At 41.2% G+C, this 288,358-nt stretch overlaps 1 protein-coding gene and 1 pseudogene across 5 annotated transcripts; both read right to left on the bottom strand.

Moving 5' to 3' along the window:
- Positions 1-56,773: 56,773 nt before the first annotated feature.
- Positions 56,774-241,740, bottom strand: MYO1B (myosin IB). 4 transcript variants are annotated; one of them, XM_081242322.1, is made up of 31 exons: positions 241,475-241,740; positions 209,176-209,319; positions 189,632-189,747; positions 152,659-152,753; positions 136,660-136,764; positions 132,676-132,722; positions 127,338-127,401; positions 115,031-115,129; positions 113,232-113,335; positions 111,635-111,782; positions 111,243-111,361; positions 105,702-105,788; positions 104,979-105,044; positions 95,608-95,712; positions 93,455-93,517; positions 89,927-90,127; positions 88,488-88,714; positions 85,712-85,912; positions 83,965-84,058; positions 82,981-83,130; positions 79,522-79,590; positions 78,166-78,252; positions 77,812-77,898; positions 75,912-75,998; positions 72,631-72,705; positions 70,869-71,003; positions 68,903-69,009; positions 65,681-65,813; positions 64,867-65,019; positions 63,020-63,147; positions 56,774-58,074 (listed from the first exon to the last, which is right to left on the bottom strand). In XM_081242322.1, exons 2-31 carry the CDS (start codon positions 209,308-209,310, stop codon positions 57,951-57,953), a joined length of 3,411 nt encoding a protein of 1,136 aa, XP_081098448.1. In that variant the 5' UTR covers positions 209,311-209,319; positions 241,475-241,740; the 3' UTR covers positions 56,774-57,950. The 4 variants fall into 4 exon arrangements, with proteins under 4 accessions (XP_081098448.1, XP_081098446.1, XP_081098449.1 ...); XM_081242320.1 differs by lacking the exon at positions 241,475-241,740 and adding an exon at positions 224,117-224,204; XM_081242323.1 differs by lacking the exon at positions 77,812-77,898 and having other exon boundaries at positions 241,475-241,739.
- Positions 241,741-269,858: 28,118 nt separating this feature from the next.
- On the bottom strand, positions 269,859-287,007 carry LOC308621318 (transmembrane protein 216-like; annotated as a pseudogene). Its single transcript has 2 exons — positions 286,899-287,007; positions 269,859-270,328 (listed from the first exon to the last, which is right to left on the bottom strand). The product of its transcript is annotated as a transmembrane protein 216-like (transcript).
- Positions 287,008-288,358: the final 1,351 nt, after the last annotated feature.

The raw sequence follows: 288,358 nt of genomic DNA, 5'->3' as shown, positions 1-288,358 counted from the left end.
GTTCTTTTGGCATTTTCGCTTTACTTAATTTTAGGGCATGGGTTCAAAGCATGGCTTTGTGATAGCAGTGTCCTTCTAAGGCCATCCTGCCCACCCTTCTCCCCACAGGTAGGCTCACCTGAGCTCCTTGCTGGGCTTCTACTAGGTATCTAATAAATACTCACTGTCAGTCCTCTTCCTGCTGCTACCTTATGAGAAATAAGAAGGAGGTAGTGCCAGTCCTACTTTTAGAGTACCACATGCAGGGCAGCCTTCACTGCCTAATTTCAAAGTTTGAGAGGAAACAGGAAATGCAATTTGTGGACTATAAAAGGAGTCTTGGAGAGGATCAAAGGTTGGATAGAAATGGAAACCCAAGTGTCTTCTGCAGAGCTAGCACACTGGTCCCCAGGGACTGGCGGGGAGTGGCTGCGTGGACAGTGTTACTGCCAGAATTTGGCCAAGGGAGATAAAGGGCAAGGCTGAGGGTGGGAGTGTGATCCTGGGAATCCAAAATGAGTACATGAGAGGATAGAAGCACAGAATACAAGGGAAGAGGCCGAGGAGAAGCGAGGAAGACCACAAAGAAGCAGTGCAGAATTTAAAGATCAAGCAAGATCATACATGATTGGTGATCTTGCTCAAAACCCAAGACCTGCTATTTCTTCTAAGACCTCCCATGGGAAGGGGAGAGGAGCGGGAAAGTTTTCCCAGAAGATCCATTTCCCTTCCCACTTCCAGGGGAGGTGACATCTGTGCTGGTCTTAAAGACTGGGCTGGAATGAGTCAGTGATACTGCACAGACTAGGAACCCAGACAGCTGGGCTCCAGCCCGGCCCTACTGCATGCTAGTTGTGTCATCTTAGCCTTAGCTGTGCCTCAGTTTTCTCATCTGTAAAGTTCATTCATTCAACAAGTCTTTGTTGAGCCCTACAGTGTACTAGGCAGCATTCTGGTGAATAAAACAGACAGAAATCCTTGCTCCCTACAGCTTACCTTTGAATGGATGAGAATAATGATAGTAATAATAATAATACCCAAGTCAAGGGGTTGTCATGAAAGATTAAGGAGCAAACACATATCAAGCACACAAAACAGTGACAGCATATGTAACAGATGCTCAACAATGTTATTATTATTTTAATTGTTAGGTGGGCAAGAAGGCGAGGGCATTCCAGTCAGAGGTGGGAAGGATGTGGTGAATATGGAAACAGCTAGAAGTTAATTATGGCCACCTTGGTGGGTACCAGGGGTAGAGATAAAGTTGGAGAGTTGATTTAGGACTCCAGCTCCCTGAGCCCTCAGCACTTCCTACACATCTTCAGAGGTAGCAGTGTTCAGGCTCTAGAGTTCGAATCTCAGCTCAGGTGTTCACTAACTTGCTTACTATGTGACCTTGGATAAGTAACTGGAGTTCTCTGTTCCTCTGTTTCCTCACTTTAAATTGCAATAGTGAGATCTATTTCACAAAGTCGTGGAGATTAAGGGGCCCTAATACTTGTTAGCTCTTAAAACCTTGTGATCGCAACTCACGGAGCATCTAATAAATCTAAGCTGTAATTAGTCATTCTCATTATTATTATTTCTGTCATCTGCCTCAACTCTCTAGTTTACCCATAGGTGCTACAGTCATGTTTTATTCTTCTCATTGTTTTTCTTTCCTTCTATCTCCAACATAACTTGCCAGGAAGCTCTGCCTTTTCCCTTCGTTGGGTCTCTGGGATGCTTCCTTTTTCTCCTAGGGTTTCTTTTCTAGTCTAGGCCCTCACTGCTTTGTTCCAACAATAGAGCAGCAGTTTTCTAGTTGGCTTCTTTTTCTGAAGCTGTCCTTTATCCCAGTCCGTTTTCCACAGAGCTGCCAGAAAAACCTTAAAGAGCATCGTCCACGTGTTTGAGAATCTATATTGTCTGTTGTACATGTTAGCCTTATCCTGGCATTCAGAATAATTTCATAAGCCCTGACACCTCAACCATCACCACTACTATCCCACACCTCCCCTACCCCTCCAGGATGGCTAGCTCAGGTGCAAGGTAGAAAAAGGTACCCTGTCCTCAAGATATTTGACTGCCATCTGCAGCAAAATGCTTGTTATAAGCCAGGGTCTCATCAGGAAACAGATGGTACATTGGAACTGGATAATTTAGGTACAGTTAATAAAAGGACTATTTACAAAGCTTTGGGTAGGATTTAGGGAAACAAATAAAGGGGAGTGTAGTACCCCAGGGCTTGCAACAGTCAGGAGCCATTATCACTAGGCCTGGAGGGCAGGGTGTGGTTATCACAACCCAGAGAAAGGTAGCTGTATGGAAAGGGCTGTTTGACAAGAATTGTGACCTTCAGTATAGGGATGTGGGCAACCTATGTTGACCCGGCAAAGAGAATCAGGGGAAGACATACTCCCACCCCACATTCCTCTTACCCTCTGATTTTCTCTGAATCCAACCAGAAGCCATGGAGATAGCTCATACAGGTCAATTTCTTGGACACAGAGCAAGGTGAAGAAGTGCAAAGAGTGGAACAGGAGGAACAGACGGGAGATGTTCAGCAGAATTATAATAACAAACATAAATCTGTGATGACCGTACAGTTGCACAGTAAATACTCTGCACAGCCAAATGCAGCAGCCCTGACACCACACTATGACCAGAACTACCTCCACCTCCAACCACACTCCCACCCCTTATCCTTCCCCACCAAGGCAGAGGCTTGGCCCGAGGGAGCCTCTGTACAAATTAGAAGAAGGTACCCCTTCCCCAAGACATTTGACTTTTATTTGATGGAAAGGTTTTGGAACATACTGAGCTGGTTAGAATAAGATGTCGTACAGTCATCTGTCAGAAAGTGTTTATTATTATAAAGATACAAGTCTGCAATGTGAATGAGGTCTATGACTTCGGGATGGCAGCTCGAGGAGGCCCACAGACCCACTCCCCAGAGAAACAAGCAAAACTGGTGAAAACCACATTTAAAGTCTCGGAAATTGTCCTGAGGGAATAAGGCAAATGAAGAAACGTTTTTTTCAAGAACATCTACCAAAGTCAGAGAGATCCTGTGGCATTTGAACCACAACCCATTTCCTCCCTTCCCCCTGCTTCCTCTGCAGCTCAGCGGCATGGAAATTCCACTCTAGGCAGGGGTAGCCACAAAACTGGGGCTTCCTTCCCCCCTTGGCTCTCTATCAAGAGTTAATATACCTCATCAGGGGAGGGCACAACCAGCATTCCTTACCCCTACAACTCTGAGTTACAGAGGCTAAAGTCCTTGTGAGTGTGGCTGAGAGGTTGGGGATCTCTTCTGCAACTCAGCTACCACTCATAAGAGGGGGCTCTGCCCCAGGCATGGAACAAGAATCCTGGAATGTGATCACTTTCACCTCAACTCACTGATAGGGTATAGGTTCTACCCTAGACGAGACAGGCTGAGAAGACGAGAGACTCTTGCCCTACGGAGCACCCAGAATAGTGGCTTAGAGATTTTGTCCAGGGGAAGACAAAGTCCACAAGAAAAGGGAGCTCCAACGCTCTTCCTAAAGAGATTGACTTATTTATTTATTTATTTAATTTATTTATCTTTGGCTGTGTTGGGTCTTCGTTGCTGTGCGTGGGCTTTTCTCTAGTTGCGGTGAGCGGGGGCTACTGTTCGCCATGGTGCGGTGGCTTCTCTTGTTGTGGAGCATGGGCTTTAGGCGTGCAGGCTTCAGTAGTTGTGGCACACGAGCTCAGTAGTTGTGGCTCGCAGGCTGTACAGCACAGGCTCAGTAGTTGTGGCACACGGGCTTAGTTGCTCCACGGCCTGTTGGATCTTCCCGGACCAGGGCTCGAACCCATGTCCCCTGGATTGGCAGGCGGATTCTTAACCACTGCACCACCAGGGAAGTCCCAAAATTGACTTTGTTTAAAACAAAGTGTGAAATGGAGCAGAACCCTGTGGGGCCCTCCTGGGTACAAGTCCCTTCTGTGTCCCCCATTTCTTGTTTGCAGGAAATAGGCTTCATTCAGCCTGCTAAAATCATTGTCATTCCAGGGTGGTGCTGTACACACCCAAGTTTCCACCCTCTGAGAAGCAACACTCCCAGAGGGTGAGACAGCGAGGGAAACAGCCTTCACTAAAATAGTCTAACCTAGTCACTAAATAAATAAGCAAGCAAACAACACAAACTCAAGAGACAAGGGAGGGAAATTGGAATCCAGAGTTGCTACAATATGTTAACTAAAATACACAATTTTCAACAAAAATATTACAAGACAGGCATAGAAAGAGGAAAGTGGGACCCATACATAGGGGGGAAAAAAGAGAGCAGGTAACAAGAACTGCCTTGACAGGGCCCAGATGTTGGATTTAACAGACAAAGACTTCAAAGCAATCATTACAAAGATGTTCAAAGAACTAAAGGAAACCATACCTTAACAAGAAAAGGAAGATATGATGATAATGTCTCATCAAGTAGAAAATATTAATAAAGGGATAGAAATTAGTTTTCTTAAAAAAGAACTAAATGGAAATTCTCAAGTTGAAAATATAATAACTGAAATGAAAAATTCACTAGAGGGCTCAACAGTAAATGGGAGCTAGCAGAATAATGAATCAGCAAACCTGAAGATAGATGGATAGAGACTGTTCAATCTGAAGAAGAGAAAAAATGCAAAAAAATTGACAGAGCCTTAGAGAAATGTGACATACCTTTAAGTACAGCAACATATGCATAACTGGAGTATCAGGAAGAGAGGAGAGAAAAAGGAGCAGAAGAAATAATGGCTGAAAACTTCCCGTTGTGAATGACAGCACTTTAGATGTGATGCTTCTTGTGTGACACACAACTTGTGCAGCTGTACACGGCAGTCTGAATTTACCACCACAGTCATCACCACCATCACATCGCTTCACCCCTTTTTCTTCTTCAAAAGAGCAATTCTGCTCTAGTCAGGTCAGTCTAAGCTGTTATCTGAACTTGTCTTAAGTCATTCTAGCACATGTCTTTTCCCTTGACATCTCTTATTCTTGGCTTACCCTTCTGGTTTCTTTTTATTAGTTATGAACCCATCATTTCTCCTAAGTTCGCAAGCCCACGTATTTTTTATCTAATTATATATATTGCTGACATGCTTTTTGTTTGTTTTTCTAATATTTCATTTAGATATCTGACAAATATTTATTGAATGCCTATTATGTTTCAGGCATCTTACTTAGCACTAGCAAACAATAAGACAAAGACCTTGCCTTCATTAGCCTACACACAAGTAAGCAAATAAATAGCATAATTTTAGATAGCAATAGGTGCTATATGAATATAAAGCAGGGTGAGAGAGTTTACCTGAGGGGGGAGAGCTGTTTTAGATAGTGTCCAGAGAGGGCCTGGCTGATATTGAAGACAGGGAGCCAGCCAGGTAGGAGCAAGGAGTGAGAGAGTGGCATGGACATATACACACTACCAAATGTAAAATAGCTAGCTAGTGGGAAGCAGCCGCATAGCACAGGGAGATCAGCTCGGTGCTTTGTGACCACCTAGAGGGGTGGGATAGGGAGGGTGGAAGGGAGACACAAGAGGGAGGGGATATGGGGATATATGCATACATATAACTGATTCACTTTGTTATACAGCAGAAACTAACACAACATTGTAAAGCAATTATACTCCAATAAAGATGTTAAAAAAAAAAAAGGCAGGGGAAACAGCAGGGGTGAAAGCCTTGAGGCATTCATGGTGGGTCTAGAGAAGAGCAAAAAGGACAGAGTGATAGGAGTCCAGTAAACCAGTAGGAAAAGAGTAGGAGGTGGGCTTGGAGGAGGAGGGAGGGAGCTCCGTTGTGTAGGGCCATATTGATGTGCCCTGTCTCTCCTTGGATGTCTGTCTGGGAGCACTTCTTGAAACACCCAAGTCCGCCCTCATCCTCTACCCAGGCCCAATCTGTCCAGTGAAAGAAGGGCAAGTTTTATATGCAGGCCTCAGAGTCCCTGTTCTTGAAACTGAGAACTGTTACAGTCAAGAGTGAGGGCCAGATCGACTGGGGAACAGGAGGCAGGGAGCCGAGGGTTAGAGATCAGTGATGGTCACTGACAGTGGTAGGGCCCCAGCAAGTCGACAGATAGATTTATTGGAATATTACTCACTGTACACTTAATCTATGTCAAAGCCTTTATATACACAATGCCATTTGAACTTGACCACAACCCTGTGACACAGGCATTATTATCCTATTTTACACAGAAGGAAACTGAGACACAAAAAGGTTAAGTAAGTTGTCCACAGTCACCCTGTTGGTGGTAAAGCTAGGATTTTAATCTACATCTGTTTGGTCCCAAAGCCCAGACTTTTAACTAACCACTACACCACCCCATAGAAGCTCAAAGATTTAACATAGAAGCTCAAAGATTTAACAGGAGGCCCACCAGAAAAACAGGAGGAAAAGAAGGAAAGCAGTGAAGGAATTTAACAGGAAGAATTCCTTAATTCCTCTTACCTGAGAATGTTTTAAAAACATAAGTAAATATTACTGCTTATGGCCAATCTGTTCTTCTTATTTCTCATAAGTAGGCAATCGAATGAGAATTGACTTGAGAGTACAGAGATGAAATCCTAGAGTTTTTATTGTAAAACCAGCAGCAAGCCTTTTGTTTTCCTCTTACAAAAACGTTGTGTGTTTTTTTGTTTGTTTAATTTAGAAAACACAGAGAAGAAAATAGAAAAAAACAAAAATCACCTAGAGAATACTCATTCAGCTTAAGTGCTGACATACCTGTCTAGAATCTTCTGGGTCCTCATTGTAAATTCTTAGGAGAATCTGATTGGTTCAGCTTAGATCATACATGTTCCTCAATCCAGTCACCTGTAGCCAGGAGGGTTAGGATTATACAGTGATATTGGAGTTTCAGAGACCCACCCCTTTTGATTTTTAGAGAAGGAGATCATCAAGAACCCCAGAGGCTATGAAATCGGGTTGTGGAAGGCTCTCTCTGAAGGCAGTGTGGGGCGGGGGCAGGGTTGGGGTGCAGCAGGACCAGAGACAGAGAGATGAATTGGGGGCTGTTGCAGTGATCTAGGTGAGAAAAAAAGGGCTCCTGAACTAAGCAGTGGCTATGGGATGGAGAGCTGAAGAAGGAACTCAGAGAAAATTAGGAGGGAGAACCAATTGCTTTTGGTGACTGATCTGATATGGGAGATGAGAGTGGGTTTAGGTAAGAGGATAAGAACATTCGTTAACAAGATCATGATTTTGAGGTGCCTGTGGAATATCTAAGCAGATGTGTCGCATAGGCAGCTGTGAGCAGTCAGAGCTTAGGAGAGTGATCTGGGTTGGAGTGAGGTGGCGGTTCCAGCCGGGAGTGAGGATAAGATAATCAGGGAGAATGTGTAGAGTGAGAAGAAGGCTGAGGCCAGAACCCAGAGAAGGCTGCTAATGGATAAGGGACAGGTAGGTCAATTAGGAGGCTGAGAAGGAGTGGCAGAAGGGTGGGAGTACCAGCATGGAGAGCTGTCATGGAAATCAGCAGAGAGTTTGTCAGGAAAGCTGACAGGAAATGCTGCAGGCAGATCCAACGACACAGAGCCTAGAGCGAGCCTGTTCAACCCGGCAGCGAGGTGGATTCAGTGTGGGGAGGGGTAGAGGGTGAAGCCAGGCTGCAGGAATGATCACACGGTGAGAACAGAGACGATGTGTGAGGTCTTTCAGGAAGCTTGGCCATTAAGGGAAGAAGAGAGGGTAAGGGCAGAAGCCAGGGTAAAAGGAATCTGGACAGATGTGTGTGTGTGTGTGTGTGTGTGTGTGTGTGTGTGTGTCTGTGTCTGTGTCTGTGTGTCTGTGTGTGTGTGTGTGTGTGTGTGTGTAAGACAAAGAGAGAGGAAGAGGGAAAGGGAGAGAAGAATGTGGCTAAGTGCATTTAGGAAGTCAAATAAAGAACAAGCAAGATGCAGGAGACAGAAGGAACCCTGAGGACAAGAGAAAAAGGTGTACCAGTGCCTTAGACAGAGAAGAGTGAGGGGTGAGTCTGGGTGGCGGGCAGTGTGTAGATAGAGAAGCAGTGGGCTGAGAGATCTCTGCCTGGTGGCCTCCTTTTTCTCAGTAACCAGACAGAACAGGTCATCTGCTGAGGAGGTGGGATAGGGCTTGAGGAGCATGAACTTTTTTTTTTTTTTTTTTTTTGTGGTACACGGGCCTCTCACTGTTGTGGCCTCTCCCGTTGCAGAGCACAGGCTCCGGACGCGCAGGCTCAGCGGCCATGGCTCGCGGGCCCAGCCGCTCCGCGGCATGTGGGATCTTTCCGGACCGGGGCACGAACCCGTGTCCCCTGCATCAGCGGGTGGACTCTCAACCACTGCGCCACCAGGGAAGCCCAAACATGAACTTTTTGCCGTGTGAATTGGAAATATAATAGAGACATTTCCCGCTGATATCAGAATCCATGATGCTTTGGTGACCTTAGTCTGAGCAGTGGGGACTTCTCTGTAAAACTCGGCAGCTGGGGCTGAAGAGAAAGAATGCTCATGGTTAGGCTGATCTGGTTTGGGGTTTTGGCTGAAAGTGGGGGACAGAATGGCAAAAGGGAAGGGCTGGTGGACATAGAGAAGGTGGAGTAGGAAGTGGGCAAGGAGGAGTGGCCAGGGCCAAGGTGTGACAGCAGGAGCACTGCACGATGTGATGGAAAATGATCTAGTTTCTCCACCCAGGTGGGATTGTATGGCCACTGCTGACCAAGCCTTGAGTCTTTTGTGCTTTAATGTTGTCACTCTGTGTTAGGCTTAGACAGTCTGGCCCTTAGTCAAGGGCTTTCCTACCCACAGTGGTAATAACAAACTAATAATAAGCTAATAATAAACATTTCTGAGCCCTTCGGAACATTTGTGCTAGTGGCTTCTCATGTTTTACGTCATCTAATTCCCATGACAATTTTGTCCTTATGTCTGGTAGTACCCTCATTTACAGAGGACATTTGGATTCAGGGTCTAATCAACTCCAACAACCTGTGAGCTTGGTTGATTTTTAAAAATAACCTCTTCCCCCAAATCAAATCCAAATGGGTTGTTAGCTTCATCTATTGAACATTCTACCAGAGTTCCTGACAGCCTCACATATTTCCAGATAACCCAAAGTAGATCAAGAAATATCAAAGAATACTTATTTTAATTTCCATAAACTGTAAGAGTTGGAAGAGAAGTGGTCCTTAAGCCCATGGGGAAAGGGCAGGGGAAGCAGGGGAAGGGGAAGGATGATGGGGAGTACCCTGAACGTGCTGAGAATCCCCCAGAACTGCAGATTCTTAACTGAGGTGTATCTGGCAGGAAGCCCCCAAATGCCTAAAATCTTGAACGCTTTGATCAGTGGCTTTTCTGAAAACTGTTTCTCCCTCGGCCTGCCTGACACGTGCAGGACTGAGAAATCTTATTAAAGGCCTTTCAAAAAAGCTCCATGTCATGGAGCATCTGCTTCTGGTGTGCGGGAGATTATACATGCGTGATCTCTGCCAGAGGGACCCAGCCAGCTCTAGGCTCTGTCAGGGAGACAGGACTTCAAAAGAGACGCGCTCAATTAAGGAAACAGCCTTTCCTGGTCTTGGCTCTGAATCTCATTTCCAGCACAGGCTCATCTGGTTAATGATAAGAAGCCCAGGATAAGAGCCTGCTTGTCGCCTCCGTGGCTTCCTTCCTGAGGGAGGAGAAGAAAAGGAGAGAAAACGATTAGCACAGCATCGGGCTCCTGATTTAGCTTTCTTTCTGAAAAAAAAAAAAAAATTTACAAAGAGCCCTTTACCATCTGAGGCTGTTTGGATTTCTCTTGTCGCACTGCCCCATTCAGGTTGTGTCTTATTTTTTATGGTTGACCCTGTGCATTGTGGGGTATTGTGTCCTTTTTCTATGGAAGGCACTTAATGCATTAAATCTGAAAAGAATCAATGGTAACCAGACATCCATTAGAGAGGACTATTTACGTGCAGTCACTCCTGCAGTTTTTGAAAAGCACAGAATTAAAAGAAAAAATTGCTGGAAAATACAATCATTTAGAGTCCTTTGTCCCTCTTGGATCCTCCTCGTCATACCCCTCCACCTGCTATGGGGGGAGGGGAAGGCACCGAGTCACTTCCACGGGATTGAATTTGGGAGGGTGGGCGCGGCTTCTGGGGTGAAAAGGACAGTGAGGACCAATGAAGACTGCGAGACTCCTGTTTCTTACCGTTTTCCATTCTGCTGCTGCTGGATCTGAGGGTCTTTTCCTCCGGCGCTCATAGAAACTCTCTTGAACAATCTGATTCAGAACAACATGTAAAATTCTTTACAAAAAAAAGCGAGATGGCCTGATTTGAAATTTCAGATTCAACCTTGTGCTTGTACTTTAAATCAATAGAGTCCCGGGCGATGACTTCCGGGTAAGATGGCGGAAGAGTAAGACGCGGAGATCACCTTCCTCCCCACGGATACACCAGAAATACAGCTACACGTGGAACAACTCCTACAGAACACCTACTGAATGCTGGCAGAAGACCCCAGACCTCCCAAAAGGCAAGAAACTCCCCACATACCTGGGTAGGGCAAAGCGGAGAGATCCCCACACAGAGGATCGGTGCCGAGCGGCACTCACCAGCCCGAGAGGCTTGTCTGCTCGCCCGCCTGGGCGCGCGGCGCTGGAAGCTGAGGCTCGGGCTTCGGTCAGAGCGCAGGGAGAGGACTGGGGCTGGCGGCGAGAACTCAGCCTGAAGGGGGCTAATGTGCCACAGCTAGCCGGCAGGGAGTCCGGGAAAACTCTGGAGCTGCCGAAGAGGCAAGAGACTTTTTCTTCCCTCTTGGTTTCCTGGTGCGCGAGGAGAGGGGATTAAGAGCGCTGCTTAAAGGGGCTCCACAGACGGGCGCGAGTCGCGACTGAAACCGCGGAGCCCAGCGACGGGCGTGGGACGCTGGGGCTGCTGCTGCCGCCGCCAAGAAGCCTGTGTGCGAGCGCAGGTCACTGCCCACACCGCCCTTCCGGGAGCCCGTGCAGCCCGCCACTGCCGGGGTCCCGGGATCCAGGGGCGGCTTCCCTGGGAGAACGCACGGGCGCGCCTCGGGCTGGTGCAACGTCACGCCGACCTCTGCCGCTGCAGGCTCGCCCCGCACTCCGTGCCCCTCCCTCCCGCCCGGCCTGAGTGAGCCAGAGTCCCCGAAGAGGCTGCTCCTTTAACCCTGTCCTGTCTGAGCGAAGAACAGACGCCCTCCGGCGACCTACACGCAGAGGCGGGCCAAATCCAAAGCTGAGACCCAGGAGCTGTGAGAACAAAGAAGAGAAAGGGAAACCTCTCCCAGCAGCCTCAGAAGCAGCGGATTAAAGCTCCACAATCAACTTGATGTACCCTGCATCTGTGGAATACATAAATAGACAACACATCATCCCAAATTGAGGAGCCAGGAGTCAGTGCTGTGCCTCTGAGGTGGGAGAGCCAACTTCAGGACACTGGTCCACAAGAGACCTCCCAGCTCCACATAATATCAAACGGCGAAAATCTTCCAGAGATCTCCATCTCAACACCAGCACCCAGCTTCATTCAACGACCAGCGAGCTACAGTGCTGGACACCCTAAGCCAAACAACTAGCAAGACAGGAACACAACGCCACCCATTAGCAGAGAGGTGGCCTAAAATCATAAAAAGTCCGCAGACACCCCAAAACACACCACCAGACATGGACCTGCCCATCAGAAAGACAAGATCCAGCCTCATCCACCAGAACACAGGCACTAGTCCCCTCCACCAGGAAGCCTACACAACCCACTAAACCAACCTTAGCCACTGGGGACAGACACCAAAAACAACGGGAACTACGAACCTGCAGCCTACAAAAAGGAGACCCCAAACACAGTAACATAAGCAAAATGAGAAGACAGAAAAACACACAGCAGGAGAAGGAGCAAGATAAAAACCCACCAGATCTAACAAATGAAGAGGTAATAGGCAGTCTACCTGAAAAAGAATTCAGAATAATGATGGTAAAGATGATCCAAGATTCTATTTCCCAGATCCAAAATCTTGGAAATAGAATAGACAAAATGCAAGAAACAGTTAACAAGGACCTAGAAGAACTAAAGATGAATCAAGCATCGATTAAAAACACAATACATGAAATAAAAAATACTCTAGATGGGATCAATAGCAGAATAACTGAGGCAGAAGAACGGATAAGTGAGGTGGAAGATAAAATAGTGGAAATAACTGCTGCAGAGCAAAATAAAGAAAAAAGAATGAAAAGAACAGAGGACAGTCTCAGAGACCTCTGGGACAACATTAAACGCACCAATATTCGAATTATAGGGGTTCCAGAAGAAGAAGAGAAAAAGAAAGGGACTGAGAAAATATTTTAAGAGATTATAGTTGAAAACTTCCCTAATATGGGAAAGGAAATAGTTAATCAAGTCCAGGAGGCACAGAGAGTCCCATACAGAATAAATCCAAGGAGAAATACGCCAAGACACATATTAATCAAACTGTCAAAAATTAAACACAAAGAAATCATATTAAAAGCAGCAAGGCAAAAACAACAAATAACACACAAGGGAATCCCCATCAGGATAACAGCTGATCTCTCAGCAGAAACTCTACAAGCCAGAAGGGAGTGGCAGGACATAATTAAAGTGATGAAGGAGAAAAACCTGCAACCAAGATTACTCTACCCAGCAAGGATCTCATTCATATTTGATGGAGAAATTAAAACGTTTACAGACAAGCAAAAGCTGAGAGAGTTCAGCACCACCAAACCAGCTTTACAACAAATGCTAAAGGAACTTCTCTAGGCAAGAAACACAACAGAAGTAAAAGACCTACAATAACGAACCCAAAACAATTAAGAAAATGGGAATAGGAACATACATATCGATACTTACCTTAAATGTAAATGGACTAAATGCTCCCACCAAAAGATACAGATTGGCTGAATGGATACAAAAACAAGACCCATATATATGCTGTCTACAAGAGACCCACTTCAGACCTAGAGACACATACAGACTGAAAGTAAGGGGATGGAAAAAGATATTCCATGCAAATGGAAACCAAAGGAAAGCTGGAGTAGCAATTCTCATATCAGACAAAATAGACTTTAAAATAAAGACTACTAGAAGAGACAAAGAAGGACACTACATAATGATCAAGGGATCGATCCAAGAAGAAGATATAACAATTGTAAATATTTATTCACCAAACATAGGAGCACCTCAATACATAAGGCAAATACTAACAGCCAAAAAAGGAGAAATCGACAGTAACACACTCATACTAGGGGACTTTAACACCCCACTTTCACCAATGGACAGATCATCCAAAATGAAAATAAATAAGGAAACACAAGCTTTAAATGATACATTAAACAAGATGGACTTAGTTGATATTTATAGGACATTCCATCCAAAAACAACAGAATACACATTTTTCTCAAGTGCTCATGGAACATTCTCCAGGATAGATCATATCTTGGGTCACAAATCAAGCCTTGGTAAATTTAAGAAAATTGAAATTGTATCAAGTATCTTTTCTGACCACAATGCTATGAGACTAGATATCAATTACAGGAAAAGAGCTGTAAAAAATACACATGGAGGCTAAACAATACACTACTTAATAACGAAGTGATCACTGAGGAAATCAAAAAATACCTAGAAACAAATGACAATGGAGACACGACGACCCAAAGCCTATGGGACGCAGCAAAAGCAGTTCTAAGAGGGAAGTTTATAGCAATACAATCCTACCTTAAGAAACAGGAAACATCTCGAATAAACAACCTAACCTTGCACCTAAAGCAATTAGAGAAACAAGAACAAAAACATCCCAAAGTTAGCAGAAGGAAAGAAATCATAAAAATCAGATCAGAAATAAATGAAAAAGAAATGAAGGAAACAATAGCAAAGATCAATAAAACTAAAAGCTGGTTCTTTGAGAAGATAAACAAAATTGATAAACCATTAGCCAGACTCATCAAGAAAAAAAGGGAGAAGACTCAAATCAATAGAATTACAAATGAAAAAGGAGAAGTAACAAGTGACACTGCAGAAATACAAAAGATCATGAGAGATTACTATAAGCAACTCTATGCCAATAAAATGGACAACCTGGAAGAAATGGACAAATTCTTAGAAATGCACAACCTGCCAAGACTGAATCAGGAAGAAATAGAAAATATGAACAGACCAATCACAAGCACTGAAATTGAAACTGTGATAAAAAATCTTCCAACAAAGAAAAGCCCAGGACCAGATGGCTTCACAGGCGAATTCTATCAAGCATTTAGAGAAGAGCTAACACCTATCCTTCTGAAACTCTTCCAAAATATGGCAGAGGGAGGAACACTACCAAACTCATTCTACGAGGCCACCATCACCTTGATACCAAAACCAGACAAGGATGTCACAAAGAAAGAAAACTACAGGCCAATATCACTGATGAATATAGATGCAAAAATCCTCAACAAAATACTAGCAAACAGAATCCAACAGCACATTAAAAGGATCATACACCATGATCAAGTGGGGTTTATTCCAGGAATGCAAGGATTCTTCAATATACGCAAATCAATCAACGTGATACACCATATTAACAAACTGAAGGAGAAAAACCATATGATCATCTCAACAGATGCAGAGAAAGCTTTTGACAAAATTCAACACCCATTTATGATAAAAACCCTCCACAAAAATAGGCATAGAGGGAACTTTCCTCAACATAATAAAGGCCATATATGACAAACCCACAGCCAGCATCATCCTCAATGGTGAAAAACTGAAACCATTTCCACTAAGATCAGGAACAAGACAAGGTTGCCCACTCTCACCACTCTTATTCAACATAGTTTTGGAAGTTTTAGCCACAGCAATCAGAGAAGAAAAGGAAATAAAAGGAATCCAAATCGGAAAAGAAGAAGTAAAGCTGTCACTGTTTGCAGATGACATGATACTATACATAGAGAATCCTAAAGATGCTACCAGAAAACTACTAGAGTTAATCAATGAATTTGGTAAAGTTGCAGGATACAAAATTAATGCACAGAAATCTCTGGCATTCCTATATACTAATGATGAAAAATCTGAAAGTGAAATCAAGGAAACACTCCCATTTACCACTGCAACAAAAAGAATAAAGTATCTAGGAATAAACCTACCTAAGGAGACAAAAGACCTGTATGCAGAAAATTATAAGACACTGATGAAAGAAATTAAAGATGATACAAATAGATGGAGAGATGTACCATGTTCTTGGATTGGAAGAATCAACATTGTGAAAATGACTCTACTACCCAAAGCAATCTACAGATTCAATGCAATCCCTATCAAACTACCACTGACATTTTTCACAGAACTAGAACAAAAAATTTCACAATTTGTATGGAAACACAAAAGACCCCAAATAGCCAAAGCAATCTTGAGAACGAAAAATGGAGCTGGAGGAATCAGGCTCCCTGACTTCAGACTATACTACAAAGCTACAGTAATCAAGACAGTATGGTACTGGCACAAAAACAGAAAGATAGATCAATGGAACAGGATAGAAAGCCCAGAGTTAAACCCACGGACATATGGTCACCTTATCTTTGATAAAGGAGGCAGGAATGTACAGTGGAGAAAGGACAGTTTCTTCAATAAGTGGTGCTGGGAAAACTGGATAGGGACATGTAAAAGTATGAGATTAGATCACTCCCTAACACCATACACAAAAATAAACTCAAAATGGATTAAAGACCTAAATGTAAGGCCAGACACTATCAAACTCTTAGAGGAAAACATAGGCAGAACACTCTATGACATAAATCACAGCAAGATCCTTTTTGACCCACCTCCTAGAGAAATGGAAATAAAGACAAAAATAAACACATGGGACCTAATGAAACTTAAAAGCTTTTGCACAGCAAAGGAAACCATAAACAAGACCAAAAGACAACCCTCAGAATGGGAGAAATTATTTGCAAATGAAGCAACTGACAAAGGATTAATCTCCAAAATTTATAAGCAGCTCATGCAGCTCAATAACAAAAAAACAAACAACCCAATCCAAAAATGGGCAGAAGACCTAAATAGACATTTCTCCACAGAAGATATACAGACTGCCAACAAACACATGAAAGGATGCTCAACATCTTTACTCATTAGAGAAATGCAAATCAAAACTACAATGAGATATCATCTCACACCAGTCAGAATGGCCATCATCAAAAAATCTAGAAACAATAAATGCTGGAGAGGGTGTGGAAAAAAGGGAACACTCTTGCACTGCTGGTGGGAATGTGAATTGGTACAGCCGCTATGGAGAATGGTATGGAGGTTCCTTAAAAAACTACAAATAGAACTACCATATGACCCAGCAATCCCACTACTGGGCATATACCCTGAGAAAACCATAATTCAAAAAGAGACATGTACCAAAATGTTCATAGCAGCCCTATTTACAATAGCCCGGAGATGGAAACAACCTAAGTGTCCATCATCGGATGAATGGGTAAAGAAGATGTGGCACATATATACAATGGAATATTAGCCATAAAAAGAAATGAAATTGAGCTATTTGTAATGAGGTGGATTGACCTAGAGTCTGTCATACAGAGTGAAGTAAGTCAGAAAGAGAAAGACAAATACTGTATGCTAACACATATATATGGAATTTAAGAAAAAAAAATGTCATGAAGAACATAGGGGTAAGACAGGAATAAAGACACAGACCTACTAGAGAATGGACTTGAGGATATGGGGAGGGGGAAGGGTAAGCTGTGACAAAGTGAAAGAGCAGCATGGACATATATACACTACCAAACGTAAGGTAGATAGCTAGTGGGAAGCAGCCGCATAGCACAGGGAGATCAGCTCGGTGCTTTGTGACCGCCTGGAGGGGTGGGATAGGGAGGATGGGAGGGAGACACAAAAGGGAGGGGATATGGAAACATGTATATGTATAACTGATTAAATTTGTTATAAAGCAAAAAGTTTAAAAAAATAAAAATAAAATTAAAAGAAAAAAATAGAGTCCCAGGCCAGAGAGGTACTGACAGGGAGCTTTGAGAATTTTACATCCCCAGCTCCATTAGAGGATTTGCACCTTTGAGTCCTTCATTTAAAGGACTGTGTTATTATTTTGTTTTGTTGTAACAATCTACACATTGAAGACCTCATTTTTGCTTTTCTTGTGCTTTGTGGTCTTCACAGCGTTAGCACAGTTGTTAGCCGGGCACATCTTAACTCATTAATGGAGAAGGCTGGTAGCAAACACCAAATTTATGTCTTTTCCAGGTCACATTCATTATGGATGCAGAAATGGGATCTTTGCCTGATTTAAAGAATGTACCCAGACGACAGGAAATGCAGAATCAACACACTCATCTGTTAATAGATAAACTGAGGCATATAAACAATTTTAAGAGCTTGAGCAAAAATCAATTCAAATCAGGTAGCATCCAATTTAGCAGAAAGAAAAGAGCTCCAAGGAACTGTACAAAAGGAGAGACTGTTAGAGCCAGAAGGGAGCAGGAACAAGGAAGTTATACTAGGCAAAAAAGTGATTGGTTATTGCAAGGTAACTTTCCTTTAGGGGATGGCAGGGGTCTATCAGGCAGATGACCTCACTAGTGCTGATTAGGTGATTCCTGATTGACTGGCTTAAGATTCCATTTCTGGGAGAGCTGACACTGTAATTAAGACTCAGTTTGGGCTTGTTGTCTTGGTTTTTTTTTTTTTTTTAACAGATCTCAAATCACTCTTTAAAGTAGAAAGGCTTAGGGGTTATAAAATTAATAAAAGTTCAAAAATCTTTTGTTAAGTTGTGTTGACAGCCTAAAGCAAAATGAAAATCAATTCAGCAAATATTTATTGACTATGCTAGGTGCTTCTGGGAGTCAAAGATAAATTTAACGTGAATGAATGTCAAGTCCAACATTTAGGTTCAATCAATTACATAAACTCACAATACATGGTACATGGATGAATCAATTAGGAGTTCCATGTGAAAAAGGATGTGAACCTCTGATATGAATGGAAAATAGCTGGTGAAGCCTTGGGCTGCTCCAATTCAGGTACAATACCTTTTTTTTTTTTAAATTGAAGTATAGTTGGTGTATAATATTATATGTTACAGGTGTATAATACAGTGATTCACAATTTTTAAAGGTTATACTACATTTACAGTTATTATAAAATACTGGCTCTCTTCCCCGTGTTGTGAGATACAATACCTTTTACAATAGGTCAAAGTGGGCATTGCCTCAGAGCCTCCTCTCTGGTGGGACCATGTCTGGAATATTACATTTATTCTGGGCATTACATACATTACACTACATTTTAAAGTAAACTTTGACAGAGCAGAATCCATGCAAAGGGAGGCACATGTGTGGTTTTCCAGCTTGGAAAACATATCATCTGAGGAGCAGTTGACAGAATGGAGATTGTTGAACCTTAAGAAGATCCAATTTAGGAAAGAACTAGAATCACAGAACTGAGAATGACCTCCTCTACATCTTTTACGCTAATTGCTGTCTCTTACAGATGCAAAAACAGGCCCAGAAAAGGGAACGCCTTACTCATCTCCATCTATAGTCTTGCCTAAACCTGGGAGTTTTATTCCTGTATCATCAGGTTACCTAATCCCAGTACTCACTATATAGCTCAGCTTACGCGTTCGGTCATTTGGTTGATTCCAGTTGTCAGAAGGATGGACCTTCCCTGCCCTCAAAGTAGTAGAAAGAAGAGGAGACCAGGAGTCTAATTCCTCTTCCATCCTTTGCCTGGCAAATTCCTACTCATCCTTCAAGACAGGTCAGATGTCACCACTTGGATGAGCCCCCAAGGTCCTCCACTGAAAATTAGTTACTCTCTCCTCTTAGGTGCCATGGCTCTCTGTTAATATCTCACTGTAGCATCTTTCACACTGAATTGTAATTATGTACTGCAATTATGTGTATGTTCATCTTTCCACTAGATTCTGAGCATCTGGTCTACCATGACTCAAAGACTCAGCCTGGCTGACACTGTTGCCCAGCACCACATGTGACCTCTCCCTTTGACCAGGGCTTCCCCACAGCACGACTGCCTTAGGGTAGTCGGGCCCCAAGAGCAAGTGTTCCAGTGAACAAGGCAGAAGCTGCATAACCTTTTATGACCTTGCTTCAGAAGTCACTTGGTGTGATTCCCACCATGCCTGCCAAGATTCAAGGGGAAGGGCACAGACCCTACCTCTCTGTGAGAGAAATGTCAAAGAATTTGCAGTCATGTTTTAAAACTACCACAGGTTGACAGAAAATAAACTAATAAATACATAAAATACTAGATAATATGTCTAGTGGTGATAAATGTTACAAAGAAGAATAAAATTTTAAAGGGGGGATAGAAAGTACAGTGACTTGAGGAATTGGGGGTAAAGCTCTAGATAGGATGGTCAGAGAAGGCCTCACTGATAAGATGGCATTTGAGCAAATACTTTTCCCTACTTAATCTTTAATCCATATGTTCAACTATCTTTCCATTCCTTCTGTGTGTTTAGGCCTTATTATTGACTTCACAGCACTCAAAGTTGTTCCAACCATGGACTTTTAAACTTTTATTTTTATGGCATTGTCTATCAGAGTCTGCAGTGTGGATTCCCTCTGCCTATTGCTCAGGAGATATCACATATAAGCAATCCTTGTTTGCATGATGCTGTGTAAATGGTAACTCCTGGATTTCAAAACTGTCCTTGGGACTTCCCTGGCAGTCCAGTGGTTAAGACTCTGCACTTTCATTGCAGGGGGCGCAGGTTCGTTCCCTGGTTGGAGAACTAAGATCCTGCATGCCTCGTGGTGTGGCCAAAGAAAAAAAAGGAAGAAGAAACTGTGTCCTTGCTAAGAGGTGAGAAGTGTCAGTTACTACGGAACCAGGAAAGGGAGCACACAGTCCCTTCCTATTTGCATGAGTTTCAGTTAACATGGTGCTATGCAAAGCAAAGACCGCCTGTATTCTCTCATTTAAAAGAAAACCCACATTATTATTTCAAGCCTCTCCTGAGTACTTAAATACCTCTCCTTTGCATGCACTGCTTGGCATGTTTGATCCAGGACACTTAAATGTTTGGGATGTTGAATGAGTGTTTTCTAGTAGAGAAAAGTTCACAGAGGTGGAAGAATAGTCAAACACAACCTCGTGGGATAACACACAATTATCCCTCGTGGGATAACCAGAACTGAGGTAGCTGGTAGATATTGTGTGAGTGTCTGCATTTCGCGTGTTCCTGTGGGCTCACTTGCGTGCCCTTTTCTGCATTCACCTAGTGTTTCTCACAAACAAAATGGCACATAAGCAAAGGCAAAATTAGTGTTATGTTCAAATTACTCCCTAAGGCATCGATCATGTTAGAACAAATTCACAATTTCAAAATAAGTGTTATAGTAGAACTGACTATATTGTATTGAGCTTGAGATGCCTGTTGTCAGGCAAGTGGAGCTGTTGAACAGGCGTTTATCTAGAATTATCTAGAATTTATCTAGAATTCAAGGAAGAGACCAAAGCAGGATATAAGGAACCATGAGTTTATACATATATCTAAATCCACAAGATCATCCAGGGATTGAGTATAGATGGAGAAGGGAGTCAGACTGAGGTATTCCAACATTTAGGGGTTAGAGAGATGAGGAGCAACTAGCAAGAGAGCCGAAGAAAGAGCAGCCTGGGACATAGGAGCAAAACTAACGATTGTTCTAGAAACAAAGGGAAGAATGTATTCCAAGGAGAAGAGAACGATCGGCTTTGTTCAATTCTGCTGACAAATCAAACAAGATGACGACTGGAAGTTAATCACTGATGGAATGGTAGGAGCCAAAGCTTCACTGCAGAGGGTTCAGGAGAGAAAGGCAGGAGAGAAATTGGAGACCGTAAGTATAGGTACCTCCACCAAGAGTTGTGCTCCATCAAGGAGAGCAGAGAATTTGTCCATAACTAGTATGAAATATGAGGTCAAAAGAGATTTTAGAGATTTTTTTTTCCCCAAAGATGGGAGGAATGGCAGTCTTGTATACTGATAGAAATGGGGAGGGGAAAAGGAAAATTACTGATGCCCTGGGGGAAGAAATAATTAAAGGAGAGAAGACATTCTGTATGTGAGAGGGGATGGATGGGATTCAGTGCCCAAGTGGAGGGGTTGGCAGCAGATGGGGTGTGGACAGTTGACCTGTGGTAACAAGAGGGAAGGCAGAGAACATGGTACACATATAGGTAGGTATGTACATGAGGTGGTGGGAGTTCTTGTCATGGCTTCTTTTTCCTCAATGAAATAAGAAGCAAGATTAGGATTCATGAGATGATTAAGTAATAATCATATAAAGTGTTTGGAACAGTGCCTAGCACATCATCATAATTAACTCATTGGTAGCCATTTGTTATCATCATCATCTCATACTCTTTACTCTTAAGAAACTTTAAGCAATCTTAAAAAGATGGAAGAGGGATTTAATATTGAACATTTAATGTAGCCTCCTTACAAGAATTTTCCATTACCATTGCCCACCACAAGGCCTTGCTTTTAACTAGATCAGAGTTTGTCTACCAATTTAATCACTTACTCTAGGATGCTGTGACAATTATACAGGCAACTCTGGGAGTGTCATTCACTCCCAAATGTGACCCAAATTGAGCTATCATAGAACCCTATGTCTCTGGTAACGGTAGTCCATTGCATGGTAGGCACATGACCCAGTCAGATTCTTTCCCTATATTGCTATATAGAGTTGAGAGAGAAAGAGAGAATTTTCTTTCTCTTGGGTTGCCTAAACTGGGAGATGCTCCATACTGTTGTCCAGTTGATGCTTTCAACTGATTGCTGGTGCATCTCCATTCCTTCTTTAGAACACACTGAATGATGCCCACAGCACTTTGAATACTCACTCACTGATTCTAGGGAACGCTCGTGTTTTCTCATTTCTGCTCCTATTGGTTGAGTTATATACTTACCGAGAGTTGGTTGCATTTGTTCCAAACCTATTTATAACACCTGTTCTTGACTATAAATGTATAATGTAATGTATACTGTATAAATCAATGATATCTATGTGTGTAAAGAGAGTTGTGCCTCTGAAAACAAAGTCAAAGTCTTTGGAAAGACTTGATAAAAGCAAAGCACTACACAGAATAAAGTTGCTATCAATTTAAGTGTAGGCAAGAAAATTTTAAAAGATTGAAAGAATCATAAAAATTGAGATTTAAAAGCATCTTTAAGTTCTCCCTCCACAATAAAGAAAGCAAAAATAGAAATGATAAATAATACACAACGGAATGGCTTATGCAAGAAAGGCCACTTAGAACTGTAATCAGAGAGAACTTGGCCCTTCATCAAAAAATTGATGAATAAATGTACCTTAAAATGTTTTAGGTTAAAATAGAATGTTTAAGATAAATGAGTATCATTTTTTAAATTTTATACTGTAATCAATTTTTAAAAATTTACCTACCAACTCCCAGACCTGATCCCATAAGATAAGAATAATTCTATAGCAGCTTTTGAAAGCTCTATGTTCCCAATTTACTAGGAGGCAAAATATAGACAGTGGAGGGTTCCATTAAATAAGTGGCAGGCACTGAATGGGAAAGGGGGGCTTGGGTCAAGGCCTGATCAGGAGTCCAGCTTAAATTGGTTTTGGGGGTGTTCCTTGATGCCCCCACAGATCTAAATGGAAAAGAAAACAGTTCATGGGAATTTAACTAGAGCAGGAGGATAAGTGTTTCCAGGCACGTATGGGGGGTGATGAGAGAGGCAATCAGTCTAGAGGCAGGATTCACAAGTCATGCAAGCAAAGAGCAGGAGTGGAGGTGAGCACTGACCCTAAGGGAGAGGCTTTGGGCTGTCTGTACCACTTTATGCTGCTAATAGGGCCTGGTAATCCTGGGCCTCAAACTGCTATCCAGAGCCAGAAGGATGTCAAAGAGCCTCAAGGTGAATCTCAACCCAATTTGAGAAAGAGCTAGAGATGCTGAGATTAATTCACATTATGAAAGATTTTGACATTAATTTTTAGTGTGTAGGCTAGTCTTATTGAACAAAGTTATTTGAAGTAGGAAGGCAAAATACTTTCTATTTTGAAAAGATTATTCCAGGCATTACTCATGACTGAGATTTTTTTGTTCTTAAAGACAAGGTCATATATCCTCAATGCCAGCAGGCCTAGGAAAGAATTTTAATTCCTCTTCAAATCTCATATCAAAAGAGCAAACCTCACGCACCCACCCTGCACTTAATCAGTTTCCACAGATAAATCAAATACAGTCACAGGCTTTAAGTCTTCATCACTTTTACTGAAAAGCCAAAGGCCCCTTTATGTATTTTGAGAACCATACTGTAGAGCTGGATTGATTACTGATACAACAGAAAGTCTAACTTGAATTTTTTGCTATATTCAAGATTAATTCTCCAGAGTTTTATGAGGCTTTCTCAGAAGACAAGACGAAGACATCTTGCTGTGCATCAGAATTAAACAGTGACTGTACGATCTGAATTTCTTTTACTTCAAACAACTCATCAATCACATATGTTTCATTTGCTTGGACAGACGGTAACCTGCTGAGTCTCCTATGTTATCAATGCCTGTTTAGTACCTTGGTTAAAATTTATTTTAAAGCTCTGTAAAGTCAATTTCTCCATCTACAGAAGAAAGTATTCATAATAAATATGTGGAAAGATCTGGAGATGTAACAGACTAAGTCCCCCCAATGTATTTGGATTCAATTCTCAGTGGAAATCTGGCCACATAGGTCTGAGGTCAAGTGACAAATTCAATCCAAGGAAGCTTCATAATGATCTTAAAACGGCAATTGAATGTTTTTGGAGCAGTCAAGTTGTAATCTTTCATTTGTTCATTGGTCTTCTTCCTTCACATTAAACATATCTGAAGGTTTTATGTGGAAAATGTAAAGATGAGATAGGACATGGTTATATGGAAACTTAAATGTTATTAACAGGTGCTCAATAACATAAAAACCAAGTAGCAACAAGATAGTCCATTTCTAATTGCTAGTGAAGTGGTGTTGGACAATGAATGTTGTGAATTAAAAGGAGGAAGAAATCCTCATGAGTTAATGTGCAGGATGACATCCAGAACAAGCTAAGACTTGAGCAGGGTCCTGAAGGATACACTGGAAACAAGGAAATGAAATGCACAGGATGAACTAGGGAAAGGGGAGGATGAGGCACGGGCATGGAAATGACCGTGCTCGTTTAGCAGGATGGACTAGTCTACCTGCGGTAGCTGCCAAAATATTTTTGTTGAGTTTAATTGATGGCACATTGGAGGAGAGTTTTCAGTGCTGGCCTACAGGTAAAGGAAAGCCTTTGAAGTTTCTTGAGCAGGGGCCTGGAAGGATAAAATTACAAAAGAAATTCCTGCTGTGGTTTAGGTATAATAAAACAAGGGCCTGGATTGGGTGCATGGGCCACAGTGATTGGTTCAGGAAAGTGAAAATTTGTATCAAATTTATCCATTTAAAGTGAATCCTAACATTTTTGTGTGACGTCTGGAAGACAAATAGGCCTCTGTTGTAATATAGTTCTGGACAATGAGATGTAAGTTGAAGTTTTGGAGAGGGGCTTCCAGGAAAACTCTTTCAAAGGTCAGATTCAATAAACATGCACTATTTTTCCTTTTTTGCTTTTCCTTAATTCCTGAAAAGTGGAAGTGCTGACTAGAGCCACGAAAAAAAAAGAGCAAGAGGGGAATTCCTTGGCAGTCCAGCGGTTAGGACTCCGTGCTTCCACTGCAGGGGGCATGGGCTCTATCCCTGGTCGGGGGACTAAGATCCCACATGCTTCGTGGTCGGCCAGAAAAAAAAATTTAAAAAGGCAAGAGCCGGGGCTTCCCTGGTGGTGCAGTGGTTGAGAGTCCACCTGCCGATGCAGGGGACACGGGTTCACGCCCCGGTCTGGGAAGATCCCACATGCCGCGGAGCGGCTGGGCCCGTGAGCCATGGCCACTGAGCCTGTGCGTCCGGAGCCTGTGCTCCACAATGGGAGAGGCCACAACAGTGAGAGGCCCGCGTACCGCAAAAAAAAAGAAAAAAAAAACAAAACCCAAAAAACCATAGGCAGGCTCAGCCTATCCTTTTTCACTGGTAATTTAATACCTAGCTCGCTTTACCATGCTATGATGTAAAAGATCCAAAAGAGTCTGGCCTCAGTTTTACCATGGTTCCATCCTTTATAGGTTTATTTTCCATTAAAAAAAATAGTAATTGTGGGTGGATAATTTTCTCCACCTGTATTCTTTCCTTTTTCCTTCCTTCTATTCAAGGAGGTCATGAAGTCAGTCCTGTTCTCATGGTCTCTGGGTAGGTTTGTCACAGGGATGGATCAGAAGTAGCTTAGAGAAAGATCTGGCTTTGTCTTACAAAAACCTTCTCTCCTGTTTCTCTCCCCAGACTCGAAGAAGATCTCTTGGCCTGCTTGTGGAGAGGAAGAGGAGAAAGTGAGAGAGAGAAAACAAGTGAGAATGAGAGATGGAGACAGGTGAGTTCTGAGAGAGAAAGCCACAAGTAGAGGGCATAAGTGTTGCTCTCTCCAGAAGCTCTGAGGGGAAATGACTGCATGGTGCATCTGGGGAAGGGACCACAGGCTTCTGAGCAAGCATCCCCATGCTCCAAAGATGTAATGGAAACAGTAGAGAGCCACCAGCCCTGCAGGCGATGTACAGATAAGAACGACGGATATCACAGTGGCAACGTGTGTGGACAACCAGAAGTTGCCTCCCTGCTCTCCCACCTCCCCACCCGAGGTCTTGGAAATTCAGAGTATCCAAGAACTCTGGCACCTACCCGGATGGGATGGGGGAGAAGCCCAGGAAAGACAGACAACAAAGGTTGTCAGGACTACTGCACATGCATGTGTTGGTGGCCAACACAAAAGTACCTGGCTGAGGGGTGGGGGTACAGGCTGGGTGAAACCTATGTGTTTCCTGTGCCCCAAGCTCTGTACCTACAGGAAGAGGCTTTTTGTGACTTGCTCACCTAAGGTGTGTTTTGTGATTCTACTACCTGGAAGAGGTGCGTTTTGGAAACTGAGTGTTAGTGGAGCCCTGAAAGCTGACTTCCACCAACCCAGAGTCAGAGATGAATTAATTCTAGAGAGTTCTATTCTTCCACACCTGAACTGTGGATGGGATCCATAGCCACTACGTGTGTGCCAGGCCTACCTGATGGGTGACTGTGCAAATCAAATGAGGTAATATATGTGAAGAAAGTGTTTGAAAACTGGTGACATGCACACATGCTTGAGGCATTATTATCAGCAGCTTTGTGCTTTGGGGCCAGAACACTTCTTTTTGTGTATGATCCATATAAAACGTTAAATGTCTCTTGGATGAGCTTTACTTGGCAGTGAGAAGGGCTAAGCCTACAAAACTGCATGTTCACTTTACTCATGTCATCGCATTTGGCTTGTGGAATGGTCGTTCTAGGTCCTTAGATCATTTGTTTAACAAAGGCAATACATGTTCTGTGTACTATTAAAAAAAATTGCTGATTGTGACACTAAAATTAAAACTATAAAGGACCATGAAACTCAATTAAATTGTTCTCAAAGGACTCTGAAAAGCAAACTTTCATAGTGCCAAAATAATTTCTTCTGTTGGAATATCAGACCAGGTTTAAAATGAAAATATTGTGTGAACATAAAACTAAATTGTTTTGACCTATATTGTCACAGTAAGAGTTGAACCCAGGGACTCTGTTTTGGAAACTGATTCCAATAAGACTTCTATTTTGGCTTCGTAAAGGCATTTCTCTCTTTCCTATTCCTGTCTCATTTTATTTTTTAAGCTATAACTAAAATTACTTAGTAAAAAAATGTTTTGAGACATATGAATTCATTTACAAAGTAGTTCTGCTGTAAAATATCTTTTTGGCATCCATTTCAATGAGCTCACTCTCCCCATTATTCTTATATTTAAAAATGATAGAAACTGGTAGGAGGAAAAACTTGGGGGGTGGGGGAATGGCTGGAGCCCTCAGGACTGCCTGTGATAGGAAGTCCCAAAGGAACAACCCACGGTTACAGGAAGTGAGGGGCCTCTCTTCCCAGAGTCTTCTGCAGCTGTGTCCACTGAGAAGGCCACATTCCTGCACCGACCTCCACTCAATTACTCTGACCAACAAAGCCCCAGACTTTGTCCTCAAAGTGGTGAGAGTACGTCCTGATTTTAAAAGTAGCTTTGACTCCTCACCTCTCCTAGGCCAGCCCCTGCTGGGGCTCCACCCCTCGGAAGTGCCTCGGGGCCTCCTCTTCTCCTGGGCCTATTCCCAGGCACAAGGTACAAGAGCTGGGTGAAACCAAACAGCCTTGAAAGGAAGAATAGCAGACTGACAGTCTGTTGGATTTTACACATCCTCCATTTTCTCTTAGTAAAAGTGTAATATCTCAGGGGATTCCAACCAGATCTGATGAAAATTTGTATTCATAATAAAAAAAATAGTAACTGGCTAGAGGAAACAGAAGTTATTGACCCAGAATCTGGAGTTATATATATGAGTCCTTTTATAACATTTCTAATACCCTGGGCAGGAAAAAAAAAAATGTCCCAGCAAGATATGTTTGCTTTCGACCTTCAGAGGAGGAATGTGATTTCAAGCCTTTTCAGTAGTTGAAATACCTTTAAGCAAAAAGAAATATGCTAAGTTGAGAGAACAGAATTTTTTTCAGTGGTGGGAATGGGATGCTCTTAAAACTCTTGCCTTTGTTTCCTATTAGGGCCTTTGGGGAAGCCATAAGAACTCATCATTTAAAGGCACATTAGTTCTTCTAGGTCACTGGGTGTCATAAAGTAAATTACTGGCCCCAAACATTTTAAGGTGTCTTTGGGACCTGAAAGAATATGTGCTTTTCTCAAAGAAGGACTAGATCACTGATGGTTGGCCTGCCTGCCCTTCTTCCCAGGAAAATCAGTACCAATCCATCTTAAACTCATGTTTAATTCTAGGAGGTTGCTATATATCAATGCCAGGAACCAGCTTCTGCTGAATTGCAACTCTGTGCTTTGTATAAAGGCTTGATACGCTGATTCTTCACCCTGAAATGTTCCCAACATTAGGCTAGTGTTTCTCAATGCTTTTTCCATTATTGTTCTCATAAGGGTCCTTTTAAAACATTACCCCTCTTCCTGGAAAATTAAATACTAAGTAACTAAGGAATAAGATTTTGCCAGGTAGGGTTGAGCCATTGTAACATGTAATTTACTGTCCTTGTTGAGAATATATGCATTAGACCAGGGCTTCTCAGCTTTGGCACTATTGACACATAAGGCGAGATAATTCTTTGTTGTGGAGGCTCACCACACAGAGTAGAATGTTTATAGTAGGATGTTTAGAGCATCTCTGGCTCCACCCACTAGATGCCAGTGGTACCCCACTCCCCTGCCCCAGTGTGACCACCAAAAATATCTCCAGACATTGCCCAATGTCCCCTGGGGGACAAAACTGCCCCCATTTGAGAACCACTGCTTTAGACATATAAACAAGTAGGAGGTATGTCAACGTGTAGCAAAAGTCAGAACAACATTTTTGACAAAATGCAGGAAAGACAACTTTTAAAGAAAGAACTCAAGGAAATCTAGGAACTAGAAGGTCTAATGTAGAAGACAATAGTGAGAAAACTGAAGTGCAAAAGGCAATGCTATGTGGGGGCACGGGAAAGGGAATGGTTGGGAAATCAGACCTATTTATTATTTGTCCTGGAGGGCGGCTCACTGATCTCACTCTCCTCAGCCGTTCTGCCCCCTCTGCCCTCGGGCTCCCAACACATTGAGGGCCTGATGGCAGCCTGTATGCTTATCTTTTATTTATAACTCTGTGGATCAGTTTTTTGATGTTTTAAATCATTAGTCCTGCTTCTTTTTGTGAAGTCTAGGGGAAGAGTTGGCAGGGCTTGTCCTGGATTGGGTTGAGTTGCTAGGCAACCAGGCATTGGTTTATAGCTAGAGTTACCAAAGTGAACAAGAATCTTGACTTCCTTGGGGCTTCCCTGGTGGCGCAGTGGTTGCGAGTCTGCCTGCCGATGCGGGGGACACGGGTTCATGCCCCGGTCCGGGAGGATCCCACATGCCACGGAGCGGCTGGGCCCATGGGCCATGGCCGCTGGGCCTGCACGTCCAGAGCCTGTGCTCCACAACGGGAGAGGCCACAGTAGTGAGAGGCCCGCATACCACAAAAAAAAAAAAAAAAAAAGAATCTTCCTGCCAATGCAGGGGACACGGGTTCGAGTCCTGGTCCAGGAAGATCCCACATGCCACGGAGCAACTACGCCCGTGAGCCACAACTATTGAGCCTGTGCTCTAGAGCCTGCGAGCCACAACTACTGAGCCCATGTACCACAACTACCAAAACCTGCATACCTAGAGCCCGTGCTCCACAACAAGAGAAGCCACCACAATGAGAAGCCCATGCACCGCAACGAAGAGTAGCCCCCGCTGCCTGCAACCAGAGAAAAGCTAGCACACAGCAATGAAGACCCAACGCAGCCAAAAATTAAATAAATAAATTTATGGAAAAAAAAGAATCTTGACTTCCTTGACAAACCCCTTTTCATAATCAGTAGCACTCATCCTCTACTAATTGATTCTAAATGAGTTAAGAGATGATCTAGACCATTAATTTGCCTATGGCCCCACCCTTGCTTCAATCCATACAATTGTGCTTCAGTCTGTTTAGAGTGTATTCATAAGATCTTATTTGAAAAAAGAATTCTTCCACTTAAAAACATTGATCATTTAGAGGTGGTGAGTGACATCCTAGAACTTCATTTTACACAGAGTGCTGAGAAAAGAGCTAAAGGTATCAGAACAAACACAAATTAAATACTGTACCTCTGCCTTATTATATATGATTCCAAGGAATTCTGAGGATCTGAGGGACACCCCTTGAAAACCAGCAATTGATATAGTTTTGTTGTTAAGGAACCCCCATAGTGATGACAGGTCCAACCAAGGATGGGCAACAATGGCTTAACATGACCTGGAATAGCCCTATTTAGATTGGTATGATTAGATTTCATCTCTACCTGTGAGAGTTGGAGAAGACTGAGAAGGCTTAGGGAAGTACAGTAGAAATGTGTAAGAAATCGTACACCTGAAATTAATATAATATTGTAAATCGACTATACTTCAATTAAAAAGAAATGAATAAAGTAACTACTGATAAAGAAAAAAGAAAAAGAAAAAGAAGTATGTAAGAAATAAGAACCAGAAGGAAAGGATTAAAGAATGTTCATTTTCTTGAAAGGGAGAGGCCAAGAGATGATTTAGTGCAGAAAAAGGAGAAGGTAGTTTCTAGATATCATGAATCTTAGAGTTACTTAATTTTTACAATAAGCTAGAGTGTGATGCTACCAGTTGCCCTGTAACATTCATTCTTTCCTTTTGCCATGGTAATAACATTTTCAAGTGGGCTGATAGCCTCCAAAATAAACACTACAGTATATGCCGCAGAAGCTGGAACAGGAGCAACCACCTTGGGACTTCAGGTCAACTTGGTAATGTAGGCTGCTATGGACAGAGCCACAAGATGAAATGAGTCCCTAACAGCATAGAGTGCCATACCCACTCTGGACCAACCTCCAGATTTATATATGAGAGATAAATAAACTTCTATCTTGTTTGATCCTTTGTTATTTCAGATTTTTCTGTCACTCAAACTTATCCAATCTCAACTAAAAAACCAAGGTAAAGGCCATTAACCTCTTTTCCAGATGAGGAAATTGAGGCTCAGAGGTGTTAAATAGTCCAAAGTGCGAAGTGCCCTTTGTCCAATGCCAAAGCCTATGTGCTTTGTATCATACTGCAGCTAAACTACCATATAAATTTAGACAGGTCTAGGTAGAATGAATCTTATTACTGCTGCTCTTCATATCTGGGACAGAAAGAATATAGGTTTATCTTACAGTAAGTGTTTGGTAGACCTATTGTATTGCCTGATCCCTAATTAGAAGTCAGACTTCATCATTGAATTTGTATCTATGGTTTAAGTATAGACCTGCCTGACAAAGGGGACGATCCGAATTTATTCAGTCTTCTGTGAACAAATGTCTAACGAGCATCTCTTAACGGCCAGGCACTGTTCTGACACTGAGGAGACGGCAGTGAACAAAGAGACAAAAGCTCTTGCCTTCATGGAGCTCATTTTTTCTAGTAGAAGTAGAAAATAAACAAAAGAGTAAAATGATAATATTTTAGATGGCAGTAAGTATTATAAAGAAAACTATATTAAGGAAAGGAATAAGAAATGGGGAGGGGGAGGAGGGGAGGTTGCATTTTTAATAGAATGGTCAGGGAAGGCCTCACTGAGAAGGTGACATTTGAGCCAGACCTGAAGTAAGTGAAGGAGTGAGCAAGGTGGATACCTGAAGGAAGAGCATTTTAGGCAGGGTAACAGCCAGAACTAATGCCCTGAGATAGGAGTACATCTACTGTGTGTTAGCACAGCAAGGAGGCAAGTATTCCTGGAGCAGAACATGAGATGTAGTTAGAGAGAGAATGAGAGGTCAGGTGGCAGAGGGCCTTGGAACTCATTGTAAAGAATTTGGCTTTTACTCTAAATGAGGTGAGAAATAGAGGGTTCTGACCAGAAAAGTGAAACGATATGACTTTAATGCTAAAAGGATACTTTAGACTGCTGGGTAGAAAACTGAAAGGGCAAGAGTGGGAGCAAGGAGACCCATGAGGTGGCCACTGCTGTACTCTAGGTAAGAAATGATGGTGGGTTCTGGTTCCGAGAATGGTAGAGTAACATGTATCAATTAAACCTCTCACAAATAACAGTTATACACTCTGAACAAAATGTTTTTTAAGAATTTTAAGGCACTGTCAAGTGATCAGAAGCAGGTAAAAACTGGAGAGGATTCAACCCTTGCAAGAAAGGAATCATGTTAAGTGAGATTGTGGGTTTTCACTTGATAGCAGGCTCCAGTCCATGTAACATGGGGCAGCTAGAACTCACTCAGAAAGCAGTCTTACCAGTTTGAAGAGACAGATGGAATTTAGAGGCTGTAAGAGCAGCTGGAAATTGAGCAAAGAAGTCTCAGAAAAAAAGATTTCACAGAGTGGGGACCCCAAAATTCTGCATGTAAATTCCATTCAACTCCTTGGTGGACCCCTGAACTGCAAACACCTGGGGTAACAAAAGTCCAGAAGAAAACAATAGGAAGAAGACTATAAGAACTGACCAGAAATTTTAACTGCTGCTCACAGAAGGGGAGGCAGAGTTTGGAGTTTAAGTTCAGCCAAGTAAATTGTTTGCTAGAACAACTGGATAACAGAATCCAAGATTCTCCACAATATACCATCCACAATGCCCAGTTTGACATCCAAATTACTAGACATGTGAAGAAAGAGAAAAATGTGACCCATGGTCAAGAGAAAAAGCAATCAATAGAAGCTAACCCCAAGATGACCAGATGGTGAAATTAACAAGCAAGACCTTTAAAGCAAGTATTATAAATGTGTTCAGTGACTTAAAGGAAAAGGTAGCCATAATTATTGATGAATCTCAACAGAAAAAATGGAAACTATGGAAAAGGTTAAAGTTCTAGAACTGAAAAGTATAATACCACAAATGAAAAATTCACTAGATAGGCTTAACAATAGACTGGAAATAGCAGAAGGAGGAGTCTGTGACCTTCAAGATAGATCAATAGAAATGATCTAATCCACAGAATAGAAAGAAAAAATCATTTTTAAAAAATGAATAGAGGGCTTCCCTGGTGGCGCAGTGGTTGAGAGTCTGCCTGCCGATGCAGGGGACCTGGGTTCATGCCCCGGTCCGGGAGGATCCCACATGCCGCGGAGCAGCTGAGCCCGTGAGCCATGGCCGCTGAGCCTGCGCGTCCGGAGCCTGTGCTCCGCAACGGGAGAGGCCACAGCAGTGAGAGGCCTGCGTACCGCAAAAAAAAAAAAAAAAAAAGAATAGAGTTAAGTGACCTGTGGAACAATATCAAGTAATGTATTATCTGTGTACTTGGAGTTCCAGCAGGGGAACAGAGAGAATATAGAATAGCAGACCTGCACTACTAAAATGACAAGAGAACTGTTTTCAAAATGAAGACAAAGGACACCAGATGGAAATACAGATTTACAGGAACGAATGAAGAACACCAAAATGGCAAAAATTAAAGATCACATTTTTCCCCTCTCTATTTTAAAGATTGCTCACTTTTTAAAGCAAAGAATATAATATTATATTATTGTATTACGAGATTTATAACATATGTATATATAAAATACAGAAGGATAATCCAATTGGATATCAAAATATATAAAAAAGTAATAGAATATAATGCATTCAATAAAATATATCCCTGAGTTCATACTGATATAAACAAATACATAATACATAAATAAATGGGAGATGGAAAAATCTCTTTTTTTACAGAATAATGACAACTAATAAATTTAGAAAGAATGTTGGAATTTGAAAAGTATCAATGGAAACTAAAACTAATGGTTGAAAATTTGATGAGGAATAGCATCTTTACATAGTCTTAAAGTTAATTATAAGTTAACACTGAAAAACCAGGTAGATACCACTTTAATCAAGTGACCAAAGTTCAGAATAAAATATATGTATGTTTATTTGTGTGTGTATATCTGTTTGTGTGTGTTACGTTTGTGTGTTTGAGAGAAGGAAGAAAAGAGAAATGAGTGAATGACAAAGAAATTGAAGAAAAATGTAAAACATTGGAAAATCTGGATAATGGGCATATGGGAGCTCTTTATACTATTTTGGCAACTTTTTTACATGTTTGAAATTGTATTGAAATGAAATGATGGCAGCTTGAACCAGATTGGTAGTGGTGCATGTCATAAGAAACAGATTTCTGTTTGAAAGTAGAGTTGGAAGGATTTGATGATGGGTTGGCTGTAGGGTGTGAAAGACAGAGGTACGAAGGATGACCCCAAGATTTGGGGCTAAGGCAAGTGGAAGGAAGAAGTAGATATTTACTGAGATAGCAAAAATGTGGGTAGAGAAAGTCTGGGGAGGTGGAAATCAGGAATTTGGTCGGGCACATAATAAGTCTGAGATGCCTATTAGTCAGCCAAGTGGAGCTGTCCAGTAGGGTATTAGAATATATATCCGGAGTTCACAGGAGGGGTCTGGGCTGCAGATGTACATTTGGGAGTCATCAGTTTATTTAAAGCCACAAGAGGATGGAGGAAATTAACATATCAATAGAAGGCAGAATTCTGGGGTACTCCTGATGAAGACCTTCCTGCTTTAATCTATAAACAGCATATAAGTCTACAGTCTAGATTTAGCTATTTGCATACTCATGGTACAATTTAATATGTTCTTCTAATTTATTCATTGAAATTTTATAAAACAAACATTTATTGAGTATCTTCAGTATGTAAGGCACTGTCTTGATGTGCCTATAGCATAAGCATCAACATGTCTAAAAGATTCCACCTAATAATAGAACTTAGTAGACAGCATAAGTAAACAATCCAGAGTCATGTATCTTGTCATGCTGCCTAACTGATTCATAGACATTTATTGCCCTGATAAATTACAAACGTGTTTTAGGTAATAACAAGCACGCTTTTGCAAGAGAAAACACATAACTCTATTTTCTCACCACTTCTGAGAGAGCAAGGGACAAAGCTTATCACTGTTTTGTTTACTTATTTTTAAAAAATAAACCTGTTCATGAAAGATTACAGTAAATTGGATGAAACTTAACCCAAACTCCTCTAGAAGTAAGTTTGCTATGTCAAACCAACCCATGACCTCTGTGAGACATTGCCTTCCCAAACTAACAGTTGTGGAAAAATTCACTCAATTTTTTGGTGGTTTTATCTTCTTTCTTTTTCTTCATATCCTCTTTAATTTTACCATAAAATAAAACACTAATATAGAAAACTACATGAATTAAATGTATGGCTTACTGAATTACTGTAAGGCAAATGTCTCCAAGGTCCTGAAATAGAACTTCACCAGTCACACCAGAAGCCCTTCAATGTGTCCCAACCCAACCACAAACCCTCCCTTCCCCATAAGTAACCACTATCCTGACTTAGTCTTCTGTTCTCTATATTTCCTGCAAACTAGAAGATGAATCCAGAGACAAGGTCAGACTCTGGTTCATCCCCTTGACAAATCTGTAGGTGGTATTATGAAGACTTTGGAGGCACATAACATCTGATTGTCATTCATTTTGTGTTTTTAGAAACTGCTGACACTTAATACCTACCACAAATTGTGATATTCTAGTTCTATAAAATTTTTTAATTTATTCATTAGAATACTTTCATAAAGAAACACTCCCCCTCATCCATTATTTGGTTGTACTGTGATACAGTTCATATAGGAAAGGAAGGATAAATATTTGGTTATTCAGCTCTACTTGCCAGTTTTCAAGGTAATTATTTGATTTTCTATCATCTGCCAAAAGTAATAATTACTTTCCATATTTTTGTGAAATCATGGATTTAAAGATATTTGATGAATTTCAATCCATTGCAATTATCATTATTAACTCAAAATTTTCCATCTTTGGCTAGCGAGAGCCTCCTCAGGTTGACTCCAGGGTCCTTTAGACACAACCCAAGCAGTGTTTGATAGCTTCTTTGCCATCTGGTGTGATGGTTCCAGGGTCATCTTGTTCATTTCCTGCCTTATACCTAGAATCAGACACTTCTCCAAAGAGACCTGGTCCCTTGTAGTGACAAATGGTATTGTAAGACCACAGTCTGGGTGCTAGAGATGCTCATTGCTATTGTGTAGCTTATTGTTTCTAGGTCTTTTCAGTGGCCATATCCAGGGATAAATTTAGATCAAGTACCTCATGGGTTTATATTGATAGTTCCAATTCAGTTATGAAATTACAGAGTTTTAACTTAACCTCTTCTCTACTACTTTAGTATCTCTTTTCTTCCATATCAAGAATCCTGGTTCTCAAGGAACCAGAGATGACAGAATTGTTCTCAGGGACAAAGGAGATGATAGACTTGAATATATCATTATTATTTATTTGTTTTATATTACACACCTAATAGTCTCAGGATAGCAATTATAAGATGAACACCAATATGATTACTGAAAATATTCCCTCCTCCATTTTTAAACAGTTGTACAATATCTACACTATCAGATGATACAGTTCGAAGCATTCTCTCTGACTATTCAGTTGTCTTAGTTCTAGGGGACCTCTGTCCTTAATGTTCACCAACTGTCCTTAGGTCAGTCAATATCTGTCTAGTTATTTTGTTGTCTGAAGCTCATTTTCTAGAAGATTTCACAGGAAGGAATCATGGGAGCAATATTTTCTGAGATCTGTGCCCATTACACTTGAAAGCTATGCTGGATAAAAAAAAAAGAAATCTTTGATTCACACTTGTTTCCTTGAAGATCTTAAATTTGTTACTTCATATTTTTCTCATATAGAGCATTAGCATCAAAAAGTATAATAATCTAATTTTCTTTTCCTTATAAATCACGTACTCTTTTTTTCTGGACACTCAAGTGGCATCTTCTTTTTCTTTAGAGTTGAGTGACTTTGCTAGAATATGTCTTGGTGCTGATCATCATGGGTCAGTGTTCTCAGGGTAGATGGTATGTTCTTTAAATATTTAAGTTTCAAATCTTTAATTTCAGAAAAGTTCTCATATTATCCATATGTTCTATTTTCTTTGCCTGTCTTCAGTGTTTATTGTGTTCTCTCAAATCCTTTTATGTCTGTCTCCATTTCCTTTTTCTCTTTTATTTTTAAGCATTTTTTATGTAAAAATTTTTTCATTTTGAAATTTTAGACTGTCAATAAAAATATGTAAAAATAGTACAAAGAATTCCTGTCTACTGTTCACCCAGTTTCCCTAAATGATAACATCTTACATATCCAAAGCATGAGGATCAAAATCAGGAAATTAACACCAATATAACTCTATTATCTATCTACAGACCTTACTTAAATTTCTTCAGTTTTTTCACCCATGTCTTTTTTCTCATTCGCAATTCAGTCCAGCATTACACATTGACCTTAGATGTCTGTCTCTTTAGTCTCCTTTAACTTTGAACAGTTCTTCCATCTCTTCTTATCTTTCATATTTTTGAAGAGTATTGGTCAATTATTCTGTAGACTGTCCCCCAAAGAGGGCTTATCTGATGTTTCCTCACAATTAAACTTAGGTCAGGGTTTCTCAATTTTGGCACCATGGACACTTTGGGTCTGATAATTCTTTGTTGTAGGAGGCTCTCCTCTGCATTGCTTTTATTGTATATTTAACAGCACCCTCAGCCTTGACCCACTCCATGCCAGTAGCACTCCTGACAATCAAAAATGTCTCCAGACATTTTTAAATTCCCCTAAGTGTGAGAGGGAATCAATTCTAGCTGAGAACCAACTAATGTAGGCTATGTATTTTTAACAAGGATACCACAGAGCAACGTGTCCTTCTTATAGCATCATACCAGGGGGGCACAATTTGTTCCATTACTGGTAATGTTAATTTTTGATCACTTCATTAAGGTGGTTCTGCCAGAACTCTCCACTCTAAATTTAATATTTTTTCCCTTTATAATAATATGTGTCATGTAAGGCCGTACAACTATAGTGTCTCTCATCATACTTTCACCTACTGATTTTGGCACTCATTGATGATTTTTGCCTGAAGCAATTATTACTGTAATTTTTGTCAACATTTCCTTCTTCATTGATTACTTATACTTCTATTTTAAGAAAGAGCTTTCCCTTTTGCTCCGTTTATTTCTTCATTCAATTATTTATATCAGTATGGACTCACATTCTTTTTTTATTATGTAAGTTTCAGGTGTACAGCATTATAGTTCAACATATGTATATGCTACAGAGTGATCACCACCACAACTATAGTTGCCATCCACCACCATACAATTGACCCCCTTTACCCATTTCACCCACCCTCCTACTCCCTTCCCCTCTGATAATCACTAATCTGTTCTCTGTAGCTAAGAATTTATTTTGTTTGCTCATTTTTTGTTTTATTTTTAGATTCCACATATGAGTGAAATCGTATGGTATTTGTCTTTCTCCATCTGACTTATTCCACTTAACATAATACCCTCAAGGTCCATCCATGTTATCATGAATGGCAGGATTTCATTCTTTTTTATGGGTAAGTAGTATTCCACTTATCCATTCATCCACTGATGGACAAGGACTCATATATTCCTATTTTATAGGTTATAATCCATTACTATCATTATTCATTTTGTTGCTCAAATTGTCCCAGATATGGTCATTGGGAGTGCCTTGAAGTTGGCTTTTAAAAAAACTTTGCTAATTTTATTGATGTATAAAAAGCAATCTGGGGACTTCCCTGGTGGTCCAATGGTTAAGAATCCATCTTGCAATGCAGGGGATGCCAGTTCGATCCCTGGTAGGGGAACTAAGATCCCACATGCCGCGGGGCAACTAAGCCCGCATGCCGCAACTACAGAGCCCATGCACTGTGGAGCCTGCATGCTGCAACTACAGAGCCCACGTGCTCTGAAGCCCACGTGCCACAACTAGAGAGAAGCCTGCATGCCACAAGGAAAGATCCTGCGCGCCGCAACTAAGACCCAATGCAGCCAAAAAGTAATTAAATAAATAAATATATTTTTAAAAAGCAATCTAAGTAAAAAAATAAGATAATTTTTCAATCTCCTTCATCATATTGCCGACCCCAAGTCTCTCCCATTTGGGCATTCCAGAGGTGTCCTGCTTCCAGGCTATGAAATTTGGATTTTATTCAGTAGGTGATGATGATGCGTCATTTGAAAGAAAGAAAAAAAAAAAAGCCAGGAGCCAGCTGATCAGGACTGCAAATAAGAAAACATGGTTCTGATACAGCCTGAAGTTTGGAGGCTGGAGGCAGGTAAGGCAACAACACTCTAGCAGGACCAGTGAAGACAGGGAGGGTGGGTTATTTTAAGAGAATGGAGGTGCTACTGCTCTGGTGCAAGGAAGAAAGATCTGTGATATCACATAATACACAGAGGAAATGTGCATGGAGGGCTGACTATATGCCAGGTGCTCTGCTAAGCATCATCTCACCCTCTCTTCCTAAGAAACCTGTGAGCTCAGTACTATCAGCATCCTCACCAAGCATGGCCGCCTCTGATGTTTGGCCTGGCACCCTGGACTTTAGAGCAGCAGATTCAAATAATCTCTAATGCACCTTGAGCCCTGCATCACTCCCCAAAGACCCAAAATTCCACAAGTGTCTGAGTCAGTGTGAAGGTCCCATGACCCAGGGAGGAAAAATATCTGCTGCTTTTAACTTCTGTGGTGGGCTCTGCCTCACTGCCATTCTTGTATTCCCTTCTAAATAGAAAAGGTATTAGAGGCTGGGCAGCCGAAACAATGGGTGTATAATCCAAAATTATAGATAATGATGAAAGGAATATCTTAATGCTTCAGTTATAGAATGCTTGGAATTGTTATGGCTTATAGTGTATATATTTATATAATCCCTTCCAAAGGTTTGTACCAATTTCCACTTAGTCTTTGACACTGTGGATTGGTTGATCCAATAGTAAATTTCAATCTCTTCCTCTCTTGCTATTTTCTACTATAGAGGCTGGAAAAACAAAGCACTTGGTTTTCCTGCCACCTTTGCGCTAGTAGTGACTTTGTGACACAATGTGATACAATAGAAGATTACAGGGGAGGATTCTGAAAGTTTTGTTTTTTTAACATCATCCCAGTTTTTTCTTTCTTTTTTTTTTCTCTCCTTTCTTCCTTCCTCCCTCCCTTCCCCTTCCCTCCCGCCCTCCCTCCCTCCTTCCCTTCCTTCCTTCCTTCCCTCCTTCCTCCCTCCCTCCCTTCCTTGAATGCGGATGTGGTGTCTGGAGATGCAGTATCCATTTTGCAAAAACGTGGCAGTAAGCCTGAGGGAAATGCCAAGAAAATCAGAGACACTGCCATGACATCAACAGGCTGCTGAACAAAAGTCAGCACCTATTTGTCTCCAGATAGCTTCTTCTGTGACAAAATAAACCCTTCTTGGTTTAATTCACTATACAGAGAAACAGAACTAATAAGATGTGTCTATATATAGAAAGAGATTTATTTTAAGGAATTGGTTCACATGATTTATAGGGTTGGCAAGTCCAAAACTGCAGGGTGGGCCAGCGACTGAAGACCCAAGGAAAAGTTGATGCTGCAGTTCAAGTCCAAAGGCCATTTGCTGACAGATGCTTGGGGGAGGTCAGTCTTTGTTCTATTAAAGCCTTCAATTGATTGGATGAAGCCCACCCACATTATGAAGGGCAATCTGCTTTACTCAAAGTCCACCTGTTTAAATGTTAACCTCATCCAAAAACACCCTCACAGAAACATCCAGAATAATATTTGACCAAATGCCTGAGTACTACAGTCCAGCCAAGTTGGCACATAAAATTAACCATCACAGTCACTGTAATTCAGTTTGTGTTACTTGCAGCCAAAAGCATTTCTGATACATAGTGCTATTTGAAATCTATGGATTGGCCAAAAAGTTTGTTCGTGTTTTCCCATAAGACATAACGAAAACCCAGACAAACTTTTTGGCAAACCCAATATGAAACTACTTAGATAGTCCAAACATTTCTCATTCTAGTTCACCTCAGACATACCACACAAAGTATTTCCCTACTCTGTCTTTATGTATTCTTCATCTCCTACATTCTCAACCAAGATCTATGCACCCATTGTACATGAAAGGCCCTAGGAAACACTGGTAAATATCCACATATTTTTAGATAGATAATTTTTTTTTCAAAATTTATTCAAATGTTTGTTATGGTATAGACCTGTGACCTTTAATACGGTAGCCACTAGCTACATGTGGTAACTGAGTATTTGAAATGTGGGTGGTTTGAATTGAGCTGTGTGGTAAGTATAAAATATACATTGAATTTTGAAAATTTAATTCAATAAAAAGATATAAAATACCTCAATAACTTTTTTACATTGATTGCATGTTGAAACAATAAGATTTTTGGATATATGGGGTCAAATAAAATATACTAAATATATCATTAAAATTAATTTTATTTGATTGTTTTTACTTTTTTAATGTGACTACTAGAAAATTTTAAATTACATATGTGAACTGCATCTGTGGCTCACATTATATTTCTAATGGGCAGGGCTGGTATATCCATAGAATTTTCTGAAAAATGTACTGTCCTTTTGTAATTTATCAATATTGCATGTACATTTTACTTGGATTTAAAATTTTTATTCAACTATATAAGTTGACTTGTTTTATTATTTTTTAAAAAGGCTTGCTGAAACAGTTCAGAAAAACAAAAATTATAATGAAAAAATCCTATCTGTAATGAAAGGGTTATAAGAGCAGAGAATCAGCACTTTGTGTCCAAAAAGTTTAGTAATTTTCCCAGCTCACTGAATTGTGGGAACTCAGCTTTTCCAGGGAATAAATATGCTATTTTTAACATTTTTATTATACAATTTGTCACAGGCTGTCTCATGAGAGTATCAACAATCAGTTTCAAACAGAATCCAACCACAAATACTTCTCCACATGTGACTTGGAACATCTGTCCTGCTCGAGTACCGTCCACATCAGTAGAGAGCTGGTCTGCCTTTGATTCTTACTCTCCTAAAATCCTTTGTCCTACTTCCCACACTGGACATGAGATAGGGTGAAAGCATCTTCTCAAGAGCCAGCCTTAAGCAAATCCTTTGCTTCCCCTCACTGAAGACTGCAGACCCTTTCTGATGGAGGCAAGTGCTGCACTCCAGGGATATCACTGACTCAGTGATTTATGTGGCATTTTCCCTAATGAATCAAGATGAAAGCTTTGATCTAGAAAAAAATCCAACCAGCACCTCTTAGCTGAGGAGTTCATCATAGCTGCCCTGAGCAGAATGCTTTAAGCAGGAGGTGCACATTCTTAGGAGACTACACCCTCAGGTAATGAAGAAAAGGCTCATAACTGGAAAAATGAAAAAAGAAAATGTGCTCATTCAGTTAGGGGTGCTGAAGCCAAAAGAGGGTGATCTAGTGGGATGCGGAGAATTACGTAAAGGGAACCCAGGAGTCTTACCTCCCCTTTAAACAATATCAGTCTTTTTGAAGTTAGACACTCAGTATTAAAAACTCACTCGGGCTTCCCTGGTGGCGCAGTGGTTGAGAGTCCGCCTGCCGATGCAGGGGACACGGGTTCGTGCCCCTATCCCGGAAGATCCCACATGCCGCAGAGCGGCTGGGCCCGCGAGCCATGGCCGCGGAGCCTGTGTGTCCGGAGCCTGTGCTCCGCAACGGGAGAGGCCACAGCAGTGAGAGGCCCGCGTACAGCAAAAAAAAAAACAAAAAAAAAACTCACTGATGTTGTTGGCTATCTAAATAAGTTCCATGGTGAGTGCTTTCCTAAAAGAAAAAAATCTTTGGTGAAGCAAAACTATCCCCAAATTATGGTTTCCAAGTACAGATCTCTATACCAGTTTTTCTTTAAATGAGGGCACACGTAGAAAATTCTAGTTCATAGGAGAGGTAGAGTCTTCGGGATAGCACGTATTTACAAGTAAATGCTTGTTTGACACTTCAGCTCACCCCTATGCAATAGGTAGACACACTACACCTCTCACTACTCCATGATTCACATGAGAAAATACACACTTAGTTGTTCTCAGCAATGATAACAAGACTCACAAGAAAGCATTTGCCTCAGCAGGAAACATATTTCATTTTTAAGAAGATTATTATCAAAGTAGCTGAAAATATTTAAGCAGACTTGATATGAATAAAAATTTTACTGTAAGATGAAATATATTTGAATGAATATATGCCATTCCTTTTTAATGTTACTAATATTAAATATTAGTATGCTTGTCCCTTTTTGCCATGCTCATAATTGTATCAAATAAATGACAGAGAAGATAGAAAAAGATTCAACTTGAGTTAGACTCAAAGTCACTGCTACAATCACTTTTAAATTCAGTCTTTTAACTGCAATGACAATGTTACATGTAGCATATGTATATATTTTGTACATAGGGCACAATTTTTATTTCCAGACTTTTACAGGAAGTATTATATACTTTTTATGTCATTACATAGTCATAATAGTATTCATCTTTGTATTTAATGGGTGAATGAATAAATGAATGAAAGGGAAGCAATAATGCAGGAAAATAAAAGAAATTCTGCAAAATCAATATAGTATTTTTGGGCTTCCCTGGTGGCGCAGTGGTTGAGAGTCCGGCTGCTGATGCAGGGGACACAGGTTCGTGCCCCGGTCCGGGAAGGTCCCACATGCCGCGGAGCGGTTAGGCACGTGAGCCATGGCCGCTGAGCCTGTGCGTCCAGAGCCTGTGCTCCGCAACAGGAGAGGCCACAACAGTGAGAGGCCTGTGTACCGCAGAAAAAAAAAATACTATATATATATATATATATATATATATATATATAGTATTTTCATTGGGAGGATGTTCGCACAATATGCCTTTTAATTTTAATGTCTAATGAGAATTCATGCAACTTGTGGAAAAGGTTTACCACCTTATCTAGTTGGTGAATGGTCTTCCACATCAACGGTGCAACAGCCTCTCTTGTTTGATTTTTCCCTTTGGAAGAAGAAAAGTTTGAGTGACGGATAGATAGACCACAACCGGGGAAGGAGAACCAGCACTAACACCTACATTGCAGGGCCATGATCAAGTTCTTCCTCTTAATAATGATGATGTTGGAGCAATGAGTAGATAAAATATTTAAAACTATTTTAAAAAAGCCAGGTTATTAACACTGTAATGCTTCCTCCAACATTTCATTGGGTTTTGCCCATGCTGAAATCCCCTCTAACCACACAGATAGGCTGTATTCCAAGAGTTAATTAAGTTCTTTGTTAGACACATGAATATCTTTTCCTTTAAAAGTTATTCTAAAAGATAGCTGGGATCCTATGCTCATATCCAAAGCTTATTCATATTATAATGTGGCTGGAACATTATGTTTGCAATGACATATAGTTGAAAATAATACTATATAATATTAATCATTAGAGAGAAAAATAACGAGGTAAAATAAAAAATATTTTCACTGGAAAGCAGCACTTAAGGAAAAGTTTTAACTAGAAAAAGATAAGGAGATAGAATCTTATGTTTACTTTCAAGGATTTTAGAGCTTGATCATACTGGGTTTTTTTATGATGTCTACTTTCAGTTGCTTTTTCTTTTATTTAAATGAGGATAATTTGATGCATTTATTAATTGAACGTAAGCTCCAGGAGTCTAGGGACTTGTCAATTTTATTTGTCATTATATCCCAGTGCCTAGGATAGTATCTGATATATAGTAGGTGCTCAATAAATACTGCATTCATTCATTCAATAATTCAGCAAATATTTATTGAATGTCTGCCTTGTGCCTGCCACTATACAGAAGTTGGGAATATAATGAAAGAAGTGAGAAAAACCAAAGTCACCACCTTCATGGAGCTATTCTCCTGCAGGGGAGAGAGAAATTCCCAAAAGAATCTCACTAATGAATGTAAACCTTCAAAGTTAGCCAAGTGCTCTAAAGGAAAATGTTACTTTGCCATGATTAGCACCCATTTTTTGGCTCAAAAATGCCACAAAGATGAAGAAGAAATATAATTCTCCTGAGAAAACTGAGAGGCTAAAGGGCAAGAAGGAAGGAGATTATAAAGAGTATGTGTAAGCAGAAAAGGACAAACTTTCCAGAGATGCAGTGAACCAAGCTGAGAGAACAGAAAGACAGAGGTGAAGCCCAGCACCCTAGGAGAAGGTGGGGTAGAAGGAAGGAAGCGTGGGGAGGCGATGTCCTCCGCGGGCAAGAAGCGACACTGTCCAGAGCAGGTCGATGGGAGTGGAGTGGTGGGGAGATGAGGGAGCTAACATGCCACGTCATTCAAACACAAAAGATGTTTCGTCCTTAGAAAGTTCCTACGTTGTCTTTCTAAAAAGTTAATTTTATGCTTTAGATAAATACCTTGACTTAATGAGATTATCTTTATAACTGAGCTCTGGCAGACTAAGTGGCAGGAGAAGTGTTAAGGGTATAATAGACACTTTATTAGTTGGTAAGCCATCTAACTCGAACGGCCTCTACACACAGCCATGTTTCCTCCCACTTATCATCCAGCCCAAACCTCCATTCTTAGCCCTGGTAGCTGTGCCTTGCCCGCTGCTCTGTTCAGACTGCTTGGCCACATCCCCGTCTCCATGACGTCATCATCGGTCCTCCTATCTCTCTCACCCTTTTCCCCCATCAGTCTGTCAGAATGGCCTAGAGCCAACACACTAGTCCACCCTGCAAAGAGAGATGGAGCATCTTCCTGATGGCATGAAGGGAAGGAGTTAACAGTGGTGTTTAGGGGTCTGGCGCCGGGACTTTGCATGGTGGAGCGTGGTAGATACAGAGCACGGAATTCTATTTTGTTAGTTTGCTTTTTCAAAATTTTAACCCAAGCGTTATGGTCGTTGAGGTACAGGACATATTGTTTTCAAGGGAGGCAGAAAGATGCAGGATTATGTTGCAAAATAGTTACAAAAATATCTCCAGTACTTCCTGATGAGATGCATCACAGATAAGGAAATCTGCCTGTTTGCAAGATGAGGTTAAAGTTCAAAGAAGCAAGTGCATAATGAGGTATTTTTCCTTTTTCTTTTTTTTCTTTCTTTTTTTTTTGATGTCGACACATATGCACATGTGTGCGCACACACACCACCTTCAGAGCGGAGGATTCTGAACACCTTCTGTTTTGGGGAAAAATTTAGCCACAAGAGAGACTGAATCATATGGTTTCAAAGAATAACATATGTTTGATTATTTTAAATATCCATCTGTCAGTCACAAGCACATGGAAATCTTATGACTGTTAGGTCAAGAGAGGCCCCATATCTAAAATTTAAATGCAAATAAGGCTCCCCATGTTGAATAAGTGACCAGAAAGAGAAGGAGGAAGAGTCTATATGTTAGCTTCTTAGCATATAATCCCCAAGGTTTTCAAGGGGAAAAGTAGTAAGCTATTCCCTACAAAACTTAAATGAAGCATAAATTAAACTATGCAGATATAATTATTTCTCTTTACGGTCCAAAGCACCAGCTGTGTAGATTCAACAGCCACTTGGTGCTCAGGCAGCAGTTTGCCAGGCTGTCTCTACTCTATTAGCTGCCACTCACACCAAGTGCTGAAGGACATGCTTAAGATGCTGAAACCACCACCCTATTACTCTGCACTTCAGTAGTTGAAAAAATACTTTCAAAACTGTAGCCATTTTTGCTTGTAACATACCTGATCATGTTATTCTAATTTTCTTCAGTAACAGAATTATTCTATTTGGGGGCCTAGAAAATAAGAGAGGCAACAGAAAAAGTAATAGCTTACTTTTTGTTTTTTTTAAAGAAACATGTGCTATACAGAATATACCCATGAACAACAAAATCTATCCCCAGTGGAATAATACAAATATGTCTTTCTTAGGCATATTCTGAAAAGTTTAGCATTTTTGTAAATTCTGTCTCTCATCATTTTACTTTTTACATTTCTTTCTGATAACTTGTTTTTGATTTTTCTCTGACTGGAAGTGGCTTCCAACATATCAGCTCCTCAGAAGTGGAGAAGTGCCAGGCTGCCACACTGAAGCAGCGTATGTAGCTCTGGGGCTGTGTCTTTGGAGGGCTGCTCACTACCCTGCGTGCAGGGCTCCTAGGGCCGGGATAAGTACCATATGCAGGTGAAGAAAAGGAGGGTGTCAAACCTCTACTTTTTAAGGGAGGACCTGATGCTGCTGTCATTTTAAAAAGAGTAGACTTCTCCAGATCTGCTTCAGAGGAGAACCAAGGTGGAGATCACAGTCACAGGCTTTATACAGGTGTTCTCTAATCATATCTTCATCTGGAACACAATTTACTGTGGGCCATTTTAATCTTCATCAATTTAATATCAATTTATCAAAAGCATTGATCTTGAGTTACTCATTTGTTAAGAGAAACTTGTGAGCAATCCTCTCCAGATACCTTCAGGGCCACACTCCAATGCCAATAATTTGGGCTCCTGCTTTGCACTTGTCCTGAGGAGGTTTCGAGATGGAGGGATTCGAGGGATTGAGATAAGCAAGGAGAATAACAGGGCGAAGTGAGCCTTAGTGAAAGGTTTGTCCTTAAAAAAAATAAACATGAGCCCAGTGTGTGCTACAGAAGCCCTGGGCTGTGTGTGTTTGTAAACCAGGATTAAGAACTAATGGAGCAGGACTTCCCTGGTGGCACAGTGGTTAAGAATCCGCCTGCCAATGCAGGGAACACGGGTTTGATCCCTGGTCCGGGAAGATCCCACATGCCGTGGAGCAACTAAGGCTGTGCGCCACAACTACTGAGTCTGTGCTCTAGAGCTCATGTGCCACAACTACTGAGCTCATGTGCCACAACTACTGAGCCCATGTGCCACAACTACTGAAGCTGGCGTGCCTAGAGCCTGTGCTCAACAAGAGAAGCCACTGCACCACAACGAAGAGTAGCCCCTGCTCGCTGCAACTAGAGAAAACCCACGAGCAGCAACAAAGACCCAACGCCGCCAAAAACAAAACAAACAAAAACAAAACAAAACAAACAAATGGAGCTGACCGACTGCAGAAGGAGCTTCCAATCTGCTCTAAAAGGCTCTTCCTAAAGTATGTCAGGGCCCCCAGAGTCTAAGCAGTGCAAATCTGTACGAACACCCATCATTACTTTGTTTATCTGAGGTTGCAGGCATTGGCTTACTACAGCCTCATGGAATTCAATCTGTTTCCCTGATCCTTCCTATTAAATAAATGGTGTGTTGCAAGCAGCCACATTGTTCTAAAAAAAAAAAAAATGAAGTGCCGAGTCTCATACACACTTAATATTATTACTTTACACATGGTCACTATCAAATAAACTTAAAAGTAACAATTTCCCCTAAGAGAGAAAATACCTAACTGCTCTATGTCTTCTCAGACAGCTGAGGGTATCTGTTCTCTCCTCTTTCCTTTGGGGAAATCAGAAGAGTCTACTATCGACTTGTCTGAAAGAGCCCTGAACCCAGGAAAGGATCATTTGAGTTAACGTCTGACTCTGCCTGGCATGAAGCACTCTTCCTTGGACAGCTCTACCAGCTCTTCTACAAAAAGCTAAGTCCAGTAGGATTCAAGTAAATTTCATGGACTTGGGAAGATGCAAATATATTTCTGAAATGGGTGTTCCTGCTGCAGGATAGTTGATATTTATATTAAATATAAGATTTGTTTTTGAAATATACACCATCTTAATTTGCTTAGAGATAGCTTCTCTAATACCAGAAAGAATGAATGAAGACCAGGGGAAGACTTATTTAATTATTCATATAAATGTTACTTTCCAGGATCGCAAGAGAGAAAATTTCTTTCTGAAATATTTGCCTGGGAATTTAGAACAATCCATCTGCTTGTGCCACTTCCTGCCAGTGGGATGGTCTCACAAAGTTATGATACAAAATTATTGGTGGTGGGGAGAGTGGACAGAGGTGGGAGTTGAATTTTTTTTTTTTTTTTTAATTTTTGCGGTACGCGGGCCTCTCACTGTTGTGGCTTCTCCCATTGCAGAGCACAGGCTCTGGACACACAGGCTCAGCGGCCATGGCTCAAGGGCCCAGCCGCTCCACAGCATCTGGGATCTTCCCAGACCAGGGCACGAACCCATGTCCCATGCATCGGTAGGTGGACTCTCAACCACTGTGCCACCAGAGAAGCCCGGGAGTTGAATTATTATAAATAAATATCTTTGGGAAAAGCAGGTTTGAACATTCAATTGTATAAATTGAATGAACAAGGACAAGTGAAATCTTCATGTTTAGGGGAACTGGAACACTAGGGCAGGGTGGAGGTGGAGGGACAGAGGGTTAGAAATGGAGAAGTTGTGCTTCCATCTGCTCTATCTACTGAACAATTACCATGTGCTGGGCACTGCCAGTTTGGGCTTCCACACTGGGGTTCCACCTTTCCTGCATGTTTTTTATATTGTGGCATCTCCCAATAATACCCAGCACTATAAATTCATAAATGAAAATTCAGGAGTTTGATCATCCTTTTCTAATCCAACTAAGGGAGGCTGTGGTGGGGAGTAGAAAAACCAGGAGACATGAACTGCAATCTAGTTCTGCCAGAGACCATAAAAACTTGGACCAATCACTGAATCTCTCTGGGCCCTGAGTTTTCTTATCTGTGACGTAAAGGAATTGGAAGATACAGATTGGCAATTCTCAAACTATGGAGTATTTGCAAGGGGTCCATGATTCCACATGAAGTTCTGTCTGTTGATTGTACTGATGACTGCAAACGTACGTAGTTCCTTTTTGCAAATGTGCCGAGATGTTCTATGATTAAGCAAATGCGAATTTACTTAAGTAATCAACTTAGAAAAATTATGTACCTACCCAATCAGAAGATGCTAAAAGCATGACCACCATCACGCAGGCAGTCATGAATAAATTAAGAAGGGGTCTTCATACTAGAAAACATTGGGATCCACCCAACTAGATGACAGACGTTCTCGATATTGTTTCATGGCTATTCTTGAAACCCCAATGTGTAAAGGAGAGATTCTCTTTTTAGATAAGAGTTGAAAGTGCTTTTCCTTCACTAACACTTTTAATCCTCAGCATCCACATTCTAAATCAAGGTGGCAACCTGTGAGACACTCTCAATGTACCTTCATTTGAACAGCAGTGTCAGGTTTCTACCAAGGAATCAGCTGGCATTTTTGTCTAGTGATACACATTTGGCAAGACTTGTTGAGGTGAAGTCTAAGATAAAGCAAAATGGCCCATTCAGGGACCTGATTTTGGTTTCAAGACATTTTATTAGCTTCATGAAAAGAACAAGTGGTAATGCAATTATTGAAAAATAAGTGACTCAATCACATCAAAATAGGACTCAACGTCAAAACTGGAAGAATTTAAATTTTTACACTCAACATAAAGCAGTTCCCATTATAGAATGTACCATGTCTCAGCAGAAAATATAATTGACCCTTGAACAATGCGGGGGTTAGGGGAACCAATCCTCCGCACAGTCGAAAATCCATGTATAATTTATAGTTGGCTCTCCACATACTTGGTTCCTCCGTACCTGTGGTTCAGCACCCAGGGATTCAACCAACTGTGGATCATGTAGTACTACAGTATTTGCTGTTGAAAAAAAATCTACGTGTAAGTGGACCTGCGAAGTTCAAACCCATGTTGTTCAAGGGTCAATGGTATAATGAAATCCTGAAGTGGTTGCCCCAAAGTATTCAAAGATGGGTTTGTTTGGGAGGTAAGTGGCAACCATGTGACTAACGATGACTTCTAAGCAATCCAGGATGAGTAGAGCAGACCTGTACCAATTTTCCTAATTAGCTACAAGTGCCCATCAGAAATGGCATCCTTAGGGGCCTCCCTGGTGGCGCAGTGGTTGAGAGTCCGCCTGCCGATGCAGGGGATACGGGTTCGTGCCTCGGTCTGGGAGGATCCCATATGCCGTGGAGCGGCTGGGCCCGTGAGTCATGGCCGCTGGGCCTGCGCATCCGGAGCCTGTGCTCCGCAACGGGAGAGGCCACAACAGTGAGAGGCCCGCATACCGCAAAAAAAGAAAAAAAAAAAAAAAAAAAAAAAGAAATGGCATCCTTAGACAGGGATATGAATGGTGTCTGCATCTGTACATATCAAACCACACTTGTGAAATAAATTGTTTCAAACAGACTTTGTGTGTCTGGTGTGGGCAGTTCAAGACACCACATGACATCTTCATCTGTGGGGTTTCTTTTCTAGTGGAAGGAACAAACTGGGGGGGTGGATTTCCTCCCTTTTTATAATGTTTCAGCGACAGCTCCCAATTGCTTTTCCTTTAATGTTACCAGATCTCTCTTTTTTTTTTTTCAGATCCAAGTCCAGCTTGTGCAAGGAAGTAAAGAAAGCTGTTACCAAACAGGCTCCGAGATGATCAGAAAGACTAGGTTCCAACTACTGACATTTCCTGAATCTCTACCTTAATTTGTGCCGAGTGAGTCCATAATACCCAGACACAAGAACTTTTTCCCCATTTATATTCAAAGCTATAGTAAAGTGACCATGTTTTCCAACAAAAAAGACATCTATGAACATCTTTCTTTTTATTTTTGTTTATAGTCACCCAAATTCTACAAAACAATGATAGAAATAAGTTGTCGCCCCTCCTGAGTAAATGTTATGCCTGGGCAGCATTAAACTTGTCAAGCCCTTTTTGAACTTGAATCTCAAAAATGCCAGCAGGGACATCTGAATAGAAACTTACTGATTTTCCCCCATCAAAAAGTATTCAGTAGTTTCAACTGAATAAAATGGTGCTGAGTCCTATCTAATAGATCCAGTTCTATCTTCCGTGAGCTTTATTCTAAAAGCGGTTTTCAAACTTCAGGAAATTCATTTCAGGTCATTTTTAGGGGCTATAACAAGGAGAATGAGTCATTATGATTACTCTGCTTAAATATAACACTATCCCCTTTCAGAAGATAGAATATATTCTAAGAGACAATAGAATGGCAATATTACCATATACATTATATTACTGAATAAACAATGAAGATGACCTTGTAGCTGAAGGACTACTTTCAGGTTTCTAAATGGAAGAAAGTTTTATTTTCTCCTATGCAGTGCCTCAACAACTCCATCCCTCTCCCTTCTGTGTATGAGCTGAGACCCATACAAACTTCTTCCTTATTTGACTTACAGATATGCGTACCTTTCTGGGAAATTATTATTGTTGCATATAAAATCAATATTAAACATGTTTTTGTTTGCCTACAATTTGCCCCTCGTGGGGAGAAAAAAAAAGGATCCATATGCCTTTACTGCTCCACTCTGTCAATTAAAATCTCGACCTCAGGAAAGCTGAGTTTGCAGTGATCATTTTAGAGAAGGCAATTCTGAATTTAACTAGCTCAGAACTGCACACAAGAGAATGGATTGGGTGATTACTAGGAAATGATTTAGAAAAATCATTTTTTTCTAATTAAGAAAAGTGTGGGAGTACCAGAGAAGCCAAAGATGCGGACTCCACCTGCAGCACTGCCTGGACTCATCTACAAACTATTATCACTGCACAATGTAAGCTGTTGTAAAAGACTGGAAAACATATTGTAGAAGATTGTTAAAGAACTAGAAAAACCCTCAGAGGTTTCTCATTATCTACCATCAAAGAACTTAATCGAAGAGGGAAACACCTAGAAACAAAAGAAAATACTCACATGCACTTACATGATAATTTTATGAAGACTTTATGGAAAATTGTAAATGGGGACGATTAGTAATATGGATAGGAACCAATGAGTTAATGGAAAACCAAAATATCACATAAAATTAGAAGTTGATAATTTACTTCAAGGAAACCTTGAATATTTTCCCCATATGATCCCATTAGGAACTCCCATGCCCAATCCCTGTGGCTAGTGAAGGGCTAATTTTAGAAGTCCTAATTTTTAGAACTCTATCACTACTCAAAATACCTGAAAATGTGTATTTATTAGTTTTAATGCTTTTCCCCCTCCTATCACAAGAACATAGGACCTCTAAGAGTATGAATTTCCCTTCTAAGTGACTATGCCAACATGTCACAAAGCTATAATAACTGACACAGTTTACTATTGACACAAAGATACATAATCAATGTAATAGAACAGAGAATAAACAGTGCAGTGGGGCAAGGATGACCTTTTCAATGAAAGGTGCCGGGTCCACTGGGTATCCATATGGGAAAAAAATGAATCTTGACTCCCTAGCTCACACCATTCAAAGACAAAAACAAAAATTCCAGTGAACTAAAGAGCTAAATGTGAATGGCAAAACTATAATAAAGTTTCTAAAAGAAATCATAGGCAAATCTATTCATAACCTTGGGTAAACAAATATTTTGTAAACTGGAAACTAATAAGTACCTACCATAAAGGAAAGAATCGGCAAACTGGACTACACTAAAATGGAATGTCTATTCATCAAAAGACACTGGTAAGAGTAGAGAGGAAACCAGACTGTGAGAAGATGCTGACCACACACACATCCAATAAAGGTCTCATATCCAAAACACACGTGCAAATCAAAAAGACAGACAACCCCAACAGAAAAAATGGCAAAATACTTGAATAGGCACTTCACAAGAGATGATAAGCAAATGGCCAATATTGAAAAGGTACTTGAGCTCATTGGTCACCAGGAAAATGCAAATTAAAGAGCCATCAGAAGGATCAAAATGAAAACGACTGACAATATCATGTGTGGCAACTGCGACCCCATACACTGCTGGGGCGAGTGTAAACTGGTGCAGATTCTTTGGAAGTCAGTTGGATGGAATCTACTAAAGCTGAACATATCTTACCCTATGACCCAGCAGCTCTATCCCTAGGTGTATATCCAGCAGAAATGTGTACAGATATTCACCAAATGATGTGCACAAGAATGTTTGCAGAAGCACTATGCACAATAGCCAAATGCCCATCAACAGCAATGTGGATTACAAAAGTGCCATCTACCTACATGATGAAGTATTATGCAGCCAGGAGAACAAACTTTGGCTACATGCAATAATATGAATGAATTTCACAATTACAGATCTTCCTCAACTTACGATGGGGTTACATTCCTGATAAACCCATTGTAAGTTGAACATATCACAAGTAGAAATGCATTTAATACACCTAATCTATGGAACATCATAGGGTAGCTTGGACTACCTTAAACATGCTCAGAACACTTACATTAGCCTACAGTTGGGCAACATCACCTAACACAAAGCCTGTTTTATAATAAATGTTGAATATCTCATGTGATTTATTGAATGCTATACTGCAAGTGAAAACCAGAAGGTTATATGGGTACAGAATGGTTTTAAGTGTATCAGCTGTTTCCCCTCGTGATCACGGAGCTGACTGGGAACTGCCGCTGCAGCCACTGGCCACCGTCACGAGAGTATCATATTGCTAGTCCAGGAAAAGATCAAAATCTAAAATTTGAAGTAGTTTGAATGAAAGAGGCCAGAAGGAGGAGTATATACTGGATGATTCTATTTATAGGAAGTAAAAAAAACTGGGCAAAATTAATATATAGTACTAGAAAACAAGAGAAAAGTTACTTTTATAAGGAATTATGTCTGGGATGGAGAAGGGGGCTCCTGGGTGCTATCTTTGGGGTGCTTCTTTTTTCGGTGCTAGTTACAAGGATGTGTTCACTCTGTAAAAATTCTTTGATAGGTCCATTTCTGGTTTGTGTACATTTCTGATGTGTATGTTGTTAAACAAAAATATTTTAAAAGAGAATATGCCAGATCCATTATTTGGTGAGAGAAAGAAAGAAAGGAAAAGAAAAAAGAAAGTTGGGATGAGTATAAGTGAAATGACCTAAGAGAGCACTCTTAAAAGCCCTCATTACAAAAATTAACTATGAGAGGTGACGGATGTTAATTAAACTTACTGTGATAATCATTTCACAATAATACACCCATAGCAAATCATTATGTTGTATACCTAAAACTAAATGTCAATTATGTCTCAAAACTGGATTAAAAAAGCATTAAAAAACTAAGTGAAATGATAAGGTAAGCTGGCTGATCTACTGATATTTCTTTCTCTCAGTACTGCCAGGTCTTTTGGTGAACATGGAATTAAATTCTGTTCCCAGCTTCCTCCTTAAACGCTGAGAAGCTGAGACTATTTTCCTTACAAACTTAGATTTTTGTTGAATTTTATGTAACTAGGCAGAGGGATCTGGCCACCATGCCAGCAAAAAAAAGTTAATGAGGAAGAGATTGTGGTTTATGCTGTACTGTGATTAACTCCAGATTTTGAAAATGATCTTCAAACCAAAGAGAACGAAGCAAATGATTCCAAGATTTGGAAGAAAACAACTGAAAACTTAATTTTCTACTGAGTGGCTATTGGAATAGAAGCTGATGAGACCAGAAAGCAAGTGCCAGCTGGTCAAGACCGCAGCTTCCTAGGGTTTAGCTGAGCAAACCCTGAGAATGAAAGCGCACAGAACGGGAATTGTTAAAATGATATCCAAAGAAAGAGCACCTCAGCTCCTCAACGTTAAATGTTCACACGGACAATGAAAACTCACAGCTGCTTTTCTTACCAGGAGGAAAGAAAAGCAGAACTACTGCCCTTTGTTCCACTGCACTTTTTTGTGAATCTGAGTACTGCAGTATTAATGGAAAAACAATGCCCAGCTTAAAAACAAAGGCTCTTACTACAACGCCTTTTGGCAAAAGCCTAATATAATAGACCATTACGGAATTTACCAGCAACATACACCATTTTAAAAAGTGCTTCTTATTTGAATATCTTAGGGCCTAAATTACCTTACCTAGTACATGAAAAATAGCATATAAAAACAAACAAAAAAGCTGTTGTCTATTATATTTAGCCTCAAAGAATTTTAAAGCATGCTGTAATTATCATAATTACACTCAAGTTACATGAACTTGAGAGTTCTCACTCAGCATATTATTGAAATGACATGATAATAAAACTGTTTATTCTCTTAGATTTCAGCCAAATCTTCAATACTAAGGATGTCCCTGATTCTCAGAACCCTTGGCCCTGGTGCTTTGCCATTACAGACATATCTGTAAACCCTGGGGTATGAGCAAAGGTACTCAAACTACAGCGGAAGGTCTTACATCTAAGTACTGGGTCCAAGTTATTATTCCAAGAGTGTGAAATACAAAACTGCAGCCAGTCTTTAAGAGAGTAACTTTCCCATGTTCGTTTCTTGCCTTGTGGTAGATGGATGTCAAAGTCAAGGGTAACGGCATCAACAGCACTGCAGACTTGGCGATTACGATGGTCTGATGTTGGTCCTCACTGCCTGGTTACTTTTTTCAAGTGCAACATCTACAAGCCACTCCAGGGGCTGGGCAACTAAGTGGTGGTTGGGAACAAGTTAGGGCTGTGTCACTAAGGTACATAGGAAATCTGGAGTGCCACCAATACTTTAATTCTCCACTGCAGGACAGTGACAGAAATTCAAAGATACAGAAGTACTGGATGCTCACCCGCTGTAGTAGGCAACACTACAGCTTATCAGTAACCTCTAGTCAGGCACGGGGGTGGGTGGGCAGCACAGGCAGGTCTGGCCAACAATGCCGTGCCCCTGTGAACTTCCATTCAGGCAACAACCCAATGATGATCAGTAGGGGACTGGATAAATACATTATAGTGCACCCATACAACGGCAGACTATACGTACAAAGAATGAAGAGCGAAAAAGGCAAAGTAAAGGAAAATATCTACAATAGCTTTTGTCTACTAAAGCAGGAGGAAGATAAGAATCTCTATTTTTATTTCTTCTTGTAAGCATATGCATAAAGTAAAACCAATTAAAAACAGTGGTTAACTTTGCAGGGAGGCACAGGAACTGAGCAGATGGGTGACGGATGGGATGGAGAATTTGTATTGTATATCTTTTTACATTTATTTGTAGGTTGAACAACGTGAATGTATTACATATTTTTTAAAAACATTTTAATAAAACACCTCTCAATTCCAAATTTCTACTCACCTATTTCAGTAATCATCAATCTACCACTTTATATACATGTTGGAAAAGACTGAAAGGAAGTAATTATATCCTCTACCTGAGCCAAGAAACACAAAGGCTTCTGAGAATTTCTTTATGGGAGCAACTTTTTAGAGTACAAAAGTTAAAAGAAAATCCCCAGAAAATACTTTCAATGAATGTTTCTGGTTTATAAAAGGTAAGTGAAATTCAGTTACACAGAGAACACATACCGTTTGGATTGTAAAGCCTTTCTGTGCGACAGTACACTGACATACAACGTAAGAAAATAGCTTGAAATACAAAAATACAGTTGTGATCCAGGAAATGGCACCAAATTAGAACAGTTTTATTATGTAACATACCAATGTATATACATTATCCTCCCAAATGAGAAACGATTTGATTCCGAAGTTTAAAATATAGTTTCCAAAATGAATCCTTATTGTGAATTTGGGGGGGAAAATCCCGCAAATTAACACACACCATTTTGATCCTTGACTAAAATATGTACCCTGTACTAATCATCTCTCTCATACAAAATGTATATTATAAATAAAACTTTCAAAAAAGATCTCGGATGTTTACTGCACATCATATAGAATGCTTGCCACCATCTGAAAGGCTTTCAGCCTTTCACTGTAATTTGGGTGAAAACAACACTCTGCAGATATTAGCATATCTAGGATCATATATGATGTTTACCAGAAACAGGAAAATATAACCGTACTGGACTGCTTCTGTCACTTTTTCTAAAATAAGAATGACTCTTTTCTACCGCTAAAAGCAATTACAAGAGATCCGAACACTTTAAAAGTCCTGTTCAAATGTCAGTTTTCTCTTTTCAAATAGAAACCACACGTAGAGGCAATTTACCGAGTCATATATCAGTATATCTACTTCCTAGGACCAGCCCTTCTTGAAGTATATATTGTTAAAGATCATACTACAGGGTTCCTAACAAATGCTGTCCATCATCAACAGTTACTGTTTTGGTCTCAACACTTTCAAACTCTCTTAGCCCTGGGAAAGCCAGCACAAACCAGCCAGAATGCAATGGCCTTAAAAGAAAAAAAAAGGTTCCTAATAAGTTTTCGTATCACCTACTACAGTGCCTAGCACGGAGTAGGCATTCAATAAATAGTTGATCAACGGATGCACTATGTGTTAAGACCGTTTCCTACACTTAGATGTATTAATGATTTATGAGTAATATGTTGCTTTAGGGCACAAAGATCTAACATGATGACTAAACAAGGAACACGCACGACATGGCATAGATATTGTTAGTTTCTACAATCCTGTCCCAGGACAGAAGGTGTACTTTGAGGGTTAAAACTATTCCAATAGTAAAAACTGATTAGTCAAATAGTTTTATTTTGCCAAGGGGCTCTACCAGTATTAACCTTTGGCAATTCCCAAACATACAATGAACCCAAACAAAACCAAACCAAATTGCACTGTTACAGAGAAACGAGTCCATGGAAGCAGAGGGGAGGCGCCAGTTAAGGGACAGCAACTTCAAGAAGACGGTTGTTTTTTCGCTTGCATGTTGGGACACTCCCGTTTTTCTGGTTGCCCTGAATAAACTTCACACATACTTTGTCTTGTCTGAACTGCACCAGGAACCTAGGAGAAAAGAATAAGACAAACTGAAGAAAAGTACCCACTAAACAGCTGATGATTACAGTAATACCCGCTTTTGTTTTTTAATGGATATTTACCTTGACAAGTATTCCCCCTTCCATCAGCCCTTCTAGCCACAGGATCACACCAACAGGTATTACATTGCATTTGGCTTCCAGTGGCCATAATTTAGCCCTAAGTAAACGCAAGTTCATTAGCTCATCATATTCCTATACCGTAAGAAGGGCTATGAATAGTTATTTACATGTTTCAGATGGAAAGATGAACGTGCTATTTTCCATGTTTCTCCATTTCTGCATAGCAAAAATATTAAATTATCAACAAATTGAGAAAATGCAATACAGAATTTCAGAAAAGGGGCCTAGGGCTTCCCTGGTGGTGCAGTGGTTGGGAATCCACCTGCCAATGCAGGGGACACAGGTTCGAGCCCTGGTCCGGGAAGATCCCACACGCCGCGGAGCAACTAAGCCCGTGCGCCACAACTACTGAGCCTGCGCTCTAGAGCCCGGGCTCCACAACAAGAGAAGCCACCGCGATGAGAAGACCGCGCACCGCAACGAAGAGTAGACCCCACTCTCCACAACTAGAGAAAGCCCGCACACAGCAACGAAGACCCAGTGCAGCCAAAAATAAATAAATGTAATAAATAAATTTAAAAAAGGAAAAGAAAAGGGGTCTAGAGACACTCCAGACTATGGTTTCCAAATGTTGGATATTTACATATATCCTACACATCTTTTTTCATATCTACACACTAAACAAATGTTACAAAATAGCTGTGACCTACTGAATAAAAATGATGAAATCAAGAGTCTGATCTGCCAGTTATATTTTTAATATCCACACATACATAAAAACCTATCAGTGTACACCTAAAGCCACCTCTTATGCCACCAGTGGTATATGTGGTACACTGTGGGAAACCATATACTCTAGTTCAAATCTTTTCCTTTCATGGATCACCAGCAGTCAAGTGCCTGCCCACAAGATTATCTGTCACTCCTTCCTACAACAGACATATGACTGGCTTCCCCCTGGGCTGGGTGTCCCTCACGGAACAGACATCCAGATGTATAAATTGAGGTCTCTGCCCTCCAGGACGGCATCACCAAGGAGGCATGAGGGCAGCATGGCTGGACCAGAACCCAGCCCTTCCCAGCTCAAGGGCTGTGCTCTTTTCTCTCCACCATCAGAATCAGTGTAACGTTACCATGCTTTCGGTTATGTTTCTCAGGGAACTGTTTTCTGAGTTACTGGCATACAATTAAGTGAGTCACTCTAAAAACCATGTGATGGGTCACATGCTCACTGGCACCCACGACAACAGCTCTGCTCTGTACATGTTAGTCTCTGTTTCAAGGTCTAAAGAGGCCACATTTTGCAAACATTAGCTACTGGAGTGAAACGTGACACATAAGTTTGTACTCATCGGTGGTACTTCTGAGCTTTCAAATGAGCTGTTTCTTTTCAACTTGAAAGCACTAAAAAAGCAGCTCTAGTTCCAAATTCGCCTGAGATCTCTCTCCAGCATGTATACTTATATCTATGTGCCTCAAAGGAAAAACAAAATCTTTCAAGTTTAACATAAATAATCAAATATTTTTACATTTTAATTTTTAAAGACCACTTGTAGTAATAAATGTACGGGGAGTTCTTTTCCCAGTAACTTTAGCATACACTGGCTGTCTCTGTGTTTGCAATTCATGACCGTGATTCACTCTAGAAATAACAGTAACTAAACCCTACTGAGTATTTATTACGGACCACACCGTTCTTACTAAGTTACACATATTAACTCAACTTTAAAACAATCCTATGAGGTAAGTACCATTCTTTATCTCTATTTCATAGAAGAGAAAACTGAAGCCTGGCCCAACAGTAAGGACAGAGAATCAGAGAATCCTCCTACAGCAAATAATCATGTCAGATGCACGATTTCACAGCACCAATAAAGAACTTCACAGTAAAAGGAACATAGATTAGTTGTTTGGATTTGAAATATTCAGAAAAACAACTGTATAACTTAAATAATATATGTGTATGTGTGTATTACATGTATGTGTGTATACATGTATGCATATACACATGTATATTTAAAATACTGAATAGAAAAATTCACTTTAGTTTCTATTACTATAGATTCATTTTTAGAAATACTATAGATCTTATTTAAGGTTATCCTTAAAATGCAATCTATTTACAGATTGAATAGTTTGGGAGTTTAAGGACTGGGGATTATAAGGCAGTTGAGTCTCTCACTGAATTCAATTCTCCCTTCTACATGTGCAGGTTAAAACTGCTCTAAGGAAGTAACAGGCCTTTGACTTCCCTCCTGTAAACTGACATATAGGGATTGTGGAGACTGGGTTTGTTAGAATAACTACTTCTACTTCTGAAAAGGATCTACTGAGGAAGGTCCTGGTCACCGCACAGTATGCTGTTTACAACACTGGTCTGTATAGTCTGCAAAAATACGTCATGGGCACCCCTCCCCATGACTCTGTAAAATTTTGTTTAAAATGCTCTCCAAAAAGGAGTATAATCCCTGCTTGAGAGCTCCCAGAGGTTATGAATCAGAGGCTACATGGGAGCCTTGCTCTGCCACGTGGCTTCCTGCACTGCCCAGGAAGGGACCACGGTGCTAGGCAAGCTTCCATCAACTATTTTATTTTTATGAGACCAACCAATAATTAGGAATAGGGGAAGGAAAGGTGTTCCGGACTGGTTTATAATGCTACTAAACGTTTGTTTTCTTCACGTGGCCACACAGAATCTTCGCGTTTATTAAAAGCCTACACAGCTAGAACATCACACTCCTCTTCTGTGACAAGCAGGGTCCCTGCCGCCCTGAAGCAAACTATCCCCATCAGTGTTCCGAGATCATGTGCCTCGAACAGAAATTGTGAGAGCCACTGGAGGGGTCCTGTGGTTGATACAGCACATGGCACCCCCAGAGCCCCTCAGGAGAGTCACAATGTGCAACAGGACTGCAGAGGCTCTGGGAGGTGCTATAGTGAAAAAGGACTGCACATTCCTTCACAGCACATCACTACTAGCATCCTGCAACGGCAGTGTTCTCAGAATGCCAGTTTGGGAAGTGCTTAAAAGTAGCAATCCTTTGGGGGCTGGATGTTGGCGCGATTTTCTCTGCAAAGATGGCCTTATTAATGTAGGAGACCAAATGCGAGGCTGCTTCATCCATGTATCAAGGAGCTTCTCCATCTGAACACACAGAATCTTTCCACGATGAGTGGGAATGACCAGTCCAACCAAAACAAGAAGTGTAGTTTCCTGAGTTATGAAAAATTTAAACTAAAGAGAGTTTAAAGATCTAACAGCCCTCACAGCTTAAAACCTTAATTGACTGGAACCCAACAAGCCCTTATCTTTTTTCCTAATTTCCTTGTTTTATGAGAAAGGACCCAATCATAAGGAAAGTTATTTTGTGTAAATTGCATTTTCCAATATAGAGTATACATAAAGGCCAATATCCCCACACCCCCGCGCCCCCATCTAAACACCATTCTTAGAACAATGAACCTAAGGTTCTGTCAATCCTAACACATCAAGGAGAGTTGGTTTGGTTTACAAGGGGACAGGAATGGGTATGAATTTATTTTAGAGAGACTTTTATAAAGACTTGAGATAGAATAATAGGCTGGCAAAATCGTCATTAGTAAATAAAATCATTTCCTGAGCGATATGGTGATGCAAATTTTTACTCTGCGTGCAAGGAAGTAGATACACAGATAGTAAACAATCTATTAAAAAGTAATCAAGTAAGTGTCAATCCACATAGTAACTAAAATTCATGTCAATGATCTCATACTGACAGATTGAATAAATGGAGGGATGCTCCAATCTGCATACAAATCACATGTCTCCATAATCAGAGCCCTAATGTGAAGCAAAAAAAGCAAATTTCAAATTCATAGCCGTCTTGACACTAGTGGACCGCTGTCAACATGGAACACTTACTCTATAACTCTTGTTTATATGTGAGAAAAGGTATCTCAAGTACCTAACAACATCCCCAACCGGCACTCCTGACTTCCCCTCCCCACACCTCAGCCACCCCCAAACCCCTCTTTCTTCAGTGTCAGCTACTGCAGTAAATGGTACCATGTAGGCTCAGGCCCCGAACCTAACACCCAGTCTGTTAATAAGTTCTCTTTTTCCTTCAAATCACACTCAGAACCCGACTACTTCTCACTACTTCCTACTCACACCCTAGCCTAAGTCTCAACGTCCTTACCCTCAACAGCTCACAGAGGCTCCCAACTGTTCTCTGCTTTCACTCTTGCCTCGCTAACAGTCATTCCCCAGGCTGCAGCCAGAGAGTTCTTCAAAAACCATAAATGGGATCATGCCACATTCCTGCCCATAACCCACAGTGACTTTTCATCAGCAGCAAAATCTCAATTCCTGACCTCAGCTACCAGGCTCTATACAGCCAGGTCCCTCTGCCTCTTGCTCCAGGGTTTTTCCCCCTCATTTTAACTCTGCCACCACGTCCACTCCTGCTTCAGGGCCTTTGTACCTGCTGCCTCCCCCGGAAGGCATCTCCCTAGATTCCAGTTTCGATTCAAATGTCACCGCATCAAAGAGGCCTCCCTGATCTCCATATCAAAATTAACACCATCTGACCTTTAACCTGCCTTTTTTTCTCCACAAGCACTTGACACTAACCCAAGTCACACCACCTATGTATTATTTCGTCTGTGCGTACTTGTCTCCTCCACTAGGAAGTCAGGTACGTGAAAGTGGGGACTTGGTCAGTGTCACTCGCTGCCCAGCTATCATCTAGAACACATGCCAGACACATACTCGGTACTTAATAGGTAGTAGTTGTAAAAATGAATGAGACCAGATCGCTCAGCTAAAAAAGTAAAGTGAAAAGGCATATTCACACAATTCATGAACATACTCATCAGAAATTTCAATATTGAGCTTCTGTTTGGTTTGGCTCAGAGTCGTCCGATAGAGCTTGGTGGCCATTTCAATCAGGTGATCACTGCTGAAGAGAAAGTCTCCTTTACTAGCTGCTTCCGAGCCCTGAAAGGACACACCAAGAGTCAGGTTATCATAATTAAAGACAGCTCAGGAGGTACATGTTTACAGGTTTGGCTGAAAACACAGTTATAGTCTCTTTAAAACATCAACTCCGGGCTTCCCTGGTAGCGCAGTGGTTGGGAATCCGCCTGCCAATGCAGGGGACGCGGGTTTGTGCCCCAGTCCGGGAAGATCCCACGTGCCACGGAGCGGCTGGGCCCGTGAGCCATGGCCGCTGAGCCTGCGCGTCCGGAGCCTGTGCTCCGCAACGGGAGAGGCCACAACAGTGAGAGGCCTGCGTACCGCAAAAAAAACAAACAAACAAACAAACAAAAAAAACACATCAGCTCCTGAAGTCCATCCTCCCGAATAAACAATAAGGACAAACGCAGTATTTCTTCCAAGTTGCTCCGAGCACTTTAGTAAGGTTACCTAACCCCTTGCCACCCCAAGTTGGTCGATGGACCAGAAGCACCATCCGCATCACCTGGGAACTTGTTAGAAAAGCAGACGCTCAGGCCTGACCGCAGGCCCACTGCAAATGATTCCACAAGAAGACCCCTGGGTGATCTGTTTGCTCACTCAGGTTCGAGAAGCACTGACCTAACCTATAACTCATTCTGAAAGGGCTGTTCTAAAAGCTCCTCCATGATTTGGTTAAAAAAAATAACAACAACAACAACAAAAAGACTTCCAACAAATACCCTCAGGCAGTGGCTTTCAACCTTAGCTGCACAAGGGACCCACCTGGGGAGCTTTCAAAATACAGGATGCTTTTGCCCCATTCCAAGAAACTCTGATTCGGTTGGACTGGGGAAATGGCCTGGGGACCAGCATATTTTAATATATAATTGAGGCTCGGAATCACTGATTTAATATGCTCCTTTAGGCTAAAATCCATAGTGGGGAAAACAGGCTGAACTAAACTTATGGGATTTTCTTATGTTTAGAATCAGCTAGATAGGTTACTATCTATTAGCTAAGTATATGTACCTATAGACGATTAATATTTGCTGACATCTGTTTATTCAGTGACTATTTGTTATGTGACAGGCACTATGCTAAAAGCACGTTACATAGTTTCTTTTCACCCTTATAACAACACTATGAAGTAGGTACTAATATTTTCCCTATTTTAAGAAAAGGAAAATTAGGTAGGCATATTAAAGTTAAATGACTTGGCCAAGGTCACTGTAAAGTTAGTGACACCAATACCAGAGCCTACACTCTTAACCACTCAGTTCAAGCCAGTAGGTCTTAGTTAAGCTGACATTAAAAAATCTTTAGGTCAAAATTACTAGGCAGTTGTTTTATTATAGTTGCATCCTTTAATTAGAACCCCCCCAAATTAATGATGAACAAGAAAACATTTACTAATTTAATAGAAGAAACAACAGAAGGAAGTATAATTTTGAATGTCTTGATATTTCTAGGAATTAGTCTCAAAATAAGGCACATCATGGTGGGTGTAAACAAAAAGCTACTCAGTGAAAAGAGAACTCAAGTGAACGAGTCAAAAAGAGTCATTAATCTTATTCAGTTACTAAAAAACCAAGCCTGAGATTTTACATGAGTGAATATAGACCAAATTTGCAGGTCGGTAAGAAGAATATATAAACTTCAAGTAATAGGATTATTCACATGTGGAAAATTTTAGATCAATGTCTGAGAGATTGGACCAATGCAGAAATCTTTCAGTCAAATCAATAGTTAAAGCTTTACCTCTTTGAGGTGGACGGCAAAGAAGCCATCGTTTTGTGAGCTCATCGATACTTTGGTTACATCCACCAGGGGAACCTCTGACTTGATCTGTCCAGACTTTTGATCAGCAAGAAGGAGATTATTATTTGTTAAGAGGAAAATCCGGGATGTACTCTACAAGAAACCAAAACAAAAAAGGATGTAAAACCAATGATCAAAAATCCCCCAAAAGAGTTCATGAGTTTAAAGCATTGTTATTTGTAGAAATGTAGAAAATATTATTCTAATATTTTTCAGCATGCACACCTACGTAAACGAGAACACACTAAAGAACATAGATAATCTATTTTAGCTCACAAAAATTTCAGAGAACAAGCAAATTTCCACCTAAGCTTAAAGGTAAGAGAAAACAGCTCCATTCACAGTAATTCTGTAGAGTATATGAAATGCAAATTTTTTTGAAGTATAGTTGATTTACAATGTTGTGTCAGTTTCAGCACACAGCAAAGCGATTCAGTTATACATACACACACACACACACACACACATATATATATTTTTAGATTCTTTTCTGTTATAGATTATTACAAGATACTGAATATAGTTCCCTGCGCTATACAGTAGGACCTTATTGTTTATCTATTTTATATTTAGTAGTGTTTTATCTGTTAACCCCAAATTCCTAATTTACCCCTCCCCACTCCTTTCCCTTTTGGTAACCATAAATTTGTTTTCTATGTCTGTGAGTCTATTTCCGAAATGCAAATTTTAACATTCAGAAAACTGTCCCAACTGATAAACACTTCTTACAGGTCTTCAGGGTTAGCGTTTTTACCTTCCCATTAGCACGGTTAATTTTGTTCACCACTTCAGCAATGATAATCTTTTCTTCAATGGCATCTTTGAGTTTCTTATACTTGGGATTCTTGCTGATTTCCAGGTAAGGCCCCTGGAATGGCTGCCCAACACTAAAGGAAAAAAGTTCCTCACGTAAGAAAAGGTTTCACATGGAAGTACTACTAACTAGAAAAAGGTAACAGGTCAGTTGATTTTGAAATTCAAATTTCAAATATATATATTTTTTTCTTTTCTTTTTTTAACATCTTTATTGGAATATAATTGCTTTACAATGTTGTGTTAGTTTCTGCTGTATAACAAAGTGAATCAGCTATACATATACGTATATCCCCATATCCCCTCCCTCTTGCGTCTCCCTCCCACCCTCCCTATCCCACACCTCTAGGTGGTCACAGAGCACCGAGCTGATCTCCTGGCTGATCTCCCCATGCAATGCAGCTGCTTCCCACTAGCTATCTATTTTACATTTGGTGGTGTGTATATGTCAATGTTACTCTCTCACTTCGTCCCAGTTTACCCTGCCCCCTCCCCATGTCCTCAAGTCCATTCTCTACGTCTCTGTCTTTATTCCTGTCCTGCCCCTAGGTTCATCAGAACCAATGGTTTTTTTTTTTTGGATACCATATGTGTTAGCATACAGTATTTTTCTCTTTCTGACTTACTTCCCTCTGTATGACAGACTCTAGGTCCATCCACCTCACTACAAATAACTCAATTTCGTTCCTTTTTATGGCTGAGTAATGTTCCATTGTATATATGTGCCACATCTTCTTTATCCATTCATCTGTCAATGGACACTTAGGTTGCTTCCATGTCTTGGTTATTGTAAACAGTGCTGCAATGAACATTGTGGTACATGACTCTTTTTGAATTATAGTTTTCTCAGGGTATATGCCCAGTAGTGGGATTGCTGGGTCATATGGTAGTTCTATTTGTAGTTTTTTAAGGGACCTCCATACTGTTCTCCAGAGTGGCTGTGTCCATTTACATCCCCAACAGTGCAAGAGGGTTCCCTTTTCTCCACACCCTCTCCAGCATCAACATTAGAGAAATGCAAATCAAAACTACAATGAGGAATCACCTCAAATATATTTTTGATGTGATCATGGCATTTGGTTGGTAAGACTTTGATAAAAATCAACCAAGAAAGAAATCACTCACAAGTAGGACAGCCAAGACCCATGTGCATGGCCTCACAGGAAGGAATAGGTCATTCCTTTTCATCTGTTATTATAAGGTTAACAGCTGCCTACACAGGATTCATTAATATCTTTAAACAATACTTAGCAATGGTAAGAAGAGCACAAATCATTACCATCACCTGCTCCAGAGAAAATTTTCATTTTCTCACAGAGAGTAAGGAAATCAGTAGGCCTTCTGGGGAAGAACAGATGCAGGGCAACCACTTGAGAAGAAAACGGCAGAGCACTTAATATTACCATGTAACTCTGGCTCTACGTAGGCCATACATGAAAGAAAAATCGGGCCTTTCCTCTTAGGATATGCCCCTAACTGGACAGAGGTGGCCAAGGTAAACATCCAGAATCAGAGCAGTTTTCTTCCAAACTACTTCTTGCAAGAGGCATGATCATGCACACGGCACCAAGGTGGCTTTCCCTAAAGACCTGTGGGGTGACCGGGAGGCTTCTTCAAAGACGTCAAGGAAAAACCACGGCTTCATTTCGAGCTATAAAGTTCTGGCAATTTGCAAATACAACTGTAAATGCTTGTGTTGTGTGTGGAGGATCAGGGAGGAAAATCCACGTAGGTGGTCAGTGTTTCATGGCTCCCAGGACAGAAGAGGCTGGCACCCCTAAGGACGGCCGCTTCACACGGCGGTGGGAGGGTAAACGATTCGACCTCTCAGTGCTAGAGGGTGAGCACGCTACCATCCCCGAAAACTAATAAAACTACCCAAGAGGACTTGGCTTGATATTAACAGTTTTTGGTTGTTGTTCACATTCAAACACATTTTTAATAATACAAAGTGCTAACAGTCTTTGAATTTGTTTCTTCAAAGTGCATTTTTTCTCCTTCCAGTTTCTAAAGAGTCATCCATAGGGGATGTTAATTAAGGTCACTGTATAATGTAAAGACATATAAAGAAAAAGTTGAATGAATTAAGTTGGTGGAGAAAGAATACAGACAACCTAACTGTTTGAATATGCTTTACAGAGCAGGTACTTTGAACAGTGTTGGATTTAGACGCTGTGTTTGATTGAGGGGAGTGTACACCCCCTCAAGCAGCCAAGTCAGCTGACCAAGGAAGCTGTGCCATTTAAAATATCTAAAGCATATGAGTTTGGCAACTTATGTTCATTTAATCCTTTAAGAAGAAGAGCTTTCAAATATGTGTAGACGTAGAGAATACACACACACCACATGCAGTACGTGTGAATATACTTAGCATATAATGAATTTTTATTTCTAAGACATTCTTTGGGAAAAGCTAAAAGTTGTTACAGATTTGGCTTGAAACTGTACAATCTACTTTTTTAGAAACATCAGATGTAAAGGGGATAGGAATTCTAGGGGGAAAACGATGAGCTTGGGAGATGTAAGAATATTCTGATAAGCAGTTTTTACCAAGAACTTCACTTGGCAAACTTGCAGTTGGTGTTCCTTCTTTTACTGAGTACTTGGTGTCTACAATAAAGGAACTGAACTTGCTGCAGAGGCCAGTGAACTCACAGCCAAAAGTTAGCCGACCAAAGGCCACCACAGGCCAGTGCCTAGGCAACACTCAGAAAGTGACAGACTGGCTCATTCTTCATTTATCTTACAAATGAGATTCTGACCCAGCTTGTTAAAGCAGGAAGATTGGAATGGTGATTACAGTGGATTGCCATAAGAAACCAGCTAGTGTCCAAAAACTACAGAAAACGAATGGGAATTTACAATGTAAATTTAACTTAACAGCCTAGACAATTTTTATTTTAAATGACAACTTCTAATTATTTAGGAAGTGTTCAGGTAATGCCAATAGAGTTAAACCAACAAATGTGATCTCATTTCTCGAAGTATACTATGGAAGCCCTTGCTCAAATGTGTTACATTCATATCCAGCTGATCATAAAATAATTCATGAAATTAAAAATCTGTGTATTACTAAAATCAAAACCCACTAGAAAATGCCTACGAATATATTTGAGAAACTTTTAAAATATTGACTTTTATGGGTAAAGCAAAGCCATAATACCTAGATGGGTATAAAGCCTTCTTGTCTTTGAAGAGTTCACTGGCTTCTAGTTTCTCTTCATAAATAAGTTTCTGTTGGTCTGTGAATTGGTCCCTGTATTTTTTACACTGTGAGATATGAAAAGAAGAAAAAAAAAAAAGGACATCACTTATATAAATAAATCATTTCTCATCCTTAAATATGCTAAGTCAATTTACCAGCAGTAAGAATAATCGTAAATGTGTATGAAATATTCATTTAAAAGGCCAAGAGAATTTTTCCTTCCTCAGCTTTAAAAGGTTGGTCTTGGAAAATGTCATAAAAACTACTGTTTGTATGGCAGAACTTGCGATGCTATTTCAAAACATCTGGCCTGGGCCCCCCAGGAGTACCGTTTCCTCCCATTATGATGTCAGCCCTTGGACATCCACAGTCCTGAGCTATCATACTCTTTCAGAGGCTCACAGTAAGGAAAACATGGTACATCACAACCCAGTGCACATATTTATAGACACACATATAGACAACTTACACAAAAGCTTCACCAAACAATACTTATCCTTTCTACGATGTCGTATGTCCCGTTATTTTCTATTGTACTGTATTTCATTTTAAAATGCTGGTAGTAATCAACTAAATTGATTTCATGACCCACAAGTATGCTATCACCTATAGTTTGAAAAGCACTGTTCCGAATCCTCCATTACCATTTTATAACGTGGACACGGGACCTGAGAAATCTTCCCTTCACCCGATTCTGAGACTGCACTGAAAGGAGATGGGGCTGGTGGGAGGGGCAGGACCAGGTTCTTTAGATGAACTCTCTAAGAAATTCAGTTCAGGGGTGGTTGAGGACCACCCACATAATCATATAAAGGAACGTTAGCACTGCTGCCCACCCTTAGAATAAACTCATCCCTCTCATTCTCCACCCCCAGTTCAACGGAGGTAAAGGCAAGGCTCAGGGGCCGGGGGAAAGGACAGGCAGAGCGGATGCCCAGCATTAGAAGCTTCCCATCATTACTTCTGAAAATAGTTTCCATATCAGACTCAAAGGGGGAGATGAACATTGAAGACAGTGGCGAATCTTGCCAAATTGACTCACTAAGTTAGGGAACAGAACTCAGAATCCAGTTCTATATGCTGTGCTGGTATCACTGATCAGTGATAATGTCTCTCTATACATAATCGATTCAGTTAAGAAGAAGCCCATAGTACTGGGCAGGAAAGTTTCCCAGAAGACGTATCCATCAATTGTTCACTTACTAAAATACAAGGCCTTCAACCTAATGATTTCATTCTATCTGAATGACATATATTTAGCATTCCATATACCAACTAAGTTATTGAAATGAAGTCAACCTCTGTACAAGTACCTCATGTATTCCACACAGAGCACCACATAAATTACATGTTATGCTCTCATATAAAATTAAGTGAGCCAAAATATAAGGCCAAATCAAGTAGATTTTCAGCTTCCCTTTCACTCAGGTAGGGAAATTTTAATCTCTTTAATGTCCTTTGGGTGACTTTAGAGCTTCTTCCCCCCCAGTCCATTAAAATGTGTGTGTTCTCATGTGTGTCTACGTATGTCTTCGTAGAAAGTAAACTCATACAATTTTTGAGACTTTACTACTCACATGAAGATGTTCAAATTTTATTACTTCTACCTCCAGCAAATATTTCTTCAACTAAAGATGAAAACAAAAAACTCAACTACTTGAAAGCAACTAGAATCTGGACGGGAAAGACAATGCAGCCTTGCTCTTCCCTTCCCAACCACGGATGAGAGAGGATGCCACAGGAGCACCTGGGGCTCTAGGAATTCTCACAGAAAGCCAAGCACGCTGCCCGCTTCAGAAACACCAACTTCCTTAACTAATTCTCCTTGAGGCTAGAGGAAAATTCTGCTTTTACGTAACACTCCTCAAACACTCAACATATATGATAAGAAGTCTCTGAAAAAACATAGCAAGACAATTTTTACCCTCCACAAGTGGAAAATCCTTTTTAGCTCCTTGTGAGTAGAATCCAAGAATAGGTAAGGTCTTGATGGCCAATTCTTATCTATCGGAGATAAGGAAGGCACCTTATTTTTCATTTCCAAGAAGTATTTTTGCACCTGTGTTGGGTTTGACAGAAAATACCAGATGAGTAAAATACACCAGAAGAAAACACTGTTTGACATAAACCAGACTCAAAGAAACCAGTCTTTAGTGGAATTTACCAAGTTTTAGTCCATAAGACTTTGTAACTCTTCTGGAAAGTTTCTATTCCTCTCTTCGCATTGGTTGGAGAAATCTGAGCTCCACCAAATGGTTAAGAGAAAAGAAGGATACTAACGCGCATACTAATTTTAATATTAACATTAATACTAATACCAGTCAACATTAGCGAGCTGCAGTGTTTGACAGGTAGCCACTAGGCCCAGGTGGCTATTTATACTTAAATTTTAAGTAATTAAAAAAATTAAAAATCCAGTTCGTCAGTCACATTAGTTACATTTCAAGTGCTCACTAGCCACACGTGGCTAGTGGCTACTCTACTGAACAGCAAAGATACGCAACATTTTTGTCACTGCAGGAAGTTCTACTGGACAGCACTGCTCTAGAGCAGCGGTCCCCAACCTTCTTGGCACCAGGGACTGGTTTTGTGGAAGACTGTTTTTCCACGGAGGAGGGGGATGATTCAGGCAGTAATGTAAGCCATGGGGGGCGGCTGATGAAGCTTTGCTCGCTTGCCTGATGCTCACCTCCTGCTGTGCAGCTCGGTTCCTAACAGGCCTCAGACCAGTACCAGTCGGCGGCCTGGGTGTTGGGGACCCCTGCTCTAGAGCACTTAACATGGGCCAGGCACTGTGGGAGCTTTATAGTGTTACTTCACCTTAATCCTTACCATACCTCTACAAGTTTAATGCTATTATTATCCCCATTTTACAGATGACAAAATGAGGCTCGCAAATCTGTGAGTGGTGGAGCCAGCTGTCTCCAGAGTTTGCACTCTTCACCACTACATCTACTCCTTGGAAAGATGGAAGGGAACTTTAGAATCCACCCCGGGAGAGGGGCATAGCCTTGCTCTCCCTCACCCCTCCACCCACTAGCTTGTTTGCCAACCTTACTTTGCAGCGGCTCATGGCAGTTTAGCAGGGCAAGCTCTTGGCATTCCCCTCAAATTCCTAGGCTGAAACCCTAACCCCCAAAGGGATAGTGTTAGGAGGTGGGGCCTTGGGGAGGTAATGAGGTTGAGAGGAGGTCATAAGGGCAGAGCTTCCTAGATGGGATTAGTGCCCTTAGAAGAAGAGACAGGAAAAGAGTTAGCTTCTCCTTCTCTTTGTCATGTGTGGAGACCAGGAAGAGGCCCTCACCAGAACCAGTCCATGCTGGCACCCTGATCTTGGGCTGTTCAGCCTCCAGTACTGTGAGAAACAAATGTTTATTGTTTAAGGCACACAGTCTATGGCATTTTTGTTATAGCAGCCTGAACTAAGACACCTGGCTTTCTTGGGTTCACTTTCCCCGAAGTATGTTCTCTCTGTCAAAGAAGAAGAATATTTGATTAATCACGTACAGGCCTCTTTCTGACACAATTCTACTTGAATTTTAGAACCGATGATAAAAAAGGTCACAAACTCTCAGTGGCACAGTTATGATTTAATTGTTACCAAATAAGTCACATATTACTGAGTTGGTGCTATTAACTAGTTAATGCAATAATGCTAATTAGCCATATGTAAAGCATAAACTTACAATTCTCTGAAGTGTAAATTCATAAATTTTCTTTCCAGCATTGGCTCTGAAGAATTTCCTGTACTCCCTGCGGACCTTTAAAAAGCAGCAGCAGAATACAGAGGTTACTACACGGCCAGCAGATGCCCATAAAGGTGATACACCTCTATTAAAATCGAACATAGATGGAACAAGTAAATGTATGAGTGTCTTTCTGGATACAGTAAAATACTTGAAGCATACTGAGACAGTGGGTTTTAAATTGGAGAAAAAGAAATTCAGAGATGCAAGATAATACCAGAGTGTTCTGATGTTTTTAATCCTCTTAACTAGTTTTTAAAGAGCCTGACAATCTGATGAGAAACGCTTTATAGGCAGAGCTGCAAACCCATGACAAACCAAAATACATTCCAGAAAAAATTATGTAAGGTAATTTTCACTTCAAATTGTTCTTAGAAGGCAAAAAAATGCCTGAAGAAATATATGGCAGTTTCCAAAAGCCTTGCATATGACGACAGGACTTTAGTACTGCATACTGAGAAGTGAATGTGACTAAAAATAAGAATTTAAAAGGAAGATACTGAATGATCATTATCTGCCATTTAAGTGCATTACTTTTTCTCTTACCTCTATTCCCATCAAACTGTCTACTAAAACGAATCACAGCACTTAAGGCATCATATTACAGTTTTAGTTTACCATTTCTTCCTTGCTATATTGTCGTATTTACCTTGTATACTAGTGTCTAACAAATAAAATAACAGGTGTTTGCTAAATGAATGAATGATAGCTAAATTTGGAAACTGAGGGGGAAAACACTTAAAATGTTTATCATCATTCAGTTATAAATGGGAGAGTTAGAATTTAGCAAAATATGAGCCTACTTGAATAATACAGACATTATGTATGTTTTTCTTATATCTTTAGCTTTCCGGGTTCAATTGCACATGTTCAAAATATTTCTACATTAGGGACTGTAAACTAGCAAACTAGTAACCAAATTGTTTGTCGAAAAATGTTTCATATGCACATTTTAAAGTTAAGACGTTCACACAGGAATTCAGGCTGCAGGTTTCTCTTACAATTTTCTAAGATCTAGCAACAGTGAGTCCTATTCCCACGTGACAAAGACTGAGTGGACCAGAGCAGCCGTTGCTGCCTTTGGAAGAGAGCTGTACCCTCCAAACCGCAGGAGGCCCGCAGGAGGCCTGCCGTTCCTACCCTACCTTCCATCTGCTACTTCCCTCCTCCATGTGACCTGCCTGGTCCCTCTGGGCATTTGAGCACCAGACCTATTCTCTACATCTGCGGATTATTAAGGGTTAAAAATTCCCCCATACACCACATAGGCAGTTCTTCCTTTAATTCATATCTTATGTTACTGATTATCATTTCTCTTTTAGCCATGGAGTTGTCTATAACTATTTCAAATCTCACTTACAAGGTTAGAAGGAACAAGAAGAAAAATGATACCTATTAATTAGCCCCTGAAATTGTAAGAGTGTATAAAAGCAGAGAAGTTAAAGTGCATTTCATGAAAACAAATCCTTAGAAATATACTAGAAGTCCTATATTTACTTGAATTTCATTGTAACTGAGCTCAATGCAACATTCTTTTTGATACAGGACAGGCCCTTTCTCCTGAAAAACAGCTACACACAGAAGAGGCTTGGTGACAACATGCTGGCATATAGAATGGGTTCCCTTCATGGGCCCCGGGGTCTTAAAAAGGGTCCACTGAACATTGTAATCAATTCCACAAGAATCAAATCATTTAAAAGGGCAAAATTACTGTTCATATCAACATACTTGTTTTTTAAAAAAATACAAAATTATTACATTCTTGGACTTCAAAGATGTTTAATCTTATAACAATAATGGTAACATATTAAATACTCCTGTTTTGTGGAAACTGGAAAAAAAAAAGACAGTTATGTCTATAGAGTAAGCCCAGTTAACTTCAGCTAAAACAGTATTCACCTGTGAACTGAATTTGGTTTATAGGATGCTAGCATACACTCTAACCTAAAAGTACTTTTTAAATCATATGCAATTAGTTAAATCCGGAAAACTGAAGAGAAACATGATGTTGCTGGTAGGAATCATTATAGAGAGTAAAAATCCTGACTCAATTTTGTTTGTTCCTTCCTTTTCTGAAAATTAGAATGCAAATCAGAATGTGAATAAAATGGGAAATAAAATCCTCCGTTTTAACTTTTAAAAAGTAGTAACAGAACCTGTTCAGAATTCTTGAAATAGAACATCTTAAATTCATATTTAAGTTACTTCTTAATTGCCTCAACAATTACTTGATGAATATTCATTATAACAAAAAAGTTCATTTACTAAAAGTTTATAGGCTAAACTTTCAGGGAAAAACGCAGATTGTTCAAAGCAGAGTTTACAGATACTGCTAAACCAGTTCAGGTTCAGAGTCAATGGTTTCCTGGAGGATATTCAAATATTTTTTAAAAATGAATTATTATAGTATTATAGTAAAAATAACAAAGAGGAAATGTCCAAAAAAGGCCTAATTATCCCAAAATGACAATATGGATGGCTCCCTACAGTGAGGGGTTAGGAAGGAATATTAGGAAGACAAAATCCTTATATTGCCTAAAGGTCATTCTCAAGGTTTTCCAGAGCTCAGAGTCATATTCACTAACATGCAAGCTTACATCAAGTAGGAAGTATTGCTTGAAAATAAACCCGGCCCTAAATTAGAGGGCATTTGAATCTAAAGTTCTCTTTAACCTGAAAGATCTACTGCTGGTCTTATTTGTCAAAATCTGTACATTTAATGCAAAACCCTTTCGTTTCTACGCTGAACAATTAGAACGATGGGCGCTTTGAAGAAAGCTCTGCTCCAGGAGCCGTCAATGGGACAGAATCGACGGGTAAAGGGAAACAAAAGCCCAATATCCCCAGGCTGGTCACTGCAATGGTAGGTCAGCTTCTAAGCTCAACTGCTGTAACTCTGTCTCCTAAATGAAAAAAAAATCTTCATCCTCATAAAGAGAACATTAAACAGAACTTGGATAACAAAGAATAAAATATGTTACATTACTATTTAAAGTAATATGCTATTACTTTAAACTTATTATTTAAAGAAAGACAATGCAATAAAATCAGAAAATTTGGGTGTACAGGTTTGTTCTCAAAAGGAAACCAAATTAGGCAAGATGACATTGTAAAAGACTGTGCAGACCATGAGCAAGCATAATCAATCGTTTGGTCAGAGTTAGTAGGTGCTAGGCTTCACTGAGTTCACCGTGGACAGAAAGAAGAGGTTGAGGAAGTACCTTCAGTCCAAGCCAGTAAGCCCAAATGACAGCAACTGCATGCTTACGCCTAGCCTCCTCCTTCAAGCGTTTCAATTCCCTTCGAGCCTAGAATGTTTTAGATGGTAAATAAAAGAGACAGCCCAATGCAGACAGCACAAATGACCAGAAAAAGACACCCCACCAAACAGAAGAGCCAATTTATGTATCAGGATTTCAGAATGAAAGAGAAATGGTGCACAATCATTTAAACCCAAAGCATCAGTGTCAGGCTAGCATAGTCCCTTGTATTTTCAGTGCATTGAGACTCTGTCCCAGAGGAGGGTACCTGAGGGAAGCACTCCCCTGCCCTCCCCCTTACTTCCATTCTGTTCCTTTTCTCTCCCCTGTTCTCTCTCCCTCTTCACTCCCTTCTCCACACTCTCTCACTCTCCTCCCTCATCAAAGCCTTAGATCTGTGAGTGGCACCTAATGATTTACTTAGACTTCCCTTTGCTGCCAGCCCACGGGGCTAAAGAGGCTGTGAATTCCTGAGTTCATTCATTTGGACGTATAAGAAGACAGCTCTTGTGAACAACCATTTAGAAAACTGGAAGGAATAAAGGCTGCGTCTCTGAAGTTTCCAACAAAAACAACAAAACCCCCAATTTTTTCCAGTTGGAAAATTAGAAGTAGCATGTATCAAAATTCAATATTAGGTAAGGCCCTAAACAGTGAAATATATGGAAGCAAAATAAAAAAGTGAAATAACTCTTAGGTTTAAAAATCGATCTTAGGGAAAAATTAATCTGAGGCACGCTATTTTAAAAGACAGGAACAGACAGGCACTAACGTTTCATTACATCCCAGTACTCAGACTGGGAAATGGATTTCTCTCATTCAGTGGAGAAATCCCAGAGTAACTGTCTAGGAGTCCCTCTGCCTCTGCTAAGACAGTTCCCTCAGTTTATAAAAGGGAACTAGTTTGTTCCACACAGGTTTTCAGGGGAGAACACAAATGAACAACTTTGGTTAGATTGTGGCAAGTTAACATCCTTATACAGGCAAATGTTGACTTTTCTCATTTTTCTCACAAGACGGGTTTGTAATGTTGACAAGGTAGACTTAAAAACATAGGACCGTAATGATATTTGAGTTTCTAACTGGGATACACATGTTTAGCAGAGATGATCTTTGATTTTCTAAGTGACAAAAACATCTAAAATGCTCCCTCCCTTGGGATATGTGAAACGGTCACAGAGCCCACGACTCTGCCTGGGGATTAGTGAGAGTATTTCAGGAGGCTTTTGTTTCTGAACACAAACAGCTGATGCCGAAATTCCTGGGATTCTTCAGGGGCAATTACAGCTAGCTTTGCATGAACATAGCTTTCTGCTAAATCACAGATGATATTTCTTTTCACATATAATATTTTGCTTATAATAATCAACAGCTGCCACAGTGAGCCTAAAAAACAATTCATTCATGGATTAATATTTTTGTCGAGCATGCGTTAACGGTGTTTCTATTATTAACAGGGTGCAGAAGACCAATCGAAACCCAAACTTTAACATTCCCATCATGCCCCCGTCGCGCACAAAAACACCTTCAGAAAACTGCCAGGATACATTAGGGGGGTAAAAAACAAACAAAAAACCCCCCAAAACTAAACATGCACGTTACTTGAGAGTTTAAAAAAAAGAGCAACTATGCTAGTACCTCATTAGTAAGCAATTAATTAGTCTTTTTTGCCTACGCATGCTTAAGCTTCCTAATGTGCTCTTGGCACGAACATCTCCAGGGTTATTTAAATCTGGCTACTAGGACGTGCGCCAGTGTGAGCCACTGTTAACTATGGGTCTTCATCCCCTGAGATGCTAGAGATATGGACTGATTATTGCGGATTCCAGGATGGGAGTGACGCGATGTGCATTTCAAGTACCTTAGATCCAAGCCAGTAAGCCCAAATAACTGCAATAGCATGTTTATTCCTAGCCTCCGCCTTCAGCCGGCTCAGTTCCCTTCGCGCCTGTGATGCATTTGAAAAGGAGTTACAGAAAAGTTTAAAGGCAAGAAAGGTTACTGCTGATTCCCAATGGAGAAAGAGGAAGAGAGACACCGGTCACCATCAAACAGTAAACACAAAAGCGTGTGCCACCACCCCACACCGAAACGCTGGAAAGAGCAAGAGGCAGACACGTGCTCAGGAGCTTAAGCCAGTGAATCCCGAACGGGAGGGTCCGCTGCTCCGCACCTCACTCCTGACCCGCTGCCTTCCCGGGCGTCTCTGGCCTACCTGGGTACCATGCCAATACGCTGCGATGGTGGTGGCTGCTTCCTCACAGCGCTTCTGATGCTTCAGCTCCCGCAGGATTTTTCGGGCCTAAAGCACAGAATGACCCAGAAAGATAGAAAATTAACACCAAAAAACTATATCCATAGTGACTTGAAAAAAAACTACCTGAAGAGATAGTCATAATCCCCCTTCTCAAGGGAAAAATCAATAGCTTAAAGAAAGGAAAAGGGAAGGTTGCTTTATTAGCCCAAAATGGACCATGAGAAGGTGGTAAATGAAGCCATTAGCAAGCATGACAGTGTAGCCCCACTCAGATAGACAGCGGCCTCCCACGCCCTGATACGTGACAGGAAAACACCTGACCACAGCAATACAAACTGGACACGGCAGATGGAAGGAACAGTTCTCAGAAGGTGGTCAGTGGATCTCCAACGATCCACCAAAATCCACTTGATCACTTTTATTATTATTGTCTGGAAGGAACTGTAGCTGTACTTTTTTTTCAAAAGAGATGGCTGAAAACTTGCTATAAAATAAAATGATCTCACTGGTTCAGTACTAGTGGCTTCTTTCCAGGAGTTGCTTGAAAATGATTTAGTGGGGGCCAGGAGGAGAGCCGGTTTGGAGGTGAACCCTGAGTTCTGCCTCTGAAGTCTCTAGACTGGACGCCTGGACCCAGGACTCGGTAGTAGGTCAAAGAAAAACCTGCAGGCAGCAATTTCACTTACTCTGAGCACACCAGACTTGTATTTGGCCATTGCTGTGGGACAACTACTAAGCACCTGGGCTGCCCACAGGCCTAGACAAAAGGCAATGGAAGCCGCAGGACTCCTGAACCAAGAGTTGGCTTGTGGGCTATAGTGTGCTGACTCTGAATCACACTTTGGCAGGAAGGATCCAGAACCAGGTGGTGGGTGCACTAGGACAGCCAGCGCTTAGGATCTTTCAATCATGATGGGGCAGCCTGCAAGATGGTCACAGGGAAGGTATGGAAGGCATTGTGCTGGGGTGCTGAGGTATGGCAGGGCTCACAGGTATGGAGGCAACAGTGTGAGACAGGCTTTTGCACTACAGCTTTCCTCGCAAACAGGGGCCAAGAGGATATTGAAATCATGTACGGTATTATTTCAAGGACTTCCTGCTCAGAGAACAAAGCTCTTGAAAAGAAAGCAGGAAGCAGCCAAGACATGGTGTAGGGCCGGAGCTTGGCCCATAATATTTATTTTTTCCATCTGACTGTTTACAGGGTAGGCAGGAGATGAGGAACCCTCCCCTGCAGGGTGAGCCCAGAGACATCATCCTTTGTAAAGAACATGAAAACCTCACATAAGTAAGGATCACTTCTTTTAAACTCACCTTCCAACCCCGGATATAAGACTGAATTACCAAGGTAGAGCTCTTTATCTGTTGATACCTCTTTTGTTGCTGTAGGGTGAAAGGGGAAGATATCAGCAATTCTATTTACATATCCATAACATGCACACCGAGAAAGAGAATTTGCTCACTTAGTGCAATGAACTCTTGATCACCCATATTCTTTCTGGGAACCAATAAGTACAGAAATCAAAATATCCAACCATCTAAAATTATTATGATTAATCCAAAGTTTGCTTCAAGGATGGTACATATAATTCATTTCTAAATGACTCAGGACCCACCATTTTTAACATCTGTTCTTTGTGTCATGCTGTTATATACAACGTCGAGCACATAGCAGATACCCAGTGAACACACATGAATGAATACACGCTGAGTTCTGCATCTGCTCCTAAGCCTTCTCTCTTCTTGGTGCCATTTCTCAGCGTGCTACTCACTGGGTCAGCCTCTAATGTCCCCAGTTCCTTTTAGGTTTGCTGCTTTTACTGCCTCAAGCTGGGAAATCAGCTAACAAATTTAAGTCAACTCCTATCAATCGACTAAACTTTATTTATTGAGCTCCTACTCGCCATAGAGCCCTTCAATAGAACCGTGAGGATGTTCAGCTGCAGCAGAGGTTATTTCCAGGTGGGGAAGGTTAAGGAAGACCCAATGAGATCTTCCCAAGAGTGGGCTCGGCAAGCTCGACACCCAGAGGCCCTTACTTCCAGGGCCAATGCCTTGGAGAGTGAAGGCTGCTGGAACACTATCCCTAGAGAAGTGAGCGCTTACTGTATTTCGTGGGGAATATTCACTACAACGTGGGCATTTGTGATGAAATTTCACAGCTTTTCAAACAAAATACTGAAGCCAGGCTGTGACTCAGACCCTGGAAATGGCAGACTGCCAGCTCCCTTTCTCTGAGGGGGAACAGATGCTCTCAGGACTCCAGGCTATGTTCTGGAAGCTCAGAGAAAATGAGCAGCTGAACAAAAGAGGGTGCCAGAGAGAAAGGCAAAGAGAACCCTGGGACCCTGTACAAGTCACTACCTTCTTTGGGCCTCAGTTTCTTCATCAGACAACTGAGGAGCTGGAAAATCTCTAAGATTCCACACGGAGTGAAAGTCCACGGCTGTAGGGTCTAAACTGTACCTACAATATCTGACCATCACTTCTGACATTCATTTGGTACCTCAATGTCTTCTTTTAAAATTCCTACATGGCTTGAAAATAACTGTCTTTAAAATTCACCTCAAGGAGCCATGAAATATCACAGAATATGGATTTTAAGATAAATAGTAACTGAAAATGGTCATTCGGAAAATCTTTGAGTTATGTAGTCAAGGGAAAATCACTGGCTTGGATAACTGTAGTTAACTGGTGGAGGTATTTACAAGCATACCTTGTTTTATTGTACTTTGCAGATACTGTGGGTTTTTTTTTTTTTTTTACAAATTGAAGGTTTGTGGCAACCCTGCGTTGTCAAATGATGGCTAGCATTTTTTAGCAACGAAGTATTTTTTAATTAAGGTATGTACATTTTTTTTAAAGATATAATGCTATTGCACACCTAATGGATTACAGTATAGCGTAAACATGACTTTCATGTGCACTGGGAAACCAGAAGATTTGTGTGACTCGCTTTATTGCAACGTTTGCTTTATTGGAGAGGTCTAGGACCAAACCCACAAAGTCTCTGAGGTTTGCCTGTAGTTCAAATTCTAAAACAGAAGTAACACCAGAGCAAAATTAATACTTCCTCTAAAGTTTGGGCTATTATTTGTTATCATTCTAACTCTCAGAATCACAAATTAATGATACATATGGTGACTTTTAAAAAATCTGGAGATAACAAAAGCTCTATATTGGGAGGGAGGGTGGAAATAGCACTTGCTAATTTTGGTTCCTTGCCTGTTTCTCCTCATCCTTCTGATGAAATGGCCCCTTCCAGAAGGTCCTCCTTGACCACCCTATCTAATCTCCAGTCTCCCCATTATTCTTTATCTCAGTTCTCTATTTCCTTCCTAGCACTTACTACAACCTGTCATTGTTCTATTTATTTCCTTAAATGCATATTGTGCCTCACTAGACATGAACTGTGTGAGGTCAGGAATCAGGTTGTTTGGTTCACCTTGCTGTCCCCTGAACCTGGCAGAATAAGGGTTTCAAAACTATTGGTAGAATTCAATATAGATGAATTCAGGATGCTTCAAAACTTGGTGTTTCTTAATGATCTCAAAATAAATAATAAAATGGGTTCCTTGAGGATTGGCTATTTGTGGGTCCTCCCTTTCTCAGGCAAACAGAAAACAGAGCGTTATGAATCTGCCAAAGGGCCAAATATCACTGCTGTGTGCACCCAGGTTGGTGACAATAGTCTTCTGGGCCTCTGCAGAATACATGTTAATGAACCTATCATTAATGTGGCTGGCTAGGGTCACACTTTAACACTTGCACTGTTGGTTATACTCTTTTAACTTGAGGAAGCAATTTTAAAGATATTCTTTTAAAGATCACATAATTTTTCCTTACTTTTCATTTAAGTAACTCATTAATTTCTAAAACTTGGAAATTATACACTAAAATGTATTACATGAGAACAGACCAGCATAAATTATGTCCTGATTATACACACCCTTAAAGCAAAACTTCTCTACAGCTGAAAAAGAGGAAGAACACCCTAAAGGAGATTTGACTGCAATTTTAATTCATTTTCCAACTCACTCTCTAGTGAAAAAGCAGAGAATGAAAATGTGTTTGGAAGCAGTGCTCTTATCATTAAAATTCATTTTGTGAGAACGCAATGCCAAGTTCAAGCTAGCCTAGAGGTAAACCTTCAGGTTTCCCTCAAACCTGTTACACCTCCAATGAAACATCTAAAATTGAGTAAGAAAGAAAATTCCCCAAAGAAATTCCATATCAATTAAATAAACATACTTTATTTTTGAGTCTTTTCCCAAAGGGCCAGATATCTGAGGACTAAAGGAGATCCAACCCTTTAACCCAAACCCAGAATTCTACTAAAATGTGGCATTAGCTTTCTGGAATTAAAGCCATTTTCAGTGTTCCTACAATAAATGGAAAACAGCCAATTATTTGGGAAAATTGACCCTACTGTACTCAAAGGGTTAAATGACATTATCTCTTCCAATCTGATAACCAAATTCAAGATGTAGATCTCCCACTACATGTATCTCCATCAGTGGAAGACAGCGGGATAAACTAGAGCTTTGATGTTATCCTGGATTCAAACCCCATCTCTGCCCATAGTAGCTGTTACTTAACAGCTCAATGACTTAGTTTTCTCATCTTTAAAATAGGGACCAGAAAAGCACCCATTTCACGAGGTCATTCGGAGGATGGAGTATGTAAAAAAAATACCTACACAGTTAAGTACGTAACAAATATTTGCAAAAAAAAGTATCATGATTACAGCTCAAAAATGTCAGGGGCTCTCACCGCGTATCTCCTGTACCAGGCAGCGATCACGACTTGGCTTTTTCTCATCAGCAGGAAGTGTGTGCGACATTTCCACCCCCGATAAATCTTCTGAATGAGAGTGGCCAGGTCCTCAAGACGCTGCTTCCTCAGGTCTTCTAATTTGAATAACTAATAAATAATAGATGGATTTATCAAAAATCCACCCAAAACTCGTGGCATCATTCTCAGGAAATAAAATGTCACAATGTTGGAGTGAACCACATTGAGGAAAAAAAAAAAATAACTTAATTACAGATATTATGAACAGTAGTCCAGAAGAAAACTACTGGGATGAATTCACGCAAGATACACAACTTAGAGTACAGTGTTTTAGAATTTATGACGAATCATGTAAGGGCTGAACTGAGCTCTAGATGTACCTTCACACTATCTGTGAGGATGAAATTACTGGAAGGGAGGTGACAGCAAGGTCTCTCTCAGACGATTTGTTCCTAATTCTCCAAATTTCCAGTAAACTGCTATGTAAATTATACTTCATGCTAGTCTATTCAGTTATAAAAAGGCTCCAATGGAGTTCTTCACTAAGTAGAGTTTTAAGTGTTCTTTTTAACTTAAAAAAATTGTGAATTTGGGTGCCTTCGTGTACCTCTGAATAGCAGGGTTGCCTTTCCTAAAATTACCGTATAATTCAGATATTACAAATACAGACTGAAGTAACCTCTAATTTTTATGCGTTAGGGAGGTTTTATTGTAATACCAGTTTCTTTATGATTTCTTCAATGCTGTACAACCTATCACCTCAAAAATTTTGGTGTTTCATACAAAATACAAATGTTCTTCCATTATTCCTTATTAAGCCACCCCTTTGGACATTTGCAGAAAAACACAAAAATGTGACATTCTTGGTAGCATCTTGGGTAACATTATAAAGTTAAGCATCCTTTAAGAATTTGCCCATATGATTATAACACAAATTCACAGTGTAACGTTTTGATTACATACTGTTCTTGGGTTTCGAATGAATATCTTTGATCTACCAAAGGAGTACTCTTCCACAGGAATCTCCAATTCATTAAACAAAACCTCCACACCAGCTCTATAAAAATAAATAAAAACAACAAATTTTCTGAGTTACAAAAATAGGTTATCTTATCTTAAAACATGATATTAGGTTCTCAGCAGTATAAAAAAAATAGCTTCATTTCCAAGTATAAAGGATCTTTCAGTAAGCATCCTTCCATCGAAGAATTTCCAGAGTGAATTCCACAAATTTAACCAAATCTAGTAAATGCTCAAAAAGCATTTTGGGTTTAGAACTACGTATTCTAAGAAAATATGGTATTAAAGACAATTTCTTGATTTCATTAGCAGAGGTGATCAAATATACTTGTAACAATGGACCAACCAGGACCAGAAGGGTATGCAAGAAACTAACAGCTATTTTGAACCCACTCAGTTACTTCTTGCACACGTTTTAAACACTGCTCCTGCTACTCAGGTTGTGGGCAGGTCCCAAGAGTGCTAAGTGCCAGCCCAATGGGATGCAAAAGAACATAGGGCGGGAGCAAGGCCTGGACTTGACTCTGACCTCTCCATCCTGGACCGTGGATTTAACGTCAGTCTTTAGTACTAAACTTCGTCCCACCAACCTGTGGACTGGATGTCAGGCTGGGAGTGAATCCTTGTTCTGTGTATTATAGTAGATACTGACCATAATACCCTGGAAATTAGCAGTGGGAAATGAAATAGTACCCAGAACCTACATTATTTGGGTATTGAATTATGCAGCAGGGACCACACCATATGTCTGGAGTTTATCTTCTTATAATACAGGGTGAGTGTCTAATCCTACTGCTGTTCCTGTGAAAGGCCAGGTCCAGTGACAATGTGGAGTCAACACTGGTATAGTGAAAGAAAAATCCCCATAAAACAGGCACGTCTGCCCTGCTGTAGTAGCTGGAAGAGCTTCGGTGGCCTGCAGAAAAGGGGCAACTTCCGGGACTGGTGACAGCAGAAGAAAGGTCACTGCACAGACAAGGCCTGGTTTATCTTCTGCAGCAGCCCCCCACCCACCCCTGCCAGCACACAAGTTCTCTCTGCATGTGAAGAGCTCACAGGGGCTGCTCCATGGGATGAGACTGCAGTGGTCCAGCACTCTGTCTGTGACTGGATGGATGAGTGCAATTTAGGGCAGGTGAGCTGAACGCCACGTGGCCCCAAGTTCTGCCATATTTTCCAATCCAGCTTTACTCACAGTAACACTGACACTGTGAACCCTATCTGCTCCTGTATCTATTTCTCAGTTGGTACAGACTTGGTCAAAGAGTGGGACCCCCACCCTTCATTCATTCTCTCTGGGGTTAATTCCCCAGAAAAAAAACCCCGAAGAGCTGAGAGCAGTGATCCAAGATGCCTCTAGCTCTACCCTTGTATGAGTCTACACAAATATACCTATCAATTACAAATTCTCCTCCTGCTAACTTGCCACGGCATAGTTTAGAAGTTTTATTGACACACAAGTTCCAAATGTGGATTTGATAAGCCGTGTTTAAACCTTAAAGAAAACCAAGACTTCTATAATTAATAAGAATTAGCACAAAGTGGTATCCTGCTGGAAGATGGTCCAAAACAGAGGTTACAGCCAACTTTTCATAGAATTCTGTTTTGCCTAAACAGCACGTGAAGAAAACAACATGGTATCTATATGCTTTAAAACTTCATAATTAAATATGATCAATGAACGTCTTACCTTGCTGGTCCTTTCCAATGAGGCCATGTTTGTTTACAAAGCATTTTGTATCTTTCTAGGCAAGGTTCATAGGCCTGCCTGAAGGCGTAGCCTGCTCTCCTCACGCGGACATTCTCCAAAAGACCCAGATACCTGACCTGATGACATACTAGACCCTCGTTGAAGATGTGTGCTGCCTTTTTATCATTCGGTTTGATACACCTAAAAGATTACACAAATTTTAGGTTTTAAACTCCTTCTCTTACGGATTTATCTGTCCATGTTTTACAAAGCATCATATGTAATTATTTCATGGTGAGATAATTATTTATTATTCTTGGAAAACCTAGTCATTTCTTTTGAAATTATTTCAAATCGTTTTACAAAAACCTTAAGATAACTACACTGCAGATACAGCAATAAAAAAGAATAATACGTACGATAACATGGGTAAATATCACTGACATTCTGTTTAACGAAAGAAGCCTGATGTAAAAGAGTACATACTTTATGATTCCATTTATATGAAGTTCTAGAAAAACTAATTCCTAGTGAGAACTTAGTATTGCTATACCTCTGGGGAGAGGTAGGGGTGGAGATCGACAGGGAAAGGGCACAAGGGAACCTTCTGGGCTGATAGACATGTTTTATATCTTGGCTTGGATGAGGCTATACAGGTGTATACATAGGTAAAAATTCAACAACCTGTACAATTAAGATTTATATACTCTATTGTATTGTACATACATTACATACCTCAATGAAAAGGTTAAAAACACTGCTGTCTCGCTAAATCCCTATTATCTCCCTCCTTTTCAATAGGGCACTTTGCTGCCCAAGGAGAGACTACATTTACCAGCTCCCTTTGCAAGTAGGTATGGCTATGTGACCAAAATTCTAGCCAGAGCATAAGTAATGTTTGCTACTTCCAGAGTGTCCTTAGAAGGAAGGGACTTGTTCTCCCTTTGCTCTTCTGCTAAATGCTGGCAGGAATGTTGACTGTGGTGGAGAGCTATCTTTGACTATATAGATAAGAGGAAATACCCTGGCAACTGCAGAGCCACAACATAGAAGGCGTTGCTCTATTAGCCCTGGAGTCTATACACTTAGAAGTACATAAGAAATAAATGTCAATCTTGTTTAAGCCCCTATTATTTCCAGATCTTGTTGGAGCAATCTCTATATCCTAATTAATATATTGTTAAACATTTACAGTTATGTCTGCCTCACTTCAACTGTCAAATTCCACACATAAATGTAATATATGGACAACTAAATCTTACCTAGTTTGACCTTGGTGTTTTTATGGTTTTCCTTTTACATTTAGAAAAGTAATGTCTACTTTTTGGCTTAAGGACAAACAGATCAATGGAACAAACTAGTGAGTTTGGATCTAGACTCCTATACATACATTCAATTGATTTTTGATAAAGGCATCAGGGCAAATGAATGAAAATAGAGATTTTTTTTCTTTTCAATATGTAGTGCCAAAACGACAGGATAACTATATGGAAAAAATAGACCTTAAAATAAATCTGAAACTATAAAGACTCTAAAAATATATATATAATAATATATTCACAACTTTGGAGTTTATTAATTAAGACTTCTTAGAGATACATTAAAACCACTGAAAGGGAAGGGGAATAAAGGAACTTTCTGGGGTGACGGGAATGTTCCATGTTTTGACCTGAGTGGTGGTTACCAAAGTGTATACAATGGCAAAAAAACAATGGAGCCATTCACCTAGGATCTGTACATATCACTCCATGAAAATTATACCTCAGTAAAATAGAATCTTGAGGTTTAAAAAAAAAGTTTACTCAAATGAGAATAACAAAAGCAATTGATCACATGAAGTTTCTTGGTTAACTGTTTTTGAAACTAGGATCCTTAACCTAATATATGTTCTAACCTGTTTGCAATCAAACCAGGGGATTTTACCTATTTACATTTGTTATGAATATAAATATTAGGTCAACAAGTTAAACACAAAAATTTTCTTCACTCTAACTTCCTCATAACTGAATTTTCAAAGACAACTATAGAAGGTATGTGTGGGTGTGCACCTGCCACATGAAATCTGACCCATCAGGCACACACCTTCTATTACCTAGTTCACCAAATATACACATCACAAACTCTAATCCTAGTTGGTCTTTACTGAATTTTGAGAACTAAGATGCCCTAGAAGCAAAAAAAAAAAAAGAAAAAAAAAAAAAAGAGAGAGAGAGAGAGAGAGAGAGACCAGATGCTTTTTAAGGAGTTCTATTGTTTTGAAAAAATTATTTAGATTGGTTCAGAAATCATTACTTTCTCTGGGCCTATAACTCTCACAGGGAAGAAAGAGGCACATACTTCCTCACACCAGACCTGCAACTGAAGCCCCAGTTGCTTCAATGCTCCAAGTCAATATAACAAGAATCCAAAATGAATCCACCAAAAGTTTATGCAAAACCCTTACCAGAAAAAAATTTACATTTTGTTTCTTGTCATTAAAAAAAAAAAACCCCAAAACCCAGAAAGTTGAGAACTCCTATGTGCCAACAACCCAATTTCATTAAGTATCTATTCCCATCCCCCGCCACAATTTTTTCTTTTCCCTTTTTAAAATTCCCTATTTTGGGGCCACTGGAGTATTTTCTAAGCAAACCCAAGACACCGTATTATTTGACCCCTAAGTACTTTAGTTATCCTCTCCTTGGGTTACGCTCAGATTTAAGCAAACAGGTAAATGATCTTCCTTGAGAGTGCCTTCATAATCGAATGGTCAAAGAATTTTATGTGCCAGAAATACCTAATGTAGTTTGGATTCTTGGTCTGTAGGTTTTTCATCAGAGTGGCCACCGATGCCTTGAACTGTGAGCCGGCTGTAGGAGGCCTTTTTAGGTTGATCTTGGCAGGGTTCCCTTCGGGGAACAAAGACTTGATGAGGGCATGGCCGGCCTTCCACATGGCTTGGGACAGGTCTCTATAGAGAAGGTCGTTGTTCTTATCCACAAATCCTTCCACTTGGTACAGCACCTATGAGCAGCAGCACATGGGACTTAGTGGCTGACACACTGCATGCTAGAACATCAAACAACTGTTAAAAATATCCCCAGACTATCTATACTGCAGCCTCTTCTTTCTCCATCAAAAAATCTCCAACAAGTTAGTCACACTCTAATACCAAATTAGCCTCCAAGTTTAAATTCCATCTGTCTAAATCGCAGAAGAGTTCAAAATAAATTCTATTACCCTTCAGGATTTGCAAGAATAAACTCCAAAAATGCTATTATAACATTTTCAAAGGATTTTAGGGTTTTTTTTGGTGTTCAAGCATATTTTTGAGGTTCTACTTGTATTTTTTAGTTTACATGTGCCAATTCCAGTGTGTTTAAAAGGAGACAGGGGGAAATTGAGATAACACAGATATTTTCATAGACATCCTAAACCAGCAGAGAAATTGACCAGGAAAGTATCTTTTAATAACATGGGCTAGTGAAAAAAAATGAAGTACCAAGTTCCAGCATTTTGAAATTAAAGGAAAAGATACTATATACTTCATTTTTACTAAAGCCATAATCAGATTTTTTTTCCCCTTTGAAGTTGGCAAGCTTATTTATAAGAAAGGAGGTATTAACTCCAATCAATAATCATTCAGGACCCCAAAAATCAATCTATTGCCCCAATTGTTTTTAATATTATCTTTATATAGTTGATGACATAAAATTAATTATCCCAAATACTAACCAAATTAATAAATGCTTTAAAAAAAAAGTAGATGTTTTCTCCAGTGTCATTTCAAAATTCAATCTAAGAATTCATTATTTTGCTAAATGGTTGGTGCTTTTAAAAGCTTACTGTAAGTCTTTCTTTTTTTTAACATCTTTATTGGAGTATAATTGCTTTACAGTGGTGTTACTGTAAGTCTTTAGTGAATGCTATTCTTTTACTGGCATATCTTTTATCAGTGTCGACAGATCTTTTTTATAGGCTAGCTTTCAGAGCTTGAAAATAATAAAATCGATTTTTAATATATACTTGAACTCTTTCATTAAGTCCCCTGGTTTTCCTTTCAGCTCTCAGTATTAGTAAGATTTTGCTCAACATGGTCCAGATTCTATTCCCACTGAACATTTACTGACTCTATGCTTTCAGCAGCTCCATTTATCCTCTGGAGCTGACGCTGGTCAGAACGCCATCTCTGAGGCTAAGGCTCGGGGTCCTCCAGGGGGTCCCGGGCTCCCGCACCTTGCCGGCGTAATGCTGGATCCTGAAGCAGCTGTGAGGCAGGGACGTGTCGTTGAGGAACCGGGAACACTTGCTCATCCTGCTCTCAAAGTGCTGGTGGGTGGCGCACACTTGGTTCAGCTTTTCCAAGAAGGTCTCGTCGGTGACCGTGCCTGGCCTCAGGCACTCCTCATCCAGCATGGCCAGGATTCCGTTTGTGTTCTAGGTTAAAGGAGATAAAAGGGTTTCCTTCCTTCCTCGCTGTATTAATAATTATTCCTAATTATGCCATTAAACACAATCGACTTAGTCACAAGAAAATTCCGTTCAGGCACAACAAAGAGCAGAGAATCAAAACAAGTAACAAAACGCCCCCCACAGAAATCAGCCCTTTTCCAGCGGGGTCCCAGGTGCGCTGGGGGGTGGGGAGGGAGGGAGTGTCTGCATGAGTCTCCCCCACCCCAGCCCACGATGCCTCCCCGATGGTGGAACAGGACTTAGGTGTCACCTCAGCCACCTTAGCGGGTTGATAACTGAAATTCATGTTGTTTAGCAAAAGGCAAGTCAGACCTCAAAGATTCAAAAACAAATCTAAAAGTCAGAAACTAATGTGACAATACCGTCTCCTTATATAACGTGGTCATAAATCACAAAGCATAGTCTCTTAAGGCCATTATTTGATTCACAGCTTGAGAAGGAAATTGGTTTCAGATGTTTCCAAATTGTTCCTGTGTTCAAAATAAAGTTTATTTTCTCGGGGGAAAAAAAGTGGTGTGATTCGGGAGGCTGCTTTTAACGATCAATGCAATCAAGTTGCGTTTCAAGAATATCTGTTTAGAATAAAATTCTCCTTCCACATAAAAATTCGAAATGGATGTTAAACACGGGTGAGAATTCGTTTGTTGGGTATTCAGACCCTGTGATCATATTTACCCCAAGAGCAGTCAGCCCAGCTCAAGTGAATCAAAAATCAGGAATCTTCTACTTTGCTAAATAAAGGCTGTTGTTCCTTTGATTGCCCCTACAGGCCCACACAGCTCCATTCCACAGAGAACAATCCACTGACCATGAGCCCCACCTGCTTCCGCCAGGGCAAAGTCCCCCACGGCTCCTCTCCCCTTCTCCTTACAAGGCCATGACATCCTCTGACCAGCACTTATTCATTCCACACAAAATCTGGGGGAAGTGTGGATTCTCAGGAGTCAAGTGTGTTTATAACATCCCCGGAGTAAACATTATTGTTAGGCGATGCTGGAAGGAAACATTTCCTCTATGTATCCAGGCTCCTATGTGAACGTGAGTTTCTTCAATCATATATGCAAGGGGGTTTTTGGCTGAGATAATCTAGTTAAATTAAGTGTATTACCACTGTTTTGTTTTTTTTCTCTCTTCTTAAAGGTAAATAATTAAGTGCAATGTTACATTTATGAAGAAAAATGTGATAGTCACGACTTGTGAAAGTTAAAACTCCCCCAGCAAACCACTTTGGTCACAAAATTTACCAGAAAAAATTTTCAGGAAATCCACTGATGTTCTAAATTTTAGACTAGAGTTTTAAATTGCTTAGGTGGCATATTAGTGTTCACAATCCAACACTGTTTACATTTTTCAAAACAAAGTTTATTTTTTAATTGAAAAATAGTAATGCTTCAGAATTTTTTTTTAAAGTCCAATTTAATCAGAGATGTGGCTTTCAAGAATATCTTGAATACTGAGGGATAAGATACTGGCTAATTAATAATATCCAAAATGTCTTGTTAAAGATGAAGAGAAAATGATTTGCTGGACATTTGGAGCCTGTGATTCTACTCCTGAAGCACAGCACTCACCTACACTGAAAGCTAAAAAGACTGTAGAAAATAAAGTTTATGCATTGTTTCAAATTACTTTGTTATTAAGGCCAGGAAGATTTAGTAAGCCTAAGCTTTTACACACAAATCAGTCTTCTTGCCATCAATTCGTTCATGATAAACTACATGATAAATATGATGTAAAAACAAAAATCTTAAGATTCAGAAAGGTTACTAAAAATTATGCAGTAATTTTTCGCACTTTAAGCCTTTTCACGTACATAATTTGTAACCTGAGAAATCCCACGGCCCTTGGCACCTGTCAAGTCACACACGCACCATCTCTCACATCCCTGAAGCAATCTACGGTCCACACCAGCCACCCCTGGGATCCTACTTAATTTGGCTCCTGAGATGGTCCCTTTATCCTCCTTTATTTTTACTTGAACAGCATGGAGTTCTGTTGTCGTTGTTACTCTTTAAGAAAGATCTTCCAGCTTTACTGAAATATAATTGACATAAAATTCTGTGCAAGCTTAAGGTAGACAACATGTTGATTTGATACACCACCATAGTGTTAGTTACCTCTATCACACCACGTAATTACCATTCCCTTTTTGTGGTGAGAACATTTAAGACCTACTTCTTAACCACTTTCAAGTGTATAACACAGTATTGCTAACTATAATCTCCACACCGTACATTAAAGCCCAGAACTCATTCATCTTACAAGTGGAAGTTTGTACCCTTGGGCCTACATCTCCCCATTTCCCCCAAACTTTAGCCCCTGGCAACCACTATTCATTTTATTCTGTTTCCGAGTTTGTTTTTTTTTTAGATTCTACATATAAGTGATTATCATACAGTATTTGTCTTTCTCTGACATATTTCACCTAACATAATGCCCTCAAAGTCCATCTTTGTTGTTACAAATGGCAGGATTTCCTTCCTTCTCATGGCTGAACAATATTCCATTGTATATATACATCACACCTTCTTTATCCATTCATCTGTAGACGGACACTTAGGTGGTTTCCCTATCTTGGTTATTGTGAATAAAGCTGCAGTGAATGTGGGCGTGAAGATATCTCTTTGAGATCCTGATTCTGTTTCTTTTGGATATATACCCAGGAGTGGGATTGTTGGGTCACATAATAGTTCTAATTTTAATTTTTTATAGGAACCTCTATACTCTTTTTTCTTTTCTATACCGATTTCTATAGCGATTGCACCAATTTACATTCCTACCATCAGTACACAAGGGTTACCATTTCCCCACATCCTCACAAACAATTATCTTTTTGATAGTAAGCACTGAATACTATGTTAAGAGGTCACTAGAATTTTAGAAAGGAAATGGATATTTTGACTTGGCAAACACCTTCTTTTTTTTTAGTCTCCTCTGATCAGTGCTCATATTTCCAGGAGCTGTGGATTGGACCCGGGTTCCCAGCACACAAGAAAGAATGGTGCACCTAAGGGTATGGCATCTGAGCGACATGAATGGGCTCTGTGATACAGCAACAGGATTAGCATGGGGGAACCTGGCTAAGTATCAAAAAGTCCAGCTGTCTATGTATGTGTTCGAGAACCATGTGTGAGTTCTTAAGGTTGTGATAAAGTTTCCAGAACTCTGTATTTCTCTGAAGTGTTGAAATAGTGAAAATACAAAAGCTTAACACTGAAGGCAGTGAGATCGTTCGCAAGTAGTGAATTACACTACGAAGAACTTCTTTGGGAAACTGTACCTAATACTCACATTTTCTATTAGGTCACAAATGATAGCATTATTGAAGTACTCAATGTGAGTCCATTCTATGTCCTGAAAAAGAAAACAGAACATAATCAAATCCCATAGGATGATGCTATAACACTACCATCTCTAACATAAGACTTTGCCCATCTTACTATACTCCACTTTCTCTCTGAAAATTTCCTTTATAAAAATCAGTGCTGCAAATATCATCTTCCGGTTCCCAAAACTTTCATAATGCAGCAGTCTAGCACTGACATGATCCGACTGAAACAACCGCCCTTGACCTGTGCTGAGGCTGCCTCCCCTTCCACCCTCCCATCTGTGGCAATTTCCCATGCACTTCGCTGGCCCCGGGCCATTTATTCAACAGGCCCTTGGGTCAATATTACTTTTTGTATATTTACAATGTTTACAAGGAAATAAGTCAGAACTTGATCCCCAGAATGTAAGGCATAGATTTTTCTGTTCTTAATTTGTAATCACAGGGAAGAAATTAATTTTAGAGTCAACCCCATATTGTAAGGCCGCTAACTATTTCAAATGTAAAAATAGAACAGTGCTAAGATTAAGTATTTTCAACATAAGGAAAGACATGAAAACCTATCCACTGGTTCTAACACTAGCTACAAAGCCAAATCTGGGAGGCCAAATGTAATCATTCTGTATCTGCTTACACTCTCCATAAGTGTAAACATTTATTTTTCTTCTAAGGGGAAGAAAGTTAATTCATACGGCAAGCTAAGGATCTTCCTATATACTCTTAGAAGTGTTTTAGACAATCTGTACAAACTGTTTTAAGTTACAGATCAAAGTTTGGGCATTCTCTTTATGATGAGAAGACAGGAAGAGAATGAATCTGGCTTTTAGGATGTTTACATTACAAAAGGTGCCATTCAAGTATAAAATGTTTCTAAAGCATGATAATCATTCCAAATGAAAGATGAAATATTCATGATTTAGTTTTTGAGTAGATGAGTTATTTTACTAAGTCACTGGGAATAATAATCACATTAGAAAAATCTATACTGAGAGGCCAAAAAAAGAGGATTCTGTGTCCTTAATGACTTAAAATGACACTATAGAAAATGAAGAAAAGGAAGTAATATTACTAAAATATTAAAGCAAATAAATGAAAGGGAAACAAAAATATAATACTATATATACAATAAAATTTCTCCTTTTTGTCTGATTTAAATAAATTTATACTTAGAAAAACACTGGCTATTTAAAAAATGAAAGGGTGAAAACCAAGTATGTGTTTTACAATTAAGGATGAAAGGACTCTGTAAATATTACTTCTGATTATTTTCCAACTACATTCAGTGAGATAATCCATCCACAGCACTAGTATAATACCTGGCATATAGTAAGCACTCAACAACAAATGTTACCTGTTTTTATTATAAAATTTTAAAAAATCAATGCTTTTCAAGACTGAACAAAATATTAAATATTAAAATATTGTTAAATACTGAAATAGTAAAGTATTTTCAAATTTATATACAGTGATAATTGACTTCTTTGGTATACAGTTCTCTTAAGTTTTGGCAAATGCGTAGCATCAGGTAACCACCACCACAGCCAGCCTCCAAAATTCCCTTGTGCTGACCCTTTGCAATCACACTCCTATCCTCTGGCCACTATTGACTATTAGACACTTTGACTCTATAGCTTTGACTTTTGTAGAATGACATATAAATTGACTCATACATATGTAGCCTTTTGAGTCTGGCTTCTTTCATTTAGCAAAATGCATCTGAGATTCCTTCATGCTATTGTGTGTATCAGCTGTTTGTTCCTTCTTATTGCTGAGTACTAGAACCTTGTATGGATGTACCACTATTTTTTTGTCCATTCATCTCAGACTAGTTTTTTAATAGGGTATTATTTTACTTCACTCTACTGGAATCCAGTGAGATTCAAGTCGGTCAGCTGATGTTCACTGAGCACCTACTATGTGCTGAGCACTGTCCTGGGCACTAGCAGCAAAGAAAATCCCAGTTAGCTTAGATGTCATACCAAACAAATTTTTAAAGGGTACAGTATGGCTAAACTTTGATAAATCTGAATTTAGGGTCATGTTTGTACAGTCTTCTGAATCCAGAATTTGTATTATGAGTAAAAAAGGAATACTTAAAAATTTTTTTCAACATTACCTCCCGTATATATTCCTCCTGCTCTTCTTTAAGAGTCAGCTCAATGAAGATTTGTTGCAGCTTTTCATTACAATAATTAATAATGAACTGCTCAAAGCTGTTGTCCTATATGGAGAAAAATGAAGATAGCCTTATAAAGCAAGCCATCAGCGCTCCCATGACAATGCCACTCTAACATCTCACTCCACAAGAAATGCCACACACGGTCTTGCAGACTTAACCGCGGTCCAGCACACAGCCAGAGGCTGGCACATCGCAGGCACCCAAGAAACGATTCATGAGTCAAGTGAATGAATGAAGGATACACAAGTTACACACTATTTGGAGAATGAAGAATTTTAGTTGACAAATAAGCAGCCCACAAACATGGTAAAAAAAATGAGAAAGAAATACATTTCCCCCTAGAGGATCAGCAAAGAAACAGTGAGATTCATCATCTCTGTCACCCAAGTTCTCAATCTTCCATTCTCAACTCTGGAGCTCAAGAAAGTCTTTCTGACCTGACCTCTTACTCCCCTACTCAGGGTCAGATCCCTCATTCTGACACTTACATACCAGCACTTTTGAAAAATCATGCTATGTGTATACATGCGTGTACATGTGCATTCACATGTATTGATTAGTGTCATATTTATCTGTCTCTCTAGATTGTACATTTCTTAAGGGCAAGGGTTGACCATACATCTCTTGTTCACCAATGGAAGCCCATTCCTGCAGCACCTTGCACCTAGCAAGCACTCAGCGTGTACTGGCTGACTAAATGAATGAAGTGCCCACAAAATACAGACTCAAGGGAATCAACACATCAAAATCATCTCCTAGCTAGAAACTCTCTCCTCTCAGAGGGTCACACATTTATCACTCTTACGATTCTCAGCAGTGTCTTCTTCATATCAGAGTTATTGCCTGTGAAGATCCATGCCTACAACATTTCTGAACGATCTGCAGGGCTTAACATATTGCTGTACAGATTGAGGGCACAAATGCAGGTCTGTTGGATGAATATACTTCACCAAGAACCACACCATCCAAAAAGAGTTAGATCTAGCAATAAAACTTGTCATTTTCACCTCTATCCCCCTCTCTGCAGAGAGAGATGGTGGCAGTGGGAGTGAGAGATGGTGACCCCACCACTGATAAACCAGACTCTTTTCCCACTGAGGTGGCCAGTCCTGGCCTAACTGGCTATGAGGGTTCACCTGTAACGGTAGAAGCTCGCCACTCCCTGTGAATACAGAGCAGCTGCCTTCAAATCTTTCCATAAATGATGAAATCAAAAGTCGAAGACTTTTTTGAAAGTTGATCTTTCAAAATCAAGTTTGGTGCAACCAGGACAAATTGTAAAATGATACCTAGGATGCAGCATCTCACCACATGCCTTCCTGGAAGGTGGCTAAGGATTTCTAATCATTAGTGAACTAATTAATCTGGGGAAATTTTAAACTCAACACCATAAATGACACATAAAATACATTATCACTGACTAATCTTTTAATGTTAAATGTAGTCGAAGATAAAAGTTTCTTTCTTTGTTTTAAATCCTGAAGGTTCTTACTTAAAAGGCACACATGTATCACCAAAACGTTCAACAAATATAGTCCTGGACACAAAGGCCATTCCCCAGTCCTCATTTTCATGTTATGTTTTAAAAACCATGTGTTCCAATCCTCAGAGCTTAACAATTTTGACCAGAAGCTGAAGTCGGTCTGATATAGATGCCTTATAATCAGTATAAGGCCATTTCTTTATGAGAAAGTCTGGCTTTCTCAGTTTGGTAAAATATATCCCTATATAGTGCTACTACCCCAAATTAAAACTTATAAATAAAATTAAAATTTTAGTGACTTATAGGAGATCTTTGGGTTTTTAAGAAAACAAATTCATGGAGTAAATCCTTTCTGTTATTTAACAGGTCTGTGCCTAGGGAGCTATTTAGACAAAATTATGCTAAATTTTCAAATGGCAGCTAATGAGGAGAAGGGAGGGGAGAACAACTGGTGTCTCTGACACAGTATATGGCTGTGAATAGCTGGAGGTACGCTTCCAGAACAGGTCTATGAAATACACACAAGCAGATTAGAAACCAGAGGCAAAGCTTCACAATTACAACACAACCTAAGGAGTAAGTCTGAGCTAAAGTAAATTTCCCCTCAATTTTTATAAGCTCTTGTATGAATTCTATATTTCATATCCACACACAGTTAATCAATGGTCATTTACTGCAAACTTCACACAGCTGGAGAAGCTATTAACACAGGAGCATGCAACAGACCGGCACTGCAAACAGTTCATACTTACTGCATTCTGGTGCACAAAAGGACAGATTACACAAAATGCAGTCAGTTCTCAATTTGCAATAAACTTCTAAAAGTAAACACTCATTGACAGTTATTCATCGGTGCAAATGACAGATTTTATCATCCAGGCTTTCTTTTTTTTTCTTTATTTTTTTGGCTGCGCCCCACAGCTTGTGGGATCTTAGTTCCTCGACTAGAGATTGAACCCAGACCCTCGGCAGTGAAAGTGTGGAGTCCTAACCGCTGGACCACCAGGGAATTCCCCAGGCTATATTTCTGACTGGCACAAAACTTTAGATCAAGACACGTGTCCCATCATCTCAAAAGACAGGAACACGATACCTACGTGTGGTATCTGAGCTGGGGCTCTGCCAGGTGAGAGCTATTCAGGATAAAAACAGTCTGACTGAGATAATATACCATATAACTCGCTGGAAGTCCTAAGGCTTCGGAATCTAATACTTCTAATGCTAAATTATCAGGAAAAATAAAATGGGTCTGACACATCCACCCAAAGACTCAGGGACAAAGGCAGTTGGCAGGTCACCAAAAGAGTGAAGAGATTCAGCCAGATCCAGGGCATCCCCCCTTTCTCACCACAGCAACCCACCCCTGTGCTGCAGGGGCTGTATCCCCCCTTCAAACACAGACAAGAGGGAAGTGAGAGTGTTCTGAAGACAGCCTAAGAACAAGAACTTGACTCTCTGACCTGATCCTGCTGCTTAAAGAACAAAAACCAAAATCAACAGCACAATCATTAAGGCCAAAACCAGCTGACTTCCCCACAGAAATACCTCCGCCTCTACTGCAAATCTACCTCACACCCCCTAAACATGTCATGAATCGTCAGAGTGATTCATTATTGCTGAAAATGAAGGTAACCACATTTCCTCTGATTAACGTTTAAGTTGTTGATAGTGTCCGAATGTTTGGGAAATGAGACTTCACAAATCATTAAAAATAAATTGCAAAAATTTATAATTTGCAGAAAATTAAGGAAATGTCTGGTAACAGTCCATAAGCTGCAACCTGCACAGGTCCAATTTCTTCCCTTATACAGGCATTAAATATCACCCAGTTTTCCCACTCCCCTTTATAAAATAGCTAAACTGGGTCTAGGAACCATCCCTTGAATATGAAGGCACCAAAGCAACTTGATATTTGGATGCTGCTTTGGTTTGTCAAGAACTCTGTGGGTGGCTAGCAATCTCTGAGCCGGGCTCGCGCTTGCACATGGCAGTCCCATGAATCAAAGTCTCCAAAGGAGGAAACAGGCTGGAGCTGAGTGCTCCCATGAATGAACTCACCTCCTCTCCCTCCAGCCTGCTACCCATGCTCCATGCATGGAATTTTTCTCCATTGTCTAAAGCACATTTATCCCTCAAGACTGAGGGATAAACTCATACTCCCAATAAAGTTCATAACTAGTTTAAACCCATAAGTGTCAACCATGAGCTTTCCACATGGGAGTGATTTTGAAAGAGGGATCAAAAGTACTGGCCTGTTACCATATTTGTGTATTCTCAGCAGAGAAGGCTAATGATGTCTTACGCTCTTTAAGAGAGATATTTAAACCTTATACTTTTAAAAAATAATGTATATTGAAAGGAAGATGTAAAATAAAGGAGGCAGCTCCATCACTGCATTCATTAGGATGGTGGATGGGAAGGAATTTGCAGGTGAATATCAGGTAGGAAACAGGTGGGGCAGGGTGTGGCAGTTCAAACACTAAGATCGTGACTTATTTCAGCAAAAAGTACTATTAATTACATATTTAACTGATGTTTCTCAGAGCTCAACACTTTCGTCTGAGGTCAAATTTTGGATATAAAAAGTTGGGTGGGGGGGTTCCATATTTGACATACAATGTAAAATACATAATATTTTATTTAATGTATTATGTCTCTTGCATAATAAATGAAATGGTACATTTATCTAAAAGTTATAAAACAGTAACAGCACTGTTTTAGAGGAGTTGGGCTATATTACTGCTTTAAAATGTGCTGTTGGTCTTAGCAAAGATTTACTTGGTGGAAAGCCCTTGGGCAGTCCCCATTTATAATGCTGTTCCTACAGAAAAATACAGTGCAATTAACAATCTATTTTAAAAAATCACAATTTCAAGAAATGGGCCCCAAAACAGGAACCACTTTTTTTTTTAAGAAAGTAAACTTAAAAAAATAATCCTCAAAATCAGAGAAAAACATTTAATATATTTTCCTTTTAAGACATTCACAAAATTGAATGACTGGCTGAAGTTACAGAAAACTTCCCTTTAAATATGTAACATTTTTCTTCTAGGTACATACTCAATTATGGTCAATTTCAGAAAAATATCAATAGCATTATAGTGCTCTTAAATATTTTTAAATAGGCTTTGATTTAAAAAGTTAAAGCAACAATACTGATGAACGAGCATATACATATTATGAACCATATTAATTCTCACCATTTTCGTTCTAAAATCTACTTTAAATTGTCTCCTTTCTCTTCAACTACAAGTTCTCTAGCACATAAAGGACAAAATTAAAGGCAAAAAACTGGAACAAAAAGTGTTGCCTGTAACTAGAATCAATTTTTAAAAAAAAAATATTTTAGAAAACGAATCCTATAATCATGAGACGAACCTACCAGCTGGTCTTACACTGACGCTTCCCCAACTAATAGATTGTTTTATTTGAAACAATCATTGCACCTTGCCTATCACACCCTTACTGTATATGGCCACTTGCAACGAGGTTGTAAGGGAAAGATGAATAAGAGTCCCTGAATTCAAATAACTGGCATTTAGCCTGTACAAAACTAGCTCGATCATACGAAAAGTGAAATACTCAGCCACTGCTGTCCTGTTTTGGTCTACAGGACACTAATAGATTTCCCCAGTAAACCACCCATCTATTCTAAGACCTATCAGATAAGTACTTAGAAAAAAGTCGAATCAATTTAGATTGCCCAACACCATTTTGAATTTAATTTCACTTTTTAAAAGAATAGCACTTGCTATTTTATGGAGATGCTATAAATATTCCTCAGAGATCTAAGGCCATGTTTGTAGTTATAAGAATATCCAAACTGAATTGTGTAGAATTGGAGTATCTGGATTATAATTCTCTTCCTTTGCAAAACTGGATATGTTCTACCAGGATTCATAGCTAGATTTTTCTCCTCAATAAACTTTAATTCACTTCACCTTATTTTTGGTATCAATGATCCACTCTAATCTGTTTTCCAAACTGACATCAGATTACATGCGGCCAGCAAGGCAGAGCTATTCACCCAGCTGGCACTGGAATGTTTTGCAGTCAAATGCATGTGTCATCATCCCATGGTTTAATGCATCAGTTTCCCTCTTCCGTTTAGAGACAGACGAAAGTAAATGAAAGGTTTCCACCAGCTCAGCTGAAAAACGTTCCCATGGGAACTGTCAGTAGGGTCAAGAGGCAGAATTAGAAACATTCCAAAAAATTTCTTCTAGTGTCCTGTCCAATTTTTAAAGTGATGCCCAGGGCTCTCCAAAAGGCAGGATCTTAATTCCTGCAGTCAATTTTCACTGAAGAAGAAAGGCAGAATTTTCTCTATAATCTATCAGTTTATTTTCACTTGAGTGGACAATATCATAGAAATTTTCATTTTTGCACTGATGTGGATTCTGAATACTTCCTCTTGAGTCATACTCTGAGCCCTTGTACTTCAGCTTATGGTACTTTTAAGTCCTTAATTATATGGGTTCCTAGTGTTCAACCCTATGAGCTTTGACATTTCCATGTGTTCCAATTTTGCTGAGAATCCAGGAAAATGTATGATAGCATCTGGGGTATTTATGTGAATAAATTAAAAGAAAAAAAACCTTTCTACTTCTGTATCAAAAAGCAGGTAAAAGTATCTTAAAAGTGCCCAACCAAATCTCTACTCTGCCTTCCCCCCAAATAAGTTTATTTATAAAATAAATAATACATAAATAGATTACTGAAAATCAAGATGTTTGGAAGATTAACTGAGAAGGTTTAGACAGGAAAATGGAGAGAACGATTAACTATCATGAAAAACAAATCCGAATTCTCGCAAGAAACTGGGGGAAAAAAAACCCCAAAGTATTTATTGCACGGAGAAGGAAAACTAACTTCTAAAGATTTTATGGCCATCATAAGATTTGCTGTAGACATATGACTGGTTGGATTTGGCCTTGGCGGAAAGGTCTGCTTAAAAAGAGTAAAAATGTAACCTGCTTGGTTTTAGGAATATTATATATACACAGATTAGGTTTAGGTTAAGATGAACTGTGGGTGATGTAGGATGTTGTACAAGGGCATCTCATGCAGAGGTCAAAGGGCAAGAACACCACATACATTTGGAATTTACAGTTCACGCTGAAGATTCCCATTTACAAGAACAGTTGGTCTCAACCTTGACGGCACACTGGAACTACCTGGAAGCTTTAAAATACTGCTGCTCAGGCTGCACACCCTGAGGTTCTGATTTATTAGTCTGGGGTGTCGCCCAGACAGCTGAATTTTCAAAAGTTCCCCAGGTGATTTCAACATGCAGCTAAGTTTGAGAAGTACTGAACTGGAGTGTATTCTTCTGAAGAAAGGAAGAAGACTATTTAGAAACATAATGCAAGCATTTTCATGAAGTCCATAACTGTAACAATGTTGAGAAAAATGATGATATAACTTGCAGAAGGAAAGGAGGTTCAGAAAGACAGACTTGTAGAGAAACTTGAATTAACCATAAGTGAAAAATATTCCTGGATTGCTAAAGGGTGTTTCGCTCAGTGCCAGGTTACAGGATGTCTCCTCTTGTAACATCTAAATTCTGTTCTGATTAGGGCTGTAGCAAACACTTTTAAAAAGTAATCTAGTTTCCTGATTAGAGCTTCCTACCAAATAGGATGTGTCCTCAGCTGGCAATAGAACCACCATCATAGGGCCAAGACCATAAGCTCCATGCAGGCAAGGAACATCTTCGCCTTGCTTACCACTGGCATCTGGCTCATAGTAGGCACTGAATAAATACTGGGGAAATGACTCCCTCACTTATACATGGTCAAATTGCTCACGAGCTTTAACTCAGTTCCCTGAGGGCTCTGGGTGTCTCTTTTCCCATGGCTAATTAGATCTTACAGGAAGATGAAGCCAAGACAATGTCCCATCATGACCCCATTATCCCATTAAAAAACCCGTTTCCATGTATTGTGACATGATATTAAGCACCTGCCCATTGACAAGGATCAACACATTTTTTTCTGGCAAAATAAAAATAAAATCAGTTTCTTGGATTTTAGAAATATCATTGAATACATCTTCCCCCCCACCCCACCAACTTTCTAGTGAGATCTCTGCTTTTGCCCTATTCATGAAACACGTAAATAAAGATCAGCAATGTGCCAGGTAAGAAATCTCTTTCCCTGCCAACTGTAAAGAATGACGGTAGTATTTAGTGCCCATTTAGTGAGAGTAACCTGAGGTCTTGCTAGAAAGAAACTAATTTTAGCGCCATGACTTCTGAGTCCATTCCAGCAATCCTCCTAACTCACAAATCTCAAATTCTTCCTCTTACCAAGGGACTGGAAGCTTTCCTTTCCAGAGTCTGCTAAAGGGACGCCAATATAAGCAGACGTTGTGCTGAAGGGGAGTTTTCCAGGGCAGCACGAAGCACAAGTGTCCAGCACACTCTGCTACCAGCACACAGATGAACTCCGGGAAGGCTCCCCACGCTGCCCAGGAGCTTAGAATGATGCCAAAGGTGCAGAAATAGGGAGCATCAGAGACTTAAAGCATTTGTTTTTTTTCCTTATTTCCAGATACTGGGAACCATGTGAGTTTGGGGAGACAAGTGAGGAAAAGCCCTGTAGAAGAGCTTTTATTATTTATCAAGGAGGCCTAAGATTTAGATCCTGAGTCTGACATTTAGTAGTCATGTAACCTTGAGATAGTTACTTGACCTTCAAAGCCTCACTTCTTCTATAAAATAAAAATAATAATAGCAGCTAATTCATGAGACTGTGATGGCAATTAAATCAGACAACATACATAACACCACAATCCTTGCATACAGTCAGCCCTCAATAATTATTTACCACTAGCTATTAAATATGGGACATGATAAAGCAAGGCACAGGCGCTATCCCCAAAATAAATGTTATAAGAAAAAGGCATTTACTAGAAAGGCCTGGCTGAGCTGCAGGAAATGGGCTGATGTTTTTTCTATGACTCTGTGAACCCGATAACTTGAAACATGTCAATTCTTTGGGTGGTCATTCTGGGTAGGGCCTGGTTGTTTAAAGGAATTCACAAATTACTTATGGGGAGAGTTGAGAAAGGAGAAGCCTGATCTACTCGTTATTTTCCTGAACCAAACTGAAGTACCACTGCTAAAAGTGAGAATAAGAGTTTTAAAAGCTCCTTAAAACAGCTTCTAAATGTCAGAGTTAGCAAGGGGGTAAACAGGAGATTCTAATATAAGTCTATAATGTTTAAATATTTAACTTGAAATAAGCATGCAGTCTTTTTTAAAATTTCATTATGAACTTCAGCAGAAATTTTTTTTCAACCTTTGCAGCAGAACTCATAAGATCACAGTTGTATGACACCTGGATAAGACCCAACAAATCATCTAATACAGAACCTCTCTGCCTGAGTCCAACAGAGACGAAGTGACCAGCTCTGGCCAGGCCATGAGCTCTGGCTCTCCCAACTCCTGGCTTTTTTCATGGCACCATCCTACTTCACTTTCAAGCAACCTACAAATGAACAAATGACTACAGACATAATGTCTGTATACCTTGTTGGAAATTTCACAGTAAGAATTTTGAATCTGCATTCCAAAAGTCAAGTACTAATACAAGGAAGTCTTTTTAAATAGCACTGTCTCCAAAATGCTGGATCTCAGCACTTAAAACACACACACACAGACACACACACACACAGACACACACTTTGTTACATCTTTACAAAAGTTATTTGTAGATTCAAACATTTAATTATATTAAATGTTGTCTATAGAATGCACGATTTAATCTCCAAACTGTTCTACATTAACAAAGATAATATAAAAAAAAAAAAAGCAGCTCACCTCAAAAATTTCGAAGCCATAAATGTCCAAAACACCCATGACCTTCTTTCTCACTTTTGTTTGTGCCTTAAAAATAGTTTCAAATTGAAGGGTTAACTTAAGCATGAAATATAACACTAAAAGCATACCAAGGAATATAGACATATATTACAAGTGAATTGTGTTTCAGACCTAGAAGAATATAATTTAGTTGTTTTTAAATGTATGAGAGAGGATGCTGGTATGGAATCTTCCAGAAATTTTAATAATAGATGACTTATTTAAAGCAGGCATGACTATGCCTTCTCTATTAGATACTTAATTATAAAAAAGAGATCACTGAATCTTACAACAGGTAGGGTCTTTCAAAATCCCCTAGTCCAATACCCTCATTTTACTGAAGAACATATTAGTAGCTAGAGAGGTCAAGCGACCTCTTCAGCCAAGTGTGTGCAACTAGTTAGTAGATCAGTCACAACCAGGACCTGGGATGCTGTCTCTCGCAGTTACTCTGCAAATACCATTAAACTATTCACCAGTGAGATTTCTTATGACACACATGGCAAAACAAAATAGGTAGAATCACTGACAAATTTCAATCCTAAACAAGGTAAATTCTTTTCAAGGAACAATCTCTGTTAAGTGGTAATCAATTACCTGATTATAAAATTAAAGTATCTTTAATGTGTATGCTCTGAATACCATTTATTACAACTGAGTTATTTGTTTATAGAGATTCAGTACCTTAATGCTTTCATTGATTCGATTTACCAACCATGAAAACAACCTGCTGTAGAGGTTTTTAGCCAGAGCATCACGGGCATAATAAGCCTATTAAAAAGAGAAAGAAAAACGCAATATCCGCAATTACCACAATGCTTAATTTCAATAAAATAATGAAGTTTTTAAAAAGATATTGAAAGCTCTTTTATTTCAAATCTCTCTTCAAGAGCATTTTTTATTGTACTGTGGATGAACAGTCAAGCCATTAAGAAAATTGGGCAAATTGTTTATACCCAGTTATTATACTTTTTCACATCCCAGGAAATTAATTTTAAATATTGCAAAAGCTTTCACCACAAAGATATTAATCTCAATGTTATGGAACAGAGAAAAATCACAGGCAATTTAGAAGTCCAACAACAGGGGCAGAGTAAAATAGATAAATAAGCACCTATTGGACGGGAAGTTACACAGTCACCACAGAATGATACTTATAAAAATTAGATAATGAAATGAAAAATCCTTGTTATGTTTTGTGACGATAAAAATTATATATTTATTATAATAACAACCATTTTCTTTAAGCTACTACATGTAGGAAACTCAAAAGGATATACATTAAAATGGTTTTGACTGATGGGATCTGAAAATATTTTTCGTCATTCAATCTGCTGAGCATTCAAAAACAATCTTTTGTAATAAGCAGTAAAACAATACATTGTTGGATAATACTTTGTATAATAAAAATAAAGCCCTTTTACTTGCTTATCTATTTGTTTGAAAGCTGTTCATAGCTACTTGACAAAGAAGAGGAAGAAGACATATATGTCTCTCTGACCTTGACTTAGAATGCAAAGGCTGGAGAAAAGCTGAGTTTGGTCAGGAGAACCTAATAGCCCTTAAACATATCGGGTGCCAAGGGTGTGCAGGAAGTACTAATTATATGTCTGAAACCAGTGCTCCAGGGGAGGCCTGGAGATGGGCGGCAGCAGCCCAAGAAGTAACAGGCCCCAGGGGAGGAAAGAAGAGGTTTTGCTGCTGTTTTCAACACTGGACATATGTGTGTGTTTCATTGCTTATAAGTAGGAAGTTGGGCATTACAGTTAAAGTAAACCATTATATTTTTATTTTATAAAGAACACAATTTATTGGATTATGTGGAAATTCTTTCTCTGCAATTCTTCCTAAATGAAGTGTAACAATTTTAAAAACAGACTCACTCCCCTGTTTCAGGCAAAGTAGTGCAGCTGGAAAGAGAGTACCTTTTCCCTTCATCTGATACTTCCGTGCTAATGCCAAACCTTGCTCGCTAAGTCTCAGGCAGCTACTCCAATGAAGGTTAGAAAATCCACCCAGAAGTTGGTAAAAAATAGAGCCTGACTGTCCAATGCTAGACATGGACATGGAGGGGGGTGGGAGGGTGGGTAAATAATTCCACAGCAGAAAATGTATGTAAAAGGCCGCCACAAAGAAAGAAGCCTTAATTAAGATGGATACCCTTTCTCCAATACCCTTTCTTCTAGTTTTTATTTTCTTGAAATAGATCATTTAAGTGCCTAGAGCAGTGCCTGGCACATAGTAAGTCTACAGGTATGCTTATAATTATGATTTTTGAAGTATCCTCATTCTCTACTACTGCCTCATGAGCCTCAATAATTTTCTTAATCCTTTCCCCTTTCTTCTTGTAAATTCAAGTTATCTCCAAACACTACTTATTTGTAAACAGACCCTATTTCATCATCACGTCATCCAGCCTTCTTACTTGTACGCTATCTGCTTCCAACAAACCACCATTTCAGTATGCAACTGAACTAACAGTGACAACTTATTCTGGTAAAAGGCTTTATAATTTTTAAAGTGTATCCACAGCCAATATGAATCTTCCTTGCTTCCTTCAAATACTTATTCCAGAAGTCTCAAACTCAGACACTTTCAGGGACTGAACAACAGAAATGAACGGGAAATAGTGGGATCTTTGGAGGCTGGAGACTGCATTCCAGGTTAAAGGCACTCAAATTCCAAATTTAAAAAGCAAGCTAACAAAACAGAAAAACCAAAAGACTACCCTTTCCTCAAATATTCATCAAATAAAATATGCCTATTGAGCTACATCTGGCCGCAGGGGCTGTCACTTGGCTACCTGTAACTTCTTGAGTCTGATTCATGCCACCTCATCTCCACAATAATATCCTCCAAAGTAAGGGCAGGAAGGGTTACTCCCATTTAAGGAGTAAAAATGAGGGAAGACACCAAGGATGCTGACTTGCCATCTCAGATTCTAAGCACAAATGAAAAGACTGAGTTTCTGCAGCTGATGAAGCTCTTAGAGAAAGACCCCAGGTGGAATTGCTTCCGTGATGACCACCATCAGGCATGGCCCAGGTCAGTATGGTAACTGGAGACACGGAGATGCACAGATGTGGGGTCCGCCCTCCAGGAGCTTACAGCAGAATGCAGGAGGGCAAACCAAGGAGTCAAACAAACAAAGGGCAGGTTCCAAGGGAGTTTGCAGGAGAAAAAGGAGTTCAGAGAAGGAAGACTCTGGGGCCTATGTGATCAAGGAAGGCTTTCTGGATGAGGTGCGATTAAAGGACCATTTAGACAGCAGAAGGAATTAGCAATGACATGAGCATGGGGGATAAGCAAAGGGTTAGGGCTAGGTAAAATAAGGTAAAACTAAGCATGGCATTTAGAGAACCAGCAGGGAATCAACTGAGAGAAGTCATTTTGGGTCAGATGACAGAGGACCTTGGAAGCCAAGGAGGGAGAGTATGTGGTAGAAGCTGAATAGTAACTCTGCCTTGAGTTTCTGTTATTTCAATATTAGTCATTCTATCTGGGGAAAGATCTAAATGCCTTGAGGAAAATGAGGCATGGGGCAATAAAGATGATAATGGGGCCCAAGAATTGAAGCTATGAGGAAAAAGTTAATAGAACAAATCACATCTCATAAGAATCAAAATCTTCTAGGCAATAAGATCGGTAGAAACAAATACTCTGAAGCCTACACTAAAAAAAAAAAAAAAAAAAAAAACTTGAAAAAGGAGCTGAATAATCAAAGATCTGAAGCCAAACTCTTTTATGCCAAAGGTTAAAAGAATGTGGAAAAGTTTTACCGAGTGATGCAAGGTGACTCAAGCTTATAAAAGTAAGAGGCACCTGGGCCTGGTTTCTGTAGAGGATGATTAAAAAGCAATAGTAAAGCACACAATAAAAACAGACAAAAATATATCCATATACATATCCCATATATATCCACAGATATTCCATGTATATATGAAATATTCCTAAAGGGCCTCTTAGATGTTTTCTCATCGCATCACTATGTACTTCACAATCCCCACTCTGGCTACTGAAATGTTCTCAAAATGTGACTTCTGGATGGACCACAGTGGCGGCAGCATCGCCTCTGAACTTGTTAGAAATGCAAAGTCTTCGGTCCTACCACAAACCTACTGAACCAAACACTCTGGGGGTCTGGCCTGCAAACCGTGTTTAAGAAACCCTCCAGGTGATTCCAATGCACCCTCAAGTTTGAGAACCCCTGCTGCAGATGCGCCACTCGGACACCAAACGTAACCTTTCCAGCCACGTTGCTCTGAATCCTCTTCACAAATCTAAAGCCATAGCCAAGCCTGATCAACCCTTTTCCTGAAATGTACTCCAAACCTGCACCTCTCACTGTTGTCTTTTTGAAATGCCATTTCACCCATTCTTTATACATCTAAATCCTTCAAAGTCTGGCTCAGAAACTATCTTCTCCGAAAGTCCTTTTTAATCCCTTATGTCCCTACTAACAGTCTACGTGGGGGCTTATGCTGTGCAGGCTCTCAACAAACTTTTCTTGATGAGGTAAGTGACTCACCATCTGACTTTGAATGTGTGAGGGGGACGGGGACAGACGTGACGGCAGTAGTAGTAACTTAGGAAGAAGGACACACAACAGTTATAGCTAGAAACTTTACGTATACATCAAACTTACATATGCATTAAGGTACAGCATTCCCATAACCAAAATCCCTCACCTAAAATAAGAAGTCAACGTTGAAAGAAAGTTAGAGGCATGTAGGCATTCTTGGGTTAGTAGGAAAGACTAGGCCAGAGCAGCGGAGAGAAAGATTAAACCCAGTCTACTGACTTAAGCTTAAGGCTACTTGCAAGGAGGATGAGAATACAGTTGGACAAAATAGGCCTGAGTGGGAGAAGTCCTGCATTAGTCATTTAATTCTAGCCCAGATCAGCACTGACTGGTGGGGCAATGTCTAAGCCACAGAACAAAGGGTTTACACTGAAAGGGTCTCCACAAGCTCCTAGGTGGACATGCATGCATGTATACATCTGTTCATCCATTTTGAACCAAAGGAGAGAAGACGTAAGCAACTCAGATTTGTGTCTTAGAAAGATTTCATTGGCCTAAGTGTGGAGGCTGGAGGGGGAACAGTCAGAAAGGCAGCGAGGCCAGTTTGGCCTCTTGACCACAGCCAGCTTCCCCCACTGCCTTCTGCAAATCAATAAGTGGCAATTCCATTTTCCTAGTTGCTTGCGCCAAAAATGTTGAGGGTCATCCTTGACTCTTCTCTTTCTTTCATATCACACACATCAAGGCATCAGCAAGTCCTGTTGTCTCCACTTTCAAAACATATCCAGATGTGACCACTTCTTGTTCCACTGCCACCACCTGGTTCAAAAGCCACCATCATCTCTGGGTTAGCACACAACTGTGTGCTCCCCTGTGCTATGAATGTCTGTGTCCTCTCACCCCCAAACCCATATTGTTGAAGCCCTACGCCCTAATGCAGTGGTATTTGGAGGTGGGGGCCTTTAGATTTAGATTAGATTTACATGTGGTCATGAGTGTGGAGTCCCCATGCTGGGACTGGTACCCTTATAAGGGGGTGAAGACATCAAAGCTCACTTGCTTGTTCTCTCTCTCTGCCCTGTGAGGACACAGTAAGAAGGTAGCTGTCTGTAAATCAAGAAAACGGCCCTTACCAAGAATTCCACCCTGTTGGCACCCTGAGCCCAGGCTTCTAGCCTCCAGGACTGAGAGAAATAAATGGTTTTGCTTAAGCCACCCAGTCTATGGTACGCTGTTATGGCAGCCAAAGTGACTAAGACACCCGTCTGTTCCCTACACTCTGCTCTCTACATTGCAGCCAGAATGACTCTTTAAAATACAAGGCAGATCATCCCACCCATGCTCAAAACTCTGCAGCCACTTCTCAGCTCACTCAACTTCTCTGCCCCCAACACTATGGATCTCCCTTGCTCCGCTCTACTTTCTTCTCTTTGTCTCCTGCACTTACCCCCTGCTAGCTTGCTACATACATTTATTTATTAGGTCTACTGCTTTGTCTGGCTCCTTCTGCCAAAATTTTAAGCTCCATATGCGCAGGGATCTTTACCTGTTTAGGTTACCCTGTGTCCCTAGTGCCTAGAACGATGCCTAGAAAACAGCATGACAGTTAAGATAATAGCCTAAAAAATAAAATTTTTGTTTCCAGTTATATAAAAATACCACAGACTTTAAAAACTCCCTTCCAGACATTATGTTTCACCCACCTGAGCCACGTTCAGTGTAGTTGAAACTTTCTCTTGCTTGGCCTCAACTGTTCGGAAACTGAAGGCTCGCTCTAGGACTGACTGGTCAATGCCGGTCAGCTCGCAAATTTCTTTTAACTCTGTTGTGCGGGAATGGACAAAGAGTGACTGCGTATCTGCCGCTCAGAACCACTTTCAAGGCTTACACTGTTCTTTCTAAATCGTTTTCAAACCCAACAGTGTAAAATACGTAAATCAAAAGACTTCAGACTGAGCTGTAATTATGTTTCTGCTCGATTTCACTAGAAAGCTTTTTCAACGCAGTGAAAAGCAAGTTTTACTTTCTATATTAAAAACTGGGCAGAAGTTCAAAGCCAGTTTTGCTAAACAGGGTCTGTCCTCTGTTGACTTACCGTTTTTATCTTTGATCTTGCTTTCATCTAAGCCATTCACTCGTGATTCGGGCTTGAACTCGATGTTCCCCAGCTTCAACACCGCGGCCACCACCTCCAACACGGACTCAACTTCGTGGTCCATGAAACCCACAATCTGCATGGCATTCTGGGGAGGGGGGAAAGCACCTGTTTTCTTTCTGTAGCTCTTTATTATTTTTTAAAAATAAATCATATAACAGATTCCTCTCTGAAAAAACCCCCAAATAACAACAACAACAAAAAGACAAAGTGTCCTGGAACAAACTTTCCAAAAGACAAACCTAGTAAGAGACCTGAAATAGCACTAATGTGGGGCTCTGTCTTGTTCAGTGGCTTCAAGCTCTGATTCAAGGAGCCCTGGGGTACTTCACGGGCTGTGGCAAAGGGGGCATGTAAAGAGGAAGATAGAGGGAGAGAAGGCTGAGAGCTGAGCCCTGGGTTCCCGCTCTGACTCCGAACAAACAGCTTTCATAACCCCCTACAAAAAAAACCTCTTCGTTTATTTCACATATGAGAAAAACTGTGGTTTGCAAAGATGAAGTGCCTGATTCCATGAACTATGGATAACACAGAACATTAGTCCGGTCATAAATTTTTATTGAGTGCCAATGATTTGCCAGGCAAAGCAGTTATGGAACTGGTCCTGAACTCAAGTCTTAAAATCATGTCCAGGAGTCAACAGGTTTCCATAAGACGATGTTGAGACAATTTTAAAAAATGATACTCTTAAGGAACGCTTTCTTGTTAAGAATAGCCCAGCTTGCTTGCTTCCTTATCTACTTTATCTCTCTCTCTCTCTCTACCTACCTATCTGTCTGTCTAACTATTTATAGTGACTAGGTTACATAGTAATGGGAGTGCTGTAAGATTTTTTGTTCTAGAAAATTTCAAACATATATAAAAGCCTAAAGAGCAGGAAAAGAACCCCATGTTATTTTCACTCACCCCCAAAGATGAACTGATTCCAGTCTTGTTTTACCTATAATCTAACCTATCCCCCCCATCACCACTATCACAGCTCTCTCATTTGGAAGTAAATAACAGTTATCAGATCATGCCCTATAGAAGTAATTTTCCAAGTGTCTCATAAACATAGAATGTAGAATATAATTTAAAATAATTTCTTTTCTAATGAACACAAATGCTAATTATTCTGGTTTCTGCATGATTTTTTGAAAACTGTATATAAACATGACTTTCTGTCTGAAAAATAGATTTGACTTAACACGATTGTAGGACAGGTTTACATGTGGAATTTAACTACTGAGTTTGGCTATAAAGACATTTGGAATTTCAGTACAATATTAAAAGTTAAACCTCAAGATAATATAATAGGAAAGCTCCTTCTGACAAACAGTAAAACTGCGTGCTCCAGTAAAGCATGGCCTTCTCGATATTGTAGGATTTTTGAGCTAATAAAAAGTCAAACTAATAAAAATAAAACAAATTCTTCTATAATTCTAAAACCTTAGGGAGCATGAGTTATACATCAAAGAAAAGTCAGAATTATTACCAATTCTGATTGAGCAATGTAGTGTTACCCATTTTAAAGAGTAACAAGAGGGTTACATCTTACCCTAACGGTTCTGAAATTTGCTGCGTCGTCCACTCCGTTAACTTTGGCAGAGTCCAGACTCAGGTAATTATATCTGCTGAAATCCCGCTCAAGTTTAAGCTTATCTATTGAATCACACATACAAGTTTGTAAGTTACTTCAACAAATCTAATCATCTTTAATATCTCATCCCCTTAACGTTTCAGATAAAAAGATTTCACGCTATGCATTCAAGCAATAGAACAAAAATTGATACCCAAAGATCAGTAATAGTATTTTTCTAAAATCACCTTTATCACCATTGTACATACATATTTCAAACTCTGCTTTTTTTTACATGTATTCTTATCGAGATAGGTTCTTTCCAAACTTTGATAATATAAAGTATCTTTTTTTTTTTTTCAGTATGTGGGCCTCTCACTGTTATGGCCTCTCCCGTTGCGGAGCACAGGCTCCGGACGCACAGGCTCAGCGGCCATGGCTCACGGGCCCAGCCGCTCTGCGGCATGTGGGATCCTCCCGGACCGGGGCACGAACCCGTGTCCCCTGCATCGGCAGGCGGACTCTCAACCACTGCGCCACCAGGGAAGCCCCTAAAGTATCTTCAAAGTACTATTTCCTTACAACATATGATGTCTGCCTAGTGATTCCCCCACTGTTGGACATTTGGATTTTCTCCAGTTTATAATAACAAATAAAGGACAGTGATAAATGTCTTCACACAAAATGTTTCTTTGGATTCTTTTGAATTATTTCATTGGGTATATTCCAAAAAGTGGTGCACCTGGGCGGTAGGCTCTGATCATTTTATGACTTATTCTGCTTTGCCAATTAGTCCCCCAGGAGGAAGTCCTCACTTTGAAGTGACACCCACAAGCTCTAAGCAGATCAGTGACTGGCAACTCTGCCAGCTTTATCCTCTTTAATAACTTTTGCTAATACATGTGTGGTGAACATTTCAGTGCTGTTTCAATTTACATTTGTCGATAATTAGTAAGGATGATTTTTTCCCCCAAGTGTGTTGACTTTCCATAGCTCTTCTTGTTTGAACTACTTGCTCAAAACTTTTCATCACTTAGCTATTGCCTATCCTGATGGACTTATATTCATTCTCTAAAATATCCAAAGGTCAGACTTTGATCTCTTATATCAGTTGCAAATGTCTTCCGACTATTTTTAAATCGTCACTGAGCAATTTGTTTTTATAGAATTGTATTCATCTACTGCTCCCTGCTAATTTTTTCTCCCCAACTGGACTAATTATATTCTTCCATTTTATTTTTTAAATTGATGATGAGCCCCTCCCTCAACTTTTAGCTCTTTTAGCAAACCATCTGAGACATGTCCCAGTACCTGGTGAGGTACTCCAGGGACAGATATCAAACAAAGACTGCAAGGTGGCAGAAGCCAACACATCGTGTTCTTCCCTTCAGCCAGAATCATGGGAAAATTTTAAGAAGGAAGAGGAAAAGCGTATGGAACGCTTCTGCTTTGGAAAATGTTGCAAGAGTAAAAACTAAAACATAGAAACAGGGACTGGGGCTTCCCCAGTGGCACAGTGGTTAAGAATCCACCTGCCAATGCAGGGGAGACGGGTTCGAGCCCTGGTCCGGGAAGATCCCACATGCCGCGGAGCAACTAAGCCCGTGAGCCACAACTACTGAGCCCGCGCACCTAGAGCCCATGCTCTGCAACAAGAGAAGCCACCACTATGAGAAGACTGCACACCGCAACAAAGACCCAGTGCAGCCAAAAATAAATAAAATAAAATAAAATAAAATTCTTAAAAAAACAAAAGAAAAAAAGAAACAGGGACTTACTGAGGAGCTCTTCAGAGGCACCAGAAAGCAGCTGATAGAACACGTGGAAGTTTCTTTCACCTCTTGGCTGCTTAACAACACGAGATTTCTCTAAAAGATCTAGAGAGAAAAAGAATCAAATTCATAGTACAGTATTAGTTTCACTTTCAAATATACCATGCTTCTTTCTTTTCCCCCTCACTTTCTTTTTCATTTTCTGTTTTGTATTAATAAAATAATAACAGAAGCTACATTTTCGGTTCTACTTTTAGGAAGAAGCACAGCTCTAACTAAAACCACCAAATTAAACAAACCAGGTTCTTTTTGAACCATAGTGAATATGCATAATAAGTTTAACAATACATTCGACAAGCTGATTAAAGACAATACAGCTTTTACAATAATATTCTCTTGATTTTATATAATATATGATGACACTAAATTCTTCAATATGTAGTATTACAAATCTAAGCAAGGAAATGCAGCCATTCAGTTAAGAATTCACTTAAGAGTCATAATGATACCAAGTTAACATTTTTGATATCTTATTTTATGCTAAGTGCTTTATAGACATTATTTCATTGAATCCTCCCCACCATTTTTGTAAGGTATGATTTTACAGATGTAAAAACTAACAGTCCAAGAGTTTAAGATGGATTAGAAATCAGGCTCTCTGACCCAAGTGCAGACCCCACCATATCCACATGCCCTGCTACCTGGCATAAGTGAACCAGACTTTCTTGATCTCTTGAAGTCTTAAAGAATGAAAGGTGGATCTCATTTAATGGAATGTGGAGTTATTTGACAGTCTACTTTCATTGATTCCAGATGATTTTTCATCCTGTAAATCTGATGCCTTATCAAGTTTTCAAGCTTTCAGGAAGGGGAGGAAGGAAGGAGAAAGGAAGGGATGAATCCATCAAGCAAGTGAACCAGAAAGGTGCCACTGTGGCCGTAACAGGGGGTGGCAAAGTACAATGGCAGAGAATATTCCTGCCTGGAGTCCTGTTTATCACTGACCAGTGATATAAAAGAGGGTCTGGATTCTGTGAGCAAAGGCCAGATTTAGTTATAAAATGATGAATCAGTGATCCTATTATTGAGCACTAATTCTACAGAACAGACACATTTGATTTCCCATCAGATTGAAATCTAAACATAATTCAAAAAATGAGTAAGGGAGAGAACGATGTGCCATTTCACAGAGACTTGTCCTTGAATTTCTTAATTTGTATTTCTGGAATCTACACTAGCACATGAGGAGGAGTCTAGGTAGAGTTAAAGCATATAGATTTGATGAATGAGAAGCCCTAGGGTGCTCCAAACACACAAGGCCATTTGTAAGAATGAAGAGATGGGTTGTAAGGACACATAAAATAAACTTGACAGAAAGAGAACAAAAATATGTAAACACAAAAATTATTAGGAACGGGATGCTGCAGTTTTCATTTTCATCTCCAGCTCTTACTTGAGCTGGATGACTGCCAATGCCCTCAAATCATAGATGGAGAATAATGAAGACTTCATATTTAGCCAAAAAAAGAAAAGGATTGTGTAATAGTCATCATCTCTAAGGATTGAACGTTTCAATCAACTTATAAATACTGACATCCAGGGCAGAAGACAGAATAAACAGGTAAGGATAAAAGTGCAGTATGATTGCACTTATCATGGACACCAAGCTCCTTTGGGGTCCTAAGAGTACCAGCACAGTTTTAGAAGAAAGACCTCCCAGCGCATGGGCAGAGTCTTCATTGAGAAGCTATTCCTTACAGGAAATTCCTCGAGCCTAGAAGAAGGTAACTCGACTACATGAAAAATATAAACAAATGCTCCAGTTTACTTTATCCATTCATGCACAAATTCCTTCAATCAACTCACTGCTCACCCACTATGTGCCAGCACTACCTGGGAATGAGCCCGGCAAACCTGAAGACCTTCTTCCTGTTGACCTACAATAATCACACATACATGTTCTTGATTACACCCACCACCCAAACCAAGAGCAGCAGCACTGCCCAAGGTGGGCTGGCAACACCTTTAAGAGAGAGCAGGAGGACTTCCCTGATGGCGCAGTGGTTGGGAGTCCGCCTGCCAACGCAGGGGACATGGGTTCACGCCCTGGTCCGGGAAAATACCACATGCCGCAGAGCAACTAAGCCCGTGCGCCACAACTACTGAGCCTGCGCTCTAGAGCTCGTGAGCCACAACTACTGAAGCCTGCGCGCCCAGAGCTCATGCACCGTGGCGAAGAGTGGCCCCTGCTCGCCACAACTAGGGAGGGTCCATACACAGCAGCGAAGAACCGGCACAGCCATACATTCATACATACATACATACATAAATAAAGAGAGAGAGAGAGAGAGCAGGAGATGGGGGTGAGAAAAGACAAGTGTCTTTCACCTGTCAAAGCCCGCAAACCCCAGGCTCCCCCCATAGCACCCAGAATCCCGCCATGCCTCACCAGCCTCACCTCACAGGGGCACCTTAATGATGACGACAAACAACTGTTCTCTGGCACTCACCCAGTCACACTCCATAAGCAAACTGTGGTATTTCAAGACATGAAATCACACCTTCAGAGCACCTGACAGGGCCACACTGTGCATCAGCAACATGGCCAGCCTCATGTTTGGCACTTGTTGAACAAATGCTCACACACAATGGAGAGTTTAGAAAGAGCAATGGCTGTAAGATTCAGCAGATAACAGTCACCAAGTTAAAGGATAATATTCACGGTCACCAAGTTAAAGAATAATATTCGCCTGTGCAGCGTGGGAGGGAATGTTGGCCAATGTACTCCTTGCACCACACATGCTGATATTATCAGTGATCACTATCATAGTCAAATCTGAAACATAATACAACGTGCGTTTAAAAGGAAAAGTGCAGGAGGGGAAGTGCAAGGGAACTTACACTGACCTTCCGTTCTGCATTCAGTACTTGTCATTTGTTATCATATTCAACCCTGAACACCTCCTCTGAGGTTGGTTTTATAATCCCCATTTTGTAGACGAGAAAACGAGGCTCACATCACATTATTACTAAGCAACAAAGCCAGAATGCAAAGCTTTAGGAGACTAAGGTATCGTGCTTATGCTCTTTATAATTTTCCAGCAAAAAAAATGTTAAATCCACAAACACTTGTAAAGGCTGAGGCTGTTCTTTACATAAAATATACGACTTCACCTAAGCAACTCAATCACAAAATGAGGAATGTTTTATTACAAAGCAGTTGAGGGTTTTACCATCTAAACTGCCTTGTTGATTACCCCAGAGCCTCCTATTTCTTTATGACTTTTCTTGTAAGTTACAAGCTTCTAGGCAGAACAGTAATCAGGGAAAATGTTTGCTCCCAAATAATTTACTAGTGCTTAAAACCATTCCCTAGTCTATGTAAAAAAAAAAAAAAAAAAAAAAAAAAAACAACCAACATAATCTAACAGCATGAAGCCATATCAAATAATTACTCAAGGTACAGAACATAAATTCAATTCACTATAAGGACTTGCCACCTGAACACTTTAATGTGCCCCTGAACTAAGACAAAGCAAAACACTGGCACAGCCTTCTCTTCTGCTTTAGATGCTTCTGCTACCACTGATTGTGCCTCTACTAACAAGACTTAATAAAAAGGAGTATAGGATATGCCAGATATTTAGTAGAGAAGAGAGTATAATAGCCTCCATATATTCCAATGCAGCTACATTCCTGAACCCTCAAGATATAAATTTAAGTTCATATCAAATTTTATATAAAGTTAAGTTTTAAGGGAAAAGATAAACCTATTAAGCCATTCTAAAGGGGAAAAGGAATGGGTAGGGACAGAGAAACTCTGGAATCAGAACTTTCCCACCAACTCCACCATGACACTGCCACCTGGCTATTAACGGAATCAGACCATCACTGAGGGGTCTTCTTAGTTTTGACTAATTACCAGCTAGTCCACAGCATATACATGTTCCTGGGCACTGGGACAACCTCCCTATGGCATAAGATATGACAGAAGTAAAATGTCCATGTTTGCACCTGCTGGAGATGGAAGTATTTTTTTTTTTTTTTTTTTTTTTTGCGCGCTATGTGGGCCTCTCACTGCTGTGGCCTCTCCTGTTGCGGAGCACAGGCTCCGGACGTGCAGGCTCAGCGGCCATGGCTCACAGGCCCAGCCGCTCCGCAGCATGTGGGACCTTCCCAGACCGGGGCACGAACCCGTGTCCCCTGCATCGGCAGGTGGACTCTCAACCACTGCGCCACCAGGGAAGCCCGATCAAAGTTTCTTTACTCTATGTATAATCTCCTTTCCTGAAAAAGAAGAAATGGTCCAAGTTCTTGATTAAGGCTTATGGAAGAATTTGCTTTGCCTCAGTTTTGCCAGTAGGGCCAGAACGACAATGGAAGCCCAAGATGCAGACACGACGGACCCTGCTGCTCTCCAATTGCTCAAAGATACACATGATGAAAAAAGTGTTTGAGTGGCACTGAAGGCTCTTCCAACGGATTTGTGTCCCTTTAATAAAGTGAAATGATACAGTTAGCAATAGTGAAGGGCCTGCAATCTAAGTAACAACAATTTATCTCCCTTTGGACTCCACTGTCTTGAAGAAGAAAAAATGTCAAATAACCAGTGAGTTACTGGGCATAACTGATGGTAATTTCAGTGGAAAACTTGGATTATGAACTAGTGTTTGCTCTTATATTGGGGTATATATTCTAAAATCAACTCTATACTTTTTCTGGAAATACACAACATAACCCTCAAGACTGAGAACTAGGAAGTTTCACTAAAGACAAGCTTTAAAGTAAAAAAAGATGGGGCAAATGTCTTCTTACAAATCATTCACTGTGCACGTGTATTACAGAAAGCAGAGGTAGGTGTTCACCCCAGGGCTCTCTCTCAGCCCGGGTCTCACACAGACCTTTGTCTATCTGCAGGTTACAGGCTTTGAGAGACCTCAAACACCTGGCGTGCCGTGACAGGACAGTGTTTCCCCTACCTCCACCTCCATGCAGCATTTTCATTTCTAAGAAAGCACCTTAAAATTTTAAATCAAGTCAGAGTCCTGGGGCTTCCCTGGTGGCACAGTGGTTGAGAATCTGCCTGCTAATGCAGGGGACACGGGTTCAAGCCCTGGTCTGGGAGGATCCCACATGCCGCGGACGCGGAGCAACTGGGCCCGTGTGCCACAGCTGCTGAGCCTGCGCGTCTGGAGCCTGTGCTCCGCAACAGGAGAGGCTGCGATAGTGGGAGGCCCGTGCACCGCGATGAAGAGTGGCCCCCGCTTGCCACAACTAGAGAAAGCCCTCGCACAGAAACGAAGACCCAACACAGCAAAAATTAATTAATTATTTAATAAACTCCTACCCCCAACATCTTCTAAAAAAAAAAAAAGAAAAGAAAAGAAAAAAAGAGTCAGAGTCCTGAAGTTATAAATCAGCACCAGTGATAGCTGGACATGTTACATGAAAAGTTGTGAGAGGGTTCCCAGTGTCTGCACATGAAAAATCAACTTGGGCTTTAAAACGCTAAGAAAATTTGCCTTATTATCTACCTAATTAAATGTAATTTTTAAAATCAGGATCCAGTTGCCTACATATATGCATTTTCACAACAGACTTTTTTCTAATACAAATTTAAAGTTTATCTAATAATTGGAAAGTAACTTATGTATGTATCTGAATCTACAATTTGATACCCAACCCTGAAATAAAATTAATGAAATATCTAGTCCATAATACCTTACTATTATACATACTATTCTAATAAACCTTGATTCATTTCTTAATCTGAGGTTAATTTAGACATACTTGAACCCCTGGTTTCTTCTATAGTATTGGTATATAGTCTTGTTTCATGATAAACATGTAGTCATTTTTCATGGTAAACAAATTTTTGTATAAAAAAGAATACCAAAATAAAATTGAGACAAAGGAAAGCATCTAATTTTATATAAAGCCATCCATTACAGACTAACAGAATTACTCTTTGAAATTTCAGTTTTATTGCCACAGATACTTCACAACCGATGATTGATTATTTCTGTCTTCTTTAGGGGTATTAAATGTCAAAGTGCTAAAAAAGCCCAGCCTTGTATTACAAACTAGGCAAATTATCTCAGTTTTTGATGAATTTTGACCCTAAAGAAGACAGCTACTGTTTACTGATGAATAGTCACTAGCTGTTGAGAACTGACTCATGTAAGTCCCCAATTCCATATATATATATATATATATATATATATATATATCACACATATACATAGTCCCAGAAAACAAAGCAGATCAGAGTTTCCTTTAGGAAGTGTTATAACATAGTTTTGCTCCCAGTCACCCACTCATCATCAATTAAACCCAAGGTATGATATAAAAGGAAGAACAAAGCTATAAATCTCAAACAATTTAAAAGGGTAAACTTATATTCCATATGCTACAAAATGGCAGGAATGTGCCATACGTAAGGATTAAACAACATGCCCTGAGATAGTCAGCACATAAATTAACTGCATCGTGAATTCAAAAGAAATGTAAAAGAAAAAGAATTCAGAGCAAACTGTTCTACCCTCCACCTTCCCTGTGAGTAAGGCAGGCATTTCTTCCTGCTTTATGATTCCATGTGGGAGGATTTCATGAGATGAACTCCCCAGCTTCTCAGCCCTTTACTCACTCCTCTCCTCAGCAGGAGGAAAGACTCCTATGAGCAGCGAAGTTTGGAAGAAGAAATGGGCATGCAAGTACAGCTCAGCCCCCTCATTCCCCACACTGTGCACAACTTCAGCCCCACCCCCAGGCTGTAAGACAGATGGGGCAACGCGCACAGGGAGAGGCCAGGGGTTGCTCGGTGCTGTCAATGCCTGCCAACCTGCCAAAGGACGACTAGCACACCCTCTTGGGTGATAAACCAAAAGCTGCTTTCTTCAACCTTGCCTCTACAGTAACAAAGCTGCTTCCTCTCCAGCTTATTTCCTGTGCCTATTTCTCATGTGTTTCCAAACTGGGTGGGGAAAGGATATTACCTATTAGACCTCTGCCTCAAGTTATTTTCTGCTGCATAACAAATGCCCCCAAAACTTACCAGCTTAGACCAATACCACTTATTAGCTCATGAGCCCGAGAATCAGATTTGTAGCTCCTCTGATCTAAGCCAGCTTGGCTGATCTCTGCTGGCAGGTTGGCTGGCAGCTGGCTGATCTAAGGTGCCCTCACTCACACGTCTGCTGGTTCATTCCACGCACCTCTCATCACCCAGCAGACTAGCCCAGGTTCACGCACATGGTGGTCATGAGCTCCCCAGGGAAGCAAGAGAGGATAAGTCCCAGTAGAGAACAAACTTTCGAGTCTCTTATTGTGCCACGTGTGCAAATTGTTCCATTGACCAAAACAAATCTCATGGCCAAGCCTTAAGTCACTGAGAGAGGGGACTACCGAAGCATGTGGACACAAGCTAAGAAACTATTGTGGTCATTTCTGAAAACAATCTATCAGCTTTAGGTTAGTTAAAATAAAATGGTCACGAATTCTTTTCCCACTGTTCCCAGTGAGAGGTGGAATCTACATTCCCCAGCACTGAAACTGAGCAAGCTTGGCCCACATGGACTTATTAACAGAGTCACAGTGATGCTGTACGATTTCCCAGGCTACTCAGGCTTCTTCCTTGTTCTCTTGGAACACTTGCTGTCAGGATGTTCCCTCTTGGAACGCTCCCTCTCAGAATCTAGCCTCCTTGCTGTGAGAAGCCCAAATCACACGAGGCCACACATAGATGGCTCTAGTTAACAGTCTAGCTGAGCTCACCCCTTGAATCATCCCAGTCCAGGAGCCTGACACATGAGTGACAAAGCCTCCAGAGGACTCCAACCCCCCCATTCATGCAAGTTGCCCCCAATCACTGGAGTCTTCTCAGCTGAGGTCCCATATGTCATGGAGACAAGCCAACCCTGATGAGCTCCATCTGAATTCTTGACCCACAGAATCCAAGAGCATATAACAGGGCCGTTGTTTTACTCCACTAAGTCTGGGGTGGTGTATTGGGCAGTAATAATAAGTGGGCCACACACCAATGTCAACGTTTGCTTTCCTTCATAACCACAGGATTGGGTTACTTCTTTCAAGCTGAACAGAGGCATCAGTGATAGATGGTGCTTGATTACCAATAACTTTGTTTGCCTTTGTGGGATTTAGAAAAAGTATTTTTAAATGATTAACATAGAATATTCAGATAAACTTACCCAATAAAGAAGCAGCTTTATTTCTCAATAAATTTCTCTTATGTCAAACTGTGCTTATTGTACATTAGGTACTTATGTGATTATTAATTAGTCAATTCAACAAATATATATTAGATGTTAGACACTATTTTAGTTGCTATCATCTAGCAATGATAAATGAGTCTCTGTCATTATAGGGTATATATTTGGCTAGGAGCTAGAGACAATCAACAAATAAATATACAATAATGAAAAGAAGCAAACACTTACTGAGTGCTTACTACGTGCCAGGCACTGTTACAAGTGCTTTAGATGTTAACAAATTATTTACAACTCATCATAACCCTATGAGATCAGTACTATTATCCTCATTTCAAAGAGAAAGAAATGGAGGCAGAGAGAATTAAGTAACTTGTTGTCTTTTTGTTTAGACATCGGCAACCACATGATAAATCACTGACAACTGCGTACGTAGGCTCATGGATATGTCCCAAATAATAAAGCAGGAAAATGTAGAGCCTGCCTATATTTAACCAATTCCATCCACATCTCCAGCATTTACTGAGCACCTGCTGTGTATCAGGTATCACCCCAGGCTCTTGATACACTACCGTGAACAGGACAGCCGTGTCTCCCATCCTTACAGTTTACGCAGGTATATGCACATTTGAAATCTTAAGGCTTCTTCTTAGTATATCTCTATGCTATTCTTCTTTTAGGAGATAAAATCCCTTGAGACTTGTACCACATTTTCTCCAGTCTAAATTGCCATTTAGTGCCACAACTATAAGAAAGTATCTGTGACTATTAATAAAAGCAACAGGTTTCCAAACATTTCAAGTTCATAACACTAGATCCAAAATCCTCAAATGTAAATGTATAAATTTTATGAGACCCACACGCATTAACAAAGTAGGAAAAATAGTACCTCACATCAGCCAAACATCTGGATGTTTCCATATTTTCTCCTCTCTACTTAAGTAAATGTTTGACATTTTCTATTTTTGTAACACTTCTCTCCTAATGATACTCACCTCAGAGATACTGTAGCTTTCAAATGAGTTCAAGACTTAGGTTTTACAGCATACCTCTCTTAGAAAGAGAGGAAGAGAGAGTAAGCTATTGGGCTTTTTTTCCCCACTTCCTGGGTACACAACTGGCTCAAATGATCCTGTGACTTTTTCAAGGTAATAATTACAGCCAACAACGACCTATGCTTTTACTAGCCGGCTGCTGGAAAAGGAAACAAAACAGACGACCTACAAAATGGCAAACCTTGTCTCCTTTTCTGGGTACGAGAAGCTAACTTTTGGCAGCTTGCAGAGAACAAGAGTGGGTTTACCCATTGCTTTATACCCCCTGAAGCCAGCAGGCAGCAGCTCCCTGTGGCCACCTATGAGTCAGTCCTCTCTCTATTCGGGGTGAAATTTCCTGCTCTCACCACTAATGGATCCCTTTCCTTTCCAAAGCAAAGGATACTCTAAAATACCAGGGTGTTCCCACTACCACAAATTTCAATATAATTTCATTGTGGGAACAAATGGTAACAAAAACCATATGACGTTCATTCATGATGGTTTTTAATCTTCACTGGAAAGGAACTGGGTGTTTACTATTTATTCTCCATGGATACTGCAAGAATTAGAGACAGGAAGACATTACTGTTTGAAACTTGAAACTTCAAAATGTAAAGTCCAAGTTATTTTCTAATACTTAGAATAAAGGCATCCTTAAATACTTTCCTACAGTCCTCAAGAGTAATAGTGGTTCAATCCTTCTAGAATGTTCTATAATAAAAAGTTAATGTAGCTTCATTTTAAAAAGTGTATTACTCAATTAATAACTAAATTTAATTTGTCTTATAAAATGCAAGTGTTATAAATATCTTTCAGAATAAAAGCTAATCTTTCCTTAAAATGGTGGTCTTGGGGCTTCCCTGGTGGCACAGTGGTTGAGAGTCCGCCTGCCGATGCAGGGGACACGGGTTCGTGCCCCGGTCCGGGAAGATCCCACATGACGCGGAGTGGCTGGGCCTGTGAGCCATGGCTGCTGATCCTGCAGGTCCGGAGCCTGTGCTCCGCAACGGGAGAGGCCACAACCGTGAGAGGCCCGCGTACCGCAAAAAAAAAAAAAAAAAAAAAAAAAATGGTGGCATACCTTTTCCTATACAGGTCTCATCAGCTGCCACATACTGCGAAGGAAGCTTGCGTAGCAAACTTGGCAGGGTTATAACCACTTGCTTTTGGTGGTATTATATATGATTTGCATGAGTATTTCTGTTTCCTTATTTGACAGTTAAAACCATTTAACATAAGTAGTACCATCCTAGCCAATTTCACCTCAGATTAAAACTTCCTCTTCAAGACGTTTGTCCAATAATAATACATTTTTACAAATACGTATAATCCCAACAATGCATGGCACACAAACTAAAATAATAAATTAAACTACTTTGGGACTTCCCTAGTGGTGCAAAGGTTAAGAATCCACCTGCCGTACTTCCCAGGTGGTGCAGTGGTTAAGAATCTGCCTGCCAATGCAGGGGACATGGGTTTGAGCCCTGGTCCGGGAAGATCCCACACACCACAGAGCAAATAAGCCCGTGCGCCACAACTACTGAGCCTGCACTCTACAGCCCGCGAGCCACAACCAATGAGTCTGCACACCCAGAGCCCGTGCTCTGCAACAAGAGAACCCACCACAATGAGAAGCCTGTGCACCGCAACGAAGAGTAGACCCCACTCGCCACAACTAGAGAAAGCCCGCGCACAGCAACAAAGACCCAACGCAGCCAAAAAAATAATTAAACTATTTAAAAACGACAAATGGTAGAAATGGAAGAACCATGGAATTCATCCAGTTCAATCCTATAGTTTCCAACATAAAGAAACTCTAGGCCTAGAAGTTTACTCTACAAACTATGATTTAAAAAAATTTTTTTTTAATTCAGCTGCATGGTTTGCCCAAATTCTAAAAACACTCACTTTCAAATGGCATCCCTCTGGTTCTAGAGTTTCTCTGGAAGATCACAGGGGCCACCTGGAGGTCTAGGGGTTCTGGCTGCTTATCTCCTCTTTAACCAGATCAGGCCTCATTTCATCTGTTTCATATTTGGAATAAAATTTCATTTGGAGAAAGAATGCCACCGCTATAGCAAAAAGCAGTGCTTTGGATACCTGAGCCAATTGTTATTTTTTAATCTAGTACAAACTTAGGTTTTTTTTCATTCCAACAATTCGAACAGCATCTTAGGGTGGTGAAAAGGCCAGGGGAAGCAGGGTGGGGGTGGGGGGGCGGTCAGCAGTGTGGCCCTCAAAAAAACAAGCAGGTAACCAGGCTGCAACTTCCCCTGGAGGTGCACTAACCCTGAGTGGTCATCGTATCCTTGCCAAACTACAGCTACAGAATCAACAGGAACAGAGACATCAGGGCGGTGCCACACGCACTGAAGCTCCAAAGCACGGAGGAAGGGGCCTTATCTACAACAGATATTGACCACTGTGCCCACTTGAGAAAACTCTGGACCTGGGGCTGTTAAGTAGACCTCACCTGATTTTGTTCATTTTTTCACCTTTGCCAGAGAACATTTCACTTCTACAATCACAAATCATGACTAAAGAAAGCTAATAAATCTGTCTCTACATAACAGGTGCACCACATTTCAATTTTTTAAACACACTGAAGACAAAATTCTCACAGTAAAATGTGAAGTACAGGTTTTTCATTTTATCGGGTAACTGTTACCCCAAAAGTCATTAAATTAAAATCAATTATTATTTATATTTTGTTTTTAACCATAGAGTAATTTTGTTAAAGAAAATAATGGTTGGAGAATCTTTTTTATTACTGGATTGGCTTGAAGACCTATAGGATATAAAATACAGTTGGGCTAATATTTATTTCTTTAGCAGACTTCTAAAAAGTTTTTCAAAGGCAAAGACTTTAAGTGATCTTTTAAAAAGATTTAGAAATTAAATATTATAAAACAATCTGAAATGCATAGCCTAGAAATTTAAGTATAAGGAAAGGAAATATATTCTTAAACCTATCTCTTAAAGATCCAAGTATCTAAAATATTCTGTTATAAATGTATGTTTTACTATTCTGAACTTCTTTAAAATACTCACAGTTACTTATCACTCCTCCCAGTGGATCGCCTTTAAAATCGAATTCAATATCCATATATTTGCCCTGCCAAAGAAAGACTTCATGAGTTTTCAAGTTCACCTCAAAATATTCAGTCAGTGTATCTTAAAGCACAGCATAATAAGCCCTTTATGCATTTGTTTAAATGTAATTAAGAAAGACACAGTTTATGTAACCATGATGCAAAACAATACGCCTCCAAAAATAATTCATACTAAATACCCCATTAGCTCAAAGTGAGCATATCTCATTGCTAATTTAAGAATAGATCTTCTCAGCCATAATAAGACTTTTGGATATGTTTCAAACTTCTCAAGGACGTGTGTATTCAATTCAAGAGTAAAAACCGGGAAAATCAGTATTCCTTGAATATGCACTAGCTGGCAATATAAATTATTTCATTTTTATAGGCAAAGTATGTTTTAAGCCATGGCTAGACATTCCAAACATACTGGACAGTGGATAAAATGGAAGACTTCAAGTTCTGTTTTTATATCTACTCAAATCAAATGCATAATTATGTGGTGTGACCAACTCAGAATCAAAGGCTGATCATTATTACTTTCTTTGGCTTTTAATCTAGATTATACAGAAATATATAACCCATGTTCATATTATACCTTATAGATGGTACCTTAAACACACAGAAACACACACGGAGTCTCACACTGTGATTTTTAGAGAATGGGTCTGGATTGTCTGGTTAAAGAGTAACAAGTATATCAGAATAACCCTGAGAGCTGTTTTTTGTTTGGAAAAGGGTGTGTTGATCTAATAAGTAAGTAGTCTTAGGTTTTGTTTCATGTTCTACCTTAGTCAGATCGATGGTTTGTAAATAATTCTCCCAGAGAATTACTTTAATTCTATTTTCAAAATACTGGTAAGGGAGGAGAAACATGATCACATGGCACACAATCAACAATGTAATTTGCGATTTTTTTATTAGCTCGTGCATGCTCCCCTGCCTCCTCCTTCTTCACTGTCATGGGTCATCTGGCCTTTGGAAGTCTTCACTTGCTCATTAAGCAAATGTTTATCAAGCATTTCCTGGACATTAACATAGGCACAAGGGAAAGCAAGGCATCACTGCTGCCCTCAAGGAATTTACAGTCTGGGGGGGAACTGAAACATAAATGGGACCTAACCACATACAGGGATACATCCTACAGTGGGATCATGGCGCTGTGCCCAAAGAACAGGGGACAGAGGGGGAGGAGGAGATCTGCCCGAGCTTAAAGGCGAAGTAGCAGGAGAAGTCAGGCAGGCAAGGAGGCAAGGGATCAGGAAGGAGCAGGCATAAGCACTGGCATCTGTGAGGATGGTGGGGGAAGTCAGAGCACATCATGACACCGACATTTTCTCCTGACAGCCAAGTTGTGTCCTTAAACATTCCTCAACGGGGACACCATGATCAGACTTGCCTCTTTACAAGATCACTCTGGATAGTGTGGAATGGACTGGAAAGGATCTATCAGATGTAGCTGACAGAGGTGGCAGCAACTAGGGGAGAAACACTGGTGGGCTTTACGCCAGAGTAGCCAAAGAGGAAAGTAAACAGAGTTGAGAGCAACCCAGAGGGTCACGATGACTGGTCATGGTTGGATGGAGAAGGTTAGAAAGGAGGAGGGTGTTCAAGAATTTAAAAGTCCAGGAATGTGGCCCAGGCAACTGAGTGGAGAGCGGCACTCTCTAGGATGCGAGGGGACCCTGGAGGCAAAGCAGCCATGAAGGAGGGAGAAAGAGGAACTTCACAAGAGAGTCAGAGGATGACCATATGTGAGGGGATGACTGTGATGGCAGGTGATCCCTGGGCAAAGGAGGCGACAGATCTAGAGTACAGGTGCAGAGAGAAAAGTGTGAGGAAGGAGCATGTATACTGCTATGGAGACAGGGGAGGTGCCAAGGAGCGGGGCTAATGTGGTTTGAGAGCTTGGAAGAGGATGATTTCTGTGAAGCAGGCATAATAGCATCAGCTGAGAGTAAAGGATAGAAGGTTTGAAGAGAGTAGAGTAAACACTGTGGAGAAAGGAAAAGGAAGCTGACCAGGGCTAAACTCCTGCACAACACGGAGAACTCAGCTGATGCCCACACTGATGACTCCCCAAAGGCTTGGTTCTGGTCCTGTCACTAGACTACTCACAAATAACCAGCGGCTTCCCACCACCTACAAAATAAAGCCTGAGACCCTGACCCTGCTACTCCAGGCCCTCCAGGTGGGGCCTGGACCCACCTTCCCAGCCCTCTGGCCCATGGCTCCATTCACAGACTCCCTGGTCTGGCCATTAACTCTGGCAAACGAAGGTCCACACTGGTTTCTCTCCTCAGTTTCTCAGGCTGTACTGCCAGCTCCTGCTGCTTGCCACCCCATTTTGGCTTCTTTAAATCTTGTGGACCCACTCAGGACTGTCCCCTGCCCCGGACTCCTCCAGCTTCTCTATTCTGAGATTCCATAACACTTCATCTATACTTTTCATGGGGAACTTACTAGTTTATGTGTTGTGTTATAATTATTTTCAGCCATGTCCATTTTTCCTGACTAGTTTATAAGCTTCTTAAAAATAGGTATTCAGGGCTTCCCTGGTGGTGCAGTGGTCGGGAGTCCGCCTGCCGATGCAGGGGACATGGGTTCGTGCCCCGGTCCGGGAAGATCCCACATGCCGCAGAGCGGCTGGGCCCATGAGCCATGGCCGCTGAGCCTGCGCATCGGGAGCCTGTGCTCCACAACGGGAGAGGCCACAACAGTGAGAGGCCCGCGTACCGCAAAAAAAAAAAAAAAAAGTATTCATTCATCAATAAATCAATGTTTTCTGAGTGTCCACTATGGCACCGGCCCTGCTGTAGCTCCTGGGGCCACATCAGTGAACAAGAGGCAGAGGTGCACAGTAACTCCAGAGACTGCTAAATGCCTAAAAAAATGAAAATGGGATGAAGTCACAGAGTCTACAGACGGCATCATGGAAGTGACATCTGAGATAAGACCTAAATGATACAAGACGCCAGCCATACAAAGATCTGGGGACAGAATGCATGGTGTAGAAGGACTGGCAACAGCAAAGGCCCAAGTCCAGGAAGCCGGTCACAAAGGCCTGTGTGACTGAGGCCCAGGGAGCCGGGCAAGGCTGGGCCGGCCCACCTGGCGTGGGGAGGCTCGGGGGAGCCTGGGCTATATTCTAGGTGTAAGGGGACCGCAGAGGCTGTCAGCCGGCAGGGGATGGCAGCTTGTAAAGATTACTCCGGCTACTGGTGGGGAAAAGACTGCAGGCTGCAAGAGGATATGCAGGGAGACCTAAGTTTAACTATGTTTAAAAGAAAACCTGGAGGTTTCAAACAAATGAATGAATTGTGACTGTGTTTCTATTCTTACTGATGAGAGGAGTGGTGATGGGATTTTCCGGACCCCGGAGCACTCTCTCCCACACCCTGCAGTGCCCACTCAGCTCCCGGCACACCACAGACGCTCAACAAAATCCCCCCCCAAAGTCCTTAGTCGAGAACAGTGATTTTCGAAGCCTTAAACTGTTTTTTCTTTTTTCCCCAAAGCAATGAGTCTCTCTTACCAGAAGCTCAATATGCCAAGTTAAAGTGCTGGGGTGAGGGTCACCGTGAGGCACCTCCATGGCAACAGTGGTCCACACTGTCAGCTACAATGAGGTGTAAGGTCTCCCAGATTTCTCAGCAAAGAGATCAAAAAATTTATTCGGAGTTAACCCGTCAAACACAGTTGAAGGAAATGTAATTTCCCTGGAGTCATAAACCTCTGTTATATACATATAGTAATTTTAAATATAGTAGAGCCCTACTATAATATTATAACATAGACTTGAATATACTACTGGTCAAAGTCACACCCACAAAGCAGAGAAATTACTAAAAACGGGGCATGAAATGATTTAGCCTATAATCAAGTATTAATCTCATATCCTAATACCCGTGTTATGATAGGATTTCTCTGAAGTTACTAACAAGCCAAATCACCTGCCAAGCCTTTCGCTAGATTTTCCAATGTCTCTAAGTACTGATGACTCTTTAAGCAATAAGGTTTTCTGTATTTTTATGGCCTACAGACTAAATATATTTGCAAGTATTTTTTTTAAAGTGTGTGTATATGAGATTTGCGGATAGCAAAAATAAAATCTCTATGCTATAAAGAAGCTTGATCTATTGGAATTACTTCTATCTGCCCACACTTTGCGTCTAATTCTATTTCTGTAATGAGATTAGTCATGTTACCACAACAGGAAAAGGCATGGCTCACATCAGTTTTAACAACTTAAGGGGCTAATCCAATGGGAAAAATTCACTGCCTTGGAATTAGGAACCTTAGCCTTCCACTTTCCAATGTATCAAAACTATCTCCACCTGAGGTCATTTGCATGCTTTAAGCACAGGATAATGCCAATGAGAAAAAAGCAAAAAGGGGGCTAAAAGAAGCTGGGGAGTGGAGGTGTGGGGATGCAGGAAGGGTGTGTGGCAGCGAGGCACAGACGATCATCAATAATGGCCCCAAGTAATGTATATGAGAAGACAGCTTATAAAGTAAATGACCTTTTATTATGAAATTTATAAAACGGGCTCAACTATAGAAAAAAAGCCATCGATTTCAAAATGCCACCATCACACTCGCCATATTTCCCCCAGCTGCCTCCAGGCAGTGTGTGTCCCTGTAAAGACCAGAGGCAGGAAAGAAGGCAGCACAGCCGGGGAGACCCAGGGGCTAATGTGCCAGAGTGCACACTGCAGAGGTGGGAGATGAGGCTGGAAAGGTTTCTACTATGGGAATCAGCATTTTCCAACTCAGCCAGACTCAAAACATCAATTAGCTTCAGCTTTTACTAGTCAGTCCTCCCACACCCCTCATTAGCTGCCAAACTTACGGACTTCACGTCTATAAAGTTTTAGAATACACCTCCATCCTTTCTGGTCCCACTGAAGAACGGACAAGAGCTGTAGAGTATACAAGCTTGACACCTAGTTTACCCTTCTTTCTATGGAATTTCTGAGTCTTAATTATGATTTCTAAATATCAAAACTCACATGAGTAAAGAGTTACTCTAAACAGCCTCATTGAAATTGCTCATGGAATTTTCTGGTAGATGACAAGAAAACATGAAAAAAAGATAGCTTGTCACTCCAAGAAGAATTAAAAAGGAAAATTCCAGAAAGCAGAAAAATAGTCCTTATAGAACTTTTAGCCTATGTCACAATATGGTTTCTTATTTTTTAAATGTGTGTATTAAGAAATATTAAACATCTACTGGTTGTTTAAACACACATGAGCTAAATATTAGTGTTAACACTTATGCTTATATAAATACTTACAAATCTAGAGGAGTTGTCATTCCTTACAGTCTTGGCATTTCCAAATGCTGGTAGGAGAGAAACAGATGTGTGGTCAAGTGACAGAAAAATAATTTCAAGCCAAAAAATAAAACAAATGTAATATCTGACATCCATAAATCCTAGAAATGCAACTTGTAGCAATGACATTCCTGTCCAGAAAATTTCCATAGAAACTACTTAACACGAGTCTTAATAAGCTGCTAAAGCTTCCATGTCTTTTTATAAGTTCATAGAAAGAGTCATTCCTACGATTCACAGAATTTTTTTCAAGTACTACTGTAAACTTAATCCTGTCTAATTCAACACAGTTTAACTGTTTTGATAGTAGTCAGCTGAATGGCGAGCAAGCAGGGCTTCTGGGCTCTTCTCCCATTATTAACAATGAATAAGGTTATTTTGGAGATGACTACTTAACATTAACAAAGGTTTTATGAAACTCAATTGATGAGGTTTTCAGGTGGAAAAAGGCATGAGAAACTTTAAATTGTTTAATTAACTTCAAAATAAAAGGTATTTAAACGTGATTAAATATATAACTGAAATACAGAAAGAGTAAAAGACTTGGAAACTAACATCATTTCCAATAGGCTAAAAATACCACATAGTTTCATTAGTTTATGTCCATCAGACCTAAGTGAAACTTTCCAGAAAAAAAAAAAAATCAGCCCACAATGCAAAAATCGAAGTTTGTCCCAATCTTAGCTGCTTCGAGGAGCCAGAATTTCCCACAGGACGCCCTTTCAAATGAGAGCACATAAGAACCACAGGATGACACTGCCCCAGGCACAGAAGGCTCCTGTTGGGCAAAGGTATTTCAGTGTCATGAGGTAAAATGACTGCTTCATCAAGCTTGTGCCCAAGATAGGAGCAAATTAATCTGGGCCTTGGTAGTAGAGGATGTAAGTGGAATAAATGTAAGTCGTATAAGAAGAGGGGATCCCTGTTTGATGCTCTGAAGCCTAGCAGTGCACCTCAAACTTTAACGTGTAAACCAATCACCTGAGGATCTTGTTCAAGTGCACACTTTGGTTCAATGAGTCAAGGGATGGGCATGAAATTCTGCTTCTCTACCAATACCCTCCCACCCCATCCCGAGGCTGTTACTGGGATCCGTGGGCCACACGGCAGCCAGCAAGGACTGCAGAATGACGGCAAACAGAAATGAATCTTTAAATTAAGAGGTCGGGCATCAAATCCCTGGAAGCCTCCACAACTTCATTAAATTAAGATTAGCGGAACAAGAGCTCACATGATTAACAATGGCTAAAAGCTGGTCCAAGTTTTGAAAGCAATCACCTGATCAAGATGTGTAACGCTCACTGTGGATATTCAGTAGTCAAACATGCTGTGTTATATTTCACGTTAGCTAGTATTTTTATGTTTTTGATTGTTAAAAAAAAAAAAAAGAAAACAGTTGGCTACTGCTAGTTAAGACAAAATTTAAAGTCAACACAGGGCAAGTTCTTTGATTCAGAGATTGGAATGGGTATGGTTTCGTAGGTCCCTGACACCAAATTCTCTCTTCAATAGAAAATAAGCTGAGATGTTATATTAAGTAAGGAAACCTGCACATGGGAAACACTCAAAAAAGGATGCTGAAGAGGTTCACATCCTTATCCTACGTCCACCACCAGCTAAAGGATTTTAATAAATGCAACCTTGATAATGGTGAGTGTTGACCTAGTCATCATGAAGACCACGACATTTTTCGTGTTTTCATAGGCTAGATCTTTGTGGTGGGTGTCAACACGCAGGGATGCCAAATTAACTAATTTGCACAGCCCCAAAGTCCAGCACGAGACGCTGACACATAAAGGAGAGTTTGTTGTGGCTTGAAGGTCAAGGGCAAGTGAAGGAATTGCTTCAAAAAAACTTTATTCAGGGTGCCATTTGCAAGCCATAAACCATCTTTTCATCAAACAAATCTGAGTTGCACATTACTAAATACAGCTCTAAACACTAAAGTCTTTTACTGTGAGCCACAGAATCAAAAACAAGTGTTCCATTATAGAACACTTGAGACACATTCCTCAATTGTTTTTTTTAAGTTCATTGTTCTAAATGTTCATTTACAGTAGCAGCTCCAGTTAAAAAGTAAAGCATTCCCACAAAAGATAATACGTGCCCACAGTAGACATTTCTTCCAGTTCCTGCACTGGGGCCTAGTTTCAAATACCATTGAATAAAGGGCCAGATTCTAATCACAGATGCAAGCTATAGCATTCCACAGTGTTTCTCCTTTAGATCACAGCATTCTTAAAATAAGCATCTATAGAAATATAACACATGTATAGCATCCTAACTAAAAGCAAAAGACAGTAAGCAAAAAGTAAAAGACTGGAATAATAAGATAAAGATAAAACACTTTCTACAATAGTTTATTTGTTAAGGTCCTGAAGGGGAAGAAAGATCAATAACAATGTAACAGGTGTTCTGGCCTTTGCTTCTCACAAGCAAAGTATTCTCATGAGTTTTATTTCACTGTCTGGAGGATAAAGATGCATGGTGCCTCCTTGTAATAAAGTGGAAGGATGCACTAGGCCTGAGTAACAAAGACAATGGGCAGGGTTCTGTCCTCCATACTGGGGCAGGGAGGGGGGGTCTTCCCCCACAGAGCAGTTCTGCTTTAATCCATGTTAAATCTTGACCTTCCATGACTTCGAACAAAGGGCTGAACCAAACTACTCTTCTAGACCAGAGATTCTGATCCAGGTGGTCTTGATCCCCACAGGGGACATCTGGCATTGTCTGGAGACATTTTCAATGGTAACAACTAGAGGCAGGGGTGCTACTGGCACCCAGTGGTTAGAGGCCAGGGATACTGCTAAACATCCTACACTTCACAGGACAGCATCCCACAGCAAAGACTTATCCAGTCCAAAATGTCAACAGCACCAAGGTTGAGAAACCTACTCTACCCCAACAACTGTGTTAAATGACAACACTGGCAATGCTTACAATATAAAGCAAGGCAAAGGGCTTTCCAGCAATAGGAAGAGGCTTTGAGTTACTATTTCCAACATAAGGATGGTTTATACTGATGGTTTATGCCAACCTCCATGGCAGAAGGGGACTTATCTCTGGCTTTGTTTTCGGATGGTATTATGAACTAAATGTTTGTGTCCCTACCCGACCCCACCCCCCCAATTCATATCTTTAAGCTCTAACCCCCCAAAGTATTTGGAAATGGGGCCTCTGGGAGGTAATTAGATGAGGCCAGGAGCCAGCACCCACCTGCCCATCATCCCCCCTCCCCCTCCCATATACACACACAAAGAAGAGGTCATGTGAGCACATGGCAAGATGGCAGCTGCCTACAAGCCCAGGCTTCAGAAGAAAACCTACCTTGCCAGCAGCTGAACTTAGACTTCTGAGCCTCCAGAAGTGTGAGAAAGTAGATTTCTGTTGTTTAAGTCACCCAATCTGTGGTACTTGGTTATGGCAGCCCAAGCTGACTAACAGACACAGATGGCCAGCCACAGAATTTGAGCTCTAAAGTCAGGTTTAGGCTTTTTGTAACCCTGAGAAAACTGGTCCTTAAATATTTCTCTGGCATAGCCTTGGTTTCCCTGACAACAGAAATCACCAGCCATGGGTGTTATCCTGAATGATAAAATAGCACTGCCCTCACATTGCTCTTTTCCACCAAGTTTCTCCCAGCTGTCAAGTCAAATGCAAATATCAGTTGATTATTATTAAGCAAAATGTAAGTAATTCAAATAAAAGTTAAAAGGGAGAAAAATGATAGCAAGTGGGAGAGCTCCTTTTACACGAGTAAAGTGTTCCCTCCTTCAAGTGCGTGAAGCCAGGAGTTCCTAGGATGATGCTACCTTTTGCTCAGCAGGTCTGGATCTGACTCTCCCCCTCCCAGCCCACCTCCCAGCACACCAGGTGCCAGAAGTGCCCTGAAAACTGGATTTACCGTTCCAGTCATACTGACCCAATGTACACAGAAAATCCTACCTTCCAGGACTGGGTTGGACTGTAAAAGCTGTTCTTTGACTTGATTAACTTCTGCTCCTTTTCCACAAACAGCTGCTACGTAGGACATAACAAGCTTGCTGGCCTCTGTGGATGAAAACAAGCCATATTAATAAATTAAGCAGAAATTATTTTTCAACTTTCAGGGGAAAAGATTTGGGAGAGAAGGCCCACTAACAGTGTTTTCAAATGACTTCACTCCTGGGTGCAAAGAATGTTTTGGAAACCTTTAAAAATATTCATGTTTTCTATTCAGACATGTCATTGATTCAGATATAATAGGAATTGTGCTTAAAGGTTATCACTGGGTTGCTAAAAAATTGGCTGAGTAAACACAGCCAACAAAATCTGAGGAGGACTATCTTCTTAAAGCAATTGTTTCTTAGAAAATTAAAAATAGAGCTACTATACAATCCAGCAATCCCACTCCTGGGCATATATCTGGAGAAGACCATAATTCGCAAAGATACATGTTCACTGCAGTACTATTTACAATAGCCAAGACATGGAAGTAACGTAAGTGTCCATCGACAGAAGAATGCACAAAGAAGATGTGGTATATACAAATAACAGAATACTACTCAGCTATAAAAGAATGAAATAATGCCATCTGCAGCAACAGGGATGGACCTAGAGATTATCATACTAAGTGAAGTAAGTCAGACAAAGACAAATATCATATGATATCACTTATATGTGGAATCTTAAAAAATGACACAAATGAACTTATTTACAAAACAGAAACAGACTCACACACATAGAAAACAAACTATGGTTACCAAAGGGGAAAGGAGGGGAGGGATAAATTAGGAATTTGGGAGCAACAGATACACACTCCTATATATAAAATAAACAGCAAGGGCCTACTGTATAGCACAGGGAACTCTACTCAGTATTCTGTAATAACCTGTATGGGAAAGAATCTGAAAAAGAATAGATATATGTATGTGTGTATGTATATATATATTTAATTGAATCACTTTGCTGTACACCTGAAACTAACATAACATTGTAAATTAAGCATACTTCAATAAAAAATAAAATTTTAAAAAAAGCAATCATTTATATACAATTACTATATTATACATAGGTGATTCAAGTCAAAATTAACTTGACAACCTGGGCATCTTTATCAAATGTATTTTTTTAATTTAAACGAACTGCCCTTCCTCAAAAATAGTTTCTAAATCAAATTGGTTTGCTTACAATCAGATTAAATTAATTACTCTTCAAACTGATTAAAAAACTAAGCAACTAATCTTAAGGATTTGAATACGAGAAATACAGACCTTCCAGGGCATCTTCTAGTTGTTTTCATAGGCTTCAATCGTAGAACAAGTTCCCTGCTAAAAGAAGCAGGCCACCAGAGGCATATGAAGAATTCTTAGCTCACACCGGTAAGGTGGGCCAAATTTGGTTTTATCCTTCCCCTATTAGTACATGTCTCCTCTCAGCATGTTTCCCAGAACCTTTTAATACTGAGTTCCAAGGAATGATAATAGATATTCAGGGGAAATGAAGTCTAAATTCAAATGAATTTGGGGCCACAGTAAGTTAGATGAAGTGAAATAGGTTTCCTTTTTAAATGGCTTCTTTTTTTTTTTTGCGGTACGCGGGCCTCTCACTGTTGTGGCCTCTCCCGCTGCGGAGCACAGGCTCCGGACACGCAGGCTCAGCGGCCATGGCTCACGGGCCCAGCTGCTCCGCGGCATGTGGGATCTTCCCGGACTAGGGCACGAACCCGTGTCCCCTGCATCGGCAGGCGGACTCTCAACCACTGCGCCGCCAGGGAAGCCCCTTAAATGGCTTCTTAAAGGCGCATGTGCATTGTGGAACTCTGGAAAAAGATGGAGAATGCACCATCTCCCAAGCTTATTTGCCATAGAATCTGTTTCTCATTCAACTGTCCTAGTTCTAATGTTCCATAATCAGGATCTGGGAAATACTCAACTATTAAATGTCAGTAGAATAAAACATGGGCCCAGGTCCAGGCAGTCAAGGCAAGAAAAACCAATCTCCCCAAATCTTGCTTTCTTGCAAGTTCTTTGCTCTGCTGCCACTGTCTGAGGGCAGGAAAGCCTTCCCCAGGTGTGAGTGGCAGTACCCCTACCTGTGGGTGTAAGGGGACAAATCTCAACACTGCTCTTTCTCACTGGGAGACCTGCAGGTGACTTCCAGCCCATTTCCCACCGCTGAAGAAATAATAAATGAGCAGTTGGAATGCGACCTTGGGCGCATGGCCCAATGGGTGCTTCAGGGCCTATATACAACCCCAAAGCATCAACTAACAACAGGAGCCACAGAGCACCAAGAATCTATGCAGGTCCCATAAAGTTCTCAAGGGAGTGCTAGCAAATATGGTGCAGAGGAAGCAGATGACCTCATGGAGCTGAGGATTGTGGTGGGATGCTGGGTGCTTCTTCAATGGTTGGCGTTAAATCTCCCTCCAGTTTGCTTTCTGGGTAACGAGAATGGGTCCAAGTAGATTCTCTGGTGGTCTGTGATGGTGGATTTCTGCAGTCTCCTTTTAAAGACTGTAACTGAGAAACATCAGTCTTTTCATCTTTGCAATGTCCTCCTTCCAAAGGGCACAGTCCCTTAACACATCCTCCATTGTGTAAAGTTCCTGAGCTACGTTTTCCAACGTTCTCAGGGTTTAACTATCTAAAGGCCGGTGAACTGTATGGACACACTTCTGCTGCTCCATCAGGCTGAACTGGCCTCAGTCATGAGCAGAGTTTATATACCATTACATGTCATTTCACTTCTTGGTGCTAACATTCTCCTCTACCCACCAGTTCACACTGGAACTCTTCTTCTGTCACTTTGGGATACTTTGTTTCTAGGCTCCCTGGCTTTCAAAGTCAGGTGAGGCTGCCCTCCCAGCAAATTCCTGACATCTTGTGCTACCTGGTCTCCAACTGTGGGCCAACCCTCCTGCATCGCCCACACATTCTAACCCTACAGTCTGGCCTCTGAAACAACTCACCTCCAGGCTTTCTCATCATCCTGCTTTCTCAGCAGCATTCTTCGCTCCCCATCCCCACCTACACTCTCACAAGTATTTTGTATATTCTTCCTTGACTTGAATTTCTAGCCTTCCTACCCATTACACTATTAGAAGAGTGGAAGCATTTATAGGCAAAATAACTCCAGATAGAGGCAAACACACACACACAAATATATATGTACATATTTTACATGAAAAGCTAAGTTTTCTTTTAGGTAAACTGGCAAGAAATAGTAAAAGTCCAGGCCAGCCTATATTGCTTATTCCAGTGATTATGAACCTCACTGCAGCTGAAACTCAAACCTCAGATACATGGCTACACCCAGTTCTCTGGAAATCCTGTTCTGGTCCAGGATGGACACCATGGACAAACTGCTTAGTGTGTATGTGTGTGGGAGCAGACGGAGGGGGGGTGATCAACCAAGAATGAGAACTCTTTGGTGGCTGCTAGAATTGATTTGACCTCTCAGAGACCTTTTAATGGCCTGAACTAAATGGCATCAAATTTTCTCAGGGTCAAATCTATTTAAAAATGGCGCCAGGAGCAGATCTATTGGAATTTGGATCGGACCTACATCACATGGCTGTTAAATTGTACGTAAACCCACAATATCTACTGAGATGTAAAGATGGGTTAACTTAAATTGAAACTAGGAATCAGTTTTATTAACTTTAAAATCTATTTAAGTAATTCAAATGTCATTTTTAAATATACTTCGAAGATCCTTCTTTCTAAATTGTTAAAAAGATTTTATGCCAGGTTCTTAACTATCTTCAGGAATTCTATTACTGCGCTCATTTTAATAATTCATTTTTGGAAGCTGGGATTAAGGGTTATTTTCTCCAAAGTCTCATTGTCTAAAAGAGAACACTCATTATTTTTTTCCTGACATAATACTTGATCTTTAACTCAAGTAGTTCATGAGATAGTCACTACTTCAGAAAAAATAAGTAAACCTGTATGGACAAGTTGCAAGGTCCAATGTAGTTTAGAGGACTGTTTTCATTATATTTCACCATGCTGCAAACAGGAAGTAACAGTTATCTCATGGGGTTTTCTGCTTCATTTCCTTTGGCTCTTCTGTGCTAAAGTTCAAATAAATTTGGATCTTTATCCAAATGTTTACATATTTATCCAAATCAAAACTCTATGTAATAACCTCTATGAATGAAAAATATTGTATTTCTGAGGAGAATCAAGAATTAAATTATCATCCTCCTCCATACTGCAAAGCCTAGTTCTTGAATCATGTTGACTATCATAGGAACCAACTAAACATGACCTTGGCAAGCACAGCATAAAATCTTAAGCATTTTCCAAGGCAATACTTTTGAGTAGACTGAATACATTAATCTAGTAATCATACTCTCAGTGACAACGTCTTGCATGTTTGCTGTAAAAATATAAAAGGATTCTATTAGGACAAAAAGGTGTATTCTTCACGTGTACTCAAAATACTGAAAAGCACTGCCATTCCAGATATAAGAACACTGGCATTTAAAATTGGCAAATCATAACAGCATTGCTTAGAACTCATTCTTAGTTCATCATTTTCTCTAACTCACAGATACTTTACATATGTAGATTTATGCGCATATATATGTTTGAATGTTGAATTTTAAAATGCATTGAGTTGGACAAACAAAATATGAAGTCTTCAAAGCCAAAATATCTTCTCACCAGAAAACAGTAGAACATCTAGGGTTATCAGATATCCTGCACTAATGAACGAATGGCCTATAACAAAACATTTCTAGACCAAAATATCTAGACCAGAATTCATTTCTATAAAGAATGGAAAGGGGTTATAGATGATTGTTTGTGATTCTGGGAATTTTAAATTCCTGTTAAGGTAAGAGTGATAAGTAATTTAACTCTGTATACTCTGGTACCTTGCACTGGGTTGTGAATAGTATCTACTATATGTTATTATATAACTATGTAATCATATAATCATATAAATTCATATACTATAATATTCTTTATGTAAGAAGACATTGTGAAATAGCAATCAGTGAATGAGAAAGGGAAAACAATGAAAGACATCTGTAACCATGAGGACAAAAGGATGGGAATCTCATGGGCAAGTATGAAAACCTAGGCATGGAATCGAGCAGGCTCCACACAGATACTGTGTCAGGAAAAAAAGGTAGGAATACAAGCAAGGCTTATTCTGAGTTTTTTTTTCAGGGCTAATAAATTTATCCAGGAGTTAACAAATATCGATGCATGCATTCATAGATACAAGTAATATCATAGGTCACATATATATCATATAAACTATGTCATATATGTCGTATAGCATAGAGAAAGCCATACATTTATTTATATACACACACAAATACTGACATATTTATCTACTTCTATACTTCTCTATCTCCTTGGTTAAGACACCCAAGTTTTTCTAGGGACTATGCTTACAAAGGTCTGGTCGTCCAGTGACCTAAAGAGTATGACTGCCTAAATCAAGCAAGCCATGTTTGTATACAATGAAACAAGGACTCTGAAACATAGAAGAACACCCTTTTTTAGCAGTCCTGAGTCTGCAGTACTGCAAAATCACCCAGCTGCAGCACATCCAAACTGACCCGACAGGCAGCTGGGAACTGCCCCAATCACTGTACCAAAAACATGGGTCTTGCAATGAGAAACACAGCCTCTGCCCCAAGAGGAATCATGAATGGCAATGTTTTTATTGAAATACAACTATATGTAAGTTGCTTTGCTTCTGAAAGTTGGCCACAAAATCTGATAATTCATGTAAAACACGTGAGTCAAGAGAGGCCTCTTTCACATGAGGAAGAAACAAAACAAAGCTCACGACATTTTGGCCTTGAGCTTGCTTAGCTATTCTGCTTCCATGCGGAGATATTCAGCATTGTAAAACGCTCATGGATGTTTAGGCTACAGTCAGCCAGTCACATCTCTGTCACTGACAGAGTCAGAAAACTATCACAGATGTAAAGCAGTACAAGGTCATATGGGGTTCAGAACCAAGGGTCTTAGTGAGCAAGGCAGGCTTCGTAACTCTTTTAGCAGATGGCTGCAGAGTTCCTAGAAACTGATGTAACTGTAAAATTAGAAATCAAATAATTTATAATGCTTTTTTATATCAGGATCATCTTCTCAGGCCCACAGTTTACTCTGATGTCCTTGGAAAAATGCAGTTATGATGGTTCCCTCATGTTCTGCCTCCCTGCCCCCATCAGTGCTTGAATGATTTTCCACAAACTATTTGTATTCATGATAGTGAATTGTGAGTTCACTGCCTAGAAATAGTTGGGCACTTTTATGAGGCATGATGAATTTTTTATTTAGCACAGCAGTAATGAATTAAATAGGACCCCAAAGGATTCAAAATGTTCACGCCTTTCCCTGAGTTCCCACATTATACAACCCCACGGTGTAAAAGTGTCTCCAGTGTTTAAGACCAATAACATCATCATCTGCCAAGGGGGGTTTACAACCTCGTTAACTTAATTACTTCTTATAAAATGAGCCCTCTGATACTACATGGTGGTTCTGTATATGCTATTAAGCAAAAACTCTCACTGAAAAGAGATACTATACATAAGTACATAGCACGGTCCAGGCCCTCAATAAATGTTAGTTCTCTTTTTCTTTCATTCATTCACTAACACAAAAATGCTAATAGCTACATGTATTCAAAAAAAATTTGGTGACTAAGATAATGTGACATTTCAAAAATGGCCTGGCATTCCTCTTCCCCACAGAATTGAGATTAAACCTCTTCTTGAAATTCCTCACAAACTGTACTGCAATCTCTGTATTATTTTCCATCATTTCATTTCCCCGTAAGTAATCTCCATGAAACAGAGACATTAAACAACACAAAGTCTATGCTTTACTCAAAACTATAGTCTGATGACAATTAAAACCTTAATACAATTTGAAACAATTTCTGTACCCCTGCTTTCAAAAAGAAAGAAAAGTAGAAAAAGATGGGAATACCTAAGTAAAACACTAAATGTCTCTATGGAAATGGAGAGGTAGGAGATGCTATTGGGATCTATAAATGTAAAGAAAGGGCTGAGCAGCTACCAAAGAGTACAGCTGAGTAGATATTTAAAAACAGCAGCTCTCAGGAGTAGTGACCACTGCCCAGCACCAGGATTTTAGTGATAATGGACAAGTGAAACATCACCAGATCTAAAAAGCACAGTAGCTCAAAAACAAGACAAATGCTCGGAGTGACTTCTGGACAGTGCTACTCAAAGTACGGTCTGAGGACCAGCACTACTCAAAAGCTGGTTGGCCCATGGACTGCTACTGGTCTATCTACACATGAGAGTGGGCACTGAGAAGTTTTTGTAGCAATTTGGTAGTTTATTTTGTCTGTGGAAACTAAAACCAGAAATTGGGGCCTGAATTTTCTATGTCTTCTTTTATTTTATTTTTCTGGTATTGGTCAGCAGCAGACTGCAAGAGAAGGGAACCCGGTGGAAGGTTTGAGACGTACTGCTCCAGGGTGTCTGTGGTACCCCCTCCAGCTTCTTACTGAAGCAGCACCTGTAAACAGAGTTTCCTACCAGAGGAGGAGGTGATGACCCTGTGAAGCAGCTGTCCATTCTTCAGCTTATGACAGAGGGCAAAGGGGTCCTAGAAAGGACTAAATCCAGGGAAAACGATAGGATTTCAAGTGGTGAATGGGACACTGAAACAAAGAGGACAAGTTATTGACTAGAAAAATAGAAAAGAGAAGAGAAAAATATAGAAAATAAGAATGAACTCCATGTGCCACTAGATTTTCCACCAGAGGAAAAAGGTGTTTTTGTTTTTCTCAGAAAAGAATGAATGCCCTCCCTATGAAACAGTAACAGCAACCTCCACTCAGTTTCTCAGTAAAGAAGGTACACGAGCCTACCAGGAGATGGAATTTTGCTCCAGGAGGAAGCAGTATGGTTTACAACTCTCTGAGAAGGAGGAGGTCATATACTAACATGGTTCATGAGTGGATGTGCTGTCTTCTTGGAACACATGTTCCAGAGGAGATGAAGAACTGGCCAATACCAATCAAACCAGTGACTACAACCCACTTCTGATGACTCACTCAGGAACAAACTGAAACAATCAGATACTCAAAGAAATCTTCAGACATGATGAAGAATGAGTAAAAATCTAAAAAAGTTAATAGGCTCAGGAATATTTTCATCTCTTCCTTATGCTTTAAAAAAGGAAACACATGTGAAATGAATAGGCTTGTAGATACAGTCAAAGGGCTTGAGGTAGGGGTAGGTGGCATGAGATACGTCACCAATACAATTGACTTCTGTCAAGGGACACAGTTTTTAACTTGCCTTGCCATCATTTTCACTGGTTAACCTGGAAGCAAACAAGAAGCTGTATTGCTTCTAAGAATTAAATTCTGTTTCACAAGAAAAGAACTGGTTAGTGACTCGGAAGGAGCAAAAACTTTCCCCCAAGATACCAACATCCTCTTAAAGTTCTTACTGGAAAGAAAGAGTCCTAAACAACCAAAGATATCACAAATTTCTGAGTAAACAGTGGTAAGAGCCTATACCCAGAGTTCAAATGAATGATCTAAAGAGGGGTGGGAAACTCTATATAATGACATTGGCTACATACAATAAACAGCAAGCCTTTTAGTGAAAAGTAACATGAGCTGCTATTAGAAGGGGGGAAAGCATGAGGGGAAGGTGAAGAACAAGGTTGAGGCTAGATCAAGCAGAATCTTGTGTAACAGGCACACGGGGTTTGGCTTATATTTTGGTGCAATGGAAACTATTAAATATTTTTATGCAAAAAAAATCTTGAGGCACACAAACATGGAAAAACAATATACCAAAACTGATGAGATGCAGCAAGAGTGTTCCAAGAGGAAATTTTATAGCTATAAATGCATACATCAAGAATAAAAGAAAGATCTTAAAAAAAAACCCCGAACATTATACCTCAAAAAACTAGAAAAACAAGAACTAAGCCCAATCTTAGCAGAAGATACAGCTTTTTTGAGGAAATAATGAAGATTAGAACAGAAATAAATGAAACAGAATAGGAAAGCAGTAGAAAAGATTAACAAAATTAAAAGTTGGTTCTTCGAAGAAATAAACCAAACTGGCAAACTAACCAAGAAAAAAAGAAAAAAGGGCTCAAATAAATAAAATTATAAATGAAAAAGGAGACATTCAACAGATACCACAGAAATAAAGGAACATAAGAGACTACTATGAACAATTATATGCCAACAAATTAGACAACCTAGAAGAAATGGATAAGTTCCTAGAATCATGAAGAAATAGAAAATCTGAACAGACCGATTACTACTAAGAAGATTGAATCACTAATCAAAAACCTCCCAAAAAGAACATCCCAGGACCAGAACTATCTCAAACTCTTGCAATACAGAGAAGAGGGAACTCTTCCAAACCCAGCATTACCCTTATACCAAAGCCAGATAAGGATACTACAAGAAAAGAAAACTATAGGTCAATATCCTTAATGAATATAAGGGCCAAAATTCACAACAAAATACTAGCAAACTGAATTCAACAGCACATTAAAAGGACCATATACCATGATCAAGTGGAATTCATCCTTGGGATGCAAGGATGGTCCAACACATGCAAATCAATAAATGTGATACCTCACATTTAACACATACATCACATTTTAATAGAATAAAAGAATAGAGTCATACGATCATCTCAATAGATCCAGAAAAAGCATGTGACAAAATTCAACATCCTCTCATGATAAAAACTCTCAACAAATTAGATAAAGAAGGAGTATACATCAACATAATAAAGGCCATACAGGACAAGCATGCAACTAACATCATACTCAATGGTGAAAGGCTGAAAGCTTTTCCTCTAAGATCAGGAACAAGACAACCCTCTCCACTCCTATTCAACATGGTACTGAAAGTCCCAGGCAGAGCAATTAGGCAAGAAAAAGAAATAAAAGGCATCAGAAACAGAAAGGAAGAAGTAAAATCGTCTCTGTTTACAGATGACAGGATCTTATGTACAGAAGATCCAAAAGACGCCACCAAAAAGACTGTAAGAAGTAATAAACTAATTTAGTAAAGTTGTAGGATACAAAATCAACATACAGAAATCAGTAGCATTTCTTTATACTAACAATAAATAATTTTAAAAAGCAATAAAGAAAACTATCCCATTTCCAATAGCAACAAAAACAATAAAATATTTAGGAATAAATTTAACCAAGAGGTGAAAGATCTGTATACTGAAAATGATAAGACATTGGCGAAAGAAATTTAAGTGACACAAGCAAATGGAAAGCTATTTCACATTCGTGAACAGAAAAAATTAATATTGTTAAAACATCCCATACTATCCAAAGCTATCTATAGATTCAATACAATCCCTGTCAAAATTCCAATGGCATTTTTCACAGAAATAGAACAAACAATCCTAAAATTCATATGGAAGCACAAAAGACCCCAAATAGCCAAAGCAGCATTGAGAAAGAAGAACAAAGCTAAAGGCATCATACTCCCTGATTTCCAATTATACTACAAAGCTACAGTAATCAAAATAGTATGATACTGGCATAAAAACAGACACATAGATGAATGAAAGAGAATCAAGAGACCAGAAATAAACCCATGCATAAGCAGTCAACTAATATTTGACAAGGAACCAAGAATATTCAATGGAAAAAAGGCAGTCTTTTTAATAAATGGTGTTGGGAAAACTGGATATACACATGTAAGAGAATGGAACTGACAAAAATTAACTACCACCCACAAAAATTAACTCAAAATGGATTAAAGACTTAAATATAAGACCTGAAACTGTGAAACTTCTAAAAGAAAACATAGGGGAAAACTCTTAAGACACTGGTCTTGGCAACAAACAACAAAAGCAAAAATAAACAAGTGGGATTACATCAGACTAAAAAGCTTCTGCACAGCAAAAGAAATGATTAACAAATGGAAAGGCAACCTACTGAATGGGAGAAAATATCTGCAAATAATATGACCAATAAGGGGTTAATATCCAAAATACATAAATAGCTCATACAACTCAACCAAAAAAACCCCAAACAATCCGATTAAAAAATGGGCAGAAGACCTGAATAGACATTTTTCCAAAGAAGACATACAGATGGTCAATAGGCACATGAAAAGATGCTCAACATCATTAATTATCAGAGAAATGCAAATCAAAACCACAATGGGATACCACCTCACACTTGTCAGAATGGCTAATATCAAAAAAACACAAGAAGTAAGTGTTGGAGAGGATGTGGACAAAAGGGAATTCTTATGCACTCTTGGTGGGAATGTAAATTGGTGCAGCCACTATGGAAAACAGTATGGAAGTTCCTCAAAAAATTAAAAATAGAACTACCATATGATCCAGCAATACCACTCCTGGGTATATATTCAAAGTAAAAAAAATTACTATGTTGAAGCGATATCTGCACTCCCATGTTCACTGCAGCATTATTTACAATAGTCAAGAAATGGAAACAAGTAAGTGTCTGTCTATGGACGAATGAATAGAGAAAAATGTGGTGTGTGTGTGTGTGTCTGTGTGTGTGTGTGTGTGTATATATATATATATATATTCACACACACACACACAACTGACTATTGTTCAGCCAAAAAAAAAAAAAGAAGGAAATTCTGCCATTTGTGACAACACAGATGAACCGTGAAGGCATTATACTAACTGAAATAAGTCAGAGAAAGACAAATACTGTATGATCTCACTTATATATGGAATCTAAAAAAAAAAAAAAAAAAAAAGGACAAATTCATAGAAACAAAGAGAAGAGTAGATTGTTGGTTTGGGAAGGAGAAGGGGGAAATGGAGATGGGTGAAAGGTGGTCAGAAGGTACAAACTTCCAGTTATAAGATGAAGTTCTAGGGATCTAATGTACATCATGGCAACTATAGTTAACACTGTATTGTATACTTAAAAGTTGCTCAGAGGAATTCCCTGACAGTCCAGTGGTTAGGACTCTGTGCTTCCAATGCAGGGAGCATGGGTTCAATCCCTGGTGGGGGAACTAAGATCTTGCATGCCGTGCGGTGAGGCTAAATAAAAAAGTTGCTAAGAGAGTAGATCTTAAAAGTTCTCACCATGCACACACACAAAAAGGTAACTCGAAACAAAATTTTTTTAACAGGCCAAGGGTTTGATCCAGTTTTCAGTTTTACAGATCATTTTGGTGTCTGTGAAAAAAAATTGTAGGCAAGCATAGGGGGAAAAGAAGAGACCTGTTAGATATTGCTACAAACAGTCCTCAAAGGAAGTAATGGTTGGTGGCTTAGTCTAACTAGAGTCGCCATATGGATACAAAGAAAAGGAAGAAAGAACTTGGCATGAGATATATTTTAGAGGTAGGGTGGACAGGATTAGAAAATGGGATTCATGTGGAAGATACAGGAAAGGAAAATATCAAGGATGACTGTTACATCTCTAGCTTGAGAAACTAGGCTGATGGGTGGTCCCATTTATTGAGACCAGGAAGTTTGGGTAGGAGGGTAAAATCAAAAGTTCGATTTAGGGCATGCTTAGTTTGAGATGCCTCTGAGAGACCCACATAGACTTGTCAAGCAGGTACTGGATGTGTAAGCTGGAAGACAAAGTAAGAGGTACTGAGTGGAGTGTACAGTTTAGGAGGCAAAAACATAATCTGAGACTAGCTGTGACCGCCCTAAAGAGAATATAGTAAGATAAAGAAAGATGATCCAGAACTAATCAACACAACAACTTTTTCTTTTCTTTTTGGCCGTGCCACGAGGCTTATGGGATTTTAGTTCCCCGACCAAGGATTGAACCCGGGCCCTCGGCAGCGAGAGCTCAGAGTCGTGACCACTGGACTGCCAGGGAATTCCCCCAAATTAACTTTTAATGAATTAACTATATTTCAATTTTCAGTTGTCAGGATCAGTCTTTGTCCTGGTCCGATTCAGTATTTTTGTCAATTTCTTAAATTAAGACACAGAAGGGGGCTCGGGTTGGAGGATGGCATTTATTCAATCATTCAAATATGTAGTGATTGCCTAATGAGTCCCAGGCATTAAGTCAGGCTATAGGGACACAGAGATGAAGAAAACATAATCCCTGCCTTAAAGAGACACTGGAGGCTAGTTTTAAAAAAAAATTACCAACAAGGGCAATGGGTTTAATGGCACTCAAAAAGAATCACGTTCAAAGTATGAAGATACAGCTTAGCATAGTGGATAAAAATGCTGCCATGGATTAAATGTTTGTGTCCCCCTGAAATTCATATGTTGAAACCTTAACCTCCAAGATGGGGCCTTCAGGAGGTAACTAGGTTTAGATGAGGACATGAGGGTAGGACCTCGGTGATGGGATTAATGTCCTTATAAGAGGAAGAAGACCAGAGCCTGCTCAGGCTCACTTTTAAACTCTCTCCTCCCATGTGAGGACACAGAAAGAAGGCCCTCACCAGGCACCTTGACTGGACTTCCCAGCTTCCAGAACTATGAGAAATAAATGTCTGTTGTTTAAATCACTCAGTCTCTGGTATTTCGTTACAGCAGCCTGAGCTAAGACAAGTGGGGTCTCTAGAGCTATATATCCACCTGCGTTCAAGATCCCAGCTCTGCCACTTACTCACTGTGTAAGTTTAAGCAAGTTGTTTAACCTTCCTGTGGCTCAATTTCCCCATCATAAAAATGGGGATAAGAAGAATACTTATCTCATACGTGCAATATGCTAACCACAATGCCCAACACATGGTAAGTGCTCATGGAAGTTAGCTACTATTATTATTTCCCAATGGTATGGCAGAGGTTCTATGGGAGGGAAGAGAATCATAAACAAAAGATTCTACACGTAGGCTTAAAATAATTTTGTTGAACAATACCCAACTGAGAAAATCTGACTAAACAGAAGTTAATATACAAGAAACCTATAACATCCTGCTCGATGAAAAGACCAATATGAGTCAATACATGTACCACATTAATAGAAGTCTAGTATCCACATTAAGAGGGCAATAGTTTCACAATAACCAGGAGCAAATTTGAAGTATTCTGTTTACTTCTTGGGATGCAATTTTATAAAGCATATTGACAAACTGGGAAGATTCTGGAATAATATGACCATGACAGTGAGGAATTTGGGCACGAAATTCAATCCTCCTGGTACATGTTCGTATAAGCACCCTTACAAGTGTATACCTCACTTCACTACACTTAATGTTTTGTATATAAATTGTATGTATACATGTATACATTTAGACGTATGTACATATATAGCGTAGAGCTATTGTTTATCTCCTGTACTACACTATAAACTTGACAAGGACAGGAATGGTGTCTGGCTCACCAATGTATCACTAGTACCTACTACAGTACCTTTCACCTAGTAGGTACTCAGGAATTATTTCTTAGATGAATGAATAAATGAATGTGTATCACATGAGAAATTTTTAAAGAAAAGGGATTTTTAGCCCTAGGAAGCTTTGATGGATGACTTCAAAGAATTAAAAGTGATTGTCCTGTAGGAGAGAAAGTAGACTCATTTGGTAAGGTCCCAGACTGCAGAGTTAAGATGAATACATAGAGGCAGAATTCACCTCTAGGTAAGGAAGAACTTTTGTTCCCAAACCTGTGTAACAAAGTCCATAGGCCGCCTTACAAAGCAGTGAGGCCTGCATCACTACAAAAGGAGTTTGGCTGTCCCTGGGGAGGACCCTACACTAAATGGTCTATAACTAAGATCCCTTCCAATTATATGAGTCTGTGCTCTCTGTTACCTTAGATTCTTACATGCCACTCTTTTCCCCTCTTTTCTGCCCATCCAGAGCCTAGAACCTGCACAACCTTGCAAAGAAACAGTGCACTATGTCTCCAAAGGCTCTGGCAAGAGAGCTGGACACATCTTATCTAGCCATTCTTTCTCCAGCTACTTTGAGGGGTAGGGAAGAGGTACTCCTTAAGAAAGTGGAGGAAGAAATAGGTATAGAAAGAAAAGCCATTTCAGTGCAGATAGGGAGACTTTAAAGGCACAAATCTAACTGAGGGCTAATGAACAAAATGGATTCAGTCAGTTGACTGAAATATCCACGGGGGATTTTCTTATCTTGAGCATCAGGAAATCAAAGTTATTAATCTGATAATTAAATAGCCAAGTAAAGTTGAAGCATTTAAATCCCACTTTGGCAAACTAGCAGAAATTACCAATGATCAGAGTCTTATCTATAAAACAAGAACATCTTACAGATGAACCAGTTATGAAAATACTATCCTCCTCTTTCATGGACTCATCAGTTCCATCAAAGAAACCTACTGACAACAGCGGTTCTAACCTGTCCAAGTTTGGACTCAGAGATCATAGCTCTTTTGAACATTTTCCAGGTAGCTGGGCACCATGTGTAAAATCACTTTCTCACTCAAGACAATCACATAGATTGCTTTTATTAAAAGCACAAGAAAAAAAAAGCACACTCCCTCCCCATTTGAGGGGTTGTTTTATGGGGAGGTTGCCAGCCTGTCTAAAAATGTGTACAAAAATCTCAATTCTTCAGGCTTCAGAGGAAGACTTTTCTACAGTGAAATCCAGCATTTTCCTGGTGCCCTCCCTCACTTTTTAGCAGAGATAGTCTGTGGTTGTGGGATCTCCAAACCCAAACAGTCTGGCATTCCTTAGAGGAGTAGTGAGACCTCGCACTAGACCTTGGTGTCTTGGAGGGAAGGTAAAAGACCTTGAAGTACGCAGGAACTGCAACAGGAAGGTCTAGAATCCAGAAAGAGACTCCCACGTTGGTTGGAACCCTTTTGATAGGTGCCTGCTCCTTCATGTGAGAGATGAGGCAAGTCCTTCCCAGAGAACATTCCAGGATCCTAATCACTAGCCTTCCCAGCATGAGTCCTGTGAGCTTCATGCTAATGAGGCTCCACCCATCCGCTCTGCCAACGTCATTCTGTGCAGCATTTACCCTTCTATAGGAGAAAGTAAGGTCGTCCAGTGGCCTTACCTGTTTTTCCTGCTCCGCTTTCCCCAGTAATCAGAATACACTGGTCTTTATCTTGATCTCTTAGGGATCTGTATGCTTCATCTGACAGGGCAAAGCTGCAGGGGATAATGGGAAAAAAGTCCTTAAAATTCAGCTCATTATTATGTGTTTATCAGATATAACTCACTACAGGCTCTTTAAAGGGTCACTGATACGCTTTAGATAGAAAGCTGAGATATCACATTTTATTTCCTTCAAATTCTTTTTTTTTTTGCAGTACGCAGGCCTCTCACTGTTGTGGCCTCTGCCGTTGCAGAGCACAGGCTCCGGACGCACAGGCTCAGAGGCCATGGCTCACGGGCCCAGCCGCTCCGCGGCATGTGGGATCTTCCCGGACCGGGGCACGAACCCGTGTCCCCTGCATCGGCAGGTGGACTCTCAACCACTGCGCCACCAGGGAAGCCCTCCTTCAAATTCTTAAAGTAAATAAATAAAGCTATCCATTCTTTGTGGCCCGTGTTACCTTCTCCTACGCATTCTCTCTTAACTGAAATGGTACTGATGTATTGTACTCTAAAGACATAGAGTACATGTCCACATGTCCACAACTGGATAATGTTGCTATTTCCAGGACAATACACTGGAGTTTCAAAACAATGAGAAAAAGAATTTTTCAAACATTAGAAAAATGTTATCAAATACCAAATAGCTGATATTACCATCACTAAGCTAAACATAGAACTACTGCCTTCACAAACAAGATGGCTGAAACTGTAAGGTCCACCAGAGGCAGGTGGTACTATAGGTTTGCCATGGTTCTTGTCCAGTCCTGTGCGCTCTATGATGACAAAGGGCCCCCTATCAACAAAGTCCTCCTGTTGACCTTCCCCTCCTCAAAATTTACTAACAAGCTAAATTTTGCTCCCTCTAACTAACTGAAAAATAATTGGGACAATATGATACTGTACTTAAAATAGGAAAGCTCCACTTCTAATTCATTTATTAACAAGTACTTATTGAGTCTACCTTATGTGAAGAACACGCTAGCAATGCAGGGGAGAGAGATACAAAATAGAAAATAGGTTAAGTGCAAGGAAAAAGATATGTGCAAAACATTGCAGAACCAGACCTCAAGGGGGTAGGGGTGTGGAGTAGGAGTATCTTAAGAGGTAGAAAAACAGCCCTAAAGAATTCATTAGGGGGCTTCCCTGGTGGCGCAGTGGTTGAGAGTCCGCCTGCCGATGCAGGGGACACGGGTTCGTTCCCCAGTCTGGGAAGATCCCACAGGCCGCGGAGCGGCTGGGCCTGTGAGCCATGGCCGCTGAGCCTGCGCGTCCGGAGCCTGTGCTCCGCAACAGGAGAGGCCACAACCGTGAGAGGCCCAAGTACTGCAAAAAAAAAAAAAAAAAAGAAAGAATTCATTAGCAAGACAAAGGGCTTTTAGGCAAAAACAAAGGCCAAATATCCTAGGAGGTGGGGTAAAGGGTATAAGCAGTTGCAAGCTGCTGAAAGGCAAAGCCTGAGGAGTGATACGCTAGAGAGATGGGCAGACTCCAAATCAGGAGAATAGAGATGATGGGGAGCCACCCAGCGGGAATGTAAGCAAGAGACGGACAGGATCACATAGTAATCCGAGAGTAATTAGAGCTAAAAGTAGCCACATTTACCCTGTACCAGCATGGTCCCCAGGCCCTTCATATTTAATCATTTTTTAAAATTTATTATTTTTTTATCTGTTATTTTTGGCTGCGATGGGTCTTCATTGCTGCGCGCGGGCTTTCTCTAGTTGCAGCGAGAGGGGGCCACTCTTCATTGCGGTGCATGGACTTCTCACTGCGGTGGCTTCTCTTGTTGCAGAGCACGGGCTCTAGGCACATGGGTTTCAGTAGTTGTGGCATGCGGGCTCAGTAGTTGTGGCACGTGGGCTCTAGAGCACAGGCTCAGTGGTTGTGGCACATGGGCTTAGTTGCTCCATGGCATGTGGGATCTTCCCGGACCAGGGCTCAAACCCATGTCCCCTGCATTGGCAGGCAGATTCCCAACCACCGTGCCACCAGGGAAGCCCCCATATTTAATCATTTTAAATCTCACAACAAAACTACAACGAATAAATTATTATTAATCCCATTTTCAGGTGATGAAATTGTGGCAAAAAGTGAAGACAGAACTTGCCAAGGTCACACTGGCAGTGTGCTCTTGACCACTGGGACACACCACCTCCGTGTTCTGGACAGAGATCACAGGGCCACAGGACAGCATGTAAGAGAGACCAATCGGGAGGCAAGGAGCCTGGGGAAGGGCTGGGACACAGAAGAGCGTCAATTCAGCCAACCAGACTTTCGCTTCTCTTCAGGAAATGTGTGGCGCCATTAATAATGACAATGTACTGAGCACCTTCAATGTGCCAGGAGCTGAATGAAGTGTTCTCCTATTCATAATCAGATTTCATCCTTACAGTAGCTCTGTGAAGTGAATGTTACTTGCATCCTTAAAGAAGAAGGATCCAATGAGACTGAGAGGTGACATGACATGTCCAAGATCAGGACAGTCATAACTTGAACCCAGAAATCCTGTGTATCACATTCTTCCCCTCTCCTCACATCCTCTTAAGATTATCTGTGACCTTATCCTCTGGCTGGACCAGTGTGAGCCCCCAAAGAGAGTCACCACAAGCCTTAATTGTAACCGTCACATCAATGACTCCAACCAAAGCCTTGCACATAAATATACTCATTTGTTGAATGAACATATAAAGAAAAGGCAAGAAAGGGACTTTTTCGAGTAACATGTTGCTTTAGCTTGCTTATGTGAACAATGTACACTGATTGCTTTCCGTCCAGCATGTCTTCCTCACCCTCAGATCCCTTCAGCCATCCCCTAAATAAACAGTGCCTTGCTGTGTGCCAAGGTCGACCAGTGCCAAGGTCGCTCAGTGGTCTCATCCTTCTCTAGTGTTCTCTGAATCCCCGAGGAGGAAGCAAGCATCCCCCTCTGCACCACTGCACACTGGGACAACGGACAAAACAGTGAATCCCAGAGGCAGAGGCATCCTGGATGGACCGGGTTCCCTGGGCCCCAAACCCCCAACTTAACACCTACAGGACCCCGAGCAAGTCACTCACCCTGGCTGAGTTTTCTTCAGGTACAAAATTAAAAATGTAGCCACGGAGCTTCCCTGGTGGCGCAGTGGTTGAGAGTCTGCCTGCCAGTGCAGGGGACACAGGTTCCAGCCCTGGTCTGGGAGGATCCCACATGCCGCAGAGCGACTGGGCCCGTGAGCCACAACTACTGAGCCTGTGCGTCTGCAGCCTGTGCTCCGCAACAAGAGAGGCCGCGATAGTGAGAGGCCCAGGCACCTCGGTGAAGAGTGGCCCCCACTCGCCGCAACTGCAGAAAGCCCTCGCACAGAAACGAAGACCCAACACAGCCAAAAATAAATATAAAAACAAATAAATAAAAGATTACTATTAAAAAAAATTGTAGCCACGTACTTCCACTTAGAGGATTAAGTATACCTGTTTGAAAGCACTTTAAAAGTGATCAAGTCCTGAATAAATGTCCAATGTCCTTCTGTATCATGATTAGTTATGCAGACATCTTCTGATCCCTTACCAGACTGTAAGCTCCTGGGGGCACAGCCTTTCTGTGTAATTAATCTTTGTGCATCCCACAGAGATATGAACGTAAGACATCGTCTATACCAAAATACGAATGAATGAATGAGTGGATCCTCTCAAGTACTGACAAAGTCCCTACTGGACTGCACTCTGTAAACGGTGGTGAACAGGAAAGCCACGTCTTCTGTGACCTTCACAAGGGGAAGGAGAGCTTTACTCGGATTCCTAATTAGCCTTCCTCCCTCCCACTCCTCCCACCTCCAGACAAGAGCTCAGTGATGCCGCTGTCATTTTCATCATTGGCAAGAAACAGAGGAAAGCATGTTACGGCAAATGTACAAATGAACTTTTCCAACCATACACATTTGCCGACCTCTTCATGGGTTAACACAGGCCTTTTCCCATGTTCCTAAGACTGCAAGTTAGCTTTATATATTACACTATTACCAGATCCCAAAGGATGCAAAATGACTCCTAATGTGAATAACCACATATGATTGTGCATGCACACATATATATATGTGTACACACACACACACACGAGGGTTCAGAAGATCACCAAATGACCCTGGCATAGGTTTATTTCAAGTCAAAAAAACACCTAGCTTGAACACTTACTTTCCACTTGTCTATCTAGACAGAATACTTAACTGCTGTTCCCCAAACTGGGCTTGATTCATCTAACGAGGAGTGTATTTTAATTTAAGATAAAGGCTAAAAGGGATAGTTATTTTGTCAGGACTCTGGAGAGTCCCTGATTTCAAACTGCCATGAAAAGTTACCAATTAAAGTATTTAAGCACTGGGAAAACTGGCCTGGACTACTAGCACACGCATCTCAAGCAGAGCATACATGTCATCATACTTATTTCGTATAAACACGAAAGATCTTGACTTCACTTAAAAATGACAAAGGGGGGCTTCCCTAGTGGCGCAGTGGTTGAGAGTCCGCCTGCCAATGCAGGGGACGCGGGTTTGTGCCCTGGTCCGGGAAGATGCCACATGCTGCGGAGTGGCTGGGCCCGTGAGCCATGGCCGCTGGGCCTGCGCGACCGGAGCCTGTGCTCCGCAACAGGAGAGGCCACAACAGTGAGAGGCCCGTGTACCGCAAAAAAAAAAAAAAAAAGACAAAGGGGCAAGCAGGTCCTGAAGGACACCAGCTCCCCTCCCAATCTTGTTCTCCTTGTCTCTGGGAACGTTAGCACATACCCATCACCACGGCCAACATTTATAACTAAACTGAAACCACATGCCAGCCTTCCCAACCACTCTATAATTAAGGAACTTAAATAAATCTTTAGAGAAGTTTCTGCTTAAAAACAGTTGTGACCCATATGCTTCGCATTATTTTGTGAGCGTGTCATCATTGTGATTTACCACACACAAAAATGAATGGTTTATTGAACTATGATGACGAAAACAACGGGCAAACATGGTTTTCATCCCACCACATCAAGAGCGGGGTTTCATCCACTTTGTCTGTCCTCTAGTTGAGCTCTAAGAATAGTGAAAACCTGACGTTTGAGTGTAAGTCCTCCCCTCATTTCCAGATCAGCTAAACGGAACTTTCCCCAACACCAAGCATGTCTGCTGCACGTCTGCAAATAGCTGTATCCATCACTTTTAGGTTTTGGAAGCTTGGTTTGGGGCTCATCTGTTATGTTCTGTCAGACCAGAAGATTGGGTTTCATGGTCAAAATTATCTGGTCGGTGTTTATGTTCCTTCTCCACCTTCTTTCTTTTTTTTTTTTTTTTTTTTTGCAGTACGCGGGCCTCTCACTGTTGTGGCCTCTCCAGTTGCGGAGCACAGGCTCCGGACGCGCAGGCTCAGCGGCCATGGCTCACAGGCCCAGCCGCTCCGCGGCATGTGGGATCCTCCCAGACGGGGGCACGAACCCGTGTCCCCTGCATCGGCAGGCGGACTCTCAACCACTGCGCCACCAGGGAAGCCCTCTCCACCTTATTTCTGTTCAGAATGTTAATCTCCACCGTGGCCCTGCTTTCGTAGGCATCCAGGGTGATGGCAGGGCTTCTTCTCCCCAAACTCCAAGCGCTCCACCCTGCCACTTCCTTTCACCTACTGTACAAAGCAGAAAAGACGATGTGACACCCAACACATCACCCACCACCGCCTAAAGCTTATGCTTATGTTCTCCCAAGCAGCCCCCTACTTTTCAGTCCCTCTGGCTGTCCTCTAATGAGGCGCTTGAGGAATCACTCTCCGAAACGGTCAAATCCGCTTGAGGACTTTTAGTTTGTCATCGCCATTAGCCAAAGTGCTTAACAGAACAAATTTTGTCTCAGGAAACTTTCCTGAACTTAGATAACTGTTTCTACCTTTCTGTTTCTGTCTTTTTCTTTAAGAGCCCTCTCAAAATGGTATTCCCTTTCATTCAATCCTGAATCCTGGAATACTTTCAAATCATACTAGGGAAATTCTGCTTCTGAATTTAACCCTCTTAAAATAGCTGTCTCAAAATTCTCATCTACATTGAGATCTACAAATCTCAACTATTTCTCTCCTTTCTAGCTCTGGTTCGGCCCTAAAAACTGTGTGCTTTTAAAATTAAGCAACAAGGGCTTCCCTGGTGGCGCAGTGGTTGAGTCCGCCTGCAGATGCAGGGGACACGGGTTCGTGCCCAGGTCCGGGAGGATCCCACATGCCGCGGAGCGGCTGGGGCCGTGAGCCATGGCCACTGAGCCTGCGCGTCCAGAGCCTGTGCTCCGCAACAGGAGAGGCCACAGCAGTGAGAGGCCCGCGTACTGCAAAAAAAAAAAAAAAAAAAAAAATTAAGCAACAAAAAGTGTTTTTTAAAAAAATTCCTAACCTCTAAGTGTGCCACCAATTCCTAATTTCATACTAAACCCGATTAAGGGCTAAGGTAGTCCACAGCAAGGACATGGAAGAGAAGGAAAAGGAGAAAGGGAATTGTGTGTGGTGTGTTTTGCACAGTAACCTTGAGGTCTGTTTATTTGCTTGTTTGTTTTTAAAGGAGAGGCACAATGCTGGCCTTCCTTGTAAAATACTATTGCAGGTAGCTGTACATCTATAACTGTCTCATATTCTCAATTCAGAAACATTCACTCACTTGAAAAATAGCACCCTGTTAAATTAGTGTTATGCCCTTCCGTGAAACATTCATCCTATCATATCTTAAGGGAAAACTTCAGGGAAAGTAAGTTTTTATACTTCTTTGTTCCAAGTAACTATAACCTTTTTTTATCCTGGAAAGCTTTATTACATTCTTGTCCTATGCCAGGACAGGCATACCTCATTTTAATGTGCTTCATTTTATTGCACTTCCCAGATACTGTGTTCTTTACAAATTGAAGGTTTGTGGCAACCCTGCATCAAGCAAGTCTATTGGCACCATTTTTCCAACAGCATTTGCTCACTTTCATGTCTCTTAGTTGGTCACATTTTGGCAATTCTCACAATTATTTCAAACTTTTTCATTATTTTTACATTTGTTACAGTGACCTGTGATCTGTGATCTTTGATGTTACTATTATAACTGTCTTGTTGTTTTGTATTTTTTATGTAATGTATGTACACTGTTTTTTTAAAGACATAATGCTGTTGCACACTTTATTGATAGACTACCATACAGTGTAAACATAACTTTTACATGCACTGGGATACCAGATAATTCGTGTGACTTGCCTTATTGAGATATTCACTTTATTGAGGTGCTCTGGAACTGAACCCACAATGCCTCTGAGGTGTGCCTGTGCAAGCATGGTAAATTAACATATTTACAACAGTACAGTTATTCCTACACAGCCACAACACTGGTAAGCATTCCTAACAATCCAAGGCTCAGAGCAAGAGAAGTCAGACAACAAAAGTAAGTCTCCCTTCAAGACAGACAGCAACAGGGACTTCCCTCATGGAGCAGTGGTTAAGAATCCGTCTGCCAATGCAGGGGACACGGTGTTCAAGCCCTGGTCCGGGATCTTCATAATGGAGTTCCTCAGGTCTACCCCAGCCAAGGCCAGCTGGCTAAGTGTCCCTCAAACACCTTCCTTCTCCTGGAGACGGATGTGAAGGTGGACTGGGCCAAGGGATGACTCCTTTTCAAAGGTGGATTGCAAAAGCCAGGTATTGAAGACATGCATTAGGAAGTAGATAAGAGGTTTAAAAAAGACTAAATTATGTCAGGAAGGAAAAGGACTGGACTTAAGATATGAAGGCAGTAAGGAGGAAACATCTGCCTTCAGGGCCTGGAAGCCGCTCTTTGGAATTTAGCGGTAATCCCTTTGCAGCTGAGGACTTCCTTCTGCAAATGGTGCCCTGAGCATGAGAGGCCACAGGGGAAAGCCCTCCACAGGGCCAGCATCCTGCTTGGGGCTTGGCAGGCAGTTAAAAGCACAGATTCCAGCTTATCAGTCTTTGCTGTCTCAGGCCTTATCTCACAAATTAATGAAGTGTGGGTGGTTTCTACTGTCTTGAATCAGTCCCCTAATAACTAAAATGGAAGAGTATGCGGAGGCTAGCGAGAACATTCACAGGGGTGAGGTTCCCAGGCACCCATGAGCTGAGAGGCATTGTGCTCATTCACTGTGAGGGTTCTGGGAATGAAGATGAAGAGAATCCGTCCTCCACAAGCTTCTAGTCGAACAGGAAAGACACTAAGTCCCCCCAAAAAGAGGCGTGGGAGAAGGTAAGAAACACATGAGCAATCTCCTAAAAACATTCAAATTGGGAAAAAATGACTTTTACTGACAAAGGCATGTCACGGAAAACTGTAAAATCTTAACCCCAAGGCATATGCAAGGACAGAGGCTGGGAGAATGCAGAGTTAAGGAGGAAATTATGTTATTTCCCCTGTCCAGAAATTAACAAAACACACCTGATCTGGGGAAAAGAACAAACAGACAACTGGGCTCTTAATTCAAATTCAAGAAGCCCTTATAAGTATTTTTAGCATCTCTTTTAACAAAGGAATACTAACAATCATCTTTTATTACCCAGCTCTCATAAAAGTAACTACACAGTTACTGTCTACAAGAATAGCCTTTCCTGAGCAAGGTAAATACAATTGAACAAATTCCCAACACAACTGTTTCTTAGCTTTTTGGCAAAATAGCTTATTTCAACCAATTTCATAGTTTTTATGACTGTATTACAGGCAACTCAATCCTGGGGGTGGAGGAGAAATCGATCCCAAGAGAAGTTATTCCAACGATCGTCCTAATTGTCCTTAGGACTTAATGTTTTATTCCTTAAAGTAAACAGAATGATTTCAAGTTCTCAAAACGCGAAATGATTTTTCAGATAGGTGCTCCCTACTGATTTGAAGCGTAAAAGTGTGCCACCTTGTATGCCATTCTGTGTGTCTTTGTGTAACACTGAAACACACATTCTGATCTAAGGCACTTCACATCCACAAACCAAACAGTTTCAACTGTTCAGTAAAATCAACCTTTCATGTTTACAATGTTCAAATGTCAAGCACTCTGCATCATCTAACTTTGATAGCCCCCGCCAGTGCCTGCCAGGTACACAGGATACAAGGACATGAGGTGGAGTCCCAGTTTCCCTCCAGTAAGAGAAAGAGAGAGACACAGGGACATTCGTCTGCAATAGACGATGCTGCACTGGGCACCTTGCATGGCACCACGTACTGAAGAAGTGCAGAGAAATCTGGCTTCGGTTATCATGGAAGGCATTGAGTGGAGATGGCATCTGAATGGGAACTCCAAGTACACACTGCTGTGGTTTATTTAAAAAAAAAAAAAAAAAAAAAAGCACAGAGGAGAGGGAGTGGGCAGTAGGGAAAGCTAACAACTTCTTCAAGCTTTGGTTTATGCATCCAGCCTTACAGAGCTGTGCAGAAGATGCCCCTTGCACAGCATCCGCAACAGAGCAAGAGCTGAATAAACGACTGAAAGGCCAGATGGGTCTAAGTTTGCATGTTATGGAATCAAGGTCATAAATATATTCACATCTGAAGAACAAGATCTACCACCATTTCACAGAGTGGATGCAAAATTCAATGAAATCAACAAATATTAATAAGATGCCTGATTATAAACAGGTACATGCACATACATACACACACACTAGACCACAGGGTATATACAATGGAATAACTGAGTTTGCATATATTATTGTGGAGAAAGGAAAGTGAATTGGCAAAATGATAATAATAATGAGACTTTCTGAAATTAGCTAAATTCATATCATGATATTGTAAGGGAAGAAATATCTTGGAAATAATTTTAAGAGAATTTAGTACTTATTAATTCAATAAACATTCTATGTGCCACGAAGAGTGTCAGGCAGAGGAATACAAATGATGTCATCCCTACCCTCAGGTGCTCAGTTTAGAGAAATCATGTATTATCTAACTAGATAATAACTCAGTCATCTGCAGACAAGTCATTTGGTCTACATGGCTCACTTAAAAAACAACAACAAAAACCTCTCTCTAAAGCACGAGGGATACCAGTACCAGAAAAAAATTTTTTTGAATTAAAATTTTACTTGACTCTTTCATCCAGGTACCCAATACCCTTCAAATCTTCCCCTTCCTCTCCTCTCCATCACTGGTTTTTTACTGCCTTAGACAAGTTCCTCATTTCTGGTCTGAGCGTCAGTAATTCTTAAAGGGATTTTCTATATCCAAGCAGGGCACTTTCACAAGCCACCCTGATACAACGCTGTCCAAATATGACGTCATTTTTCATTAACAAGACTTTCTCCCCTGTCCTCACTACGGCCAGATTTAACTTCTTGCTTTTATGTGTTTCTGTAACTAAGTTTTTTCCCCAAATTTGTTAAACGCAAAGCAAGGTTATATCATTCCTGTCCCCCCAAATTATGATTCTATGGAGTACTCTGATTTTAAGTACAATGCTTTTATTTTGCTTAGGCACCAGACAGAAGTACTGGACACTTGTTTGAGAATTTCACAGCCGTCTGAACTGAACTGGAGTGATCCTAAGAGGCTCTCCTCCCCAGCAGGGTTTAATATGTACCTATTCCAACAAGGTCAACAAATTCAAGACAAAGACAAAATGCAGAAATCTTTCCTCTGGGTTTCTAAACAGAAAAAAAACAGGAAAAAAAATATTACACAGCCAAATCCATGTCTCAATTTTAAAAAGCAACTCAGTGACTAAAGGGAGGAAATCAGAAGATTACGAATCAGACCATGAGACAGAAGCGCCCTCAGAGAATGAGCAGGCTCCGGGCTTGGGGTGACTGACAGCCCTCTCTGAGAGGCGGACCTAGGATGACCACTCCTCACTTGGGTGCGGCTCCCAGATGGTTCTCACTCCCACTCCCTCCTTACCCCAGTCCTGGTCTGCTTCATACGGAAGAGGCTTCAACAATAAGGTAAGGCAGGCTCAAGATGCCAGGAGGTCTGCTCTGTACAGTATTTGGTTAACTAGTGTGTGTGTGTGTGTGTGTGTGTGTGTGTGTGTGTGTGTGTGTGTGTGTGTGTGTGTGTGTGTGTGTGTGTGTGTGTGTGTGTGTGTGTGTGTGTGTGTGTGTGTGTGTGTGTGTGTGAGTGAGAGAGAGAGAGAGAGAGAGAGAGAGAGAGAGAGAGAGAGAGAGAGAGATGCTAAAATGTCTGCCTTTTAAAAACGGCTTCAAAGTGGCCACGTAAGAATGAGTAAACCGGGAAAAATGGGAAAATACCATACGACACTCGCCACTTGCTCTGCAGGCTGGCTTCCCCACCACCCTCCTCCTTCTAAAATGTAAGCAGGTTACTCTCTCCTCCGCAAGCTTCTCTGGCTCTCCACCACTCTCTCGCAGAACCCGGCCCACACCTGAGGCGGGGGATGATGAAGCAACAATGCTTTGAGCTACCCCGGAGGAAGATTTAGTGCTGATACACGGAAAGTGCCCTGACACTGACAAAGGGGTCTGAAACAACATATCACTCCAGCACACAGAAAGCACAGCTCCAAAATGGACTTAAATACAGAGCATGCAAGTTTTTTAAGCCAGGTCACGATGTCTGCAAAGTGGCCACAAGAAAATGACTGCCTTGAAATGTCACACACACAGATCACACATATATTTGAGAGAAAGACTCAGATCTACCAGCAGGCAGTTAGTATTATTACCACACATCTGCAGGGGGAAAAGTCATCTGGCAAAGACTTTGTGCTCAAAGACCAAACTTTGAGAAACTAAGAATAAAGTCCTGGAAGCCAGCAAAAATCCTCCCTGATCAGCAGGGTAGGGGCAAGAGATCCCAGATGAGAACAGACCATGCCCTGAGGTGCTCTGGATACCAATATTAGGTCCTGGAAAGCTATGCACAGTGCCAGTGTATGTTTTTATTATAGAATATAAGCTCAAGACAAGTTTCTATCTTCAACACAAAATCTTAAACTTAAAAACTTCCTTCATTGGGCCTCCCTGGTGGCGCAGTGGTTGAGAGTCCGCCTGCCGATGCAGGGGATACGGGTTCGTGCCCCGGTCTGGGAGGATCCCATATGCCGCGGAGCGGCTGGGCCCGTGAGCCATGGCCGCTGAGCCTGCGCATCCGGAGCCTGTGCTCCGCAACGGGAGAGGCCACAACAGTGAGAGGCCCGCGTACCGCAAAAAAAAAAAAAAAAAAAAAAAAAACTTCCTTCATGGATATCCTGACCAGTTTCTGGCCAGAGGGGTCAAAATCAGGCAGGCCACTCACCCAGAATCCAGTCTCTAAGCGCCTTATTTCTAACAGATTAATCTGTGCCACAGATTACAACCCAAGCAAGGCCCTTCCGAGAAGCAAGCATAGCTCTCTCTCCTGGCTGATCTCCCTGTTGGTTCCTCCTCTGCCCCACTGTCCCCACCGAACACCCTCTTCTCTTGGAAGTCCTCAATGATTCCCCTTGTTCTAAGAGATCCTTGCCCATACACCTATAAAAAACAAAATCCCATTTATACATCTACTGTATCTTTAACATGTGGTTTAAATTTCTGGAGACCATTTTGCTTAGTTTCCCTCCCTTGAGGGCAGACATTATTACTCATCATCTCAGTGGCTGACACACAGTGTATGGTCAGAATAAGTTTGTGAAATGAATCCTAAGATAGTCTTTTCTCCGAATCATGTAAGAAATTGACAAAATTAATGTATGGCATTTTCAAACTCTAAGTTTACCAACTAGTTGTAAATAGTTGGTATATATAAACCAAGTAAGGGAGAAATTAAAAGATATGCTATTCAAGTATGCCTATGTAAGTGCACGTTCATATCTTTACAAAAAAAGAGCCTTACAAATTTAACATACTCAAAGAAGAAAGTTGAAGAGAAATGGGACTCTATTTTTTTTTTTGGCTGCATTGGGTCTTTGTTGCTGCACGCCGGCTTTCTCTAGTTGTGGCAAGTGGGGGCTACTCTTCGTTGCGGTGCGCGGGCTTCTCATTGGGGTGCCTTCTCCTGTTGCAGAGCACAGGCTCTAGGTGCGCGGGCTTCAGTAGTTGTGGCACATGAGCTCAGTAGTTGTGGCTCGTGGGCTCTAGAGCGTAGGCTCAGTAGCTGTGGTGCACGGGTTTAGTTGCTCCACTGCATGTGGGATATTCCCAGACCAGGGATCGAACCTGTGTCCCCTGCATTGGCAGGCGGATTCTTAACCACTGCGCTACCAGGGAACTCCCTGGGACTCTATTTTACACTTTCTAGCTGAAATTCTTCATTTAGGTTATTTCTTATTATCTAGCAATTCTCCCTAATGCTAATCTATATAGATTCTGTTTAAAGACACAGGCAAATGGTCACCTATAATCTTCTGCTTTAGAAAGGCATGGTGTGATTATATTTGCACTGGTAACGCTCTAGGACCTTGCTAGTTCTTGAACTAAGTGGCAAAAGCAATTAGAGTCATTTCCAGAACTGGCTGATGAGAAGATTCTGCTTCTACTGCTTCTTAAAGCCCCCAGTTGGTAGCACTCTCCTCTCCAAAATATGTAGAGTCACTTCGCAAGGTCCCTCTAAGCAAATCATCATGTTTATCCTAAGTTGCTTCTCCAGTTCTGCAGCCAATATCTATTGAGTGCCTACAATCCACCAGGAACTGTGCACCCAGCGTCAAAGGACATGAAGATAAAAAAGAGGCTTGTCCCTACCCTCCAGGCCATCAAGTTCAAGGCTCTCCCTCGACCATGGCCTGTTGAGAGTCACTCATAACAGTCCCATTCTGCTACCCCCAGCAAAAGACCCCCCCCCAAAAAAAGGAATGGAGTTTCACTGTCTAGAACTTATGTTCTTCAGAGCAGAGATTCTACACCAAGAAAATCACTGGGACAGAGAGAGGTGGGGCACTCAAAATTTTTGTTACATGAATAAACCAATAAATCTTCAAAGACTCCACACATTAAATCTTTGTAACTTAAACTGGTTAAAAGACTGCTTAGACAAGCCATTGAGATCTGACATGCCGTGGAATCCAACCAATTTAGTGACATGTCCTAGAATGATACCAAATGACCCTCAATGGAGCTTTCTATATGCCAATAGCAGGCTTAGTGACAGAGGGAAATCTACAAAGATTTGGAACAAAGCCACATTTCTCAGGAGGTTTCAAAACTCTGACACGTATTGGAGGAAGACTTCTCCACAATTTTTATAAACAGTCATTCAAATATGGAATCCCAATACCTAAAACTATTCTATAGTCCCTAACCTTATTGCTTAAGGTTAAAAAAAACAAGAAAACACACACACACTCGCAAACACATATAGACTGCTCTCTCCAGATATGTGTACTTCAAATACCTACTAATTGAGGAAATACCAACCTCTGCAATAACTCTCCAGACCCAAAGACTGGCACCATCCCTATACCCTACATGGTTGCCTAATCACCACCATAAACTAGTTCCAGTCTAGAGAATCTTCTATTTGTCATGTCTATGGTCTGTAACTCTACGGAGAGCAGGGGGCCATCTATTCAAATGAGTCTTGGTTTGCTTCCTCAATTTTCATAAAATGATGACAACTTTATTTTAAAATAAAGGCTCTATCTTTTTATTGACAACAGAGCATGTGGACTCTGGGCCCTTTCCAGAGAATACAACCTCTAATGGTCTGCAGACCACCATTAATTCAAAGCCCAGTTATAAAAAAAGAAAACAAATAAAGGAAGTTACAAAACTGTCACGGTATCCCTTGAGGGAGAAACTGCAATCTATCTGTTCCTTGTATTCCTGAATCAAACCAAACCATCAATAACGTAGGTACTTGTACTGGTGGTTCTCAACCTTGGACGCACATTGGAATCACCTGGGGAGCGGATGCCTCACCACCCCTCTCCCACGCTCCACAGATTCGATGGGATTCTGTGGTGGTTCTGTTGAGCAGCCCAGGATGACAATGTGTCTTATAGACTTGCTTTTCCTAAACTGTGCTTTGGTGTTATGTCCTCTGCTTCTTCTTAGTGAAGTGGCATAAAAAGCAGCCACATAAAATTCACTACTTTATTTTCTGCAGGGAAATTTTGGGAGGTGTTGCTCAAAATGACATCCTTCATCTCGTAAGTCCCATAAGACTTTAAAATCACTTTTAAACCTAACTGGTAAGGAAAACTTTTCTTCTCTTGAGCAACTCAAGTGCTTTGATCTTATGTGCAAAAATAAGTTTGTAACTGATCATATTTCCCTTTTTGTTTTGACCACCAGGAAATGAAAAATCCAAGTTCAATAACCATAGAGGACGTCATGGGATTAACTTTTGCTTAGGTCTCATTTCTTCTTTTCCCTTTGCTCTGACTTTTTTTTTTTTTTTGGGAACAGAGAAAGGTTTATTACAGGGCCAACCAAGCAAGGAGAACAGGTGGCTTCTGCTCAAAAAAGCCCCGACCTGCTCTGACTTTTTAGAAGCTATTTATTTTACAAAACTGACTGTAAAACAGTAGCTGCCTTCAGTCAATTTTCAACATGAGGAGATATGACAATGAGCTCCTATTCATATTCCTCACATATCTTTGAACTATAAATGATCAAATACTGAAATTGGTGTGACTAAAATCCATGGATACATGTACAATTCTACGTTGGTTTTTTTTGGGGGGGCAGGGGGGTGAGGATAGATGGAGGGATAGGTAGGTAGGTAGATAGATAGACCTCCCCCAAAATATATGAGCCACCTTATAAGCATAGCTAAGAATTTAGCTATGCTTTCTGGCAATTTCCCAGAAAATTTTCATTTATTCACTTAAAACTGTTACATTCTAAATTCACAAATCTAGAGAAACCTTCAGTGTGCAAGCAGACAGACACAGGTTTACCAGAATAAAAAGACTACAGTTTAAAAATTACAGCAACACTGAGTCAAAAGAAACCTCAAAAGGCTATTGCCCCACCTCATGTTATGGAAATAGGAACTCTGAATGCATGACTGTTGGCATGGATTCTGTATCTATTCATTCCTAATTCTATGCTTTCTCCTGACCCATCACCCAATCACCTCAAAACTCCCCGCCTCTTCTGAAAAACTCCAATATTCTTCTCCTTCCTTGCCAATTCCAAAAGGACTCTTTCCTTACATGCTTTTTTGGAGGTACTGAAAAAAGGCATGTGCTTATGAAAATGTACAGTTCCATTCACTACAATCTCTGGAGTAAATTAACCAAATCTTGGTCACCAGCAACTCAAAAAGAGTTCATAAAACTTACTTCTTCTTGAGAGTTACCTCTATAAAGAGAATTGGAAAATATCTGCCTTCTTTTCCATGCAAATAAGACTTTGCAGGTACATCTCCATGCTGATAAAGCAGAATTTCTGTCACAAGTGCCCAGCTGACAATAAGTTGGAAAAGGGCAAAACCAGGCTTTAAATCTAGATATGTTAACTAATCTTCAATTTCTCTAATTTAGACTGTGACCTCAGAAACTCTAAAGAATAAAATGGCCCCGACTACCTAGTTATTCTAGACAACTGAAGCAAACCGGTTATTCATTAACATTAAAAAAACATTTTTAATGAATTTTTTCCTAAAATACATCACACATTTCTTAAACAGGAGGATCATATACTCATAGGGTTTTAGAGTTGAAAGGAACCCTAGAGTTGAAAGGATCATATACTCATAGGGTTTTAGAGTTGAAAGGAACCTTAGAATTAAATATTTTCCATTCACAAATTCTTTGCTGGCATTCACAACTCAAAACCACCACCAATAAATCTGTTGACAGCACAAATTTACCTGTGAAAATTTAGCTGTAATATTATCATTATTACATTCACATCTCATACTTGAATAACTTTACTGTTTTCTATTCTCTATTATGAATACTTAAAGAAGGTGGTTCCTGGGCTTCCCTGGCGGCGCACTGGTTGAGAGTCCACCTGCCGATGCAGGGGACACGGGTTCGTACCCTGGTCCGGGAGGATCCCACATGCCGCGGAGCGGCTGGGCCCGTGAGCCATGGCTGCTGAGCCTGCGCGTCTGGAGCCTGTGCTCCGCAACGGGAGAGGCCACAGCAGTGAGAGGCCCGCGTACCGAGGAAAAAAAGAAGGTGGTTCCTAAATTTTAAAAATTATATCACACCATTTGAAAATTCCCCCCGCTTTTTTTTTCAGAAGTCACTAAATATCAAGCTAAGATATCCAAGCAAAGTCCTTACAGTCTGGCTTCATCTTCTGATATGAATTCCTAGAACATCAGAAATTTCTGAACATGTGATTAAAGGTTTATCTAATCTATTTAACTGATATTACAGACTGTTAAATATGTGCCAGCCACTGTTCTAGGCACTGGGAATACAGAAGTGAACGTGGACCTGACCTCCTGTGGGTGAGGTGGAGGGGAAGGCAGGCACTAAAAAAAATAAGTAAAGTATAATGTGCTGGAAGTTGGTAAAAGAGAGAAATAAAGCGAGGGAGGGATGGCGAATGCTGAGACAGGGCAGAAAAGGGGAGCAGGATGAAATTGTTAGAAAGGATAACAATGGAAGGACCTGCTAAGAAGGTGGCATGTGAGCAAAAACTTGAAAGAGATGAGGAAGGAGAACTTGTGGAGACAGACAGACAGACACACACACACACACACACACACAGATTGTGGGGGCTGAGGCACTCCAAGCAGAGAGAAGAGTAGAAAACCCCCAATATGCAAGTGTGCATCTAGTTTAACGGTTAAGCAGAATCCTATTTTAACTATATGATAGTTTAATGTTCTATTTAATTCATCAAAGAGTTGATTGACAATGATTTTGTGTGTGTGTGTGTGTGTTAGTTTCTGCTTTATAACAAAGTGAATCAGTTATACATATCCATATGTTCCCATATCTCTTGCGTCTCCCTCCCCCCACCCTCCCTATCCCACCCCTCTAGGTGGTCACAAAGCACCAAGCTGATCTCCCTGTGCTATGCGGCTGCTTCCCACTAGCTATCTATTTTACGTTTGGTAGTGTATATATGTCCATGCCTCTCTCTCACTTCGTCCCAGCTTACCCTTCCCCTTCCCCATATCCTCAAGTCCATGCTCTAGTAGGTCTGTGTCTTTATTCCTGTCTTACCCCTAGGTTCTTCATGACATTTTTTTCCCTTAAATTCCATATATATGTGTTAGCATACGGTATTTGTCTTTCTCTTTCTGACTTACTGACAATGATTTTTAATCATACCTTTGGGTACATCAACCTACAAATATTACCAGTGACAATGAGCAAGACACTTGATTTGGTACTCTTACACCATTCAAAGAAAATAGAAAACTTAGTGTATTCCCAAAAGGAGATACAGTGCTGTATGAGAAAAAAGATAAATACACATTCGAAGATAATTAGCTATTTAATAAATGCATAGATATGTATAAACTGGAACTTGCTTTTTATATCCAATGAAACTGTTTACCAAAAAACAAGTACATTTTTCCAGATTAAGAGGATGCAAGAAAAGTATGTAAAGGATATACTGTAAGCATTTCTGCAAAGTACTTGATCATGGCCAAAATTAACAAGAGAATGACTGGTATAAGTTGGAAGTAAAATTAAAAAGTAATATATCATCTACATTATATAAGATAAAAATACAGAGTGACATTATTTATTGGGAGTGAAGGGTTATTTTTGGTTTTCCCACCGTGAAAATGAGTGTTATAGCTTTAAAATGAAAATGTATCGGTCAGAAGTAATATTAATATTCTTCTGCAGTCATCTCTAAAATTTTAATATTTCTTCACCTTCCCTCTTTGACTGAATTCATATTTGGAAAAAGAATTTAACTAACATTGTCCTTAAACACAACTTAAACTTCTCAGTGTAAGGGAAACTGATTCTTATTCATTCATTCTCAGAAGAGTTGAATCCAAAAATATTAACATTGCACTGGTTTAAGTTTCAAAGCTGGTTAAAACCATTTTGCCACAATTCCCAGTAGATGAATATGTGAATTAATATAGATGAGATCAGCATCTAATTTTCTAAAACTCTCAATAACCATATTGGTTCCAAGAAAATTGGTAATATAGGAATTGGACCAAAGACAGATCTACTGACATAAACTATTAAAGCATTTAGATAATATTCACATATTAACTACTTCTGTGAACAACTGCAATGAAATGTGACACTATTAAAAACCTTTGTTCATAATAAACCAATAAGCCACTAGTCTCTGCCGATTAGCAGCATGAGAAAAAAAAAAGGAATAACAACAGAAACATGAAAAATGAATGAACAGTTTTACTTTTATAGTTTAAAATGTATTCAAATAAGATTCAAATGGAAATGTGAAAATGCACGGTGATTACAGTCATTACAAGGAAAAAATATTTGAAAGTGCTTTAAGAAGACTTATTTTCTTTCTAAATTATACTACTGAACTCATGTTTCAATTCATACAGAAGCTTGCTTTACATGGTAACCCATGAGTTGAATTATCAAACAGTAACAACCCTAATGAAATGAACAGATGATCCTAGTAAACAGGAGGCCATGCCACATGTTGACTAAATCCCATTCCATTTTCCCCTTCCTGGGTGCATTTCCCAGCTTCCTTTGCAGGAGGCTGGGCCCATGTGACTGCACACCAGCCAATGAGGAAGAGCTGACTATGCTCTCTCTTCACCTCCCACAGCAACCTTAAAAGCCATGTGTTCCAGCTGCTACAACTACAGCTTGAATATGAGTCACCACTTAGAGGACAGACTCTGAGGAACACCATCTGACCCCCATCAGACTGCACAGTCAGTGACAAGCCAACCTTCAGTGTGTTGTGTCTTGAGCTGTGAAGCCTTGTTGTCCAAGCATAGCCTACCTTATTCTAATACATCCCTGATATTCCCTAACTAGATGTCAAGCATACTTAGACTATTGCCTTGAGTTTTATTTTGGACAGGTAGAAAATCTGTTAACAACCAGCAGAAACTAGCTGAAGCCTAAAAATAAATACTTCCTGAGTCCCTAACATGTCCCTAACACTAGGTCTCCAAAGTGAGGTGTGTGCATCTCAGGGTATGCCCACGATGAGCCACTGGAATATGGATATAAAATATTATAACTTCTACTTACAGATCTTTATCATTTTTTAAAGTTCCTGTTCTTGTGGATGTTTTATAATGTACACAATACATTAGGATGGTATGACTTGAGGTTAACTATAGATAAACAAACATACTGGATGGATTTTAAGACCAATGATCTTGAGGCAAGAAAATAATTATAATTGCATAGTCCCTGCTCAAAAGATGCTTCCTCTTGTCCAACCCTTAAATAGGAAACAATTAATGAAATATATAAGGTAGTATGCAACAAAGTCCATACAACCGTGACATAATGCATGCTATGGAAAATACGTGTTAGGACTACCAAGTGGCATTTTTGGGAAGAGGCTTCAAAATGCAGGTGTGCCCTGGATGCATCTTGAAAGATGAGTAGGATTTGAATACGTGGAGAAGAGTGAAGTGAGTGTAACAATACAAGACCAGGGTGCCTGGAAAGAAGAAGAAATGAAGGCAACAGTGGGATAGGCAAGAAGAGGCCAAGAGAAGGAGAGCTTACAACTAACTCATCCCTAGCCACAAATTTATTCAAACTCACCTCTCTATTTTCACAGTCAAAATTTTCTCTTAGGACTGATTTTTTTTTTTTTTTTTTTTTTTTTTGGCGGTACGCGGGCCTCTCACTGTTGTGGCCTCTCCCGTTGTGGAGCACAGGCTCCGGACGCGCAAGCTCAGTGGCCATGGCTCACGGGCCCAGCCACTCCGTGGCATGTGGGATCTTCCCGGACCGGGGCACGAACCCGTGTCCCCTGCATCGGCAGGCAGACTCTCAACCACTGCACCACCAGGGAAGCCCTCTTAGGACTGATATTAATTTTCTAAGTTCTGTTCAAGATCAATGCCAGATATATGCAAACACCAAAGAAAAATCTTTAAATATAGAAAATGACAAAGATTTTCAAGTTCTAAGACTCATTTATGCGACCTTATCTATGCCTGCAAGACAAAGTACGGCACATACAGTCATAGATAGGATACTGTTATAATGACAATCATATTACATTATGAAAAGGAAGCAAATGTTCAAAGCATTATACACCATTTTCTATTTGTTTTAGGAGCAATGTCCAAGAAACACCCATACACATTTCCACACTTCCTCCTTCCTTATACCCATGTTCCAGGTAATGAGTAACCAGACAGCAATGACTCACCCATATTGCGTAATCTTAAATAGCTACATGGGTGCATTTTATAATTTATGTCCTAACAACTTTACACTTCAGTAACATTGTCTTTAATACATTTCTCTGATCATGGATGGGATTCTGCCATTTTTAACATCCTTGTTTTTATCCATAATGCTATTCACATGACAAAATTATGTATAAGCTTTTGCCATTTAGCAATGGCCAAGGCAATTATAAATATAGAGAAAAGCAGCAGCAACACTGTAGGACGGAATGTGAGGTAGGGTATAGGAGGGTGAGAATATGTCTTTTGAAAGTAATCAAAGCAGTGGCTTAAAAACTAGCAAGTCCTAAAGAAACATTCAAGAGCCCTTAGCAACCCACGCTTCATGAAAATATAGATGGTAAAGGTGGAAATGGACCCCTCCGGTGGCAGTCTAGGTCTTAAGTAGGCAACCCTAAGAGGATGCCTGCTTGTGTTTCCCAAAAATAAAGGTCCATGGTGCAAACCAGCCCAATCTTCCCTCCGTCCAGGTGCTTTCTAACGTTGTGCTGTTGAAGTGGACTAAAGGACAAAGATTAGTAGAAAATGTACACATTCTAGCTTATTCCTCTACTGCTAACTTCTTGTGAAATTAGACTAAACCATCTATTACGTTATGTTTCTAACGTAATCGGGCATATTCTTTTCAGACCTCAAGCTGACAGCCCACGCATTCAGACAATGAACACAAATATCCCAAGGGGAGGGTTCCGTATCCAAAGGGGGGCACATCCTCCGCGTAAGTCAATGACGAGTGAGAATCAGGACTGCTGTGTATCAACTGTTCTTCCTCCTGAACATTATGATTCATCACCAATAGCAACTAGAGGTTTGGTCATAAAACATAATGAACTAACATCTGTTTATACTTACAAAATTCATTTCAACATTCAGTCATCTACCACTCATTCATTAAAACACTGCATTTATACACGTACACACTTAGGCCTATTTAACAAGTCTGAATTTTTTTTTCCAGTTGGTGACTGAAAGTGCAAGATGGCAATTTTTCCCGACGCATAAGCTTGTAATTTTAAGTAATGTCCTCATCCCAAACTCTCCTCCTATTACTTTAGAATAAACATAATCCTTCAATCCTCCCAATGATTAAAGTAGACTGGTATTTGAAAGTTTTATTTAAAAAAAAAAAGTCCTACATGTAGCTACCATCTCAACTCAAATAACTTTTACTTTCCTCAAATACCTTCCTATCATCCTGGTTCACTGTGCCTTAGCCAAACTGGTCCATCCTTTGCTTTATCTTCTATGTAGATCATTATTACACTCTACAGTGGCCAGCTATTTCTAGAATTCCTTCTTGAAGACTCAGCATAGGTGGCACCTTCAGAATCTCTGAACCCACCAATTTTTTTTTCTTTTTCTTTTTTTTTTTTTTTTGCGGTACACGGGCCTCTCACTGTTGTGGCCTCTCCCGTTGTGGAGCACAGGCTCCAGACATGCAGGCTCAGCGGCCATGGCTCATGGGCCCAGCCGCCCCGTGGCATGTGGGATCTTCCCGGACCGGGGCACGAACCTGTGTCCCCTGCATCGGCAGGCGGACTCTCAACCATTGCGCCACCAGGGAAGTCCTACCCACCAATGTTTTGTGCTTCCACCTTATTCCCTGTCATTGCAAGAACACTATTATATTAAAATGACCTACTTATGTAGCCATTCCCCTCTCCTCCCAACTAGCCTGAGACTCGTGAAGACAGAGACCACATGTATCTTCTATACACAGTTTCTAACGAAGAGCAGGCTCCCCATATTCATTAATTCAGTCACTCACTCAACAAATACTTATGGAGTAGCTGCTACAGGACAGACATTATTCTAATTGCCATGGATTCTAATTGCTATGTGAAATAACAAAGCCCCTGTTCTCCTAAAGATGACATTCAAATATAGGAGACAAATAATAAAGACACAACAAACACCTAGTGAAATGTCAGATGATAAACGAATAAAAGTCAAGTAGTCTAAGGGGACAGTGAACGGCTGGGGCAGGGGTTGCTATTTTAGGTATTTTAGGTAATCAGTGACGATTAAGGCGTTCCCTAACTGAAGTGGGAGAACAAACAAGTTGGTCTCTTGAAGGGGAGAGAGTGACGCAGAGCGGGTGGCGTGTGAGAGGAGCAGTGAGGAACCAGCGTGGCTGCAGCAAGGGGACGGGAAGTTCACAAGTGCAGTCAGGTGGCCAGTGCCCACGTCGAGTGAGCTCTGCAGGTCATGCACGAGCCACTGCAGGCTTCCAAAGCAAAGAAAAACAATCCAATGGGCATCTTTACGAAAGAGGACTTTAGCCCGCAGCCACCACATTTTGGGAGAAAAGATGGCCGGGGGATCGAGGTGTGGGAGAAGGTGACAACGGGAGAGTTGAAACAGAAAGATCCGTTAGGAGGCTACCACAGTAATCTAAGTGAAAAAGGACGGCAGCTCAGACGAGCACGGTGGCAGTGGTGGCGAGACTGGGATATGTACAGGCAGCACCAACAAGACCTGATAGTGGATTGAATGTGGGGTGGGAGAGAAAAGGAAGAAAAGGCTTGTGGTGTGAGTAGCTGAAGGATGGTACTGCCACTGCCCGAGAAGAGAGAAAGGATGGGGATGGGGTGCCCTCCAGTCTGAAGCATGCGAAGTTCCAGGTGCCTCTTGGACACCCCAGGAGATACCGAAGGGTTGAATGTAGCTGAGTCACCAGGAGCTCAGGGGTGAGGTCCAGCTGGAGACCTAAATCTGGGGGCATCAGGACATATTTAAAGCCCAAATGGGCTCATCTAAGTGCCTACAGAGGAGAAGGAAAAGGCCCCAAAGCCAAACCCTTGGACATACCAGCATTCAGAGGTAGAGAGGAAGAGGCACATCCAGCCTTCCACCCAGGAGATGGAACAGCCAGTGTGCTGGAGGAAAACAGGAAAATGTGGAGGCCAGAAAGTCAAATTTTAAAAAGGGTTTCAGGAAGGAATTGGTCACACTGTCAAATATTACTGATAATTAAAGAAAGAAGAAGATTCAAAATTGACTATTGGAGTTGACAACATGGAGGTCATAGATGATCTTGAAAAGAACAGTTTTCATGGAGAAGAGAGATAAAAGTCTGACTAGAGTGAATTTAATAAAGAAAAGAAGGGCTTCCCTGGTGGCGCAGTGGTTGAGAGTCCGCCTGCCGATGCAGGGGACACGGGTTCGTGCCCCGGTCTGGGAAGATCCCACATGCCGCGGAGCAGCTGGGCCCGTGAGCCATGGCTGTTGAGCCTGTGCGTCCGGAGCCTGTGCTCCGCAACGGGAGAGGCCACAACAGTGAGAGGCCCATGTAACGCAAAAAAAAAAAAAAAGAAAAGAAGATAAACTGGAGACAAGTATATGCAACTTTTTCAAAAAGTAATAAAGGGAATCGAACAGTGTGATAGCTAGGTGACATGGAATCAAGAGAAATATTATAGCATGTACATTGGTGGAAACGGAAGAGGGAGAAGAAAAAGTTGAAAATACAGTGGAGAGGGGAAATAATCACAGAGTAATGTCCTCAAGGGTATAAGAGGGGCTGGATGGGGTCCAGGGCCCACATCGAGGGGGTGCCTGAGAGGGGACTGGACAGCTGAGTCTTTATAACATTCAATGTTTACGGAACTGAACTACCCTTAAGATATTTCTTATAAAAAGAAGGCCCAGGGGCTTCCCTGGTGGTGCAGTGGTTGAGAGTCCGCCTGCTGATGCAGGGGACACGGGTTCGTGCCCCGGTCCAGAAGGATCCCACATGCCGCGGAGCTGCTGGGCCCATGAGCCATGGCCGCTGAGCCTGCATGTCCGGAGCCTGTGCTCCGCAACGGGAGAGGCCACAGCAGTGAGAGGCCCACATACCATATAAAAAAAAAAAAGAAGGCCCACTAATTCAGGTTTCTAGAACACCATACAGAAACTCCGACATTAACCTGGCTTCAGGAAGCTAACACTCAAGTATTTCAGGACAAGCTTACTATGCTTCTTAAGAAGGATGTATCCATTCGTGCATGCATATCTGTGGTACAATAAGAAATATATTTCGTCTGTGTCTCTGGTTCCCGGCACAGAGCTCCTAAAACCCTTGGAATTTCCTGAGTAACAGGACTGTCTTTTGTTATTCATAACAAGCCCCTTCTGCCCACACCTGAGTTTACACTAATGAAGTGACTCATGGTGGGACCCCTAAGTAGCTTCAGGCTGGGGACTGGTCACCAGAAAGACCAAACACATGATGAGATGGGGGTTACTTTCAGCTCCACCTCTCCAGCTCCAGGAAGGGGATGGGGGCTGCAGATCGGGTTATAAAGACTCTTCAACAAGGAGATTCCGGAGCTTCTGGGTTGAAGGCACTGATGTGCTGGGAAGCTGGCCTGCCCAGAGAGGGCAAGGAAACTCTGCACCCCTCTTCCCCTATACTCTGTCCTATGTATCTCTTCCATTTGGCTGTTCCTGAGTTGCATCCTTTACAATAAACCAGTAAATATAAATGTTTTCCTGAGTTCTGTGAGTCATTCCAGCGAAGTACTGAACCTGAGGGGGTAGTGGAAACCCCCCAATTTGTAGTCAGCTGGGTAGAAGTGTGGGTGGCCTGGGCACTTCATTTTTCACTGGCATCTGAAATGGGGGCTGTCTTGTGGGGCTGAGCCGTTGACCTCTGGGACCTGCAATAACTCTGGGTAGTTAGCACCAGAATTGAATTGTATCGTTAGACACCCAGCTGGCGTCGGAGAATTGGTATTGGAAATAACCGTACCTTTGGCATCAGAAAACACACAACATCTGCTCTTGGGCCACAGGGGAATAAAACAAACAGGTGATAAGGGACTATGGGAACTGATGAGAGCAGTGAATGTCTCAATGCTGAAATTTCAAGCCATCACGTTTAAGGAGTAAGAAAATAAGACTACAAAACTGCACTCTCGGGGCTTCCCTGGTGGCGCAGTGGTTGAGAGTCCGCCTGCCGATTCAGGGGACACGGGTTCGTGCCCCGGCCCGGGAAGATCCCACATGCCGTGGAGCGGCTGGGCCCGTGAGCCATGGCCGCTGAGCCTGTGCGTCCGGAGCTTGTGCTCCGCAACGGGAGAGGCCACAACAGTGAGAGGCCCGCGTACCACAAAAAAAAAAAAAAAAAAACTGCACTCTCTTAAAAATATACACAGCTAACCACAGACCCAAAAAGCAGAAAACATGGGAGAGGGGAGTTCACACACAGCAAAAGCGGGTCTATTTGCTTCCCAAATCATAAGCACCTGAGGAGAAAGATCAAAGCAACGTAGAGCCAAGGAGTTGAGGCATAAACAACTGAACACAGAACAAATAATTACCTTAAAAATAAAACAGCTACATGGTAAAGTCATACACTAATGAGGGATTATTCAAATTTTACTTAAAACCATTCAGAAGCACATTTATAAAAGAGAAATGCTCAGTGACTGAGCATGAGTGCAAAGGAGCCAATACTGGAAATGTAGGTCTACACACGTTCTCCTCCCTAAGTTCAGACAAGCCACTCTGTCCCCATGCTTGGATCAGGGAACACGAAGGCGCCAGGGAGGAAGCCCCCTACTCCATGTTCACGCCAACCCCCAGTGCCCACCGCTGCTTTACAAGGCCGTCTCCAGACTAGTTCAGCTTTTCGGGAATTGCTTGGCATCCACACCCCCAGCTCAGCCAGGAGTCATGACTGGCCTCTGAGCCTCCCTCCTGCCCCCCTCACTCTTCAGCCACTCCCACTGGGTTCTGTGGGTTTGCCTCTGAAATGTCCCCCCATTTCCAGATGAGACTCTGCCCTCTTCCCTTCTAGTCTAGATTATTGCCAAAGCCAACCAGATCCCTAAGTTTTACTGTCCTTGAGTTCCTCTTCCCCTGGGGCTCCAGAACAGTTCAAATCTCAAGGCTGATCTTATCTCTCCTTCTGTCTGCTTAAAATTGCAAATCCTTAGCACACAAGCCATTTGTGACCCAGAACTGCTCTTCCTCTTCTGCCATATATCCCCCTTCCCAGCTTGCATCCCGCGTTCCAGCCTCTGGGAACCACAGGAATTGAGATCACGGACGGGCCATGTCATATCTCGGGGTCTCCCCTTCAGTTCTTGGCACGCGCTGTCCCTTTGGCCCAGAACACTCCTCCCTCCGCACTTCACACGGCTCGCCCCCTCACCCCCCAGGACACGACTGCAGTATCACCATCTCAGTGAGGCATCCCTGGCCACCCTATTTCAAATGGTACACCGTGGAACCCTCACCTCACACAGTCCTTCTGTGCACTTGTCACCATCTACAACACCATTTAGTTTATTTCCTTCTCTGGTTTATGGTCTCTCCCCCTGCTAGGATGTAAGCTCAAAAGGGCCAAGATATTTGCCCAGTACCTGCACTCATGCCCGGCACTTGACAGGCACTCAAATAACAACTGCTGAATCACTGGATCAACACTATTCCCCCCGCTGGGAAAATTATCTCCTGGGCCTAAATCCTATTCCTTATCTATGTGGCAAGTTCATCCTTCAAGACTCCCACTGTCCCATCCCCCAGCTCCTCAGGCAGGGCTGAACACCCTCTCCCTGGCACACCCACAGCACCCTATCCACGGGGACCACACTCAGACACCTGTGAGGACAGGGGGCACTACTGATAATTATGCTGATACAACAGGAGTGACGGACTGTCCAGGGCAGGCCTGAACACATGGTCACTCTGATCTCCCACCTTTTTCACGGCAGTTCTCTCTCTCCTCTAGTTATTTGCTCACTGGTCTGTTTCCCACACTAGGCTGTGAATCTTTAGGGATGAATAATTTTTGTATCCCCAACACCTCACACATACTGTAGATGCTTAATAATGTTGATCGAATGAAATGAACAATCACTTCTGCTCAGGGGTTTGGATCCCTGAGACAGGCTGGAGCGGGTGGAAAGTACACCTAGACAGTGGGCACAGCAGCAAGCCCCCTTCCTGGGGCTGGTCCTCCAGGGCCTGCTTCCCTTGCACAGATTTCTGTCACATGACAGCCCCAGTGCCCACTCTTGGTTCCCCAGTCTCCCAAGGATGGGCCCCCTAAGTGCCTTACTGCGCTCTGTTTCTATTACTCCTGGCTTTGCTGATTTCCCCAGACTGGATCAGGACCAGTATTTGCCGGCCCCTGTTTAGACAAACTCCCACACAGTCCCCTTCGACCCACCCACCCGGTCCTACTGCCACACAAGTCCCAGCACCAGACCACAGCAGTGAGTCTTATTTCAACAACAAAGGGGGCACCCCTCCCCGAACACACCCCCTCTAGACAGCACTCCTCACGTGGGTTCCAAGTGCAGATGAAGTGTTAGGCTAACGCTTTTCAGGGCTGAGGTCTCAGGGCCACTCCTTTGGATGAAATGGATCTCTTCCAGGAGGCTGTAGCATTTCTCAGGGCCTGTGAAAGTCCTGTAACATTCTGGCAGGAAGCAACCTATCTTGTCAAGAATCCATTTTTTCCCTTTAATATTATACACCAATGAAATAATCATGTATTCTGGTATGAACGTGTGCTCGGCTTTATGAATTGCCTTTTCAAAATAAACTTTCAAGTCTGAGATGTGCATTTTCTGAGAAGTGATAAAAATTCTAATTAGGGATCTAGAAATTAGGATTCTGAGACTTCTCAGACACACAAAAACACTTTTCATTGATAAATGTATTCTTCTATCACAATGATTTTCACGGTAAAAACATTATGGTAGTATAGAACCAAACTTCCAACTTTAAAAGTTCACAATCTGAAAGAGAAATTAGCTGAGGTCCCTTTCTGCCAAGAGTATATATTCTGAAAGACAGTTTTGAAAATAACTCCCATAAAGCAACAGACTGAGAATAAAAGTTTGAGAGTTAAAGGCAGGAAGTTCAGTTCACGGAGCTTCGTAAAATCTGATTCAGTGCGAAGCCCAGACGACGTGTCTCTCAGCATGGACCCAGCCTCAGGAAGCTTCAATTTAACACCTATTCTTCACTACCACATTGCATCACACTGCTAACAGGAATCAATCTCTCTATATCAAGAAGTCTTCTCATCCACATTTGTCCAGAATCCAACAAGTATCTGCCAAGACAGCAAATATGGTGACTGCTTATCCTGACCCATGACAGTCATGCAGAAAGGGAAAGGGGCAATTTGAACTCTTTTTGAGATGGTGGCATTCCACATGAGATGTTAACTTAAGGTATCCCAACTAAAGAGTAAGACGGAGCTCAGATTCCCCCCTGCACAAGTTACTCATGTGGATTAGAGATGTACACAGATGCAGACCCTTCCAGATCACAACCTATGGGCTACTGACTTAAACTACCTGAGAGAACGTGGCTTAGAGGTGCTTTATAAGAATACTATTTAAATTCATTTTGTTTTTCACAAAAGCTTCCCTCCCTTTGCTCTACCCTTTTCCCCCCTAACCAACGGTCTGAACAATCTTGGTTTCTGTATACTTAAGTTTGAGGATTGTCTCCCTCACAAAGACAGGAATTTTATCTGCTTTGTTCAACTGCTGTATGTCAGTGCCTAAAAGAGAGTCTGGCATATGTTAAGTTCTCAATAAACATTTGCTCAGTAAATGAGTAACTTTCCTAAAGCAAAAAGTAGAAAGAATGCTAGATGGGAAAGCATAAAACCCTTTTTTGCAAGTGGTTTTCTGGGAGGGACTGAATCAAAGGGAGGCTCCACTATTCCAAAAAGGAAATGAGGGAAATAATACAAAAGCCTCAGTGACATCACATCAACACACAAACACACACACACACACAAACACACACACTCCTTCTCACTTTCCTTGAAAAAGTACTTTAACACCCAGTTGTACAAGCAACCTCTATGAGAATTCAGAATCTAGCTGTCATAAAAGTTCTCAAGACAAATAAAATTGTACTCACAGAATTTCAACTCCACTATAGAGGAAAATTCTGATAACAAGAAAAGGGACAACACCTGGGGCTTCTGCCCTAAACCCTTATCCTAAGCTCTGGACACCCAACCACAGCATTGGCACATTTTGAGATATAGTCAGAAATGTTTTTTATAACATGTATCTGGTTCACCCTGAATGGAGTAAAATAACACGATTAACAAGGACTCAAAACACACAAGCTTTCTAGCAATGTCATTCTCTGGGCACTAGTATCTGGTCCTGCAAGATCAACTGTCATAAAATTAGGGGTCGGAGGTTCCCTAGAGACAGGGGGCTCACATCTGGACAACTGACAGGAACATATTCCAAATCCTCCCATTAATCACTTGTCCATTTTTAGGTGAGAGTAGCCAGACATTTTTCAAGGCCTTAAGACATTTTTCTCAGTTTTTAGAATTTGTTGCAAGGCTTTTCATTTACTGAAATGGAAAGACAGCTTGCTTCAAATAGTGCTTGTAATGCCTACATAATATGGCCACCACACCATGGCTCAATCTGGGAAGGACACATTTCAGCTCACTCCTGGGTCGTGACTACCGGGAAGCATTGGTGGTGGGGCCCTTTTCCTTTTGGCGGCGCGTTCCCTTCGCTAGACACTGCATATAATTAGGTGGTAAGTGCACTGCATCAGAAATAAATTGAACTGAACACTCAGTGTTGAAAAGCACTATAATACTTTTTTTTTTTTAAATAAATGTATTTGTTTTTATTTTTGGTTGTGTTGGGTCTTCGTTGCTGTGCATGGGCTTTCTCTAGTTGTGGTGAACAGGGGCTACTCTTTGTTTTCTCATTACGGTGGCTTCTCTTGTTGCAGAGCTCGGGCTCTAGGCTCATGGGCTTCAGTAGTTGCAGCACGCTGGCTCAGCAGCTGTGGCTCATGGCCTCTAGAGCTCAGGTTCAGTAGTTGTGGCGCACGGGCTTAGTCGCTCCGCGGCATGTGGGATCCCCCCGGACCAGGGCCCGAACCCGTGTCCCCTGCACCGGCAGGCGGACTCCCAACCACTGCGCCACCAGGGAAGCCCGCACTATAATACTTGAGTCTACGTTTTTATAAAAATGAAAAAAAAAATCTCATTACACTGCATGAAGTTTTGAATAAACCCGGCAAAGAGCATGCCAAGAATAATTTGATTTCCTTGAATTGTCAGAGATGAGATAGTACAAGTAAAATGTAATGAAAGGTTCTTTAAGACCTCTTTTGTTCTCTTGTTATTGAGCTCTTAAGAGAAAAGCACTGAAAGCACCCCAGAGATGCACAGGATAAAGTTCCTGGTCTAGAGAAGCTTCTATCTCATTAAAGACGATGACACTGGAACACAATTAACCACAGTAAGAAAGGTGGTGTGCCAGATCACACGAGTGGCTCTGAGAACTCAGAGGCAGGACAAGTCACTGGTGGGTTAGTCTGGAGCTGATCGAGCCTTTAAGACCGAACCTAGGAGACAGGCAGGATGCTAAGAGTAGAGTTGGGGTATCAGGTGGGAGAGGCAGAGAGGAAAAGACACGGAAAGCGGCGACTCAAAAGGCGGTTGCATGAGGGCATGAAGTGGTGTCTGGGCGGGCGAGGAGGGCGAAGGCTGGGCTGCCCAGAGCCTGAACAGTAAGCCAGGGAACGTGGACTTCACTCAAATAGTAACGGGGAGCCCAGGAGGGTTTCCGGGAATAGCATGATCTGGTTTTAGGAAGATCCATCTGAGGGTGATAAACTCTATCTAGTGCTGCAAGGTGAAAAGACCCAAGGGAAGGCCAGTGGATGTGGTAACTAAAATATCAGAAGGTGTTTGTCACCGTGCTACTCTGAGTGGAGGGAGAGTGAACAGTTCAGTCACCTCCCTTATCTCTCTCCCCTATCATTCTTTCCCATCCCTGACGTTTGGCCTCTGAGGCAGGGCTCCACTGAACGCAGTTACTGAGTGGTCTGAAATGTACTAAGTCCTCAATGGGATATTTAAGAAAAATTCCTTATGTGCAAAATATTTTAAAATCATGCTGGAAAGACACAGCTGACACAATTAGAAAGGTAAACAGTATCATCTATGCTGCCCAGCAGGGCCCTCATTTCTCTGGGCAAGCCACGCAGTGTTATCACGCTCAAGGTGTAGCTCCAAACATACAGAGGATAGGAATCCAGGGAAGAGAAGAGGTATGACAACAGAGAACCATTTCTGAAAAGGAACATAGATAAGAAGCCACTGTTTATCTTCATTTGATTCATTTATACATTTCTGCTCTCTGAGTCACGTACTTAAGTAGAATGTAAATATGTTTCAATTGCCTGAAATTTAAAGAAAGATAATTTCTGGACAACTTCAAAAACACATGAGTTATGAGGGAAATATCTGGATGGTTTTGCAGACTAACAGTGAACAACAGGTCAAATGAAATTCCAAGTGTAATCTGGGGCAAATTAATCAGCAATTTTCAAGGTACTTGGTTTGAGCAGCTGCTTAAGTTCTTTTTTTTTTAACATCTTTATTGGAGTATAATTGCTTTACAATGGTGTGTTAGTTTCCGCTTTAGAACAAAGTGAATCAGTTATACATATACATATGTTCCCATATCTCCTCCCTCTTGCGTCTCCCTCCCACCCTCCCTATCCCACCCCTCCAGGCGGTCACAAAGCACCGAGCTGATCTCCCTGTGCTATGCGGCTGCTTCCCACTAGCTATCTATTTTACGGTTGGTAGTGTATTATGTCCATGCCACTCTCTCACTTCGTCCCAGCTTACCCTTCCCCCTCCCCATATCCTCAAGTCCATTCTCTAATAGGTCTGTGTCTTTATTCCCGTCTTACCCCTAGGTTCTTCATGACCTTCTTTTTTTTTTCCTTAGATTCCATACATGTGTTAGCATACGGTATTTGTTTTTCTCTTTCTGACTTACTTCACTCTGTATGACAGACTCTAGGTCCATCTACCTCACTACAAATAACTCAATTTCGTTTCTTTTTATGGCTGAGTAATATTCTATTGTATATATGTGCCACATCTTCTTTATCAATTCATCTGATGATGGACACTTAGGTTGCTTCCATCTCCTGGCTATTGTAAATAGAGCTGCAATGAACATTTTGGTACATGACTCTTTTTGAATTATGGTTTTCTCAGGGTATATGCCCAGTAGTGGGATTGCTGGGTCATATGGTAGTTCTGTTTGTAGTTTTTTAAGGAACCTCCATACTGTTCTCCATAGTGGCTGTATCAATTCACATTCCCACCAGCAGTGCAAGAGTGTTCCCTTTTCTCCACACCCTCTCCAGCATTTATTGTTTCTAGATTTTTTGATGATGGCCATTCTGACTAGTGTGAGATGACATCTCATTGTAGTTTTGATTTGCATTTCTCTAATGATTAATGATGTTGAGCATTCTTTCATGGGTTTGTTGGCAATCTGTATATCTTCTTTGGAGAAATGTCTATTTAGGTCTTCTGCCCATTTTTGGATTGGGTTGTTTTTTTTGTTATTGAGCTGCATGAGCTGCTTGTAAATTTTGGAAATTAATCCTTTGTCAGTTGCTTTTAAGTTCTTTTTAATTCAAATTGGAACCAAATTCTTGAAGAGTTATGATTAGAATGCATCAAAAGCTTGAAGTCATCTTATCCTATTATATCAAAAAGATCCTATGAGAGAAGGTCAGGTTGGGTTTTAGTAGGGAACCTAGCTAGCACTGACCCTGTTTCAGATGCTGTCAAAGATCGACACTCACAAAGAATAATGCAGGAAAATGCATTAAAGGAAGTGGAAATGTCCCACTGTGGAGGACAAAGTGGTAAGGAAGAGCCTGTTAAGATGTCGGAAATGTGTCCCACATATCTCATTATTAGATTAATTATTATATTTATCACTGTTAATAGCAGCAGCTGTCCATAACGACAGATTCCCTGCTAAGCACTCTACTTATATCAGATAATTATATCTTCTAAATATCTACTAGATAGTTATCCCTCACAAAAATCCTATGAGTTAATAATTATTTTCCCGGGCTTCCCTGGTGGCGCGGTGGTTGAGAGTCCGCCTGCCGATGCAGGGGACACGGGTTCGTGCCCCAGTCCGGGAAGATCCCACATGCCGCGGAGCGGCTGGGCCCGTGAGCCATGGCCGCTGAGCCTGCGCGTCCGGAGCCTGTGCTCCGCAACCGGAGAGGCCACAACAGTGAGAGGCCCGCGTACCGCACACACACACACACACACAAAAATAAATAATAATTATTATTATTATTATTTTCCCATTGTACACAACAAATTACTCAATTTCTGAGTTGAAGTTTTTTCAAGTAATTTGCTCAAGATGACACGGTTTGTAAATGGAAAAGCTGGGACTCAAACCAAGTCCTGTTCAATATATTTTGAACACTTACTTTCAGGTGCTAAGAATATTATGGTGAGCAAAAGCTGGCATGGCAGGTGAAGCTGACATGAATCAAATAATCCCATAAAGAAATGTTTAACTGTAACTGTGACAAGAGCAATAGATCTGACCTTGGCAAGGAGCGGGTGAGGGATGGACATTTCTTCCTTGAGGTCTAATGCAATCTAAGATCTAAAGGAAGAACAGGAGTTGCCTTGGGGAAAAGGGAGGGAAAAGCATTCCAGGCAGAAGGCACAGAATGTGCAAAGATGACATGGTGGGAAGGAGTGTGCTGAGGACTGAAAGAACAAAGTGAGGTGGGGAGGGAGCTGTGATATGAATCTAGGGAATTCAGATTTATTAGATGAGACTGTACCTTTCACCCCATGCACAATGTTTTATAGATCATGGTAAAAAGATTCTGTTTTTATCTTAAGCACATTGGAAATTTATTTTATTGCGGGTGTGGTTTTTTTCCCTTGGGGGGTAAGGGGTGAACTTGGGTAGCAGTGCTATGCAGCCTCTTACAGGAATCTTTCAGGAACAGGGATAAAAGTGGGTATTCCACAGCATGAATTTCTATGTTCTAGAATGGACATCTATTATATATCTAAACAACCCCAAAGTGGAGATTTAAGCTGCAAATGGAAGAATGGCATGTGGTCTCTGGAAGCAAACTGAGGCACAGCTAAGTTATCCTGGAGGGTCCAGGATGCAGGAACACAGGCAACCCAAAGGTAGCAGAATAAAACTGCACAGTAAGAGGCCATAAGAAGAAAACGGTGGAACTCATTTCCAGCTGAGAGGCACAGCAGATGACTGTTTTCACACCTCTGCTCCCGACCCACGAGCTTTGATAAATGACTTATTTCTCTGAGACAATTTCCCCATTTGTAATGGTACCTTCCTCACAGGATTATTTTGAGAATGAAGTGAGTTATAATATATGGAAAGTATGTAGAGAAGTACCTGCACATAGTAAGTATTCAATAAATACAAGCCATTACTGTTACTATTATCATTAATGCTATTATTGTAAAAGATCATAATTTGTAGTAAGCAGTTAAGGAAGGGAAAACATTTGTAAATGTATCTCTGAGACAACATGTTCTCAAACTTGCACATACATATGAATCACCTGGAAAGCTTGTGAAAAATGTAGATTTCTGGCTTGTTAGAGGTAAGGCCTAGGAAACTAGGTTTTTCATAAGCTCCTGGGGGATTCTGACATAGCTGATCTAAGCATTTCAGAGGCATGGCTTCAAGGCCTAGAATTTAAAATAAATATTAAGGCATCAAATAAGGTATTTCATTGCAGGGACTTTAACTATAGGGATAACTTTATCAAACAAATTTCAGATTTTTTTTTGAATTTTAGAATTTTATTTTTTTATACAGCAGATTCTTATTAGTTATCCATTTTATACATATTAGTGTATATATGTCAATCCCAATAGATTTTATTTTTGTTAAGGCAAAATGAAACAAGTTCACTTACAAAACCTACTTCTAGGAGAAAACTGAATAATCAGAATCCGCTTGATTGGTAAAATACTGTGTTTAATTTTTAATAACAATTTTTACAAATTATTTAAATCTTTAAATCTTTAAAATACTGTGTTTAATTTTTAATAACCATTTTTACAAATTATTTAAATCTTTAGTTCCAAACAGTCCAAAAATGTCACTGTATGCTCCACTATCAAAAGAAACTAAAATAAACATCTGGACAGTGGTATGTATATTCTTTAATTATTAGATTTATTTTCTAGCAAAAATAATAGAGCCCATCTTCAATCATACACAGAAAACTCTTTTCTGCTAGGACACAACTAAAACTCTGCAGATTCTTTCACTTTAGTTCAGGGTTTCTCAACCTCAGCACTGTGTAATTATTGTAGATTATTATTTACAGGAATTATTTACAATAACAAGTGACCTCAGAAAAATCAAACAAGTGACTAACTTCAGGGAGGGTGAAATCATTGGCTTAATGTACACATCTGGTGAACAATGTCCATGAAGATTATAAACTGAAGGGATTACTTATCCTTTTTCCTCAAAAACTATTACACAACCCAACACTTGGGCTCCTTCTTGACCCAACAAGAGCATGAAAATGCTGCTTGCGCTCTTTATAATAACAAACAATGCACATTCCTGTTTTATTTGAAAAAAATAATTAGCAGCAGCTGCTACTTACACAGAATTTTTAACAGAAGACACTTTACATACTGAACCCAAATATTTCAGAACTTAAAGAGCCTGAGGCCAAATGAAATATTCTGCCCTTTTTTTTTTTTAGTTTAAAATAAGGCATAACAATTAACTTCCACATTCCTTCATCTAATTTTTAAAAATGACTAAAACATTTTCCTGAGACTCAAAGGAAACAGCTGGACACATCTGTCAACTAGACAGCTCTGGAGTGAAAGAGAAACTTAATGCTTTAATAGCATACTTACATGTGCGGGCTCAGTTCATAAAAATTTCTGTTCCTGTAATCTTCCACTTTCTCTGGTGAATAAATGGGCAATGACCGGTATGGGTTAACAGATATAACCACACTTCCAATGTATGTCTGCAAAAGAAATAATAAAATATACCCATTTTAACATCTTATGTCTTAATGTTGCATGGTTTCGTCCTTTTAAAAACACTAGTTCTACTGCCTGACCATTCATTTTATACTTTTCAAGAATATTTCTAAAGACAGATGGTCAATAATGTTTATTCATTTTGCTGATAAATGGAGAGCACAGATTTATACATTGAAAATACCTTTCAAAATAAATCTCTAGATTAATTCATGACCCTGGATAAGAGTCCTCCAAAGCCCTGTCATACTTGCCAAAAATTCTGTCACCAACCACGGCTAATTGTGAGCAAGAGCTATGCCTTCCCCGATTCCGACTAGAACTGGTGTTTCCCTCTCTCATCTTTATCCTCCTATTTCAGTCTACAGTAACCCAGCATTCCACTCCCCATACCTATCCAATGGGGCCTTGACTTTGGCCCTGTCCTTACACAGCCTGTCCATCTCTACAATGGGCTCCGACCACATACAATTCAATATTAGAGTCACAGTTATCCCTTGGGTATTCAAACAAAATCATTTCATGTTATATCTAGGGGACTTTAATATCAGAATTTAAATGTACTTGCTGAAAGACAGTACATTTCATGTTGAATTTAAATTTAATGTAGAATTTAAATGTACTCTCAGAGGGATTAACGCTCCTATTTTAACAGACGGTAACGCTCTCACACTGCAAACCAGAACACCAGTTATCTTCCTTTCCATTTCGATCTTAAATTCCCGGCAGCAGGAGCAGTGTTGGTTTAGGTCATTTTGTACAAAGACTAGTGCAATGCCACAAGCAAAAGTCACTTAACTGTAACTCAGCTCAGCTCCATTTTTCCTTTCAGTTTCAACATTATAAAGATGGCTGGTGGGGGCGGGGGGAAGGGGGATGCTAACAAACATATGTCAGTGATAAAAAGTTTTTTTAATAAAAAGGTGAAAAAAAGAAAGGAAAGAAGAAAGAAAAAAGTCACTTCCCACTTCCCCGCCTTTCCAGGGTCATGCAACAAAAGGTGACATTTTTAGAGCAACACGTTTTTCCAGTATTGTCACCACTGGATTCAAGCAGATTGTCAGATCAAACAGAAGAGAAAAGAGAACAGTAGAAATGTTCTGATTTTTTTTTTCAAAACATGGGTCACAATTATTTTAATTATAAAAGACTTTTTTCCCCCAACCTGGAAAACTGAACAGGTCATTTTTATACCTATTTTCATCCTATAAGAATACAATCTTAGCAAGAGTACATAAGACTGCTGCTGTAAAGAAAAACTCTCAGCTCCCATGCAATTAGGGTTATCTATTTCTGACACCCTAGCACTAAGGACCCCACTAATCTGGCCTGACAAGCAACAGAGTCCAAGTGTCTTAACTTATTCCATTTAGATAAGACTCTTCCAAAAAGGTTTCTTCACAGTCCAACCCACCTGGGCAAGTAGATGGGAGATGCTAGAGACTGAATAACTGTCTGAACAGCTTATAACTAATAGACTAGAATTACTTAGATTGGTAGATATGAGAATACAATAATTGACTTATTCCTTTAATATCTGTTGATTGAAAGATCAGCCTTCTTTAGTAGAAAAGTACGTGAATCTCCCTTTTTAAGGTAGTTTCTTGAATACAAGAATTAAAATACATATTTGCTGTTAGCAGAGAAACCAGTTACCAAGTTGCTCTTTAAAACCAAATTTCACGGCGGCTGAATTCTTGATAAAAATCTGCCTGTGTGGCATTCTTGCATGAAGAACAAACTCAGCTGCCTCAAACCCAAAATCAAAAGCCACACCACTAAGTTTTAAATTTCACTTTGTTACTCGTGACTTTTTTTTTTTTTTTTTTTTTTTTGCGGTACGCGGGCCTCTCACTGTTGTGGCCTCTCCCGTTGCGGAGCACAGGCTCCGGACGCGCAGGCTCAGCGGCCATGGCTCACGGGCCCAGCCGCTCCGCGGCACGTGGGATCTTCCCGGACCAGGGCACGAACCCGTGTCCCCTGCATTGGCAGGTGGACTCTCAACCACTGTGCCACCAGGGAAGCCCACTTGTGACTTTTATACATACTGAATTGTGTGTGCTTTTCCCCCCAGCTGTTTTCCTATCACCTAGAACAGGGCTGGCCCATGAATAATGTCCCATAAATATTTAACTGAATGACTAATATGCACAGAATCCATTCATCACTAAGAACATGGATGGTACAAACCACTTTCACACAACTATTCTTCTGTTGAAATATAATACCGAGTACACTGCCATACAGTGCCTAATATTTTATTAAACCTATATGCCACGTGTAACCACCGAACAAACCCTTCAACTATATCCTTCCCGCCTCGGGTTCCCTGTCCGACTGTGGTAGACTGTTTGCAAAGATGGCTGGAACAATTCCTACCACCCCTTTATGCAAAACCTTTGAAATGTGACTCTGCCACTCCTTCTATCAAGAGACAGAGTTTATCCTCCACCCCGTCAATCTGGACTTGTCTATGTGACTGATTTGACCAAAGGGACATTATCAGATGAGATACAGCAGAGGCTTGAGAATTCATGTATTAGGATGTTGCCCCTCCCCCACCCTTATGACTGACGCTAGAAGCCATGATGCAAATGAACTTGAGCTAGACTGTTGGAGAGGTCACACAGAAAGACAAGGGCCTGAACTACACAGCCTGACAACCATCAGACACATGAGTGAGGCCATTCTAAACCATCCAGCCCCTGTTAGGCCACCAAATGCCTAAAGCCACATTCACGATCCCAGGTGGGACCAGCCGAAGTCATACCAACCTGAACTCAGCCTATAGTGCTATCCCAGAGAATTGTGTGCAAATAGATGGTCACTGTTTTATGCAGTTAACTGGGGGTGGGGGTTACACAGCGACAATTACCTTACTGATACACCAACACGGCTCAACAAGTAAGAAAAAGGGCCAAGCAGGACAAGCTTTATCAATCTGAATAAGCCAACAGTAAAGGAAACTGTGCTCTCCCTCTCCATTCCACTTTGTGTGTCAGATATGCATCCTCTAATCTTGAACTCCTAGTAGGTTTGTCCTGTACTGTGATACATGCCCTTGCTGTTTATGGGTTTCTTCCTTGAAGGTTCTATGTGCATTAATCAAAGATTTAAATAGTCCCACATCTGCCAGCAGAATAACTCAAATGTTCATAGTCACAAGCCTCCTTTCTCTGAGACACAGAAGATACTCCTGGGGCTTCCCTGGTGGCACAGTGGTTGAGAATCTGCCTGCTAATGCAGGGGACACGGGTTCGAGCCCTGGTCTGGGAGGATCCCACATGCCGCGGAGCAACTAGGCCCATGAGCCACAGCTACTGAGCCTGCGCATCTGGAGCCTGTGCTCCGCAACAAGAGAGGCCGTGATAAGTGAGAGGCCCGCGCACCGCGATGAAGAGTGGCCCCCGCTCGCCGCAACTAGAGAAAGCCCTTGCACGGAAACAAAGACCCAACACAGCAAAAATAAATTAATTAATTAATAAACTCCTACCCCCAACATCTTCTTTATAAAAAAAAGATACTCCTGGAAGCAGCTGATAGGCTGGGTGGAGTTTACAATCCTATTCCAGTTTTAGGCAGCTATCTACTCTACATTCAAGTAACTGCAATAACAAATTAAGCCTTCTTTCCAGGGAGCAGAACAATAGTGACCAGACAGTTCATTTTTACATCAATTAACATTTGGGCTTATAAATGATATACATTTGTCCCTCAGTATCCCTGGGGGATTGGTTCCAAGAGCACCTGCAGAGATGGACCAAAGTCCAAGGATGCTCAACCAAGGATGCCTTCTATAAAACAGCATAGTATTTGCATGTAATCTACACACATCCTCCCTCCCGTGTACTCTAAATCATCTCTAGACTACTTATAATACCTTATACAATGTAAATGCTATGTAAATAATTGTTGGCTCATGGCAAATTCAAGTTTTGCTTTCTGGAACTCTCTGGAATATTTACCATGAATATTTTTGATTTGTGGTTGATTGGATCTGTGGGTGAGGAACCCATAGACCAAGGGCTGACCGTACTTCATTATTTTTTTAACAAGAAACTGTATACAATTTAAAGTCAGTATTTTCTTATTGCATCATGCTCTAAAAAAGATCCTCAACTAAATCATTAAGTAACCACTGGAATAAAGAAGTTGGAGGTAAGACACAGTTTCTTAAACTTAAGTATGTGCATAAAAGAGCTGAGCATCACGTGTCCTTTTTATTCTGAATATACCAAGGAGAAAAAAAACCAAAAAACAAAAGAAAGCAAAGCACTGTAAACCTTTACAAAAGGGAGCAGCAAAGAGGATCCGCCACTGGCCCTCTAGAATTCCAGCCACTCACTCGACTGGAAATAAGAGGTAGGTATGTACTGGGTCCAGCACCAACGAGCTACTGCGGACTCGGATGGTGCCAGTGAGAGAGCCCACAAAAGGCCTCCAGCAGCTTAGCTCATTCCCACCAGACCACTTCTGGGCTGAGCTCACATTCCACCCGGTCCCTATGTCCCAAATGGCTCACAGAGCAACTCCTACTGGAATCCGGAGCCTGCTCTTCTATTAGGCTGATCACACCAGAAAGGACTCCTTTCTCATAACGGCAAAGACTACTCACCAATTAGGTTCTATCTACCTTCTCCAACAGAGACAAGTCTGGCTCTCATGACCCTCGGTGGATGGATGGATGGATGAGATCAATGTACTTATTTCCTCAGTGGAAACAACCTCCTAGCCATCCCGGCCATCCTAGTTCACAACCTCCATGCTCCAGGCCCCCAGCACCCCAAGTCCTGAAGCGTGCACACCACCCTGACAACAGAAGGCCACCTCCACTCTCACCACCCTGAGGAACCAGCCTCTGACATCTAGGAGGGGAAAGGGGAGGGGAGGGGAGGGAGGGGACAAGAAGAAGAGAAAAGGAAAAGGGAAGAGGGAAAGGAAAGGCTCCACCTTTCTACAAATGGCATAGTCAATTAACAAGTTTATCTTTCACTTCTCAAGCGCAGACATTAAACCAATAATGTACAAACACTCCTAAGTCAAAACAATCCCTGTCTTCATATTTCAGATATCTCTAGAACTCCAGAACAGATGCCTTGTGAATAACCAAATAATACTCGAGTGCTCCTACTGTGATTACAGTGAAAACTGAAGTCTTTTTTGGAGGATGGTCATCCAGCAACCGCCACTCTCCAGACCACAATCCAGAAGCCAGAGGAAAGGTCCCTTTCCTCTGATATATAACCCAAGGATCACGCATTTCATTCTATAAGAAAGTTCGTCCAGAACCCCATCCTCAGAGATTCTATTTCAATGGTTGGGAGAAGGGCCAGGCATCTGCATCTCGTACAGTCTCCCCAGAAAAAGAAACGTGTAACCAGAGTTAAAAACCACTGCTTGTGGCCTTCACCCTCAGGGCTCACAGGACCAGGTTTTATTTTCAAATGCAGCAACCATGCTAGTGTCGCTGTTGGCCTATCTTCTATTTTACCTTCCCCTTTAAATTGTCCTATGTAATTAATTCTGTGAACATTTCAAAAACAAAAGAAAATTCTTCTAGCTACCCTTTCATTTCAGCCACATTTATAATAAACTTGGCATATGGCATCTCAGCACACTACAGAGAAACAGCGGCACATCTGTAAATTGGGGCCTTCTCATGGCAGTATGTTTCAAATGTTTGACTATGACTCACTGTAAAAAATAAAATTTGCATCACAACCAAGTATGTGTGTTTGAGTGTATATTTACATACACATATGGGTACACATATGTATGAAATAAGTTTCACAAAATCATAAATATCCTTATCACGTGCAATGTACTGATATCCTTTGTTCAATTCTATTCATTACAAAATGTTTTAAAACTGCTGGTCCTAACCCACTCAATGGTTTTCATCACTTAATGCTGAAGCTTGCGTTTTAAAAAATACTGCCACAGAGCACTTCTTAATCTTTTTCTAGTTGTTGATGGCTTTGAGAGGCCAATGAAAGCTACGAACCTTCTCCCCCCAAAAAACACACATATAATATGCACATAAAAGTTTGCATACAGTTGATATACCAGGTTAAAAGCTCCCACCCTAAGCAAAGAAACAACGGCCACTAATGGAAAAAGAGACAGAAAAAGGATAAAAAAGAGAGACAGAGAAGGAAAGAAAGGAGTAAGAAGTGATCAAAATAATTCTAAAAGTATAAAAATGAAGAGTTGTTCAGAATAAAAGCCAACAGCTCAGCTCAGTGGGCCCTGAGTGCCTTATTACAGCACTGAGTCAGAACACAGCCTAACAATCAAGGGCCAAAATGAGAGAGACAGTATTCTGTTTTCAATGACAAGGACATATGCAATAAATACATTTTGGAAAGATATCCAACCAGAAACACTTTTTTCAAGTTAAATAGTGAAGCACAGTTTTAATATTTTGTGCATCTCCATTATGCAGTACTGTACACACATTCCTCCACAATGCCAGGTAAACGAAACAGTACACAACAGAAAAGTCACAAGATTTTCACATCTTTCATATCATAGTTCTTCCTAGGGCAACATTAAGATCTTAAGAAGCCCTAACCTTGAAAGTTTATATTTCAACGAAATTGAAAATAAAATTACAACTAAACCATAAAATACACATGAGGAAATCCTATAATGACTTCTTTTCACCATGATGAGTACTTGGAGGCTTCTCTCCAAATATCAGATTCTTCCAAAATATTTTTAAAGCCCCTGCTCTGTTGAGACTCTAACTAGGCATCCCACCTGCCTATCTACCAGCTTCTTATTTTCTTCAGAATGTCTTTTGGAGATTTGTTTACAAATAGTCACTGCAGTTTCTTAAAAACTCATCCCCAGAGTTATTAAAGTTCTGATATATAATATACACTGAAGCACCTTTTTACTAAACTCTTCCTAAATCCCCATGAGACAGAAATGAAGTCTCCATTTCAAGGTCCATAAGAATGGAGCACAAAGGAGTTAAGTGGTATGACCACATTATCTAACAGAAGTGGAATCAGGACGAGAAGCCAAGAATCTGTTCTCTTTTCATTAGAGCTACAAGCCATGCTGTCAGGCCTGGAAAGCTTTGGCAAAAAGTGGCCAAGAACACCTCATCACAGCAACTTGCGTTGTACAACGCCTTACACGGGCGTCTTCGCCTTTGTATACTAGAGAGCTACTCTGTTGGGCAGAAGCCTCCCTTTTGACTATCTGCAGAATGCTGAAATCCTTACACCACCAGGAATAAACGAAAAAAGAAAGGGGGAGAAAAGATCTTCTAGTTACAGGGAAATTTTTTTATCTCAACGGAAAAGAATTTTTTTTTCAATGTTTATCCCAGTCCATAAAGTTGGGCCTACCTCTTGAAGAAATGCAAGACGTTGTGTCACAATCATCCTTTAACTTCAGAGAAATGAATCAGGAAGGTAGGTGGCAATGCAACAGGTAATGTTTATTTAAATACCTTACTTAACGCTAAGTATTTAGTCTAAAATGTCATCAAAAAATATTCAAGAATATGTTGGAGTTCTCCAAGTCCCAGTCTCCAAGCCATGTTTCTTTCACCTCTAAAGTAGTAATAGTTCAAATCCAGGATGGATCAGGACTCAGGTAAAAATAACCCTTCACGTGGCTGCACAACCGCATTGATTTCCTTGACTGAATTCAGGCTACAACCATTTAACAAGCAAGCAACAAATTTATCAAGAGCCTTCTTTATGCAAAACATCATCTTAGGCAGAGTGAAAATACAGGACACTCCTGTGGCCTGTGCCCCTGGGAGATTATAATAGAGCTTAGGAGGTGAGACTTTTATATCATAAAACATAAAATGTAAGGGTTAACCACTGTAGGCACAAAAACAGATGCAACAGGATTTAAGTGATTCTTAGCTAAATGAGTGCATTAGTCTTTCTTTTCTTACTGCCTAAAGGAGTGCTTTGGGTTTAAACGAAGGAAAGGTCACTGTCAACTGCAGAGGTCCAAGAATGCTCCAGAGAAGTCACAGGATTTGGGCAGGTCTAAAAGGATGGGCAAGATTCGGATAAAGTAACATTCCACCGAAGAGCAGCATATGAGATTCTGGGTTTTAGGTCATAGTTGAACCCTGCCCTTTTTAAAAAAATTTTGCTAGGATAGTTGTATTCTTCAAAATGTATTATTTTTAAGAAATGTATTCTTCAAAATGTATATCTGTACACCCAGGTTCAACCGTAGTATTGTTCACAACTGCCAAAAGGTAGAAGTAACCCAAGTGCCCACTGACGGATGAATGGGTAAACAAAGTATGGTGTACAGATACAATGGAATATTATTCAGCCTTAAAAAAAAAAGGAAATTCTACACCGGCTATAACATGGATTAAAACATGGATAGCAGCCTAAAGGCCCACCCAACCACATTTCAGACACAGGGGATGAAACAGCTTGCCTCAGGCAAAGACCTCCTGTGAGTAACAGCTTAGAAAGTAAGACTGGAATCAAATTTCAGACAGCCTCAAATGTCAGAGTGAGGAGTCTGAGCTTCAGTCTGAGAGCAGTTTTGAAGTAAAAGTCAGTGTGTGGGGTGAGGGGGTTAGATGATGAAACTGACTGAATTTGAACCCAAGTCATCCTGACTTAAGTGTTTTTGAGCTCTTTGCTCAGATTCTATGTCATACAGTATGACAAGGCTTCAAATGTATTTGAAATATTGTGTAAACCTTAGCTCCAAGTTATCTGGCAAAGTTTTTCAGTTTTGTGTGAACCTGGGCACATTACTGAACCTCTTCAAATCCCAGTTTCATCATCTGGACAAGGAGGACAATACTGGTTCCTCCTGTCTACTCTGAGGATTAAATGAGATTGTGTGTTAAAGCACGAACCACCTGACACATATAGCGAGCATCTCATAAATATTACCCACTGCGAGTTTGGCTCTACTGGAATTTTTGGGCACAGTAAATAGCCAAATCGGGACTCAAAAGCCTACAATACACATTAGTATCTCAACTAAATTCATGGAGGAGTCCTATGATGCTGAAATCTTACCAAATGCTTTTTGTATACAGGGAATGGATGAGTTATCAGAGGGGCACATGAGGTACGTATGGTCTTAATGAAGCTAGTAGGAAAAGCCTGGGATACTGAGAAAATGGCTATACAAGACAAGCTGGTGGAATCTTCAGAAATGACAACATGCTATTCACTTCACACAGAGGAATTTACCCTCTTCTTGGGTCTCGGATCCTGGGAATCTGATCACAAGACATCAAGACATTATGTGTCGCAGCATTTTTAATTTAGACATCTGTAAGATTTCCCAAATTTCCCTGAAGAGGGCTTTTGTCTTAATTGTTTTTTTAAAGACACAGTTTGGTCTATCATACGCTCTGGTTGGTTTTCCAGACACAGTTCAAAATTGCGAAAAACTGCCTAAGTGAAAAATTACAAACATAAGGTCAATAACTGATTTAGGCTTCTATCCGGGTCTTAAATCTAAAACACTGGAACTCAGACATACACGTCACACCCCCATCAAGAACAGATTTGTGATACATATAACCAATAATGACAGCCTAACTTTCACAGAGGAAGAAATTAAAGGCATTAGAAGGTTTTAAAGACTTGCCCAAGGTCTCACAAGTAGTGGCAGGGGCAGTTTCACGTCAAAGCTCTACACCAAGGTCTGTGGTGCAAGAATAGAGAAGTATGATTTGTCAGGCTCTGTCAGCTGCTGGGCACAGAGATGCCCTCAAGTTACATCAAGTACTGAAGGTTTTACTGTGATAATCACATACCCAGGAACCACTCCCCCCCCGCCGAGGAACCCATTACCGAGCTACAAGAAAAGCTGGGACCCAAAAGTGAGTATGGATGGCTGTGAGGCCACATTATGGAACAAAGCAACACAAGTTTGTGAAGACTTCCTTTCCAGTCCCACTATCAATGTGCTCATCCCCTGCTCACATTTCTGCTTCCTCTGGGCCTGCTACTGACTGGTCTTCTCACTTTCTACTCCAAAGCTGGCCTGTTGCAAAGATTCTTATTCACAGTCTCTGCCTACACATGGTCCATCATGGCCTCACCACATCATGACTGCTGGCATCTGCTTCTGCTGATATTTTATTGTTTTCAGTATTTCTCAACTCAAAGTTTGAGGAGAGATTCAAGCCCTATTCATCTTTTTATCTATGCTGTGCTAAATCACTGGCCTTAGATCAGGCAAGCTTGTCAGGCATGGTCCCTGTCAGTCTAGTCTGAGACATGCCTTAACTACCATCATATTATAATCCTTTGTTCCTGTGCTGCTAGTCATTTCAGACTATGAATTAAAGAACTATATATGATTTCTATGCCACGCCGAAATACCGGCTAAAAATATCACTCCGGGCAGCCTTTATTTCAGAGCAGGATAACACAATACTACCTTATCTTCGTTGCTCTGTAAGGAACAAGTATTTTCCAAATATGTATCATTCTCTAGACCTCATAAGAGTCTCTTAACTAAGGGTACAGAGTGGTCCTGTGTTACAGGTATGCTACCAGCTACACGTCTTGAAAATAATATTATGTGGCTAATTGAAAGTAGTAATCCAACAAAAATGAAATCTGTGTAATGAATACCAAAGTAGGAGGGGGTAGGGGAAAAGGGAGGGAGGGGAGAGGCAATGAGAGAGTCAGGGAAGGGGAGAGAGAGAAAATTCTAGTTATAAGAAAAGCTCAGGGGGCTTCCCTGGTGGTGCAGTGGTTGAGAATCTGCCTGCTAATGCAGGGGACACGGGTTCGAGCCCTGGTCTGGGAGGATCCCACATGCCGCGGAGCAACTGGGCCCGTGAGCCACAACTACTGAGCCTGCATGTCTGGAGCCTGTGCTCCGCCACAAGACAGGCCGCGACAGTGAGAGGCCCGCGCACCGCGATGAAGAGTGGCCCCTGCTTGCCGCAACTAGAGAAAGCCCTCACATAGAAATGAAGACCCAACACAGCAAAAATAAATTAATTAATTAAGAGTTAGGATTTCAACATATTCATTATAAAAAAAAGAAAGGAAGAAAAGCTCAGGGTCTGAAATCTTGAAGAAAAGTCATGCTGGGTTTCCAAGTTTTTCAGATGGTCATGTGGTCAGGTACTCCATTCCAACTATATGTCAAGGACCGGGCTAAAATGCCCCTTAATCTCCAAAACAACTCAACAAGATAAGCATCATGATACCTATTTTACAGATAAGGGAACTGACCCTCAATTACTTCAATGGTCACAGTTGTTGTGAGTGACCAAGGTACAACCTTGGTCTGTCTGCCAAAGGCCCAGGCCTTGCCCAATATGCCACAAGAGAGCTGGATGCACAAAACAGCCTCTCTTCAGAAATTAGGATTATCATTAATACTTATCTGTACTATAGATGCAAGAGCAGAAAGAAATGTGTGTGTAGAGGGGAGGGGTGAATCCACCGCATGAATTAGCCACATGGCTCTTGTGGTGAATTGCTTCTTCCTCCTCTACTCTGTGCTTTTTTTTTTTTTTCTCCTGGCTGTGCCCTGCAGCATGCAGGTTTTTAGTCCCCCAACTACGGATCAAACCTGTGCCCCCTGCAGTGGAAGCGTGGAATCTTAACCACTGGACCACCAGGGAGGAAGTCCCTCTACTATGTGCTCTTAAAGGTAAACGACCTTGTGCAGTTATCAATCGCCTGCCATCCAGTGAACAGGATGAAAATCCATCTCCTCCCAAGATCGTCTCCCCCCTTCCAGAGAGGAACACACCATCCTAACGGTTGCTATCACTTTTCTTTCACTAGAGAGCACCTAGGACTTTGGAACTGAATGCACTTGTTCCCTGTCACACTAGTTCACGTCGCTGCACTGTTGAATGCTAACTCAACACATGGTGTGGCAGGAATACAGATTATCACTTCAATTATTTGTCTGGGTTGTTGAGGCTGCCTTGCTCCAAAACCTATACACTCAATATCATACTCAGTTATGTTGAACAGCACTTTGTAGGCTGAGAATGCTCCCCTATTAGTGGTATCACTGATGCACATGGTAACTGCGTAAACTTAGCAGGACCATTATTAAGAGCATGAGCTACAGAGCCAGACTTCCTGGATATGAATCCCAGCTCCATCACCTACTCGCTGTGTGACCTCAGACAGGTTACTTAGCCTTTCTGAGCCTCAGTTTCCTCATATGTAAAATGAAGATAATTTGAAAACCTTCAGTGCATTGGACTCTAGTAAAACTTAAATAAACAAGTATATGTAAAGTGCTTAGAATAGCATATTGTACCAATAAGGACTTAATACATGTTAACTGTCACTGTTTATCATTTTACCAATAAAAAAACACTCTCCTAGGAGTTAAAGTACTTGTTCCAGGTCTCACAGATGGTAAGTAACGGAGCCAGGACTGGAGCTCAGGTCTTTCCTTCCTAGTACCCACCACACTGCCACCAAAAGATGACACCTCTGCAGACCTGAAGTTGGGCCTTAATTTCCTCCAAATCGAACTTCAAGTATGGCTTCAATCAGAACATTTAAATTAATATATTACAAATATTATTCAAATATATCAAGTACTATACAGTGCCTGCATGAACTCCCTAAGCTTGGCAGATAACAGATAAACTCATGCCATTTTGCAAGTTCTAAGAGGAAGAATTTTTCCAATCACCAAAGGTTTTAAGGGAGCTTGGACAGGTTGAAACTGGCAAGCTTTTACCAAAAATGATTGTTTTGAAAAGTATTACAAAACTGTCCAAGAGACAGACTGTGCTCCGAAACTAGACACAACAGCCTCATGATCTGCTATTGTTCCCCAGCTCTATCTAGCCCCCTAATGCTGTGACTCCATTCCAAAAACCAAAGCTACACTCTTGAAAACACACACAATTTGTTCTCCATGTTTCCTTAATTGTCTACCTTTTCAACGAGCCGCACAGGCTGAGTCTGCATTTGGTGAACCCCTCATACACAGTCAAGTCTAGGCATTTCATTTCACCAGCTCAGAAGTCCGTCTTCCTTCCCCTACTTGGTCAAGGTGGGAGGGGAGGTGGCATTAAAGAAGGTTCTTGTTTCACTCAAATTTGCTGGGCCTGGGTTCTCTGAGTAGAGGCCCATCCACCTAGATGAAGGAGAACCTTCTACTTCCAACTATAAAACCAAAAAATTTTAATTTTTAATCAAACTTACATAATCTGGAAGATGACCCACCCAACTACCATTACTTCTGGAAATGGGACTGGGGTACTGAGATAAGAAAATTACATTTTTATGTTATGTTTTTTTCCCAAAAGCATTTGTTACTTGTGTAATTTTTTTAAGGCTGAGATAAGAAAATTACATTTTTATGTTATGTATCCCTATGCTATCTCATTTTTTTCCTCCAAAAGCATTTGTTACTTGTGTAATTTTTTTAAGACTGTTTAAAGGAAATTTTAAAAAGAAAAAAATTTAGAGAACATCTGGGTAGGAATAACACTAAGCTGGACATATGAACCCCAGCCCTGCTCTCTGCCAACAGCCCTGTGAGCTTGGAAAAGGGCCGAGCCCCTAACAAGACTGCAGTCCTGGCTGACACCTTGATGACAGCCTGGTGAGACCCGAAACAGAGGACCCAGCTAAGCCATGCCCGAATGCCTGCCCCATAGAAAGAGTCAGATAATACATGTAGGTTATTTTAAGTCACTAAGTTTGGGGCAATCTATTCTGTGGCAAGAGAAAACTAATACACCATTTACACTAAATTATCAGGAATAACGTTATCCCCAAAAGGTAGGAATTTTCATGTATACAAATGAAAAGTGGTTTTGACACTTCAAATAAATATATAAATGTTAACTAGTATTTTTTTTTATGTTTACCCCATTTATGGTGCTCAGCCAGCACCGTTAAATATAATCTTGTGGCTGACTTGGGTGCATAAAAAATTTACATATTTTACTTATAATCTCATTGGCTGTTTCAGACAGTATCCAAATTATTTTTCCCTGTGTTTCCACAATATAACTAAGTGTTTATTCTAAAAGAACCTCTAAAGGGTCACAAAACTTACTGAATCTTCAGCTCAGAAGGGCTATTCCTAGCAGTACTAGTTGTCCTCTGAGCGTTTCATATAAAATTCTAAGTAGGAAAAGACAGAGAGCCTGAAGACCACCTCCAGCCCCGACCAAGGAACTCTTTCCTGCCTGTCCCTGAGTTAAGGCAGATAAGAGAAACAAAGCAGGGACCCTTGGTCTACTCTCTACCTTTTATCCGAGGATATCAATATAAGCACCTTCCTTTTCTATTATTAGTCAAATAAATGTTAACTAGTATTATTTCCATTTACTTTCCAATATTTTAAACCAAATATATTGTACTTACATTTGAATATTTTTCATAAGAGTATTGGATCCCATCCTTACGGAGACCCTAATTCTACTACCAACTTCTAAAAACTAAGACAATTTTTACTAGACTTTCAAAGCAGTCACTCTTACATCTACAAGTAGTTTAACTTAAGATCCTAAAATTGGACTAATTCAGACCTCTATATCTGGATGATCCCCACCTGACAATTCAGATAGAAAACAAACTAAATCTACTTGTTAGTACCAAAAATACTTCCTGTCAGAGAATGGACACCTTGGTTCTTTAGTTTCCAAATTTGCCCTGGGCCTTGTTCTTGCTTAAATTGCAGCTTTCCTGTTCCTGAACGGAACCACAGTCCTGACCAGTCACCCTAAAAACAGAATCACGTCTGGCTGGGTCTCCTGCATACCAAGTTCACAAGAAATCCTGCCACCATCCCATCTGGCTGTGGACGGGGGAGGGGAGGCCAGAAGAAGCTCTGACAAAGGACAGAAAGAATACAGAAGAGCGGCGCTTAGGAATGTCACAACCAGCATTTCCCACCACTGACCCCACAGAGACTGCTGGAGCACGTCCTGCAGCTGGGCCCAGCCTGCACTGCACTTGGCCAAGAGTGAGGAATCAAAGCAAACAGTCTCTGACCCTGCGTGTTACCCCACTGGGCCAACATTCCCTCTATCTATTCTTACCTGATCCTCCTCCATCTCCAATGGAACAGCCTTCCCGCAAGGACCACGTCAACATCTGGAACCGTCTCAGATTTAGAGACTCTGTCCGGCTACAGACAGGGTGTTGAACCAACTCTGGGCTTTTTAAACAAGTGTGTGAACCCAACTCAAAGCAAAGAAGACATAATCCTGAAGCATGCACTTTACTATCTTTCGTAAAAGTACTGGATCCTATTTTTATGGGGATCCTAATTCTAGTACCAACTTCTAAAAATCAAGACAATTTTTACTAGACTTTCAAAGCAGTCCTCTTAGAACTACAAGTAGTCTAACATAAGATCCTAAAATTGGACTAATTCAGACCTCTTATATCTAGATGATCCCCAACCTGACAATTCAGATAGAAAACAAACTACAACTACTTGTCAGCACCAAAAATACTTCTTATTCAAAGAAGGGTTGCAAAGAGTAGAGTAGATTAAAACAAAACCATATGATATGCATTACAGAATAGAATAAAACTTTGAATGACTTTGGAAGCAAAGATTTCAACAGTATTTCCCTAAAGTGGACAGACTTCAACTACCCACCCCAGGGCCCTGTTTACTCTTCTCCTTTATTTATTTATTTATTTTTTTGGCCACACCATGTGGCATACGGGATCTTAGCTCCTTGACCAAGGATTGAACCTGTGCCCCCTGCAATGGAAGTGTGGCGTCTTAACCACTGGACCTCCAGGGAAGTCCCTACTCTTCTCTACCATAAGGAGTTCTCCAGGAGAAAAGTCCTGAGAAGCGTGCCTTTGGGTGCACCTGAAGCTTAGAATTCCGATCATAAATGCTTCTCATGGAACACATCCTTCAGCATGGTAGCAACACCAATAAAACCACTTCACTACAGAATTCCCTACCAAGCCTGTGACGGGGTTACAGCAGAGGGCCTCATCAGCATCCACTGACCTTCCCTCTTCCTAACACGCGGATAGAGCTATTTAGTAGGGTATTCAACCTACTTACACACAACCCATCTACTTTGGAAAAAACTGACCCTCCCCCAATCCTAGGAGTAGACATCATTTTCTTAAGCCATTCAGCTCATTCTGGTCACCTGGCCACAGTCAGTAGTTTGAGGAGTAAGTGTGACTCATTGGCCTACCCAGAGCTTCAGGTTTAGTATGACAGGATCACCGGGGATTCCACTTCCAGATTCAGCTGCCTGGAGATCCAGAGGATCACCAGGGGTTATAAATACTCTAGAGAGTTGATAACTCTTACCTTGTGAGAACTCTGTGAAGGCAGGGACTATTTCTTACCTCTAGATATGGTGGCGAAAGCGGGGGTGCGGGGGGCAGGTTGGAAGAACGGGGTCCCCTGACCTAGAGCTGGCTCACACAAGAGGCTGCAAAAGCTCTGGGTACAGCCAGAGTTCTAAAGTCTGAGCGTCACTCTGTTCACAGGCCCCCTTATCAACCATGGCTTCCAAACATACAAATGACTGTTCACTATGTTTGCATGACGGATCACTCGAGACCATCACACAATTTTATAGGATAAAGTAAAGCTATGAGACTACAACAGAGACTAAATAATTTAAAAAATTTAAAAACTGTACCTTCTCTTCCTGGGAAAGAATTAAAAAACAAAGTGAAATACAAGATAGTAAAATATTGTATGTCATTAACTTGGCCTTTGGCATCAGCTGAACAATTTTCAGCAACCCAAGAAGCAAAGCAAAGCAGGAAGATTATCAGAATAAGGGCCAGAAACAGATTTCCCAAGGGTAGTATATACATCATGTGGGGTTACAAAGGTGGGGTAATCAAATTTGTTGTTCAGTATTTTTTACAAATTACAAAACCAATACATACTTGACTTAACAAGCCCTATAATACTGAGGCCTAAAAGAGTAATAACTCTTCCCCGTCCCCATATCCCAACCCACCCCACTGAAGTTATTTAGCATGCCTAAATCCACCCATGCTAAAGTTAGCATGGTACTAAAGTTAGCGTGGCTTTCTCTATGTTCATACAAATATACAAACATATGCACGCATCCATAAACCCCCATTAAAAAAGATAAGATCATACTACACACATTACCCTATAAGCTGTTTTTTTTTTCTTTTTTTCTTAAAATAGAGAATGCCCAATCCTCCAATATGATGTGTGTTTAAAGTTACAAAATGAAGGCACACATCTCATGGAAATAATAGTCCCAAAGTATCATGGAAAACATTAATTATATAAATATCTGGAAGCAAAAAACAATTTTCTGCTTTTGTTTCATACCAGAAAGAACATTCCTAAAACAGGCAGAAAATAAAATCATGTAAGGCTGAAACCCAGAGAGTTCGTCTGCTAAAGACTCATGAATGTTAACACTTGACATTTTGTTAAAAAGGAGATTCTTTTATTTTTAGTGGGCACAACAAATCAGGTATTTGAATGCATGCAATGTTCTACTCTCCATCCTATTCTCAATTCAGCTGAAAGTGAATTGTGCCTCTTAGAGCCAGAAAGAAAAACGATCAGCCAGCGTCGGTTAGGATATATCTGATGCCTCCTATCTCCATCTCAAAGACCAGTGTTTAAAGTCTGTCTTTTATTTGCTATCAGACCACATTTTCAATTAAAGCTGCAGAACCATGATGTTTTCCCACCTGAAAACTGAACTGCTACACTTTGAGGAAAGGTGACACGGGGCCTCACTGCCAAACCAAATAACACCTCTCATCTGCTCTACAGCAATGGCGTTTCACACCTCTTCCATCTGAATCAGCAGTTTACATAACTACATCTCTTAGTTAGTTTAGCAGCCAGTTACCAAATTAATATTCCAAAGCAGTATCCATATATCTCAGGTTACTGTCAACCTCCCCCTACCTCCAACAATCAAATCAAGAAAGACTGAAAGTTCAGTTCCCAGATGGTGACTCCTATTTCATTAAGAAATTAACTATCCGGGCTTCCCTGGTGGAGCAGTGGTTAAGAATCCGCCTGCCAATGCAGGGGACACGGGTTCGAGCCCTGGTCTGGGAAGATCCCACATGCCACGGAACAACTAAGCCTGTGCGCCACAACTACTGAGCCTGCGCTCTAGAGCCCGTGGGCCACAACTACTGAGCCCGCGCATCTAGAGCCCGTGCTCTGCAACAAGAGAAGCCACCGCAATGAGAAGCCCATGCAACGCAATGAAGAATAGGCCCCGCTCGCCTCAACTAGAGAAAAGCCCGCACGCAGCAACAGAGACCCAGTGCAGCCAAAAATAAAATAAATTAATTAAAAAGAAAGAATTAATTATCCAAAATTATCCTTGAAACATGATCGCCTATCTGGAAAGGAAAGCTATAGGCAACATAAAATATAGCTTCGCATATAATTTTTAAAAATATGTTAGTTCTACAAAGTTATAATCAGTTACGTTCTCTCGTTTTATTTACTTATATTTCCTCCTCCTGTCCCCACACTGATAGACAGAAAAACATGAAGCATGGCCCCAATAATCCAATTCATATCTAGACACAGATACACTACAAAATGGGGGGAAAAGAACTCAGAAGCGAGTCAGAAGCTATTAAAACTACTTCCACCCAATCCATCCGCTTCCTCCTCAGCTGCTGGTACAGGGAATCAATGCTTCATCTCCTTGGTTTAGTTAACATGTCTCTACCTGAACAGATGCAAATTTCTGTGCTTTATGCAAATTCCTGAAAAGCTATATATAAAAGCATTTTTTACTCATGTTTTAAATATATTTAACAAACTTGATAAAGTAACACTATGAAATCCTTTATAAAGAATTTTTACAACATAAAATTTCTATTAGTGTATATATTTATATGTTTTCATTTTTGTGTCTGGCATGATACTTCTGTATAGCAGGACACGACTATTCCCAAATCTGTGTTTTCCCAGGGACCAAACACATATTTGTATCAGGTAATTTGCTCCTGTCTCTACTAATTACAAATGTTAGGAAGGTTTATGTCTTTTTTGACGGTTCACTGCCATGCATCTTAATGAGTAGCTTCTCAAAGGTCAGGCTGCTAATCTTATGAAGGTACCCAAGAAGACACCTGTGGATTTCAAACTTCCTCCTGAATGAATACATGTTCCTCGGAGGGCAGAACTAAGTCTTCCACTTGTTTTAGAACACCCCCGACATCCAGGGCAACACTCTGCACAGTCAGCCCTCTACAAACACCGTGTGGAAAGCAGACTCACTGGACTCTAATGCGATATTACTCACGTGCCAAATGAGCAAACCCAGAACTCTTTCTGAGGGTATAAGCAAATACCTCTGGACTCCAATAAACAAACGGAAAAAAGAGAGAAGAGTCTAAGGAAGAAAAGCCAGCTCTGTGCCACAAAATGCAAAGTCTAAACCCCCCAGATGACCTCCCGTGCACACTCACATATATCTCATTGTGGTCAAACCGTTTCTTGAGGTTGTTGATGACGGTCTCCTCATTGAGAGGTTCTAAAAGAACCATATCTCCAACTCCAATCATATTGTCCAGAAGTGACGTTTTCACCTCCATTTTGGCCATAGTCTCTTGCTGTAAGAGAGAGGGAAAGGGGGACAATGTAAATAAGCAAGATCATTTCAGATGGGTTCTTAGCACCAATGGAGAAATGAAACACTGCTAGTTCCAAATGGCCCTCACCTGCCTCATCAATGTCGTAACCCGCCCCCGACCCCAAAACCTACGTCAGAAGCCTCTGCGGGAGCTGCAGTCACTGCCAAGCTGCTAGAAGCCCCACCTGCCAACCTGCTGCCACAAACAAAACTCCCTCCCAGTCATCAACCCAAGCAAAGTCCATCTACAGAAAGAGCCACTAGGAAGCCAGGGTCACCGTTTCCTTCTTTAGACCATCTCCTCTCCCCAACCAGAAGTTGCAAAGCTCTAGCAAGAGAACCCAACCCACCCCTTTCCACTAGCCCTTGCCTACCAATGTCAGACTTGAACCCACAGGAACCTGCTGCCCGAAGACGGCATCCCCCAGTATTCCATGATGAAACGCAGAATGCCATTTCCCAGGAAATAATGTTTAAAAAATGATGCTAACATTTACTGAGTACTTTTGCCACATATCAGATGCTGTATCAAGAACTTTCCATGCGTTAATTAATTTAATCCTCACAACTCTATGAGGTAGGTTGTTATCATTATCCCCATTTTAAGATAAGGAAGCTCAGAGAGATTAAGAAATCCTGCTTATGGCTAATTAGGAGTGTGTTACATTTTGTGCTAAAAGAACTTAAATCACCACTTATAACACTACATCTATGGGGAGAAATTTCATTCCAGGAGTCAACACTGACTTATAAAGAAAATAATACACCCCCCTTGAAAATCAGAGGTTGCTTATATGATATAACCTGCCAAGAGTGACCTCAATATTCTCAATGCTCATTCCAACAGACACACCGCTAGAACAGCAAAATCGAATTAACATGCAATGAACAGACCAGAAATACTAGTTTCCTTTTAGCTCAGTGTGAAAGCCTACCAAGTGGAAAACACAGGCACACTGCAAAGGCAGCACTGGACTCCCACTCTAAAGTGCATGGTGCCGCCCAAGAACAGAATGCTAAATGCCCAAGACTTCAAATCTGATCACTGTCAAGAGAACTAAAATTCTTTCAACCATCTGAATTTAGGAGAGTGGGTGTGGTGTGGTGTGTGTGGTGTGGTGTGGTGATGTGTGTGTGTGTGTGTGTGTGTGTGTGTGTGTGTGTTGTGCTGCTTTCTCTAATATCATCAGGATGTAGAACTAAATTCATCTGGGCCATTCCCTCTAAATGCTTCCAATGCAGAAGTCAATTCTGTTTAACTTCAGTATACTAATACTAAGTAATATTTCAGGATACTAATAAATACTCACATATATTCATGCCCCTAATACAGAGAGAGGAGTACATTTAATTCTTTCCATGAAGGAGTCACTCAAGTATCCTATATCTTATAAAGGTCAGTCTTCTTGCTTAAGGCTTAGCAATTTAAATAAATGTACTCTATTCTAGTCTAGAACATCTAGTAGGTCTCTTAGAGGCAAAAGAAACTACATTTTAGTTGGGCTATTTTAAAGAGAACTGGGAAAGATCGGGAATTACATAATTCTTTATTATTAATTATTAATGATTTCTATGAATCCAAACACATTCTTTATTTCTGACCCATTAAAAAAAATTTTTTTTCAAGTGTGCACTGAAAAGCCAAAAAAAGAAACCAAGAAGAAGCAGCAAGATTCTCTCATAAACGAAAGCAACCAATAAAGAAGTATTTAATATTCAAAAGAAGAAAAACAGGGTTAACTTTTTGTTAATATGTCTTTTTTAATTTCATACCAAGTACACCTGGAATAAATAGCCCCAAGTATCGCTAAAACCCAACAATAGTCTACCAAGAATGGTTTCACGCACTTTGAGCTAGGCCAGGTCTTTCAAAATAAACCAGGTGGAGGTAGGGGGTACTTGCCACCCTCTAGATATGCAGCAGAAGCCAGGGAGACAGCTGGTCCCATGCCAAGTCCGTGGAAAGACTTGTACAGGAATAGGAACATGAGTACCCAACCTTTGTCACAATAAATTAACATTTAAATCAAATTTCAAGTTCTCAGACTCGAGAAATGCCAAAAGCACTCTAGCTGCGATGCATTACATATAATTTGGCAGATGAGGGAAGAAGGCTTAGGGATTAAGGGGGAAGTCAACCTGAGAAGAGTTTCAAAAATAACCACCTCAAACCAGCAATTTAAATTAAGCAAAGGGGCAGAATGGGAACTCTTTGCCCTGGGGTAGATTCCTGTATATAATAAAGTCTATTTATGGAAACAGCTGCAGAGAGACAACAGCTTCGCTGCAGGTAACAGTAATTAAGCAGCCAATCTTTCTCTGTAATTAAACCTGCTTCACCATTTTTTCAAATACAAGTTTCAAGCCAGAGTATGGGTTCTAATGTTTACACTTCTATCCCAACTTTATAATCTGAAGGGCGGAAGTGAGCAAAACAAATGCTGAGTTACAGGCAGTGGGTAAAAGTGAAAAGCTCTGAAAATACAACTTTTGCAAATCAAAATACAGCAATAAAGTAAACCAACTGAAAAGGCGACAGCAACCTCCACTTAGTCATGTCAGCACAGTTTCGTTTCGTATCGTTTTACTGTTTTAGCATCTAGGCACTTAGTGGGGAGGAAACAGTGACATCCTGCCCCTCATTTTCATTCTCGTGGTGAAACTGGGACACTGAGAAAATGACACAGAGATACTTCCTATCTTCGCACAAATGGACTGATTTCCCTTACCATGACTACTATCTCCAGGCCTGGTTGGTTCACTTCGACATCTCAACGAAATTAGTCGGAATATTTTGTTCAGCCAAAAGAAACGGATTTGTTTTTTCTCTCAAAGAGCAACGCTGACGACAGGAACAAATTTCAGAATCACTTGCTAACTCAAGGTTTCCATAAACTATCAGAAGAATTCATATGGGAACGTACACAGAGCACTAAGGATACTTTTTCTTTGACACGTAGATGTCCACCTGCACCCTTCCCAAGACCCACAGGGGAATCCACATTGTTCCAGGCAAGCCAATTTTATCCCATGCTCCGGGAATGGAGCGTGTGATCTACACTAAGGCGATCAACACATTTCCACCTCCCAGCCACTGTAATTGATTCAGGGCTGGTCATATAACTGAGCCTGAGGCTTTGGCTTGGAATACGAGGACAAAGGTTCCATCTACCTCTGGGTGGCATGATCTACAGATGTGATACTTGGAGCTTCTGTGACCATGTCTGCTTTCATGAGGGGCCTAGTCTGAGGAGGAAAACAATACATGGAGGAGGGCAGGGAAAGAAAATAACCTGATAACATCACAAACCTCTGGATCAAATTACACCTGAAGCCCATCCCACAGCTCTCAAGTTTTCAGTCCCAGAAGCCAATTAATTCTCTTTATTATTTAAGTTGTTTGAGTTGGATTTTCTATGATTTGCCACAGACAGCATCTTACCCAATAAAAGAAGCTGGCATGAGGAAATGGAATGCTGTCAGTAACACACTGAAGAGCATGGATGGGCTGAGCCAAGGACACAGAGTGGAGGCATGAGGACCTACCTACTACCTTAGACTGGCAAGATCACCTTTGATGCTTAATAGAGACACAGCTGATTAAACCATGGCCTGTTGTGCCTTACGACATGGACCTGTGCCTGCAACTTTCAAGAATTCAAGGGAGAAAAACAGATGCCAGAGGATGTGTTGGCTACTTCTTAAGGATCTACAAGAAAAAGACATGCTTGCTGTGAAACCGGTCTGTCTGAAAGCCAGAGAGAACATACGACGCTACTAAGTTGAGTCATTCTGCCTGGGGGCAGGGGACACAGAGGAGAAGTCCTCTCTCCCAAGCACCAACTGTTTCATCTCTACAGCCTGAAAAAGGGATAGCACTCCCACCATGAAGATGCAGCACAGGCGAGGTATCACCTACTCTACTGCTTCTTAAGCTTCTTAACTGTTCCCAGGTGGATTCCATTCACCAAGAGCTAAGGCACTCGGCAGAGCAACAAGGCCAGGTCCAATCGCCCAGAGACAAGTTCTCAGGCCAAGTTCTAGGTTCAAAACCTGAGGGGTTGGGAGTATATCTGGTTTTAGTTATTAGTCCATGGAAGCAGATAAACCTTGAAAGCCAACAACATTTAGAAGGGATTTACACTGCCAAAGAAGTATGGCTGACAGTGACTTACAAGTGGCTTGACTCTTAAGACAACCAACCCCAAGACCTCCAACTCGTAAAACAAAAAACAACTGCTAAAGCATGACAAAGCCACCATCCCCAGTGCTCCACTTAGATGGGGCCACAGAAGACAATGGACAGAGGAGGTTTTCTTGAGAACCTCTGGGGAGGGGGTGGCTCTGTTTTCAGCCATACAGGGAAGAGGTGCATTATGTTGGCTGGGGCATTTTATTTTCGTAAGCCTTAGTATGGAAAGAAAGGTTTATGTGAATGTTGGACAGCCAAAGGGGGAGCATAGTAAACATTTTTCTTTTATTTTAAAGGGGACACCGTCCAGTATACAATCCTATTCCTATTTGCACCTAATCTCCCTTTCAGGGGGCCCAGTTACCTTGCAACAAGTAATCTACTGAGAAGCAATACCCAGTTCCCATTACAGAATTCAAAGGAGACAGATCTGCTCTCTCTCTACCCCAAGGAACATGTCTTATACACAGCCAATGACATCCTCCTGTGACTTGGAGTCCCGGGTCACGATGACAGCTGGTGGTTACACTCATTATTCGCTACAGCAACAGCAGCATCATGAAGACCAGGTGGTTCCTGTGCCATGGTTTCTGCTATGGATCCTGCTGCCCAGCCCTCCAGTCTCTCTTAAGTTCCTGCCTAGCTTCTAAGCCCATAGCCTTCCTGGTTCTCCAACCTCTCTGCAGTTCTGTGAGTCTCTGCATCGTTTCTGCATTGCAAGCAACCAAGATCCCTAATGGACATGAACACTAAGTACTGTGCCCAACATATAATATTAAACCACGGTTACATCTTCAATATTACAGGTACCTAATCTTTTTCTTCCAACCTTGGTGAAAGTCATCTACAAAATACAATGACTGGCGGAGCCCTCCGAGGAACCACGGAGGAGCCTGGAAGTAGGGCCTCTACCTAAGAGTGCTGATTTGGCCCAACCACCAAGCACACCAACTGATACCCGGTGACTCCACGGCGGCCCCAGCTCCTTCCATCTGTTTGTCCATTCAAGAAAAACAAAATATATGATCACAACCATTCCTTCCCCCACCTACTCTCTCATCTCAAAAACTTCCAAAATTACTACCTATATTTCAGTGTACACCAATTCACTTACTTGCAGCTTTTGCAGTATAAAAATACCACTTAAGGTATTGAAAGCATCATTTCAAAAATTCCTCAAAATCCGAAAGAGAATGAAACATAAACATCCTAGAGCATCTTAAAATGCCATCTGTAACCTAACATTTAAATATGAGTAGTCTATTCAGTCCCAACCTTAAATGACCAGCCACCTACCATGTTAACGTCATCTATGCTCAGAACGTCAAGACCAGCATTCCCCAAGCCAACAGCCCTACACAGACATGGCCAAACTTCATGGCACATCCTTACGAAGGCCATGGCCATTCTACTATTGATATCAAAGCAGCAACACTGAAAAGCTGTTGCAAAGTAACTGATAATTTAATAATGACTAAGAAGAGATGCAGTTTAAGTTGAAATATAGCATCTGGTGGTCTCCCATGTTATTCGAAGGTCTCAGAGTGCCACAGATGAGAACTGATGTGTATTTTTAAGTTGAAAGAGTTTTACTATAGTATTTGAAAGAACACTCACAAATCAGAGCTTAGGGTGCAATGGTTAACAGGGATTAATATTAAGTCATGAACACGATTTTAAATTTGAAGAAACTTTGGGCTACAAACTACTATTACATAAAAAAGATAAACAAGGGCTTCCCTGGTGGTGCAGTGGTTGAGAGTCTGCCTACTAATGCAGGGGACAAGGGTTTGAGCCCTGGTCTGGGAGGATCCCACATGCCATGGAGCGGCTGGGCCTGTGAGCCACAACTACTGAGCCTGCACGTCTGGAGCCTGTGCTCCACAACAAGAGAGGCCACGACAGTGAGAGGCCCGCGCACAGTGGTGAAGAGTGGACCCCGCTTGCCGCAACTGGAGAAGGCCCTTGCACAGAAACGAAGACCCAACACAGCCAAAAATAAAAATAAATAAATTTTAAAAAGAAGGCTCAACATTAAAAAAAAAAGATAAACAACAAGGTCTTACTGTATAGCACAGGAAACTATATTCAATATCCTGTAATAAACCGTAATGGAAAAGAATATGAAAAAGAATATATATATATAAAAAACTGAATCACTTTGTTGTAGACCAGAAAGAAACTAACACAACATTGTAAATCAACTATACTTCAATTTTAAAAAAATAATAAATAATGGGAATTCCCTGGAGGTCCAGTGGTTAGGACTCGGTGGTTTCACTGCCGTGGGTCTGGGTTCAATCCCTGGTCAGGGAACTAAGATCCCACAAGCCTCACAGTGCCACCCAAAAAATTAAATAAATAAATAATAAATTAAATAAATAAATTTGAAGGAAATTTTAAAGCAAAGCCATAAAAGCCACTTGCAGGAAAACTTAATGAAAGCAGATTATCTACTGCTTTGGTAATTGTAAATGGGGACAGTTGAACCACGTCCATTATAATGTCATTAATAATACACATCAGAGGCAGCACCTTCAGGGCGTCTTCTTAGCATAGTAACAATTGTTCTTATTTGACTCGAGTTCCCCTCATTAACCTGCTTGTAGGGTGGTCATGTATGCATCCCAGACCCTTTTCTGGAGAATCAGCTCCTTGGTGTCAAGAGTCACCCTTATTCATCTTTCTCTCCCCAAAGGCACAGTGCACAGCCTCTGGCATATGGCAGGCATTCACAGAAACACAAAAGGAGAACAAGTATGCAAATTTACAGTTGACAACTGATTCATTCAATAAGGCACATTCTCACAGCTGCCATCCTTGGTTGCTTGGTTCTGTCAAAGCAGACCAGAAGGCAAAATAATGACTGCGGCTTCAAGCCACTTTGATCCATTCCTCTAAAAACATATTACTATCAACAAAAGACAGGAAACAGAATTGAGCTATTTGGCTCCCAAAGACATTGCTAATGCTTTTAAGAATAACATGAGAAACACATGTAAGTAAGAAAACAAGGCCAATGTGGCAAGACTTCATGAACAAAATAAGACTCAGCAAATCCTGATGGCAAAACAAAGGCAAAAGAGGGACCAAGTCTATAGGACGTGGTTCCGTACCTAATGTAATGGGCTAAGTGACTGAGAAACACTGGAATTTCCAGATCTTTCAGAATAGCATGGAATCTCATCTCTGAGAAAAGTTTGATTAAATTTCCATTCAATTCAGTTCAACCACCATTTACAGTATTGAGCCCTGTTGGTCCCTGGCATTGTGTTAAGTGCTAGGGACACACTGTGAATAATCATGGTACTTCCTCCTCTTATACACCCCCAGGAGCTCACAGTCCAGTAAGAGGGTCAAGACAAGAAAATAGGCCACTTCTGAAATTTCAAATGAGCCTTTTAATGATTAAGAGCAGGGCTTCCCTGGTGGCGCAGTGGCTGAGAGTCCGCCTGCCAATGCAGGGGACACGGGTTCGAGCCCTGGTCTGGGAGGATCCCACATGCCGCAGAGCAACTAAGCCTGTGAGCCACAACTACGGAGCCTGCGCGTCTGGAACTTGTGCTCCACAACAAGAGAGGCCGCGAGAGTGAGAGGCCCGTGCACCGCGAAGAAGAGTGGCCCCCACTCACCGCAACTAGAGAAAGCCCACGCACAGAAATGAAGGCCCAACACAGCCAAAAATAAATAAATAAATAAAATTTAAAAAAAAAGAGCGATACATGTTCACTATAGGAAAAAAAATCAGAAAATGTAGATGAGCAAAAAGAATAAAAGGCAAATCCAACACTCTCATGCTTTAGTTTAAATTCTTTTGGATTCATTAGAATTCTTACAAAACCAGATTTCTTTTAAATTAATTTATTTATTTTTGGCTGTGTTGGGTCTTCGTTGCTGCACACGGGCTTTCTCTAGTCGCGGCGAGCAGAGGCTACTCTTCATTGCGGTGCGCGAGCTTCTCATTGCGGTGGCTTCTCTTGTTGCGGAGCACAGGCTCTAGGTGTGCGAGCTTCAGTAGTTGTGGCACACGGGCTCAGTAGTTGTGGCTCACAGGCTCTAGAGCGCAGGCTCAGTAGTTGTGGTGCATGGGCTTAGTTGTTCCGCAGGCACATGGGATCTTCCAGTACCAGGGATCGAACCTGTGTCCCCTGGATTGGCAGGCGGATTCTTAACCACTATGCCACCAGGGAAGTCCTAAAACCTGATTTTTATAACCAATGAATTGGCCATCATTTCTGGTGTTACAAATTTTGATATATATAAATATTTCTGCCTCAGGTAGGAATGTGAAATAGATCCATAGGAGCTATGAAACTGTGGAGCTACACCAATAATATCCCCAACAATTTTAAATTCAGCCAAATTGCATGGCCATCTGCCCCTTTGTTCTTTACCTTCTCCCCCTCCCCCAAATTAGCAACCCATATTATCAACAGCCTGCCCACCAATCATCTCTACCACTTGGCTGTGTCTAACATCTCAGTACACAAAGATGTACACAATACATCCAAAATCTGTCTCTTGTATCATCACACACCAAAATATAAGAAAACAAAAGCAAAACAAAACCCTTCCACTCCCCCTAAATTCCACAGTCACAACTGATTCAGTTTCTCATCCTTGGCCTCTCCCTGTCTCTTCCTTCCCTCACAGCCAACCTATCTCCTTGATTCTATCAGCTTAATCACTCCCACCCCATCCCTTCCCCGCCCTTCCCCACTGTGACTGCCCCAGCTCAGCCTTCATCATTTCTCACGCTGAAGGCAACAGCCTCCTAAGTGGTCTCCCCGACAGCCTCTGCCAGCCCTCTCCTTCCCCCATCCATGGGCCACGCCACCGAAGTTGCCTTTCTAAGTCACAGTCTGATCAGGTAAGTCCTGCTTTAAATCCTTCAATAACTCTCCAGTGTCTTTAAGCTAATATTCAAAGGCCTTAGCAGATGCTTAAAAAAGATGAAACAGAGAACTGCCATACGACCCAGCAATTCTACTGTAGGGTATGAAAGGAGAGACTCAAACGCCCACATTCAAAGCAGCATTATTCGCAAAACAAAATGTGACATATATATATACAACAGAATATTATTCAGCCTTAAGAAAAGAAGCAAATTCTGACGCATGCTACAGCACAGATGAAACTTAAGGACATAATGCTTACTGAAGCCAGTCACAAAAGGACAAGTACTGTACGACTCCACTTATATGAGGTCCTAGAGCAGTCACATTCATGAAGACAGAAACTAGGATGGTGGTTACCAGGGGCTGAGGGAGGAGGGAACGGGAGGTTGCTGTTTAACAGGTACGTGGTTGCACAATAATGTGAATGGACTTAATGCCACTGAACTGCACGCTTAAAAAGGTTAAAACGGTCAATGTTACATTATATATGTTTTACCTCAATAAAAAAAATTCCTTATCAGAGATGACATGACTCCACAGCCGGACTCCAGCCGTCCTCCTCCATCTCATCTCTCCCCAACCAAGTTCCCCCGCCCCCTAAGGCAAACCTCACAAGGAGGACCACCTGGGACAGACAGAAAAGCTGCTTTAGATCCTGACAGTGGTTCAGCTGAGCTGCTTGTCTTAAATAAATCCCCAGACTTCAACCAGTGTCAGCAACACTGCCCCATAGGCAGCATGCTCTGAGCAAGCCCTACTCCTCCAGCACAGCTGTTAGCTTGCTGGTCTCCCCCGGCCCCTGGAGAAGGCCTGAGCTCCCCATGTGCGAAGACCCCAGACCCCACCGGGCACTGGGGTGCGGAGCAGGTAGATGGTGCGTGTGAGAGGGACACCGCACGCTCTTCCTTCCAGGGCTGTTTCCATCATCTCTCCCCTTCCCGTCAGACAGCCTCGCATGGTTCACCAAGAACAGGAAAGATCATGAGAGACTCGGGTTAGAAGCCGGACGGCAAGACACTTTCTCAGTATTTACGAAGCTAAGGGCAAGCGGAATGAAAATTGCATTCTTTAGGACAGTTTACTCAAGCAGCATGGTTCTCAAAGGAGAAGAGGTTAGGGGGCCACACAGAACCACTCGGGGTGCTTTGCAGGGCTCCCCAGAGATTGAGAAAGTGGGCCGTGACATGCTTTTGCGAAAAGGCATAGGGGATGCCAATTCTCACTCCTATCAACACATTTCCTCAGAGAACCTTAGATAGGGTATATCGATTCATGGCATTTACTTCACATCCGATTTTCCAATCCTGTACTCCACTGTTAAAACCACTACATACTGAGGTTTTACCCACTTTTCTCTAAAGCTTTTTGTTAAGAATATATAATAGACTGCTAGTAGGAGGGCTTTTGTTACAATCTTGGATTTAGGGGAAAACAGGCCCAACTACTGGGCAGTTTCCATACACTAACTATTGTCTTAAGTTCAAACTATGGGTAACACAAAGGACGTTAAATTATCAGGTAATGACACAATGGAATAGATTTGAACTGGGAATGAAAATAAACAGCTAAAAGCATATGGAAGCCCATAAGCCATAAAGCCAGACTCAAATCTTAAAAAGTTCTGTGAATGGGAAAGGCAATTAATGCAACATTCTGGGTACCTAAGAGTTCACACCCCAGAGGGTTCCTCTGAATAGGCAGAGACGGGCCAGGACCACTCAGTGTCAGGGTCAAGGTTTGTTTCTGTCTGGGTAGAGAAAGGCTAGCCATATCAACCAAAGCCATCAACCAGGAGCTGGGCTACCCTCAACCCCGGGCACAGTCCAGTTATTAAGGATTTGAAAGATAGCATCTAGATAGAACTTTACAGTTCATAAAGTGACAGGTTAAAAATAAGTTTTTTTCTAACAGTGGAAATGAAAAATGTATTATCTAGACTAATTGGAAAGATTTTTGAGTCAAAAATAACTGGCTGCCATGACAACACTGAAGGTTTTGGATTACTACAAACTATCTCTTCTGATGTATGAGCAAAATTTCTTAGGATCCCAGGCAAAACCTTCTTTTAAGAGACAGAAATGGACCCAGCAGATGTTGCACATCTGGTTTCTGGAAGAGCCAGGGTGAGGAAGCTTTCCTATCCTGAGAGCAGGCTTTCACACTTATTATATTAATATTACACACACCCTTCAGTCTAATTCCTAAGTCACCAAAGGTCAGAATATTCCACAGTTTTTAAAGAGAAGCTTTACTTGGGAAAGAGTAACTTTCTACACGTTTAGTAGCAAGAGTTTTCCAGGACTGAGAATTCCCTTTTGATCCACACCAACATGGAACAGCACAGACTTTGAATCACTGACCCAAGCTCGAATCCAAGGGAATTCATCTATGGAATTCAAGTTTCTGATCTAAAAATTCAGGGATGACAACATCCAGTCCACTTTCTCTTTTTTTTTTTTTTTCCCCTCGGTACGTGGGCCTCTCACTGCTGTGGCCTCTCCCGTTGCAGAGCACAGGCTCCAGACGCGCAGGCTCAGCGGCCATGGCTCACGGGTCCAGCCGCTCCACGGCATGTGGGATCTTCCCGGACCGGGGCACAAACCCGCGTCCCCTGCATCAGCAGGTGGACTCTCAACCACTGCGCCACCAGGAAAGCCCCACTTTCTCTTTTGAGAAAGCAAAGCCTGACTCCCGAGAGGCTCTCACCAGATGCTAGTTCCCCCCCTTCGCAATGCCCATTTCTCCTGATGAGCTCCCCTACTCTTCCCTGCTGTCTTCTGGCAGGTGTGCCCATGCAAATAACCTCAAGCACTGCCTCATTTGAAATAGACACCCCATGGAGTTCAGTACCCTGAGGAGGAACGCGGCCAACATCACTGTCCCCACCGTCACTTCCTGGAGGAAGCTCTGCAGAGTCATGGCAGGAACAACCGCTGAAGGGCAGGGCGACTTCAGAGAATGACACCCACCCCCAAGGCTGGGTCTGAAAGCCACCCCCAGCCCTCCCTCTCCACCCCCTCCCCCAGCATGGTACCCTCACCAGCCGAAATCCTAAAAGGTCAAGAATGTAGGGCAAGCCGTCCTGGCTTTAGGGGGAACCTATGGTCATGCTGTCCTATACTGGATGTTACGAGAGCTCATGAGCTAACGTCTGAAAAGGCCTATGAGTTCCTGTGGGACAAAGTAGCCAAAAACTATACACCACTGTTATAGCCGGAAACACAAACTCAGCTGCCCTGGGATGTGCTAATTATAACCCATAGTCCTCTCAATTTGTTCCCTCATGCGGATTGAAAAATATTCCAAGAAGTCCAACGTGTTTAGTTTGGCAAACCTGACACCCTGGAGCCCCTAGGTGAACGTAAAACAGCTCACATGTAACTGGCACACCTGACAGCTGACTGGTTCCTGGCCGGTGTGCGGATCCCAAATACGACCAGTGGTCGTTAAATAGAATACAGTCACCTGGGGAAAACCAAGTTTCCTTCCAAATGAATTGGTTTGTTAATCAGAGGGTCCCAGTCTAGTCCCACATGCTAATACGCTCACCCAAGTCCTCCTGTCCTCGCCCCCTCCCCCGGCTTACATCGCTTGTAGAGTGATTCTTTCTGCTCTCTTCATACTTGATCAGACCATCCAAGCACTCAACATGTTCCCTTATAATTCAAAGTATGGTGAATTGCACCTAGGAGCCACCCAAGTAGCCATCAGTTTGGGGGTCCCTATAAATCAATTTTTGAAGACATTTGGCTGAACAAAGACTCTCACATAAAATAGCCTGGGGTACACCAGAGCAAAACTACCTTCTTTTAAAAAGGCACCTTTCAGTCATTCAGGCTCTTTTCAGTGACAATGGAGGGAAAGGTATTGAATTTAGTGTACTCTTTGGGGTAAGGAAGCAAGTTATCTCTCCGGGAAATGTCAGCTGTTGCATTTTGCAACAGACCAGAGGTTGGAATGACCACCACAGTGGCTCCAGAAAAAACCCCACAAGTTCCATGTTGCAGACTCAGCTCTGCAGCTAGCACACAGTGTGATCCTAGGCACACTGTCAACTCTGAGCCTCAGTTTCCCCACAAAGGGGTCGAATACATCATCTCCTAAGATCCTGTCCCAGCTTCCATCATTACTGATTCAACCAAAAAAACCTCAACTCTGGAAAGACTGACTTCCTTCATTTTGGGGTGCGCAAGCATCCTGGGTCTGGTTACAAAGAATGTTAAAAACCAAAAATGCCAGTCCACAAGAAACTTTCCCAGTGACATCTACACAGAGGTAAAGGAAAGCAGCTCTCTTTATTCTGACCTCACCAGCAAAAAAAATGTATTAAGGGTCTAACCATACACAGCACAGAAGGAAATGCACAAAATCAACAGCATCACCATCAGCAAAGGCATCAAGGTACACGTGAATGTGTTCTCTCTATGTTTACAACTACATGGTTAGCTGCAAAATAGCACTGGCTTTTTTAACAAATACATCTAGTTAAGAAAGCAAAAAGGGATCTAAAATTACAAATTTAAAAACCTATATAAAATCAACTATACTCCAATAAAAATTTTAAAAAAGAAACCTATATAGTAAAAGAAAAATGTGCATCACTCAACAGTACATCTTCAGTAATGCCTCTGTGCTTGTGGGTAAGAAAACGTATTTTTGGAATAACAAAAATTCAGAAGCTTCCTCAAGCAGTTATCCACTAAAATAAAGTCTAATACACTACGTAATCAAAGAGAGAGACGTTTATATATTTACGTTAGGGCTTCATGAATGTTTATTAGTTCAGAATCGATCAAACAAAAATAGCTCAGATGTTACCAAAATGACACTGATAATGTAAATTGAGAAAGCAAAACAACTTTGTCACTGAAAAAGAATTTTTAGAAAAAATAGCTAAATTGCAGTGGGTTACTTCACCTAAGTTGATTAAAATCAGCAATCAGATTCGAATTTGGAAGTATTTTCTCGGTTAATTTTTTTCTAGTTTTTCTCATTTGGAATTTAAAGCACCATAATTTTTCCATATCTCTAAACACATTCTAAAGTACTTATGAAGAACTAAAAAAATACTCAATTCAGCAAAGCAACTTACAAGACATGCCATAACTAAATAACCCTTTTTAAGTCACAAATTAAAATGTTTAACAAAATCTATGTTTACTAAATTTAAATTGATAAATGTTAACTAAATTTTAATAATAGTTCTGTTAATTTCCAAAAGTTCTGTAGGATGCAGCAATTATTTCATATATTTACATAAGGATACATACATACAAATGCCCCCCAACACATACACACATATTTTTTCCTGGAATAGAGCACGCACTTAACCTGTAAAGCTATACAAAAATCAATTGTTAACCAGATTGACCAAGTATAGAACCATACAATAAATTTTTCCCAACGGAAGTTTAGGTAAGAAATAAATATTTAATAGTGAACTACATTGTATATGGCTGATTAAGAAAAGTTCATTTCCTTCTACAAGTAATTTATGAAAAAAAGATTTTCAAAATACCACATTGTTATATTGTAAAGCATCAAATCAAAAGGCCTAAAAACTTAAAATTTACACTCTACCCTTAATCATGTCTCTCAATAGGTAGGTAGGTAGATAGATAATAAAAACTACAGAGCATTCTCTTTAAATGACATAATTATAAGGTTTAGAAATTAAAACTACTTACCAACTTTTCTTCTCCATTGTTTTTTTCCACTGATTTAACTAGCACTTTAGCATTTAGTACATATGAAAGGGAGAGACAAACATTCGTTGTGACCGGGAGAACACACCACGTTCAACAAATATTTTGCAAACAGATAAGGAGGGAAAAGTAGGTCAATATCCTGTGGGTAGGAAGAAGCAGCGTCAGCTTCCATCCAGAACTGAATTATATGATTAACCAGGCACAGCCTACTGCTCTGACCTATGCACCTAGGATGCATAGGCACTGGGAGAAGAAAGAATTAGAAACACATCAACTGCTCCCCAGTCATTAGCAAGCTAGTTGGGGAAAAAAATTCTTAAGAGCAATATAACTAATAAAACAAGTGCTCACATAGGGCAGATGATTCACCACAAAAAGAAGAAGATACAGCCTACCATCTATGTTTAGAGGTGAACTATTATCATGGTCTTGGAGGATTAGAGAAGGATGGCTGAAGAGGTGAAACTTGACCTTGAGGGTCCTTTTTGAGGATGAGTAGGATGTGATTAGGCGGAAAAGAACTTGAAAGCAAGAGGTACAAGACATATTCAGAAGATGGTGTCTAGACAGAATGGCAGCAGAAGACAGCTGGTGTCGTGCCCTGCTGGGCCATGAAGCTGGAAGGAAAGGTAAGCTGAGGCAAGTCTGAGAGTGCGGGCTGAGGGGGTGGGAATGGGTGGGAGAGGAGAGGGAAGCATCACACAGCCTGCCTCATATGTCTACACTGCTGTCATTACTGACATCAGTGCATCCAGAAGGCAACAAGTATGATCCAGTCACTGGTGATGGTCTGATGGAAAATAAAGTTGAGGACAGCCATTATAGATGATTGGGAGTCATCAAAAATTTTTGAGCTGGCATAGGGACAACAAAAATTTTAAGGAGATTTGATCAGGGAATAGTCTGAATTAGTTGGGAGAGTGACTAGAAGCAGGGAGTAGGATTGCTCTGCACAGTGGTTCAGTTTGTGCACTGCATAAAAATGGGCCAGCCAAGAGGGAATATGGGGACTGACATCAAGTCAAGCTCCCGAGGGACTGTGTTTGCCCTAAAGGACACCTTTTTCTATTTGCATAAATGCACTGTACAAGCTAGCAGTAGGGAATTCAGTTGGGGCACGGATCTAGAAGTTCAGGAATAAGAACGAGGGTAGAACTAATAGAAATGAAATGAGGATAAGTGCAAGAGAACTAACAGACAAATCTATCACAAAAGGTGGGAAACGAATTTGATGGAGGGCGCAAGAGAGAGAGGAGGATTTAAGACTCATGTAGAGCCTCTCTCATCCAAATGCCTAATGACTGACAGTTTGGCTGCTTGTTTTTTTTTAAAGGTCAGTTAACGTTGGAAGTCATAAGTAAATGATACATACCTAAACCTATTATTTTAAATAAATCCTATAAAAATATATATTTATTTTCCAATCTTTTTCTGTAGTGCTGAGGCCTTTTGAGTGTATGTCCACTGACTGTAGTACCCAGTGGTCTCTTGTAAAACATCCTCATGGCCTCATCCTCCAAGTCTAATTTCTTTAAAGAAGAGCGAGGCTGTAAAGACACCTGGGACGCAGTGTGGGGTGGACTGCACTACTCCTGACAAATGCTCGATAATCCCTCTGTGGGAAGACCATCTATCCCTGAATTGCTGAATTCAGGCGTATGGCCATAAAGGTCCACCCTTCCCTCTGCCACAGGGATCAGCAATGTTCCAGAGGGCACAGCTCCATCAGACTATGTGCTGGAGTGAGGACGAGGGCAACATGGGGCAGACCCCCACCTGACCTACAATGGCCACCCAGTGTGAGTGTGCATTATCGTTTGAGTCACTAAGATTCCCAGGTTTTACATAATCACAAATTAATCTACCTATCCTGAATGACTAACAATATTAGTGGGAATACTTTTATTTTATGATCCTCCAAATCCTTTAGTTATTTCAGTTACTCCTAAATCAGCTGTCATCATTTTTAGAAACTTATTAGGTGGTTTACAAAACACTCAAATGAATTTTCATAGAAACAATTCTTTTTGCACATATATTTTAAATCATTATATTAAATCTAATAATAAGTACAATTGGCATAAACAAGGCTTGGGAATAAACACAGTTGAGTCCACATAAGCATAGACTGGTAGGAACAAAAACTCAAGAGCACACTACAGGGTGACCCTCTGACTTTGGCCATTTACTGTGTCATGGGCATCAGTCGATATATTTGACAAAGGAAAAGAACACCCACTAATCCAGCAAATCTGGAGGTCCCTAAGAGCTCACAGAGTTTTCTAAAGCCATGAGCCTCTAGACAATTATAAGAATGAATAGTACTATCATATTACTAGGTTAAAAATCTGGTTGGTTTTTCAAAACCATATCCAACTACCATATTTATTCTGTCCCAAATGTACAGTCAGAAGTGCCTAAGTCATTTAAGAAAGCACAAAAATAACACTTCAAACCCACAACCAGACATAGAGTCAAGAGTACAAGGTCACATCTCATTCCAATAACCTGCCTCTTAAAGATAGAAAGAATCAACACATAAGTTACTATTAAAAACTAAATTTGAGTTTCATACTTTAAAATTATATACTTCTTTTAAAACTGTCGACAGAGATAAATCTTCCTCTCAAGGTTGCCCAGCAAAATCTGGGTGCTATTTTAGGTGGCCAAACAGTAAATCTATCCGTAATTTATATGCTTTTTAGAAATCTGATAGTCAGCCTTTTCAATAAAAATATGAACTTTTATGTAGAAATCATACTGATATATTTCAATAGACTATTGAGAGAAACACCATGTAAACACATGTACACCAGAAACCCCAGTGCAACCAACCACAGTTTAAATAACATATACCCACAATTTGACCCCAACTCCCTCATCAACACCATGCATGTAAAGCCTCCCTCCTCAGCATCAAATAGGATAATCTTAACTTCTATATAGTTTTAATTCCAAAAAAAAGAAAAAAAGAAAAGCCACATCTGAAGGAAAAAAGGCAGTAATACCATACCTACCCAAATAATTCTGCCCCCAGGCACTACTGGGATAGCTACCCACTCAGTCTTATTTTAACCAACATAGGCTCTTGGGAAAAAAAGGAATCCAAAACCAAACTCAAGGGGATAAAACAACAACAACAATATTAATTTGTAAAACATGAGATAAACTCAAATATAAATTTTGACTGAACCTTGACCTAAATCAGTGTTCCCACTGTTTTGTTTTGTCTTTTTTAAACTGTGAAATAAGCAGCCACGAGGACAAGATTACAAAATGGTTTAGTCTTATCATCAAATAAAATTTACTACAGGGTTAACCTGACACAACTTTTGTACCTGAGAGAATTAATATTTTGCTACCTGAGACTGAGTTATAGTTGAGAAGGAGTTGAAGACAAGTCAATGAACTTGATTCTAGCAGGAGAGGAAAGCCAAGGCCCAAACCCTACAGAACCTGGACACCAAGGGACCAGGGGGAGATGAGACCACAGCACGGGTCACCAAAGCCAAGAGACAAGAGTATGATGAGGAGCAGCAGAGGGTCAACTCTGTGTGTGTGTGTGTGTGTGTGTGTGTGTGTGTGTTTGGGGGGGGAACGGAGGAAGGAGAAAGGATCAGCGTGTCATCAGGCCTAGAATCCATCTGTTAGGAGCTGAACTGTGTCACCCCCTCCCCAAATTCATATGTTGAAGTCCTAACCCCCAGTACCTCAGAATGGGGCTGTACTTGGAAATAGGGCCTTTAAAGAGGTGATTAAGGTGGGCTTCCCTGGTGGCACAGTGGTTGAGAGTCCGCCTACCGATGCAGGGGACGCGGGTTCATGCCCCGGTCTGGGAGGATCCCACATGCCGTGGAGCGGCTGGGCCCGTGAGCCATGGCCGCTGAGCCTGCGTGTCCGGAGCCTGTGCTCCGCAACGGGAGAGGCCACAGCAGTGAGAGGCCCGTGTAACGCAAAAAAAAAAAAGAGGTGATTAAGTTAAAATGAGGCCATAAGGGTGGGCCCTAATTCAACATGACTGGTGTCCTTATAAAAAGAGAAGACAGGGACACAGCCAACACAGACTGAGGGATGTGCATACGAGGCCCAGTGAGAAGGTGGCCATCTGCAAGCCAAGAAGAGAGGCCTCAAAGAAACCAAACCTGCTGACACCTCGATCTTGGACTTCCAGACTCCAGAATGGTGAGCGAATGTATTTCTGTTGCTTACGATACCCAGTCTTGGCATTTTGTCATGGCAGCCCACGCAGACTAATACACCGTCCTATAAGCCCTGGTAAGACTGGCTACTTCTCTCTTCCTCCACCACTAGGCTTTTGACACAGCCTACCTTTTGACAGTTGCCACCCTTCCTAAGCACCCACAGCTCACTTGGCATGTGCCACTGAAACATCTTCTAGTAGAATGTCACCACTTGTTTGTTGCCCGCGCACTCCTTCCTTAAAACTCTCTCCTGCCCTGGCTTCCCTCTGGCCACTTCTCCCTGGCTCTTCACTTCCCACCCCACCACTCCTTATTCTCCTTAGTGGCTTCTCCTTCCTCCACTACAAAATAATGTCTCCCAGACTTCTATCACCCACCTTCCCCGCTTCTCCCTCCACCCTCTAGGTGATCCTCACAACATCCACAGCTTTGACCACACCAAGATGCTGGTAGTCCCTCAATCCAGACCTCAGGCCCTGGCTTGTCCCTGAGCCCCAGCGTCTGCTGATCCTCCCTCTCTGCCTGGAGGCCCCACATCCCAGACGGAACCCACCCTCTTCAGCCTGTCTGTGACGACCATACCCAACATCACACAGACCAGAAACTTGGGAGTCATCCCAGACCACCACTTCCCCTGCCCCCTCCAATCCAGTCAGTACATCCACCCCACTGCTTAAAGAGGGGTACATCACAACAGTCACCACAATCATGGACTCAATCAGCTCATTCTCAACAGCTACTGTCAGAAAATAACCCAAAATAGAGAAAAGGTTATATGCACAAAAATATTGTTCATCACAGTATTATTATTTACAGCAGCAAAGTGGTGGAAGCAACCCAAATGCCCAATAAAAAAGAGGTGTTTCAGGAAATTACGGTACTCAGTGGAATAACACAACTATAAAATGTATCTCGAAACTCGCAGCAGTACAGAAAATATATGAACTCTATGATTACAATCATTCTAAAATATACACATAGAAAACTTGGAAAGGGATACTCAGAAATGACCATAGTTGATATTTTAAGAGTTAGTTAACTCAAGGAGAGTCTTTTTTAGTTCCACTTTCCAAACTTCCTGTTATGTTTGTTCTTAAGATGATTTTTCAGTACAAAATATCCAAAAGTGAGTGTTAGTAATCTTGGACTTTCTGAGTTGCCTGGTTTCAGGATAAATGGGAATTTTACTACAGGATTCCCTTCAGCTGCCATGCTACCTTCATGTTACATCTGTTGCAACATCCAAAACTAACTCCCACAAAATAACGTTCCCCCCTAAATCCTATTATACGTGTAGCCCTCAGCGTGAGATCCTAAAAATTAATTCTTTCAAGAAGTCCAACTGGACACATAAACAGCTGCCACACTGCAGAAGTGGGCTCCCAGCATCTGCCATGGTCATTAACTGTTCTCGTAAGAAAAGATCACCACACGAGCTGCTGCCAAGAGGGCAAGTACAAAGCTGGAAGCGGGATCACAGGAGGGGAAGCCCCCGCTGCACCCAGGGTCTGACAGGCTCGCTGACTGCCAGGTAAGGAAGGGGCACTTTCCCATCCAAGGAGAGAACTTGTCAACTCTTCCATCCCAGAGTCCATGAGACACGAAACAGGTCACCCCGAAGGATGTAAAATGGCACATGTTTCCTGTAGCAGTTTACCTATACTTTTCTGTTTCTTTTTTCAGTTGCAACAAACAGCCAAGTATTAAGGTTGGGCTGACAGTTTTACCATTATTTCTCAACACCTGTGGCACGCACGTGTCAGCTAAACCCAACAGATTTCTCTTCCTCCGTGTATTGGGTGGGGTATATGAAGTGAAACAGACAAGATGCAAGATCACGTCTGTACCTAGTGGGCCTGTGATAATACAGACCTTTCACAACTGCTGCCTTACTCAATAGTGGTATACATGCTGCTTCTAATTTAAAGTACTCCGCTGATGAATCCTTTTGAATAGTGAATACTAAATCCTAGTTATACCCATCCTATAAATCCAGATTTTACCCTAACTAAACTAGACTTCCTTACAGCAGAGAAAGAATGCACATAAATACTTATGTTCAAATTAGGCATTTGTGGTTGGAGATGAAGAACACTACAAACTATGGAATAAGGTATAGGAAGGTATCCCTTAATTTAAATCCCCTCTACTAGATTTTACATTCAACTGTGAAATCTCACTGAAATTAGCAACATTTCTCAAGTAAATAGCTATTCCGTTGAGTAGCAACATGCTGTCATACTTTCTTTGAAATCCACGTTGGTATAATTTTGAGATACTTACAGAAAGCCACTGATTAAAAATAAATTCCTGTAGATAAAACAAACTTGGCAGGAAAGCCCATTTCTCCACTCACAATTATTCAAGTAGAGGCACATGAAAGGAAAACTGGAAAGCTCACTGAACTTTATAAAAAGTAATTGAAATCAATGGGCTTTTAAGGAAATGTGTCAAATTTGGCAAAGTTCTCTTTCTAAAAAATGTATTTTGGTAATTTTCCAGAATTCGGTTCTTTCAGTTTGGAAAACTTTAAAAATTCTGAGACATAACTAAATGGTAGCCACACAGATGACCCTCAGCAAAATAAGAGAAAAAATTCAACTTCAGCATCCCCTCAATCTCCCCTTCCTTTTAGTCTCCCAAGTCCCCCAAGATTCTTGGTGCTTTTAGGAAATCACAGACTCCCCCAGACTTCAGTGAGTTAGTAAGTTAATTAATTAATTCCAGGTATGAGTAAACAAAAGGCAACTTAATGTAGATTTTTGAGGGTGAAAAGTTACATTTATTTTTACGATTAAAAATAAGAAATAAAATTTGGTCTTTACTTGGAATTGCAGAAATGTGTGCATCATTTCCATGTGACAAGCAAGTAAAGGAGAAAGATGGGGTATTGAAAGGAGTGGTTTTCAAGGGGAGGGGAGTAAGAGCGGACCAAACAGAGTGACAGATGGCCAGAGGCACTCTCAGGGAGCAGAGCAGGAGACAAAAAATGGAAAATAATGACAGAAAAAGTAACATTCAAAGAAAGAAGAGTTTCACAAGGATCCACATCCCCATCTTCTAACTTCCTGGGATACTTCTGCTGAAGACTTTTAAATACTGTTGCGTTCCTGCAACTATAAGCATAAATGGGAAACTACTCCACCTGCGAATACAATCAGAGCAGGCAGACCCCAGGCGTGCCACCCTCTTCGGCTCCACTTTAGTGAACCGCTGTAGGCAACTGCAGCCTGAGCTTTTTCATAAGATTTTTTTGTATTGTCATTAGTTCAGAGGTAACATAACCAGATTACAGAAAATGCAGAAAATAACGAGGGTTGTAAAAGTAAGTCATACTTTCTACTACACTAACACAATCACTGTTAACATTTTGGTTTCTTTGCCATCTTTCTTCCTATATATTTTTCAGAGGAGAAACTAGAGCCCCGTATCAAATCACAAATTATATGCACTGCTTGGAATCAAACAGATCTGAATATCTGGTGGGGGAAGAGGAGGAAGAACTCCAGGAATCCATTTTCAGAAAAGACTGAGGAGTAGCAACTAACATTTATACTGCGCGCTTGCTCTGTGCCTGACACTATTTATTCTATGGACATACGTGTGTTTACCCATTTAATCCTTATTACAATCCAAGGAAGAAGGCTCTACTATTACCCAAATAACTGCAGGTGAGAAAACGGAGGCAGAGACAGATTAAGCTATGTGGCCAAGGACACAGGCTGCTAAACAGAGTCAGGTTTCAAACCCAGTACTCTCCCCAGAGCGCAGCCCATCACCATTGCACCACACTGCTCCCCACCAAGCGAGGACTCACTGCCACGTAAGAGAACCAGGCTCTGATGCGCTTGCCCCAGGTGCAAAGCCTCGATGACCGATGCGCAGTGATTCTAGGTGGAATGAGGTGTGCATAACTCAGACCAGACCCCTCCTCCCACCCCACCCTTTTCACATCAGAGCCCTCAGTGTGTCTCTAGAGAAGGTGCCAGAGGGAAAGGGGAGAGAGAGGGCTGAGACACTGAAAGGGCCAAAGGTGGCCCTGCTCAAGAGTCCTCCCAGGAGGAGAGAAAGGGCTTCTCCAGACCTCAGAGCAAGACCCAGTCCAACAGTACAGAACCCAGGACGTTGGTGTGCCCGGCAGCCACCAGTACTCAGGGCAATGGCAGCTCTCAAGGGGTAGAGGGAGGGTTGGGGGATGGGCAGTAGCCCCACTCAAGCCCCGTCACAGAGGCAGCACGCTCTTTACTTGGGCAGTTTCATTTGAGGAGGAAGGGGAACATACTGGCCAAAAATAAACATTTTCATGTCACCATACTTAAACACTACTAAATACCACTATTATGATGATTTACTAAGAAGTACCACTTTTTAAGTCATTAATTACTAAAATTTCCATCAGTCTATCATTAAGAGCAGAACTGCACCCCAGGGCTTCTGGGCCCGTTCTTCAGTGCCTGGAAAGCTCTACCATCCTTCCCTTCCTGCAGCAGTACCAACTCACCCTTCAGGCAGCTGCATGAATGCCTGTTTCCTCAGACAGGCTCTCCCTCTACCCCCAATCCAAAGTCTCCCCTCCCCATCTTTCTTATTCTCACAGCATCCTGTCCTTTCCCTTCATAGCAAATATCACAATTCATAAATATGTCATAAATACCTATGTTCACTTCCGCAATGTCTCTCTCCCCTCACATTCCATGAAGACAGAAACACAATTGCTCTGCTCACCATTAAAGACTCAGTGCCTAGTACAGTGCCTGGCACACACTAGGCACCCCAACATTTGATGACTGAATACATGAATGCATTAAAGAAACAAAAAACACCCCCTCCCCTTACTTCTAAAAGTAGCATATATAATTTTTAAATTACGGTGAGTTATGACATTTCCATTACAGGTTTGTTATTTCATGCTCTATTAGAAATGCCACCCGACTCCAGGCTCCTATAGCAAACACAAGTTGAAATGTGATCAATCAAGAACCCATCGGGGCTTCCCTGGTGGCGCAGTGATTGAGAGTCCGCCTGCTGATGCAGGCGACACGGGTTTGTGCCCCGGTCTGGGAAGGTCCCACATGTCGCGGAGCGGCTGGGTCCGTGAGCCATGGCCGCTGAGCCTGCGCGTCCGGGGCCTGTGCTCTGCAGCGGGAGAGGCCACAACGGTGAAAGGCCTGCGTACCGCAAAAAAAAAAAAAAAAAAAAAAAGAACCCATCAATAAACAAATACAAAATCAATCCCATTCTTGTATACCAGCAACACCAATCAGAAATGTGTTAAACAATTCCGCTCACAATGACCATAAAAACCATAAAGCACCATGGCACAAGTCTAACAGAAGATGCGAAAGAGTTTTTACACATAAAATTGTAAAATTTCATTGAAGGACATAAAAGACCTAAATCAACAGAGAGGTATATCAGGTTGCAGACCGGAAGCCATGAGACCATAAAGATCTCAATTCTCTCTAAATTTTTATATGAACTGAATGCAATTCCAATAACACAAAATTTTTGAAAAATAAACAAGCCACGTGCTTGGAGAATATATGTGCAAGTTAACCTGTGTGGAGGGAGCGAGAAGAATGTGATGTGCGTTTGACTCATCAACTGACACAAATATGGAAAACGGCATTTTGTGTGAATTCCAGTAAGTTAACTATTATGGGCATGCAATGTTACTTTCAATGTTTTGACTCTTTCAAATATTTTCTCCATTTTAAGTGGTGAAACAGTAAATGCTACAAGTTCAGAAAAGCTGGGTTGTGAGAGATGTGTAGGGGTAACAGGTAGAGAGGGGCTTCCAGGACAAAGGAAAGATCCAGGAAAAAAATAAGGTAAAAAAGTAGAAGACATGTTTGAGAGAGAACCAAGCATGGCTCACAGAGAACACATATTCCCATAGAAAGCCAGACAGTGATGGATCTACAAACGGTACAATGAAGTGACTACAGCAGTGTTATCTACACAATGATCCTGCCAAAAAGTGGGACACCGGTCACATAAGTTGGGACATGTGCATACCCTATCTCCCTCTTGGAGATCCACAGTGCACGGTCACAAATAAAAGTCCGTGATAAGGCCTTCTGTAAAGAAGAGACTTATTTGTTTAAGTTTATTTAAAGAAACTTGTTTAAAGTGTTGTTTAACCAACACCTACTTGCCCAAGGAACGCTTTTTTACAGTAACATTTACAAACTTTTCATGGAACAACCCACTTTGGGAAATGCTGTATTCTAGTAAAATCAGCCTTTTAAAGGTCTGAACCAGAATAGAGGTTTAAGGATTTGAAAATAAAAGGCAACAATCAACCAAACACTGTAACTGATTAGATGGATGTAAGAGTCACAGAAAATACAGAAGTCGGTGATGCTTCTGAAATCCAAAGTCAAGATGATGATAAGAATGCTATTAGCACAGTTACGTCAAAGACGATCAACTATCAGGTAATGGGCACTAAGCGAGGATTTTGATGGGTTTGGAGACACAGTGAGATATTCCCCTAGAAAGAAAACTGAGCAAGAAGTTAAAAGCCTTGGAGTCCAGTGCCAGATCTGACCCTGGTTAACCTTTTGAGCCTGAGCAGTTCTCAGATACAAGTAAGTGGTTATGGTGGTGGCCTAAAGGCCCTTTCAACTTCATCACTCTACCTTTCCAAAAATTAAACATTTGAAGTCAAAATACCAATACAGTCAAGTTCTACCTTTAAAGGAGGTGTGAAATGTTTAAATATAGGATACAAATAAACAATTCAAGAATCTGAATATATGAGTTTACATATATGGATGAGAGGTTTTTAAGAGATTATGCAATTATAGATGTTGAAGAGAGAGCCCCCAAACCTACTAAAGCTATAAAGTCTAACTCCAGCCCCCTCCTCCAATGTCACAGAATACTTAGTATTCTGCTTCTGCCGAAAGCAGATTCCTGAATCTGACCCAATGTGGCAGTTCATATATTTTTATGAATACCTCTCAACACCCTGAAGAGTTCAAGCAAGTGAGAACTCTTTGCTAGACAGCTCACCACATCAGGGGTGAATCAAAACTATAGTCAACTTATTACAACTGTAAGCAGACTGCATGAGGACTGCAAAAAAAATGAGCCATGCAAATTGGCCTAGGCCCAATGTTTATAAAAATTAAACTTTTCCTAAAAGCATTTAGGCAGGGACTCTAAAATGAATAAAATAGTGATGATCCCTTTGAAGCCCTTTCAAAGGAAAGAAGGAGCAGCTAAGGAACTGGGCCTATTTGCAATCTGAACATTGCAAATAGCGCTTCAGAGTCTAATAATATAGAATGTAAAAGGAAGCAGCACTGAGGGAGAGAGAAGGTACACAGTGGCAACAGTAAGTGGGGCCAGCAGGAGTTTTTCAATCAAGGTTTTTGGTTTGTTTTTAATTTTTTGGTTGAAGTGTGCAGAAAATGCTTCCACGAAACCAGTGAAAATGAGCAGGCAAATAATATGCACACACACGATAATGAAACCGACAACGAAGAACCTGGTCCGTTCCACTGTCCTTTCAATGTAATTTTCTAATGTGTCTTCAAGGATGCTGAATTCTTTTTTTTTTTTACGAGTTTAAAAACGTGTACAATTTTGAATTGTATTTTCATTTTAACACAGCAAAATGAAGCCATCTGTGTAACTTCAAAGCATCTTGAGTCCACGCAGGATTGATCAGAAAGGCCCTGGAAAGCAGAGACCTGGTCTCCTCCTGCCTCTCCAAGCTATCTAGGAAAGCCAGGCACCTGGTATTTTTAGAAGCTCAGCGTTGCTGTTTATCTGGTAAGCAAAGGAAGAATGTCAATTTTCACTTATCTCCAGACCTCAATTTCAAAAACTGCCTATCTTGGACGAGTATAAATTCTATACCAATTCTTTTCTTCCTTGCCTTGTCCAAAGTCTTATCCCCTAAGTTCCAGCTCTGCAATGCATCCACATGCATCAGACCCTGAGCTCTGACTGGATGCCCAGCAGCATACTGTGCTTGAAAAGACTGGAGACCAGAGATCAGACAAACCCCCTGAAAATCCCCAGAAGGCGAGCAGATTCCCACAGAGAAGGCAGTGACCAGGAGAGGGTGAGAAAGACAACCAGGCAGGGCTGGCTCCTTGGTCTCTCACCGGCAGGTTGAATCTTGTTTCACCAAGTCCCCCTCACCTGGGGGAGGAGAATAATGCAGGGTTGCCAAGCACAAGACCCAGAAAAAAAAAGAGCAACTCAGAAGCATTTGAACCAGATCCTCAGCCCTGGTCCAACCAAGGACACACGCAGGAACCCTGACCCCACGGGACAAAGGAAGAGAGAGACTGTCAGGGTGGGCTCACTCTCTAACTCTGTAAAACTCACTCCTTACAGTGGCCCTGAGCTTCCAAGAACACTGTCCCACGAGGCAGCACGTTGTTCTGTAAAGCACACAGTCTTGGGCTTGATCTCTACTAGCCCTGGGCACGTTACCCAACTCTCCCAACTACAGACATCTACTGAAGGAGACCAATGAGGATTAAATGAAACAGGCTATGGAGGGTACCCAGGACGCAGCCTGACACAGCGCAGCACCCACTACTTAATGACAGCAGCATGAATGTCATGTAACAAAATATAATTCTTTGGGGACTTGGCATTTCTTGTCCACTATGCAAATATGCCTGAAGTCTATGAACAGCCTTAGTGGGGTTGAATCAACAGCCATGCTGAACCAGGATGAGGAAGGTTGGGACGCTGGCAGGTGGGGAGGGAAGAAAGCAGGAGGACACCAAGGATTTGCTGTACACCAGGGCCGACCATGTAATTCAACACCTTCTCCCATGGAATGGTACTTTATACACCCTCAGGGTCCAAAAAAGGATCCTCTCCTCTCTCCTCGGGCAACGAATTCACCAGAAAGAGGCTTCCTAACATCCCAACCAATCCAGCCTTCAGAGGCAGGTGTTCAGAGACCCGACCCCTTTGGCACCATCAGAGGCTGGGGGAAATAAAACCAAGGACAAAGAAGGAACAGGCATTGTTTGGGTTCCTCCCACTCTCATGCTTTTGTCTCAGTAGCATGTGTTGGCGTGGCCTTGGTCACCACGGCTGTCACAGTCATCTCACCAACATCCACTCTCTGGGCACACTGTGCTGCCCTGCTACATCCTTTGATACACAATGGATTTCCTTTGCTGCTTTTTAATGCATAGCCTTGCATCAACTGTGTGCTTAATACAATACAAATTGATGAAGACACTGGCAACTGAAAGGAAACCTACAACAGGTTATAAGAGCATCCTTCATCCTTCTCAGCTGGTAAGTTGGAAAGTGCTCCCTGTTAGAACTCAGCAGACCACGTGTGTGCATCCCCTCTAAATATCCAATGCATGAGAATCTAATGGCCTCAGGAGACAAAAGTTACTGCACCTATACTACGGTCTCTGAAGACCCCAAATGATGTCTTAGCTTGAAATAATTAAAAAGTAAAGGTAGAACTTTCAGTCTTCATAGTCTTATCTCAGGAACAAAAAAAACCAATATTGACTTTTCCATTTGCCCGGGAGCATTCTGAGAAATCCATAAATAATCGATGACGCCAAGTGTGCGAATCCACTCTGCTCCTGCACTTGGCGATCACCCCTGGGTCAAGGTCAGGAGACTCCTGCCTGGCACAATACTCCATTCCACCCCAAGGACGGACACCACTTCCATTCCACTTTCACGTGGATGCCTAAGCTTGTTCACTTCCCCTGTGGGGAAAAGATGAGCACAGAAATCCTGTGGAATGTGTGTTCCCACAGAGCTCAGAAATGTGATGATCTCAGAGGATATTGTAAAGAAAGACCCTTGACACTTCCCTAAGGAAGAATGTCTTCTGTAAAAGGCGACTGCCAGGACAAAAAGCATGTGCTGGGAAAATCTACGGCCTGCTGCTGTGTATGACTCCAATTCTGATGTCCCACTTCCTCTTTATAATCACATTCCTTCCCTCCTTATTCCTCTTCTAAAAAGACACTCTGGCATTGGGTCTCAGTAAAGAAGCAAAGTGCAGTGTTCTAATAAAGGCTGGGAGATAAAAAGGGCTAAAATAGGTTTCAATAAATATCAAATGACTGTAAGTCTGCTCCATTCCACCACTTTTAAATGCCTCTTCCCCCCCACAGAAAAACTTATTTTTAAACATTGGCAGCCTAACTTTTTAAAGTTTCATTCACTTAAAGTTTATTCACACAGGCCATCAAACAGCAAAGCTTTTGAACAATACAGTTCGAAAAGTTGCGATGTCACTAATCTAGCCTTCCAAACCTATCTCACAGTAATTTTTGAAAGGATCAATTATGATAATATATGAAAGTGATTTGCAATCTGCAAAGGGCTAATCACATAATCAAACTGCTGTCATTCCTATTATTAAAAGATATCATACCATACAGTGTGGACCTTGGAATCAGAGATTGGAATTCAAATCTCACCTCTACCCCTTACTAGTTACCTACACAACTAGGCAAGTTACCAAACTCCCTAGGCCTCAGTTTCAACTGTAAAATGGAGATAATACCCACTTTCCCAAGTTGTTGTGAGGATTAATAAAATAATGTGTGTAAAATCCTTTGCACACAGTAAATACTAATGACAGTTTTAACTACTATTAGGCTGTTTAATTAGAATCCAAAGGTCCAGCTATTGAAATAGCGGAAGGGAGGGGGACGAGAGAAGAATCTGCCCAAAAGGAGGACAAATGTTAAAAACCTTTAACATCCTACGTTCTGAGGATTCCCCTCTTGGCCCACCCCTACACCCCACTCCTTCCCCACTGTTGTCGGAAGCTCCTCGTTGCTTTGCATAACCGCGAAGCAACCAGGGAGAGTCAGTCTTTAACTCCAGGCTTGACAAAGTGATGATTCATCCCATCCCGTGAAGAGGGTGCAGCTTGCAGCCAGCCTCATCACACATGGGGAATCCATCGGACGGCCTGCAGCCAGAGACCAACTATTTAAGAGGCTTCCCCATCCGTGTCTTTGGTAGCAGTAATCTTATGCTTTGTATTTTGTTAATGTATATTCCAATGAGTACTTGGGAGGAATCCAATTGTGCTATATTTTACAAAACAATTCACAACATAAACGAAAAATCCAAAATGGCAAGACGATAACGAAGGAAGTCTCCCTCTGTTCGCTGCCCATGGCACAATGTTTTGCCAGGCAGTGTGTTAGTTATAATGACAAACAGCTTGACGGTTGGACAACATCCCACCTCAACTGCACATCATAATGGCTCTGGAGGACAAATCCCACTGCTTTCCAGCCTGGCCTGAAAATCTGACCACATCCTCCAAGAAAAAGACAAACCCTCACGGTAACTGGTACAGCTCTTTTCCATTACCACTTAGTGGGCAAGAAACATTTTTTCCCCCAGGAGTAAGCTCTTCATTCACCTTCTAAAGTTAAGAGACTTTCAAACTTGGTTGTCTTAAAATGAATAGCCAATGCGGTGGTTTACCGGTGGGCCCTCAGACTTGTCAAAGAAGCAGCTCTAGGTCATTTCCCAGCCCTGCCTCAGCCAGACTACTATAGCTAAATGTCTCCTCAACTATCACCAGAGTAATTCTAACCTTCAGCCCAGCTTTGGGATCCTTCCACCAGTGTCCCATAGGCACAAACCATGAATGCCTGGAAATGTCAGCCTCCTCCCTAAACGGTTTTGCTTGGAATACTCCATTCAAAAAACACTCATCATTCAATCCACCCTGGCTCCCTCCCGAGGTCAACCAATCCTCCTGGGCTTCTTGATTCCAATCTAGGAAAGGGTCACTTAACATATGCCCAACACATTACATTCAATTCTACCTCCCCCTAAAAATAATTCCCATTCACCATAGTGGCAACTGTTCTCTTTCCTAGTCCAGATGACCCACATTAGGGGAGTGAAAGCACAGAAGTCATGACTCCTCAACTGAAAACCCAAAGGGTGGTGTGTATGATGTGTTTTCTGGGAAAGACTGTAAAGGGTTTTTCAATTCAGTGTTACCTAATCTGATTCATTTATTTAGCAATGTCTAATTTTCTAGTGGTTTCCCCCCAAACATTCCTGGAAAATTGTTTTACTATATTACAACGGAGAAAATTATTCTATGTCAAAATCAATGCTATAAAATCTGCTTCCTACCCATTCAAGCCAATATCTACTAGCTACAAACACGGATCCACAGGCACATACATACACACAAATCCCCTGATTCATAGCCCAAAAAAAAGTCTTCTTCCATTGTAATTAAGAAGATTTGATTTCAGCAAACTAACACTGGGAGCGCCTAGAAGTCAGGGAAGTACACAACTTGAAGCAATAAACGCTCAGCCGCAGCCTGAACAAAGCATTACAAATAAGCTCCAGAAACCCACACAGCAAGCCCTTGGACAAAATGCTGTGTGTTTGTAATCAACTCTCCAGGGCACTCACATCACCCACTCCCCAACCCTCTGCCCCGGCCCAGCAAGAACCCTCCAGGACTCCCGTTCCTAATCTGGTTTCCATTCCAGCCCCGCCCCCTCCCCTTCCCTCTCTAGGACCGTGAATCAATCCCATCCTGGGCAGGAAACGAGACCCAAGGCAGCCCCCTCCGCTGCGGCGGAACAAAGGAGCATAGCTCAGCTGCAAGCGCAGGATGCCCCGTCGGGTCCTGGGCCCCTTCTCCCCCCGCCGCCGGGGCACGCCGCACCTGAACCCCACTCCCCAGGACGCCCCATTGTTCTCCCTCCACTTTCCTTCCCGGAGGAGGCCACCCCGTGTCCTTCCATAGAACCAGGGGGCCAGGAAACAGCTGTGGGCCAGAGAGATGGAGGGGTATGGGTGAACACCAGGAAGACCTGGATTCCACTTTGCCCACAGGTACGAAGGGGATGGGGCAAAGTAAGAAGAACTTAGTTTAGTGCCCTCTACTCTCCCACCCGCCCCCGAAGCAACTGCGGAGTCACGACCACCCTGGAGTCGCGACCACCCTGCCCGACCTCCAGCGTGCGCGGTTCTCGCCGCAGCGCCGCCTGGCCCCGAGGAGAGACCGCAGACCCCGCTGACCCGTGTCCCGCGGGCTGCGGCGGGGCCACGGGGACCCCGGGCACAAAGGACCGAGCGGGCAGGGCAGGGGAGAGAGGGAAAGCGCTCGCGCTACCTCGCCGGGCGCCACTCCGCCTCCTTGTCGTCCTCCCTCTCCGGCGCGCTCTGGGACGCGGGCCCTCCGCGAGGCTGCGGGGCTCCCGCGCAGTTGCTCGGCAGACGCTGCTGGCGGACGCTGCCGGCGGACGCTTCCCAGCGGCTGCCGGCCCCTCGCGCCCGCGCTCCCACACCACCAAGACGCGCGGCGGCCGGGTCTCCAGTGCGCGCCCGGCTGCAGAGTGCGCTGCCGCTGCAGAGTGCTGCGCTGCGGCTGGAGGCGCCCGGCCACTCCCCTCTACCCCGAGGGCGGAGGGGCCGGCCGAGGGGCGGGGGCGGCGACCTCGCTGCCTGGGATTCGCCCCTCTGGGCGCCGGCAGGACCGGGAGCTGCCGCCTCCCAGCCGACTCACCTCCGGCCGCCCGGTGCCGGCGGCACAGCGCCCCCCGGTGAGCGCGGGTGCAGCCTCCGCCCCCAGGGCCAGCCCGGATGGGGCAAGGAGTAGAAAAGAGGAGGAAGGAGAGGCGTCCCTCCCAGCCCCACGGAAGGCACGGCCCTTCTACCTTTCTCACTCCCGGATTTATTAACATCAAACGACAAATACAATAACTGGAGAGGCAAGCCAGGGGGAGCGGGCCGGGGCGGCGCGGGTGAGGAGAGGGGCTGCGGGGAATGACAACTGGAAGCCAACCTGTGAGCAGATGTAGGCAGACAGTGGGAGTGTTCTCAGTTGTTCCTTCTCCCTTAGACAAAAAAAAGTTTGGATACCCAAGAATATCGGAAAATATTAATTTGACCGAAAGGGAAAAGAGTGTACTGAGTGGCAAAGTGTGCTTTTATTTACAAGATGTTTTAATATCTATTAACTCACTTAATTTCACATGATGCTAAGTAGACACTGGCCAATTCTCTGTTACAGAAATTAAAAGATAATTTAAAAAGAAATTTCAACTATATGTGTATATATATATATGAAAATATATAAATGAATATTGCGTATCAACTGGCACTGGGTAATGATCAATGATAGGGTGTTAATCTGCATATGATTTAGGCATGCTGGCGGGAGCCAGAGAATCAGGCCCTCCAGCTTCTCACTCCAGCTGGCTTCTTGCCTCTTTGTACAGTAGAATTTAGAGCAAGCCACTTGACCCTTGTCCTGGTTTCCTCATCCCGGAGGAGGGAAGAGTGCTCATCCAACCTTACTCACTGGGTGAGGTGAGGATTACTTGGCTAAGGTGTTAAAAGAAATGTAGGCACAGTAATTATTACTCATGGTTCTAACTACTTTGTCCAATAATGAAATAAATTGCCATAAATGGAGCCAGGTTTAAATGGACTGACCTATATCTGGAAACTGTCGCTAAAATGAGGTGAAACAAGAATTCAGACCATATATAGTCATTCTTTTCCTACAGGCATAAGAACCACAGGCACTGGTATTTGTCAAATGCTACCAGTAGAGTTTGAAAGGTAACAGTTTCCCAGACTGTATCTGCTTTGGACCTACACCATCACAGATGGCACCATCAGCATCACTTCTGATCCACATAAGACATAGTGATGTGCTAAGCTTAAACGTATTGAGTACCAGGTACCATTCTTTTCCTGTTTAATCTTCACAAAAACCTGGGAGGAAAGTTACTGTCTTTGTCCTTGTTTTACAAACCAGAAAAGCCAAGAACAGAGAGTTCTTCCAGCTAATAAGTGGCTATACTAGTTTGAAGACATGTCCACAAATTCTTTTACACTCCTCCCATTAAGGAATGGAGTCTAATTATCTTCCTCTCGCATATAGGCTAGACTTAGAGATGTGATCCTAACGAATAGAATACAGCAGAAATTATGTAGGTAACTTCTGATTCTAGGTTGTAAAAGGAGCTACAGCTTTCACCTGGCCTTCTCCTGGGCCAATCACCCTTGGAACTCAGCAGCCATGCTATGAGGAAGCTCTGGCCACGTGGCAGGTCATGTATAGGTGGTGTTTCTGCTGATGATGCCAGCTGAGGACCCAGCCTACAGCCAGCTGAACTGCCAGGCATGTGAGTTAGTAAGCCTTTGAGATGACTCCAGCCCCAGTCAATGACTGAGAGATCTAGAAAGAAACCCTAACTGAGCCTAGTCAGTGCCCAGAAACAGAAGGTAGCAATAATACGAGATGGACTTCAGGGTGGTCATTGTATAGCAGTAGGCACCTGGAACAGTGGCAGAGCTGGGATTTGAGCCCAAGCCTTCTGACTCCACAGTCTCCGCCACAATCCAGTACACTACCTCAGACCTTGATAACCTAGCCTAATGAACACCCTGAAGATCCCTGTCTTTGCAACAGACAACATATGGTCCTGCTACCTGATGACAAGTGTAGCCTCCCTTCTCCATTTTGCCCATCTGACTTCAGATTCCAAAGTGACTGCTTATAGCAGTTGGGCAGTAAGGGAGCCTCTGACCTCTGCTGTCCAGTCCAGCTTTTCAAAAATCACAGAAATTCAAACGGCAGTTTCACAAGTACAAAATGTAAACAGATGGTTTGAAAGAGTGGGGAAAATTCTGTAATCTTTTGATCTTGGAAAAAGGCCAAGTTTTAGTAAAAAGTAGGTTTAAGACAAGTATTTGCTGCGTAGGACAATTAAGAGAACTTCTCTTAGGAAGATTTTGGAGCTCCTGCCCCAAGAAAGAAATTGGGAACATAGTTATGTAGGAACAATTTTGCCTTCTAGAAGGATCTAGCAGAGTGGGGACACTTGAGTCTTTCTCCCTGTTTTTTAGCAGGTTCGGGAAAGAAAATAGTAGAAGCTGTTGAACTCATTCTAATAACATTGAGAAAATGAACCCAAGAAGCTATTAGAAAGCCAAAAATGTTTCTAGAGCAAAGCTATGCTTCTCTTTTAAAAATACCATTAACCTAGTTTTCATAAATCTCAAAATCCAAACTTCTGAGGACATACCATGAGGTTTTTAAATACTTTTACCTTCCTGGCCATTCTTTTCAAAAGTCAATCAATCAACAACTTTTGAATTTAAAAGAAGCAGATTACAGTTGTTCTAATAACTGTCAAGAATAGATAATAAATCCACCAAGTACAAAAGCATTTTTTACTTTCCCCTCAGTCTATTTGGAAGAAGCAAAAGCTATGAAGAAGCAGAAAGACTATTATTAAGATTTTAGGGTCATAAACATAAATTATCAAATTATAGGAGTAAAAGAATGTAAGAAGTGTGCTTTACCTAATGAAAACATGCAATGATTTGATTCAAAACAAGGGAAATCCTGCCGTCTTTGTGGACACACACATTTGTGTGTGTCCCAGGAAGAGAATTACTACTAAAAGTATAGAGTTGTTGTTGTTGTTGTTTTTCCTTAGTTGTTTTTACTTGAGCCCCTTAAAAAAATTTTTTTTTTCAAGAATTCAACATTGGAAAATTGACCAACGAAAGGACCACATAACCTGATTCTGCCTCATATTGGTGTAGCAAATGAAATGGTGGGCTGGAAGTCATAGTTTTAGATTTTCTCACTGGTTCTGTCTGCAACTAGCTTTAGAATTTTAGCCAGAAAGCTCATGCTCTCTGTCCTTAGTTATTTTACATCATCTTGAATGTGTTAAGAACCTCTGGTTCTAAAAAGAATCTAAGAGTCTTTATATTTGCCATATTTTCTCTCCTTGCCTACATGTCCAAACACTTAGTTTTCACCTGCTTATCCTTCGAGACCACACTCAGTTCTTACCTATTCCTGACCATCTTCTTGAATTGGATCTTGCTTCCTTTGCTGTGGTAACATCTTGATGCCACATCTTCTCCGTACTTATTAATTGGTTCCAGGTTGTGAAAACTTTCAAGTTGTTCTCTTATTAATGTTTGGCCTTTCCAACTAGATGGTAAATTTCTAGATTAAAGGAGTAATTCAATTTGAAAACACCAGGCCCATGACAGGAAGAACTATCTTAGAGAGCTTACTGTGTTCTAGAAAGTAATCTAAATGCTCTGCATTGTGTGTTAATTCATTTAACCCTCATAACAGCCCAATAAGGTAGGTTATTATTATTATCCCATTTTACAGATGATGAAACTGAGGCAGAGAAAAGTTAATTACTGGCCTGAGGTTACACAGTAATAATGTTAAAGCCAGGATGTGAATCTGGGCAGTCTAGCTTCAGGGCTTGATCTCTTACCTCTAGGCTATATAAATACTTCCTCTCACATCTGTGAGCATTTAATCTGTGAGCTCTTTTTCCTTTTGTCTCTGAAAACAAGTAGTGTCTCATCTCTTTAATTTATATATCTCTTAGTTTAGAATAGTGCTCTAAATGCAGTAAGCACTGCATTATTATTTCTTAGTTCCATGCAAAAAAAAAAATCTTTTTTATGTATTTACAGAATGCTTTGAAAATAAATGCATAATGCTTAAAGTATTATTTGAAATTCAGATTAGGTATTATAAAAAATATTTCTATAGCATTTTCAGCCTCTGAGACTCAGCAGGAAAAACACAACTCTTACTGTAAGTATTAAAAAAGCTGTAGATAGAAAGTAGCTAGGAGAGTAGATTTTGAAAGTTCTCATAAGAAAAAAATTAAAAATTTTGTAACTATGTATGATGATGGATGTTAACTGGTCTTATTGTGGTGATTATTTTGCAATATATACAAATATCAAATCATTACACTGTATACCTGAAATTAATATTCTTATGTTGATTATACCTCAATAAAAAGAAAATTAATTTTAAAAAATTTAAAACTGTAGATAAATGACAACAAAAATATTAGAGGATAAAAAGATTGATGAAATTTCCCCTAGGCATGAAAATTTGCTAAAGCTTTTCGAAGATGAAAAGAGAAGAATTCAAAACTCAGGAATAGGATTCCTTATAGGTACTATATGTGATAATCAAGAACAACTATTCTCTAAAACAACGGTACTGATGAACCTAGTGGCAGGGCAGGAATAAAGATGCAGACGTAGAGAATGGACTTGAGGACATGGGGAGGGGGAAGGGTAAGCTGGGATGTAGTGAGAGAGTGACATGGACATATATACACTACCAAATGTAAAATAGATAGCTAGTGGGAAGCTGCTGCATAGCACAGGGAGATCAGTTCAATGTTTTGTGACGACCTAGAGGGGTGGGTTAGGGAGGGTGGGAGAGAGGCTCAAGAGGGAGGGGATATGGGGATATATGTATACCTATAACTGATTCACTTTGTTATACAGCAGAAACTAACACAACATTTGTAAAGCAATTATACTCCAATAAAGATGTTAAAAAAAAAGTACATCTGCACAAACTTGAAATATGTGTACAAGGTTAGTCACTGTGGCATTATAAAAAAAAATAAACTATTCTTTACAAAATATAACAGTGTAATTGACCACTAAAATTGGGTAGTGAAACTCAAAGTGTAATTTTTTTTTCTCCACAAAATACATTTGTCTATACCTTAGAATACTGTGATCCCTCAAATAAATTATAGATCCATTGCCAGGAAATTTAAATTGCCTGAATTTTCCCCCCGATGTTTTATAATTTAGCATTTTGTCTCTTCAACTAGTAGAATAATTGTCTTTTTTATTTCCTCGCAAACTGTAACAAGTTAGTACCATTATGGCAAAACCTTGCTGTTAAACAATAAATCAATCTGAAAAATGACTAGACTTTTTTCCCAATCATTTTTAAAAAGCATTTTCATCTTTCTAATGATGACTGGGGAGCTTGTCATCTCGTTGCTGAGGAGACCTGAGGAGGACTATAAGGAAAAGCAAATATTATGGCAAAGGAAAAAAAATTAGCTGTCTATACCAAATGAAGTGCAATTTAGCAAACATATGAAGTAATATTCTGTTTCTGCTTCAGTCTCTAAAACTAAATGTCCATTTATTTGAGTCTGGGGTATACTTTCATCACAGGTGTTAGCATATGTAAATACCGATAAAGATAATTGTGTAACCAAAAAATATTTTAATTTATTAACAACCAAGACAACATATAATACAGGTGTAGGGACTGTTGACTAAATAAACCAAAATTTAACTGGAACTAAAAACCAAGGCTTAGTAATAGATTTCTCATTAGTTTCAGCAGTGTTCTCAATCTTGACATATTTTGTACAAGATGAGAAGCTCTGTGAGGGCAGGATTTTTGTCTCTTTGGCTCATTCTTGTGTCCCCAGAACCTAGGAACATATGAGATACTCAAATATTGTTGAACTGATGAATGAATTTTTTTTTTTTTTTCTGGCCACGCAGCTTGTGGGATCTTAGTTCGCCAGCCAGAGGTTGAACCCGCGTCTTCGGCAGTGAAAGCACAGAGTCCTAACCACTGGACTGCCAGGGAATTCCTGAATTTTATAAATTATTTTAGGTAAATTGAACTGGCCCATAATCTCAGTCAATATTTCCAGATGGGTCTTAGACCAATTGTAAGGCTTTCTACAGCAAGGTTAAACAAAAGCAGGTCCTCGCTGATGGGTTCACACCGGTGATCTACTTCAACTCTGAATAAAGCTGGAAAACTTTAGGGCTTCCCTGGTGGCTCAGTGGTTGAGAGTCCGCCTGCTGATGCAGGGGACACGGGTTCGTGCCCCGGTCCGGGAAGATCCCACATGCCGCGGAGCGGCTGGGCCCGTGAGCCATGGCCGCTGAGCCTGCACATCCGGAGCCTGTGCTCCGCAACGGGAGAGGCCACAACAGTGAGAGGCCCGCGTGCCGCAAAAAAAAAAAAAAAAGCTGGAAAACTTTAAAGAGAGTAGCACCAAAGCACTGCCCATGTCCTGCAGAGGAAGCAGCAGACCATGTGAGCCTGGGCATTGAAAAGCAACCCAGCTGCCAAAGCAATCAAGACTTCTACTGAAAAGGTACATAACCTCCTTTCCCACTAGACATGCTGAAATCCATTCCCATTACTAAGAAAAGGGAGCAGACACTTATGTCCTAGTCTCTGGGCCGCTCTTGCCAGGCCTCACCTGCCCCAATCCCCTCTCGGCCACTGGGTGTTTTACAGGTTCTCCCCAAATCTTGCGTCTGGACCTGAGGAAATCTTGATCCAGAGACCTCAAACGTTTTCTTCTCTAGAGCACTAGGTCTGTAAATTGCTTCAAAAATTCCTGAAGTCTCCTCAGAACTTATCACCCCCTGAGGTATCCTGCAGGGTCCTGCATGCTTCTACAAGTCCACAGAGTCCTTAAACTGGAAAGCATGCTAAAGCTTTTTATTTTTCTTTATGAATCTTTATCAGCCTAAAGCAACTAGCCCCATCCAGATGTAGCCTGGGCATGGGGAAAAGGGTTTCATTATTTCCAGACACATGGGCTTTTCTGTGCTTTTGGTCCCACTGGGTGATTTTGATTGGTGCTATAATTGCTCCAGATTAGCAGCCATAAAAGAGCCTCAACCTTAGAGACTCCTTCCATTCCAGTGCCTGTGGTCCTGCACCACTACCCCAGGGCCAAATAGTGAAGTAGCTAAAACCTGTCCTACATCAAGAGGTATTACTTGAGGGACTTCCCTGGTGGCACAGTGGATGAGAGTCTGCCTGCCAGTGCAGGGGACATGGGTTCGATCCCTGGTCCGGGAAGATCCCACATGCCGCGGAACAACTAAGCCTGTGCGCCACGACTACTGAGCCTGTGTTCTAGAGCCCGCGAGCCACAACTACTGAAGCCCGCATGCCTAGAGCCCATGCTTTGCAGCAAGAGAAGCCACCGCAATGAGAAGCACACACACCATAACAAGGAGTGGCCCCCACTCGCTGGAACTGGAGAGAGCCTCTGCGCAGCAATGAAAACACAAAGCAGCCAAAAATAAATAAATTAAATAAATAAATTTATAAAACAAACAAAAAAAAAGAGGTATTACTTGAGTGTCTATTCAGTCCCATACTGGCCCGGTTGCTAGGATGGGACAGTGAACTTGGTGATCTCTGACCTTACAGTATGTAAGTCTAGCTTCAGGTCTTTGGCTCCTTCTTCTGGTGCCTAAAACTCCCTTTTCCCTTATAACATCCTCCCAGACCCTCAGGCACTGAGAGTCCTGATGCCTGTCTCCCAGGCCTCACCATTCCACCTGGTCCTTCAGATGCTGCCCTGAGCATTTTAGATCAGTTGTTCGCAACCTGGGGTCAAAGGGCTACAACGCGGTCCAGGATTTCAATTCTGAGTAAAAGATTAGAAAGCTGCCTTTTGTTTCTTCATTTCAAATATTTAATTATCAAATTTCAAATAGTCAAAACTGTAGTGGCGGGCTTCCCTGGTGGCGCAGTGGTTGAGAGTCCGCCTGCCGATGCAGGGGACGCGGGTTCGTGCCCCGGTCTGGGAAGATCCCACATGCTGCGGAGCGGCTGGGCCCGTGAGCCATGGCCGCTGAGCCTGCGCATCCGGAGCCTGTGCTCCGCAACGGGAGAGGCCGCAACAGTGAGAGGCCCGCGTACCGCAAAAAAAAAAAAAAAAAACTGTAGTGGCTAAAAAACACCCATTGACATTTTTCTAGTCAAGGAAGTCAAATACTCAAGAAACTACTTGAGTTGTTTTTTAAACTGTTGGCCTCCTGTGGGCTTTGGGATTTCATGCTATATTTACTTCTTTTTCATACAAACAATGTTCCAGTTTCTGTAATAATAAACATGCATTATTTTTATAATCGGGAAAAATAATAAAGCTATTTTCATCTTGGACAAAATATGTGGTCTGTAAATTTTGAGAGGATGTTTTTCTGAATTGGCCCTACTGAAAAAAATAATATTATTGCTTGCACACTTTTTCTAATACCTTTCCATCGGAACAGTTCAGTACTTGGTGATCCTTTCCATCAAATATATCAGAAACTAGCAGATCTGATAACTAGCTCCGCTGAGTGAGGGTTTGTGCTAAGGAGAACATTTTCTTAGAATGCAGCGTCCTTGGATTTCTTTATTGAGCGCTCTTTAATTGGAGAGGACCTTCCTTCCATTTCATGAAGTCTTGTGCCCACAGGTAGTGGGCAGAGGGTGGGAGGCAAAGAGCGGTTAGAGGGAGTGCTGGGGGACATCTCTCCATTGACAACCTGGTGGTTGACCATGATGCCTACCTCAAAGGAAAATTACGGCTGTGAAGACATCTGCCAAGGGCAATGCATCCAAGATCCCTGGGCCAGTGGGCTCTGTTAGAACCCTCAGAAGTGGCTGGAACACTACATATATGTGAGAACTTAAATATGAAATCTTTAAATTCCCAACTAGCTATTTCCTGGGCTAGTTGCTATTGCATACAATACCATAGTTCTACCTGGTTTCTATTCAATAGGAACTCATCCATGACTCCTCACTTTTGAAATTAACCCTGCAACTTAATGACAGCAACCCCCGTCCCTATCACTGTGGTGAGGTGTCCTGGTGAATTCTACATTGGTAACCTCAATGGGTGGTAGGGCATATCTAAGTCTTGAGGAGTGGATGATGTTTTATCCTATACTATAAATTCCTTTTTGGAAAAAATATTTCTTTTATAATATAAATTACTGTAAGTAAAGTTAGAATAAAAGGTGCTTGGTGGGTAGAAATATTCAAAAGATGGAGCCATGATCCTCAGGGAGAAGGGAGTTCTATCTGATCAAAATTTTGAGGTAATAAAGTTGCAGTCTTCTGTTTATTGAAAAAGGAACCTGGGTCTTAAAAGCTCTGTCTCCCATCAATCAAGTTTTAGAAAGCTCAGTAGGTTTGTGTCTTCTTTCTCACCCCCTTTTATACCCAACCCTTTGCTCCTGTGACTGCATTAGAACTGAGCTTGCCAGTATCCTCAATGAACATTCAGTTGTCACATCTTAAAGGCAGTTTTAAGTCCTCATATCACTTGACCCCTTACCACATAACACCTTGCTGCCTTCTTGAGCCACTCTTCTTTTTTGGCTTCTGTTTGCCACCCTCTCTTATTTTCCCCTTAATCCTTTTGCAGCCTTTTCTCAATATTACATAGCATTCCTTTGTCTCTGCCTTTCCCCCTTAAATGTTGATGTTACCTTAGGGTCTGTCTTCAACCCTCTCTTCTCTCTAATTTCACCCTCACCCAAGGCTTCAACTACTGATGACTCCCAAATTTGTGTCTCTTAAGATCAAGTTCCCTATATTCAAGTGTCTACTGAACGTCTACCTCACACTCAGTATATTCAGAACAGAAACTCACAAGTACCTCAGACACAACATGAAAAAAGAAACCATCATCTCTGCCCATTCCCAGCCCTATTCCTTGTCCATTATTCTTGATTATGGTGAATGCCATCATTACCAATATAGTCACCCAAGTCGGAAGCAAATGTCATTCTAGACTCCTCTTTCTCTGTCATCTTCTGAATCCTATCAGTCCTGGAGCTCTTGTTATTATACATGCCAGCTGACTCAAAGATCCATGCTCTTTTCTCCATACTCACTGCCCCTGCCTTCTTATCCTAAAGCCTTTGACTTCAGATTACTCCACTGTTAGCAGGGCATACATGTGACTTGTCCTCCCTCTCCAGCCCATCTCCCATCACACCCCCCACCCAGGCCTTCTGCACCAAGTCATTCCAGTGCCTGATCTCTCAGGATTCTTACTTTCACCTTTACATACGGTGTCTCTGCTGCCTGGGGTACCTCTCTCTCCTTTTTCCCCTAGCCAATAACTTCTCATTCTGGAAAACATCACCTTCTCGGAGAAGGTCTTCTGATCTCTCAAAACAAGAAAAGAACACTTCTTCAGTGCTCCAATAATACTCTGCACCTCTGTCATAGAATATATCACACCATGATTAAATTACCTGTTTATCAGTCTCTCTTACTACACTGAGGCAATATAATGTCTTATTCATTTTCTTATTGTTATGTTTAACAGAGGTCCTGGAATATAGTAGGCACTCAGTAATGCTTGTTGAATGAATGAATGAATACCAAGCATTTCCAGTATCTTCTTTCATGGGTCCTGCATAACTCTTGTCACTCAGTTTGAAAGATTACCCCTTTCCTATTATAGAAAGCCTCAAGAATTTTAGTGTAATATCCTCTTCTAATAAACCCAAACACAAAAAACAGCTACAGATGTTTAAAAGAAAGCCAGTCTTTCATTTTTAATCAATCTTGGAACTGACATCCCCTATATTTCTGTACACAAACTCATACCTTAATGCTAAAAGATTCTCATTTCTGTAGAAACAGATACACTAGGCTGACCCCACTGAGCTTGTCACTAATACACAATAATGGTTTCTATCTCTACTTCAGAGCCAGTACATAGTTTTTCCTGGTCTTTCTGCCCAAGTCAGTCCATAAATATTTTAAATGTATGAACTTTTAAACTCAGAGAGATTTATTGGGCCACTTAAAATACTTATTTCTTGCTTACATGGGATTGAAAGATCACAGTGGCTCAGAATCAATTGCATTTCATCTTTTCAGTACTTATTTCACAGCTGACCACGTCTCAGAGTTATGAACATGAGTCCACTCCCTGACAAGCCATAGCAAAGGCCAAAAGAGTGAGCAAAATTATCCACCCTAGGACCCACATGGGATAGCAGAGATTGAATAAGCAGCATCTGCTGTGACTTATTATAGCATATATGTTGCACTAGGCCCCAGATCAATCCCCAAACAGAAGTCTTGTGTCATGGGTCTTTCAGCTTAGGAAAGCAGCATACATATACATTCAACAATAACGCTACATAAATCTCTGTCCCAGTTACAGAACTTTATCTCATGTGGTGCCAATAAGAAAAAGAGCTATCTCAAAACAGCAGGAGAAAATGATTGTTTCATGGACAGAAGCATTTAATATCACTATAGAGAAATCTTTTAACACAAGTAAGACATGGAAATATCTGCCTAAGGATTAGTCCAAAAGAAGGAAGAATCTCTCCAAATAATGTCTGACAGATTTTGTATTTTGAACTTAAATCCATCATTTAAAAGGACATAAATGGAAAGAAAATAAGTTATTTGCAAAACTACAGTTTTACAAATAAAAAATACATGTATGTTTACATACATAGGCAAAACCCAGGGCATCCTGGATATTAACAGAAGAATAATATTTGACCAAGGACCATGTGGTTGGGCAGGGGGATGGGGCATTCTTAATCTGGAATCAACAAGCCTGATAAGATGTATGTCAGAGTGTGTGTGTGCACATATGCATGCGTGTGCATGTGTGTGCACCTGAGAGGTGCACCAGAGAGGATTCTGACCAGTTCCAGTATTCTTCCAAAAGGCCTTTGACTCATAAAGTGTTGCCAACCACTGCTCTATAGCAAATATTTCCAAGATTCACAAACAAAGAGGTGTTGCTGTCAGGTGAGATTCAAGATCATTGAACCTAGTGATGATCAAAACCACATTATTGGAGTCCTGAGGCTGTGGTGCAAAGTGGATGGGACCTATCTACTCAGATGGAAATAAGAAAGTCACTCCCAACTCTCATACAACATTTTGTGTAAAGTCCATATTAGTGAGGTAAGAGCAGAAAATCCTCCTCTCCATGTTTAGGAGAGTGAAAACAATAGGATGTCCTCAACAGGTGCAGATAGGAAAAGATACTCCGTTTACCTAGTGCACCGCTCATGTGCACCCCAAACTTACCCTTGACTCTGGGTTTTGAGAGCTATTGGTTTTGTAAGGTGTGCCATGTGTATAAAATCCCAAAAGGAGAGAAGAATAAGGTCATGCCTAGCAGCACTCCACTCTGAGGAATTGTTGATCTGAGATGTTGCTATGTGGTGGTTTATCATGGCTGCTGTTGTTGTTTAATTGTTTTTAATTGCTCTTTTTATTTTTATTGTTTTACTACATCAAAATTATGATTAACCCTCTGTCTCTGGGAATTTTGTGTCTCTTTCAACATTGGCAGACATACTAAAGCATTAGTCTAAACATGTTTACAGGGTTGATTCAGTTATACACAAGAAAGATTCCATTACCATGTGTAAATTTGATCATCTCATCCGTCCAAAAATCAACTAAAATTTGTATATTTACTGTAGTATTATTTATGTAATTACTCTTTTAAGATTTAAGCTATTACTTGCGTGTCATCTCCTCTCTACCTATAACTTCTAGAGTTGTATGAACTGCTGTAACAAATAACGATCCAAATATATAATGGCACAAATGCAATGATAGTTTCTTTCTTGTGCATGTGCCCGTTTGAAGATGGTGATCCTGTTCCGTAGGCTGCTTTCCTCCATGTGGTGATTAGAGACCTAGGCTCATTCCATCTTACGGCTCTGCCATTCTCTGAGGACTTGTTGTAATCCGGATTCAGCTTATGAAGACGTCATATAAGACTTGAGTTTTGAGAGGTTCAGAGGAGGTTATCATTTTTTTAATTGATTTTAGATTACCAATTTGTTATAAAAGGATATAACTCAGGAGCAGCCAGATGGAAGAGATGCACAGGGCCAGGTATGTGGAAAGGGCAAGGAGCTCCCATGCCCTCCCTGAGCCTGCCACTCTCCTAACACCTCCACGTGTTCATGACCTGGGAGCTCCGGTTTGTTGTTGTTAGCATCATGAGTCCCCTACTTCAATCAGGGCCCAAATGAGAAAACAGAAACCGCTGTAGGTGTTCGAAACAGAGGGAATTTAATACAGGAACTCATTATACATGTGATGGAAGCACTGGAAGAACCAGAACCAAGGAGTGAAGTAGGATGGTGAGGGTAACCCAAACATTAACAATAGTCAGAAGCCATTAACCTCCACGCTTCCCCCCTCCCCAGGGCTGGAGAGCCTCAGGAAGAAGGCAGTGTTATCAGAGCCTAGAAGGTAGGATCATCAGAGAGAAGTCAGGAGGACAGAGGGAGGATTCCTGGCAGAGGCTGAGACCAGGAGGCAAGGGACTATCTGACAGCAACTGAAATCATGGAATAGAAGCAGCTGCTGCCAGAGAAACCACTCAAAACAGAAAAGAGAGCGGGAGAAACTCCCTGGCTTCTCCCCCTCCTCCCACTCTCCCGTCTTCTGCCTATGCCTCCCATTGACTCAGCTTGTGTGGAAGCCAGAGGGCAATGAAGCTGGAAAGTGCAGTCCCCCATGATAGAAAGCAAAGCAGGGGAAAGGCCAGAGCAACCAGGGAAATGGTCAGCACATTCCTTTCTATGAAGATGGTTTTGAGAATGAATCTGAAGAAGAAAGCCACATGGCTATGAAATTATTTGTTGTTATGGGGAGGGGAAGGGAGGCAAAGGAAAAAGGTAGGAAAGGAAGAAAGGGTAGCAAAGATTGCAAGTCAGGGAGAGATAGAAGTGGGGGGATCTCTCTCCAGGTCTGCTAGAGCCGCTGCTGAGATCAGCAGTTCCATTTATACTCACTGTCCAGTGGTAGCTAGAACAGGCCAACAGAAGAATTAAAGAGCTGCAAGCGACCTTAGATACCAGTAGAGTACTCAAACCCATACTTAGATGTTATTGAAGTTTGTATTTAATATGTAATTGATTGAAACAAATGTGAATTTAATTCTCTCTTGTCAAAATGGAATTTAAATATCGTTCAGGATATGAATGAAGGGATTTCAGAAAGCCAAGCCACTGCGGGTCCTTGTATTGAGCACAAAGGCAAAAAGAACTGAGAACAAACAAAGCAGCAAAAACTATCTGTGTGAGGGGAGAGGGTGTGGGAGAAGAGAGCCCAAGGGATTTCTTTAGCAATGTTTGTTTATGGCTGTTTCAAATTAAGGAACTAATTTTAGATTGGGGAATAAATAAAGAAGTTCTTGAGAAATAGACTACTGCTAAGAAAACAGCACTGCCTGTAGTCAAGTCGGGGTGGGGGGAGTCTATTCCCAATAATACCTGTCATATTTATTTTATGGTGTTAATGTGTTTGTGAAAAGACCCCAATTTGCACTATTTTTCTTAGTATTTCCTATTTATCTGCTCATGCAAAGACCATGTTTTTAGAAGATGCAACAGAGGTACCCCTGGAACCTGCATCAGCTCATTCAGACACTATTCAGCAGTGATTAAAAGCCTGGTATGGTGTTCCTGGGTTCTGTGGACTCCACTGCCTGGACCGGTCCACGTGCTTTTTGTCAAATGAGTGACGATGTCTTGGGCCAACAGTAGACTTTGGTTAAGAGCTTAGTAGAAGTGGGTCTATGTGGAAACAGTTGATGGTTTTTGAAGAAGGCCAGTCCATGGCTGACAGCTTCACTGGGCCAGGCTCAGCTGAAGAAAGGAAGCAGAAAAAACCTGCTTGAAGTTCTAAAGTGTCTTATAAAATCATTTTGCCAGTATTAAGACTTCATCCAGGGATAGTTTTAGTTTTTGCTTCTGTTTTTTGAGCCACTAAGAAAGAATATTGCTAGGGAAAGTTCCCATTTAATATTCACTTTCATCAACTGAGTTATTCATAGAAAGCAGTTCATGGCAACTATATCTAAGGTGCCAGTAAATGCCTAGTATTGCAACAGCCAATGAAATGTTGATCTTAAATGGATTTTCCTAAAATTGTAGCTTTGGTTCTACCTTCTAGAATGTTGAAAACATACCATTTCTGAAACACATCTTCTTAGCCATTCTTATTGTAGCTTGCAGGCCACATTTTTCAAACTCATGTACCTGTGGGTCCATGCTTGGTAAAACAGACGCTGGTACTGCAGAGAGTATGAGATACTATTCCTACTTTAAGGAGTTTATGATCATCAGCTGAATAATCAATCTGAGTTACCAGCTCAGTGGTTCTTTTCTCTTCTAAAGCTCCCTAAAAAGGTAATCATTATATCTACAAGTTTTCAAGTGCCTATTATGAGCCAGGCACTGTATTTACTTCATTTAATGCTACAGAAATCCCAAGTAGCAGGTAAATTAATCATACCCATTTTAGAGAAATGGAAGTTGAGGTTTAGAGATATTAAGTAGCTTTCCCAAGAGTCACACAATTATAAAGCGGAAGGGCTGGGATTCAAACTCTTGATTTCAATGCCCATGCTCTTAACCACTCTACTCAGGACTGACTTTCCTGGGTGTGTCACCTGGGCAGTAGCACAAGGCCTGGCTCCTAGAAGGGGCCCACACTTGGTTTAATGTTCTGCTGTCACTGTCTTGAAATTCTTAATAATTCTTAAACAAGTGGTTCTGCATTTTTATTTTGCACTGGGTCCCACGAATCTTATAGCCGGTCCTGAGCATACTACATTTCCTGATATCCTAAATGAATACTATTGGGTGGGCCAAAAAGTGCCTTGAGTTTTTTAAGTAAAAATAAAAGACACATTTTTCTTTTTCACCAAGAACTTTATTGAACAACATATTCACCCTTTTTTTCCACTACCTTCTGCCATTTTTCAGGCAACTTCATAATTCCATCTTCCCAAAACTTTTTATCTTTCTGAGCAAGGAACTCTTCCAGGTGTCTTTTACAGTCTTCCAGGGAACTGAACTTTTTTCCATTAAGAGACTTTTGTAAAGAATGAAATAAATGGAAATCCGAAGGTGCAATGTCTGGTGAATACAGTGGATGAATCAGAACTTCCCAGCCAAGCTGTAACAGTTTTCGCCTGGTCATCAAAGAAACATGTGGTCTCGCGTTATCCTGATGGAAGATTGTGTGTTTTCTGTTGACTAATTCTGGATGCTTTTCATCGAGTGCTGCTTTCAGTTGGCCTAATTGGGAGCAGTACTTGTTGGAATTAATCTTTTGGTTTTCTGGAAGGGGCTCATAACAAAGGACTCCCTTCCAATCCCACCATAGACACAACATCACCTTCTTTGGATGAAGACCGGCCTTTGGTGTGGTGGGTGGTGGTTCATTTCGCTTGCCCCACGATCTCTTCCGTTCCACATTATTGTACAGTATCCACTTTTCATTGCCTGTCGCAATTTGTTTTAAAAACAAACATTTTCATTACGTTTCAATAGAGAATCGCATGCGGAAATACGGTCAAGAAGGCTTTTTTTGCTTAACTTATGCGGAACCCAAACATCAAAGCGATTCACATAACCAAGCGGGTGCAAATGACTTTCAAAGCTTGATTTAGATATTTTGAGTATGTCGGCTATCTCCTGCGTGGTATAACATTGATTGTTCTCAATTAATGTCTCGATTTGATCACTATCAACTTCAACTGGTCTACCCGACCGTGGAGCATCGTCCAGCGAAAAATCTCCAGCGCGAAACTTCGTTTTTGACATGTTTGATCAGTCACAGTACCTTCTCCATACACTGCACAAATCTTTTTGTGTGTTTCAGTTGCGTTTTTACCTTTCTTGAAATAATAAAGCATAATGTGCCGAAAATGGTCCTTTTTTTCTTCCATCTTCAATATTAAAATGGCTACACAAAAATTCACCAATTTTGATGTCTTTTTTTAAATGCACGCTGATATGACAGCTGTCACACACAACCTAACAAAATTGTTTCAGATGAAGTTAAAGACAACTAAGTGCTACTAGAGCCATCTTACAGAAAAAAATGAACGAAACTTTTGGCCCACCTAATATATGTAAGAGTTTAAAATTCTTCAACAGTTCGTCCTCTAAAAGGTAGAACCAAAATCCCACTCCCCACTTGACTGCAGGCTGGACTTAATGATTCTTTTATTTATTTAGTTAGTTAGTTAGTTAGTTAGTTTGTTTGTTTTTAGCTACGTTGGGTCTTCATTGCTGTGCAAGGGGTTTTTCTCTATTTGCGGCGAGCAGGGCTACACTTCATTGTGGTGCACGGGATTATTTTGGTGACTTCTCTTGTTGCAGAGCACGGGCTCTAGGTGCGCAGGCTTCAGTAGTTGTGGCATGCAGGCTCAGTAGTTGTGCCTCATGGGCTCTAGAGTGCAAGCTCAGTAGTTGTGGCTCACGGGCTTAGCTGCTCCGCGGCATGAGGGATCTTCCCAGACCAGGGATCGAACCAGTGTCCCCTGCATTGGCAGGTGGATTCTTAACCACTGAACCACCAGGGAAGTCCCCAAATGGTTCATTTCTAATGAATGGAACATGGCAGAAGTGATAGTGTGTGTCTTCGTGATCAATAATAAAAGGCATTGTGGCTTCTGCCTTATTCTTGGGTCACTTGTTCTGGGAGAAGGCAACTGCCATGTTGTGAGGACGTTTAAGCAGCCCTTGGAGAGGCCCTTGTGGTGAGGAACTGAGGCCTCCTGCCAGCAGCCATGTGAGTGAGCCATCTCGGAAGCATTCAGACAAGCATGGAGATGACTGGGCCCCTTCACCCTCACCCCGCCCCCCTCTGGCCCAGAACTCAACTGCAGCCTCATGAGAGAGACCCTGAGACAGATCCATCCAGATAAGCCTCCTTCATTCCTGACTCTCAGAGACTGTATAAGTTTGTGGTTTTAAGCTGGGATAACTTTTTATGCAGCTATAGATAACAAATACTTTATTGCAACCCTGCAACTCAAGAAATGAGAGGAACCTTTGATTAAAAGATGAATACACGGCTTCCCTGGTGGCGCAGTGGTTGAGAGTCCGCCTGCCGATGCAGGGGACGTGGGTTCGTGCCCCTGTCCGGGAGGATCCCACATGCCGTGGAGCGGCTGGGCCCGTGAACCATGACCGCTGAGCCTGCGCGTCCGGAGCCTGTGCTCCACAATGGGAGAGAGGCCACAACAGTGAGAGGCCCACGTACCGCAAAAAAAAAAAAAAAAAGATGAATACATTCACCAGTATTTGGTGCAACATTAAACATAATTTAGTTGTCTCGTCAGAGCATATAGGTGTTTTATTCTAGGGGACATAATAGCAGTGCCCTTCAGTGAGCATCAGAGGGCTTCTTTCCACATGGCCATTGTGTAAAGGTTTTCCTTTAATTTGGGGGCAGAGCTTTTGATGGTAACACTTGACATTCTATCCTGATTGCTAATGCACAGACTACCAAGCACCTTTCTTGCATGACAGCCACCTCTCTTCTGATTGAGAAGGTCTCTTGTTCTTGGTATCCCCAGTTCTGCCACACCTGTGCCATGTGGCCTGGGGCTGTACTTCAAGGGGCTCTGACAGCATTTCTTCCACCTGCCTGGCATGGAGTCGGGCCCCCTGGGCTTGCTCCCCAACAGCTGCCGGGCTTTGCTGCTGTCATCCAACTCTGCCTGGTCCTGCCTACAGGATACGTAGTCCCTAAAGTGCTGCCAGACTGGCTCCATTCCATGCCCTTGTTCTTCAGGATCCAGTCACATTGGTTCATAGGAAAAGTAACAATGGTTCATACACAACAACAACAGACAAACTTGGAAACAGACTCAACACTGGCTGTGCATGACATCAGAGTGCTAAGTGTGAATTCTAGTTCAATCACCCAGACATTTAAAATTTGATGCTGGAAGTCAAACCATCTCTTGGGGTGGGAGGGAGATGCAAGAAGGAGGAAATATGGGGATATATGTATATGTATAGCTGATTCACTTTGTTATAAAGCAGAAACTAACACATCATTGTAAAGCAATTATACTCTAATAAAGATATTTTTTTTAAAAAGCCATCTCTTGGCTAGGGCCCCATGTATGTGACACCCAAGGGCTTGCCTGAACCAGGATAGATGAAACAAGACTTCAGCTACATCTTGCTGTGTAGTAGAGGAATCTTACACATAAAAAGCAAATTATGACTACTTTAACATGGAAAGTTAGAGAGTTATAGCACCCTCTTTCAGGGCCACAAATGAAGTGAAAATTGTCTGGTATCAGAGGATGATGTGGGCTAGGCTTGTTGAAAATGTCAACTCCAGATCCTGCTTTTTACTCAATTATATAAGACAAACAAAGGAAGATGGTAGTGATAAAGATGGGGGTGAGGGACAGTGAGGGAAGACATGGAATTGTGTGATAATCTCTGTTCTATAGAACCAATCGTATATCCATTCTTCTCAAGGAAATCTATTCACTTTAAATTGTCTGATTATTCTGATGGCAGATGCAGCTAACTAAAGCCTTATATGCCTAAGTGAGCATTTTTAAAGTCAAGGCATATGAGATTTGTTTATTACCCTGACAAGTCCCCCCTCCCCCAGTGCAATGGCCCCCTTCTGCTCCCCGTTTTTTAACTGAGGACTTCAGAAGATGAAGGTTGAGCCAGTCAGGCCCCTAGGGCAGGGGACGGGGACAGGAGCTCCCAAGAGAGGCCCTCTTTGCTGTTTCTCATACCAGGCATGTCCTAACCTCGATGCGGACAGGACCTGAGCCATGAAGACTCGTGCTACCCAAAGTTACTGACTGGTCTGCAGGGATTTTGTTTGCTTGTTTGTTTTGCTCTCCATCTTTTAGGATGTCAGCTCTATAAGATCACTGTCTGTGATGCTCATAGTTGTATTTTCAGTCTCGTGACACATGGCAAGCATCAGCAGATAAATGAAGGTAGGAAGGAAGAAATAAACTCACACCTAATGGAAGTAAACAAGACTCATTGATTCTGGAGTGTCCTAAATGACAACCCTTAAGACCCCTAACAACCAGTAGCCTTCTCCGTCATTAATTCATCAAACATTTAACCAGTACCTACTCTGTACCTTGAGTGAAGGCATCACCTGCCACTCTTAGTACCTACACTTTTCATTTCATCCCTTCAGAATATTCTCTCCTAGAGTTGGAGCCTGAAGCAATCCCATCCTCAATTCCAGGACAAAGTTCCACAAGGATAGTAATTTTTCCAAGTATTTTTCCAAGGAAGGACTGACTACCTGCTTCACTACAGAAAGGACCACTGAGCAGCCAGCAGCTACCTTTATGATTATATTGGTTTAAAAATTCACTACGTATTTCACTTGAGAATTCTATTAGTACGTCAGGCAATAGTTTCCCCAGATGGAATTAATTTTCCTACTTAACATGTTTTAGGTTATTTTTATCATGGGAATGTTAGCAAAAGTAAGGCAAAATTCATATTTGAGGGACCTGGTTGATTTTTCCCCTTCCTTATAATTTATTTTCTTAGAGAAGAATAACAGTTGATCTGTACCTGATGTAGTGGCCTCCGCTGTTTATCTGTCCAATTATGGAAGTAAACTGAAACAAACTTTTTAAAGAGTGAATAAGCTAAGCACCATGCAGTTGTAATCTCAAAAGAGAATTTTTTTTTGCATCTTTTATGCTGTATGTGAAAGAAAAATAATATAACACTCCCTAGGATCCCATTTTCTCTATCACATGGCAGATGATACTATGAATGAAGAAAGTATGCATAGAATGTTTGAAAAAGTTATTCTGAGGCATCTTCATCCTCTTCTTGAGCGGCTTCTCTCAATACTCGGTTCAACTATCTCTTTCAGGCAAATGGAGGATTCCTTTGGGACTCAGAAAATGTTTCCCATCCTAATGCAGGTCTTTGTAGGACATTTAGAAAAGGGGGAGGGAAATAAAAATATTTTCCCAAGTCAGAAGACTTCTGGTCAATAGGAACAAATGTGGAATCTGGAGAGATTCCAATCAGAATCATCCCAAGGTTTTTCTTATTTTTAAAACATATCTTTCACTCATGTAGGCAACATGAACAAATAACTGATAAATTTCATGAACATAAAACATGGATCATATGGGATAAAATATCTTCCTTGAGAACAAGTTCCTTCTTAAAAAATTCTTAGTGCCCTCCACTCTCAATTTTTTCAGCATATTGATATTTCATGGTTTCACAGGTGATTTGTTTTTATAAACACAGATGGGATATGAATTATTGTTATTATTTGAATGTACTGAAAGTCTGTTTCAAACCCCTCTTAAAAAAAAAAAAGCTACTGCTTGGGACACTCAGTGGAGTCTTGTAACCAACCTTCATTTTCATCCTTGAACAGGACTCTGCAGGGGAGAAATCTTGCCCTGGACCTCAGCAGGGGTAAAATCATGAGTGAAACAAGAATGTCTTTTATTTGTTTTTCCAGAAGAGAAAAGAGACTGAAAAATAAATAAAATGTTTTTCCTAAAGAGAAAGAAAAATATATGGCTGCTTCTTTTCCTCACCTCCTGCCTCCATACTTAAATGGAAGAACAGAGAGCCAGGAACCCCCCTGGGGCCCCTAGCAAAATCTCAGAAGTCATAGAGTTCACAGCACTCTCTCTGGGCCTCAGTTTCCTCATCCGTGAAAGAAGATATAATATCCCCCTCATAGAGTGGTTTAAATACAATGTAAGGCACTAGGACAAAATCTGCCACATAGTAAGTGCTCAGTAAATGTTAGCTTGCATTAAAGTGGAAATGGCCCTGTATAATATTGATTATAAGAGTCAATGATTTGCAGTTAAGAGTTTGTTCGAAAAATCTGAGTAAGGATATAGGTAGGACTCTTAGGGAAAAAGCATTCAATCTGGCACTTTCCATAACTATTTTATCCTCCAGCAAACGCATATGGATTGTTTACTGTTTATGGGCTACACTGCTAGGAGGGAGAGAGGTTGGATGAGAGAGGTCAGGACCCAGGGTTTGCTGTCTAGGTGCTCACAGTCCGGTGAGGAAAGCATTCCTAAACCAGTAATTGCAATACAACTCGGCAAGTTCTGTAATAAAAATAATTACACCTATTAGTTATTGACTGTGTTTTGGGGCAGATCAGCATGTTGCAAATATTGTCCTACTTGTTTGTCACAACAACTCTATGAGGTAAGTATTATTATTCCCATTTTACAGATGAGAACTCAGATTCAGAGAGGGCTAAACAGCTTGTCCAAGGTCACACAGCTAGCAAATGGTAAGTCTGGAATTTGAACTTGGGATGTTTAAATCCAAAGTCTATTTTTTTAACCAAACACTGTATTGCCTCCCTAAAATATAATATAGAAATAATAGTGTATATTATTTTATTAAAATAATGAATATATTATTAAATAAAAATAGTAAAAATATTTGAGAGCCAGGAGGGACTAGCTGGCTAACACTGCCAGAGCGAAAGGAGGAGAGCTTCAGTGAGGAGGTGACATTTGAGTTAATCAACAGAACTATTTTCATGGATCCATCATGGATTAGATTCAAATGTATGTTTTATTTGGTTTCCCATCCCACTTGTCTACCAGAAACCTAATTTTCTTCTTCTAATCTGTAATACATTTTCAAACTTCTTTCATCAACGTACTGTAATTGGTCACTGAATACATATAGTCACTGAAACTCTCAAATACCACTATCTCCTTTTTAGGAGAAAGCAAAAATCACACAGACACATACACACACACACACACACACACACACTAGTATATCAGGGTTTTCTTTAAACAACAAACTCCAATAGATCCTGATACATTTTTACAACGCATAAGTAGTGATATACATCAAAATGTCAGCATTGACTACTTCTAATTTTACAGATACTGAGTTTGTCGGTACAATTTGTTTACTTCTAAATTTTGCAAGTGTTCTCGAATAAATATTTGTCACTTTGGCAATTAGATTATCTGTGCATTTAAAATAACAGGCAACGAAACCTCCTAGCTGTTGTCCTAAAGTCAGTGCACGGTCAACTCCCTCAGCTACATCACGTCTACATCTCCAATAACAAGTTCCTTAATGACAAGGGCTGCATCCCCAGGAAGAGGTCCAAGTAGGCTTTGCACATGGCGGGCGCTTGGCAAATATTTTTTATCTCTTGACGTGAAAAATGAATACTTGGGGGAACTTTTACAACTTACAAATGAAGTAAGAGCTGAGAGACTCTTGAAATGATACTTTGGCAAATAACATGCAAACAAAACCACCATGCACATCCTGTTCCATAGGTTTTCTCTCAGAAATGGAGCCTGTTATGTATACAAGCTGCTGAGTAGAAAGAAGAGGGCAGGAAGGGGCTACTCTCTAGCCTTGAAAATCTTGCAGTTCAGCTGTGGAGACCAGACATTAATGCAGAAAAAGATCGCTAGCAAAACGTGTGTAGAATATGCATCTCTGTTCACAAACTCAAGTGTGCAAGAAAGGTAAGTTTTATTTCTCAATAATAAAAAAGATACATTCCTTTAATATAGAAAATACTAAATGTCCACAATTGATATCAGGTTCAGATTCTTCCAAGAGGAAAAACCATAATCTTAGTCAACTCAAAGACCCCCTCTCCTCATCCATGGTATCAGTTCTAAGTTTGAGGGGTCCGAGATGAAGGCAGGAAGAATGGGGAACAGGCAGGGCCCAAGCTGACACCCACCGAGATCTATCGTCTCATCTGGCCCTGGGGGATTGGGCTGCCAGATGGCTGCTTGGAAGGACCTTGTTCCTACCCAAAGGGCCCCTTAAGGTCGGTGACTGTCCTTGCTACTAAAGCTCTCCTTGAGGCCCCTGCATGTCAGGCAGTGGGGTCTGGGGGGCTGTCCAAGGGCCTTGGGCAGTTCTGTGCTCCCTGTGAGCACACTAGAATCATTCCCCGGAGCCACATCAACTTGGGCTGGGGGTGCTCTGTGAGGCACCCTCAGGCCCACAAGTTGAGACAAGCTTCACAGCCATTTCCATTCTGACATCTCAAAGCTTCCTGAAGCTCTACCTGCAACAGGGGCAGTTACCTCGACACACCTGGGATTTCTGTTGTCTCCTATCCAACAGCTGGATGGGGGTGGGGATGAGATGTCTTTTTTTCTAGGAACAAACTAACAGCTCGTGTACTCTCCTTCCCCTCTGACACTCAGTGAAACTTATCAGTCTTGACCCATCAAACAATCCTTCGGGGTGGAAAATCTTGTTCCTGCATCATTCTCTCAAATGCATCAACTTGTTCCCTGTAGGGTCTGTACATTTGAACTCAAGTCAGGAAAATACTTCTTTTTCCTCTGAGTCAGGGTGTGGCTCGTACTCTGGCTGTAAAATGGGAGAAGAGCCAGAGGGTTACAAGAAAATACATGAACAAAGTCCTCAGGTAATAAGTCAAAGTATCTTGCTACCAATTGTTTGAGCGCCAGCTCAAGATGATAAAGGAAGAGATGGGCTGGCCTAGACCTCAGACGAGCCTGGGGCCTGCTGGGGGATGCTCCTTCTCTCCACCCAGTCATGCAGTCAATACTCAAGGATGTGCAGGGCTTGTTTTACACATGCTAGGTCCTGGTGGACAGGCATGTAGGTTGCTAGAATTTCCACAATGGTCAGGCAGGAGGAGAGACCAGAATAAAATAAAGCCACCCGTGATTATGGAAAAGGGTCCATCTTGCCCTGTCACAACCCTCATTCTACAGGAGAAACATCAGAGAAGACGTCTGGGTACCAAACCTCCATGCTGTGTCACCTCCTGTTTTTATCACTGTTCCCTTTGTGTTTCTGTCTTCTTCGCCGTCATTCATGTCATTGGTGTCATTCACCCGTCTGGACATACATGCAAGTGTCACAAAGGTATAAAGAATAAGAAACACATTTTATACATATTAATATTGTTATTCTTCGCAAGCCCAATCAATGCCTTTGAGCAAGTCACTTAACCTCTTTATTTATCCATTCATTTAACAAATATTTTTAAGCAACTCATATGTACTAGGCACAGGGCTCATGGCTGCAATAGGACAAGAAGCAAAGTAGGCATAGTTGCTACTCTTGTAGGGCTTATCATTTCTGGGAGAGATACAAAAATAATTTTTAAAGATCACACAAATATACGATAACCTGTAATAGTCTCTATGAAGGAAAAGTTCACAGAACTCGTCTGAGGGCAAAGGAGCTCTTTTTGAGGCAGTGATATTAAGCTGATACCCAAATACAAAAGGTTGAGGAGGAGATAACTGTATAGAGTTCTTGGGGGCTGGCCAAGGGCATTTCAGGTCAAGGAAACAGCATTTTCAAAGGCCCTGAGGTAGAAGGCCAGAGTGGCTAGAAAGAGGCATCATGAGGTGAAGCTAGAAGGGTGAGAAAGGCCTCAAAGACCATGTTAAGAACCACCAAAATGTTGTAGGTGTAAATGATACATTCAAATGTGCATTTTAATGGGGAGATCAGCTTGGTGCTTTGTGACCACCTAGAGGGGTGGGATAGGGAGGGTGGGAGGGAGACGCAAGAGAGAGGAGATATGGGGATATATGTATACATACAGCTGATTCACTTTGTTATACAGCAGAAACTAACACATCACTGTAAGGCAATTATACTCCAATAAAGATGTTAAAAAATAAATTAATTAATAAAATCTAAAAAAAAAAAAACAAGAAAGAAACCAAATGTGCATTTTAAAAAGATCTCTCTGGTTGCTGTGACATCATTGTTTCTTCACCTCACCTCAGCCCCCAATTCTAAGAGCCACCTCAACAGTTCAGAACAGTAACTTAGAAATCTTAGTCTGGCCACAGTTCTCCCAGGGTTGCAGCAGATACCCCAGGACACCTGTTTATTTATTTCATGGAGACCTCCAGTGGCTTTCACACTCTACTGTCTACATACTCGTCTGTCTCTCTCCTTCACTCTCCTCCCTATCTAGCTGAAGGGGATTAGAACATACCGCCCCAAAATATGCCACTTTGACATATTATTTTGAGCCCAAGGCACTTAAGAAACGGCAGATGTGGGAAGGGCTCTCTGCCCTCCCCCTTTCTACCTAAAAGCAGGACATAAATTTCCAGTGAGAAAAATGCCCTCACTGTACCATGAAAAGGGTAACATTCTTATCATGAGAAACGAGATGAATCTGTACAAACAGACCTACTAAGATAGCCCATATCTTTCATTAGTTCCCTCCATATATTTCCTAATCCTTTTCCCACAATCTCCTGCCCCCCACCCCAAACCCTTCTTCCTTTGCCTTGTTACATCTCCACAATGTACTGTCCTTTGTTGCTATGGTATACAAGCTCTCAGAACTATCTGCTTCTTTGTGTCTTCAGTTCTTTTCTATGAAGTCTCCTGTGCCCCATGAAAATAGTACCACCAAATAAAACTTGTATGCTCTTCTCCTGTTCATCTGTCTTTTGTCAGTTTAATTCTCAGGCCCAGCCACAGGACGCAAGAGGCCAGAGGAAAAGTCTTTCCTCTCTCACATAGCTAAGATTCAGTGGTCCATCATTTAAACCACACTCTTATTAATATCCACAATTACCTTGTCCTAGTCTTTCTTGTATGACATCTGCCCAGCAGAACCTAGCACAGAGCAGAGGGCCTGGCACAGAGCAGATACACAAGAAAAATTTGTGAGTGAATGATTCCAACAGTTCACCATCTCCAAGTAAACTCTGCATCATGAACGTAGCTGCAGAAGATCACATACCTTCTACCTGTGTCACTGTGAGTCAGTGGTCACCAACCTCAGTTGGTTGGGTCCTCATCTTGCTTAGTTAGCACTTTGACTACTTCAAATCTTCCCTCTGAACTCACCTCACCCTCACCCACTGTCAGCAGATGACATCCTTTGTATTTAAGAAGCATCACAAGCAATTCACAGGAGCTACACCAACTTCCGGCTACCAAGTCCGCAAACATACCTGAGTTTGCCTCACCCTTGACCTTCTCATGCGGAAGTTGTCCTTCCTCCCATGTCCTGAATCCTATCCCCTGCCGCCTGCTTAGGAATCTTTCTCTTGCCTAGATTTTCAACATCTCTCTCTCTACTGGCTTTGTTGTATCAGCATTTGAAACTGCTCACGTTTCTCCCCTTTAAAAAAGCCCTCCCTCCACCTTACCTTCCCAGCCACATTTCTAGAAAATGTTTTTGTTACCAAGGCTGTTGCCCCTCCCTGAAATAGAAACCCATCATTCTTATCTAAGTTTCAGGAGGAAGCTGCAAAGAGAAAAAAAATGAGAACTGGTTAGAAACAACTAGGCCCAAGATGGTGGAAGATTTGACTTGCAGTGACCTTGGGCCTCATTACACGCTCACTGTAATGCATTAGCATGCTAAATGGCACACCCACCAGTGCCGTGACAGTTGATGATTGCCATGACAGCAACTAGACAAGTCCCTAAGAGGACTGAAAAGGAAAGGTCCAAACCACACCCCTGTTCTTGGATAAGTCATGAAGATTCTACTCTGTTCAATTTCCTCTTTTTTATTTTTTTATTTTATTTTTTTAACAGAAAATACATATTTATTATAAAATAATGTTTGTTTCATGATGAGATTAGAAGAATAACAGTATGGGCTCCAGAAGAAGTTCTGGAACTCAGTCTCTGAGAAATGGGATGAGTGGCTTTTGCATCACTCTGGAAGCACAACCTCCTGAGGTGCCCCATGCACCTGCAGGACATGGGCACAGCATACACAGGGAGTGTGTGGCTCAGGTCCTGCTGGAAGCCCAAGGAGCCTACACGGTCCACACAAGATGCTCTGGCCACGATGATCAAAGAGGAAAACTTGAGGTCAGAAGGAATTGGCTCTGAGAAGGGCCAGGATGGCGACAGCTTCGCCGCTCCCTATACTGGAGTGCAGAAGAGTCTCTTGGGTTGATGATCCTGGTTTAGAAGATTGTGCCCAGTGGCCTTATGCTTGGTTTGCTCCCCAAGGTGTCTGTGCTGAGGAAAAGCTGCAACCTTTCCCAGGACAACTTGACCCACCATTTCTCACTGGTATGGCTAAAGTACCAGAGGTATGTGTGGTCTCAGCCTGTGAGGGCTGCTGGCTGAAATTTTTGTACTTCAAATCCTGTCCATACTGGAGAAAGTAGCCAGGGTGAGCACCTCAAGCAGCAGCTCTGAGTCACAGAAGAAGAGCAAGATGCCGTTCATGATGGCTTCCAGGCAGAGCACGTAGGTCTGCATCAGCAGGTAATAGGAGTCCATCATGATGGGAAGGTCAAGGCCACACTAATACCAAGTGGCATCTTTCATTGGCAGAGGTTTCCCTTCGTACCAAAAAATAGTCGAATTACTTCAATTCCAAGATAAAGGAAGAGTATCTCCACATCCAGTACTAGATTGGCTGCTGGATATGGTAGCAGGAGACCTGCCAATACAAAAGTCAGAGCTTTATACAGAAATATGAAGAGTTCCAGCAGGAAATAGGTAGCATAATACCACCCATTCAGAAAGAACAGGATTTCCAGGGGGGTGGAGGACAACCATTTACCTCCAGAATCTCACCTCACAGTGACGTCTTCAGTCCTCCTCCTTCTTATTTTGACCCTCTTATATACTGTATTTGGTGTCTCCGCCCAAACTGGGTTCAGAAATTGATTTGCGAACCAGGTTCCCACTTCTCCATTCTTTGGTCATTGAATAAAGCTTGTGCTGTTCCAGCCTCAGCATCGTTTCGTTACTGGCTGCACAAATCGATTGGAAAAAGAAACTTCCTGGCAGAGACAAGGGGTCTTAGCCCAGGCTAGGACCCAGGCTCAGGTCCAGTCAATTGGATTACATTTTTAGCATAATTATCACCATTTCCTCACCTCACATTCAACTTTTCAACTCACTGCAATCTGGCCTCAGCCTTCAGTGTGCCATAGAAACTGATCCCACCAGAGTCACCAGTGACCTCCCTGTCCCCAAATCCAAAGAACACATTTTAACTCTCAGCTGCCCTTGCTTCTCAGTAGCTCTCAATATTATTGACCCCTTCCTCTTTCATAATCATTTTTGGAGGAGGGGAACTGGGCATTCTGGTTTTCCTTCTGTACCTGTGACTGTTCCTTCTCTGTTTTCATTACTGACTATTGATTCCTAATCTCTACCAACTTGACAATGGTGGGGTTCCCTAGAGTTCTATCCCAGGACATCTTCCTTTCTCACACTTGACTTTCTCCTTACAAGGTCTCATCGCATTTTCTATTTAGATCTGTGTGCTGCTAACACCTGAATCTGAAAACAGGAGGGAAGAGGACAGGGCACAACCTTTAGAAGAATGATATAGCCCAAGGACACAACACAAACTGATTAGAACTAAACAGGTCCAAGATGGCAGACAAGACAACTTCCACTAGACCCTGAGCCTCAGTATATGGTCATCATAACACATCAGCAAGCTAAATGACACACCCACAGGCGCCATGACAGTTCCAAGGCTGACCATAAAGGTCAAAAGGTGGATGATAGCCGAATTTCTGGAAATCCCCTCCCCTTCCCCAAAATAGCTGGAATACTCCTTCCACTCATTAGCCTATGAAGTTACCCACCCCTAAAAAGCTGACAACTCCATACCTTGGTGCCTTTCTCACCTTCTGAGACAGCCCACACTCTGTCTGTGGAGTGTGTTTCTCTCTAAATAAATCACTTCTTACCTATCACTTTGTCTCTCACTGAATTCTTTTTGTGATGAGACATCAAGAACCTGAGCTTCATTAAGTCCTGAGACCAGGTGTGTGATCTCGGTTAAAAGACTGTGGGTTCTAGTCCCAATCTGAGTTATATGGTGTCAAATCTATGTGAACAACCACAGTCTTTCTTTTGAGCTCCTCATATGTAAGTGCTTTCTTAATAGCTCCTCTTGAATATTTTGTAAGTGCCTCAAACTCAAAATATCCTGAAATGAACACATGAACTTTCCTCCAAATCTGCTGCTTCTCTGATGTTCTTCTCTACCTTGGCAAATGGCAATACCATCGATCCTCTTGTTTAAGCCAGAAACCTTGACTCTTCCCTCTCACACCCCTAATCAATGAGCTCACACTTCCTGCCACACTGGGTCAGGCTGCCATCACCATTTTACTAAAATGGTATAAAAGCTTCCCCATGGGTTTCCCTGGTGGCGCAGTTGTTGAGAGTCTGCCTGCCGATGCAGGGGACACGGGTTCGTGCCCCGGTCTGGGAAGATCCCACATGCTGCGGAGCGGCTGGGCCCGTGAGCCATGGCCACTGAGCCTGCGCGCCCGGAGCCTGTGCTCCGCAATGGGAGAGGCCACAACAGTGAGAGGGCCGCGTACCGCAAAAAAAAAAAAAAAAGCTTCCCCATGGGTCTCTCCCCATCCAGTCTTATCTCCTCAATCCGGCCTCCCCATTTGAGGCAGTACAACCTTTTAAAAAATGCACATCCGATCATGTCACTTTCCTATTTAAAATACTTTAAACACTTCTTATTGTCCAATAGGCAACCTCTCCAGCTTCCAACCCCTCTGTCCCACTCTTTCTCCCCTCCGGCTACACTGGAATCTTCTCAGTCGTTTGAATTGAGCAGGCTCCTGCCCACTCAGGGGGTCCATACAAATGATGCTTATTTCACTTGGAATGCTTAGCCACCCTCGTTTTGGCTAATTACCTGATTACCTCCCATTATCACTCCTTCTTGGAAGCCTTCCCTGACCCCCCCACCCCCACTAGGTTAGATCCACCTGTTTCACATTCCTGTAAAACCTGGTACTTAGCACACTTGTAATTGTCTACTTTTATGTCATTACTTGTTTCATGTTTATCTTCCCAGCTAGATTACAAGCTTCGTGAGGGTGAGGCTAGTACGTGCTTTGCCCGTATTGGTGGCAACAGCAGCACCTAGAGAAGGAACTAGCTCATTGCAGATGCTAAATCCGCATTTCTTCTTCTAATGACCAGCTTACACATAGCTAATAGTAGTTTCTTTACCTTAGCATCTAAAACTGAAACTGAGGAACTTCCCTGGCTGTCTAGTGGTTAAGACGCCGTGCTTCCAATGCAGGGGGCTCGGGTTCGAGCCCTGGTCGGGGAGCTACGATCCACGCTGGTGGGTGTCTGACAGCTCCTCAGCTCGCCGGCGGTGCAAAGCTGGGGCCTAGAAAACTGAAGACCAGTACTTGAATCTTTTCGTCAATGGTGCTGACTGCATGATCAGACGTGTTCCCAGCCACGCCCCTCATTTAGAGGCGCTAATGCCACCTGGTGGACAGAGTTCGTGCGCCGTCTTGGATCCTCCACTTCTTAATATTTATTGCTAACACAGCTCCACGTTCTTGTGGGTTTTAGGAACTTGTTAATAGATTGTTATGCAATGATATACTTAGGCACCATGCTATGCTCCTCAGGGATGAACACTTTGTCGTTCTTTAATTGCATTTAATTTTTATTGAGTCTACACTGAAGTTTGATAAATGCAAATAGAAAAAACTTCTTTGGTCATTGTCATTCAGCACTTTTTCCTTTTTCATAACAAGAAAGGCAAAATTTATATGCAGGAAGACTCAAATTCTGCACCTCAGTGTCTGTATTTTAAAATGGTAATAATAGTAGCATTTACCTCAGAGGATTATGGTGAAATCACATAAATTAATCTGTATACAATGATAAAAAAGTACCCAGCACACAATAAACATTCAGTAAGTGTTACCTATTATTTATACTGTTCCACAGGGAAATTGGATACTTTTCTAGAGTATTAAAACAAAGATAAACATTTCAATTTCTGGCATGCTCCAGAGTCATTCCTTTTGAAAACAAAGATGGCATAATCGAGAAGCTTAACTATTACAACTAGGCATAAAATTATGGATTAAAGTTTTCATTCATTCTATAATGCTTTCCTGAGTCTCTGCTATATGAAGAAATGCTGGAAAGCAATGGTGAGGGACACGAGTCGCTGACCCCAAAGAACGCAGAGTCTAGGGACAGAATTAGTGTGTTGACCAAACAAATAACCTGAGAGTGATATGTGCTGTCAGGAGAGTGCAGGGGTCCTGTGAGCAGATAGTGGAGGCAACTAATGCAGTTTTTTTTAATTGAAGTATAATTGACATACATTATTATATTAGTTCCAGGTGTACCACATAGTGAATTGATATTTTTGTACATTATAAAATAATCACCATGATAAGTCTTGTTACCAGTTGTCACCATACAAAGTTATTACAATATTATTGACTATATTCCCTGCCATACATTACATCCTCATGACTTATTTTGTAACTGGAAGTTTGTACCTTTTAATCCTTTTCCCCTATTTCACCCATCCCCTCACTCCCCTCCCCCTTTCTGGCAACCACCAGATTGTTCATTGTATCTATGAGTCTGTTTCTCTTTTGACATCTTTTTTCATTTGTTTTTTCAGATTCTACATATAAGTGAAATTGTGCAATACTTGTCTTTCTCCATCTGACTTATTTCACTTCATGTAATATCCTCTAGGTCCATCCATGTTGTAGCCAATGGCAAGCTTTCATTCTTATTTTACTGCTGAGTAATATTCCATTGTGAGATATATAAATGTAGCCATCTATCTTTTTTAGCCATTCATCTATTGGTGGACACATATGTTGCTTCTGTATCTTGGCTATTGCAAATCATGCTGCAATGAACATTGGGGTGCATATATCTTTGGGAATTAGTGTTTTCATTTTCTTTGGATAAATACCTAGAAGTGGAATTGCTAGTTTGTATCACTGTTCCATTTTTAATTTTTTGAGGAAACTTCATACTGTTTTCCGTAGTAGTAGTACCAATTTACATTCCCAACAACAGTGCACGACAGTTCTCTTTTCTCCATGTTCATTCTCACCAGCACTTATCATTAGGTTTTTTCATTTTGCTTTTTTTTTTTTTTGACCGTGCCACGCAGCCTGTGGGATCTTAGTTCCCTGACCAGAGATTGAACCTGGGCCGTAGCAGTGAAAGTACCGAGTCCTAACCATTGGACCACCAGGGAATTCCCTATTTGTTGTCTTGACAATAGCCATTCTGACAGGTGTGAGCTGATATCCCACTTTTTTTTTTTTTTTTTTTTTTTTGTGCGGTACGCGGGCCTCTCACCGCCGTGGCCTCTCCCATTGCGGAGCACAGGCTCCGGACGCGCAGGCCCAGCAGCCATGGCTCACATGCCCAGCCGCTCCGTGGCATGTGGGATCCTCCCGGACCGGGGCACGAACCCGCGTCCCCTGCATCGGCAGGCGGACTCCCAACCACTGCGCCACCAGGGAAGCCCGATATCCCACTTTTTGATGTACATTTCCCTGATGGTGATGTTGAGAATCTTTTTATATGCTTGTTGTTCATCTGTATGTCTTCTTTGCAAAAATGTCTACTCAGGTCCTCTGCCCATTTTTTTAATCAAATTATTTGTTTTTTTGATATTGAATTGTATGAATTCCTTATATATTTTGGATACTAGCCCCTTATCAGTCATATCATCTGCAATTATCTTCTCCCATTCAGTAGGTTGTCTTTTGTTTTGTTGATGCTTTCCCTCACTGTGCAAAAGCTTTTCAGTATAGTCCTATTTGTTTATTTTTGCTTTTGTTTCCCTTGCCTGAGGAGACAGATCCAGAAAAATACTCCTAAGACTGATATCAAAGAGCATACTGTCTATATTTTCTCCCAGGAAAATATGTGGTTTCAGGTCTTACATTTAAGTCTTTAATCCATTTTGAGTTTATTTTTGTATTGGTGTAAAACAGTGGTCTAGTTTCGTTCTTTTGTATGTAGCTGTCCAGTTTTCCCAACACCATTTATTGAAGAAACTCTCATTTCATCATTGTTTATTCTTGCCTCCTTTGTCATAGATTAATTGACTATATAAACATGGATTTATTTCTGGGCTTTCTATTCTGTTCCATTGATCCATGTGTCTGTTTTTGTGCCAGTATTACACTATTTTGATTACTATAGTTTTGTGATATACTTTGAAATCAGGGGGTGTGATGCCTCCAGCTTTGTTTTTCTTTCTCAAGATTGCTTTGGCTATTTGGGGTCTTTTGTGGTCCCACACAAATTTTAGAATTATTTTGTTCTACTTCTGTGATGCCATGGGTATTTTGATAAGGATTATATTGAATCTGTAGATTGTTTTGGGCGGTATGGAAATTTTAACAATATTCTTTCAATCCATGAGCACAGGATATCTTTCCATGTATTTGTGTCACCAAATGAATTCAGTAAAGTTACAAGATATAAAATATACAGAAATTTGTTGTGTTTCAATACACTAATAACAAACTATCAAAAAGAGAAATTAAGAAAACAATCCTAATGCAGTTTTATGGGAAAGGCTGGTAAGAGATGAGGTTGGAGTTGGAGAGATGGACTTTGTCTCTGGCAACCCTATGGATGCTCATTCCCCTCCTGGAGGCATCCTCCTCTTCTAGATAACTTCCTTTACCATCTTAAAACTCTTCTCTGTCTTTTCAGGTAACTGCCAACAAATCCATGTTAATATGTGAACAATCACATTTTAAGCTGTTACCTAAGAACATGTTTCTTCCAAGGGGTATATGCATTTTAAGGAAGAACTCTAGATCATCTCACAGTTTGTGCCCCAGACGAAAAGATCACCAAATGTCCTTTTTGACCTTAAGATTCTTAAACTTAGTTCAACAACACAATCTACAGGATGGTGGCCAAATAATCATTAGGGAAAAAAAATTAACAGTGAACTTTAGTAAACAACACCATTTCGTGTTCTCATAGATGTGAAAGTATTTTGAAAGAAGAACAAAGCGCTATGCAAATGTAGGATATTATTCCCCTCTCTGTATGCGTACTCGCTCCTTCATGCCATGGGTATTGAAAGATTCAATTTGGGACTGTGTTTCTGGCCCTGGGTCTAGATATCATGGTCATAACAGCTGTCATATAAATGAGCTGCATAAACCAGCGTTGCTTGTATGAGATAAATACTGCCTGACTTTCTGAAAAGATCTGTCTGGATTAAACGTTGGGTTGAAAGACTTTAGTTATATCTGTGTTACTCTTCAATACCAAATAATATCACAGTTCATCAACAACCTTTTGTTCTTCCAATTTAAACATAAAATTGTATTTTGTCATTTTTGTCAGCTTATCTATCTGCTTCCTATCTGCTTCTGTCCTTCCCCTCCCCACCATCAATCATCAGGAGGTAAAAAATAAAAATAAAGCAACATTTTCCTATTCAAAGAACAAGACTCCAGAGTAGAAGTATATAGTCATATAAAATTAATGGCTGGGTGAACAGTGATGCAGAAGGACTGTGTCAACCCATCAAGGTGGCCACAAAATCCTGAATGTCATAGCCTGTTAGGATTAAGTCACAGGTCCTCATCTAGTATCAGAGAGTAGATCTTAAGATCTTACCTCCTCAAATCCCCAAACCACCAAATCCCTCTCTGCACTAGGCTTCCCACCTCACATTTGTTGGAATTTCCACTGGGGAAGACAGAGCAACAGAGTTACTCCCCTCAGGGTCCCCATTCACGCTGTCCCTCCTTTCCCCAGTCTGTTCAATTAGTTTGGAGATAAATAGCATCTCCTCCTCAGAATAAGATAGGGGACCTGTTATAACCTATCTGAGACCTTCCCGAGTTTCCCAGTCCATTAGGAAAGTAATACAGTATTAATAGGGTGCCTAGTACTGAGCTTTTGCATAATAGGCACTAAATAAATATTAGTTTAATTGAACTGAATAGTCTAAGAGGCCACAGCCAAACAGAGGCATGAGGAACCACGAGGGCCTGTTTGGATTCTACCGCTGATGGACATGGCTAATTTATCCAAGACATTTTGTCTCCTGATAACTGGCTTTCCTAGACTGTCAAATAGTTTGTTGAGCAACCAGTCTGGTTCAAACTAAGGAAAATGTTCAACTAAATGACTAAAAAGGTGGGAGGGGGTATTGACTCTCCAAAGAGTACTTAAACTGACAATCACTGTATTTCACCTCTATTTTCACAAGTGGTCACTTTGTATTTTCTTAAAAACTCCTGCTATGTGGTTGTTTTCTGATCCACTGTGTTGAACCAGTTTCCAAGTCTAGTTGGTGTAGCATGAGTGGTCTCCTGGCTGGAGAACGTTTCTTCCAAACCACTCTGCTTTGCTCACATTGCTCAATCCAGGTCAGCATGAGGGCCTGGGGGAGTACCCAGGCTCCCCTTCTAGTGAGTGGCTGTTTCCAGCCAACCACAAATTACAAGTTAATTGCTCTAGTCTCAATAAAACTGGCTAATTCAACCTCTTATTTTAAAGTTAAAAATCTTAGTGTAGACAGCCTTAAATTAACTACAATTTGTAAATATTGCCCAAATTGTTGGGTCTTTCCAAAGTCATTCTGAAAACAATAGTGATGTTGTACAAATTACAAAAAGATGACATTTTTGTTTTAAAAATTATGGGGAAAATCTGGGTGTGGTGAATTAAAAAAGGAAATTCAAGACACTATGGCCTGGAGGGAAGGACTTGTTTTGGAGTTAAAAAAAAAAACAAGATCTGAAGATTGGTTCATCTGCCTAGTAGGACTGTAAAGTACCACACCTTAAACATCATTCAAAAGTACCTGGCTTTTATTTACTTATCTTTAAAAGTCACAGAATAGACCTTCTAGGAAGGAGACATACGGGTTTGTTTTTCCCTATTCCCTGGAAACCACAGGGAACCACCATCACATCAAGGGTCAAAATTCAAACTATTTATATCAATAAACTAAACAAAGAGTTTTAGTATTAGAAACATCACAGAGGGCAGATTTCTAAAGAAGCTCTTACTATATATTTCTTTTAAATTGTTCCTTGGTTTCAGCAACTCTGCCTTTGAAATAGTTCATATTGATCCTCTCCTCTCCCTATTGCCCTAATCCAGGTTCTCATCAACTCTTTTCTAGATTATGACAATCACCTCTAAAGAGTCTCCCTGCTTCCAGGCTTCTTCCTGCATCAATCTTTCTTCTACAAGGATGTCACAAATCAAAATATAAAGTGCAAAACCAAACAAAGGTAAAAAAACAATGAGGGCTTCCCTGGTGGCGCAGTGGTTGAGAGTCCGCCTGCCGATGCAGGGGACATGGGTTCGTGCCCCGGTCTGGGAAGATCCCACATGCCACGGAGCAGCTAGGCCCGTGAGCCATGGCCGCTGAGCCTGTGCGTCAGGAGCCTGTGCTGCGCAACGGGAGAGGCCGCAACAGTGAGAGACCCGCGTACCACAGAAATAAATAAATAAATAAATAAAAATAGAAAAAAACAATGAATATATGTATATGTATAACTGAATCACTTTGCTGTACACCTGAAACTAACAACATTGTAAATCAACTATACTCCAATAAAATAAAAACAAAAAACAGAACAACAAAAAAACCAAACAAAGCAGAGTGATATATTGTTTAGGGATCTATACATAGGAGGTGAAGTAATTCTTCAAAAAAACAAGGGAATAATGAACACCAAGTACAGGATAGTGGTAATCTCTTAGGAGAGGCAAGGAGATGGCACAGGAAAGAAGCATACAAGTAGAGCAATGGAGCTGGAAATGTTTTAGTTCTTAAGTTGGATAAAAATGTTTTACTTCTTCTTTCAGATGATGAGTTCACAAGTATCCATTCTACTATTCTGATTCATAATTTATATATGTGATATATATTCTTTTTAAAGTTATTAAATATTACATAATAAACTATTTTAAGTGAGGTGAGTTAGAGTCATTTAAAGGAAAGTGTTAAGTGAACATTGGTACAGATATTATGCATTATATATGGTGATAATGTGAAAGTGGTAGAAACATGTGAAACATTTAGGAAATATAGGCCTATGGGAAAAAATCCATATTTCTTAACAGATCATAAAAAGGGCAGTCTGGCTCAAGTGTACTTTTCCAGCAATTTCCTCTCACTGCCTCCCTCCCAAATGTACCAAACAAACCATAATCTTTCATGTTTTGGGGCCCTTGCACGTGCTGTTTCCTCCTCCTGAACTCTTCACCTACCTCTCTCTGCTTGATGAATTCCTACTCATTCTGAAAGACCCAGCTTAGGTGTTACCTTCTCCAAGGTACTGAGGTACCCTACCACAGCCTCCAGGCAGAGTTATTTCCCCTTTACCTTTCCAGAGTGTTCTGTTACCCATCCTCTGTTACTGCACTCATAAATTGTAGGCTTGTTTGTTGTTTACCAATCTCTCCATCTAAATGATAAGTTCCTTGAGGCCAAAACTTACTCAGCTTTGCACCTTCAGTACCCAGGGCAGTGCACAGCATCCAGAAGGTGTTACTCCATAAGTAACTGAGGACTGATCTCAAAAAAGAGCCAGAAGTACATCAGCAAGCCTTCCCCTGCTTGAGTTGCACTGTGACCTCCACCTCACTTAGACTGTCAAAGAATATAGCAATTTGAAGACTAATTCTGCAGTCAAAGGGTGGTTAAAGACAAACAAGCCAAAACACCAAGGAGAGAAAAGTTTACAGAGGCAGAAAGCCACTGAACCCAGAGTGTTCTCAAAGCAGGAAGCTGCACTTGAGAGGGACTGAGAAACTGTCATTTAAACACACACCGCTACTCTCCATGGGCAGGCAAGCATACAGAAATGACTGGAACCTTTTGTCATTAGCTCACAGAAGCTTCCAGAGCTTCAAAGATTGAGGGAGACTGACAATGGGGTAGGGGATTGGCAGAGGAATATAACAGACGAAAAGGAGAAGAAACTTGGTCTTACTACCAATTCAGTGAACATCCACCCACCATGGCGACTCAGAATGAGGAGAAGTTGGCATGAGCTGTAGCCACATCAGGACCACTGACCTCTGAAGCAGGCGTTCAGAGAACAATAATGCCTGCATTATTAGACTACGATGAATAGAGCTGGGTTTAGGTAAAAACAGTAGATTAAGGACAGCTTGTCTTGAAAGCCTTTCCATTTTCCTTCACCATTCATTCAACAATGACTTACTGAGCACAATTATTTGACAGGCATGGTACAAGGTGCTATGAGATCTCAAAGATTATTAAGATTTAGTCTTTCCTTCAATTAATTCACAGCCTACAGGGGGGCAAATGTGACATCTGTACAAATAATTACAATATAATTTAGAATTAATAATTATCCTATGTGAAGTATAAACCAAGAAATGTGGAAACACAGAGGAGAGGAAGCTAAGTCTCAATTTAAAGATACTGACAAGGAAGGAATAACTAAAGGAGGTGACATATCATTTGAATATTGAAGAAGGAGTGGAATTTTAACAGATATGGACAGAAATGAGATGTTCAAGAAAGAAGGAAAATGTGATCATGGAGTAAATTCTGAGAATCTAGTGTACCCTTTTCATTCTGAAAGAATTAGTCCAGAAATCTTTGAGACTGTCCCAAATAACAAATACTCCTAAGGCATATAATACCTCTTTATAACACTTAAGAGAATTAGGCCACAACAGAGAAAAATAAAGGGCATATACCAGCCCCACAATTGTATACCATAGCAAAAATTATATATTGCTAAAGGATGTGAGCTTTCAGCATTGAGTGCAATAATAGATAATACAAATGTGGAATTGGTTTTTTCAACTTATTTTGAAAAGGGCCTTGGGGGTGTGGGATTGGACTAATCATAATTCATCCTTCATGATAATATTCTTCCTTGGCTAATGCATGAAAACCTTTATTTAATTGCTTGTTAGTTGGGTAGTTATTTTTAATAATGTAACAATTTCTGATTTTGGCAAAAATAACAGGGTAACTGGTACTGGACTTATGCTCCCACTGTAAACAACTAGAAAGTTGGACAAAATATAGGGAAAAACCCCCAAGCTTTCAGATACTGGAAGACAAGCAGTTCAGTTAAGTGATCCCTGAGGAAAGGCAATCAAATAAAATGGTCCTATGCTCACTTTGGCTTTCTACATGGAGGTACTTTCCAGACCATACCACAAGGTAGAGGAACCCAAACAGAGTATAGAAGTTGACTAATGGGTTAAGGAGACAGAAATCAGAAAGACAGCAAAATCCAGACATACAACAATGCAAAATGACAATTTCCAGCATCCATTTAAAAAATACTAGACATGAGAAGAAACAAGAAAATGTGACCTATGACCAGGAGCAAAGTTGTTGAAAATAGAATAATAATTTCTTGTCAAAAATAACATAGGCCAGAAGATAATATTTCTAACACAGTGAAAAGCAAAACATGCTTGAAAGTGCTGAAAGTAAAATGCTGTCAACATAGAATTCTATATCTACCAGAAATATCTTTCTAAAATGAAGGCTATGGCCATTACGGAGTAACAGGGACTGGGTTTGCCCTCCTGTATTAAACCACTTAAAAAAACAGGCAAAATATATGAGCCAATGATTTTTAGACAGTGAACAATAGTCAGTGCAGGACAATGACCATTGAGAAAGGCTAAACAAACCAGGTTAAGTTCTGTGATCACTCCAGAGATTCATTCCAGGCCACATTACAGGCTGGAAAAACTCACAGTCTGGTGGGATGAGACCTCAAACAGTGTGCCCAACATGAACACAAAAATAACGAGGAAAGAAATGGAAGGTATTTTAAAATCAAAATTAAACCGCTAAGACTGAAAACTATAACATATGAAATGAAAAATTACTGGATGGGATTAACTGCAGTCTAGGTACTTCAGAAGAAAGCATTAGTTAATTTGAGGACATAGAAGTATCCAAAATAAAATGCACACAGAAAAAAAAGACTGAAGAAAAAATTAACAGAGTGTTAATAATCTTTGAGACAATATCAAATTACCTAAAATATATGCAATTGCAATTCCAGAAGCAGATGAGAGAAATGGGGGTGACAAAAAAAATTTTTTTGAAGAAATAACGTCTGAAATTTCAGAGGGAAAAAGGAAACATCACATGAGACAAATAGAACACAGAGACCAAGATGGTAGATTTAAGTCCAACAATAACAATAATAAATATAATTGGTAAAAACACTCCAATTAAAAAGCAACACACTGTCACACTTGATAGAAAAACAACCCCCAGCTATTTTCTGCCTGCAAGAAAGGCACTTTAAATGTAAAAATATAGACAAATTAAATTTGACAGATGAAATAAGATATACCATGCCAACACCAATCAAAGGAAAGCTGGAATAGAGATATAAATATCAGATGAAGTCCATTTCAGTAAAAGGAATATTATGAGGGATAAGAAAGGAAATTTCACAGTAATAAAGGAATCAATTCATTAAGTGAACATAAAAATTCTAAATGCATATGAAACTAATAAAAGGGCTTTGAATATACAATGCAAAAACTGACAGAACTAAAAGAAATAGACAAATCTATAATTTTTCAATACTGCACTCTCAATAATTAATAGAAATGACAGGCAGACACAAAATCAGGGAGAACAGAGAAGATCTGAACTGCACCATTAAACAAGTTGCTCTAGTCAATGATTATAGAACAACACATATTCACTAAGCCATGAGATATCTACCTTACCATACAGAAGTTACCCATATCAAGAAAAAAAGAGAAAGAACATTACTACTGATCCTACAGACATTAAAATGATAATAAAAGAATATTATGAATAATTTTATGCAAATACATTTCAAAACTAAAATGAAATAGGAACATTCATTGAAAGACACAACAACCAAAGCTCACTTAAGAATAAGTAGATAACCTGAATGGCCCTATATCTAATTAAAAATTGAATTTGTAGTTAAGGATGTTCTCACAAAGAAAATTCCAAGCCCAGATGACTTCTCTGGTGAATTCTACAAAGATTACGGAAGAAATAATGCCAATTCTACACAAACTCTTCCAGAAATTCCAGATGTGAAAATTCTTTCCAACTCATTCCATAAAGTTATAAGATAAAAAAAGAAAAAAGACCAATATTCCTCAAGAAACAAATGCAAAAAAATTTTAAATATTAGCAAAACAAATCCAACCATAGTTCAACTATATATAAAAAGGATAACATGTCATGAATAAGTAGAGTTTATCCCAGGCCAAAAGAACAATACAAATGGAAAAGTATGTATCCTACACCACAAACAAAAATCATCTCAAGATGGATTAAGGGTTTAAATACAAAAAAGAAAACTTTAAAATTCATGGTAGAAAATAAAAGAAAATGATTTAGACCTTCAAATAGGGAAAGATTTCTTGTATAAGACGTTTTCTTAAAAAGCATCTGCTACAAACATTGATAAATTATATTAAAATTAGTATATTTTGTTCATCAAAAGATATCTTCAAGAAAATGAAGAGTAAAGTAAAATGCAGTTAAAATATTTGCAACACACATATAATTAGTCTTAAAAATATAAAAAGAGTTTCTACCTATCAATAAGAAAAAACACATAAAATTAGAAAAAATAACAAAAGAAACCTTGAAATATTTGCCAGGAGCAGAAACACATACAGCCAGTAAACATATGAGGAAATGTTCAGTATCATTAGTAAATAAAACCCAACTCACACTCACTAAGCCATGAGACAGTTTATTATCTTACACAACAAGAAGGTCATGTGTAGTGTGGGCCTCAGGCAGGCCACACACAAGTTCAACTTCCCTTCTCTGTGCTCTCCAGGTGCCTCCCTCCTCCTTACTTCTACTCCATCCTTCCCATAAGAAAAGATACTCTTTCTTCCACATGACTCTTTTCAGGAGTAAGAAAATCTTTTTTCCCTTTATATCTTATTGGCCAGGATTGAGGCATTTGCTCCTTCCTGATCAAATTGCTAGAAGGGGAGTGAGAGTACCATGCTTGGTTTAGACTCACGACTCAAGGAGTTGTGGAGTCAACAGCACATCCCCTGCACAAGGGACTGCAAAGAGTTATATATGGCTGTAGCATAGCACAAACAGAATGAGGTAGTGAATGGCAATAGTTGAGGCACTGGAAGCTAAAGGAGAGAGAGACTGTTTCCAGAAGGACCGTGGTCCAAAATGTCAAACACTACAGAGAGGTTACTTGAAGGAACTTGTCAAAGTGCCCATTGAAATTACTTTCGGGAGATTACTGGGGCTCTGAGAGGGTAGTTTTAGTCATGATGGGTGAAGTAAGGTTTTAGAGGCTTGAAGACTAAGTGAGAGATGAAGATGGAAGGATCACAAGTGTAGATATTCTTCCAAGAAGTTAGATGGTAAACAGGGAGAGACAAGGGTTTGACAGCAACACCCTGGTTACCAAGTGCTCTCAGAGAGGAATCACTCACCCTGGGCTGGTCCTAGTTAATAATATGGTATTGCATATTTGAACACTGGTAAGAGTAAATCTTAAAAGTTCTCATCACAAGAAAAAAATTTGTAACTATGTATGGTGACAAATGTTAACTAGACTAATTGTGGTGATCATTTTGCAATGTATACAAATGTTGAATCATTACGTTGTATACCTGAAACAAACATAATGCTATGTGTCAGTTACATCTTAAGTTTAAGATTCTTTTAAAATATAGAAAATAAATTTTAAAAGAAAGGAAGAAAGAAAAAGACCCCGAAACAACGGACCTCAGGGCAAGAGACCCCTGGAGCCAAGCGGGGCCACAATCTCTTGCTTGACACCATCCTTCCCGCGCCCCAACCCCACCCCCCATTATGGTCCTGCCTGGCTCTGTGACAGCGGAGTTATCCACAGCTTCTAGAACGGAGCCTGGGAGGTACTCGGTGATGACTGTTAACTACTTTCTTGGCTTAAAAGTGATTATGGAGACAGAGGGGCTTTCCTATTCCTGTCAGCATGGTCAGGTCCTCATTCGTGGACCAGGTCCAGTTCTGAGAGCCACAGCTGAGAAGAGAAGCAGGGCATGTGGCCAGGGCACACAAAGGAGACCATGATTAAAGGGTTGGAAAAGAGAGCCTGTGAGGCAGGTTTTAAGGAGCTGGATTTTTTCCTGGAAAAAAAGAGGCTAGAGGATGACTCAACTGTCATCTTAAGTGTCTGAGGGGTAATTATGATGGGAGTGATACCCCTCTCCATCCCAAACCCATCCGAGGAGCCATATTTATCCTGTGGCAGGAGGAAGGCAGCCGAACAATATGGAACATTTCACTTTAGTAAAAACTGACGTTCACAGAAGCCTCCATCTGCCTCAGGCCATCACGAGAGTCAGGCTAGACTTTCTGTCTAAAACTCAAAAAATAAACTGGGTGACTGCTTGAATTTTTCTCCAACTTTAATTCTTAATGTCCTCCTCTACCATATTCTCTTTTATTTCTGTAGGTTTATCAGAACAAAGTTAGCAAAAGCTTTCTCGAATGAGGAAACATGGTATGAATCACTTAAAATTCTCTTTAGCAGCATCTATCCTTGAAGTAACCACAGTAAAAAATGTATGTATACTCTTTCTAAGCAGACAATTAGAACACAGCTGGGAAAATATTTAAGATTTTTTTTCCCCTCAAGTTAGTGTCTTACCAGTCAAATTGCTATGGGTATAGTTTGCTCAACAGACTCGAGAATCATTTGGAGGTCTAACTCAAGCACAGGGCTTATAAAAAATATTCCCTAGATCATCCATTCTTAGTTGCTTTTATTTAAAGATAATGGCAGGGGTTTCCCGGGTGGCGCAGTGGGAAAGAGTCTGCCTGCCAATGCAGGGGACACGTGTTCCAGCCCCGGTCCAGGAGGATCCCACATGCCGCGGAGCAACTAAGCCCCAGCGCCACAGCTACTGAAGCCTGCGCACCTAGAGCCGATGCTCTGTAAAAAGAGAAGCCACGGCAATGAGAAGCCCGCGCACCACAATGAAGAGTAGCCCCCGTCACCACAACTAGAGAAAGCCCGCATGCAGCAACGAAGACCCAACGCAGCCAAAAATAAAAAATAAATTAAAAAAAAGATAATGGCAGGTTTTCATGTCTCTGCTTCTTGTGAATTCTATGTCTATACAGAGGAGCTGGAGGAATTTCTCAGGCTGTCAAAACTACTGAATGACATTTGGTACAATAAATTAGAAAACAGATTCTGGTCAATAAACAGCAGAGTAAAAATAGCTAGCCTTTGTGTGAGGCTAGTGGGTGCCATGTGCTTTTCCTGTTAATTTGCATGATGGCCCTGTGAGGGAGGTATCAGTATCCTCACCTGACAGATCAGAACACAGACTGAGAGAGACGAGTAACTTGCTCAAGGTCATGTAGCTAGCAAGTGGTGACATCCAGGTCTGCTTGACTCCAAAGTCTGGGGTTTTCATGCTGCTGCCCTGCTCCTGGTGTAGGAATTTGCTGTTTGGATGGGCTAACCTCTAACATAGGACCATGCAATTTAAGAGGTTGTTTGGGTCCATCTCCTGATTTCATTATTTTGCTAAGAGAGCTCATTAGCTCCCAAGGTCGATGAAATCAATGGTTGACAGGGACATCGTAATTAAACAGCTTCACCACCTTTCTGCAGTTCCATTTCCCACCCTCTCCATGAAATAATCTGTTGAATATTTTTTGGCCTGCAACTTTTAAAAACATTTTATTTTTTTATTGAGGTAAAATTGGTATATAACATGGTATAAGTTTTGGGTGTACAACATTATATAATTTGACATCTGTATACACTACAAAGTGATCACTGCCAAAGGTCAAGTTACCATCCATCACCATACAACTGACCCTGCAACTTAAAGTCTTCAGAGCTATGGCTTCTTAATTCCCACGGGTAAGCACAGTCCTTCCTCAAGACTCTTTAGGTAGTCCTGGCTCTAAAGTAGTGTTCCTTAAGGAGTGGTCCGTGGACCTTCTACAATAGCACCTGGGCTATTGGCTAATAACATAAATTCCTGGGTCTTACCATTGAGCTATTGCTAGAGAAGATGGGTGCAGTAACCAATTCCTTCAGGACTAGGGATCACTAGGGAGAGGCAGGGTCACTTTGAATGGCCTGACGGGCTCTGCACTGTGCAACTCTGGGGCATTGTTCATGTAGACTTTGGTGTGAATCGTACCCTCTGCAGTTGTGCTACATGGCAGACCTGGGAGAGGGCTACACACTTTCTGGAGTTATAGAAATCTTAGCAATCTCTCCCTAGGAACTGTTATACACATGCCCAGAGGTCAAAGTTCAGTCCACTGCTCCACCCTGACCACACCTGCTTCTCCTGCTTCCAGGCACTGGCTCTGAGTGACCCACCAGGGGAGGGATGGGGAAAATAAGAAATTCCCACAGTATCTGTTCACACACATAGAGAGAGACGTGGGAAACTTAGCTGGGGAAACCTTGAGAGCCCAGGGCAGCACAGAAAGGAGGTCTCTGAGTGAGGCATAGACCTTTGAGCATACAGGGCCTGAGTATATGCCTGTGAACTGCAGATCCTTTTCAGAGCTGTGGATAAAAGTTAGATCTTGCCCCTCAGCCAGGTTCCTTTATTTTCCCTACTGCATCCTGCACCCTAGAGCAACCATATTCTATTCAAATCAGTCTGGAGAAGTTTCAGTTCTAAATATTTTTCTCTCAACCTGGAGGTCTGCTCTGGCTTTAGCTCTAGAAACGTGGTTATTCTAAACTGCAGTCTGAAGGACCATCAGGATGTTGTCCCTCCAACTGCCCACTCAGGC

This window comes from Mesoplodon bidens, assembly GCF_964165515.1.
Source record: "Mesoplodon bidens genome assembly, chromosome: 8".
NCBI classification, from domain to species: Eukaryota; Metazoa; Chordata; class Mammalia; order Artiodactyla; family Ziphiidae; genus Mesoplodon; species Mesoplodon bidens.
The sequence above is the reverse complement of the archived record's forward strand: the minus strand, read 5'-3'. Positions and strand labels throughout refer to the sequence as shown.

Coding starts and splice junctions, on each gene's coding strand:
- MYO1B (XM_081242322.1), bottom strand. CDS start 209,310: ATGGCCAAAATGGAGGTGAAAACGTCACTTCTGGACAATATGATTGGA. Junction 111,783..113,231: donor CAAATTTCAGAACCGTTAGG/GTAAGATGTAAC, acceptor CCCCCTCCCCAG/AATGCCATGCAGATTGTGGG. Junction 79,591..82,980: donor CCTGGTACAGGAGATACGCG/GTGAGAGCCCCT, acceptor TTCACCCTACAG/CAACAAAAGAGGTATCAACA.